Raw genomic sequence first — 288,358 nt, forward strand, 5'->3', positions numbered from 1 at the left:
AACCCCATGTGCGCTTCCTGATATATCGGGACAGGAGAAGCAATTCTTTGTCGACTTCGAATGTATGTTGTCTGCACCGCCGCTCATTGAGCAGAAATCAGCATCTGATACATCGGAATACCACAGACGTCTCTGCACTGCACGCCGAGTCACAGCTAGGAGTTTCCAGCGTTCGTCGCTACTTGTAGGCGTAGCACCAAATGATGATCGGCAAGCAATAATTGAAATAGAAAATGGTAAACGCAGTTCTACAGTTCAATTTTCCGGTATGGATTGGGACGAGCTATGTGGTAAAATGGGGTATGTCAGTACCCGTAAGACCACTGCCTATTACCGGCCTCGCCATTTTCCAGTCATCTACAACTTTAACATCATAAGATCTCTTACATCTGTTTACATCATTTGAGTTTTGTGAATTTGTGTTGCCTATGCAGTGCACATAGACAGACAGGATGAGTCTCCAGCATCCGTATGTCAGAGCACTATTCGATGACTTTATGAGCCATTTCCGTGAGCACATTGTACAAGTGAATCAGTCAGAACACTGTATAAATTCATATGTTCATGCAGTATCAAAGTCTACTACCATTACTGCCATGAATATTAAATCCATTCAAGCAGACTATACAAATGGGATGCCTAGGCATATTACTAGTCCTATCTGTTTAATTGCAATATGAAGTGAATTTAATGCGTGCAAGAAACAATTATGCGATAAATACTGCAGCGGGGGTGCTGTAGAAAAAAAGAATGATTGCATTTTTTAGGGAGGGTTAATTAGATATTTGGTTACCTGTTCTATACATCATTTGAACGATTCTTTAATCGAAGTGATGTGGAACGTGTCGGTTTACAGGATATGTATAGATGCTTGTTATTAACATCAATGAACAGATCATTTTATTCCTGCTCATGTACCTACACTTAAAAACACTTTTTTTTCTCTGACCACCAGTTTTTAAGAAGAAATCCGATAATGGAATAGAAGAGTTGTTCAGGGGAAGTGATTTTAAATATGATTTAAAGTTTACTTCACTGCCCGTCAGACATTTATGTTATTGGGAAAACGATCAAAAATTTTTATTGTTGCGTATCGAACTCCTCTCTGAGCCAATAACGTGTAAAGATTTAAAATAAAACAATAATATTTCGAACAAAACTGTTTTATTTTCCCAGCCCAACATCTTATTTTGATGTGTATTGTGCGACACAATGAAGTATGTATGTTGCATCGGCACCGTCCCTACCTGATGTTGCTTGAGAATTACGTGCATATTAGTACGTATTTGTATAACCTACTACGTTAACTCAAATTAAAAACAAATAAATGCTTACATCTTTAAACTGTGTTTAAAGATTTCCCCCAACCCACTTGTGCTGCTACCAGAATGACTGAGATAGGATACAAGTAATTGCGTCTTTATTGTAAACACATACAATGCGCCGCCGCTCTTAACGCTAAGTTGCAGCCACTGCCAGCAGAAGTGCGTCTCTCGACGTATCGAAGAGTGTCAACCGCAGCCAAGAGCGCATCAGCTGGATACGTGAGGCTAGGGAAGACCTGTAGGCAGCACTTGTGCATGAGCAAAAGTGCTCCCGTCATTGCAGATGGAACGTCTGAGGCAATGTCTGACTTAACCGCCGTCTGTAGGGAACATGTCAGTCGCAACGAACTAATAACTTCATAGTAACTTTCCCCTTAGCCATCTGGAATAGTTCCAGGGACGAGACATAATTATCAACTATTATTTGTCATTTATTAAAAGGAGTTAGATATTTTCACAATTACAAACAATGTTGTTGGTTTTGCTTTGGTTTTCGGTGTGAAGACTGATTTGATGAAGTTTTCCACTCCAGAAGATGTTGTGCAAGCCTCTTCATCTATAAAATGTCGTATTTGTGGGGATCCACAGTCTCCAGGTGCTTAACAAACGGAGACATGGTCCGTAGTAGGCTGTAACGTGATTTTTATTTAATCGTGCGATTAGCTAATTTCGACAAGATTAAAACTGTGTGCCGGACCTAGACTCGAACTCGGAACCTCGCAGAATTGAAGGTGGCAGAATTGAAGATGTGAGGAGGGGTCGTGTTTCGTGCTTGGGTAGCTTAGTTGGTTGAGCACTTACCTGCGAAATGGAAAAGCCCCGAGTTCGAGTTTCGGTCCGGCACACTGTTTTAATTTACCAGGAAGTTTCTTATTACCGCACACCCCACTACAGAGTGAAAATCTCATTTCAATTTCTACTAATTGTCATTGTCAAGCAAATGTAAAACCAACTTGCCCGCATCTCGTGGTCGTGTGGTAGCGTTCTCGCTTCCCACGCCCGGGTTCCCGGGTTCGATTCCCGGCGGGGTCAGGGATTTTCTCTGCCTCGTGATGGCTGGGTGTTGTGTGATGTCCTTAGGTTAGTTAGGTTTAAGTAGTTCTGAGTTCTAGGGGACTGATGACCTAAGATGTTAAGTCCCATAGTGCTCAGAGACATTTTTTTAAAACCAACTTGGAAGAGCGCTACATTATCTCCACGCATCGCGTGTATAACTAACATTTTACACACCTCACATTAAGATAAAACATTACTGCACAAATTTCTTACAACCGCATGGCAACTAACCATTTTATCTTAATATGAGGTACGTAAAGCGTTAGTTATATATGAGATGCATGCAGACAGTGTAGTGCTTTTCCATGTTGGTTTTACAAGTGCTTCACAACACCAAGTAGCCGAAATTACCTGATAGCGCGATTAAATAAAAATCACGTTACAGCCTACTATGGATCATGTTTACGTCTCTTCATCTATGTATAGCTTCTGCAACTTGCGTCAGTTTTCACTTGACTACTGTATGCAAGTCTTGGTATCCCTTTACAATTGTTAACCCTTCCTATCACTTGACTTCTCTACAAACTGACAGTTTCTTCCATTCCTCATTATGTGTCCTGTCAACAGATCTCTAAAAATATACTGTTGAGCTTACAAAAAAATACAAATTGTAGTTATAATGATGCAAATACACAGTAATCCAGATAAAGAGATGTACTTCAAGGAGAAACTGAAAACCAGGTACATGTTGTGAGGAGCATGTAGAAAAACAACAGTAGCTCCAATTCAAACGAATAGTTGCCAAGGCACGCGATGTGTAGAACATCCATAGTAGGTAAAACTGTCTAGTCAGTAATGTAACTGCTTAGGTTTGTAGGCGAAATACAGTAGTCTCATCATAATTCTTCCCTCTCGCGCTCTCCTCCCCATCCCCCCTCCCCCAACTTCCTATAATGATGTGCATTTTGTTGTAAGTATTTCTGGTTTAAGATAAAGTCATTTGCTAACTCATCAACTAAACTTAGAATAATACCATACAATAAAAGTTTTCTACAGGAAAAGTGCAGTGAAATTGGGATTTTGAGGCCGAAAGTGCAGGAGGTCAGATCCATATGTAGGAGGATAAGAGTGGAGAAACTTCAGGATAAGGAAATCAGGCACAAGTACATAACAGTGATCTCAGAAAGGTACCAGTTAGTTGAATCTAGTCAATTACAGTCATTGGAAAAAGAATGGACAAGGTACAGGGACACAGTACTAGAAGTGGCTAAAGAATGTCTTGGAACAGTAGTGTGTAAAGGTAGGATGAAGCAAACAGCTTGGTGGAATGACACAGTCATGACAGGCTGTAAAAGGAAAAAGAAGGCGTATCAAAAATGGCTACATACTAGAACTAAGGTAGACAGAGAAAGTTATGTTGAAGAAAGAAACAAAGCCAAACAGATAATTGCAGTATCCAAGAAGAAATCTTAGGAAGACTTTGGAAATAGGTTGGAGACTTTGGGTCAAGCTGCTGGAAAACCATTCTGGAGTGTAATTAGCAGTCTCCGAAATGGAGGTAAGAAGGAAATGACAAGTGTTTTGGACAGATCAGGAAAACTGCTGGTGAATCCTGTGGATTCCTTGGGCAGATGGAGGGAATATTTTGAAGAGTTGCTCAATGTAGGTGAAAATACGATCAGTAATGTTTCAGATTTCGAGATAGAATGGGATAGGAATGATGATGGAAATAGGATCACATTTGAGGAAGTGGAGAAAATAGTCAATAGATTGCAGTGCAATAAATCAACTGGGGTGGATGAAATTAAGTCGGAACTCATCAAATACAGTGGAATGTCAGGTCTTAAATGGCTACACAGGATAATTGAATTGGCCTGGGAGTCGGGACAGGTTCCATCAGACTGGACAAAAGCAGTAATCACACCAATGTTTAAACATGGAAATGGAAAATATTGTAACTACAGAGGTATCTCTTTAATCAGCGTTGTGGGTAAAATCTTCTCAGGAATTGTTGAAAGGAAACTGCGAGTATCAGTTGAGAACCAATTGGATGAAAATCAGTGTGGGTTTAGGCCTCTTACAGGTTGTCAGGACCAGATCTTTAGCTTACGGCAAATAATGGAGAAGTGTTATGAGTGGAACAGGGAATTGTATTTATGCTTTATAGATCTAGAAAAGGCATATGACCGGGTTCCTAGGAGGAAGTTATTGTCTGTTCTACGAGATTATGGAATAGGAGGCAAACTTTTGCAAGCAATTAAAGGTCTTTAGATGGATAGTCAGGCAGCAGTTAGAGTTGACGGTAAATTGAGTTCATGGTTCAGAGTAGTTTCAGGGGTAAGACAAGGCTGCAACCTGTCTCTACTGTTGTTCATATTATTTATGGATCATATGTTGAAAACAATATACTGGCTGGGTGAGATTAAAATATGTGAACACAAAATAAGCAGTCTTGCATATGCGGATGACTTAGTTGTGATGGCAGATTCGATTGAAAGTTTGCAAAGTAATATTTCAGAGCTACATCAGAAATGTAAGGACTATGGTATGAAGATTAGCATCTCCAAAACGAAAGTAATGTCAGTGGGAAAGAGATATAAACGGATTGAGTGCCAAATAGGAGGAACAAAGTTAGAACAGGGGGATGGTTTCAAGTACTTAGGATGCATATTCTCACAGGATGGTAACATAGTGAAAGAACTGGAAGCGAGGTGTAGCAAAGCTAATGCAGTGAGCACTCAGCTACGATCTACTTTCTTCTGCAAGAAGGAAGTCAGTACCAACACTAAGTTATCTGTGCACCGTTCAATCTTTCGACCAACTTTGTTGTATGGGAACGAAAGCTGGGTGGATTCAGGTTACCTTATCAACAAGGTTGAGGTTACGGATATGAAAGTAGCTAGGATGATTTCAGGTACTAGTAGATGGGAACAATGGCAGGAGGGTGTCCACAATGAGGAAATCAAAGAAGAACTGGGAATGAACTCTGTAGATGTAGCAGTCAGGGCGAACAGGCTTAGATGGTGGGGTCATATTACACGCATGGGAGAAGCAAGGTTACCCAAGAGACTCATGGGTTCAGCAGTAGAGGGTAGGAGGAGTCGGGGTAGACCAAGGAGAAGGTACCTGGATTCGGTTAAGAATGATTTTGAAGTAATAGTCTTAACGTCAGAAGAGGCACCAATGTTAGCACTGAATAGGGGATCATGGAGGAATTTTATAAGGGGCACTATGCTCCAGACTGAACGCTGAAAGGCATAATCAGTCTTAAATGATGATGATGATGATGACAGAAACAGTAAAACCGCCCTTTATTAATCCTCTCACGAAAAAAGAATTGTAACACATCTATGGTTGTGTTTCTTACGTTTGTTAACTGCATTGAATATTTACGGATACTTTCAACTTTCGAGTGAGCTATTTACATTTACGTGATGATACATCCTCATTAACGCTGCATATGAAATAGCTAACATCCTGTCAACTCGACTCTGAAATAGGTGATACTGAATAAAAGTTTTTAGTCACTTTCAGATTGTAAATTACTTACCTGCGACCCAAACATTTTATTTATTACCACTGTTAAGGCCATTATGTTATGCAGAAGCGGTTAGTAGATATTAAAATGCATTCCTCTTTCCTAATCACTTTCACATACCTTAGTCATTGCTTTAATGACTTCGAGACAAATGGTTCAAATAGTTCTGAGCACTATGGGACTTAACTTCTGAGGTCGTCAGTACCCTAGGACTTAGAACTACTTAAACGTAACTAACCTAAGGACATCACACACATCCATGCCCGAGGCAGGATTCAAACCTGCAACCGTAGCGGTCGCGCGGTTCCAGACTATAGCGCCTAGAACCGCTCGGTCACCCCGGCCGGCTAACTTCGGGACAGTTATCAAACCGTACTGTTTGTATTCGATATTGCTTTGTATGACAGTAAAACTTTACCTTGTGATTTTATCCACGTGCATAAAAAAAATTAACGCAGTAAAACATTTAGAAGGTAAAACTGTGCACTTAAAGTTCCACACAATCGAGCATTGTCGAAAGCCTTCAGAATAACTATTTTCTCAGTGTTTTGAATATTTGATGGGTGCTTAATATTAACAACATCGTCAGCACTTAGTAGTACACCCTAGTTCCGTCACACTTTATCTGCAAAACTTGTGACCCTCTACATATGCTGTACGGAGTTTTTCCTGGGTTACAGAACAATGTGTAGGACTATGTAACAAGTGGCAGCTCGTAAGTATGCATTCTGGATGTTCACAAGTTTTTGAATTCAGATAAATATGACAGTGCAAAATTAATAGCAACTGCTGTATAACAAGTATGCTTATCAACAAAATTATACAACTTCGACTGCTGTCAATAACAATTATAACAAAATGCATAACTTGTCCGAAGAAATAAAGGATAGATTTTGTGGAATTTTGTTGTTTAGCTCATAATTAAGTACAGTTTATGACAAGAATGAAATAACATTCAAGCTTTCACTACTCCCCATTTCACGTTTTTGTGTACTTGGGAGTTAACGTCCTTTTTTATTTTTTCGGGCAAACGTACAAGATCCCTCGTACATGTATTAGTTAACGAATTAATTTCCGGTCTGAAAATAAGACAGCCTTACGTTTTACTCACACAGCATACGCTTATTATATACTTCTTTGTCAAAAGCTCGCTTACTTGATTTCGTCACTTACTCAGACAACGGATCTGGTCTAGGTGGCCCTAATTCCTTTGGGGATAGCTTTTCCTGGTAATTTTCTGTTCTGTTAGCACTTAAAACAGATTCAACAGAGTTCGTGTTGACAATGCACAGGAAAGCTGAGGGAAATGGAAATGCCGTGTGGCTAGGGCCTCAGGTCGGTTAGACCGTTCGCCTGATGCAAGTCTTTCGATTTGACGCCACTTGCGTGTCTATGAGGATGAAATGACGATGATAAGGACAACACAACACCCAGTCCCTGAGCAGAGAAAATCTCCGACCCAGCCGGGATTCGAACCCGGGCCGTCAGGTATGACATTCCGTCGCGCTGACCACTCAGCTACCAGGGGCGGACTACTTTCTTTGTTAAAAGAGCACACAGTTGTTTTTTTTTTCACATCATTCGGCCGCACTGACCACTTTTTTTACTGAACAAACTCACAGTATATATATATATATATATATATATATATATATATATATATATATATATATATATAATGCAACAAGGTACAATTCAAGGTCCAACTTCAAGGTACAATTTAAACACACACAAATGATTGTTAGTTTAGAAAAACATTAAATACAACAAAATATAACACATTCTCTCTTCTTTTTTTTTTTTTTGATGCACGAGAACGTGGATAGGCATCATGTGACGGGTAGACATGGCACACCCCAACGTTGATGGGGGTCAAGGAAGACGCTGCGGAGATAACCGGCAAAAGTTTGTCGGTAAGATAGTTTTCGGGTGAGGGTGCCATGCGCGGTCACAACTTTGTACCAGAAGTAGAGGACTGTGTGCTGACCACTCTGAAAGAGGTATTCTAAAGCCTGTCCTCGAAACCAGGTGAGTGTATAGTGCTTAGCAAGAGGGTAGTGGAATATCTGGGGCAACAACAAGTAGAGGACTGTATGCTGACCACTCTGAAAGAGGTATTCTAAAGCCTGTCCTCGAAACCAGGAGAGTGTACGGTGCTTCGCAAGAGAGTAGTGGAATATCTGGGGCAACAACAAGAAATCTGTAGTTACCGTCGTTGGCGGGGCACGGATGTAAATGCCCACGATTCGTTGGATGAGGAGCCAAACGTTTCGTTTTAGGGGGGACGTAAGACGGTGCTCGTCGCTGTCTTCGAGCTGTCAGTCAAGGCAGAGTGGGGAGGTGGCCAGTCCTATGCGATAAAGTCGACTATTAGTCGGGAATTTGCCATAGATTAAAACATAATAGAGTACAGACACAGATGACTATAAAAAGGGTGCATGCACACACCCCCAAACCGTTCGCCAGTTTAATGTCAGGGTGCTGTAGCACAATGGGGTCGCAAGGGTTGGACAGCATAAACAAACGATAATAGTCTTTTGCACGGGAAGGACGGGTGATTGGAAGATCGGCCCGAACGTCGCTGAATTCTATGAAACAATTGGCGACATGGTACAATAATGGAGAAATAGGTGCCACATTGATCGGTGGAACGAGAGAAGCTGGTCGGAGGATATCTAAGAGACTGCTTGTTAAGGACTGGACCGGACCCCGCCAGTGCCGCAATATAGTATGGACGAAGAATGCGGTAGATCATGCCCGCACGTTGACTAGTCCGAGGCCACAAATTTTAGTTCGTCACCACCTAACAATGGTGACTCCTACTTCTTTTTTTTTTTTTTTTGGGTCTCCAACGAATTACTTCAGCAGCTTTCAACCCCTAATCTAGATGTGCATAATGGAAGTGTGTGTGTGAATGAAGCAAATTATTCACACCATTTTTTAGATTCTTAAATAACATAGAATTTAAGGATACATACATAATATCCACATACACTATGATAAATAGGTCACACTACATCATTAAAAGTGAACTTAAATGCCAAAGTGTAAACGAATGTAGATTCATTTAAGATATAAATATATATGCACTCTGTAGGTCGAGAAACAATAGATATGTTATTCAGCACATTTCATAAAAACAAAATCCAAAGGTAAATACACTACAGGGGATAATGAAATGTTTTGCATGCCTATGGTACACTGCCTATGTGCACAGTACACTGACAAGTAGTAACTTCTTGTAATTAGTACAGAATGGAAATTATGCAGACATGTCTTAAATGTGTTCCATAGTCCTGAAAACTGATTTGTAACACAGAAGAAAACATCACACAGCATATCCGAATAATATATAATGGAAGTAGGGTCTTATGTGTAGCGCTGAGGATTGAATTAATATTGGGCACCCATCAAATACGCCTAATGTTGAGAAAGTTGTTATTCTCAAAGTTTTCAGCTATACTCATGTGTGTAGAATTTACATCGCATTGTTCCAACTTTTAAAATGTTCTACTCCATTAGTTCTTTTCCATGCATATAGATAAAAATCGCAACATAAGGTAGTACTGTAACCTGTTCCAATATTCAATACAAGCAGTGTGGTTTACTGGTCACCTTGAACTCATTATAGCAATGACTAAGGTAGGAAATGTAGTGTATCTGAATGTGATAGGAAAAAGTGACGAGGTTTAACATCCACTATACACTTCTGAATCATGTATTTCCTTAATAATAATAACAATTAAAATTCTTAGTTCACAGTTAAATATGCTATGAGTTGATTTAACACCTACTATTCACTTCTGAATAATATATTTCCTTGATAATAATAACAGTTAAAATGCTTTGTTCACAGTTAAATGTGCTAGAAATCTAAGGTCACTAAAAACTTTATTCAAAATCATCTATTTCAGTGTGTAGTTGACGGGATGTTAACTATTCCATATGGACAGCTAATGAGGACGTATCATTAGGTAAACATAACGATCTCGCTCTAAAGTTAAAAGTATTCTTCCTAGTTCAATGTTGTTAACAAACGTGACAAATAGAAACTTAGTTGTGCTATAATTGTCTTTTTTGTGACTGAAGAAATAAGCAGATATGTTACTCCAGTAGGGCATTCTTTATTAAATGATATTAATCTAAGTGTAGTTGGTGGATTAGCAAATGACTTTATCTTAAACAAAAAATACTTACAACAATATACACAGTCATTATTGTATTGAGAGTTGGGGGGGGGGGGGGATTGGAGGGCTGGGACTAACCAATTACCTTATTGACTACACATCTTTACCCATTATGGATGTCCTACATATATTATGCATTGACAACTTTTCGTCTGAACTTAATGTACAGTACTTCTTTTATATGCTCTACACCATAGATAGTTGTTTTCTAGTTCCTCCTTGAAGACCACAAAACAACATTGTTTGTAATTGTGAAAATATTTAGCTCTTCGTATTAAGTAACAATGAACTATTATAATCCCTGGCATTATCCCAGATTTCTAAGAAGCAAGTTACTATAAAACTATTAGAGTGTTAGGACTGATGCCTGCTTCCTACACGTGGCACATAACTCAGACAGTGCCTCAGACCATCTTACCTGCGATGACTGGTATGTATACATTTCAGCATGCATTCCTTGTGAATCCAGCTGATGCACTTCCAGTCACAGTGACACTCTACAGCACATTGAGACATGTGCTTTTGCTGGTGGCGGCTGCAACCTAGTGCTACGAGTGGTGGCGTACGATATATTATTTGCAAAAAAGACGTAATTATCAGTCTGCTACGCCAGTGGCAGGGGTAACAGCGCAGGGGCTTAGTGAAAATCTTCAAATACAGTTTAGAGAAGTAAACTTTCATATATTTTTAATATGAGCTGACACTGTAAGGCATACAAATAAGTACAAACATGCACATAATTCTCTAGCATCATTTAGTGATGATACCGATGCAGCATACACACTTCATACTGACACACAACACATTTCAAAATAACATGATGGTGTGGGAAAATAATTTTGTATGAACTACTATTATTTTATTACATTCTGATGTTTTTTATACACTGGTAACCACTTACTCTAAAAATAGGGTCATCAGTGTTTTTCTACAGCTCCCCTCTCCCGCACTGTAGTATTTATTAAATAATTGTTTCATATTCCTCGAATGGAACGTGTACTGCATACAAAACCGATACTGGTATCTGCATTCGTAAATACTGCTTGTATGAATTTAATATTTATAGAAGTAACAGTAGCAGGACGTGATACTGCATTAATGTACTAGTTTATACAATGTTCTAACTGATACACATGTACAATATGCTCATGTAAAAACCTCATAAATCGTTGAATAGTAATCTGATATACAGCTGTCAGCGACTGAGCCTGTGTGCGACAATATGTAGTACAGTACATAGACCATACACAAAACTCGAATGATGTAAATATACATAAGAGAATCCAGATATTAACTTCATTGTTGGAGCTCCATGCATGTCGATAATGGATGGGGTGTTGGAAAAGGTGCAGGTGACTAGAAGAGGACGAGATGGTTAATACTTAGTAGTCGTACGGGTACTGATTCACTCCATCTTTCCACATTGCACATCCCAATCCATCTCAGAAAATTACACTTTAACACAGCCATTAAAATTTTATATTTCAATTATTACTTGTCAGCCATTATCTGGTGTTATGCCTACATTTACGTGTTTAGATCTGCTGGTGCTCAAATTATAAACAGCATTGTGTCCTGCTCTAATACCCCAAGTGCTGATTCCTGCTCTATCAGCGGCAATGCAGACAATAGAAACTCAAAGTCAGGCAACAATTGCATTTCCTGCCACGATATATCAGGCAGCGCCGATGCATCAGGGAGCTGTTGCCCTGTTGAAAAGAAAAATTGTAATTAGTTGTGAAACTAATAACACTGAATAATAATGCACAATGAGAAAGGGTTTAACATTTACATTCAACTGCACGAGACGCTTTTTTTCTCTCTGGAGGTTGTGACTGATCTCTGCTGACACTTCATGTTGATGTTGGTCTAGCAACATACAGAGCACAAGCGACAAGTTCATACGATGCCTACCAAACCAAATGAGTGATTGGGGTATGTGACTGCCACGTCACAACTTTGAGTGGATAAAAATCGTTGGCAGCAAGTTTTCTGAGTCATAAATTATAGTAATTAAGATAGTTCAGTCAACAGGATAACGACACATCATGTGTACATCATCCAATTGGCCTAGAGGAGTGGGAGAGGTGGGAGGGGGGTGGGCGGATGGAGAGGTGAAGGGGGAGGCGAATGGCGTTCATCTATGGGTATGAAAGTATAACAGTTAAGATAATTTGGTCATAAAGTAGACTTACACAAACGTAATGTAGGAACATAACTGACCAGTTTCTTGATATAATGTTCCCCTCCAAGTGACCAGGTGGTCCACCTAAAGAGTACAGTGCGTCCTTGGTTCTGAAATGGGTACAGTTCCGCTATTTTGCAATGTTCTTTCACTTTTGCTTTATTATTTTCCTTATGATTCTAGTACAAATTTACAGGAATGAATTTACAAAGAATAGAGAAAAGTATCTTTTAAATCATGGTATTATCACGGTTAATCGGTGACCGTAGTTCCTGGGTACCCCTGCAGTAACGATGAGTGTAATGCCCGAAGTGCTGAATTAGATTTTCCTCGTTGTTGCAATGTCCCACAGCTGGATTTTCGCCACTCTGCGTGGTAAGCATCAGCATATCAAATCATACAAAATTTGTCGGATACCTTATCTGTTTATGGTAAATGGAACACGAAGTTTTGTTTTACTGACCTTCATTCCAGCGCAGTAAGCAATTCCAGCGCAGTAAGCATCTCATATCCCGCAACAGTAGTTGCTCACAGTTCTCATAAACCCCCTACATGTTAACTCAGTAAGGTGAAAGTTTGAAGTGCTGTACTCATGCGTCCTATATACCGTTAATTAATTTCTGGTGACGTGGTTCTTCAAATATATTATCTCAAGAACAAGTATTGCCGTGACTCTTAAGTTGGACAACGTATTTAAATGCGGCATTCAACTCCTGAAGTCGCTTTAAACTACACTAAAAATGTCCTTTTCTTAGACGTTGGTTGGCCAGCCTCCGACGTATTTAATTTAGGTCAACCTGGATCGCTTTTACCAGATCGAGGTGCTGCTGGCCAAACTATACCTATAGCTCAAAGTCTGCCGAAACTAACTGCCGAATGCGACTGAGCTCTAGCGAACTTATGTTATTTTCTGAAGAGAAATGTAGAAATTTCATCTTCTAGTGGACAAGCATCTCGTCTGCCGAGTTGTAGAAATGTTTACAAAACGTGTGCATGCCCCGGAGATAACGCACTCGCGCTCCGGTGTTGTTTATATTAGCACTCAGCGCCAAGACGGCGTGGTCGAACAAACATAATTATGCACGTCATTTGCATAAACTTGTTGTTAGGCGACGTTAGAGCTTCCAGCCTCTGGGGCTCCCTCTCGGTCAATCGAAGACAGCCGATGTATTCCTTCCCCAAGAGCAACGAGGCATTCAGCGCAAAAAGGGAGTAGTATAATTAAGAGTTCTATTAACTCTCTACTACCTCGGCAAAACTCCTTTCATTGTTCTTCGAGATATATAATACGACATAAAAATTTCAAAATGGTTCAAATGGCTCTGAGCACTATGGAACTTAACATCTGAGGTCTTCAGTCCCCTAAAACTTAGAACTAAATAAACCTAACTAACCTAAGGACATCACATACATCCATGCCCGAGGCAGGATTCGAACCTGCGACCGTAGCAGTCGCGCGGTTCCAGACTGAAGCGCCTAGAGCCGCTCGGCTACCGCGGCCGGCTAAAAATTTCATTGCCTACTCAGAGCAACTGCTGATATATTCTTCCAAGACGTATTTTTCTAGCACCAATGCTGTTTAATGTACCAATGATCTTCCACTCCCACATAGTACAAAGTGTTTCCTATCTGCGGATGACTTGGCCCTCGAAATCTGAGTATAGATTTAGAGACTGTGTAAGAAAATATGAACAATCTGAAAATCCTTTCAGAGTGTTATGAGGAAAGCCATCAAAAACCAATTCGATAGAAAACCAAAGTCTGCTCCCATCATTTGTAGAACAATGAATCCTAGCAGAAGCCAAGTGTGAACTGCGGAGGATTAGAGCTGGAACACAGCAATGTTCCAGTTTATTTAGGTGTTCCCCTAGATCGTTCCCTAACCTCCTAAACACATAGTTTTAGCATCAAGGCAAGATTTCATCACATAATTGCCTGCAACGTAAAGTTACTGGGTCTGGAAGAGGTGCCCATCCTCAGACCGTGAATACAACTACTGAAGAACTCTGCCGCCATGCTTTAGATAGAGTGTTCCCCGTCTCGCCTGTCCTATCTGGTGATAATAGTGTTAAGTCTCGTAATAATTTCGAAAAACTTGGCTATCGCTCTCCGTAAAGGAATGCAGGTTCTAATTTGTGTCGTGAAAAACAATCAAATATTTGAATTTGGTTATTAATCAGGCGCATCACATAAGAGCACGAGGCCTAACACATCAAAATAAGAATGAAATTAGAGCTGAAGGATCATTAATTAAATTATATTTGAGTAGCTGAATGCCATTTGCTTAATCTCATGTATCGCAGAAGACAATATAAAGTTCAGTGTTACCACAGAAGAACATGCGCGCAACACTTTTTATTATGCCTTCAGAATATCATACCTGAACAAATGACAGTAGTAAGTAACTGGTGAAGGAGTGAAGTGGCGAGAAGTGGCGAAGGGGAAATCAAGAAGTAAGCGAAAAGTGTGCTCTCAAGCCATTTTACTTTTCATTTTTGTAATAAAGATTCCATTAGCAGTACGGAATCCCTACAATGAAAACATATAGCTTCTCTGGATGGAAGGAAAACAAATGGCTCAGAGTACTATGGGACTTAACTGCGGAGGTCATCAGTCCCCTAGAACTTAGAACTACTTAAACCTAACTAACCTAAGGACATCACACACATCCATGCCCTAGGCAGGATTCGAACCTGCGACCGTAGCGGTCGCGCGGTTCCAGACTGTAGCGCCTAGAACCGCTAGGCCACTCTGGCCGGCTGGATGGAAGTAAGATACACTTTAAAGTATCTGTGTATTTTGCATCACCGAACGTTCTTAAGAATACGAGTCCTATCATTTTTCATACCTAGAGCACGTGACCATTTATAGATACGCTTTCACTGTAGCTTAGCTATTAAATTCACCTAACCTCCGCATCTGCAAACTATTGCGGGTTTTTGATATTACCACTGATAAAATATGGCATTAAGCCGTTCATGGTACATTTTTACATTCATTTGTGCCACAGCTTACTACTCAAATGGCATCGAGATTAACGTATCCACACCTAAACAATGTGACAAAATTTGATTTCGAGGAGACAATCAGTTTTTATTTACTGTATACACACTAATAGTTTTTCATACTTCTGTAATATAGTTGTCAAGTTACAGCGGATGTATTAAAAAGACGTCACTACGAACTAAACGAAGAATGTAAAATGAATTGATGTATTAGTTGTAATCAAAACCATTTGCGCCGTTGGGCGTTCCCGAAAGACCATTTCGAGATAGTTACAGAAGTAGCAAAAGTTGAGAATAGACAAAGGCCAGTCGGGGGTGGAGAACTGGACGGACCCTGTTTTTTCCAGTTAAAACAGCTCCAGTAGAGTCCCGATGATTAACTGGGTGCCGTAACCGGAAAAGAGAGTATATCAACAAGGCTGCTGTTATTATGGCCTTCAGTCCAGAGACTGGTTTGATGCAGCTCTCCATGCTACTCTCTCCTGTGCAAGCTTCTTCATGTCCCAGTACCTACTGCAACCTACATCCTTCTGAATCTACTTAGTGTGTTCATCTCTTGGTCTCCCTCTACGATTTTTACCCTCCACGCTGCCGCCCAGTACTAAATTGGTGATCCCTTGATGCCTCAGAACATGTCCTACCAACCGATCCCTTCTTCTATTCAAGTTGTGCCACAAACTCCTCTTCTCCCCAATTCTATTCAATACCTCCTCATTAGTTATGTGGTAACCCATCTAATCTTCATCATTTTTCTGTAGCACCACATTTCGAAAGCTACTATTCTCTTCTTGTCCAAACTAGTTATCGTCCACGTTTCACTTCCATACATGGCTACACTTCATACAAATACCATAAGAAACGACTTCCTGACACTTAAATCTATACTCGATTTTAATAAATATCTCTTTTTCAGAAACGCTTTCCTTGCCATTGCCAGTCTACATTTTATATCCTCTCTACTTCGACCATCATCAGTTAATTTGCCCCCTAAATAGCAAAACTCTTTTACTACTATAAGCGTCTGATGTTCTAATTCCCGCAACATCATCCGATTTAATTCCCCTACACTCCAATATCCTCGTTTTGCTTTTGCTGATGTTCATCTTATATCCTCCTTTCAAGACACTATCTATTCCTTTTAGCTGCTCTTCCAGATCCTTTGCTGTCTGTGACAGAATTACAATGTCATCGGTGAACCTCAGAGCTTTTATTCCTTCTCTATGGATTTTAACTCCTACTTCAAATTTTTCTTTTATTTCCTTTACTGCTTGCTCAATGTACAGATTGAATAACATCGGGGAGAGGCTACAACCCTGTCTCACTCCCTTCCCAACCACTGCTTCCCTTTCATGTCCCTCGACTCTTATAACTGCCATCCGGTTCCTGTACAAATTGTAAATAGCCTTTCGCTCCCTGTATTTTACCCCTGCCACCTTCAGAATTTGGAAGAGAGTATTCCAGCCAACATTTTCAAAAGCTTTCTCTAAGTCTGCAAATGCTAGAAACGTAGGTTTGTATTTCGTTAATCTATCTTCTAAGATAAGTCGTAGGGTTAGTATTACCTCACGTGTTCCAACATTTCTACGGAATCCAAACTGATCTTCACCGAGGTCGGCTTCTACCAGTTTTTCCATTCGTCTGTAAAGAATCCGCGTTAGTATTTTGCAGCCGTGGCTTATTAAACTGATAGTTCGGTAGTTTTCACATCTGTCAACACTTGCTTTCTTTGGGATTGGAATTATTATATTCTTCTTGATGTCTGAGGGTATTTCGCCTGTCTCATATATCTTGCTCACTAGATGATAGAGTTTTGTTAGGCCTGGCTCTCGCAAGGCTTTCAATAGTTCTAATGGAATGTTGTCTACTCCCGGGGGCTTCTTTCGACTTAGGTCTTTCAGTGCTCCGTGAAACTCCTCACGCAGTATCATATCTCCCATTTCATCTTCATCTACATTCTCTTCCCTTTCTATAACATTGCCCTTAAGTAAATCGCCCTTGTATAGACCCTCTACATACTCCTTCCACCTTTCTGCTTTCCCTTCTTTGCTTAGAACTGGGTTCCAATCTGAGCTCCTGATATTCGTGCAAGTGGTCCTGTTTTCTCCAAAGGTCTCTTTAATTTTCCTGTAGGCAGTATCTATCTTACCCCTAGTGATATAACCCTCTACATCCTTACATTTGTCCTCTATCCACCCCTGCTTAGCATTTTGCACTTCCTGTCGATCTAATTTTTGAGACATTTGTATTCCTTTTTGTATGCTTCATTTACTGCATTTTTGTATTTTCTCCTTTCTTCAATTAAATTCAATATCTCTTCTGTTACCCAAGGATTTCTACCAGCCCTCGTCTTTTTACCTACTTGATCCTCTGCTACCATCACTATTTCATCTCTCAAAGCTACCCATTCTTCTTCTATTGTATTTCTTTCCCCCATTCTGGTCAATCGTTCCCTAATGCTCTTCCTGAAGCTCTCTACAACCTCTAGTTTTTCAGTTTATCCAGGTCCTACCTCCTCAAATTCTAACCTTTTTGCAGTTTCTTCAGTTTTAATCTACAGTTCATAACCAATAGATTTTGGTCAGAGTCCACATCTGCCCTGGAAATGTCTTACAACTTAAAACTTGGTTCCTGAATCTCTGTCTTACCATTGAATAATCTATCTGAGACCTTCCAGTATCTCCATGCTTCTTCCATGTATTCGACCTTCTTTCATGATTCTTGAACCAAGTATTAGCTATCATTAAGTCATGCTCTGTGCAAAATTCTACCAGGCAGCTTCCTCTTTCATTCCTTAGCCCCATTCCATATTCACCTACTACGTTTCCTCATTTTCCTTTTCCTGCTATCGAGTTCCAGTCACCCATGACTATTAAATTTTCGTCTCCCTTCACTATCTGAATAATTTCTTTTATCTCACCATACATTTCATCAATCTCTTCGTCATCTGCGGAGCTAGTTGGCATATAAACTTGTACTACTGTGGTAAGCGTGGGCTTCGTAACTATCTTTCCCACAAGAATGCGTTCACTATGCTGTTTGTAGTAGCTTACCTTCATTCCTATTTTCCTATTCGCTATTAAACCTACTCCTGCATTACCCCTATTTGATTTTGTATTTATAACCCTGTATTCACCTGACCAGAAGTCTTGTTCCTCCTGCCACCGAACTCCACTAATTCCCACTATATCTAACTTCAACCTATCCATTTCCCTTTTTAAATTTTCTAACCTACCTGCCCGATTAATGGATCTGACATTCCACGCTCCGATCCGTAGAACGCCAGTTTTCTTTCTCCTGATAACAACGTCCTCCTGAATAGTCCCCACCCGGAGATCCGAATGGGGGATTATTTTACCTCCGGAATATTTTATCCAAGAGGACACCATCATCATTTAACCATACAGTAAAGCTGCATGCCCTCGGGAAAAATTACGGCTGTAGTTTCCCCTTGCTTTCAGCCGTTCTCAGTACCACAACAGCAAGGCCGTTTTGGTTAGTGTTACAAGGTCAGATCAGTCAATCATCCAGACTGTTGCCCCTGCAACTACTGGAAAGGAACCACACGTTTGTCTGGCCTCTCAACAGATACCCATCCGTTGTGCCTACACCTACGGTACGGGTACGGCTACCTGTATCGCTGAGGCACGCAAGCCTCCCCACCAACGGCTAGGTCCATGGTTCATGAGGGGGGGGGGGGGGGGGGGTAATCAACGAAGTTAACCACACAGAATTTTATGAAGAAGGTATCTGTTATTTCGGACATGTCCGGAAGAACAGATACCTTCTTCATATGGTTAAGGCTAACCGGACATTGACCTTCTTCTGTACGGCTGCACACGCATCGCCCGAACTCTTACGGGACTCGGTCAGATTCTCTGCCGCGAGTAATCAGTGGAGTGGACACGGGCACTTAGTGTGTGGACATTAAGTTGGGAATGTGGGTCTCTCGGGGAGGGTGCGTGGGATAAATTCCAGCAGTCGCAATATGCTATGTGCCTTCGGTGTATCATATGTCTGCCGGCACGGTAACTCAGCTTGTTCGGTCAGAAGGTTAGCTACCTTATGTAATAAAAAAAAACTGAGTTAATCGATTAACAACGAACTTAAACGGGTGTCTTCCGACGTCTGCCACAAGCAGATGGGACGAACGAAAGCCAACAAAATGAGATAAAAAAAAGGTGGATAGAACGTATGCCATGTAAGCAGGAGATCCCAGGTTCGAGCCCCGGTCGGGACACACATATTCAATATCAACGCCTGTCGACAGTGTAAGGTCTTGATTTAATTATAATTTCGCACAGAATTTTGTGAAGAAAAATTTTTAGAGTTGTAATAATCAACTGCAATAACGTAAGGACCCAGAATTAGTCTCTATTATGAAGGATAATACACTACTGACCATTACAATTGCTACACTAAGAAGAAATGCAGATAATAACGGGTATTCATTGGACGAATATGTTATACTAGAACTGACATGTGATTAGATTTTTACGCAGTTTGGGTGCATAGATCCTGAGAAATCAGTATCCAGAACAGCCACCTCTGGCCGTAATAACGGCCTTGATACGCCTGGGCATTGAGTCAATCAGAGCTTGGATGGCGTGTACAGGTATGCTGCCCATGCAACTTCAGCACGATACCACAGTTCATCAAGCGTAGTGACTGGCGTAATGTGACGAGACAGTTGATCGGCCACCATTGACCAGACGTTTTCAATTGTTGAGAGATCTGGAGAATGTGCCGGCCAGGGCAGCAGTCGAACATTTTCTGTATCCAGAAAGGCCCGTACAGAACCTGCAACATGCGGTCGTGCATTATCCTGCTGAAATGTAGGGATTCGCAGGGATCGAATGAAGGGTAGAGCCACGGGTCGTAACACATCTAAAATGTAACGTCCACTGTTCAAAGTGCCGTCAGTGCGAACACTAGGTGACCGAGACGTGTAACCAATGGCACCCCATACCATCACGCCGGGTGATACGCCAGTATGCCGATGACGAATACACGCTTCCAATGTGCGTTCACCCCCATATCGCCAAACACGGATGCTACCATCATGATGCTGTAAACAGAACCTGGATTCATCCGAGAAAATGAAGTTTTGCCATGTACCCAGGTTCGTCGTTGAGTACACCATCGCAGGCGCTCCTGTCTGTCATGCATCGTCAAGGAAAAACGCAGCCATGGTCTCCGAGCTGCTGCATGCTGCTACAAACGTCGTCGAACTGTTCGTGCAGATGGTTGTTGTCTTGTAACGTTCCCATCTGTTGACTCAGGGTTCCGTTACAGCCATGCGGGTAAGATGCCTGTCATCTCCACTGCTAGTGATACGATTCCGTTGGATCCAGCACGGCGTTCCGTATTACCCTCCTGAACCCACCGATTCCATATTCTGCTAACAGTCATTGGATCTCGACAAACGCGAGTAGCAATTTCGCTATACGATAAACCGCAATCGCGATAGGCTGCAATGCGACCTTTATCAAAGTCGCAAACGTGATGGTACGCGTTTCTCCTTCTTACACGAGGCATCACAACAACGTTTCACCAGGCAACGACGGTCAACTGCTGTTTGTGTATGAGAAATCGGTTGGAAACTTTCGTTATGTCAGCACGTTGTAGGTGTCATCACCGGCGCCAACCTTGTGTGAATGCTCTGAAAATCTAAACAGTTGCATATCATAGCATCTTCTTCCTGTTGGTTAAATTTCGCGTATATAGCACGTCATCTTCGTGGTGTAGCTATTTTAATGGCCAGTAGTGTAATTCCTACATAGTAAAAGAGAGATATAGCAGGAAAATCTTAATTTAAAATTGAAATATGTATCGTAAATATAGGCTAGACGCCAATAGCTTCGGCGTATTTATTGCCGTGGAGACTATAACAGCATCTAGCGAGGTTGTTAGCCTTTGAGAATGCAAAATAAATCAAAAGAGGATCAAAGATGGTAGTGTGATACTTTATACAAAGGGCGTTCAAAAAGTTTTGCACATTCGTCTCTAATTTTTTTATTTTTTGCAGAGTGAGAATGAATTTTTTTGCGAACATACTTGGAACATTTATCTATACATTGGGCCTACTCAGTGTAGCCTCCATCAGCTGTGACGCATCTGGCCCAACGTTCTTTCCATGATGTAAATGCACTTTGGTAAAATTCCGGGGATTGACTTTTACACCATCGCTTGACACAGGAAATAAGACCTTTATCGCTATCAAATGTTTTATCATGCAGGTGAGCGCTCACACGACCAAAGAGGAAAAATCAGACGGAGCCAAGTCCGAACTGTAGGGAGGCTGAGGAACAAATTTCCAGCCCATTTTCCTGATTTTTTCTTGCGTCATAAAGGCTGTATGGGGTTTGGCATTGTCATGGTTGTAGTCTGATGAACCCTCCCTGAAGCTGTGGTCTGTGGGTCTTGATGGCACTTCGCAGGTTGTCCAATGACAAACAGTAAAGGTCCCAATTAATTGTGGAGCCAGGTTTCAAAAAGTCAATGAAAATGACACTATACTGATCCCAGAAGAAGGAGGGCATCACCTTTCGGTCTGCTGTTCGTGAAAGTCTTGGTTTCTTCTTCCGAGGGGAATCCGGATGACGCCACTGCATGGACTGGGTTTTGTTCTCGGATTCGTACAAAAACAAGCATGTTTCATCCTGTGTAATGACGCCGTCAAAACACTGTTTCCACTCTTCAGCAAAGGTCTTCATGAGACCCTCGCACACATTCTTCCTCGTCGTTTTCATTTCTCTTGTCAATAATCTAGGCACCCAACGTGCACAGTTTTTCTGTAGCCTACTGACTGTACCAGTGATACCACACTATCCACTGACAAACGAGTCATTTCGTCAAGCTGTCGTGTCGTCACACATCTGTCATTTTGGATTATTTGATAAATGGTTTCCTTATTCCTATCACTCACTGCCATCGATGATCTACCGCATCGTGGATTGTCCAGTAGAGAGAAATCACCTTCTTTAAACCTCTGCAACCTCCGTTGGATCCTGCTGTGATTCACTGTGTCCCCCCCATACACAGGGAGCAACTTCCTGTGAATCGATGTGACAGAATCATCGCCTATCCTGAAGAGGAACTCCATCACCGACTGTTGTCGCAACCTGACATCTACTCCCCAGTCCGTTATGACTCATCTGTAAATAAAAGAAAATACTTTTACATACCATCTTATAGCTAAATGTTCCAAGTATGTTCATAAAAAATTACATTTCCTCCTGCAAAAAATAAAAAAAATTAGAGACAACTGTGCAAAACTTTTTGAACGCTCTTTGTAGTTCACCCGCCTCAGTAGCCATAGTGGCAGAACACTTCGGGAAAACGAAAATTCTCGTGCGTAAATTTGCAACAAGGTGATATTGATTACTTCATGGGAATAGACGATTGTAGCCACCAAAAATTCATCTAAAACATGTTACTTGCAGTACCGACAAAAAGCCGTAATGTGTATCAGATCAGCATCTACTGAACACGACAGCATCACATTCCAAGCGATGAAGCTTGTTGTTGGCTCATTACTGAACACTCTAACAGATATCCTCAACCATACCTTAACCAAGACTATTTCTCCTGACGCCTGGGAACAGGCATAAGTTATGCCAGTAGCAAAAATGGACATTTCTAGAGCACCCTCTGATCACCGACCAATCTGCACTCTTCCTGTACTGTTCAGGGCCTTAGAATATATAGCTCGCGACCAGCTAACAAAATTCCTAACTGTAGACAACTTACTACACGAATATCAAAAAATGGTTCAAATGGCTCTGAGCACTATGGGACTTAACTTCTGAGGTCATCAGTCCCATAGAACTTAGAACTACTTAAACCTAACTAACCTAAGGACATCACACACATCCATGCCCGAGACAGGATTCGAACCTGCGATGGCAGCGGTCGCGCGGTTCCAGACTGTAGCGCCTAGAACTGCCCGGCCACTTCGGCCGGCTACACGAGTATGAATCAGGTTTACATAAACATAACAGCACAACATCTGCCTTAATAAAGGTAGCAGGTGACGTTAAGCCTGCCGTGAATGAACAATAGCCGATTAACATGTGTTTCTTAGACTTCACCAAAGCCTTTGATACTGTCGACTTCGACATCTTATTTGCCAAACTTAGCAGCCTAAATATCTCGCCACGTGCAGTGCAATAGTTTCACTCATAACTAACGTATAGCCAGCAATGCCAGGTGACCCCCATGGCTCCGTATTAAATCCTATACTCCTTTCATTAAACATCAAGGATTTGTCATCAGTTTTGTCCTACTGCAAATGCCTCATATACTCTGACAACCTCCAGGTAGATCTAAGCGCAAAACCAACAAATCTGAAAACAGATGTAGATAATATCAGTACTGATCTGTTTGCACAGAATATAGGGTTAAACCGCAATCCATCCAGAACTCAAGAGGTACTGGTTCTAGGCTCATTAGCTCAAAATATCGGGAATCCCTACCATCTTCAATCCTAAATGGGAAAAATGTTGACATTTCTCCCTCAGAAAAATAAATTAAAATCTAAACTGGACTGAGCACGTGACTGCAATGTGCAAGAAAATATCATCATCTCTCCGTTCCCTAAAAAAAACATAAAAAAGTTCTTTTCCTCTTGACCTGAAAAAAAACTGGTGCAAATATTTATACTTCCAGTTATCGATCACAGCGAATGGAAGTGGTTCTCGAAGCCTGTATTCGATATATAGATGACGTCCCAATATTTCATCTTATTTCACCATCATCTAAACAGCGTTCTTGGCTAATCACAGAAGAATGCAGAGATTTCCATACACTCTGTCTCCTCTATTGTCTTATCAACGTACATTGACCCTCAAATATCTCCTCGACCTTAACGTTCTCGTCTGAACAACAAGGCAGAAACACCCATCGCCATTAGAGCAAAATCGTTCTGTCCCACTTCACCGCTCAGCCACTTTCGCGAAGTTCTTTTCAGCATCGGGAACACGACTCTGGAATAACCTCCAGCATTGTATTAGAGAACTGAATAAAATCACCAGTTCCAAAAGATACTTAATGACATATCTACTAAAGCAATAATAATAACTACCATTGTCCATATTCACACACGTTACCCCTATAAATTATTCTTCCGAACCACATTTTCCGCATTTTCAATTACACTGAAGAGCAAAAAGAAACATAGAACCTGCCTAATAGCGTGTAGGGCTCCCGCGAGCACGCAGGAGTGTTGCAACGCAACGCAGCATGGATCCAACTAATGTCTGAAGTAGTGCTGGAGGGCATTGACACCATTAGTCCTGCAGGGCTGTCCATAAATCCGTAAGAGTATGAGGGGGTGGAGATCTCTTCTGAACAACACGTTGCAAGGAATCCCAGACATGCTCAACAATGTTTATGTCTGGGGAGTTCGATGGCCAGCGGAGGTGTTTAAACTCAGAATAGTGTTCCTGGAGCGACTCTGTGAAAATTCTGGACGTGTGGAGTGTCACTTTGTCCTGCTGGAATTGCTCAAGTCCGTCGGAATGCACAATGGACATGAATGGATGCAGATGATCAGCCAGGATGCTTCCGTACGTGTCACCTATCAGAGTCCTATCTAGAGTATCAGGAGTCCAATATCACTCCAACTGCACATTCCCCCAACCATTACAGAGCCTCCACCAGCTTCATCATTCCCTTGTTGACATGCAGGATCCATGAATTCATGAGGGTGTCTCCATACCCGAGCACGTCCATCTGTTGAAGCGAGACTCGTCTGACCAGGCAAGATGTTTCGAGTCATCAACAGTCCAATAATGGCGTTGACGGGCGCATGCGAGGCGTAAAGCTTTGTGTCGTGTAGTCATCAAGGGTACACGAGTGGTCCCAAATCGATGATGTTTAGTTGAATGGTTCGCACGCTGACACTTGTTGATGGCCCAGCATTGAAATCTGCAGCAATTTGCGGAGCGCTTGTACTTCTGTGATGTTGAACGAATCTCGTCGGTCGTCGTTGGTGTCGTTCTTGCAGGATCTCTACCCGGTCGCAGCGATGTCGTAGATTTGATGTTTCACCGGATTCTTGATATTCACTGTACACTCGTGAAAATATCGTACGGGAAAAACCCCGCTTCATCGCTACTTCAGAGATGCTGTGCCCATCGCTCGTGCGCCGACTATAACACCACGTTCAAATTCACTTAAGCCTTGATAACCTGCCATTGTAGCAGCGGCAACCGATGTAACAACTGTGCCAGACACTTGTTCCCTTATGTATGTGTTTTCGACAGCAGCGCCGTACTGTGCCTGGGTACTTATCTCTGTAACTGAATACGCAAGGTTATACCAGTTTCCACAGATTTCCCTTCCGCGCCGGCCGGTGTGGCCGAGCTGTTCTAGGCGCTTCAGTCTGGAACCGCGCGACCGATTCGGTCGCAGGTTCGAATCCTGCCTCGGGCATGGATGTGTGTGTTGTCCTTAGCTTAGTTAGGTTTAAGTAGTTCTAAGTTCTAGGGGACTGATGACCTCAGATGTTAGGTCCCATAGTGCTCAAAGCCATTTGAATCATTTTTTTCCCTTCCGTACAACACACTATATCAGAAAATCTATTTCTTTCATCTATGAATATTTTTATATCTTCGACTGTTATAATTATTGCTGTCATTATTGTTATTATTATTATTATTATTGTGGTTTCGTACATCTATGAATATTTTTATACCTTCGTCTATTATCATTATTGGTGTCATTATTGTTATTATTATTATTGTTGTTGTTGTTGTTGTTGTGGTTATTGGATTAGAACAGCAGAAGTAGAAGTTCAAAAATGGCTCTAAGCACTAGTTAAGATCTGAGGTCATCAGTCCCCTAGACTTAGAACAACGTAAACGTAACTAACCCAAGGACATCACACGCATCCATGCCCGAGGCAGGATTCGAACCTGCGACCGTAGCAGCCGCGTGGTTCCGGACTGAAGCGCCTAGAACAGGTCGGCGACAGCGGCCGGCAGAAGTAGAAGTACTGGCAGTATTAACTTCATTGGCTCTTAGTTAGGAGCATTTATTCACATTGTCTCTACAGACACGCAGAACTAGTATTTATAATTTTTGTCATAAAAATTATTGTTATTTCATAGGTAAGTAAGATTTTAAAAAGGTACTGCACATTTGAAGTCGTGGCCCGATGTAAGGAAGGGCTTGATGACCCTAATATGATCGGGTTAAATAAGTAAAAAATAATACTTCAGTACATCAGTTATAGAATAGAAGAGTTACACGTTACAGTTGGTATCAGGTTTTTGTGTCGAGATGTTTTGTGAAAATCGGTTAGAAAAGATATTTAAAGACACAACTCGTAAGGGCAACGTCGTAGATCAGTTAGTAACTAACAGCAAGAAGATGAGGAAGAAAATTGCGTTTAATGTCCCGTCGACAACGACGTCGTTGGAGACGGAGCACAAGCTCGGATTACGGAAGGATTGGGAATGAAACTGACCATGGCCTTTCAAGGTAACCGTTCCAGCACTTGCCTGAAGTGATTTTGGGAAATCACGAAAAACCTAAATCGGAATGGCCAGACGCGGGTTTGAATCGTCGTCCTTCTGAATGGAGTCCACTGCGACACTTCTCTCGGTTCTTAGTAACTCACAGACAGAATTTCCTGAATCAGTTAACACAGACGACAGTTGAGCATATGGCTGTTATAGCTTCAGTGACTACACGTGTTCATAGCAATGCTAGAAATGTACGAAAATATCTTTGCATAGTAAATGTGACAAAAACGAGTTTGCTGATTATGTGAGCAGCCAACAGTAGTTATCTCTCAGGACGCAGGTGTGGACGATAAGTGCACAAAATTCAAAAATACTGAAAAACAGGCTTATGTGCTGTCTGTCGATCACTGTTTTCATTTCAAAGTTACTGCTTTTGGACAATGTCGCCCATTTTCAGATCTGTTAAACAATAAAAATAAATTTCAATTGGATTCTCATCCAGCGTTTACAATATTAGAAGGGTAAGAAAATTTTAAGATTACAATAAAAAGTTGTATAACATATCACATGTCATAGTTACTGTAGAGGGTCGAAAGATGAGACTGAGTAAGTTAGTTATAAGGAGGAGTTTTGCAGTAATGAAGTTAGTTAAAATGTGAAGGAATACTGGGAGCCAGATGTTGTACGCGCGTTACATTCTGTAGCGCAGTTCAGCACTATGACGGCTCGGCGTGGCGCCGAGTTAAGAAACACGGAGGTGAACGCTGTGTCAACGGCCAGCTCGCTCAATTGGGGAGTTTGATGGACTATGGTCGTACGTCCGAAAAGTGCATTTCCGGTAAATGTGAGTTGAAGATTTGCATGTTTACATCTTCTCGAAGAACAGTTATATTTCAAAGATGTAATAATTCTGTCTTAGACCGTAGTTTTAACATACAGAATCATTCCTTACAACTGAAGATATTTCTTCCATTTGTGATATATTATCCAAAATATGATGAATGGTTTACGCCCTTTTTCCATCAAATCATGGTACCTCTACAAAATATCATGAAAACTGAGTTGAAAATTGCTTTTATTATTTTATTAGCCAGTTAAACAGTACATTAACAAAAAATATATGTTCATGGCCATTATAGTTCATGTTCCTGTTCAGGATTAGTATCTTCTTCACTGTTTACTCTGTCTAGAAGTTCTTTATACGAGCCTTTTGCTGTATCAGGAAGAAAGCGCAACAGGTCTTGAATGTACTTCGATTTTGCTGCTACTACAGTTGGTTTCTCTATTAATGACAAAAATTAAATATCTTTGGGGAGTCTTGTTGGTTTCTTAATTAACTTAAAGGGTATAAAGACCTTCCAATATGATTTTGAAGCATTGATTGTGCCATCACTACCAAAATGCATCCTCACATATGACTGCAACTGGAAAGGAAATTTCCCCTATGGCTTTGATAAGAAGAAGCCCATTAAACTTTTCTTCCAGTCTTTAATAAGCTCACTTCCGTCAGTGACTTTAAATGATTCTGGTTTCTCCCTGCATTGTTTAAGGATTATGACATACCCTTCTTTTGAATGTGCAGTTTCCTTCTTCTTCAACTTTCTTCCATAAATGCCAAAATTTCGGTTACACTGACAATATGAATGGCCACGTACTGGGAAAATGTGAGATACTCGTATTCCAAGTGTTTTTGATAACCACGTGCAAAAAGCGATCATAAAAACATTTTTGTTTTGCCCTCCTGCAGCATCAGAAAAAAATATATTTTCCTAATATTCTTGAAGTTTTCAAGCTTCTTGAATATAAAGTCGTGAAGGAATGAGCAATCAGAATTTGGATACTTCTTACCTTCGAACTCCATAAAATTGTCCATTGAGTCAAACAGAGTCAAACAGAGCTTGGATGGCGTGTACAGGTACACCTGCCCATGCAGCTTCAACACGAACAAGAACACATTCTCTTGCACTACGCTTCACATCTTTTTATCTAAATAGTTCTTAAGAGCCGGTTTTGACCGAGGGTTTTCGCAAGCTCACTTGGTTGTAAGACAAATGCTGGAACTGGAAATCCTTCCCAAATATTCCCATTTGGACTTGCTCTTCCCCACAACCAGCTCACCTAGTACTTGGTTGACAGGTCCCTTACTCTGTAATGATTCATTACTAGAACAGTCCACTGTACCTTTAGGAGCAGACAGTGAAAGGTATTAAACAATATTTCAGACTTCTCGTTGCAATTATCTCGACTAATTCAGTCACAGACAACATGCTGTTATTTCAAGTATCCACAAACAATCACACTCTGCCAGAGAAACGTATATGATAATGACAAGGAAGAAAACCATCTGTATCTATATCTATTACAAAAATGCATGTATGTATGTTTCACATCTCTTCCTATACCATTCGATCGGTTTCAACAAAATCTGATATAAGCATGTATCTGGAAACAAACACTGTGGTGGTAGGAATCGCTTATGTTCAACTCGAATGGTGAAGGGAACGAATATGGGGTACCATACAAACGTAACTCAGGAGCAGTTTCAACCAAATTTTGTATATGTGACTCATTATTTGTATACAAACACTATATTTATATACAAATACTGTATTCGATGATAACTCATATCGAACCCATAGTTTTCGAGGTCGCAAGGCTCATGACGGAAGTCCTGATAACGTTTCACACCTATCGGTGGTTAGGTAATAGGAGGGGGGAGGGCAAAGACAGCGCTGCATCAGTATATCCCTGTAACACCTGAAGGAATTTATACTGAATTTAGCACACACATCATTTGCTGTCAGGAAAAAATTACTGTGACATTAAAACACCCTTATTGGAGAGGGTAAGGTGAAAAAGACAGACGCCAATCAGGAACGCGTGGAGCAATTTCTACCAAATTTTATATATACATGACTAACTATTTGTACAAATATACTGTGAGAGTATGATCTCACTCCTACCACAAAGGATTATGGTGACAAGGACAAGGGATGACATATAGAAACGTCCGAAAACGACCTGTTTGAATACATTAAAAGTACGACGCTCAATTTTTATCTTATATACCAGGTTTACCGGTATGAAATGAGCGTTTTTTTTGTGAAAATGAAACACTAATTTTGAATTCAAAAGTAAAAACATTTTATTCAAAGTACTGACCATTGCTTTCTATATATTTTTACCACCTTTCTGGCAATTTGTGGACACCACAACAATATAAATGTCCGTCTTTTGAAGCAAACCAATCAGACACACAATTTTCGACTTCTTCGTAGGAATCGAAGTGTTCCTCAGCCAATGCGTCTCCCATTGATGAAAACAAATGATAGGCAGAAGTGGCCAAGTCTGGTGAATACGGCGGGTGGGGTAGCAGCTCCCAGTCAAGTGTTTTGATTGTATCCTGAACCAGTTTTGCTTTGTGTGCAGGTGCATTGTCGTATAAAAATATTACTTTGCCATGTCTTCTGGCCCATTCTGGTCTTTTTTCGATCAATGCATAGTTCAAATTGATCATTTGTTGTCTGTAGTGATTAGTATTCACAGTTTCACCGGGTTTTAGAAGCTCATGATACACCACACCTTTATGACCCCACCAAACGCAGAGCATTGTCTTCTTGCCGAATCAAACTGGTTTTGCAGTCGATGTTGATGGTTGTCCCGGATTAACCCATGATTTTTCCCATTTAGGATTCTTAAAATAAATCCATTTTTCATCACCAGTAACAATTCGATACAAAATTGATTTTCTTTCATGTCTTTGAAACAAAATTTGACAAATGGTTTTTCGGTTTTCCATCTGTCTTTCATTCAATTCATGTGGCACCCATTTTCCAGACTTTTGGATCTTTCCTATAGCTTTCAAACTGTCAGAAATTGTTTGTTGTGCAACATTTAGCATTGCTGCCATTTTTTTCTGACTTAAAGTATCATCTTCATCCAATATTGCTTGCAATTCGGCGTCTTCGAACTTTTTTGGTGGTCTGCCACGTTCTTCATCTCTTACATCGAAATCATTATTTCTGAACCGTTGAAACCATGTTTTGCATGTTGCTTCTATAGAGCATGATCACCATATTCCTCGACAAGCATTCGATGCGACTCTACAGCAATTTTTTTTTCAAATTAAAACAAATAATTAATGCTCTCCGCAAATCATCACTTTCTGGTATAAAATTTGACATTGTTAACACGATGAAAACATATGATGTTCTTTGTTCCATGACTTGACGTATACTAAATATCTTTGACAGATGTCATACCAACGAAACAAAAAAAATAGAGGCTCGTTCTCAACAAATGTTCCCTATCGACACATTTGTATCTTAACGCTCATTTCATACCGGTAAACTTGGTACGTTGTTCAATGCATCAACCAAGAGGAAAGAATGAGCACAGTGAAGAGCCTCTAATTTTATCAGCATATTTTGGCGAAAGATCATGTATACATCTGAATACCTCAAATACATTTAACATCTCTGGAGTCACGTGGTGTTGAACAGCAGAAAATCAGACATTTGCTAGCATGAAAATAACATATGTGACATCGCCACAGGTAAGAAGCTAGTTCTTAAATAAAGTATTTACTTTAAAATCAAAACACATCCATACTTGCATCTTAGAGCCCTCTTTGGAAATTTCGAGAAAAAAAAACCGCTTCGTCACAAATATTTCTAATGTGTAAAAAATAGAGAAATAATTTATTTCGAAGAGTATAACTATGTCAATATAATATATTTTGACAACAAACATAAAATAGGGGTTACGATCTTGTTACTGCTCGTTGTCTATTTAAAGAATATTTCCAGATACAGTACTGTTATTTATGTTGTTATTTTATTATCTAAACCACACGATACGTGCACATGACCTTAATTATGCTGTCTGTGCTCTAAAAATATTCGAAGTTACTACAGAGATATTTCCGTCTCCAGGACGTGAGGCCACGTGTGCCGGCCCTGCTCAGAAAGCAGCCCTCCAATGGCACGCGCCGCCGCCTATTGGTGACGGGACCACTTCCCCGCTGCACAGCTGACTGCCCCTATTGTCCGGCCATGACGGGGAAGTGGCACGGGAAGCCCCGGGTGCAGGGCTGCCAACCCCGCCTCTCCGTTTATCCGCAATCAGGCGAGGCAACCGGGGCGGCACTTATCGGGCGCACCGACTCGTGGGCAATCGAGACCAACGACGGGCAAGTCGATGGACTGCCCTGAATGAGCGCGCCCGCGCCCGTTTCCACGGCAACCGTCGCATTCACGTCAACCCACACAGAAAGTCTGTCAATTTCAGCTGCATACATGCCATCCGAGAAATTGTACGTTACTTAAGAATCACCTAGTGAACACCAGAATTCCCTTCCCTATACTGTCATCTGCATAGTTGTATTAAATGTGTGCTAAAGGGAAGGATTCCATTTTCTCTTAGGTGGAGATTATTACTATGTACCACATTCAGCATCCGTACCTCAAACATACAGATGTGTAAATCCTACTCTGTCAGACTGTGAAACGCTGTCTTAGGATTTTCACACTCATGACATACGTTAAATTCGTTTCAATACGACTTTATCAGGTACAATGATAAAATAAATTACAGTTATTTCCTGAAAGTCATTTCACAATTTAAGTGTTACCTTCTTTTCACGTAAGGCTGACCGTATCGGACATTCATTCCAGTAGCTGTTCTTTCAGTTCAGGTAACAGCAAAAGAGTTTCCAAAGTAAATTTACAAGTCTTGAAATAATAAGTTGCACACTGTGTATTTATCTGCTATATCATTTCAAGAGCACACATTAGTCTTCTGACATTAACTTGTAGGGTCTATGGAATTTCAAACAAAATTCCTAAAAGCTGGTCCAGCTTAATAAATAACGTCCTCAGTGGTACAAGCAATGCATCAACGGCATAGGGAATTTTTCGAGGCAGGTTAAAATACACAATCACGAAAACACTTCACAAGAAAAGTGACAAGAGAGACAAACTACTATTATCATTTCCTTACTGAAATGTTTTCCAGCTTATTCAAAAAAGTAATAGAATAATATATGGTCTTCACCCATGGACGTCTTCAAGGAGCTAGGCATTTTAACCGTGCTATCACAATACATATTTTCACTAATGAAATTCGTCATAAATAATCCATCACAATTTGAGACCAATGATGATGAACATGCCTACAATACTGGAAGGAAACTGATCTTTATTACCAATTGGTGAAGCTACCAGTGGCTCAGAAAGGAGTACACCATGCAGCATAAAAAATTTTGATCACTTGCCGAATAAATAAAATGTCTGACAGATGGCGAAGCAAGTTTTAAATCTAATTTAAAATCATTTCTCCTGAACAACTCCTCCTATTTCATTGACGAATTTCTACTTAAAATCTGGTAGCCAGCAAAAAAATCTTGTTTCTAAGCGTAGTTGTATGAGTGCGACTAAAATAGTAACGTGTTCATTAACGTTAACACTAATCATGTATACATATCCTGTAAACGACTCGCTCCACGTCAGTTCGATAAAAGAATCGTTTAAAAGACCTATGGAACATGTAACTAAGTGACTAACTGACCTTAATCGTATTAAGATTTCGACTCACTGAACAATCTGTTGTCTTTTTGATGATATAATCACGAATAATAATCATTCCGGATTGTTCTCTTGTAAATACATTGAGACGTCATTATGACGTTTTAAGTGGAATAGCTCGGAGATAATGTGATGCCGAAAATGGGTCGGACAAGACTCTACACGTTCAGTAGGTACGGTTACCGCCACAATAGCAAAATTACACGCCATTTTTACACGAAACAAACCATTTAAAATACACATGAATACCAGTAAATTTCACAAACTTAACACGTAAATAAACAAACACGTCCGTTAACTCGTCTTATTATATTTTATCTTAATACAGACGCGTGTTTCGCATTGATCTCAACGGTTCCTATCAGAAGATGTTATTCTATACCAACATTTAAAACTGTAGCTATCAGAAATATTATGTAAATCTGACAGCGAAATATAAATACTTAAACACTATCGTTTTATAGTCGTGAATAGTCTAACATACACTTGTTTTACCACAGCTGAAATAAACTGAGTGTAACTTAGATGAGACTGTAAGCAGGTACACTTTTTCACTAAGTCCTAATTTCTTTATGTGCGTTCTAATACTGTTAACACTAAAACCGAATGAGGAAAACACCAATCACTGAATATTTATTCGTATACTGGAGACTTACTTACACGCAGAACAGATTTCTTTATAATATGAAAGTGTCTTAGAGTACACCTCCATATCCTCAGGTTATTGAAAATGCCACTACAGACGAAAAATACGGGATAAACATTGCAAGAAACTAACATGCCTGATTCGTTTTCGTGACTTAAAAGGAGAAATACAAATCGAATGTTTATGGTGCCACAGAAACTATTTCGAAGCAGGGATTCCTCTCCATTGACTCAAACACTCTAGATAGCTAATTTCAGAATTTGTACCGTAGGGAACTATTTACAACTTTCCTCCCTGTCTTTTGTTGGATATTTGCAAAATTTCTGTCCATATATGGTGTTTGATAAGTATCTCTCACCACCCCACAACCACCGACAAATTTCCAGTTGCTGTAACCGCATTATTACATAGTTATGAGCACTATCAAACTTAATCATTAGATGCACTGTATCTTGAGCTTTCTTTTATCCAGTCCGAGTCAGTACTCCACCCATAATGACTTTCACGATCGACGCAACATCTACGTCTCATCTTCCTTCAATGAGCGTCTTGCGATCATATATATAGCTCAAAACGATGCATTAGTGCCCTTTAGATGTCAAAATATATTTGAGGGGGAACGGGTCAAATGAGACGCCATTTGTATGTACACTCACCACAGCTCGTAGAGACAGTCACCTGGCGTGTTCCTTTGAGTAAAGCGCTCCGGTATGCTGAAACGACAACTCTGCTCTACCGGAGACTGAAAACAACGGCAACAAAAAAATTATTAGTCCTGTTTGTACCATTTGTTCATGTCCCACACCTTTCCATACGAAAACTAGTGGAAATAACATGTTGTTTTGTAGGGCGGGCAACCACAGTCAAACTTCGACATTTTTTCAATGAAAATTCCGCTATGACTATATGAATGATTTTTATTAAATCTGCGACCGGTTTCGCACCACGTACCGGTGCATCCTCAGGCAATCGGTACAAAAAATAATATAATAAGAGCTCATATAAAATATTCGATCCCCCAATTCTGAGGTGTAAATTAAACTTTTAAATAGCCAGTTTTTTTAATGAAACAAAAAAGTACGCACATACGCTATTTATAATATAGAAACGTTGAACATTGCCCTGTAGCCACTCCCCACCATTCACGTCCTATATACCGTCATCTGGTGAAAGCGGTAGTTAATATTTAAAAATCTTTTTTTTTCAATTTTTTTAAATGATGGGAGCGGCAATGACCTAGAAAATAAAAATAAATTACGATGCTAATAAAACTCCCCTAATACGAACGACGGAGAGTGGAAGATTATCATTAACAAACAGCGGAATTAGGGCCATATAAACATATCAGAACATACCGTGCAAGTTGAGAGGAGCCGCGCGGCAGCGGACACGGCCTGACTGACCCAAACCCGGAAAGCGCTCACCTAGTGGCGCGAGAATCGCCAGAGGTCGGATGACGTTACAAGGTGTGATGAGTGGGGGGCGCTGAACGTATGATAAACAGTTCCTTATGTCTATTTTTGTAAAACGTCTTATACCATACTAGGTGGCTAATACAAAAAATGGGCAGTTAGCTAAAACCATAAGAATAATAAATGTGGTGGCTCTGAATGCGTAAGGCCCGGAGTAAGCATAAAAATATATTGGACAGAACATACTAACAAGTAAGCTATAGGGGTAAGGCTACCTGCTCAAGTAATCAAAATTTTCTAAAAGAGCTTTGTGCCTCAGATCGGTCTGGGCATTAAGTGAGGAGCGAGGGGATTTCTTCAGAACCCTGAAGTTTTCAACGTCTTCCAAAACATTAAGCGTGTTGCCCTTACTTTTCAAGTCTAATGGAAATGATCCAAAGATCACAGACATCCATCAATTGAAGAATCTTGAGGGGCTACGACTGTTCGAGTCAGTAACATTCTTTAGGTCACACAGGTGATGGTGGTAAAGAACAGTCACTTCAAAGCCAAATATCTAAAAACCGAGATCTCCAGGCTAAAATGAATTTTTCAAACGACATAGACTCAGACAGCTCTGCTTGTAGCCCTCTATTTATAAACTTTGGAACTGTTAGTAAGATCTGTCAGATCAATACTGAAGGCATAAATAAATCAAAGTCCCAACTCTCACAGAAAATCTTATGAAAATATAACATCGACGTTGTCACTGTTCAGGAAACCCATACTGAAAATGAAAATCAAATATATCAGAGAAGAAAAATTCCTGGCTTTGATTTACTAGGAGCAAGTAAGTGGCTTGTGAAGTGGCAACATACATACGATCTTCAATCATTAACTCACATGTATGCTCTGTATTTGATCTCAATGACATCTACGAAGTTGTAGTAAATACTGGATAACTCGCAGTAATTAATATATAGAGAGTCCCAGTTATCTCTCAACTTCCACCGTTCATTCTGATATCACAACACCCCGCCATATATCTCGGAGATTTTAACAGTCGCCACACTCACTGGAAGTAATAAGAAAATTATGAAAATGGTGAAAAATTGTATGTGAAATCTTATGGGACTTAACTGCTAAGGTCATCAATCCCTAAGCCCACACACTACTTTACCTAAATTATCCTAAGGACAAATACACACACCCATGCCCGAGGGAGGACTCGAACCTCCGCCGAGACCAGCCGCACAGTCCATGACTGCAGTGCCTCAGACCGCTCGTCTACTCCCGCGCGGCGAAAATGGTGAAGCCGTTGCAACAAATTGTGCAGAAGACAGTTACTTACATTTGGTGTTTAATGCAAAAGATTAAGAACTGTTTGCATCAGCAGCGTGGAACACGTGTATGATCCCGTTCTATGCTTTGTAACAAAGAATCAGAATAAATTACCTCTCCAATGTTTCCAGTTCTTATTACGAGATTTCCCAAGCAGCCAACACCCTCCAATCCTGATTGAAATTGGTAAAGTAGCCTAGTAGCATCACGCTTTCCATGACCTACATGTGACTCTAGAAAAGGAAAGTGGGATGTATTTGCTAAAAGTCTGGACAAATGTCTTGGCTGGATCCCCCAAAAAGCAAGTAAGTATGAGAGGCTTGTTGTAGCTATGGTAACTGCAGCAGAGAAACCAATCGCTATAGGCTGCCGCAAGCAATATATTCCAGCTTGGAATGAAACTAACGAGGAATTTCTAAAAACGGGTAACCCGGAAATAGCATATTATCTACGGCAGAACCTCGATACATCCAGACATAGTATGTGGATAGAGACTGTTGAGCGACTCAGTTCTGAAGTACAAAGTAGAGATGCATGGTCATTATTAAGGAAGTTGGGCAGAAACAAAATGAGAGTGAGGGACAACACTCATATACCAGGTAATAGGACTGCATCTCACTTACTTTCCACATCCATAGCTCTAAGGGATAAAACTCCTACCAGATACATCAGGCATGTTATTCAAAAAGAACAGCAATGAACAATCTGACTCTTCAAGAGCTTTCACTGCATCTGAAATTTCTACCGTTCTAATAGCTCCAAGACTACGAAAGGCACCGGGAAGTGATGAAATCCTTCACGAATGTCCTACGCAGTGGGAACTACGCAAAAGGGTGGCTGGCAGAATTTTTTTTTTCTTTATTGTAATTTTTATCACCTTACACAACACGGGCTGTCAGCAGCTGAGTACGCCGCTCTTCAGACTTGAGATTTACAATAAGTAATAAATAGAGGGGACACAGAGAATACAAAAAATGGCGGGCAAAACAATGTGGACACCAAAAAACAAAAAACACGGAGCCGTTCACGCCTGACGAGAAAACAACACTGACACTAGTCGACACGGCGCACAAAACAGGGATGATGGCGATGGTACACGTGAACAGTGGCGGTGTTTCGGCGAACAAACACTAAACACAAACGAAGGCACACACACGAGACACTAATGGCGATGACCTCTGGCGCGCGAATGTTCACTATGCGTGTGCGAGTCTGGGGACCTGCCAAGAGAGGAAGAGGAGGAAGGGGAGTGGGAGAGCGAGAGGGGAGAGCAGAGATTCCACGGGCAGGGGAGATAGGGGGGGAAGGAAGGGGGAGGGGAAGCCCGGGGAAGAGGGGTGGAGGGAGGGGACGGGGGAAAAGGAAAGAGAAGGGAAGGGAAGAGAAGGGAGGGAGGGTGCCTAAAGGAAAGGACACCGGAAGTGGGGGGTGGGGCAGGGTCAAAGTTGATAGGAGGGGTAGATGGAGGGGAGGAGGACATCATCAGGGAGGGGGAGCTGGCGGAAACCACCTTGGGAGAGGGTAAGGAGGGTGGAGGGATGGAGACCGGGTGGGACGTGGGAATATAGGCGCGGCAGCGGGCGGGGGTGAGAGAGGATCGAGAAGATGAGCGGGTGAGGAGGATCGAGTTTACAGGAGGTGTACAGGATCTGTATCCTTTCAAGGAAAAGGAGGAGGTGGGGGAAGGGGATGAGATCGTACAGGATCCGCGTAGGGGAGGGGAGACGGATGCGATAGGCGAGGCGGAGAGCATGGCGTTCAAGGATTTGGAGGGATTTATAAAAGGTGGGGGGGGGGGGGCGGAGATCCAAGCCGGATGGGCATAACAAAGGACAGGGCGGATGAGGGATTTATAGGTGTGGAGGATGGTGGAGGGGTCCAGACCCCACGTACGGCCGGAGAGGAGCTTGAGGAGACTGAGTCGGGAGCGTGCCTTGGCTTGGATTGTCCAGAGGTGGGGAGTCCAGGAGAGGCGACGGTCGAGGGTGACGCCAAGGTACTTAAGGGTGGGAGTGAGGGCGATAGGACGGCCATAGATGGTGATGTAGAAATCAAGGAGGCGGAAGGAAGGGGTGGTTTTGCCTACAATGATCGCCTGGGTTTTGGAGGGATTGACATTGAGCAACCACTGGTTGCACCAAGCGGTGAACCGGTCAAGATGGGATTGGAGAAGGTGTTGGGAGCGCTGTAGGGTGGGGGCAAGGGCAAGGAAGGCGGTGTCATTGGATAACTGGAGAAGGTGGACGGGGGGTGACGGCGGCTGCATGTCCGCCGTGTACAAAAGGTACAGAAGGGGGGAGAGGATGGAGCCCTGGGGCACACCGGCAGAGGGGGAAAAGGTGTAGGAATCTGTGTTATGGATGGTGACATAGGAAGGACGGCGGGAGAGAAAGGAGCCGATCAGACGGACGTAGTTAATGGGAAGGGCGAAGGTTTGGAGCTTGAAGAGGAGACCGGAATGCCATACACGGTCATATGCACGTTCGAGGTCCAGGGAGAGGAAGATTGCGGAGCGACGGGAATTAAGCTGTTCGGAAAGGACACGAGTGAGGTGAAGGAGAAGGTCATCGGAAGAGAAGGTCGGCCGAAAGCCACACTGGGTAACGGGAAGGAGGCGGTGCTGGCGGAGATGCTGGTGGATGCGTCGGGTGAGGATAGATTCCAGGACCTTGCTGAAGACCGAGGTAAGGCTGATGGGACGGTAGGAGGAGACGGCGGACGGCGGTTTGCCTGGTTTAAGGAACATGAGGATACGGGAGGTTTTCCACAGGTCAGGGTAGTAACCGGTGGACAGGACTACATTGTAGAGCCTGGCCAGGGTGGAGAGGAAAGAGACAGGAGCTTCACGAAGGTGATGGTAGGTGACACGATCGTGACCAGGAACGGTGTTGCGTTTTGTGCGGAGTGTAGCAATGAGATCCTGAGTAGTGATAGGGGCATTGAGTTCCGTGTGTGCAATGTTGTCCAAGTACTGAAAACCAGGAGCGAGGGGAGGGACAGAGGTGTCAGTTCTATCGCGGATATCCGGGAAGAGGGAGTAATCGAACTGGGGATCATCGGGGATGGAAAATACATCGGAGAGATAGGAGGCAAAGTGATTGGCCTTACTAAGGGTGTCAGGGAAAGGGTGATCATCATGGAGAAGAGGATAGTAGGGGGAGGGTTTAGTTCCGGTAAGGCGACAGAAAGCTGACCAGAACTTGGACGAGTTGATAGGTAGGGTAGCAGTTAAATGGGTGCATGTCTGTCGCCAGTCCCAGCGTTTCTTAGCCGCGAGCAAATTACGAATGTGTCGCTGGAGTTGCTGGTGGCGTCGCAGTGTGTTCAGGTCATGCGTGCGGAGGAAGGCACGGTAGAGACGATGGGATTCATGGAGGAGGAGGACGGCCTGTGGGGGTAAGGTAGGACGGTGGGGGTGGACAGCGACAGTAGGAACTTGGGCCTCCACGGCCTCAGACAAGGTCTGCTGGAGAAAGGAGGCGGCATGGGTGACATCGTCAGGGTGGTGGTAGGTGAAGGGGTGGCTATCGACCTGGGTGGAAAGGGTAGCCCGGTAGGCATTCCAGTCGGCACGGGAATAGTCATGGATGTACTTAGGGGGAGGGTCATTACGAGGGTCGGGGCGGGGACGACGACGATCTGAAATGGTGAGGAGGACAGGGAGATGGTCACTACCAATAGGCTCCAGGACATCCACCGTTATGCGGCCAAGGAGGTTGGGGGAGGAGAGGATAACATCAGGAGTGGAGTTGGATTTGGGACGGGTGTGCCGGGGGATGGGGATGAGGTCGCCTTGAAGGGAGGAGAGGAACCGATGCCACTGCCGTAACTGGGCAGCGGAACGACTGTGGATGTTGAGATCGGTGGCGATCACGTAGGAGGAGAAGGTACGGTCGATGTGGGAGAGGAAGTCGAAGGGAAGAGGGGCGTTAGGGTGGACATAGATGGTGGCGCAGGTAACGGTAAGGCCGGGGAAGAAGAGACTAAGGATCAGGTGTTCGGTGGGGGCGGGAAGGAGAGGTTGGAGCCGAACGGGGATCTGGCGGTGGTGACCAATGGCAACTCCGCCACGCGCAATTGGGAGGGGATTATCGGAGTGGTGGAGGAGATAGGGTGAGGTGTGGATGGAATGGTGAGGTTGGAGGAAGGTTTCATTGAGGAGGAAGGCATCCACGCGGTGGGTGCCAAGGGTGTGCAAGAAAAGGTTCTTGTTGGCAGGAAGGGAGCGGATATTGTTGAAAAGGATATGTTGCTGTCACACCATGACAGGGATTTAGACGAGGGTGTCAAGACGGGAGAAGGTGAAATGGGCCTGGTTGTTGGAGTAGGTGGCGTACATCTTGAGGTGGAATATGGAATGGGCAGCGAGAGAGATCTGCTGGAGGGTGTGGGGGCGCTGAAAGGGATGAACATTTTGAAGGACGATGGTGAGGAACCTGATGATGTCCTCAGCGGTGGGAGGGGGATGAAGGGAATTGCCAGGAGGGGTGGGGGCGTCCAGGGGACGGACAAGGACGGTGAGTTCAGGAGTGGTTGGAGGGGGTCGGGCTTTACACTTTTGGGAATATGTGGGATGGGGGAGATTGCAGGTATTGCAGGAGGGAGGGGATTGAAGGTTAGGGCACTGCCGGAGGAAGTGCGCTTGCCAACAATGCGGGCAAGTGGGGGCCTCGCGGCACTCAGCTGTCAGGTGTGCATTATAGCGCAGACACCTCTGGCAGCGCAGGGATTGAGGAGGGGAACGGGAGGGATCGACCTTGTATCGCTGGTGGAAGGGGAGGGCACCCTCCTTCAGGAGACGGTCAATGGAGGGGGCGTCCTCGGAGAAAACCCGCATAAGGCGAGTGGGGCCAGCCGAGTTGAAAATGCGGTGGACCGCCCGCACCTCCAGCGTGGGATGCGCCTTGAGCTCCGCCAACACCTCCTCCTCCGTGATCGATGGACTGAGCCGAGTGATCACGGCGGTGAGGGTTGGCAGGTGATGTGGGGGTTGGGGTTGACAGGTAGGAGACGGAGAAGGAGCAGGGGCGAGGGAGGCGTTGGGGCCAAAACGGGTGATAGGGAGGCGGAAGAGGATGTCAGTATGGAGGGTGGGGCTGGGGGAGGAGATGAGAACAGAATCCCGTCTGGGAGTGAGGAGAGAGATGGGGGCACTAGGGAAGTGTTGGCGGAGGAGGAGGGAGAGATTCCGGGCCTCAAGAAGGGCAGGATCAGGACGGGAGAGGAGGTATTTGTATAGAGAGGGGGGGAGGAGGAGGCGGTGGAGGGAGCAGGGCCAGGTGGGGAGACATCCATGGCATCTTGGGGGGGGGAAGGAGGACGGGGCGGGGCCTTTTTGGGAGCAGAGGAGGTGGTGGTGCCACCAGGGCGCTTAATGGCGGCAGAAGGGCGGGTGGTGATATGAGGGACGGGAGCTATAGGGAGGTGGTGGGAAGGGACAGGTCCCGGCGTGGACGCAGCAGTCGGCGCCTGAGATGGTGACGGTGACGGAGTTGGTGACGGTGAAGGCGACGGCGACGCTGACGGTGGCAGTGGCGGCGGTGATGGCGAAGGCGACGGGGAGATCTGGGCATGGACAGTGGCCCAACGGGCCACCACCAGAGCCGGAGCTGCAGTGACAGGCTGGGGGAGTGGGGGGAAAGGATCAGATCGAGAGGAGCGGGAGGAAGAAGCTGGAGAGGGGGCGACAAAGAGCGAGGGCGAAGGGAGAGTGAGAAGAGGTGGGATGGAACGAGGGGGGTGGGACTGGGCACACCATGTTGTAGTGGTGGAGGCGGCGGAAGGGGAAGTATAGACTATGGCGGTGGCGGTAGTGGTGGCGGTAATCTTATCGTCGAAAGTATGATCGTATGAGATATGAAGCGATATTTGTTGAAGGACATTGTGAGGGCTCTACCTCGTCTGTTTTTTACAAGTAGTTGTTTTATTTATTTGTTTACTTAACTTGATCAGATTAGGGCCTTAAATCCATCTCTTATATCGAACCGAACTTTCACACGTACAGTAGTTTTTTACATTATAGTTCCCTAATAAATAAGGATAATTTTAATACGGCAGATAGTGATAACTCAGTATTAATATAACTGAAAATTATTTGTACGTATGTAAAGAGAATGTGAACTAAGAGCTAATAAAGTTAATGCTGGTGGTACTGCTATTACCGTTTGTACTGCTGCCGCTTTAATAATAATATTCATAGTAATTATACTAATAGCGATACTGGCAGATACGAAATTTACTTATGGGTGTACAAAGGCTATTACTGACAAAGCGTTTTCTGAGAGAAAGAAATTTAAATAGACTGCACTAGATAAGAACATCGGGAAATGAGGAAGATTTGGTTGGAAGGAATGGCGTTCGAGGTAATGACGGCGTACGGGGACAAAGGTAGACATTAGTCATATGATATGTCATTAACTGTCTTTGAAGCTGGAGATGTTATCCTGTTCTCTAATATAATGAGGGAGGTTATTCCAAAGTCTGGTTCCTGTTACTGAAAACGACTTCGAGGAAACGGGTAATTGGTAGTGGGACAGAAAGGAATTTGTTCTGACAGTAACGAGTATTTCTGCTACGTTGTTCAGACAAAGGCATTAAGGTCGAGGAGAGACATGGGAGATACAAATAAAGGGGACAGAGTGTATGGAAATCTTTGGGTTTTGCTATACATAGTCTGGATAGTTGCGTATAAGACGGAAAAATATAATCAGAGTGTCGAACGTCACTGGTACATCGGATACGATCATTCATCACCAGTTCCAGGCGCCATGAGATTTCCTGAGAAAGGCTTCACTGGATAACATCGCTGTAATAAACAACTGGAAGTATAAACATTCGTGAGAGTCTCATTTTCAAGTCGCAAGGGAAAAGCTTTTTATACTTTTGTGGGGCATGAAGAGATGCTGATACTTTCTTATACATTGCAGCCGTGTGCTCATCCCATTTAAGCTTTGAATCTGTCATTACTCCTAGACACTTTTCTCATAGAAACAAGTTCCTATTTGTACCATTTAACGCTAAAGATGGTTGGGTTTCGGCATATTTCGAGCTAATGAGCCTCTTATGAACTACTAGGATCGCTTGCGTTTAGGATGGACTGAGCTTTTACCTCTACATTCTGTGCCCATTTCGATAGCGCACACGGGTCAGTACTGAAATGCTCTATTACTGTCTTTCAGTCTGTTGGTTTTGCACTTAGATACAAATGGAGGTCATCGGCATACATGTGGTATTTATGGTAGAAGAAAACTGATAAAACATCGTTGACTTATAATAAAAAGAGCACAGGACGTAATACCGAGCCCTTGGGGACGCTTGATACTATGTGCCTTCATTGTGACTTTATGGTACCATACACACTGCTGGCGAGACGTCAACTATGAGGAAAACCATAACACTGTGCTTGGAGAGAAATAATTCCGACTGCCAAGATTACCAAGTCAGACGTTGAAGTCGACAGAGGCTTTGCTAATGTGTAATAAGCGCAGGACAGGTGCTACTTGTCTATCCATAGCAAGCTTAAGATCGTCTCTTATTTTTATTAAAGCAGACATTGCGTTGCGATTTTTGAGGAAATCTTATTGGTATTTGTGTATAACGTTGTTTGTAGTTAAGTATGTGGTTAGATGCTGGTGGACTATACGTTGTGAGGCCTTGAACAGCTCCGCGTGAATGCATATAGGCCGTTAATTTCTGTAGTTCCATACGGTTTGCCAAAATTATCCTTATAGGCCATTCTCAAAAACGGTAGGTGCCAACATGTGGTAATATATCCCATTACACACGTCAAAAAAGTTTTGCATCATCTCGGTTCCGAGAGTTCCGGAACCTGTCCAGAAAATTGGAATAGAGATCAACATAAACGTCATTTACGCCCTTGTTATTGCTCATGAAAATCACACATTGCATGTTGTACCACCATACAACGAGACCTTAAGAGGTAGTGGTCCAGACTGCTGTACACACTGTTACCTCTAATACCCAATAGTACGTCCTCTTGCATTGATGCATGCCTGTATTCGTCGTGGCATACTATCCACAAGTTCATCAAGGCACTGTTGGTCCAGATTGTCCCACTCCTCAACGGCGATTCGGCGTGGATCCCTCACAGTGTTTGGTGGATCACGTCACCCATAAACAGCCCTTTTCAATCCATCCCAGGCTTGTCGATAGGGTTCACGTCTGGAGAACATGCTGGCCACTCTAGTCGAACGATGTCGTTATCCTGAAGGAAGTCATTCACAAGATGTGCACGATGGGAGCGCGAATTGTCGTCCATGAAGACGAATGCCTCGCCAATATGCTGCCGATATGGTCGCACAATCAGTCGGAGGATGGCATTCACGTATCGTACAATCGTTACGGCGCCTTCTATGACCACCAGCGGCGTACGTTAGGCCCCACATGCTGCCGATATGGTCGCACAATCAGTCGGAGGATGGCATTCACGTATCGTACAATCGTTACGGCGCCTTCTATGACCACCAGCGGCGTACGTTAGGCCCCACATAATGCCACCCTACAACAGCAGGGAACCTGCACCTTGCTACACTCGCTGGACCATGTCTCTAAGGTGTTCAGCCTGACTGGCTTGTCTCCAAACTCGTCTCCGACGATTTTCTGGTTGAAGGCATAAGCGACACTCATCGGTTAAGAGAACGTGATGCCAATCCTGAGCGGTTCATTCGGCATGTTGTTGGGCCCATCTGTATCGCGCTGCATGGTGTAGTGGTTGCAAAGATGGACCTCGCCATGGATGTCGGGAGTGAAGTTGTCCATCATGCACCCTGTTGCTCACAGTTTGAGTTGTAACACGACGTTCTGTGGTTGCACGGAAAGCATTATTCAACATGGTGGCGCTGCTGTCAAACACTAAACACAAACGAAGGCACACACACGAGACACTAATGGCGATGACCTCTGGCGCGCGAATGTTCACTATGCGTGTGCGAGTCTGGGGACCTGCCAAGAGAGGAAGAGGAGGAAGGGGAGTGGGAGAGCGAGAGGGGAGAGCAGAGATTCCACGGGCAGGGGAGATAGGGGGGGAAGGAAGGGGGAGGGGAAGCCCGGGGAAGAGGGGTGGAGGGAGGGGACGGGGGAACAGGAAAGAGAAGGGAAGGGAAGAGAAGGGAGGGAGGGTGCCTAAAGGAAAGGACACCGGAAGTGGGGGGTGGGGCAGGGTCAAAGTTGATAGGAGGGGTAGATGGAGGGGAGGAGGACATCATCAGGGAGGGGGAGCTGGCGGAAACCACCTTGGGAGAGGGTAAGGAGGGTGGAGGGATGGAGACCGGGTGGGACGTGGGAATATAGGCGCGGCAGCGGGCGGGGGTGAGAGAGGATCGAGAAGATGAGCGGGTGAGGAGGATCGAGTTTACAGGAGGTGTACAGGATCTGTATCCTTTCAAGGAAAAGGAGGAGGTGGGGGAAGGGGATGAGATCGTACAGGATCCGCGTAGGGGAGGGGAGACGGATGCGATAGGCGAGGCGGAGAGCATGGCGTTCAAGGATTTGGAGGGATTTATAAAAGGTGGGGGGGGGGGGGGGGGCGGAGATCCAAGCCGGATGGGCATAACAAAGGATAGGGCGGATGAGGGATTTATAGGTGTGGAGGATGGTGGAGGGGTCCAGACCCCACGTACGGCCGGAGAGGAGCTTGAGGAGACTGAGTCGGGAGCGTGCCTTGGCTTGGATTGTCCAGAGGTGGGGAGTCCAGGAGAGGCGACGGTCGAGGGTGACGCCAAGGTACTTAAGGGTGGGAGTGAGGGCGATAGGACGGCCATAGATGGTGATGTAGAAATCAAGGAGGCGGAAGGAAGGGGTGGTTTTGCCTACAATGATCGCCTGGGTTTTGGAGGGATTGACATTGAGCAACCACTGGTTGCACCAAGCGGTGAACCGGTCAAGATGGGATTGGAGAAGGTGTTGGGAGCGCTGTAGGGTGGGGGCAAGGGCAAGGAAGGCGGTGTCATTGGATAACTGGAGAAGGTGGACGGGGGGTGACGGCGGCTGCATGTCCGCCGTGTACAAAAGGTACAGAAGGGGGGAGAGGATGGAGCCCTGGGGCACACCGGCAGAGGGGGAAAAGGTGTAGGAATCTGTGTTATGGATGGTGACATAGGAAGGACGGCGGGAGAGAAAGGAGCCGATCAGACGGACGTAGTTAATGGGAAGGGCGAAGGTTTGGAGCTTGAAGAGGAGACCGGAATGCCATACACGGTCATATGCACGTTCGAGGTCCAGGGAGAGGAAGATTGCGGAGCGACGGGAATTAAGCTGTTCGGAAAGGACACGAGTGAGGTGAAGGAGAAGGTCATCGGAAGAGAAGGTCGGCCGAAAGCCACACTGGGTAACGGGAAGGAGGCGGTGCTGGCGGAGATGCTGGTGGATGCGTCGGGTGAGGATAGATTCCAGGACCTTGCTGAAGACCGAGGTAAGGCTGATGGGACGGTAGGAGGAGACGGCGGACGGCGGTTTGCCTGGTTTAAGGAACATGAGGATACGGGAGGTTTTCCACAGGTCAGGGTAGTAACCGGTGGACAGGACTACATTGTAGAGCCTGGCCAGGGTGGAGAGGAAAGAGACAGGAGCTTCACGAAGGTGATGGTAGGTGACACGATCGTGACCAGGAACGGTGTTGCGTTTTGTGCGGAGTGTAGCAATGAGATCCTGAGTAGTGATAGGGGCATTGAGTTCCGTGTGTGCAATGTTGTCCAAGTACTGAAAACCAGGAGCGAGGGGAGGGACAGAGGTGTCAGTTCTATCGCGGATATCCGGGAAGAGGGAGTAATCGAACTGGGGATCATCGGGGATGGAAAATACATCGGAGAGATAGGAGGCAAAGTGATTGGCCTTACTAAGGGTGTCAGGGAAAGGGTGATCATCATGGAGAAGAGGATAGTAGGGGGAGGGTTTAGTTCCGGTAAGGCGACAGAAAGCTGACCAGAACTTGGACGAGTTGATAGGTAGGGTAGCAGTTAAATGGGTGCATGTCTGTCGCCAGTCCCAGCGTTTCTTAGCCGCGAGCAAATTACGAATGTGTCGCTGGAGTTGCTGGTGGCGTCGCAGTGTGTTCAGGTCATGCGTGCGGAGGAAGGCACGGTAGAGACGATGGGATTCATGGAGGAGGAGGACGGCCTGTGGGGGTAAGGTAGGACGGTGGGGGTGGACAGCGACAGTAGGAACTTGGGCCTCCACGGCCTCAGACAAGGTCTGCTGGAGAAAGGAGGCGGCATGGGTGACATCGTCAGGGTGGTGGTAGGTGAAGGGGTGGCTATCGACCTGGGTGGAAAGGGTAGCCCGGTAGGCATTCCAGTCGGCACGGGAATAGTCATGGATGTACTTAGGGGGAGGGTCATTACGAGGGTCGGGGCGGGGACGACGACGATCTGAAATGGTGAGGAGGACAGGGAGATGGTCACTACCAATAGGCTCCAGGACATCCACCGTTATGCGGCCAAGGAGGTTGGGGGAGGAGAGGATAACATCAGGAGTGGAGTTGGATTTGGGACGGGTGTGCCGGGGGATGGGGATGAGGTCGCCTTGAAGGGAGGAGAGGAACCGATGCCACTGCCGTAACTGGGCAGCGGAACGACTGTGGATGTTGAGATCGGTGGCGATCACGTAGGAGGAGAAGGTACGGTCGATGTGGGAGAGGAAGTCGAAGGGAAGAGGGGCGTTAGGGTGGACATAGATGGTGGCGCAGGTAACGGTAAGGCCGGGGAAGAAGAGACTAAGGATCAGGTGTTCGGTGGGGGCGGGAAGGAGAGGTTGGAGCCGAACGGGGATCTGGCGGTGGTGACCAATGGCAACTCCGCCACGCGCAATTGGGAGGGGATTATCGGAGTGGTGGAGGAGATAGGGTGAGGTGTGGATGGAATGGTGAGGTTGGAGGAAGGTTTCATTGAGGAGGAAGGCATCCACGCGGTGGGTGCCAAGGGTGTGCAAGAAAAGGTTCTTGTTGGCAGGAAGGGAGCGGATATTGTTGAAAAGGATATGTTGCTGTCACACCATGACAGGGATTTAGACGAGGGTGTCAAGACGGGAGAAGGTGAAATGGGCCTGGTTGTTGGAGTAGGTGGCGTACATCTTGAGGTGGAATATGGAATGGGCAGCGAGAGAGATCTGCTGGAGGGTGTGGGGGCGCTGAAAGGGATGAACATTTTGAAGGACGATGGTGAGGAACCTGATGATGTCCTCAGCGGTGGGAGGGGGATGAAGGGAATTGCCAGGAGGGGTGGGGGCGTCCAGGGGACGGACAAGGACGGTGAGTTCAGGAGTGGTTGGAGGGGGTCGGGCTTTACACTTTTGGGAATATGTGGGATGGGGGAGATTGCAGGTATTGCAGGAGGGAGGGGATTGAAGGTTAGGGCACTGCCGGAGGAAGTGCGCTTGCCAACAATGCGGGCAAGTGGGGGCCTCGCGGCACTCAGCTGTCAGGTGTGCATTATAGCGCAGACACCTCTGGCAGCGCAGGGATTGAGGAGGGGAACGGGAGGGATCGACCTTGTATCGCTGGTGGAAGGGGAGGGCACCCTCCTTCAGGAGACGGTCAATGGAGGGGGCGTCCTCGGAGAAAACCCGCATAAGGCGAGTGGGGCCAGCCGAGTTGAAAATGCGGTGGACCGCCCGCACCTCCAGCGTGGGATGCGCCTTGAGCTCCGCCAACACCTCCTCCTCCGTGATCGATGGACTGAGCCGAGTGATCACGGCGGTGAGGGTTGGCAGGTGATGTGGGGGTTGGGGTTGACAGGTAGGAGACGGAGAAGGAGCAGGGGCGAGGGAGGCGTTGGGGCCAAAACGGGTGATAGGGAGGCGGAAGAGGATGTCAGTATGGAGGGTGGGGCTGGGGGAGGAGATGAGAACAGAATCCCGTCTGGGAGTGAGGAGAGAGATGGGGGCACTAGGGAAGTGTTGGCGGAGGAGGAGGGAGAGATTCCGGGCCTCAAGAAGGGCAGGATCAGGACGGGAGAGGAGGTATTTGTATAGAGAGGGGGGGAGGAGGAGGCGGTGGAGGGAGCAGGGCCAGGTGGGGAGACATCCATGGCATCTTGGGGGGGGGAAGGAGGACGGGGCGGGGCCTTTTTGGGAGCAGAGGAGGTGGTGGTGCCACCAGGGCGCTTAATGGCGGCAGAAGGGCGGGTGGTGATATGAGGGACGGGAGCTATAGGGAGGTGGTGGGAAGGGACAGGTCCCGGCGTGGACGCAGCAGTCGGCGCCTGAGATGGTGACGGTGACGGAGTTGGTGACGGTGAAGGCGACGGCGACGCTGACGGTGGCAGTGGCGGCGGTGATGGCGAAGGCGACGGGGAGATCTGGGCATGGACAGTGGCCCAACGGGCCACCACCAGAGCCGGAGCTGCAGTGACAGGCTGGGGGAGTGGGGGGAAAGGATCAGATCGAGAGGAGCGGGAGGAAGAAGCTGGAGAGGGGGCGACAAAGAGCGAGGGCGAAGGGAGAGTGAGAAGAGGTGGGATGGAAAGAGGGGGGTGGGACTGGGCACACCATGTTGTAGTGGTGGAGGCGGCGGAAGGGGAAGTATAGACTATGGCGGTGGCGGTAGTGGTGGCGGTAATCTTATCGTCGAAAGTATGATCGTATGAGATATGAAGCGATATTTGTTGAAGGACATTGTGAGGGCTCTACCTCGTCTGTTTTTTACAAGTAGTTGTTTTATTTATTTGTTTACTTAACTTGATCAGATTAGGGCCTTAAATCCATCTCTTATATCGAACCGAACTTTCACACGTACAGTAGTTTTTTACATTATAGTTCCCTAATAAATAAGGATAATTTTAATACGGCAGATAGTGATAACTCAGTATTAATATAACTGAAAATTATTTGTACGTATGTAAAGAGAATGTGAACTAAGAGCTAATAAAGTTAATGCTGGTGGTACTGCTATTACCGTTTGTACTGCTGCCGCTTTAATAATAATATTCATAGTAATTATACTAATAGCGATACTGGCAGATACGAAATTTACTTATGGGTGTACAAAGGCTATTACTGACAAAGCGTTTTCTGAGAGAAAGAAATTTAAATAGACTGCACTAGATAAGAACATCGGGAAATGAGGAAGATTTGGTTGGAAGGAATGGCGTTCGAGGTAATGACGGCGTACGGGGACAAAGGTAGACATTAGTCATATGATATGTCATTAACTGTCTTTGAAGCTGGAGATGTTATCCTGTTCTCTAATATAATGAGGGAGGTTATTCCAAAGTCTGGTTCCTGTTACTGAAAACGACTTCGAGGAAACGGGTAATTGGTAGTGGGACAGAAAGGAATTTGTTCTGACAGTAACGAGTATTTCTGCTACGTTGTTCAGACAAAGGCATTAAGGTCGAGGAGAGACATGGGAGATACAAATAAAGGGGACAGAGTGTATGGAAATCTTTGGGTTTTGCTATACATAGTCTGGATAGTTGCGTATAAGACGGAAAAATATAATCAGAGTGTCGAACGTCACTGGTACATCGGATACGATCATTCATCACCAGTTCCAGGCGCCATGAGATTTCCTGAGAAAGGCTTCACTGGATAACATCGCTGTAATAAACAACTGGAAGTATAAACATTCGTGAGAGTCTCATTTTCAAGTCGCAAGGGAAAAGCTTTTTATACTTTTGTGGGGCATGAAGAGATGCTGATACTTTCTTATACATTGCAGCCGTGTGCTCATCCCATTTAAGCTTTGAATCTGTCATTACTCCTAGACACTTTTCTCATAGAAACAAGTTCCTATTTGTACCATTTAACGCTAAAGATGGTTGGGTTTCGGCATATTTCGAGCTAATGAGCCTCTTATGAACTACTAGGATCGCTTGCGTTTAGGATGGACTGAGCTTTTACCTCTACATTCTGTGCCCATTTCGATAGCGCACACGGGTCAGTACTGAAATGCTCTATTACTGTCTTTCAGTCTGTTGGTTTTGCACTTAGATACAAATGGAGGTCATCGGCATACATGTGGTATTTATGGTAGAAGAAAACTGATAAAACATCGTTGACTTATAATAAAAAGAGCACAGGACGTAATACCGAGCCCTTGGGGACGCTTGATACTATGTGCCTTCATTGTGACTTTATGGTACCATACACACTGCTGGCGAGACGTCAACTATGAGGAAAACCATAACACTGTGCTTGGAGAGAAATAATTCCGACTGCCAAGATTACCAAGTCAGACGTTGAAGTCGACAGAGGCTTTGCTAATGTGTAATAAGCGCAGGACAGGTGCTACTTGTCTATCCATAGCAAGCTTAAGATCGTCTCTTATTTTTATTAAAGCAGACATTGCGTTGCGATTTTTGAGGAAATCTTATTGGTATTTGTGTATAACGTTGTTTGTAGTTAAGTATGTGGTTAGATGCTGGTGGACTATACGTTGTGAGGCCTTGAACAGCTCCGCGTGAATGCATATAGGCCGTTAATTTCTGTAGTTCCATACGGTTTGCCAAAATTATCCTTATAGGCCATTCTCAAAAACGGTAGGTGCCAACATGTGGTAATATATCCCATTACACACGTCAAAAAAGTTTTGCATCATCTCGGTTCCGAGAGTTCCGGAACCTGTCCAGAAAATTGGAATAGAGATCAACATAAACGTCATTTACGCCCTTGTTATTGCTCATGAAAATCACACATTGCATGTTGTACCACCATACAACGAGACCTTAAGAGGTAGTGGTCCAGACTGCTGTACACACTGTTACCTCTAATACCCAATAGTACGTCCTCTTGCATTGATGCATGCCTGTATTCGTCGTGGCATACTATCCACAAGTTCATCAAGGCACTGTTGGTCCAGATTGTCCCACTCCTCAACGGCGATTCGGCGTGGATCCCTCACAGTGTTTGGTGGATCACGTCACCCATAAACAGCCCTTTTCAATCCATCCCAGGCTTGTCGATAGGGTTCACGTCTGGAGAACATGCTGGCCACTCTAGTCGAACGATGTCGTTATCCTGAAGGAAGTCATTCACAAGATGTGCACGATGGGAGCGCGAATTGTCGTCCATGAAGACGAATGCCTCGCCAATATGCTGCCGATATGGTCGCACAATCAGTCGGAGGATGGCATTCACGTATCGTACAATCGTTACGGCGCCTTCTATGACCACCAGCGGCGTACGTTAGGCCCCACATGCTGCCGATATGGTCGCACAATCAGTCGGAGGATGGCATTCACGTATCGTACAATCGTTACGGCGCCTTCTATGACCACCAGCGGCGTACGTTAGGCCCCACATAATGCCACCCTACAACAGCAGGGAACCTGCACCTTGCTACACTCGCTGGACCATGTCTCTAAGGTGTTCAGCCTGACTGGCTTGTCTCCAAACTCGTCTCCGACGATTTTCTGGTTGAAGGCATAAGCGACACTCATCGGTTAAGAGAACGTGATGCCAATCCTGAGCGGTTCATTCGGCATGTTGTTGGGCCCATCTGTATCGCGCTGCATGGTGTAGTGGTTGCAAAGATGGACCTCGCCATGGATGTCGGGAGTGAAGTTGTCCATCATGCACCCTGTTGCTCACAGTTTGAGTTGTAACACGACGTTCTGTGGTTGCACAGAAAGCATTATTCAACATGGTGGCGCTGCTGTCAAACACTAAACACAAACGAAGGCACACACACGAGACACTAATGGCGATGACCTCTGGCGCGCGAATGTTCACTATGCGTGTGCGAGTCTGGGGACCTGCCAAGAGAGGAAGAGGAGGAAGGGGAGTGGGAGAGCGAGAGGGGAGAGCAGAGATTCCACGGGCAGGGGAGATAGGGGGGGAAGGAAGGGGGAGGGGAAGCCCGGGGAAGAGGGGTGGAGGGAGGGGACGGGGGAAAAGGAAAGAGAAGGGAAGGGAAGAGAAGGGAGGGAGGGTGCCTAAAGGAAAGGACACCGGAAGTGGGGGGTGGGGCAGGGTCAAAGTTGATAGGAGGGGTAGATGGAGGGGAGGAGGACATCATCAGGGAGGGGGAGCTGGCGGAAACCACCTTGGGAGAGGGTAAGGAGGGTGGAGGGATGGAGACCGGGTGGGACGTGGGAATATAGGCGCGGCAGCGGGCGGGGGTGAGAGAGGATCGAGAAGATGAGCGGGTGAGGAGGATCGAGTTTACAGGAGGTGTACAGGATCTGTATCCTTTCAAGGAAAAGGAGGAGGTGGGGGAAGGGGATGAGATCGTACAGGATCCGCGTAGGGGAGGGGAGACGGATGCGATAGGCGAGGCGGAGAGCATGGCGTTCAAGGATTTGGAGGGATTTATAAAAGGTGGGGGGGGGGGCGGAGATCCAAGCCGGATGGGCATAACAAAGGATAGGGCGGATGAGGGATTTATAGGTGTGGAGGATGGTGGAGGGGTCCAGACCCCACGTACGGCCGGAGAGGAGCTTGAGGAGACTGAGTCGGGAGCGTGCCTTGGCTTGGATTGTCCAGAGGTGGGGAGTCCAGGAGAGGCGACGGTCGAGGGTGACGCCAAGGTACTTAAGGGTGGGAGTGAGGGCGATAGGACGGCCATAGATGGTGATGTAGAAATCAAGGAGGCGGAAGGAAGGGGTGGTTTTGCCTACAATGATCGCCTGGGTTTTGGAGGGATTGACATTGAGCAACCACTGGTTGCACCAAGCGGTGAACCGGTCAAGATGGGATTGGAGAAGGTGTTGGGAGCGCTGTAGGGTGGGGGCAAGGGCAAGGAAGGCGGTGTCATTGGATAACTGGAGAAGGTGGACGGGGGGTGACGGCGGCTGCATGTCCGCCGTGTACAAAAGGTACAGAAGGGGGGAGAGGATGGAGCCCTGGGGCACACCGGCAGAGGGGGAAAAGGTGTAGGAATCTGTGTTATGGATGGTGACATAGGAAGGACGGCGGGAGAGAAAGGAGCCGATCAGACGGACGTAGTTAATGGGAAGGGCGAAGGTTTGGAGCTTGAAGAGGAGACCGGAATGCCATACACGGTCATATGCACGTTCGAGGTCCAGGGAGAGGAAGATTGCGGAGCGACGGGAATTAAGCTGTTCGGAAAGGACACGAGTGAGGTGAAGGAGAAGGTCATCGGAAGAGAAGGTCGGCCGAAAGCCACACTGGGTAACGGGAAGGAGGCGGTGCTGGCGGAGATGCTGGTGGATGCGTCGGGTGAGGATAGATTCCAGGACCTTGCTGAAGACCGAGGTAAGGCTGATGGGACGGTAGGAGGAGACGGCGGACGGCGGTTTGCCTGGTTTAAGGAACATGAGGATACGGGAGGTTTTCCACAGGTCAGGGTAGTAACCGGTGGACAGGACTACATTGTAGAGCCTGGCCAGGGTGGAGAGGAAAGAGACAGGAGCTTCACGAAGGTGATGGTAGGTGACACGATCGTGACCAGGAACGGTGTTGCGTTTTGTGCGGAGTGTAGCAATGAGATCCTGAGTAGTGATAGGGGCATTGAGTTCCGTGTGTGCAATGTTGTCCAAGTACTGAAAACCAGGAGCGAGGGGAGGGACAGAGGTGTCAGTTCTATCGCGGATATCCGGGAAGAGGGAGTAATCGAACTGGGGATCATCGGGGATGGAAAATACATCGGAGAGATAGGAGGCAAAGTGATTGGCCTTACTAAGGGTGTCAGGGAAAGGGTGATCATCATGGAGAAGAGGATAGTAGGGGGAGGGTTTAGTTCCGGTAAGGCGACAGAAAGCTGACCAGAACTTGGACGAGTTGATAGGTAGGGTAGCAGTTAAATGGGTGCATGTCTGTCGCCAGTCCCAGCGTTTCTTAGCCGCGAGCAAATTACGAATGTGTCGCTGGAGTTGCTGGTGGCGTCGCAGTGTGTTCAGGTCATGCGTGCGGAGGAAGGCACGGTAGAGACGATGGGATTCATGGAGGAGGAGGACGGCCTGTGGGGGTAAGGTAGGACGGTGGGGGTGGACAGCGACAGTAGGAACTTGGGCCTCCACGGCCTCAGACAAGGTCTGCTGGAGAAAGGAGGCGGCATGGGTGACATCGTCAGGGTGGTGGTAGGTGAAGGGGTAGCTATCGACCTGGGTGGAAAGGGTAGCCCGGTAGGCATTCCAGTCGGCACGGGAATAGTCATGGACGTACTTAGGGGGAGGGTCATTACGAGGGTCGGGGCGGGGACGACGACGATCTGAAATGGTGAGGAGGACAGGGAGATGGTCACTACCAATAGGCTCCAGGACATCCACCGTTATGCGGCCAAGGAGGTTGGGGGAGGAGAGGATAACATCAGGAGTGGAGTTGGATTTGGGACGGGTGTGCTGGGGGATGGGGATGAGGTCGCCTTGAAGGGAGGAGAGGAACCGATGCCACTGCCGTAACTGGGCAGCGGAACGACTGTGGATGTTGAGATCGGTGGCGATCACGTAGGAGGAGAAGGTACGGTCGATGTGGGAGAGGAAGTCGAAGGGAAGAGGGGCGTTAGGGTGGACATAGATGGTGGCGCAGGTAACGGTAAGGCCGGGGAAGAAGAGACTAAGGATCAGGTGTTCGGTGGGGGCGGGAAGGAGAGGTTGGAGCCGAACGGGGATCTGGCGGTGGTGACCAATGGCAACTCCGCCACGCGCAATTGGGAGGGGATTATCGGAGTGGTGGAGGAGATAGGGTGAGGTGTGGATGGAATGGTGAGGTTGGAGGAAGGTTTCATTGAGGAGGAAGGCATCCACGCGGTGGGTGCCAAGGGTGTGCAAGAAAAGGTTCTTGTTGGCAGGAAGGGAGCGGATATTGTTGAAAAGGATATGTTGCTGTCACACCATGACAGGGATTTAGACGAGGGTGTCAAGACGGGAGAAGGTGAAATGGGCCTGGTTGTTGGAGTAGGTGGCGTACATCTTGAGGTGGAATATGGAATGGGCAGCGAGAGAGATCTGCTGGAGGGTGTGGGGGCGCTGAAAGGGATGAACATTTTGAAGGACGATGGTGAGGAACCTGATGATGTCCTCAGCGGTGGGAGGGGGATGAAGGGAATTGCCAGGAGGGGTGGGGGCGTCCAGGGGACGGACAAGGACGGTGAGTTCAGGAGTGGTTGGAGGGGGTCGGGCTTTACACTTTTGGGAATATGTGGGATGGGGGAGATTGCAGGTATTGCAGGAGGGAGGGGATTGAAGGTTAGGGCACTGCCGGAGGAAGTGCGCTTGCCAACAATGCGGGCAAGTGGGGGCCTCGCGGCACTCAGCTGTCAGGTGTGCATTATAGCGCAGACACCTCTGGCAGCGCAGGGATTGAGGAGGGGAACGGGAGGGATCGACCTTGTATCGCTGGTGGAAGGGGAGGGCACCCTCCTTCAGGAGACGGTCAATGGAGGGGGCGTCCTCGGAGAAACCCCGCATAAGGCGAGTGGGGCCAGCCGAGTTGAAAATGCGGTGGACCGCCCGCACCTCCAGCGTGGGATGCGCCTTGAGCTCCGCCAACACCTCCTCCTCCGTGATCGATGGACTGAGCCGAGTGATCACGGCGGTGAGGGTTGGCAGGTGATGTGGGGGTTGGGGTTGACAGGTAGGAGACGGAGAAGGAGCAGGGGCGAGGGAGGCGTTGGGGCCAAAACGGGTGATAGGGAGGCGGAAGAGGATGTCAGTATGGAGGGTGGGGCTGGGGGAGGAGATGAGAACAGAATCCCGTCTGGGAGTGAGGAGAGAGATGGGGGCACTAGGGAAGTGTTGGCGGAGGAGGAGGGAGAGATTCCGGGCCTCAAGAAGGGCAGGATCAGGACGGGAGAGGAGGTATTTGTATAGAGAGGGGGGGAGGAGGAGGCGGTGGAGGGAGCAGGGCCAGGTGGGGAGACATCCATGGCATCTTGGGGGGGGGAAGGAGGACGGGGCGGGGCCTTTTTGGGAGCAGAGGAGGTGGTGGTGCCACCAGGGCGCTTAATGGCGGCAGAAGGGCGGGTGGTGATATGAGGGACGGGAGCTATAGGGAGGTGGTGGGAAGGGACAGGTCCCGGCGTGGACGCAGCAGTCGGCGCCTGAGATGGTGACGGTGACGGAGTTGGTGACGGTGAAGGCGACGGCGACGCTGACGGTGGCAGTGGCGGCGGTGATGGCGAAGGCGACGGGGAGATCTGGGCATGGACAGTGGCCCAACGGGCCACCACCAGAGCCGGAGCTGCAGTGACAGGCTGGGGGAGTGGGGGGAAAGGATCAGATCGAGAGGAGCGGGAGGAAGAAGCTGGAGAGGGGGCGACAAAGAGCGAGGGCGAAGGGAGAGTGAGAAGAGGTGGGATGGAACGAGGGGGGTGGGACTGGGCACACCATGTTGTAGTGGTGGAGGCGGCGGAAGGGGAAGTATAGACTATGGCGGTGGCGGTAGTGGTGGCGGTGGTGGTGGGGGCGGACATGACGACAGGGAGAAACAATAACGCACAGAACGAAAAGGAAAGGACACAAACTGGGGACAGACGAAGACAAAGACAAAGACGGAGGAAGACGAAGACGGCCGAAGACCAGGGTCGGTCGGCGACGGCGACGGCGACGGCGACGGCGACGGCCAGGAACGCCGCAGCTGCTGCTGCTACTGCTGGTTCTTCTGCTGCCGCGGACGGGGCCGGGGCTGCTGCTGCTGCTGCTGCTGCTGCTTCCGCTGCTGTTGGCTGGACCGCTGCTGCTGCTGGAGGACTGGCTGGCTACTGCCGGCGGGACCGCTGCTGCAGGCCGGGACCGGGACCGCTTCTGCTTCTGCTTCTGCTTCTGCTTCTGCTTCTGCTGTTGCCGCAGCTGCTGGAGCTGGAGCTGGAGCTGGAGCTGGAGCTGGAGCTGGAGCTGGAGCTGGAGCGCTACGGTTCTGCTCGGCTGGGCGGGCGGGCTGGCTGGCTGGCTGGCTGGCTGGCTGGCTGGCTGGCTGGCTGGAATGGCACAATCGAAAGGCGGTAACCTTGCGGTGTACCACCGGAGATGTCGCTGGCAGAATTCTTCTCTGACATTATATCTCGTTCCGTCCCACAAAAAATGAAACAATCAAAAACCATAGCAATATTCAAACGCAGCAAGGTGTCAAACCAGCGAAGAACTATCGTCCAGTCGCACTATTGAGCACTATTTATAAAGTCCTACAAACAATTCTATACAGTCGGATTAGTTCAGTGATCTTTCAGAGCCTTCCTGTTGAGTGTTGTGTACATAGTTCCGCGTAGTCAGCGCGTACACAACTTTCCCACTAGAGCGCGCCCCGTTAAGCACAACAGCACAGGCGCAGCGCTCGTCCATCTCCGTACTACGAGATGGCGCTGCCTTATAGACGGACCAAATTCTACTTCCGCCGATCAGCGTATTAATATGCAATGCAGCCAATGAGATTGCTGCTAACGTAGAACCTTTTCTCCTCGTGGATCACACTCGCGTAGTGATACCTGAACGTGTGAGGTATTATAACAAGTGTACAGACCTCCGATTAATCAGTCTGCACCAGTCTGAACCAGTCTGCATTAGTCTGTACCAGTCTATAGTCAAGTCTCAGTCAGCGCCTAATAAGATTACCATATTCCTGTACATAGCCATGAAGATAAATGAATAGACAGTTTGTCAAATATCAGAGATATGTGAGAATAAGATTAACGTACCAAGACCAAAGGAACTTCAGATTGTCAATTGTAAACAGCATCCAGAATCAAGTTACGTATAGTCTATGCTTTTTATTATTTTAATAAATGTGTGTGAAAATTAATCAAGTTCTGTTTAAAGTTGGTCACCGTCAATCTGCTACTCTAAGCGTGCAAGTGACATTTCTATCGTCTGACCTAACGTCAGAAGATAAACACGCCACGATAAGACCACGAGACATATTGCTGACACTCGCCTTCTTTGTTAGAGCGACAAGTCAAATAATCTGATGGTGTGTGTATCGATGGTCTTACAGTGCGCACACCACATTGAGCAAGCTATATTCCGATAGCAACGAAATTGCGCTGATCAAGATTTATCATTAACAACATTTATTGAAGTAGGATACTACATGAACCAGAAAATATCACTTGCTTTCGTTGATATAAGTGCAAACACTTTGGATACGTGGGCTGCTTTAAAAAATTTTTACAACTTGTTCCATGCAGATGGGCAACAAAATTAATTGACAACATGTTAGCTGGTAGGAAATTTACCGTAACAACAGGAAAAGACACTTGTTGGCCGCGAGTACTGAATTATGTACACTCCTGGAAATTGAAATAAGAACACCGTGAATTCATTGTCCCAGGAAGGGGAAACTTATTTGACACATCCCTGGGGTCAGATACATCACATGATCACACTGACAGAACCACAGGCACATAGACACAGGCAACAGAGCATGCACAATGTCGGCACTAGTACAATGTATATCCACCTTTCGCAGCAATGCAGGCTGCTATTCTCCCATGGAGACGATCGTAGAGATGCTGGATGTAGTCCTGTGGAACGGCTTGCCAAGCCATTTCCACCTGGCGCCTCAGTTGGACCAGCGTTCGTGCTGGACGTGCAGACCGCGTGAGACGACGCTTCATCCAGTCCCAAACATGCTCAATGGGGGACAGATCCGGAGATCTTGCTGGCCAGGGTAGTTGACTTACACCTTCTAGAGCACGTTGGGTGGCACGGGATACATGCGGACGTGCATTGTCCTGTTGGAACAGCAAGTTCCCTTGCCGGTCTAGGAATGGTAGAACGATGGGTTCGATGACGGTTTGGATGTACCGTGCACTATTCAGTGTCCCCTCGACGATCACCAGTGGTGTACGGCCAGTGTAGGAGATCGCTCCCCACACCATGATGCCGGGTGTTGGCCCTGTGTGCCTCGGTCGTATGCAGTCCTGATTGTGGCGCTCACCTGCACGGCGCCAAACACGCATACGACCATCATTGGCACCAAGGCAGAAGCGACTCTCATCGCTGAAGACGACACGTCTCCATTCGTCCCTCCATTCACGCCTGTCGCGACACCACTGGAGGCGGGCTGCACGATGTTGGGGCGTGAGCGGAAGACGGCCTAACGGTGTGCAGGACCGTAGCCCAGCTTCATGGAGACGGTTGCGAATGGTCTTCGCCGATACCCCAGGAGCAACAGTGTCCCTAATTTGCTGGGAAGTGGCGGTGCGGTCCCCTACGGCACTGCGTAGGATCCTACGGTCTTGGCGTGCATCCGTGCGTCGCTGCGGTCCGGTCCCAGGTCGACGGGCACGTGCACCTTCCGCCGACCACTGGCGACAACATCGATGTACTGTGGAGACCTCACGCCCCACGTGTTGAGCAATTCGGCGGTACGTCCACCCGGCCTCCCGCATGCCCACTATACGCCCTCGCTCAAAGTCCGTCAACTGCACATACGGTTCACGTCCACGCTGTCGCGGCATGCTACCAGTGTTAAAGACTGCGATGGAGCTCCGTATGCCACGGCAAACTGGCTGACACTGACAGCGCCGGTGCACAAATGCTGCGCAGCTAGCGCCATTTGACGGCCAACACCGCGGTTCCTGGTGTGTCCGCTGTGCCGTGCATGTGATCATTGCTTGTACAGCCCTCTCGCAGTGTCCGGAGCAAGTATGGTGGGTCTGACACACCGGTGTCAATGTGTTCTTTTTTCCATTTCCAGGAGTGTATATCTTGGCACGATGCACTCCGATTGGCCATGGTATTTCCCTGTTGCCGTTCGTCGGTTGACGGGCAGCTCTATGGTTGTCGGTTCACGCGTACAAACGTCGCTCGCCACGTCACTGCCCCAACGTGATACACACGTGTCGAATAGGTCTTGCTCTTTGTCTCCCATCCACGTCAGAGGCATCCACACGGAAACTTCGCTTCAGAACACACACACGTAACCTGCGATTTAGTCATACGGTAAGCACGGCGGCACAGTATTCGTTTGAAGAACGAGATATGGTTTTTGTTTATGGACTAGCCGACGGTAATGCGCATGAAGCTCGACAGTTGTATGAGGAACTGTACGCAGCAAGACGCCACCCACACCTGCAAACGTTTACATCAATTCACCGCGACTTGAAGAAACAGGCCTGTTAGCGGGATATCATGGTGATGCTGGACGACCTCAAACACGACGGACGTTGCATTTGAAGAGACCTCGAGCGCTTCGAGGAAGCACCTACGACAGGTACTCGAGCGGTTGGACACGACATATCTCTCATCGCTTAGTCTTGGAGGTTTTTAGGGATGACGGCCAGCATCCGTTTAGTTTCGACCCTGTCCAAGACCTAAATCCTGTGGCCGACTATGAACACGGGCTAGGGTTTTGCCGGTGGTTTCTGCGACGTATTGGACGAAATCCCGATTTCCCCGCCATTGTCTTGGTTACCGACGAGTGCATCTTCCATCGGGATGGCCTTTACAACACTCGAAACGTTCATTACTGGGCAAGGGGAAATCCTCACTTCACGTACGTCCACGGTCAGCAGGAACGATATTCGCTCAACATTTGGGCAGGCATTTTGGATAACCATCTGATTGGGCCGGTCCGTCTACCTCCTCGACTTACTGGGGCAAATTACCTTCTCTTTTTGCAAGAAACTCTACTCGGCCTGCTGGGAGATATTCCCCTGGACATACGGCTACGCATGTGGTTGCAGCATGATGGGGGGCCCGCACATAACAGTCGTGCTGTGCGCGGATATTGAAGTAAACTCTTCGACGGTCGGTTAATTGACAGAGGTGCTCGTAGAATATGCAGACACAACGTCATCCATAAACTCGATGGCACTTGTTGGGGATCGCTGTCAGACATTCTTCGAGTTTCGGTACACGGATTCGTATACTCAACAGCAAAGTACAGTGCGCCTCTCTGGCTTAATAGTCCATACATAAAAAAGGTAGACGTACAACTTAACAAAGCCATGCTCATTGTTGTATCTAATCCCACATTCTGTTTAACTATCTTGTGTCACTTTCCACTTCCCAATATTAGACGGGAGAGCGCGCTACTGCATGAGTACCAGAACAATGTATTCAAAACAAGACATAGCACACTTATTACAGCAGTCAGGACTGTTACAGAAATTAAGCTGATTCCTATTGAGGAATGAAATGTTGCTGGCAACAAAACTGTCCACCATAGTGCCTGAAACGGCCCTGCATCCAGAAGAAATCCCCTAGATTTGACCAGCAACAAGCAATTTGGAATACCCTGAATCGCATCCGAATGGGCCATGGAAGATGAGCAGATATTCTCCATAGGTGGGGCAAATCTTAATAACCATCTTGTGACCATGTTGCAGAACTACTGACAGCTGCTTATGTTGCATCAACATGTTCCACACGTACCTACAAGAATTCTTTCGAAGACTTCCCGATAGCAAAGAATGGTAAAATCCATAAGAGACCTTGATATCCGTCTACAAAAGTTGTCATTTGCGTTATTTTATGCTGTAGAGCTGTGCTGAAACTTTGACATGTAGCAGACAAGTAATCATTGCAAATCTATTGCCATTCGATAATTGAATAATAATACACTCCTGGAAATGGAAAAAAGAACACATTGACACCGGTGTGTCAGACCCACCATACTTGCTCCGGACACTGCGAGAGGGCTGTACAAGCAATGATCACACGCACGGCACAGCGGACACACCAGGAACCGCGGTGTTGGCCGTAAAATGGCGCTAGCTGCGCAGCATTTGTGCACCGCCGCCGCCAGTGTCAGCCAGTTTGCCGTGGCATACGGAGCTCCATCGCAGTCTTTAACACTGGTAGCATGCCGCGACGGCGTGGACGTGAACCGTATGTGCAGTTGACGGACTTTGAGCGAGGGCGTATAGTGGGCATGCGGGAGGCCGGGTGGACGTACCGCCGAATTGCTCAACACGTGGGGCGTGAGGTCTCCACAGTACATCGATGTTGTCGCCAGTGGTCGGCGGAAGGTGCACGTGCCCGTCGACCTGGGACCGGACCGCAGCGACGCACGGATGCACGCCAAGACCGTAGGATCCTACGCAGTGCCGTAGGGGACCGCACCGCCACTTCCCAGAAAATTAGGGACACTGTTGTTCCTGGGGTATCGGCAAGGACCATTCGCAACCGTCTCCATGAAGCTGGGCTACGGTCCTGCACACCGTTAGGCCGTCTTCCGCTCACGCCCCAACATCGTGCAGCCCGCCTCCAGTGGTGTCGCGACAGGCGTGAATGGAGGGACGAATGGAGACGTGTCGTCTTCAGAGATGAGAGTCGCTTCTGCCTTGGTGCCAATGATGGTCGTATGCGTGTTTGGCGCCGTGCAGGTGAGCGCCACAATCAGGACTGCATACGACCGAGGCACACAGGGCCAACACCCGGCGTCATGGTGTGGGGAGCGATCTCCTACACTGGCCGTACACCACTGGTGATCGTCGAGGGGACACTGAATAGTGCACGGTACATCCAAACCGGCATCGAACCCATCGTTCTACCATTCCTAGACGGGCAAGGGAACTTGCTGTTCCAACAGGACAATGCACGTCCGCATGTATCCCGTGCCACCCAACGTGCTCTGGAAGGTGTAAGTCAACTACCCTGGCCAGCAAGATCTCCGGACCTGTCCCCCATTGAGCATGTTTGGGTCTGGATGAAGCGTCGTCTCACGCGGTCTGCACGTCCAGCACGAACGCTGGTCCAACTGAGGCGCCAGGTGGAAATGGCATGGCAAGCCGTTCCACAGGACTACATCCAGCATCTCTACGATCGTCTCCATGGGAGAATAGCAGCCTGCATTGCTGCGAAAGGTGGATATACACTGTACTAGTGCCGACATTGTGCATGCTCTGTTGCCTGTGTCTATGTGCCTGTGGTTCTGTCAGTGTGATCATGTGATGTATCTGACCCCAGGAATGTGTCAATAAAGTTTCCCCTTCCTGGGACAATGAATTCACGGTGCTCTTATTTCAATTTCCAGGAGTGTAAATGTATAATATTAGAAAACATTCTGAGATACCAAATAATGAGGTCTCTTGAACAGAATTCCGAAAACATCGATCATGTAAACCCCACTTTTGTTATATGACGTCCTGAAAGCCACGGATCAAAGCAGTTCAAAAATGGTTCAAATAGCTCTGAGCACTATGCGACTTAACTTCTGAGGTCATCAGTCGCCTAGAACTTAGAACTAATTAAACCTAACTAACCTAAGGACATCACACACATCCATGCCCGAGGCAAGATTCGAACCTGCGACCGTAGCGGTCGCTCGGCTCCAGACTGCAGCGCCCAGAACCGCACGGCCACTCCGGCCGGCCAAAGCAGTTCAGGTAGATGTTCAAATGTGTGTGAAATCTTATGTGACTTAACTGCTAAGGTCATCAGTCCCTAAGCATACTCACTACTTAACCTAATTTATGCTAAGGACAAACACACACACACACCCATGCCCGAGGGAGGACTCGAATCTCCGCCGGGACCAGCCGCACAGTCCATGACTGCAGCGCCCAGACAGCTCGGCTAATCCCGCGCGGCCTTTAGGGAGATGCAGTATTTCTCGACTTCTTAAAAGCTTCACTCAGTACCATACGTAATCTTATCGTCGAAAGTATGATCGTATGAGATATGAAGCGATAGTTGTTGAAGGACATTGTGAGGGCTCTACCTCGTCTGTTTTTTACAAGTAGTTGTTTTATTTATTTGTTTACTTAACTTGATCAGATTAGGGCCTTAAATCCATCTCTTATATCGAACCGAACTTTCACACGTACAGTAGTTTTTTACATTATAGTTCCCTAATAAATAAGGATAATTTTAATACGGCAGATAGTGATAACTCAGTATTAATATAACTGAAAATTATTTGTACGTATGTAAAGAGAATGTGAACTAAGAGCTAATAAAGTTAATGCTGGTGGTACTGCTATTACCGTTTGTATTGCTGCCGCTTTAATAATAATATTCATAGTAATTATACTAATAGCGATACTGGCAGATACGAAATTTACTTATGGGTGTACAAAGGCTATTACTGACAAAGCGTTTTCTGAGAGAAAGAAATTTAAATAGACTGCACTAGATAAGAACATCGGAAAATGAGGAAGATTTGCTTGGAAGGAATGGCGTTCGAGGTAATGACGGCGTACGGGGACAAAGGTAGACATTAGTCATATGATATGTCATTAACTGTCTTTTAAGCTGGAGATGTTATCCTGTTCTCTAATATAATGAGGGAGGTTATTCCAAAGTCTGGTTCCTGTTACTGAAAACGACTTCGAGAAAGCGGGTAATTGGTAGTGGGACAGAAAGGAATTTGTTCTGACAGTAACGAGTATTTCTGCTACGTTGTTCAGACAAAGGCATTAAGGTCGAGGAGAAACATGGGAGATACAAATATAGGCGACAGAGTGTACGGAAATCCTTGGGTTTTGCTATACATAGTCTGGATAGTTGCGTATAAGACGGAAAAATATAATCAGAGTGTCGAACGTCACTGGTACATCGGATACGATCATTCATCACCAGTTCCAGGCGCCATGAGATTTCCTGAGAAAGGCTTCACTGGATAACATCGCTGTAATAAACAACTGGAAGTATAAACATTCGTGAGAGTCTCATTTTCAAGTCGAAAGGGAAGAGCTTTTCATACTTTTGTGGGGCATGAAGAGATGCTGATACTTTCTTATACATTGCAGCCGTGTGCTCATCCCATTTAAGCTTTGGATCTGTCATTACTCCTAGACACTTTTCTCATAGAAACAAGTTCCTATTTGTACCATTTAACGCTAAAGATGGTTTCGAACTAATGAGCCTCTTATGAACTACTAGGATCGCTTGCGTTTAGGATGGACTGAGCTTTTACCTCTACATTCTGTGCCCATTTCGATAGCGCACACAGGTCAGTACTGAAATGCTCTAGTACTGTCTTTCATTCTGTTGCTTTTGCTCTTAGATACAAATGGAGGTCATCGGCATACATGTGGTATTTATGGTAGAAGAAAACTGATAAAACATCGTTGACTTATAATAAAAAGAGCACAGGACGTAATACCGAGCCCTTGGGGACGTTTGATACTATGTGACTTCATTGTGACTTTATGGTACCATACACACTGCTGGCGAGACGTCAACTATGAGGAAAACCATAACACTGTGCTTGGAGAGAAATAATTCAGACTGCCAAGATTACCAAGTCAGACGTTGAAGTCGACAGTGTCAGAGGCTTTGCTAATGTGTAATAAGCGCAGGACAGGTGCTACTTGTCTATCCATGGCAAGCTAAAGATCGTCTCTTATTTTTATTAAAGCAGACATTGCGTTGCGATTTTTGAGGAAATCTTATTGGTATTTGTCTATAACGTTGTTTGTAGCTAAGTATGTGGTTAGATGCTGGTGGACTATACGTTGTGAGGCCTTGAACAGCTCCGTGTGAATGCATATAGGCCGTTAATTTCTGTAGTTCCATAAGGTTTGCCAAAATTATCCTTATAGGCCATTCTCAAAAACGGTAGGTGCCAACATGTGGTAATATAGCCTATTACACACGTCAAAAAAGTTTTGCATCATCTCGGTTCCGAGAGTTCCGGAGCCTGTACAGAAAATTGGAATAGAGATCAACATAAACGTCATTTACGCCCTTTTTATTGCTCATGAAAATCACACATTGCATGTTGTACCACCATACAGCGAGACCTTAAGAGGTAGTGGTCCAGACTGCTGTACACACCGTTACCTCTAATACCCAATAGCACGTCCTCTTGCATTGATGCATGCCTGTTTCGTCGTGGCATGCTATCCACAAGTTCATCAAGGCACTGTTGGTCCACATTGTCCCACTCCTCAACGGCGATTCGGCGTAGATCCCTCACAGTGTTTGGTGGATCACGTCACCCATAAACAGCCCTTTTCAATCCATCCCAGGCATGTTCGATAGGGTTCACGTCTGGAGAACATGCTGGCCACTCTAGTCGAACGATGTCGTTATCCTGAAGGAAGTCATTCACAAGATGTGCATGATGGGGGCGCGAATTGTCGTCCATGAAGACGAATGCCTCGCCAATATGCTGCCGATATGGTCGCACAATCAGTCGGAGGATGGCATTCACGTATCGTACAATCGTTACGGCGCCTTCTATGACCACCAGCGGCGTACGTTGGCCCCACATAATGCCACCCTACAACAGCAGGGAACCTGCACCTTGCTACACTCGCTGGACCATGTCTCTAAGGTGTTCAGCCTGACTGGCTTGTCTCCAAACTCGTCTCCGACGATTGTCTGGTTGAAGGCATAAGCGACACTCATCGGTTAAGAGAACGTGATGCCAATCCTGAGCGGTTCATTCGGCATGTTGTTGGGCCCATCTGTACCGCGCTGCATGGTGTAGTGTTTGCAAAGATGGACCTCGCCATGGATGTCGGGAGTGAAGTTGTCCATCATGCACCCTGTTGCTCACAGTTTGAGTTGTAACACGACGTTCTGTGGTTGCACGGAAAGCATTATTCAACATGGTGGCGTTGCTGTCAGGGTTCCCCGAGCCATAAGTCGTAGGTAGTGGTCATCCACAGCATTAGTAGCCCTTGGGCGGTCTGAGCGAGACATGTCAGCGACAGTTTCTGTCTCTCTGTATCTCCTCCATGTCACTCCGAGAAGCCTGGACACTTCGCTTATTGAGATCCCTTCCTGGCACAAAGTAACAATGCGGACGCTATCGAACTACGGTATTGACCGTCTGGGTATCGTGAACTACAGGCAACACGAGCCGTGTACCTCCTTCCTGGTGGAATGACTTGGGCTGATCGGCTGTCAGACCCCTCCGTCTAATAGACGCTGCTCATGCATGGTTGTTCACATCTTTGGGCGGGTTTAGTGACATCTCTGAACAGTGAAAGGGACTATGTCTGTGATGCAATATCCACAGTCAACATCTATCTTCAGGAGTTTCGATACTTTTTTTGATGCCGCGCGGGATTAGCCAAGCGGTCTTGGGCGCTGCATACTTTAGGTTAAGTAGTGTGTAAGCTCAGGGACTTATGACCTTAGCCGTTAAGCTCCATAAGATTTCACACACATTTGAACATTTGATTTTTGATGTGTGTATTTAGCATCGGTCATGGCAGGTCTGACAGCGACCAGATATACGTGCAAGCCTCAAATGTACTAAGGAATATTTATTGAATACAGTAATAGTCATCGTAGATACTGTGTGCACTAACTTTCTTTGTTGGAAATGACATGTGGCTAGAGCCTCCCGTCGGGTAGAACATTCGCCTGGTGCAAGTTTTTCGAGTTGACGCCACTTCGACGACTTGCGTGTCGATTGGGATGAAATGACGACGATAAAAGCAACGCAACACCCAGTCCCTGAGCGGAGAAAATCTCCGACCTAGCAGGGAATCGAACCCGGGCCGTTAGGTATGACATTCCTTTGCGAGGACCACTCAGCTACCAGGGGTGGACTACTTTCTTTGTTAGAAATCACTGAGCACACAGCATGTTATCTTGGATGGAGAGTCATTGACAGATGTAAAAGTAACTTCAGCTTTATCCCAGCGAAGTGTGCTGGGACCCTTGCTATTACTGATGTGTATTAATTGAACTCCGTGCGAAAAGACCTCGGAGGGCCCACAGGTACCGATCGTCAACCGTGCCATTCTCAGCTGTTAAGCGTCATTGGATATGGATATGGAGGAGCATGTGGTCAGCACACTGCTCTCCGGCCGTTGTCAGGTTTCGTGACCAGAGCTGATATTTCTTAATCAAACAACTCCTCAATTGGGGGCTGAGTGCACCCTGCTTGCCTGCAGCGCTCGGCAGACCCCGGACTTTCATCCATCCAAGTGCTAGCCAAGCCGGACAGCCCTTAACATCGTTGATCTGATACCGCTGTGGCAAGGTCACTGGCAGCTGTGTATCAATTCCTTACTAACAGTAAACTGAGACTTTTTACAGATGACACGCTTATCTACCAAAAAGTCTGCACAGATATTCATCAGATCTTTATATGATTTCACCGTGGTGATAAACCTGGAAGCTTTAGTTCTGTGTTCATAAATGTAAAATTTTGCGCTTGGGAAAACGAAAACCATAGTATGCTATGACAACAGTTTCAATGAGTCATAACTGTCATCAGTCAACTCAGACAAATACTTGCGTGAAATGAAACGATCACATAGGTTCAGTTGTAGGTAAAGCAGCTGGCAGACTTCTATTCGTTGATGGAATATTAGGGAAACGCTGTCAGCCAACAGAGCACATTGTGGTTGGGGTTCAGTTACTATTTGGGCAGCCATGCCATGGTATTCTACTTATTCTCCCAAAAGTGAAATATGGCGGGGGTTCCGTGACGATTTGGGCAGCCATGTTGTGGTATTCCACTTATTCTCCCAAAAGTGAAACAAGCGGGGGTTCCGTGATGATTTAGGCAGCCATGTCATGGTATTCCAGTTTCTCTTCAAGGTCTTGCCACAGTTTGATGTGAACCATTTTGGCTAATCTGACCCAAGACGACAGGACTGATTTTATGAGCACAAGGATGAATTGTCGCATCTCCTCTGGCCGCCCATAGTCAACAGATCTAAATATTACTGAGCCTTTGTGTTCTACTTTGAGGAGGAGGGTGCATGATCGCTATCAAATGGTTCAAATGGCTCTGAGCACTATGGGATTTAACATCTGAGGTCATCAGTCCCCTAGAACTTAAAACTACTTAAATCTAACAAACCTAAGGACATCACACGCATCCATGCCGGAGGCAGAATTCGAACCTGCGAGCGTAGCAGCAGCGCGGTTCCGAACTGAAGCGCCTTGAACCACTCGGCCACATCGGCCAGCATGATCGCTATCATCTCCGTCATATTTACCAGACTTATCGTAATTTTGCAGGAAGAAAAGAATAAGATTCCCTTGAAAACCATACAGAACCTATGATTATCCATTCCGAGGCGAGTGAAAGCTGTTTTGAATGCCAATGGTTTTTATACACCGTACTGGGCGTGGTGATGTGTTGGGTTTGTGGTGTTTCTATATTTTTGTCCCCTCCCTGTAGTTTAAAGGTCCAACTTTAAGTGATGAATCCAAGAATATACATAAAAATCTATATCTCTCCCACAAGGATCGCAAAGACAAGATTAGGCCAGGAGGCGTTTAAAACACGTTTCAAACCGCGATTCAAGCATGAATGGAAAGCGTTGATAAGTGGAACAATGGGAACTACCCTCTGCCATGTACTTCACTGTTGTGTACAGAGTAAGGATGTAGATGTAGATGTTGATGTAAATATAGATCTAGATATGGCGTTCCTATCCTCTCAAAATATATTTGTGGGTTTGGTTGCTCCACTGTTCTCATTAAAACTGACCATCTCGTACTTTGTCCATTGATTTTTTGAATCGGTTACATAAGACCGAACAACAAATGCCAGTTTCTCGGTCTTCACATAAAAAGTAATGTGCTGCAAACACAGAGTTCCCGAAAACTGTTCATCAACGCAGCTGTAATTTCATTCCAGCAGCTTTCTTCCAATGGAGAAGTCTGCCTGCGTCCGAGTCGGCCTGTGCTCTGCATCTTTTATGCTTCACTCATTTTAGGAACTGCACGTAGAGAACAATCTTCATCTCTTATTATATCATCCTCGATGTCTTTTTTCCGCATTTTAGCCGCTTGCACTTCAGCTATTGGTGGGTTTGACTTTGCGTCAAGCGTACACCGTAAACTCATTAAGCAATATTATCACAAAGTCACCACGAGTCTGCATAACATTACCCACACTGAGAATTCTCAGAAACAAATTCTTAATATCGACTAAATCCTTGAGCTCAGTTAACACTTGTTCTATGGTACGTTCACGTGGAATCACAGTCTCTCGTCGCCAAACGCAACACAGTTTACTGAACACATTAAAATGCACTTGAAGCACTGTAATACGCCCATTGACTCGGATGTTGGTAGAACAGCCACGTCGTCCACAGTAAGTCCAGCCGTAATTACACTACTGGTCATTATAATTGCTACCCCAAGAAGAAATGCAGATGATAAACGGATATTCATTGGGCAAATATATTATACTAGAACTGACATGTGACTACATTTTCACGCAGTTTTGGTGCATAGATCCTGAGAAATCAGTACCCACAACAACCACCTCTGGCCGTAATAACGGCTTTGATACGCCTGGGCATTGACTCAAACAGAGCTTGGATGGCGTGTACAGGTACAGCTGCCCATGCAGCTTCAACACGATACCACAGTTCATCAACAGTAGTGACTGGCATTTTGTGACGAGCCAGTTGCTCGGCCATCATTGACCAGACGTTGTCAATTGGTGAGAAATCTGGAAAATGTTCCAGCCAGGGCAGCAGTCGAACATTTTCTGTATACAGAAAGGCCCGTACAGGACCTGAAACATGCCATTATGCATTATCCTGCTGAAATGTAGGGTCTCGCAGGAATCGAATGAAGGGTAGAGCTACGGGTCGTAACACATCTGAAATGTAACGTCCACTGTTCAAAGTGCCGTCGATGCGAACAAGAGGTGACCGAGACGTGTTACCAATGGCACTCCATACCATCACGCCGGGTGATACTCCAGTATGCCGATGACGAATGCACGCTTCCAATGTGCGTTCACCGCGATGTTGCCAAACACGGATTCGACCATCACGATGCTGTAAACAGAACCTGGATTCATCCGAAAAAATGACGGTTTGCCATTCGTGCACCCAGGTTCGTCGTTGAGTACACCATAGCAGGCGCCCCTGTCTGATGCAGCGTCGAGGGTAACTTCAGCCATGGTCTCCGAGCATATAGTCCATGCTGCTGCAAACGTCGTCGAACTATTCGTGCAGATTGTTGTTGTCTTGCAAACGTCCCCATCTGTTGACTCAGGGATCGAGACGTGGCTGCACGATCCGTCACAGTCATGCGGATAAGATGCCTGACATCTCGACTGCTAGTGATACGAGGCCGTTGGGATCCAGCACGGCGTTTCGTATTACCCTCCTGAACCCACCTATTCCATATTCTGCTTGCAGTCATTGGATCTCAACCAACGCGAGCAGCAAGGTCGTGATACGATAAACCGATAGGCTACAATCCGACCTTTATCAAAATCTGAAACGAGATGGTACGCATTTCTCCTCCTTACACGAGGCAGCACAACAACGTTTCACGAGGCAACGCCGGTCAACTGCTATTTGTGTATGAGAAATCGGTTGGAAACTTTCCTCATGTCAGCACTTTGTAGGTGTTGCCACCGGCGCCAACCTTGTGTGAATGCTCTGAAAAGCTAATCATTTGCATATCACAGCATGTTCTTCCTGTTGGTTAAATTTCGCGTCTGTAGCACGTCATCTTCGTGGTGTAGTTCATAGTTGGAGGAAGCAGGCTGCATCTACGTTCCGGAACGACACTCGTTATAGAGCATTGTAGTTCGGATAGTGCCGTTCTTTGATACGCAATGCTTTATTTACGGCAGAAACCATTGCCTCTGCTGGATCGCAGTGATCATATCGATATCGGCACTGTTCATGTTGGAGGCGTTCACAGTAATTTGACGTAACCTATTCTGCAGATAATAACAGTAGGTTTTAATGGAAAAAGACCTTAAATTTGATCTTGAAGATAGGAGGTATCTTATTAACTGCCTTCAATCATTGCAGAATCCTATTGGAAATGCTTACTGAGCAACACACATATTTCGGAACGTCACACATCTCCGCTCTTTCATGTACTCACAAAAGGAACTTCTTTTCAAAGAAGCGCATACTGCGATGACTCTGTGTTGTGTGATGTCCTTAGGTTAGTTAGGTTTAAGTAGTTCTAAGTTCTAGGGGACTGATGACCATAGATGTTAAGTCCCATAGTGCTCAGAGCCATTTGAACCATTTGAAGCGCATACTGCAAATAACAAATCTTGTGATACGAGTGTAATACTCCGCAGTCAGTTGTTTAGCAGTCCGCTTGACTTGCCCCAAAATATTCTCCAACATTATACCATAGAATGAAATTACAGAACTTAAACAACTTTTGATCTGCTATTTGGTCTGAATAGATAATATTCTAATCGAGACAGGAGTATAGTCATCACTCTGCCTTGCTAGAGAGAGTATTCCATAGTACCTTAAGAAAAGACCCCACCCTAAAACTTCAAATTTTTTTTAAAGTATCTGCCATTTTACATCATTGCAGTGTTCATTCTTAGACCCCAAAATGATTTGGCTGTGTGCGATTTACAAGCTCGTCTATGAAATAATAGAAATACGATCAGTGCGAAGAGTTGTGACCCAGTGACAGCTGCCGTTGTGGGAAGATAGTACCTATCCGCCACACTGCCGTCTGATTCACCACTGCAAGATACACAGATGTCAAGACGCAAAATGCAAATGAAATTTTGCATAGTGTCATTTGGTCTAAGTGTCCCAAATAAAAAAAAGAAAAAGAAGACAATTTTGAGTATTGCAGAAGCTGTTTCGCAGTTCAGTTAGGGATGTTCGAAGATCGAAAAAAGCAGGAGTCCCAGCACTCCCTTATCACCCTCGTGCTTATCTAGATCTCAAGAGCGGATCAAGCGGTCCACAAGATGCTCTCCAGAGAAGGAAAAATTCAAGAAGGTAGCTACTCTGGTTTACAAATTATAACAACAAGAAGCCTTAGAGAAGCAGGTAGGGGAAATGTATGGTGTTGGTGAATACTAATGGATATGTGTATTGTACTAGCACTCATTTTTTAATAAAATTTTATAACCCATTTTTCCGGTAAGTTTCTTTTTCTAAGATGAGTGCTAACTTTTTTATCCCAAATATTAATCAGGCTCAATGAAAGTTTTGCAAGAAGTGGTCTTGAGGTATTTGCATACTTCCAAGTCTATTTTACTATCAAATTTATATACCAATAATTGAAGAAACTTTAAATTTGTAACTTGAAAAAATTACAGAAAATAAATTAACGACATTTATCGCAATATGATTGCACAGAACTATTGAATAATTTCTTGTGAATGTATCTACAAAATCTAGACTGTGAAAATTATGACTTATAGCTAAAGGTAGTTCTCAAAAATACCGTTAAAATGATATTAAAAATTCAAAACTCAGAAACCAATGAAGATCTGGACTTCAAAGCTTCGTTACTGTTATATCTTTGCGTGATAGACCCGATTTTAAAATTCGGTTGAAAGCAGAAAAATAGAAGAAAAGTTAAATTTTTTGGTTGAGTCTCCACTTAACTATCGATTACCAAGCTGTGGCCGGTTATTTATTTAAGAATTTTAGCATATTACAGCCCCGTCAGCAACTGTGATAGACTAATATTTTGAAGAATCAGCCTCAGTTGCACAAATTTTCTGGTCTTTACTAGGTTTCGTCTAAATTAATGTAGCCTTCTTCAGAAGCATAAAATTACTATAAAATGCCAGAGTAAGGCACAGTCAATATTAAAATTAACCCTTTGTTGCCTGACGGTACTTAAAAGTACCAGTAAGTTTTGACTCTCATTATTTTCTCGTGGTGCAGTTTTGTGATCTGAAAGCCTGGCGGTACGTAACAGTAACTCTGCTCTACTGTTTCATATATGGTATTGTGCAATACATAGACCTCTCTGGCGGTCAGAGCTTGAAATTGTTTTTCGCACGCTGCTGTGAAAACAGAAGATAGTATGTGCTTGTTTCCGTGGTGTTGCCTGAATTTGTGTGCAATTTATTGAAACTTCCGTTGAATTTTCCATTGTCCGTACTTACCTTCTTTGTTTTTTTATAATAGTTTGAAGCATTACGTTAGAAGTTAATGAGATAAAGTGGAAATTATAAGGCGGACTTATTAGTACCGTCAGGTTGTGCGAACACTTTATTGTAGCAACAATGCGTTACCTTTCACTAGTTGTTCTGTCCACTTTTTCTCACACAGAAATCCGTAAATACATTTGCCTGTGCAACAATTAGAACAAACAGGATAGGTTTGCCAGGGAATTTACCTAAAGAAAAATGTTTAATCCGTGGGGAATCAAATCACAGAGAGTCATCTTTAGACCTAACAGTATTTCAATGGAGGGAAAATAAAGTAGTGTATTTTGCGTCAAACTTCCATAGCACTGAACAGAGCGTAATGACAAGAAAACAGAAAGATGGAACTAGTATGACTAGACCATGACCAGTTATTGTATGTGATTACAATAAACACAAGGGTGGTGTGGATCATGCAGACAGATTACGTTCAACTTATGGTCTTGACAGGCGATCAAAGAAATGGTGGCACCGTCTCTTCTGGGGAGCAATAGAAATTGCTTTTGTCAATGCTTACGTCATTTTCAGTGATCTACATGGGGCACTGCCACTGCTGGAATTCAGGAGTGCTGTGGCACTAGGGCTAATGAATGAACAGCAAGTGCCAAATCTCAAAAAGAGAAACTCCGGTAAAGATGAAATAACTCCCCCAAAGAGAAGGAAGGATAACTTATCTGTTCCGAAGAATGTACGTCTTGGCAACTGAGAAAACCATTTTGTAGTGTTCAATTGTAAAAGAGGACGATGCGAAATGTGTGCGAAAAATAAAATTCAGTCGACACAACATTCACAAAGTAGTACATGTAAAGTGTATTTGTGGTACAATGAGAAAAAGAACTGTTTCATACAGTTTCATGAGGTATCACTAACACTAAATATGTGATATGTATATACTGTCAAAAATGTATAGCTAAGTTCCTATGTATTGTGAAGTTGCTCTAGAATAAATTTATGCGAAATTTAAAAAAAAATTCAGAAATATCATATTTCTGTTAATTAATTTTCTAATGTAAAAATATTTAATATTTATGTGGAATAAAGTACAAGTTATAAAAATTGGAGCACTTTTCGACGCATATTGTGATTCTGTCCATGGCGTCTGACGGTACTTCTGAGTACCAGGAGAGAAAAAAAGTTGTGAAAAATAAAATAAAATTTTACAAAAAATCCTAACGTCATTTGAGGCCACAATAGCATAAATTCTGCAAAGAAAATGTTAAAAAGTAAGTTTTTTCTTATGTCAGGAAACAAAGGGTTAAAACCTATAGTACCGTGGTACCATGTCGAACTACACTCCTGGAAATGGAAAAAAGAACACATTGACACCGGTGTGTCAGACCCACCATACTTGCTCCGGACACTGCGAGAGGGCTGTACAAGCAATGATCACACGCACGGCACAGCGGACACACCAGGAACCGCGGTGTTGGCCGTCGAATGGCGCTAGCTGCGCAGCATTTGTGCACCGCCGCCGTCAGTGTCAGCCAGTTTGCCGTGGCATACGGAGCTCCATCGCAGTCTTTAACACTGATAGCATGCCGCGACAGCGTGGACGTGAACCGTATGTGCAGTTGACGGACTTTGAGCGAGGGCGTATAGTGGGCATGCGGGAGGCCGGGTGGACGTACCGCCGCAGTGCTCAACACGTGGGGCGTGAGGTCTCCACAGTACATCGATGTTGTCGCCAGTGGTCGGCGGAAGGTGCACGTGCCCGTCGACCTGGGACCGGACCGCAGCGACGCACGGATGCACGCCAAGACCGTAGGATCCTACGCAGTGCCGTAGGGGACCGCACCGCCACTTCCCAGCAAATTAGGGACACTGTTGCTCCTGGGGTATCGGCAAGGACCATTCGCAACCGTCTCCATGAAGCTGGGCTACGGTCCCGCACACCGTTAGGCCGTCTTCCGCTCACGCCCCAACATCGTGCAGCCCGTCTCCAGTGGTGTCGCGACAGGCGTGAATGGAGACGTGTCGTCTTCAGCGATGAGAGTCGCTTCTGCCTTGGTGCCAATGATGGTCGTATGCGTGTTTGGCGCCGTGCAGGTGAGCGCCACAATCAGGACTGCATACGACCGAGGCACACAGGGCCAACACCCGGCATCATGGTGTGGGGAGCGATCTCCTACACTGACCGTACACCACTGGTGATCGTCGAGGGGACACTGAATAGTGCACGGTACATCCAAACCGTCATCGAACCCATCGTTCTATCATTCCTAGACCGGCAAGGGAACTTGCTGTTCCAACAGGACAATGCACGTCCGCATGTATCCCGTGCCACCCAACGTGCTCTAGAAGGTGTAAGTCAACTACCCTGGCCAGCAAGATCTCCGGATCTGTCCCCCATTGAGCATGTTTGGGACTGGATGAAGCGTCGTCTCACGCGGTCTGCACGTCCAGCACGAGCGCTGGTCCAACTGAGGCGCCAGGTGGAAATGGCATGGCAAGCCGTTCCACAGGACTACATCCAGCATCTCTACGATCGTCTCCATGGGAGAATAGCAGCCTGCATTGCTGCGAAAGGTGGATATACACTGTACTAGTGCCGACATTGTGCATGCTCTGTTGCCTGTGTCTATGTGCCTGTGGTTCTGTCAGTGTGATCATGTGATGTATCTGACCCCAGGAATGTGTCATTAAAGTTTCCCCTTCCTGGGACAATGAATTCACGGTGTTCTTATTTCAATTTCCAGGAGTGTACTTAGCTGACGTCCAGCCCCGGCATCTCTTCACCAAGCGGTCGGTTGGCAGTTGCGGATTTGGATATGACACTGCTATCAATTATCTTCGATTATAGTTCCATGTTACTGCCACCTCGCTTTTAGGTGTCTTATTACCAGCGTTTTCCCGGATAGTAAGAGGTGTGTGTACCATTTTTGGTTGGAACTGCTGCACACATTCCACAATTACACATTACATTTACCCCTCTTCCAAATTTTACTGTACCATTCACGCTTATGGATCAGTTGTGACCAGGAATGTCATAAGTCAACTTGGCGTCACAGAACATTATGGATTCGACACACTATTAATCGTTTTTGATTATTTTCACGCCACCGACTTGCCATCTGCACTACAGCTGTAAAGTGAAAAATTTTGTATGTTTATTTAACCTGACAACATTGGGAGCAGCCGCCTTAGAGAGGGCTGTAAGAAAGGGTCTGATAGCTCTAATCTTTCAAGGTTAAATAAACGAAATAGCTCACGTAAGCTCGCCGGATAAAAAATTAATCATCCGTAGAGATATCATAACAAGCATCATTTAATACCGCGTAATTATGACCCTGTACTTGATAACCGTGTGGATTCAGTTAGGAAGTGATTCCACAAGGTTGCGCACATACGTCGCATCCGTGTTAAGCCACTCGCTGAGGACTTGACTGCGCAATCGCATTAAATTACAGGAATACTGATGTCGGGTTTTTACCAAGCTGTTCCAACATGTGCCGCAGATTTTCTATGGAGTTCAAGTCTGATGATTTTGCAGGACAGTCGAAATTCAATAGGATGGGTGAGTGTTCAGATAACCAGTCACGTTTCATCGAGCCCCGTTGTCTTCTTTATGTGTGTGTGTGTGTGAACAGTGGCCTCTTGTGAGATGAACCACTCTCAGTGTTGTTGCATGCAGTTCTCATCGCACTGTTCTCTCGTTTACAGTTTGGGACATTCACTGCCTGCAACATTTCCCGTCCGGTTTGACCATTTTCCGTCCAAAATTCTAATGTCGTGTTACGCGGCCACGTCTGTAACACCACTGCTTGTAGATACGTTCAACAGTCGGGCCGCGAAACATCAACAAATCTAGTAACTCCATACATCGTATAGCCAATGGCACGGCCAAACACGATTGGCCCTTTCTGCCACTCTGTCACGTCCCTACATTTAACTATGTTTATATACAATTTTTGTAAAAACAGATATAATGTCTTATGGGATAACAGCAATCTGTGATTTTATAATTTTCCTTAAAATCCGTCTTGATTGCAAATTTTTTATTCATATGACCGGTTTCGGTTCATTCAGAACAATCTTCAGATCTGATATTTCAGTTACAGGAGTAACTCGTCCAAATCCAGAAACTTTCACATGCTACGTCACCTCCAATGTGACGTAGCATGTGGAAGTTGCTGGATTTGGACGAGTTACTCCTGTAACTGAAATATCAGATCTGAAGATGGTTCTGAATGAACCGAAACCGGTCATATGAATAAAAAATTTGCAATCAAGACGGATTTTAAGTAATATTTACATACAATGTCCGCTTGAAACATAAATGTCTCATCGATCGCTACTGCCTAATGCGGTTGAGCACGTGACTCGATCAGTCACTGCGATGAGCTTAACAACTTTGCTTGAAATTGCTCGAGACTTTTCTCACCTGTGACATCAAGTCACCACATTCCCGCCCTCACAAACCCTAGTGCTAACGGTATCTTACCCTCACGGTAATTGTCGTTTTGTAGTAATACCAAATCATCTGTATACCAAATTTATTTGATAATGTTTATAATTTAAACAGATAATTTAAACAGCAACCGACCACAAGCACAATTTAATAAAGTTCATTAAAAAACACCGGTTTCGGATTTATCTGAAATCCATTTTCAGATGGATTTTTCGTCTTCTCTATTTCCTTCGGTAATCCTATGCGGGAAGGATTCCAGACTGACAAAAAGTACTCAAAAATCGGTCGAACAGGTTCTTTTTTTTATATCTCACGTTTCTCAAGGATTAATTGACCGAGCGACGTGGCCCAGTGGTTGGCACACTGGACTCGCATTCGGGAGGACGACGGTTCAATCCCTCGTCCGGCCATCCTGATTTAGGTTTTCCGTGATTTCCCTAAATCACTCCAGGCAAATTCCGGGATGGTTCCTTTGAAAGGGCACGGCCGATCTCCTTCCCCATCCTTCCCTAATCCGATTGGACCGATGACCTCGGTGTTTGGTTCCCTCCCCCAAATATAACAACAACGGATTAATTGCTGTTCCTTGGGATTCTTCCAGTTAATAGCGCCCTGGAATTTGCTTTTTCTTCAAGTAGTTTCATGGACTCATTTCTCTTTAGACTATTTTGGACGGTTACATGTTGTGCTGTTGTTTTTGTTTTCTGTTATTTATCGCTAATAGTTTAATCGAACTGTAATAAACTTCTCTGGCTATTTATAGGATGAGATGAGTAATCAGCTAACGTAAAATGGGTAGAATATATCCAGAAGCAAGCAGAAATCTCTTGGATGAATAATATGGAAAATTTTGATGCTCGAAGATGCATGCAAGAGGCCTTTTCCAATAGAGGTACATGTCGGTGATGTGAAATTACGTTACAAGTCGGTAACTGCAGCTCGCTCTAAAAGTAGAACAATGTAAGTTAATGCAGATGAATAAGAAAAACAATCCCTTAATGTGCTAATACAGCAATAGTAGTGTACTGTATGATACAGTAACGCTGATTAAATATCTAGGCGTGATGTTGCCAGGCGATGTGAAATACAACGAGCACGTAAGGACGGTAGTAGCACGGTAGGGTCTATTGGTAGAATTTTTAGAAAAGAGCGGCTCATCTGTGAAGGAGTTCGCGTATAGGACACTAGTGCGACCAATTCTTGAATACTGTTCGAGTGTTAGGGTTCCCCAGCCACATCGAAGCAGCTCAGAGGCGAACTGCTAGATTTGTTACCGATAGGTTCGATCTGCGGGCGAGTATTATGGAGATACTTCATGAAGACAAATGGGAATCCCTGGAGAGAAATAGACGTTATTTTCCCGGAACACTACTGAGTAAATTTAGAGAACCAGCGTTTGAAGCTGACTTCAGGTAGAGTCTACTGCCGCCAACGTACGTCTCGCATAAGGACTACGAATATACGACTCGTACGTAGGCATGTAGATAGACGTTTTCCCTTCGCTCTGCTCGCGAGTGTAATAGGAAGGAATGCACCATACCGTGACTTGCGGAGTTCGTATGCAGGTGTAGATGTGGTAATTAGTTTGGAGCTACGTTCTAGTTTATTTTTCGGGCGTTCTTTGCTGACTACCCAGATTACACTTGCCTCGCGGTTTGCAGGTAGTGCCACCGCTGGCGCCACTGTCGCCGTCTGCTGGTGGAACAGAACGGCAGATGTGGCCCGGGCAGGCACGATAGCTGCGCGTATCTGCACCGGGCGCGCCATCATTGAATATGCAACGGCCTGCTCGTATCTGTTGTGCAGTAATTCTATACGCGGCGCATAGGCCAAGGCTCCGCCGTGAGTGAGCCTGACAGCTGCGGCTGTCTCCAGGGGCTTCGTCGCAGTGCCGGGGCCACGGGCCACCGGACGCACCAGGCTGGGCGCGTCCTTGGCGAACCGAAAACGATATCCCATATATCCAACTGTTCGTATCAGGGACGGTTGCGAGCAAACTATTTATTCGCAGCTTATCCAAAAATATCAGTCCCAATGAGAACAATGGATCCATTGCCCATCGAGACGAATCAATTATAGGGATGCGTGGAGTCCGTTCTTTCGGACATTCGTATAAATGTTCTCTTCTGTTCTTTCGGACATGTACGTCCGACCTCCTGCGGGAATCTCTGAGCAGCGAACATGGAGGAAATGGACACGGACTGTGCGTAGGTGGCGCTCGGTGGGAATGTGGGTCAGCCGCGAGGCATGCCGAGGTAGCCCGCGCAGTGGCGATAACACAGTGTTCAGGAAGGCGCAGTGGTTAACGCACCTGCCTGCTAGCCAAGAGATCCCGTGTTCGAATCCCAGTCCAGTACAAATTTTCGCTCGTCGCTGCAGATTGCTCGAAATGTCCCGATTCAGATGGGATCAGTAATCCCTTGCCTTTCCTTCCTCCTCCCAACACCTTCGATCTACATACACTACTGCCCATTAAAACTGCTACACCACGAAGATGACGTGCTACAGACGCGAAATTTAACCGACAGGTAGAAGATGCTGTGATATGCAAATGAGTAGATTTTCAGAGCATTCACACAAGGTTGCCGCCGGTGGCCACACCTACAACGTGCTGACATGAGGAAAGTTTCCAACCGATATCTCATACACAAATAGCAGTTGACCGGCGTTGCCTCGTGAAACGTTGTTGTGCTGCCTCGTGTAAGGAGGAGAAATGCGTACCATCTCGTTTCAGATTTTGATAAAGGTCGGATTGTAGCCTATCGGTTTATCGTATCACGACCTTGCTGCTCGCGTTGGTTGAGATCCAATGACTGCAAGCAGAATATGGAATCGATGGGTTCAGGAGGGTAATACGGAACGCCGTGCTGGATCCTAATGGCCTCGTATCACTAGCAGTCGAGATGACAGGCATCTTATACGCATGACTGTAACGGATGGTGCAGCCACGTCTCGATCCCTGAGTCAACAGATGGGGACGTTTGCAAGACAACAACCATCTGCACGAACAGTTCGACGACGTTTGCAGCTGCATGGACTATATGCTCGGAGACCATGGCTGCTGTTACCCTTGACGCTGCATCACAGACAGGAGCGCCTGCGATGGTGTACTCAACGACGAACCTGGGTGCACGAATGATAAAACGTCATTTTTTCGAATGAATCCAGGCTCTGTTTACTGCAACATGATGGTCCAATCCGTGTTTGGTGACATCGAGATGAACACACATTGGAAGTGTGTATTCGTCATCGCCATACTGGCGTATCACCCGGCGTGATGGTATGGGATGCCATTGGTTACCCGTGCGGTGACCTCTTGTTCGCATTGACGGCACTTTGATCAGTGGACGTGTTACGACCCGTGGCTCTGCCCTTCATTCGACCCCTTCGAAACCCTACATTTCAACAGGATAATGCACGACCGCATGTTGCAGGTCCTGTATTGGCCTTTCTGGATACAGAAAATGTTCGACAGCTGCCCTGTCCAGCAGATTCTCCAGACCTCTCACCAATTGAAAACGTCTGGTCAATGGTAGCCGAGCAACTGGCTCGTCACAATACGCCAGTCACTACTCTTCATGATCTGTGGTATCATGTTGAAACTGCATGGGCAGCTGTACCTGTACACGCCATCCAAGCTCTGTTTGACTCAATGCCGAGGTGTATCAAGGCCGTTATTGCGGCCAGAGGTGGTTGTTCTGGGTACTGATTTCTCAGGATCTATGCACCCAAATTGCGTGAAAATGTAATCACATGTCAGTTCTAGTATAATATATTTGTCCAATGAATACCCGTTTATCATCTGCATTCCTTCTTGGTGTAGAAATTTTAATGGCCAGTAGTGTATAATCACATAAGAGCTGAGTAGTTGTGGAGCTGAATAAATCAGTGTGCTGAATATGAACATTTGTAGTTATTTACGTAGTTGTAATATTTTTGTCCCTGTGGGTCTCACACTGTTTGCAAGGAGTAGCGACCCCGTTTGCACAGACGTATCAGCGACACTTAGTACGCTATTTTCAACGTATAGAAGTCACGGTAGCCGCATCGATTAGCGACAAAATTACAATGATATTTCGAGTCAAACCAGTAGGTGAGCCGGTTACCCAGTTTGATGAGGACCACAGTCGGAAGAGGTAGCAGCCAGACTGGGTACTTACAAGAATGAGAGACCTTGAGTGTCAAGTACTGAAAGCGCAATCATTGTCCACCTTATGAAAACTACAATCAGACGCAATAATCTGTCATCCAATGTGGCTTTCTACACGCCCACAAAAACCGAAAGTTGATCTGTGGTTAGTAGAGAATCCAGTTTTCTCAAAGTCAAAGAGTACGACATTTATTCACGAGTGATGCCACACTTTAATGGCGAAGTGAACTTTGACAGGCGAAATTTGTAAGCAATCGGTTAAGTACGCTGGTTTAGGCCTGCGTACTATAAAGATGTGTCATATAGCTCTCTTGATGAGTCGGAGGTCTCGCCGGATTTCAGTGCTGTCCGTGCACAATATTTCGACAACATGACGCGTTGTCTTCAGCAGGTACTACCTGAGACTGCTTGTCGAGTGGAAGGGGTCGGTTCTAGGCGCTCCGTCTACGCTCCGTTCCCACTATAAACGTCCTGTGATTTTTCTTTCCCGGTCGGGTGCGCCTAAGAACGATCTAGAGATCTGTACTCGATACGATACACCCGATGCTCTGTCTCGAGTTCTTTATCCATGTCCATGTTCTCAGTTCTTCTTTCTGTTGACTTCTGCTGCTGCAAACGTTGCGTTTTTAGGAATTACAAAGCAGGATCACAGGCTATGCTGAAATGGTGCCCAGATTCACGAGTCATGAGATTTTTCGCCACATTTATTTCTGTTGACTCTCTTACAAAATGGTTCAAATGGCTCTGAACACTATGGGACTTAATATATGAGGTCATCAGTCCCCTAGAACTTAGAACTACTTACACGTAACTAACCTAAGGACATCACACACATCCATGCCCGAGGCAGGATTCGAACATGCGACCTAGCAGTCGCGCGGTTCCGGACTGAAGCGCCTAAAACCGCTCGGTCACCGCGGCCGGCGACTGTCTTACAACACTGTCTCAATATCTCGGGTCTTTGCCAGAACGGACCGCAGACGGAGAGAATAGACTCGACCATCGAGGGAAGACAAGCGTCTTCTAAGCAAACTGCAAGCCTACGGAGTATCACCTCAGTTGTGCGACTGGTTTCGTGATTTCCTGTCAGAAACGTCACAGTTCGTAGTAAGAGACGGAAGGTAATCGAGTAAAATAGAAGTAACATCCGGCGTACCCCAAGGAAGTATGAATGGCCCACTATTGTTCCCTCTTAGATTGTTTGCTGATTATGCTGTCATTTACCGACTTATAAAGTCATCAGATGGCCTGAACGAATTGCAAAATGATTTAGATAAGATATCTGTATGGTGCGAAAAGTGGCAATTGACCCTGAATAAAAAAAAAAAGTGTGAAGTTATTCAATTGAGTACTAAACGAAATCCACTAAATCTCGATTACGCGATAAGTCACACAAATCTGAAGCTGTAAATTCAACTATATACTTAGGGATTAAAATTACAAGTAACCTAAATTGGAACGATGACATGGATAATGTTGTAGGTAGATCAAACCAAAGATTTCGATTCATTGGCAGAACACTTAGAAGGTACAACAGGTCTACTAAAGAGACTGCTTACATCACGCTTGTCCGCCCTATTTTGGAGTATTGCTGTTTGGTGTGGGATCCGCATCAGTTGAGACTGACGTATGACATCCAAAAAAGTTCAGACAAGGGCGGCTCGTTTTGTACTATCGCGAAATAGGGGAGATAGTGTCATAGACATGATCCGTGAATTGGAGTGGCAATCATTAAAACAAAGGCGTTTTTCGTTGCGATGGGATCTTCTCATGAAATTTAAATCACCAGTTTTCTCCTCCGATTGCGAATTCATTCTGTTGACTCCCAACTACATAGGGAGAAATGTTCATCACGATGAAATAAGAGAAATCAGGGCTCGCACAGAAAAAATTGAGTGCTCGTTTTTCCCGCGCGCCGTTCGAGAGTGGAACGGTAGGGAGAAAGCTTAAAGGTGGTTCATTGAACCCTCTACCATGCACTTTATTGTGAATAGCAGAGTAACCACATAGATGTAGATGTAGACGTTGTAGGTATAAATATTGGACACTTTCCACTCGACTGGGCGTCTTAGGTAGCATTTGATGAAAACAACAAGTAAGGCTGTCGAAATATATGCGGCGCTGATATCCGGCAGAATACCCAACATCTCAAGACGTCAACAGATTGCGGGAAAGCCTAAAGATTTACATGTATACTGTTACGTTTGAGGTGGCGAATGACAAAATTCAGGGCCTGTTACCTGTTTATAAAAAATATATCAGATACTACAAGAGAAATGTATTAACATGCCTCATTTTAATGATCCTGTTTACAGCCTCTGAGAACAGATCAGTAGGTACATATCCCCTCGCACGTAAATGTGCAAGGATCACGCTCTGATAGTGTACGGGGGGTTTGTGCCATGTGTGTAATGCCACTGGCATCCAAATGTTGCATCGCTCTTACACTCCACTTGAAACATAAAGTATAAGTTACTAGAAAAAACTTCAGACATAAAATGTGCTATTACGTTCATAATATAGCACTTTTTAAGGGTTCTGTACCTCAGTCAGTAAAAACGGAACCCTTATGTTATGACTTTGTTGTCCATCTGACGTATCAAGTTGAAATTTACTTCACATACTAAGGTCTACGATCCCTTGACGGAGTACAACATTTAAGCTTCTAAGTAATTGCAATCAAATGCTACCGCTATTTGCGTCACAGATTTTGACATTCACAAAGTAACTCATCAAAATATATAGAGTACTTTCCGTTGACCTATAATCACGAAATTTGGTAGTAAGAAAGGCTATACAGTACAAGTAAAGGAAAAAATCAGAAAATTGTTAATTTGTAATTATTATATACCATGGAAAAAATATTTTTTGTTATTTGTTATCCAGCTGTCAGTCTGTCTGTTCGTCAGTTAAGATTCCTATTTCTCAGGAACTAGTAGGCGTATCAGGTTGTAATTTTGTGACATACCAAGGGGAACGGTCTCTTGGCGATGTAAAAAAAATCTACATCAATGCAGTAAACAGGTACGGCCATCTACGTAACACATTTTGACACCCACAAAATCATTTACCAAAACCTACAAGTACTTCCCGTTGGTCTAGAATTTAAAAAATTATTTCTCTTCCTAATTAGTATGACACGTTAATATCACCCCAGAATTAATAAAATAAATGAAAAATTGTACTAGCAAATGCGAAATTACATAAAAAATTTAAAATTAAAATATTCTTGAAGGTCTTATCGGTATCAATATCAATAACAGGCAAAAATCGAGGTACTCGATTCGATGTATGAATGAACTATACACATACATAAATAAATTTGTATGGTACCCTCAAAGCGCGTGTCCTATCGCACTTGGCCAATTTTTTTACATTGTATATTATTACGTAATCACATGTGATCGCTCAGGCGGGATCCACAGCAGTGTGAGAGTTCCAATGTTTGTCACATTAGACCTGTCCTATCAGAAAACATCAGCTATCATTTCTGAAACTACAGCTACAACCCAGAATACGTCTGTACTAATTTACTACAAATGCTCCCTCACATAGTCTCTTCGCATTCGTATCCTCTTCAAACACCCTTCTCGTTCTGTAACAGATTATACCACTTTCCCGGCGGCTGCAGTGAAGGCAGACACTAGTTGGGATAGGGCAGCGGTTCTATTCCTGCAAGTTTTGAATATCAAATACTCGCAAAAAGGAGCGTGTTTACTCTTTGTTGAATTTTTTACATACCATACCGATGTTCACTAGAAATTATTGCAAAGGATTCAGAACAAGATAAGGACTAACATTTAACCTCCTGTCTACAGTTTTATGATAGTGGCTGGTCTTCAGTCTGCCAATGGCCTTCCATCAGGTTCGTCATCTCAAAGATGCATTAGTGCCAATCTGCTGCGTGGCTACTCCAGATGGTCTCCTTCATTGTTATCCTACACTCAAGTGTGTATGCAGTGTGTCCATCAATGTTTCAAGTACTCCTCGTGTTATCTTCTGCCTGACGATGGCGATGACGTCCTCTTTAAAAGAGTGCGGCGTCCGTTGAGCACCCCGCTTAACCTTCCTAATTGTGAACGTACCAGTTTCTCACAGATGTTATTGTGGTCGGATGAAAATAGCATGTGATGTCATAATTACAACAGGGACCGACAACGGCGTCCTCTTCTCATTTCTTGTGCTTAAAGTGAAGCGGGAGATTTGAAAGTGATCCTAGCTTCAGATTTATTTTACATACAAACTGTACATTCCCGGACGAGGATACCTTTTCAAAATTTTATCTATTAAGTCCCCTCTTCAAGGCCTAGAAGTTTGTAATAGGAATCGTCAAACAATTCTCTGAAACACTGCTTTAGTAACCACGTACATAACTTTCGTGCTAACTGCTTAACACACTGAAGAGCCAAAGAAACTGGTACACCTGCCTGATATTGTGTGAGGCCACAGCGAGCACGCATAAGTGCCACAACAGGAAGTGCCATGGACTCGACTAATGTCTGAAGTAAGACTGGAGGGAACTGACACCATGAGTCCTGGTGGTCCATAAATCCGTAAGAGTACGAGACGGTGGAGATCTCTTCTGAACAGCACGTTGCAAGGCATTCAGATTTGCTCAATAATGTTCATTCTGGGGAGTTTGGGGACCAGCGGGAGCGTTTAAACTCAGATGAGTGTTCCTGGAGCCACTCCGTAGCAATTCTGGACGTGTGGGGTGTCGAATTGTCCTGCTGGAATTGCCCAAGTCCGTCGGAATGCGCAATGGACATGAATGGATGCAGGTGATCAGACAGGATGCTTGTGTATGTGTCACCTATCAGAATCTTACCTGGACGTATAAGATGTCCCCTATCACTCCAACTGCACCCGCCCACGTCATTGCAGAGCCTCTGCCATCTACAACATTCCCCTGCTGACATGCTGGGTCCATGGATTCATGAGGTTGTCTCCATAACCGTACACGTCCACCCGCTCGATACAATTTGAAACGAGACTCATCCGACCAGGGAACATGTTTCCAGTCATCAACAGTCCAATGTCGGTGTTGACGGCCCCAGGCGAGGCGTAAAGCTTTGTGTTGTGCAGTCATCGAAGCTACACGAGTAGGCCTTCGTCTCCGAAAGCCCGTATCGATGATGTTTCATTGAATGGTTCCCATGCTGACACTTATTGATGGCCCAGCACTGAAATCTATAGCAATATGCGGAAGGGTTGCAGTTCTGACACGTTGAACGATTCTCTTCAGTCGTCGTTGGTCCCGTTCTTGCAGGATCTTTTTCCGGCCGCAGTGATGTCGGAGATATAATGTTTTACCGGATTCCGGATATTCACGGTACATTCGTGAAATGGTCGTGCCTGAAAATCGCCACTTCATCGCTACCTCCGTAATGCTGTGTCCGATCGCTCGCCCGCCGATTATGAGACCAAGTTCAAACTCACTCAAATCATGATAACCTGCCATTGTAGCAGCAGTAACGAATCTAACAACTGCACCAGACGCTTGTTGTCTTACATAGGCATTGCCAATCGCAGCGCCGTATTTTGTCTGTTTGCATATCTCTGGATTTGAATACGCATGCCTGTATCAGTTTCTTTGCTGCTTCAGTATATTTTCCCAGGTTACTGCTCTTCTCTCTGATGTTTCCTAACTTAGTGCACAATAGATGGAATACCTAATTTGGGTCTTATTTGTGTCCACGAAATATAACTGTGCAGAATCTGGCGGATACTTTTACTCTATATGCTTCGGGACGACACTCCCTCCATTTGTCAACAACTCGCGCACTCCTCACAGTGAAGTACATTGTACTGTTGCTCATAAGGCACAACATGCACATATGGCCAAGGAACGTTACCAATCCATGTGAAGGCTGTAGCTGTTTCCAGTCAACTTCCTGAAGAATCGCTAGGAACATGGCGATCAATAGCGCACGAGTTTTTCTCATACTAGAACGACGTCAAAATACTAATCCGTTTTTTTTGGACCAGAAGAGAGGGCGGAATCGTACCTGAGGGACTTTTGGATGTTGTAAAAAAGCGAATCCCAGGATTCACGTCATGCGTGCGTCTGATGGCCCTTCGCGCACCGCTAGCCCTGAAGAGCCCCTGGGTGCACCTACGACGACTGGGGGAATCCCCCGACAGTCCCCGCGGGAAAATAACAGGCGTCGCTCTGCGCCCGCAGGCGTCTGCGCCTCAGGTCTCCGCAGAAGACATCCAGGCGCCCCCGCGCCAACTGCCTGCTGTCTTTCACCTCACCCCATCTCTCCTCTCCTCACATTGCCTATCCTCTACCAGTGCCTCCGTATACCATCAACTTTATTTGTTAAATTCACTCTTAAACTGTCCGCAGATCTGTCAAACAACCTCGTACACGATCCTACAAGTTTGTCATTTTAAACTCACTTTTGACTCAGACGCTGTTCGCGTATGCTGTATTCCATGTGAGGATGGTTACAAATGAAGATAAAGCATTTCTAGCACCGACACTGGCACTGTGTTTAAAGAAGAAGACAGGACACTGCTCCAGGAAATGGTTTAAAAGGAGAGAGAATTAGAGATGCTATAGTCGGAGCCTGATGATTACATCAAATTTCTCCGAATGAACAGTGACACATTTAATAGGTTGTTTAGAGTAACTTCGACCTCACATTGAAAAAGAACACACAAGTATGTGAAAATTTATTCTATTCTACGTGATCCTCTAATAACAGTCCATTTAAAGTACAACGTGGGAACATGTAGCCCACATCGTCCGTGGAAGAAATGGACAACTTCATTTTTTTTCTTTTATTCCACTTCCACTTGTGCGTTCTGCTTTGAATATTGATTTTCTTCTTAACAGCTTGTTCTGGAAACTTATAATGCAGTGATATAAATTGTAACTAAACTCTTTTTCACTAAACATAGGTGCGAAACAAACACAAAGTCCACCATCCCGTCAAATTTTCTGTCAATCAAAATTTCTATCAAACACATCAGATGCGCTCTAAGTTTAACGAACACTTCAAACTGCACCGTACGCAGTCAAATATTTGACGAACATAGTAAATGGCTCTGAGCACTACGGGACATAACATCTGAGGTCATCAGTCCCCTAGACTTAGAACTACTTAAACCTAACTAACCTAAGGACATCACACACATCCATGCCCGAGGCAGAATTCGAAATTGCGACCGTAGCAGCAGCGCGATTCCGGACTGAAGCGCCTAGAACTGCTCGGCCACAACGGCTGGCTGACGTGGTAAAGATTGACAAATTGTTTGATCGTGTACGGGGACCCTTTTGTCGTTCCATAGCTTAGTTCTGTCTGCTCCTTGTTGATGTTCTTCTGAATTAGCAATTTCAGTGTTATCTATCGGACAGAGAAATTGTAATTTCAATGGTGCTCATTCAGACTGATTCCGCAGCTGCGGTAAATTGTTTAATTGATCGAATACCGCCTGTAGTTGTAATTTTTTCTTTGTTCCTTGTGCTATTGTTTCTATTTCGGTCTAGAACATTTTATTAACTCGAGTCAGCAACATCACAGAACTCTACAAAATTATGGGATAGTATTAAAACAAAAATTTACGTAATACATAATGAAGAAAATGATCGTCAGAATTGGGCAACAGCTCTTCATCACTACATTACTCAGGGCAGCATGGACAGACGCACAGGTGATCCTTGACTGCTCTTCCTCGCCCTCACACTATGTCAGTCATTGTGTTGGTCTTCCGGAAAGTCCCCATTTGGCAAAGTTGTTCTTGAATTTACGAACGCCCTATCTTAGCCTGTTCAATGATCTCGAAATGGACAAATCTAAAGTATCACCAAGAGGTAGATACTCAGCACGTTTCGTCCACGATCACATCTAGCTGCCCACAGTTGTTTCCTGCTGATGGAGACGTAGTTAGGGCAACTGCTTCTGAACTGCAGTCTAGATCTCGGAAGTTGATGGCCATGGAAAGAGAGAGTAAATGATTTAGTTCAACCTTCTTCCTGTCAATGTCTGCAGCTGCTTCACGGCGTATAAAATGTGGTATAATACTTGCCAAGCAGTGAACCTTGTCTGTAGGTGTCCGGTTGTTTATGAACCGCGCTTTTTCATTCAGTGCGACGTCCACTTGCTTTGCATGGGCAGAGTTGTACCATAGACGGCACGCGTACTCCCATGCATGGTGGACGTTCGGATGACTTGATTGTGGATTCGACAGTTACTGCCAGTATCCCTTTACAGATGATGATATTTTGGGCCGACGATTGTAGCTTGGTGGTAAGACAGTGTTTGCGGTTTGTTAAGGACCCGCCTACATCTACGCCGAGGTACTTAGTCGTAAAGCTGTGTTCGAACTCAGCGCTTTGACAATCAACTTTTACTCTCTATTTGCCTGTCCGTTTCGCTGGTGGAAGCATGGACTTGTGTTTTCTCACTATTATCAGGTTCCTTCACAATACATGCACGGATGGCGCATTATGATACACAAGCCTCTGCCCCTATGTATATTTATAGTGAGCACCATCATTGTAGTTGTGAGTGCGGGTCTCGTAATTGTCACAACGGTGTTAGCGATTTTCAGTTTATGACAACTCCGAAACCCGCACTCACAATCGCAATCTAGGCGGCCGTTATTTACACACAGGTTATCCCTGGATGAACGGTCACTATTCAGGGATATGACAGCAACGATTATTCGAAGCAAAAAAGTACAGTAAACATGTACTTTATAAAGCATACGTTAAGAGCTATGAGACCATCTTAGCCACTGTGGAACAAATCTCTTTTATTGTAAGCGCTTTGTTTTACATATTTTGTAAGAAGGCAGTATGGACCAAAATGAAAAAACAATGTTAAGTAAACAGAGGGTCTAAAATCCATACATGAAGAGCTATGAGCACTTGTTAATCGTCGCTACTGGGAAATACATCTCTTCTATTGAACAAATGCAGTAGAAGAAATTTGTTTCGAACTATCTAAGGCGAAGGTATGCGTTTTAGAGCCCCCTGTTTAATTGACTATTCGTTCCTGTCATACCCCTGAATATCGACCATTCCTCCTGGGACACCCTGCAAACATAGGTGCAAAGACTTATATGGCATAATGCGCCATCAATGACATTTTTAAACATACTTGATCATGTTTTAAAACCAAAATTATACAGTCGCATACAACAAATGAAAAAATGGTAGCTGCAGACGGCACTAAATTCTTTAAAGAAATGCCTTTTGGTTTCATATTTTCATCTGTAATTTTTCGTCCAGCACCACTGATGTTTTTCATTTGTCACTACTATTTCCAATTTTATTGTGAAACTTAGTTTATCTCGCTTTACTGCCTCTGATTAAAGGTTACTACTCCCTTAATTAATTTTTCTCGAGTAACAGGCAGTAAAGAAAGATAAATCAATAATCTTCTTCTACATTCCTTCCCCCTACCAACCACAAACCGTGGATCGTGCTGTGACGGGGTGGCTTGCAGTGCAGGGGTAGCTGCGGTAAGACCAGACAAACATATGGGTCCTGAAGAGGAGAAGAAGTCATTTCATGGTTGGAGGTATACAGTCTGGATGACTGACTGGTCTCCCTTATAACATTAGTCAACATGGTCTTGTTATGTCGGGACTGCGAGTAGGTGAAAGCAAGGGAAAACTACAGTCATCGTATTTCCTGAGAACGTGGAGCTCTACTGCGCATCTTGATGATAACGACATACTCCTGGGGCAAAATGTTCTGAAGATAAAATAGTTCACTATTACAGTCTACAGGCGAGGACTTCCCAGGAGGATGTTGTCATCAGGAGAAACAAAATTGGTGATGTACGTGACAGAGCGTGGAAGGTTAGTTTCCTTAATTGGGTAGGAATACCAGGAAATTCGACAAAACAAATGCACAGACTGAATCGGGATTACTAAAGCGCAGTGGTAGGAATACCAGAACTTCTGGCCCCAAGCCAGTACGTAGTAATAAATACAAAAACAGGCATTATGCAGGAGTAACAATGAATAATAAAACAGGAATTCTAGTGAGCTGCTGCAAACGAGTATTATCTTAATCAAGACATGTATAAAGCCACGAGCCACCACACTAGTTGAGGAATATGTGCTTACCAACTCCGTGCATAATCCGGAGATTAAAGAATGTATGACAAGGAAAAAGATTTTTTCGAATCTTTAAGGGAAACGAAAAATTAATTATGACATAGGGCTAGAATTCGAAGGCAGGAAAATGAAGAGAAGCAACATTAGCAGAAGACATGGACTGGCGTAAAGGAATGAAAGGGGAAGTCGGCTAGTAGAACTTTTTTACACACAGTACAATTTAATTATTTCGTACACAGAGTGGACATATTGCCTTAGAGAAAATAGTGAGCGTGTTGTAATTTTTGTCACGTAAGTGGTGTCATTTGATTGCCAAGTCATCATCAGACGGTCCGCTTCAAAAGAAAGAAAAAGATAATAGTAATATACTACAAAAGTAGTTCAGAAATAAAACTAACTTTTACACACAACCATACTTACTTAAAAAAATTATATAACAGATCGTCAATTGAAGAGGGTCAGAGAGGCGTTCGTAATGTAAATGTATCTGCGGTATGACTATTAGACCCCCAAGGTTGCAGTTGACTACGTAATAATAAGTTGCGGATATGAAATTAGAAATATTCACAGTGTAAAACTGATTCTGAGAATAAGCTTTCTCAAGCAGAAAAGTAGTAACAAATTACTACCAGTGACTTAAATAAGCTAGGAGGAGGACAGATTACGATTATTTGCAGATGCGATCTGCGAATAGCAAAGTAGTAACTGGCGGTTGCAACTGTAGACTAAACAGCGTGTACGAAACAAATGTTCATTCAAGATACTGATAGGAAAACGCAGCCAATAGGAAAAGTAATCTCAACAAAGGAGAAAGCCATAAAACAGGATAAAAGACATCATTACAGATTAGAAAATGTTTCGCAAGAGGCTTTGTTATGAAAATAGCTTCGTTCATTGAACCACTGATGTGGGTGTTTTCTTTTAATTAGTCAAAATTTCAAGATCCCCAACCGTATACCACTGGCATCCTTTAGAAAAATAATCACATATATCAAAATTTTGACCTATGGATCCAACTTTATGTCTACATTAGAATACTCTCTGCAGTGAGCAGCAAAAAATCTGTCCGTTTGGTTAATGGAAAGTTTCGGACAGGCGCCAAATTTTCTTTTACACACTCCTGACTTTGAGTATTTGTTATGAACTTCTCTTCGTGTATCCCACGTTTTTGTCGAAGGTCGTTGTTTGTACGGAAGAGTACTCTCGTTTTATTGTCACAGCAAGAACGAGCAATTAGTTCACATGTTTTTCCTATGTAGGTCAGTACAATGAATTTCTTTAAATAGTGCTGCTGACAATATGACTCGTGCGTATGCTATTATTTACGAGGGTTGGAACTTAAATAGTGGCAACTATTTATTCACAACCGATACAAAAGTGTTACATGTTTGCACCTGTTACTGTCCAAAGTACCCACCAGCATTGTGTTGAACCCGTTGCCAGCGATGTGGAAAGCGTAGTATACCGCTAGCAGAGCCTGTGCTATTGATGTTGCGAATGGAGCGGATTAAAATTATGGTGATTTTAGTGCACGACTGTGGTGGTGTTATCCCAACGCATTACATTCCTCCACGTCAATGCACAGTCAATGCACAGTATTACTGTTGGTTTTTAGAGCATCACCTGCGACCAGCTTTGCGAAAGAAGGGGCGACACTTTCTGCACAGCCGACCCAACATTTAGCACGACAGTACGTAGGCGCAAAAAGCGCAAGCTGTGACTGCTCTATTCGGTCGATGGGACTGGGAAGTACTGTACATCCACCATACTCCTCGGACTTAAGTCCCTGTGACTTTGATTTGATTCCGAAGGAACCACTTCGTGGCACTCGCTTCAGAGCTGTTACAGAGATTCGACGGGCCGTAGACCGCTCCACTCGCACCATCAACAAGAACAGGCTCTGATAACGGTATACTACGCCTTCCACATCGCTGGCAACGGGTTCTACACATCGGTGGGGACTACTTTGAACGTCAGTAACAGGTGCAAACATGTAACTCTTTTGTCTCGATCATGAATAAATAGTTACCACTATTAAGTTCCGACCCTCGCATATATTTGACGATTCTGGTGCTGATTTTGCATTTAATATTTGACGATGCCACTATGGCTGCACTATATTAGGACATTGTTTTTATAAAACAAATCTGAAGATGGTCATTATAGACCGAAACTGGTAATACGTTGAGAAAAAAATTGTGACCATAGACGTAAAGTACAGGAAATTTATTCTATATTCGGGTCACTGTTTTATTCGCGACAATGTCGCAGCTTATGATGAATTTCTTTTGTGACTATGTATGTGTATGTGTGTGTGCGTGTGTGTGTGTGTGTGTGTATGTGTGTGTGTGTGTGTGTGTGTGTGTGTGTGTGTGTGTTTTACGCGTGTATCATCTACACTACTCGTTCACTCCTTCATTACTTTCTTATGTGAGTCAACGACGCCATTTGCCATGCTGAGTTTAAAAAAAAAAAAAATGTTCAAACGTGTGTGAAATCTTCTGGGTCTTAACTCCTAAGGTCATCAGTCCCTAAGCTTAAAGACTACTTAACCTAAATTATCTTAAGGACAAACACACACACACATGCCCGAGGGAGGACTCGAACCTCCGCCGGTACCAGCCGCGCAGTCCATGACTGTAGCGCCCCAGACCGCTCGGCTAATACCGCGCAGCTGGCATCCAATATGATGTTGTCCCACCCTTAGCCTTGATGACAGCTTCCACTGTAGCAGGCATACGTTCAATCAGGTGCTGGAAGGTTTCTTGGGGGATGGCAGCCCATCCTTCACGGAGTGGTGCACTGACGAGAGGTGTCGATGTCGGTCGGTGATGCCTGGCATCAAGTCCTGTTCCAAAACACACCAAAGGTGCTCTACAGGATTCAGGTCAGGACTCTGTGCAGGCCAGTCCATTACAGGGATGTTAATGTCATGTAAACAATCCGCTACAGGCCGTGCATTATGAACATGTGCTTGATCGTGTTGAAAGATGCAATCGCCACCCACCAATTGCTCTTCAACAGTAGGAAGCAAGAAGGTGCTCAAAACATCAATGTAGGCCTATGCTGTGATAGTGCCGCGCAAAACAACAAGTGGTGCAAGCCCTCTCCATGGAAAACACGACCACACCATTACATCACCGCCTCCGAATTTTAATGTTGGCACTACACACGCTGGCAGATGATGTTCACCGGGCATTCGCCATACCCACACCCTGCCATCTGATCGCCACATTGTGTACAGTGATTCGTTACTCCACACAACGTTTTTACACTGTTCAGTCGTCCAATATTTACGCCCCTTTCACCAAGGAGGCGTCGTTTGGCATTCACCAGCGTGATGTGTGGCTTATGAGCAGCCGCTCGACCATGAAATCCAAGTTTTCTCACCCCCCGCCTAACTGTCATAGTCCTTGCAGTGAATCCTGATTCAATTTGGGATTCCTGTGTGTTGGTCTGGATAGATGTTTGCCTATTGCACATTGTGACTCTCTTCAACTGTCCACGGTCTCTGTCAGTCAACAGACGATGTCGACCTGTACGCTTTTGTGCTGTACGTGTCCCTTCACGTTTCCACTTCACTATCACATCGGAAACAGTGGACTAATGGATGTTTAGAAGTGTGGGAATCTCGCGTACAGACGTATGACTCAAGTGACACCCAATCACCTGACCACGTTCGAAGTCCGTGTGTCCAGTGGAGCGCCCCATTCTGTTCTGGGGGCTGGGCTGTTTTGAGGGAAGAGACCAAACTGCGAGGTCATCGACCTCATCGGTTTAGGGAAGGACGGGGAAGGAAGTCGGCCGTGCCCTTTCAAAGGAACCATCTCGGCATTTGCCTGGAGCGATTTAGGAAAATCACGGAAAACCTAAATCAGCATGGCCGGACGCGTGATTGAACCGTCGTCCTCCCGAATGCGAGTCCAGGGTGCCATTCTGTTCTCTCACCATGTCTAATGACTACTGAAATCGCTGTTATGGAGTACCTGGCAGTAGGTGGCAGCACAATGCACCCAATATGGAAAACGTACGTTTTTGGGTGTGTCCGGATATTTTTGATCACATAGTGTATCTCAGTACATCAGAGCTTCTCTGTAAATGTGTAGTGCGGTACGATAGACAATCAGCTGAGCGGGCATGTTGTGTTACCGCGTCGTGTTACAGGCCTGCGATATCTAGAATTTCTTGAAACTGGACTCCAATATTATCGGAGAGTGTTCTTTGGCTATAAAATAGGTTGTACACGCATTTAATGGAATTCTTTATTCCCATAGTCTCTACTAACACGCCCTCAAGTAATTTCTACCAGTAAAACCATCCACACCCAGATTTTTTTAAAGAATGGACCTACTATACATAAAACGTAATATCTCTCGATCTGTGTGCCTTGTAATAGTATAGTTCAGTGGTATAAGTGAATAAAGTTTGCAAAATATTCTTGCGGACAGAGTTAGTAATAAGAAATTGAAACGTCATACCTCATGCTGAAATTTTACTGTACGACCAGCGAAAATGTAGTAAGCGATTCGTCTTCTTTCTTTCATCATTTTTCACCGAGTGCGAGCAAGAAAAAGTTCCGAAACGGACTGAAATTCGGTGTACCGTTTCCTGGAAGTCGCTAGGTGCTCTCATTCTCGAATACTGGAAAAGATGATCTGGACAATTTGCGCGCAGTGAGTGACGCTGCCTGAGGACATACAAGGCTGATTCAATAAAAAAGGAAGTTTTTAAAAGAATCTTTTACAAGAATAATGGCATTAAAATTGCTACACCAGGAAGAAATGCAGATGACAAAAGAGTATTCATTGGACAAATATGTTATACTAGAACTGACATGTGATTACATTTTCACGCAATTTGGGTGCATAGATCCTGAGAAATCAGTACCCAGAACAACCACCTATGGCCGTAATAACGGCCTTGATACGCCTGGGCATTGAGTCAAACATAGCTTGGATGGCGTGTACAGGTACAGCTGACCATGCAGCTTCAACATGATACCACAGTTCACCAAGAGTACTGACTGGCTTATTGTGACGAACCTGTTCCTCGGCCACCATTGACCCGACGTTTTCAATTGGTGAGAGATCTGGAGAATGTGCTACCCAGGGCAGCAGTCGAACATTTTCTGTATCCAAAAAGGCCCGTACAGGACCTGCAACGTGCGGTCGTGCATTATCCCGCTGAAATGTAGGGATCGAATGAAGAGTAGAGCCACGGGTCGTAACACATTAGAAATGTAACGTCCACTGTTCAAAGTGCCGTCATTGCGAACAAGAGGTGACCGAGACGTGTAACCAATGGCACCCCATACCTTCACACCTGGTGATACGCCAGTATGCCGATGACGAATACAGGCTTCCAATGTGCGTTCACCGCGATGTCGCCAAACACGGATGCGACCATCATGATGCTGTAAATAGAACCTGGATTCATCCGAAAAAATGACGTTTTACCATTCGTGCACCCAGGTTTGTCGTTTAGTACACAATCGCAGGCGCTCCTGTGATACAGCGTCAAGGGTAACCACAGCCATGGTCTCCGAGCTGATGGTCCATGCTGCTGCAAATGTCATCGAACTGTTCGTGCAGATGGTTGTTGTCTTGCAAACGCCCCATCTGTTGAGTCAGGGATCGAGACGTGGCTGCACGATCCGTTACAGTCATGCGCATAAGATGCCTGTCATCTCGACTGCTAGTGTTACGAGGCCGTTGGGATCCAGCACGGCGTTCCGTATTACCCTCCTGAACCCATCGATTCCATATTCTGCTAACAGTCATTGGAATTCTACCAACGCGAGCAGCAATGTCGCGATACGATAAACCGCAATCACGATAGGCTACAATCCGACCTTTATCAAAGTCGGAAACGTGATGGTACGCATTTCTCCGCCTTACACGAGGCATCACAACGTTTCACCAGGCAACGCCGGTCAACTGCTGTTTGTGTATGAGAAATCGGTTGGAAACTTTCCTCATGTCAGCACGTTGTAGGTGTCGCCACCGGCGCCAGCCTTGTGTGAATGCTCTGAAAAGCTAATCGTTTGCATATCACAGCATCTTCTTCCTGTTGGTTAAATTTCACGTTTGTAGCACGTCATCTTCATGGTGTAGCAATTTTAATGGCCAGTAGTGTAAATGTAATCCCTTTCAAGTTCTACGCACTTATGCCAACGTCGGACAATCTCAATTCCATGTGGAAAGACTTATTGGGAGCCTGTTTGTGATTAGTTAATCGCTTCTTCCTGGACTTCCTCGTCCTCAGGAAACCTTAAGCCTCCGTTTCTTTTCGTGGGTTAAAAATGTGATAATATGAGGGCTTAGATCCGGAGAATACGGCGGATGGGGCAAGCAGACGAACCCACCTCGTACGCACTTATTTGAACATCAGCACGTCATGAAAACAGTGTGGCAGGCTGATCTGACACCAATGTTCATCGTTGTTGCAATATCACTCACCTCTTTACGCCTGTTTTCCTCTATCAACTCACCGACAGTCGCGATATTGTTCTCCGTGACTGCACAGAAGAGGCGTGGCAAATTTTCAACAGTTGTTACACCCAGTCTGAACCTACCTACCCCCTGATACGTTTGCGTTCGACTTGTTTAACATTCACCATATTTCACTGCCATCCGACAGTCAGTTTCGTTTGGTTTCAACCCTGCACCTGACCAGCGTTTAATTTCTAAAATTTTAGGTGCTGGTGCGCATCTCTTCAACCATACAAGTGCCTCTCCCTCCCCCCACCACCGTCCCCCAGCCATAAAAATCACGAGTTTCGTCTTTTGAAAAGTTTGATAAAACTTACAGTGAGAAATCACCTTCACAAAATACTGTTCTGAGATTCAGGGTTTTAAAGCACAATTTCTTATAATTACAACAATAAAACCACAAGACTTAATATAAACAACAGCAGCAGTGTCATTTTATTTCCTTAGTTCCGCTTCATACATGTGGGCACAAGTCAGTAATCTTCGTAACAATGACATCGTATTTTCAACTGTCGGCAGACCCAACATTCAAACAGCTGCATTGTAGCTGCTCGGTGAACTTATCTTGGGTATATTGTTGTCTCTCTCTCTCTCTCTCTCTCTCTCTCTCTCTCTCTCTCTCTCTCTCACACACACACACACACACACACGCACACACACACGTACAGTACCTCTGGTCACGCAGTGTGTTGACCACTGATGCCGGCGCAGCGGCACATTGAAGTTACGTTGCAATTTGATTCATGTCTACTATTTACAATCTTCGGTGCCGACTTGTTCCAGTCTATTAAAAAAAAACTCTGGGAGGTGGCGAAACTTCGTTCCGAAGCGTTCCAGCCGAAATTAGACGCAGCATCTAATAAAAATGCCATGACACCCCAGTGTTCCAGGTCGGTGCGTCCAGCAGGGGCGCCGCCATCTTGCTTCACTCATTCCCAGCATGCCGACAGAGAGGCAGATGAGCCAGTCCCATTTGATAATAGTTCTACGACACTACCAAACATAGGAAAGAAGCGCGAATTTGTTGTATTTTTCCGACAATTTATTGAATGGGTCTTGTATGTACTGTTTCTAACTTTTAATAATTAGCGATATGAGCATGTACAGATGGCGGTAGTATCGCTGACACAAGATACAAAATGATAGTGCGGTGGTAGAGCTGTTGAGCTGTTATTTCTACTCGGCTGATTTATGTGAAAAGTTTTCCGACGTGATTATGGCTACACGACGGGAATTACCACCCGTTGAACGAAGAATAATAGTTGGATTTAGGAGCAAGGGACATTCCATTTGGGAAATCGTTAGAGAATCCAATATTCCGGGAACCACGGTGTCAAGAGTTTGCTGAGAACACCAGATTTCAGGCATTACCTCTGACCTTCACTTAACGACCTATAGCAGTGGCGTTTCCACAGGGTTAACAGGTAAGAAACAATGCGTAAATAACTACAGAAATGAAATGGGACGTATGACGAACGTATCCGTTAGCACAGTGTAGCCAAATTTGGCGTTAATGGGTTATCGACGCGAGTGCCTTTGCTGACAGCACGACATGGCCTGCAGCGCCATTCCTGGACTCGTGACTATATCGGTTGGACCCAAGATGACTTGAAAACCTTGACCTGGGTAGATGAGTCACGACTGACGTTAATAGAGTTGACGGTATGGTTCGAGTGTTGTGCAGACCCCACGAAGTCATGGAACCAGGTTGTCAGCAATGCACTGAACAAGCAGTGTGGGCAGTGTTTACATGGAATGGACTGCGTCCTGTACATGTTCGGCTACGTGGAGTCCGTTTGCAGCCATTCATGGACGTCATATTCCCAAACAACGGTGGAATTTTTATGGATGGCAATGTACCTTGTCACGCCATAGTATTTCGCGATTGGTTTAAAGAACATTCTGGACATTTCGAGCGAATGGTCTGGCGACGTAGACCGTCCGACATGAATCCTAATCGAGTAGTCTGTTCGTGCACAAAATCCTGCAGCGGCAACACTTTCGCAGCTATGGAAGGCTATAGAGGCCATTAGGAGGTTTCCCATGACTTCTGTCAGCTTAATGTATTGTGCTACACTTTTAACGTAATACTTTACTTCGTAATAAGCATTTTAAATTTTTGAGTTTGGTCAATAATTACACTACTGGCCATTAAAATTGCTACACCAGGAACAAATGCAGATGATAAACTGATATTAATTGGACAAATATATTATACTAGAACTGACATGTGATTACCTTTTCACGCAATTTGGATGCATAGGTCCTGAGAAATCAGTGCCCAGAAAAACCACCTCTGGCCGTAATAACGGCCTTGATACGCCTGGGCATTCAGTCAAACAGAGCTTGGATGGCGTGTACAGGTACAGCTGCCCATGCAGCTTCACACGATACCACAGTTCATCAGGAGTAGAGCCTGGTGTATGGTATCCAGAAAGGCCCGTACAGGACTTGCTACATGCGATCGTGCATTATCCTGATGAAATGTAGGGTTTCGGTAGGATCGAATGAAGGGTAGAGCCAGGGGTCGTAACACATCTGAAATGTAACGTCCACTGTTCAAAGTGGCGTCAATGCAAACAAGAGGTGAACGAGACCTGTAACCAATGGCACCCCATACCATCACGCCGGGTGAAACGCCAGTATGGCGATAACGAATACACGCTTCCAATGTGCGTTCACCGCGATGTCACCAAACACGGATGCGACCATCATGATGCTGTAAACAGAATCTGGATTCATCCGAAAAAATGACGTTTTGCCACTCGTGCACCCAGATTCGTCGTTGAGTACACCATCGCAGGCGCTCCTGACTGTGATGCAGCGTCAAGGGTAACCGCAGCCATGGTCTCCGAGCTGATAGTCCACGCTGCTGCAAACGTCGTCAAACTGTTCGTGCAGATGGTTGTTGTCTTGCAAACGTCCCCATCTGTTGACTCAGGGATCGAGACGTGGCTGCACGACCCGTTACAGCAATGCGGGTAAGATGCCTGTCATCTCGACTGCTAGTGATACGAGGCCGTTGGGATCTAGCACGGCGTTCCGTATTACTCTCCTGAACCCACCGATTCCATATTCTGCTAACAGTCATTGGATCTCGACCAACGCGAGCAGCAATGTCACGATACGATTAACCGCAATCACGATAGGCTACAATCGGACCTTTATCAAAGTCGGAAACGTGATGGTACGCATTTCTCCTCCTTACACGAGACATCACAACAACGTTTCACCAGGCAAAGCGAGTCAACTGTTGTTTGTGTATGAGAAATCGGTTTGAAACTTTCCTCATGTCAGCACGTTGTAGGTGTCGCCACTGGCGCCAACCTTGTGTGAATGCTCTGAAAAGCTAATCATTTGCAGAACACAGCATCATCTTCCAGTCGGTTAAATTTCGCGTCTGTAGCACGTCATCTTCGTGGTGTAGCAATTTTAATGGCCAGTAGTGTGTATGGAATGTTAAAAATTAAATTTTTGTTTCCCCTGAAAGCTGTTAGATAAGCCACCTACAACTGGCACTGTGCCCAGAATAGAGCTTTAGCCGTTATGAAGATTCCTCCTAAAACCTGTTGTATAGCGTTGAAGTTTCTGCTCTGCCATCAGAACTGGATGTAGACGCTTACAACGTCCCTCTCTCCTTTTCCTCGCTGTCGACCGTCATTCGCACATATCTCGGACGATCGGCCGAGGCGTCCGGCAGATCTATCATCCTGAGAGCCGGCTGTGAGCAGGTCGTTAGCATTGTGTACCCCAGGAGCGCCGACAGCCCCCGCGGCGCTGACGAGCCGCTGCCCACAATGGCCCTGACGGGGCCGGAAGAAATTACAAACAGATTTGGCTGCCGGCGCTGGCGCTCCACTCCGCTCCGGTAACACCGCTCTGGAGGGCGCCTCCTAATAACGGCCTCCCCAATAGCTGGCGCCTGCAATTTTTCTCAATTTGCAGCGCTGTAAGGGGCTCCGGAGCTAATAACGCCCTAAATATAACATTTACGAACATCCTTTCTGTCTAATATAATGGGGCCCTGCATCCCCTTCATCAAGACTGAAAACTGGTTTCGAATTACACTGCCGGCCTCCATATAAATTTTCGTCCTATCTTTTAAACAAGCGTATACAGTATCAGACCGAACCGATTTCCGAAAGTACCCTCACTCTTTCGCCCTCTTTCGATTTCTCCGGAGTTTCAATTCCTACATCCGTACGCTAAGTTGATAAAAGTCACGGGATACCTCCTAATATCGTGTCGGATCTCCTTTTCTCCGGCGTAGTGCAGCAACTCGACGTGTCATCCACTCAACAACTCGCTGGAAGTCCCCTGCAGAAAGATTGAGCCAGACTGCCTCTAGAGACGCCCATAACTGCAAAAGTGTTTGTAAACGGACTGATCTTTCGATCATGTCCCGCAAATGTTCCATAGGATTCATGTCGGGCGATCTGGGTGCCAAGTCATTCAGTCCAGTCGTCCAGAATGTTCTTCAAACCAGTCGCGAACAAGTGCAGCCCGGTGACATGGTGCATTGCCATCCACACAAATTCCATCGTTATCTGGGAACATGGTGTCCACGAATGGCTGAAAATGGTCTCTGAGTATCCTAACATAACCATTTCCAATCAATGATCGGTTCATTTGGACTAGAGGACCCATGTAAACACAGACCACACCTTTATGGAGCCAACACCAGCTTGCACAGTGCCCTATTGACAACATGTGTCCAAGGCTTCTAGGAGTCTCCAGCACTCTCGAACCCTACCATCAACTCTTACCAACTGATGCTGAGACTCCTTTGACCAGCCGGCCGTTGTGGCCGAGCGGTTCTAGGTGCTTCAGTCCGGAGCCGCGCTGCTGCTAGGGTCGCAGGTTCGAATCCTGTCTCGAGCATGGATTTGTGTGATGTCCTTAGGTTAGTTAGGTTTAAGTAGTTCTAAGTCTAGGGGACTGATGAGCTCAGATGTTAAGTCCCATAGTGCTCAGAGCCATACTCCTTTGACCAGGTATGGTTTTCCAGTCGGCTAGGGTCGAACGGGTATGGTCACGAGCCCAGGAGATGCGCGGCAGTTGTTCGTCTGACCCATAAACGCCATATTTCGCTGCACTGTGGTCACGGATACTTTCGTCGTATGAACTATATTGATTTCTGTTGTTACTCGACGTAGTTTTACGTGTCTGTTTGTACTGAAAACTCTATGCAAACGCCGTTGCGCTCGATTAAGTGAAGGCCGTCGGCCACTGTCTTGCCCGTCGTGAGAGGTAATGCATGAAATTTGGTATTCTCGGCACACACTTACAGTGGATCTCGGGATATTGGATTCCGTAACAGCTTCCGAAATGGAGTATCCCGTGCGTCTAACTCCAGCGATTATTCCGCACTCAAAGAGTGGTAATCCGCCGTGGGTTCTTAACCACGTCAGAAACGTTTTCACATGAATCACCTGAGAATAAATGACAGCTCCGCCACTGCACTGCCTTTTTATACCTTGTGTATGCGATACTACCGCCATCTTTACATATCCATACCGCTATCCTATGACTTTTGTCACCACAGTCTACAGCCGTACTCAAAAAATCATGGTCAGGTGGATGGCAGAGAGTACTTTCACAATGCACCACTTTACAGGGGAAATGAGCACAAAATCTGGTATTGATTTTTACGTGATTTTAAAACGCGGTAAGCATTTTGCATATCGATTCTATCAAAAATTAGAATATATTTATCATTCTGAGTCTGACATCAGGAAAAATAGGTAGGGGAGAGTTGGACGATACGGCGACAGCGGTTAATATGGGGACATTGTGTATGTGCTTGATTGGTGCTGCTATGAGCGGAAAAATACGGCATGGCAACGGCAGTTTGAGTTGGTTTGTGGCCACGGAAGACCGTCTCTTTCGTCAGTACAAAGTTTCAAAGTTTTTCACTGTTTTTCTTCCGATTTTCTCACGTCTTTAGTTGTGCCGATATACAAAAATCCACATACAAGGATCAATGGTAAGTTACCATTTCTATTAAGTAGTATTAAGACATTATTTTAACGTTTTAACATTAAGGTTATCTGAATTCCTACCTTAGAGACGCCATATTTCGTTATTCATTGTTCGTTCGGGTCAAATGGGGATATAGGAGATTGTACAAAACGGGGACGTCCCCATTTTGTATAACGCATAAGTATTTTAACACTAGTAGGCTAATGCTATACATTAATTTTTATTTTTCATTAGTATCATGTTATTTCAGGCCCACATGTTATAAAAATACATCTTTAGGTTTATAAAAATATTTTATTAATAATATTACAATAAAATCTTATGCTTTTTTTCTTTTCAGGTATCGAGATGATCCGGTATGTGAGGAAGACTGACAGGCAGAGCTGGTCCGAAGAGGGGATGGCCGACGCCATACAGGCTGTTCTAAAGGGTGAGTTGGGGTATACAAAAGCGTGTAAGGTCTTCAACGTTCCTCAAACTACCCTTGAGAGGAAGATAAAACAAGCTAGGGAACAAAACATAACGTCAGAAAAAGCTGCTGAAAAAAAGCTTGGAAGATACCAAACTGTATTTTCTAAAGATCAAGAAAACGAGCTAATGCGACATGTACTCACAATGGAGCGAAGACTTTTTGGTCTCACACTAACTGATTTAAGAAAACTAGCATTCGAGCTAGCTGAGGCAAACAATATTAATCATCCTTTTAATAAAGAAAAGCAGCTTGCAGGGAAAGATTGGTTATATGGTTTTCTGCAAAGGCGTCCAAACCTTTCTCTACGTAATCCAGAGCCCACATCTATGGCAAGAGCCAAGCGATTTAACCGAGATGCAGTTGGTAAATTCTTCGATTTACTGGAGTCTCTACTTAAGGAACACAAGTGCTCTCCAAATCAGATCTATAATGTCGATGAGACAGGAATCATGACTGTGCCAAACAAGCCGTCTGAAGTACTTGACCGTCGTGGTTAGAAGCTAGTCGGCGCGCTTTCTTCAGCTGAGAGAGGTGTACTAGTAACTGCTGAGACTTGCATGAATGCGGCAGGCAACTTCATGCCTGTCATTTTTGTTTTTCCTAGCAGGAGGGAGAACCTTTTGTTAATGGATGATATTCCTTCTGGTTCTTTTGCTGTATACCACGCGAGTGGTTGGATTAATAAAGATTCGTTTTTAATCTGGTTCAACCGTTTGTCGAGTTCTCAAATTCAACACGTGAAAAGCCTGATGGACACAACTCGCCTGTGAAGAGCCTAGAATGGATTAACCTAGCACGAGAGAAACACGTCATTTTACTTTGCTTTCCTCCCCATACGACACATAGGTTGCAGCCACTCGATGTGACATTTATGGGCCCTCTGAGTGCCGTCTATGAGGAAGAAGTCACGAAGTGGCTAGCGAACCATCCTGGCCGTGTTGTGACAATATATCAAGTCGGAAAACTGTTCAATGCTGCTTTCAGTAGAGCCGCTTGTGTAGAAACAGCATTGAAGGGATTTAAAAAATCAGGACTATGCCCATTTAACAGGAATATTTTCCCAGACCATCTTTTTGCACCATCTGAGACTACAGAGAGGCCTTTAGAAATGTCACATGAGACTCCCGTCCGTACGGTAACGTCCAGTTTAACTTCTGATCTCATATCATCTATGGGCACTCGACCAGGACTATCTACAACTTGACTAGTTTTTTCGCCAAATGCTGGGCATTCATCGTCTACGCCTAAGCATAACGGTTTCTTTGCCAACAGCTGATTCAACATTGGTATCCCCCGACAATGGCGAGGTCTTCATCTTCAGTTTCAGTTTCTTCTGAGTGTGTTCCTAGGCCTACGTCAACAACCACTGACCCTCAACCATCAACGTCTGGATATCAGTCTGTTCTGAATTCCTCTTTCAACGTTTCTCCTAAAATGCTCATGCCTACACCTCAAGAATTTGAACGAAAGAAGTAGAAGGCTAATGACAAAAGAAGAGGAAAAACAGCTATTGTAACTTCTTTGCCATATAAAATTGAATTAGAGTCTGAAATCAAAGAGAGAGAAGAAGAGAAGAATAAACAAAGGAAGACGTTATTTGGTCCAGAATACAAATCCAAACAGAAACAAAAGTAAGAACAACAGTATCAAAGAAAAAAATACTAATCCACAACTAATGAAAAAGCAAAACCTTCTAAAGGAAAGAAGAGAAAATTAGAAGAAGGAATAACGTCATCATCGGATGATGAAGAAAGATGCTGCATGTATTTTCTGCAATGAGCTGTACATACATTCCAAAGGTAAGGAAGGGTGAATCCAGTGTTCTGGATGCAGTGCCTGGGTTCATGAAGCGTGCTCAAATGTAGGTGAAGAAGATGAAACCTTTGTGTGCGACTATTCTGGACTTGGTAATGCTTCATGAAAACATATTCTACTTTTTTCTTTTTCAAATGGGTCATTCAAGGCCTAACACATATATTTTTTGTTAATAAAATGGCAACTTTTGGAAAAATGAAAATTTTTACATTGTTTCTTATGTTTTACCCCGTTTTACCTGACTAGTTGCATAAAATGGGGCATTTGACATGTTTTGAAATTGTTGTTATACACGTTAAATTAAAACTCAAATTCCACAAATTGCAATGTAAATAATAACTTAAGTAGTGCAACTACTTAATAGATCAAGAGGGAATGTGATACATTTGTTAACAATGTTTTTATATTTTTTTTTATTCGTGTCAGAAGCACCATGGATACAGGAATATAAAAAAATGAACAGCACACAGAAAAAAAAATTAATTACAGGCATATGAAAATATATATAAAATGTATATACAAATATGTGTGCACAGAAACAAAATGTTATAGGCATTTGGCCCATAAGCGGGCTACGTCGACAGCATTTGGGGTTGCCAACATCAGATCCTCTAAAGTGCAGTGTGAAGGACATTCAGGGCAGTTATACATGTGCTGGGTCGTCTGCACCTCTCCACAGTCGCAGAGATTAGATGTAGTAGAAATCCCCATTTCAGAAGGTTATCTCTTGACCGTGCAATGTTGGTGCGTAGCCTATTTAGTGATCTCCAGACCACCCAATCCTCATCGTAACCTGGTGCCAATACTTCCTTTGGTTCCATCCAGTGCCCTTTACCCGACCGCTTCCATCTCTCCACCCTAGATCCAAGTTTGGGCGCTAAAATCTTCGGTTGCTCTGAGAAAACTGCGTCTAGATTTCAAGCGCTTGGTGGCTGGCTGAGTTTTGTGGAGGGGGTGGCTCTCTGCCATCTCAGCCCTCGCTCTTTCACTATAGGCTGCCGCTTCTCTTCGCACTGCAGGAGGTGCAATCCCAGCAAGATGGTAGAGCTTGTCTGTTGGCGTCGGTTTCAGACATCCAGTGACGAGCCTGCAAGTCTCGTTCAGAGCAATGTCGACCTGTTTAGCGTGGGTAGAGTTGTACCAGACACTGCTTGCATATTCGCCTACTGGGAAGCAAACTGCTAGTGCTGTGGTCCTCACTACCTCTGGCTTTGCGCCCCAGGAGGAGTTCGTTATTCTCCGAAGAATATTATTTCTGCCGCTCACCTTCATTTTGGTGTTAATACAGTGCTGTTTATACGTCAGAGCCCTGTCTAGGGCTACTTCTAGGTATTTGGGGTTAACGCAGTGTTCGAGGAGTGTGTCCCTCCAGAAGACACGCAGCTTACTGGGTGCCTATTTGTTACGGAGATGGAAGGCGCAAACTTGTGTTTTGTTAGGGTTCGGCTTGAGTTGATTGTCGGCGTAGTACTGACAGAGCATGTCTAGCGCATCCGTGAGCTTTGTCTCAACATCCTCAAAGGAGTCACCCTGTACGGCCATAGCACGGTCATCGGCGTAGATATAGTTTTCCGTACCAGCTGGCAGTGGTTGATCGTTGGTATATATGTTAAAAAGTAAGGGTGCCAGTACGCTGCCCTGAGGGAGACCATTTTTCTGGGCCCGCCACCTGCTGTGCATCCCTTGGAATTCCACAGAGAACCTACGGTTCTCTAACAGACTTCTAACTGTGGATGTGAATTTAAAGTCCCTGGTAATGGCATACAGCTTCTTCATTAGTAGACGTAAGTTGACGATGTCATATGCGGCTGTCAAGTCTATAAAGGAGACACCGGTTATTTTCCGGTTCTCATAGATGTCTTCAATCAGCTGCGTGAGGTTAATTACCTGAGATGTAGTGCTTTTCCCTGGGCGGAAACCTGCTTGTTGGGGGATTAGGTAGGGTTCTATGGCACTGGAGAGGCGATCCCGGAGTATTCTTTCAAAGATTTTAAAGATATGGCAGAGAAGTGATACGGGTCGGAAATTTCTGGGGTCATCAGCATTTTTGCCTGGTTTTAAAAGGGCAATAACTTTAGCCTTCCTCCAGATTGTGGGAATCTGACCTGTTTCCATGCAATTGTTAAACAGTTTCAGTAGCCATTGTTTAACGTTGGGACCAAAGTGTTTAATCTGTTCAACAAAAATCCCGTCAAGGCCCGGGGCCTTCCTTAGCTTGCATTTCGCTATGGCTTTGTCCAGATCTGCCATTGTGAGAGGGGTGACCAGAGTTGAATTTTCTTGGTGTTCAATCCTGTCTATTTTGGTCTCCGACTTCCTGATTTTGATGTCGGGTTTCCCATTCTTGAGAAGCTGGTGGGCTATTTGGTCGGCTGTGTCGGGAGCATGTCCTGGAGAGAAAGTCGGGTCATTGTTGAGACGTTTAAGGAGTGTCCAGGCTTTCTGACTGCTCCTTTTCATGTCCAATTACTCTATTGTCCTCAGCCATTTCTCTCTCCTGGTTTTAGCTAGTGACTCGGTTAGCTGCTCGCCCGCAGTGATAGTTTCCGCGGATAGAGGGTTTGCGTCAAACAGTGTCAGGTATTGCTGCAACTGATCCTCTAATTCTGGCGTAAGGCCTTCAACATAATTGCTTCTGCATCCTCTAGGGATCGATTGCTTGGAAGACCACTGCACAGCCTTCACGAAATTGTCATAGAATCTTTTTATATTAAAAAAACTGTTAACGTCCCAATTTTGTACATGTTTCCCCTATGAAAATGTTATCGATATTATGAGCCACAGTGACTGCCAGTAGGATGCCTTGTCTAATTTGTAGGTCTCTCTTCATTAACTTGGTAACGATTTTCATATATTATGAACGTATCTGGGGCGCGGGTGAAGTGCAGAGCGTTGTACTTGTGACAGAGCAACGGGAAACATTTCGGCCAAGCAGGTCGGTGATCGATGGACGGAACCGCGGCCTAGGTGGCGTAAGATTCTTGGAAGTGAGGTCGGCCCGGAACTGACAGGGGCGAAGGAAATTGTCCTCCCACTCAACTGCTTCCAGTTAATGTCCAGCCGAAGGGCATTACGGCTCCACGTGCGGGGTTTGGGGGCGCCTTTCCATATTTTCTGACTTGTTTTGAAGATAAACATCTGCCGTTTGTATGAGGGGCATTCAAAAAGAAACGAGCCAGAGGCATAATTACAGAAACCAGTACCTGCATGTTAGAAGTATTGACCCTGGCTGTTCAGACACTTGTCCCACTGTGACTCAAGGTGGCGAACGGCTGTCTCACAAAATTTCTGGGGCAGCGATGTTAACCAGTTCTGCACGTACAGCTGGACGTCTTCGCCCGAGATAAATCGTTTGCGCCTCAGAGCCTTTTTAAGTGACCTAAAATGGCGTAATTCAGGGTCAACAGTGAATTCCCAGCGTTTCTCGCGAACCTTGACCACCCTTCGCCAAGCGATCAAATCAAAACGACCAGGCAGCCTCATCCGTGGGGTCATTCTGCTCCACGACAATGCAAAGCCTCATACGGCCGACACAGTTGCGGCACTCCTGCAGAAATTCAAATGGGAGGTTCTCGGCCACCCTCCATAGAGTACGGACCTCTCTCCCCGTCATTACACCATTTTTGGTCCCCTTAAATAGGCTCTAAAATCATTGGGGGAAGTGGCAACAAAACGACTATTCACGTTGGTGTGTCCCCTTAAATAGGCTCTAAAATCATTGGGGGAAGTGGCAACAAAACGACTATTCACGTTGGTGTGTAGAGTATATGAGTCTGGCGATATACCATCTGACTTTCGGAAAAGCATCATCCACACAATTCCGAAGACGGCAAGAGCTGGCAAGTGCGAGAATTATCGCACAATCAGCTTAACAGCTCATGCATCGAAGATGCTTACAAGAATAATATACAGAAGAATGGAAAAGAAAATTGAGAATGCGCTAGGTGGCGATCAGTTTGGCTTTAGAAAAAGTAAAGGGACGAGAGAGGCAATTCTGAAGTTACGGCTAGTAATGGAAGCAAGGCTAAAGAAAAATCAAGACACTTTCATAGGATTTGTCGACCTGGAAAAAGCGTTCGACAATATAAAATGGTGCAAGCTGTTCGAGATTCTGAAAAAAGTAGGGGTAAAGTATAGGGAGAGGCGGGTCATATACAATATGTACAACAACCAAGAGGGAATAATAAGAGTGGACGATCAAGAACGAAATGCTCGTATTATGAAGGGTGTAAGACAAGGCTGTAGCCTTTCGCCCCTACTCTTCAACCTGTACATCGAGGAAGCAATGATGGAAATAAAAGAAAGGTTCAGGAGTGGAATAAAACACAATGTGAAAGGATTTCAATGATACGATTCGCTGATGACATTGCTATCCTGAGTGAAAGTGAAGAAGAATTAAATGATCTGCTGAACGGAATGAGCAGTCTAATGAGACACAGTATGGTTTGAGAGTAAATCGGAGAAAGACGAAGGTAATGAGAAGTAGTGGAAATGAGAACAGCGAGAAACTTAACGTCAGGATTGATGGTCACGAAGTCAATGAAGTTAAGGAATTCTGCTACTTAGGCAGTAAAATAACCAATGAGGGACGGAGCAAGGAGGACATCAAAAGCAGACTCGCTATGACAAAAAAGGCATTTCTGGCCAAGAGAAGTCTACTAATATCAAAAACCGGCCTTAATTTGAGGAAGAAATTTCTGAGGATGTACGTCTGGAGTACAGCATTGAATGGTAGTGAAACATGGACTGTGGGAAAACCGGAACGGAAGAGAATCGAAGCATTTGAGATATGGTGCTATGGACGAACGTTGAAAATTAGGTGGACTGATAAGGTAAGGAATGAGGAGGTTCTACGCAGAATCGGAGTGGAAAGGAATATGTGGAAAACACTGATAAGGAGAAGGGACAGGATGATAGGACATCTGCTAAGACATGTGGGAATGACTTCCATGGTACTAGAGGGAGCTGTAGAGGGCAAAAACTGTAGAGGAAGACAGAGATTGGAATACGTCAAGCAAATAATTGAGGACGTAGGTTGCAAGTGCTACTCTGAGATGAAGAGGTTAGCACAGGAAAGGAATTCGTGGCGGGCCGCATCAAACCAGTCAGTAGACTGATGACCAAAAAAAAAAGGCTCTGAGGAGCAAACGATTCACCTCGGAAGACGACATCCAGCTGTACGTGCGGAACTGGTTAACATCGCAGCCCCGGGAATTTTATGAGACTGCCATTCCCGCCTTTTGTCACAGTGGGACGAGTGTCTCAACAGCCAGTATCAATACTTCTGAAATACAGGTACTAGTTTCTGTAATTACACTCCTGGAAATGGAAAAAAGAACACATTGACACCGGTGTGTCAGACCCACCATACTTGCTCCGGACACTGTGAGAGGGCTGTACAAGCAATGATCACACGCACGGCACAGCGGACACACCAGGAACCGCGGTGTTGGCCGTCGAATGGCGCTAGCTGCGCAGCATTTGTGCACCGCCGCCGTCAGTGTCAGCCAGTTTGCCGTGGCATACGGAGCTCCATCGCAGTCTTTAACACTGGTAGCATGCCGCGACAGCGTGGACGTGAACCGTATGTGCAGTTGACGGACTTTGAGCGAGGGCGTATAGTGGGCATGCGGGAGGCCGGGTGGACGTACCGCCGAATTGCTCAATACGTGGGGCGTGAGGTCTCCACAGTACATCGATGTTGTCGCCAGTGGTCGGCGGAAGGTGCACGTGCCCGTCGACCTGGGACCGGACCGCAGCGACGCACGGATGCATGCCAAGACCGTAGGATCCTACGCAGTGCCGTAGGGGACCGCACCGCCACTTCCCAGCAAATTAGGGACACTGTTGCTCCTGGGGTATCGGCGAGGACCATTCGCAACCGTCTCCATGAAGCTGGGCTACGGTCCCGCACACCGTTAGGCCGTCTTCCGCTCACGCCCCAACATCGTGCAACCCGCCTCCAGTGGTGTCGCGACAGGCGTGAATGGAGGGACGAATGGAGACGTGTCGTCTTCAGCGATGAGAGTCGCTTCTGCCTTGGTGCCAATGATGGTCGTATGCGTGTTTGGCGCCGTGCAGGTGAGCGCCACAATCAGGACTGCATACGACCGAGGCACACAGGGCCAACACCCGGCATCATGGTGTGGGGAGCGATCTCCTACACTGGCCGTACACCACTGGTGATCGTCGAGGGGACACTGAATAGTGCACGGTACATCCAAACCGTCATCGAACCCATCGTTCTACCATTCCTAGACTGGCAAGGGAACTTGCTGTTCCAACAGGACAATGCACGTCCGCATGTATCCCATGCCACCCAACGTGCTCTAGAAGGTGTAAGTCAACTACCCTGGCCAGCAAGATCTCCGGATCTGTCCCCCATTGAGCATGTTTGGGACTGGATGAAGCGTCGTCTCACGCGGTCTGCACGTCCAGTACGAACGCTGGTCCAACTGAGGCGCCAGGTGGAAATGGCATGGCAAGCCGTTCCACAGGACTACATCCAGCATCTCTACGATCGTCTCCATGGGAGAATAGCAGCCTGCATTGCTGCGAAAGGTGGATATACACTGTACTAGTGCCAACATTGTGCATGCTCAGTTGCCTGTGTCTATGTACCTGTGGTTCTGTCAGTGTGATCATGTGATGTATCTGACCCCAGGAGTGTGTCAATAAAGTTTCCCCTTCCTGGGACAATGAATTCACGGTGTTCTTATTTCAATTTCCAGGAGTGTATGTCTCCGGCTCGTTTCTCTTTGAACATCCCTCATAGAAAGCGAGGACCACAGGGAACAAACTGCAGTCTCGTAGCGGTTCCCTTGATAGTTGATTGGTTGATTTGGGGAAAGGACCAAACAACGAGGTCATCAGTCCCATCGGATTACGGAGGGATGGTAAAGGAAGTCGGCCGAACACTTTCAGATTGGTTCAAATGGCTCTGAGCACTATGGGGCTTAACTTTTGAGGTCATCAGTCCCCTAGAACTTAGAACTACTTAAACCTAACGAACCTAAGGATATCACACACAGCCATGCCCGACGCAGGATTCGAACCTGCGACCGTAGCGGTCGCGCGGTTCCATACTGTAGCGCCTAGAGCCGCTCTGCCACCTCGGCCGGCCGTGCCCTTTCAAAGAAACCATGTCGGCATTTGTCTGAAGCGATTTAGGGAAATCACGCAAAACCTAAATCAGGATGGCCGGACGCAGATTTGAAACGTCGTCTTCCTGAATGCGAGTCCTCGCTCGGAAGCGGTTCTCTCTGAATTTCTTGAACGCAACTGCAAGGCTGTGAATATTGGTGGAAGAACATGCAGTTGGCGTTAAGATATGTGACGTAAGACCACAGCACGAAATAAATGATTTTTGGTAGCTCTTTTTGGTAGTAGATTTCATGTTGTCATTGAAGGTTGAAAAAGATGCGCTATTTTTGACGGGATTCTCTGTTAGAGGGAATCCTCATCACTGGGCCACAGTGGTTCGTAATTCCTCAACTGGCGACTGGCACCTTTTTGCGGCAATGAATACGCTGGGCGTAAGTTAGTATCGTGAGGAAAGCAGATCGGGTTAGGACGCGAGGATGTCGACATCCAATTTGGCTCAGGACGCTGTGGTGTACTAATCGACTTGCCGCAGCAGTGCGGTAGAGGCTGCCACATCTTGAAGCCTCGCAAAGGTGCTGAAGACACCATCTTCACGAAGGGGCCATCACATCTGCAACGCACAGCTCGCCACCATACACATACATTCGGGGAGCGTAACTCGCAGCACCGGCCGAGAAATTCAATTTGATTTCACACTTGTGAAATCCAGGACGATCACTCGTCTCGCCTCCTTTTGCACTGGTAATGAAAGATCTCTAGGTTTTAGCCGTCAACTTCCGCTGTTCTGATTGCATGATTATATGATTGAATAGTTGTTAGTTATCGTTGATCTTCAGTAGAGAACAAATTCTTAAGAGGGCAAGCAGTAATTGAACTAATATGGCTGTGACACTGCTTTCCATTTAATATTCATCTAGATCTTGGAAGATATAATTGTCACAGGTTTTTGATTAGTCATTTCATTTGTTTATTCCATAAATATGTTTATTGATAAATGTGAGCATTCTTCTTCCCCTTCACTTACTTTAAATTGTAAGCTTTTAATCTGCGTCCAGTAAGATATTAGCAGTCAGGTCACAATGATAACCAACATACTACCCCAATCACCGTTTGCCAGAGTGAAATTTTGTGAAAATTCCCCACTTTAAGAGCTATACGTAGGACTGTAATTTTCGGGTTATCCATTTAACTTTGAGCACAAAGATTTAGAAGTTAGTTCTTAAAGAGATGGCCTGCCCACAACTAGTATTCGGGGATTAAGGAAAACTCTACACCACAGTGTTTTGAATTTTATCGTTTTCAAATTCCATATATTGACATTACGATGAGGACCTCGCGTGCATAGACGTTTGTAAATTTATTCCGTACAGTTAACGTTCTTATTAGAAAGAACGAGAATGTCGACGGTCCCAGAGACCACCTGTCTTGCTAAATTACGGTTACGTATCCTGAAACATACCATGAATGAATGTTCTTGTTTGTATAGACCCAAGAAATTACACACATCAAAAAAGTTTTGCAACACCTCGGTTCCGAGAGTTTCGGAACCTGTACAGAAAATTGGAATAGAGATCAACATAAACATCATTTCTACCCATTTTATTACTCATGAAACCCACGCATTGCGTATTGTACCGCCATACAGCGACACCTTCAGAGGTGCTGGTCCAGATTGCTGTATACACCGGTATCTCTAATACCCAGTAGCACGTTCTCCTGCATTGATGCATGCCTGTACTCGTCGTGGCATACTATCCACAAGTTCATCAAGGCACTGTTGATCCACATTGTCCCACACTTCAATGGCGATTCGGCGTAGATCCCTCAGAGTGGTTGGCAGATAACGCCGTCCATAAACATCCCTTTTCAATCCATCTCAGGCATGTTCGATGGGTTTCATGTCTGGAGAACGTGCTGGCCACTCTAGTCAAAAAAATGGTTCAAATGGCTCTGAGCACTATGGGACTTAACTTCTGAGGTCATCAGTCTCCTAGAACTTAGAACTACTTAAACCTAAATAAGCTAAGGACATCACACACATCCATGCCCGAGGCAGGATTCGAGCCTGCGACCGTAGCGGTCGCGCGGTTCCAGACTGAAGCGCCTAGAACCGCTCGGCCACTTCTGCCGGCCCCCTCTAGTCGAGCGATGTCGTTATCCTGAAGGAAGTAATTCAAAAGATGTGCACAATGGGGCGCGAATTGTCGTCTATTAAGAAGAATGCCTCCCCAGTATGCTGCCGATATGGTTGCACTATCGGTCGGGAGGATGGCATTCACGTATAGCACAGCGGTAATGGCGGCCTTACATAATGCCACCCCAAAACAGCAGGAAACTTCCACCTTGCTGCACTTGGTGGCCAGTGTGTCTAAGGCGTTCAGCCTGACCGGGTTGCATCCAAACACGTCTCCAACGATTGTCTGGTTGAATGCATATGCAACACTCATCGGTGAAGAGAACGTGATGGCAATCCTGAGTGGTCCATTTGGCATATTTTTGGGCCCATCTGCACCCACTGCATGGTGTCGTGGTTGCAAAGATGGACCTCGCTATGGACGTTGGGAGTGAAACTGCGCATCATGCAGCCTACTGTTCACAGTTTGAGTCGTAACACGACGTCCTGTGCCTGCACGAAAAAAAAATTCAACATGGTGGCTTTACTGTCAGGGTTCCTCCGAGCCATAATCCGTAGGTAGTTGTCATCCACTGCAGTAGTATCCCTTGGGCGGCCTGAGCGAGACATGTCATCCGAAGTTCCTGTCTCTCGGTATCTCCTCCATCTCCTCCATGTCCGAACAACATCGATTTGGTTCACTCCGAAACGCCTGGACACTTCCCTTGTTGAGAGCCCCTCCTGGCACAAAGTAACAATGCGGACGCGATAGAACCGCGGTATTGACCGTCTAGGCATGGTTGAACTACAGACAACACGAGCCGTGTACCTCCTTCCTGGCGGAATGACTGGAACTGATCGGCTGTCGGACCCCCTCCGTCTAATAGGCGCTGCTCATGCATGGTTGTTTACATCTTTGGGTAGGTTTCGTGACATCTCTGAACAATCAAAGAAACTGTGTCTGCGATACAACATCCACAGTCAACTTCTATCTTCAGGAGTTCTGGGAAGTGGGGTGACGCAAAACTTTTTTGGTTTGTGTGTATTTTAAGGCTATCTGGCTGTGATTTTTAAATGAATTAAACAAGAATAGGTTAAGTATATAATTAAAGCTTATGTTGCGCAATAAAACGATAGTGGGCATGATTGAGGATCTAACTGAATTCTAGGATCGTACTAACTTCTGATAACCTCTTAGCCTGTTTACAAGAATGTGTAAGTAAACCACCTTGTAGGCAAGTTATTTGCATTGCTATGTCAGTTCGTCTATCCTTTTGTAATCATAAAACTGAAATTGAAACACACAGACGTAGCCATGTCGCACATAAAGTGCTATACCGTCTGTTATCGTTGCGTTTCCAGCTGACGACTTACTTTCTGGTCTAAAACATGTGAAGAAATAGTCCAAACGTACTGATAACTGCAGTTTCTTTTTAAACGTATATACTGATGGCAGTAATGGTTCAGTAAGACTGGAATTTTAAAGCTTTACATGTTACAGTTCGATGCAGATCGCAAAACGCACATACGGACATGAAAATAATAGAACTTTTCAAACAGTGGCGCCGGATTACGAATGAACTTCGTAGAATTTGATTCGAATGATTATTATTATTATTTCCCCCACAGCATTATCACGCTCACAATAGAGCATACAAAATTGTGCGCATGAATCACGTGTTACAAGAGACCACGACAAGTGGAAAATTTAAACATCAAGAATTTCATACAAGATGATTTAACTCCCCCTACCGATTCATTTTATGCAATAGGCACTAGGTCCGTATCAGGAACGGTATCCAGACAGGTTACAGTCACGAAATCGATATAAGTTCCCTCTTCAGAGCTTTGGGCGACTGTTATCAAACGGAATCATACTGCAAAGGATACAGGTGAGGATTGGCCATGACTTACATGGTTTTCTTGGACCAAGATGTACGTTACTTCTGCTATACTTATCCAATTGTCTCCAATCCTTCTTTATGTAATTAGCAGTGTACTCATACAGGTTTTGGATACCTCAGTAAGTTTATTCCGTTAATGGTACTTAGTCTGTAGTAAATGGTTCAGAAGTTATTTATTGGAAAGTTATTACGAGACATTTGGATAAGTACGGTAAAAGTAAGGTATATCTTAACCCGTGTGCATACTCTTTCCAAATATCTTCAGTGTGTTAAATTACTGCTAAATCTGATACTACCCTCCTCTATTACAGTATATTTTATAGCTGGTACTTCACGAAAGTGATAAAATTCTAACACCAAAGAATTATAATGAAGTAGTTCAAGTTTGTCACTAACTAATGACACAATACACTGGAGGAGTTTTATTAGCTCCTTGAAGCTGCAAATTGACATAATTAAATCTCTTAAAAATATATACCATATAAAAGACATTATTTTAACCTGTTTTTAACAGCTGACACAGATTGGTCTCACATTTATTTTAACAAATATTGTCATTTAATGCTATAAAATGAGGCATAACTGCACTCTTCGACAGCCACAGAACTTCTGTGTACAAAAGTAACCAAATAAAATCTTTATTATTGTCTTGTCAAAACATTCTGTAGTTTTCTTATTTGTATTTGAGTTTCTTTAGAGCTCAATAATTATAGTTACTAATGGATGGAAAGTACTTGTACTTAAAATTTTCGGTCGCAGGTTCGAATTTTGCCTCGAGCATGGATGTGTGTGATGTCCTTAGGTTAGTTAGGTTTAAGTAGTTCTAAGTTCTAGGGGACTTATGACCACAGCAGTTGAGTCCCATAGTGGTCAGAGCCATTTGAACCATTTGAACTTAAAATTTTCCTACAAGATATTTTCTATGCAACACACAATGAATACATAAAAATTAGGCATTTCTCCCTTCAAAGAAGCAACAAATCTACGACAGCAACCTACTGTTGATGGCACTTCATCAATAGTACATGCAACAATATTATTCAGCCGAGTATTATTTGTTGTGAAGTATGATTTTACAGTATTAAATATAGTGTACTCGCAATGACGCGACAAAGCCCGTGTGAACCGTTGGGGAGTGAAGAGACTTCCGCATGCCCGCTTCTCGTGGTCGTGCGGTAGCGTTCTCGCTTCCCATGCCCGGGTTCCCGGGTTCGATTCCCGGCGGGGTCAGGGATTTTCTCTGCCTCGTGATGGCTGGGTGTTGTGTGATGTCCTTAGGTTAGTTAGGTTTAAGTAGTTCTAAGTTCTAGGGGGACTGATGAGCATTGATGTTAAGTCCCATAGTGTTCAGAGCCATTTGAACCATTTGAACTTCCGCATCCTGTGAACTGTGCCTACGCGCCAACCGCGCGGAGTGGCCGCGCGGTTAAAGGCGCCATATCATGGATTGGGCGGGCCGTTCCGAAGGAGATTCGAGTTCTCCCTCGGGCATGGCTGTGTGTGCTGTTCTTAGCGTACGTTAATTTAAGTAGTGTGCAAGTCTAGGAACCGATGACCTCAGGAGTTTGGTCCTTTAGGAATTCACACACACACAACAATACGCGCCAACGCTATCAGAACTGTGCCAACAAGTGTCTACGAACTTGTGTCTTCTATTGACTGTAGTGAGGCCAAAGTAAGGCCATTCTGAACTTGCGTAATTTTCCACTCAGTAATCGTGGCTCTTTTAGTGTGTTCTGAACCGTAAGTCCACGTATGCAATTTCGTAGCTACAGCCGAGCCTGGCGAGCAAAGATAAGTTTCTTTACAATTAATACAGAATTACTTATTCAGAGTGTTCTAATTAACTGTTTTATTACTAGGCACCTCAGTGTCCAAGAGGTCGGACGCAACAACAACAACAACAACTGTTAATACTACTACAGATAGTTGGGAACATTTTTGAATCTCTAGCATGAATCTACTGCTGCTACCTTATTGAATTCGCCGTGGGATGTAGTGTTTGAATGGATGGAATGAATGTACTACTACAACAACTACTAGTCTTTTACCAGCTGCTCTACATTGACCATATTGCTATACGAACTATTATAGCGCTTTCTGCTGCAGAAACACCGTTATAATTGACTGAAGTATAGCGTCCAGATAGTGCTACTGCGGCTTAAGGAGAACTCACGCTGATGTCTTAGCGATCAAATTCTACTGATCTGAACGCATCCTGGGCATTATTGGCCTTCAGCTTACATCCATAATTTACAAGACTTGTGTGTAAAAATGCGAGATCAGATTCCTCTGCAAGACATCGCTGTAGGATTGTTTCAGAGCGATTATAGATGTCCATTCAGCAGAACAATGCAACTAACACAAGTTTTAGTCTGAAATTATTTAGAAAACCCATGGAAACGTTCGATGTCTCAGTGTTAACTCATTGCATGCCTTCTGCAATGTTTCTGAATGGATGTACTGTCACAAACCAGTGACATTCATCTAGTATGTAGCAAGGCAAGACTATCAACAATCAAAAGAGCTACTATGCTACATCTAGAATTATTTGCAGCACTTGTGTATAACACTTTCACATTACTTCAGCCAAACTACAAACAGTGATCTTAGCAATACGGCTATACGGAGCGATTCAGTGACTGCTTTAGGTTGGAAACAAAATCAACCAGACCTCTGCGAAACCCTTACCCGCAGTCTAATGAATGAAATCACAAACAGGATATCTTCATATAAATCCTTCCATTGTCCTAAGCAGTACAATCTCACAGATCTGCTCTCTAAGACTATCCATAAAGTATCTATGTCTGAATAGAGATGTGAAATTTGGACCTTGTGTGCTCCTCATACACTCCTTAAAATTTTACGTATATATCTGCCATGTAAGCTCCTCCAACACACATCTTGCTATAGAACACAAGTTCCATAGCCTGTCATATGATTACGATCACAAAAATCTTTTACAGTTACAGGAACAGACATTGCATGCTCGTTATTTACCATGAATATGCGCACTTTCAAAACAATGGCTCTGAGCACTATGGGACTTTACTGCCGTGGTCATCAGTCCCTTAGAACTTAGAACTACTTAAACCTACCTAATCTAAGGACATCACACACATCCATGTCCGAGGCAGGATTCGAACCTGCGACCGTAGCGGTCGCTCGGTTCCAGACTGTAGCGCCTAGAATCGCTCGGCCACTCCGGCCGGCAAAATGCGCACTCTTAACAAATGCTACATTGCCCTCTATGACTATTGGCATATTTCTATCACAGGAAAAACCTGCGTAGAACGACAACGAAAATCAGTATTAGTAGAAGTAGAATACTAACATGTATCACTAGTTATGTATATTTTCAACGAACTTAAATCTGACTGTGGCGTTACTTCTAAACATTAACCGCGCTCCAGCAAACGTTGCGAATTCCGCTAGAATATTGGGGTGCAGTTGTTACACCATATTCCTTCGTCTGGAAAGGTAGGTGGATATTCTTCGGCTGTTTGTGCGTTCTGATGACGAACTGGTGACGTCTATCAAAAAATGGCTCTGAGCACTATGGGGCTTAACATCTGTGGTCATCAGTCCCCTAGAACTGAGAACTATTTAAACCTAACTAATCTAAGGACATCACACACATCCATGCCCGAGGCAGGATTCGAAGCTGCGATCGTAGCAGTCGCGCGGTTCCGGATTGAGCGCCTAGAACCACGAGACCACCGCGGCCGGCTGACGTCTATCACCTGGCGGTTCTAGAAATAGTCTATTTCTCATGTTAATGTCTCCTTAAAAAGCGGAATGTTTATGTTCCCAAAGGCGAGAAGGTAGGTCAGAATTACCGTTACTTAGAAATATCGTAAGTGCTTGCTCAAGTTTTATTTGCAGGTAGCACCTAAGAAACAGACTGTATTTTTCGTGTTCAGAAGTGCGGACTCTTTCCAGACACTAACAGGCATGAAACAGCTCCCAAAAACGTTACAGAGACTTCACTGGGACATCACATAACTCCAGCACAACAGGCACAGTCCTGTTCTAAATTTAGAGCAGGGCTGAGGGTAAAATCATATAGCTGACTACGATGGGCGCACTCAGATATCGAATAACAGGCACCTACTGCACCTGCATTCCAAAATGCAGGTATACACACGTCAGCACAGACAGGCTCCTCCCTGTCGGCTAGGTAAACTGCCTGTGTGACTCCAGCCAGTGAATCAACAGCTGTCAGCCTTTGCAGTTATTCCACACTATGCTCCTGAGCGTGCAGCTTGCCACAGGCCTGCTTCCAGTCGCCAGTGCGGTGTGCTCTCCTTGGCGTGAGCTGCAATGGGTCTGTATGGACAATTGACAGACATAGCGTGATGAGTTGCGAATTCTGCTAGAAAACTGGTGAAAGTGGCAAATATTTGAAAAAACTAAATGCAAATGCAAACATCTCCCATTTCTGACTTACTACACATGGTGGTGACAATTGTTTGACAAGTTGCGGGTTGTACCAATGGGCTTCAGATCATTTTAAACTTAGGATGAGTGGATTTTTAGTTTCTCATCTTTTTGAGACTTTGGGAAAGTGATTTTTTTTAATACCCCACAATTTTAAACGTAGGATGTATGGATTTTTTTTTTGTGTCCCACCTTTTTAAACTTAGGACAATTGGACTGTCGGGCTCTAAACTTATGGTTTCAGCTATTTAAACAGTATCAATGAGGTGGCGAAAATTGTTTAAAAAATGATATGAGAGAGATAGGTCGAAGTTGCTTAAACTTCGACATCTAAGTTTGCAACAATTTATACCTATACCAAGTGAACTGTACCATCATAGGAGTGGGGAAACCATGATTATTTAATTTTGCATCATTCCAAACTTAACAACGCATTCTATTCTTAGAACAAGTGATCTGGCAACAATTCAGCCTATCCCAATACCCACGAGTCTGTCATTCTATGATTCTGGGGCAATCTGACAACCAATTAGGCTGTCCTGGTATGCTAATGGCAGCCACATTGGATCAACATCTTCCATTATGGCGTCGGATAGGCTATTCTATTTAGTATGCCCAGATTGCCATCTTGGATCTCCATTTGGGATTTTGAAGTGATAGAGACTGTCCTAGTATGCCCATGTGGCCATTTTGGATCCTGGTGTCACAGAGGCTGTATGCCCAGATCACTATCTTGGATCTCGAGCCTGGATTTTTAATTTAACACCAACATGACAACTGACCATCTTCCACTTTTGAATTTCTCGACATTTTACACTTACGGCAACCACCCTACTTCAACAATGACATCAGAGAGTTTGGGGAAAACCTGTAACAGAACTGGGATATTTTGAATTTCCTTAAAGTTTTGAATTTCTCACCATTTTTTACACAGGAAAATTGAGCTATCTCGGAGGGGATTTGGGTAATTCTGCCAACATTGCACGATAGCATCGATGATGTCATAGAGAGGAAACCTGCCAACAATGCAGACTGTCACAGAACTGGAACAGAACACAACTTAAAATCTTTTTCTAATGAAATCACTATTGCTATTTGATGTGTTGTCGTTGTTGCTGTTGTGGGATTCAGTCCGAAGGCTGGTTTGAAGAAGCTCTCCATGCTATTCTATCCTGTGCAAGCCTCTTCATCTCTGAATAGGGACTGTAATCTAAATTTTTCTGGATCTGCTCACTGTATTCATCTCTTGGCCTCCCTCTACGATTTTTATCCCCCCCCCCCCCCCCCGCCCACACTTCTCGCCAGTACTAAATTGGTGATCCCTTGATGTCTCAGAGTGTGCCCTGTCCTACCGATCTTTCCTTTGGTCCAGTTGTGCCACAAATTTCTTGTCTCCCCAATTGTGTTCATTGCCTCCCTGTTAGTTACGTGATCGATCCATCTAATCTTCAGCATTCGTCTGTACCACCACATTTAGAAAGTTTCTATTCTCCTTTTATCAAAACAGTTTATCGACCATATTTCACTTCCATGCATGGTCACACTCCAGACAGATACCTTCAGAAACGTCCTTTGATGTCTCTGACAAAATTACAATGTCATCGGCAAGCATCAACGTTTTTATATATTCTCCTTGAACTTTAATTCTTATTCCGTATTTTTCTTTGGTTTCCTTTACTGCTTGTTCACTGTAAATATTGAATAACATCGGGGATAGGCTACAACCTTGCCTCATTGCCTTTTCAACCACTGCCTGCCTTTCATACCCCTCGACTCTTATAACTGCCGTCTGTTTTCTGAACAAGTTGTAAATAGGCCTTTGCTCCCTGTATTTGACCCCTGCTACCTTCAGAATTTGAAAGAGAGTATTCCAGTCAACATTGCCGAAAGCTTTCTCTAAGCCTACAAACGCTATAAATGGAGGTTGGCCTTTCCTTTACCAAGTTTCTAAAATCAGTTGTAGGATAATCATTGCCTCGCGTATTGCTACATTTCTCCTATTTGATATAAATTTTATTATTTGTTTATTTCAGTATTGCGAATTTGGCTGAAGAGGCATTTTGAAGTACAATGTGAAAACTGAAACCAATAAAACTTATGAATAACAAAATGTAAAGCTTACTGTGGTAGCATTTGATAAACACAATTTAAGGACCATTAGTTACAAAGTTAATAGTATCGTACATATCTGAATGACATTTCTTCGTCGAAATATTACAAAATGTTACTAAACATATGTGGTCATACAATGATCAGCAGAGCATTATGACCTCCGACCTACTGCCGATATAAACCCATCCACGCGAGAGCTGCGTAACCCGGCGCGGATGACTGATAGTCAGACATACGCATGGTGGATGTAGCATCACATCAGTCTGTGTGTAGAATGGGGAAGGCGCGAGATCTAGCTGAGTTTGACCGAGAGGATAGATTGTGATGGCCTAGAGGCTCGGCACGAGCATTTCGGAATCTTCACGATTTGTTGGGTGTTCGAGGAGTGCTGTCGTGAGTGTCTTCAACACTTGGCGAAAGCAAGGTGAAACCACGCGCAGACGTTGGGCGGCCACCTCTCATTACCGATGGCAGACGTCGTAAGCTTGGTAGACTGGTAAAACAGGACAGGCGGCGAAATGTGTTGGAACTAACATCAGACTTTAATGCTGGGCAGAGTAGAAGTGTGTCTGAACACACAGTGCACCGGACACTCCTAGCGACGAAACCTCTGCAGCCGACGACCCATATTTGTGTCAATGTTAACACCACGACATCGGCTACAATGACTGAAATGGGCACGTGACCATCGGCAATGGACATCAACGCAGTGGCAGAGCTTTGCATAGTCTGACTGAAACTAAACTCCTTCCGAACAGGCCATGGACGCCCAACGGTACAGACCGGCCGCCGTGTCGTCCTCAGCCCACAGGCATCACTGGATGCGGATATGGAGGGGCATGTGGTCAGCACACCACTCTCCCGGCCGTATGTCAGTTTACGAGACCGGAGCCGCTACTTCTCAATTAAGTAGCTCCTTTCTTTGCTTCACAAGGGCTGAGTTCACCACGCTTTCGGAGAACGCTCGGCAGACCGGATGGTCACCCATCCAAGTGCTAGCCCAGCCCGACAGAGCTTAACTTCGGTGATCTGACGGGAACCGGTGTTATCATTGCGGCAAGGCCGTTGGCAACGCCCCGTGAACTGCGTTCATCAAATATTATCACGTTGTGCTTTGCACTTTGTTATCCAAATGTATCATTGCTTTCAGGGTCCACCCACGGTAGCTGAGTGGTCGGCGCGACAGAATGTCAATCCAAAGGTCAGAAATTTTATCTACTCAGGAACTGGATGTTGTGTTGTCCTAATAATCATCATTTAATCCCCATCGAAGCGCAAGTGGCCGAAGTGGCGTCAATTCGAAAGACTTGCACCCCGTGATCGGTCTACCCGACGGGAGGCCCTAGTCACGCGACATTTATATTTTTATTGCTTTCAAGTTTGACCTTGCACTTGAACTTGGCTCTACAGCGGAAATGGCGATACTGAAATAAGCAGATGATAAAAACTTACAATCTAACGGCGAAATGATTTCATTCAAAATAACTGTGATCCCGAATCAAAGAAAAGTCAAAATCGATGGCGTCTAATCAGCTAAGTCCGCTTGCAAGCCAGCTGCAAGTCGCCGGGAGCGCAGGCGCGAAGTGGCGCCGCGACGACTTGCGCAGTGGCTCAGAGGGCCGCTCAGGGTTGCTTAATGGCGACGTTCAATGGGCGCGGGGAGCGCAGTGGAAATCCGGTTAGCGCTTGGCTGGCTGGCAGGCGGCAACCCGCTTCGCCGGCGCGCCACCCAGAGCGGGCGAACGGGCCAATCCCGCCCCTCAACTTGTGCCGCCATCGCCAGCTAACGAGGCGCCCCTCTAAGAGAAATTATCCCTAATCTCGTACATAATGCGGCGCATATAAATATTGAACTTGGCCAAACAAAATCTAATTAGGAGCAGCCGTGAGCGGCTGCGCTGCTCGGGGCACCTCTCAGCCCGCCGTAGCGCCGGCGCGGGCCTGCTTTATTAAACCTCGCAGCATCTGCCGTCGCCCCCGCGTCTGGGGTACGGTTCCTATACGCTCCCCCGAACACATTTCTGCATCGGCGTCTTTATCCCTCATCTGGTTAGAATCGCTAAATTACTAGTTCTCTCATCTCTTACAAGCTCTTATTAAGAATATCTTTTCGCTAGAGTATATTACAACTCAAGGTTCCGCACACTGAAATCTACAGACGGAGAAAAATTATAAAAATATTTCGTCATAGTACAGAACGAGGCAGAAAGACGTAATTATTAAATGGGTGTTTAATAACGTGAAATTACAAGGCTAGGATTTACACAACTGGCCATTAAAATTGCTACACCAAGAAGAAATACAGATGATAAACGGATATTCATTGGACAAATATATTATACTAGAACTGAAATGTGATTACATCTTCACGCAATTTGGGTGCATAGATCCTGAGAAATCAGTACCAAAAACGGTTCAAATGGCTCTGAGCACTATGGGACTTAACATCTCAGGTCATCAGTCCCCTAGAACTTAGAACTACTTAAACCTAACTAACCTAAGGACATCACACACATCCATGCCCGAGGTAGGATTCGAACCTGCGACCGTAGCAGTCGCGCGGTTCCGGGCAGAACGCCTAGAACCGCTCGGCCACCGCGGCCGGCGAAATCAGTACCCACAGCAACTACCTCTGGCCGTAATAACGGCCTTGATACGCATGGGCATTGAGTCAAACAGAGCTTGGATGGCGTGTACAGGTACAGCTGCCCGTGCAGCTTCAACACGATACCACAGTTCATCAAGAGTAGTCACTGGCGTATTGTGACGAGCCAGTTGCTCGGCCATCATTCACCAGACATTTTCAATTGATGAGACATCTGGAGAATGTGCTGGCCAGGGCAGCAGTCGAACATTTTCTGTATCCAGAAAGGCCCGTATAGGACCTGCAACATGCGGTCGTGCATTATCCCTGCTGAAATGTAGGATTTCGCAGGGATCGAATGAAAGGTAGAGCCACGGGTCGTAACACATCTGAAATGTAACGTCCGCTGTTCAGTGCGCCGTCAATGCGAACAACAGGTGACCGAGACGTGTAACCATCACGCCGCGTGATACGCCAGTATGGCGATGACGAATACACGCTGCCAATGTGCGTTCACCGCGATGTTGCCAAACACGGATGCGACCATCGTGATGCTGTAAACACAACCTGGATTCTACCGAAAAAATGACGTTTTGCCATTCGTGCACCCAGCTTCGTCGTTGACTACACCACTGCAGGCGCTCCTGTCTCTGATGCAACATCAAGGGTAACCGCAGCCATGGTCTCCGAGCTGATAGTCCATGCTGCTGCAAACGTCGTCGAACTGTTCGTGCAGATGGTTGTTGTCTTGCAAACGTCCCCATCTGTTGACTCAAGGATCCAGTCGTGGCTGCACGATGCCGATAAGATGCCTGTCATCTCGACTGCTACTGATACGAGGTCGTTGGTATCCAGCACGGCGTTCCGTATTACCCTCCTGAACCCACTGATTCCATATTCTGCTAACAGTCATTGGATCTCGACCAACGCGAGCAGCAATGTAGCGATACGATGAACCGCAATCGCCATAGGCTACAATCCGACCTTAGTCAAAGTCGGAAATGTGATGGTACTCACTTCTCCTCCTTACACGAGGCATCACAACAACGTTTCACCAGGCAACGCCGGTCAACTGCTGTTTGTGTATGAGAAATCGGTTGAAAACTTTCCTCATGCCAGTACGTTGTAGGTGTCGCTACCGGCGCCAACCTTGTGTGAATGCTATGAAAAGCTAATCATTTGCATATCGCAGCTTCTTCTTCCTGTCGGTTAAATTTCGCTTCTGTAGCACGTCATCTTCGTGGTGTAGCAATATTAATGGCCAGTAGTGTAGTTACACAGTCTGGCAACTATCCCGCTCAGTGTACTTATAGAGTCTGTCCATTATTGACTGTAAGGCCCTCTGGACCATTCGTGCTGGGATATAACTGATGGCGTCAGTGATAAGGTGTTTCAAGTAATCACGTTGCTAGGTTTACTGGCATAGACACGATCCTTGACGATACCCCACAGCCAAAAATTGCATCGTGGCCACTTGAGAGGACCACCTTTTCCAATTCAACGTTTACTGAACATGTTGTTCACGTAATCACAAAGCATTTGACTGCAATGGGTGGGGCACCGTCTAGCTGAAGGTACCTTCGCTGGAGAACGGCAAGTGGCGCGTCCTCCTTCACGAACGTGCTGAGCATGTCAAAGTAATTCTCTGCCCTGACGGTCTGTTCTTCAAAGAAGAAGGGTCCGATCCCTCCAAATTTGCTCACCGCACACCAAACGCTCACTCTGGGGGAACCCCGCAACCACTCTAAAAACTCCCAGGGGATGCTTGGTCGCCCGGATGATGCAGTTGTGCTTGTTCACATGACCTATGATGTAGAAAATGGAAATAATCCTATGGCGTCAGTGGCCGGGACTTCCCAGGTGGGAAGTTCCTCCACCAAGTGCAAGTCTTATTGAGTGAGACGCCACATTGGGCAACTTGCGCGTCCACAATGGGGATGTAATGATGATGAGGACAACACAACACCCAGTCTCTGAGGGGAGAAAATCCCCCACACCAGCCGCGAATCGAACCTGGCCCCCTGTGCACGGCATTCCAACGCGCTGACCGTTCAGCAAATGGGGCGGACTATGATGTGGAATGTAGCTTCGTCAGAAAAAGTGAACAGAATGTCAGGCTCCATGTGAACGATATCCAAGATTTTTGTGCAGCACTAGCACGTGCTTGCTTGTCCGCATTTGTGAGCTGCTACACAATCTGCGACTAGTATCGGTTCATTGCTAAATCATGATGCAAAATTCTATCCACTGACCTTTGAGAAACGTTAGTCTCTAGAGAAGAAAAGGACTTGGTTGGGCTGGCTACCGTCGCTGCCTGGACGAGCATGATATTCTCTTCAGTTCGTAAAGATCTTTTTCTACCCATGCGTCCCTTGCAATCATCTTGAAAGGACCCTGTCCTTACACACTTATCGCAGATCCTCTCAACTGCCAGGCGATATGGTCCATTCCGTCAGATCCAGGCCTTGAATTTTTCTTGTACGCTGCTTCAAGACTGAAAAATTTCCATCCAGGCAGCTATCTCCTCAACGGAATATCGGGACGCCATCTGCGAAAAAACGAGAAAGAGAGCACCTATTTAATGTTAACAATTCTTTGTCTCACCCTGTACAGGGAGTTCTGGCCTGCATAGTCGAGGCTGCTAAAGCAGTCCTCACATGGGACGTGTTTCTCATTGCGAACAACGCCAGACGTGCTATCCATCGTGGTTGTTACACGCTCTAAAACGACCTGCTGAATCCCACGCAACGCAACCTTGTAGTGATTTGCGACCTTAGCGCTCTCCAGCGGTACTTCCCAGTTGCATCTGGCCCGCCAACCACGCAGTTTCTTTACGAAAATGGACGTGCTTGCAATAGCCGCATTAACTCTGTTAGCGACTGTCGAAGAAAATTCTGGACTCATCGATGTCTTGAAAAGGGAATTGTCGATAGAGGAACACTCTATAATGCTGTACAACTATGTGAGATACATACTACAGGGTGTCCCACATAAAAACAGTACGCCTCATGTACCGGTGAATCATTTCTAGTCGACTTGTTTGTAAAGTGAAATAACACTGTCTTGAAAGTTGGCTACACTGCATTTCATCGGAAAGTTGAGTGCAGCTGTGTGTACGTGCGTCACTTGTTGTGGGAAGCTCGTATTGTGGAGCTGTTACAGAAATGGAGCAGTTTGCATAAGAACAGCGAATTGATATTGTGGAGTCTTATGTAAGACAGGTTCCATCAAGAAATGTAAAGAAATATTTCAAGCGAAGTATAGTGGTAGAAAACTCCGCACGACGAGCACTACTCAAGAACGGCACAAGAAACGGTGGGCTGTAGGAACCGTTCAGAAAGTGCGGAGGAATAGGCGACCAGCAGTGAAGACCCCTGAAACTATCGGCAAAATTCGCATGGACATTACGAGAAGTCCCGAAAGCCAGTAAGGAGGTTATCACAGCCGGCCGCTGTGGTCGAGCGATTCTAGGCGCTTCAGTCCGGAACGACGCGGCTGCTACGGTCGCAGATTCGAATTCTACCTCGGCCAAGGATGTGTGTGACGTCGTTAGGTTAGTTAGGTTTAACTAGTTCTAAGTCTAGGGGACTGATGACCTCAGATGTTAAGTCCCATAGTGCTTAGAGCTATTTGAACCATTTTAGGCTATCACAAAAAATGGTTCAAATGGCTCTGAGCACTATGGGACTTAACTTCTGAGGTCATCAGTCCCCTAGAACTTAGAACTACTTAAACCTAACTAACCTAAGGACATCACATACATCCATGCCCGCGGCAGGATTCGAACCTGCGACCGCAGCGGTCGCGCGGTTCCAGATTATAGCGCCTAGAACCGCTCGGCCACCCCGGCCGGCCAGGCTATCACAGCAGGTTCGTGTATCTCGTATATTGTGCCACCGTACACTAAAAGAGATCTGAGGATCAGAAAAAAAGAGTTCATTATTATAACATCAATTGCTGACTGTTACTTGGATTCCCTGGACCCCTTGCTTTACTTCATTTTCTTTGTCAGATTATGTAAACGCCCATAATTGCAGATACTAGTCGTAGGACAACCCACATATTCTTCATGAAGAACCTCTCCACTCAGAGAAGATAGTTGTTTGGTGTACATTGTCGGGCGTGCGCATTATTGGCCCCATATTTTTCAGTTACACCTTAAACAGTGACAGATACTTAGAGGTTTTTGACTCTTTCTATGCATAGTTAACAGATGCAGTCAAGCTGTATGCAGCATTCCAGCAAGATGGAGCTCCCGCTCACACATCCAGTCAAAGTACAGACCATAACGCCAAAGTGCTCCCAGTTGCGGCCTCTGGCCCCCAAGATCCACCCAGTTAACATCGTGTGATTTTTGTTTATGAGACACTCTGAAAAGCAATGTGTATGCTGATAATCCTCGCACAATACATGATATTGAACCGAACGTTACTAGAGAAATTAACAACATCATGTCTATAGAACTATACCATGTCGCTGTTAACGTTTTGCCTGGATGCCCATGTGAATGCTCATGGCCACCACTTCCAGTATCTCTTATAAACAGATCACTACATGTTTTTTAATGTTACTCTTATCTACTCTTTTTTAGTTAGTTCATTGTTGCCTGAATCTCTGGCGTGTGCTATACCGATTAACTCAACTGAATCCTCTTCCCATCTTCGATTTTAAATTGAATAAACTGTAGTGTGTAATATCACTCTGAGTACGCATACTATCCATATTGTAGATGTTGCTTTGATTATCAATCTGAAGTACTTCCACACATAGACTTCACTATTGAGGTTCGTTTCGTAATTTCATTTCAACGGAAGAGGATGTTATGTCGAAACTGCTTACCGTCGTCGAAAAAATTATTTGCAGCTCAGATAAAAACATGAGGCAGTCTATAAAACCAATGGAAAATTATATATATTTTACAGAAGGTATTATAATATCAAAAACTTCCAGTGTGTAACCAGCGCCTACCTTCTCACATTGGCCTTTGCAACAAGATTTGTAGCAAATATTTTATTTATGATAAATAATAGATGTTCTTCTATTAATTAATAAAAAATTATTCCGCATTTTTAGACAACAGAAGGTGATGAAAAAATGGATGGATGTCAACACGAACCTGCTACTTTTATCTTCATACCTAAAAAGTCATTAGTGATATTTAATATACAAATTGTACCAAAAAGACGCGCTTTTGATAGTTTATCAGTGTGCCGTAGCATTGAAACGGTATACTTCCATAGCACGCAAGCTGTCGCGCTAAAACCATCAAGTAAAGAAATCCTACACCTACCGATATGTACCTTCCTGTCATTTTATTTCAACAAAAACGGCAAGTTTTAGCGAGATCGTCAATTGTGGATACTCTGAAACAGTTTATATTAATTAAACGTACTTTATGGTAAATAAAACGAAACAAATACGACGTTTAACGGCATACAATAAAGCGGCTCGGAAGATCTGCTTGCGATATAAAAAGATAGCCCATCTCACTGGCCATATTCCTATCTGCCAGTCAAAAATATGGCAGGCTAAATTATTTCACGCTCTGCAGTGTAGCGGAACGTTGAATTCGACGCTGTGACGTCACTAGCACCTTGTCCATACATTTCCAGGTCCCATGAGAGCACGCCTTAACTAACGCCTATGCAGTGGCGCTCGATTATGAGATAAGACGTTCGAATACTGGTGATGGAAAATTTTCACTGCCAGTATTTGACTGGCAAGGGAAGAGGAGATGTTCGCATAAGGCTTCAAAGCGTAAAATTTGTGACCATCAGTCTGTGCCAATGTCCTGGATAGAAATCCATATCACTTTGCCTTGTCTCACAAAGTGAGGGCATGTGATACTGTTGATGTTGATACATCCATCACATCTTGGCCCCCTTATTGCTATTCGAGATCAGTAGGTTATGTGCCAGCACCAGACACCTCCTCTCCTCCTTTCGTCTGTAACAACACAAACCCAACACTGCACCATGCAGGCACTCATCACAGTCATCCACCTCCACTAAGAACTTACTTAGAATGGCGATGCAGGATTTCTACATATGGCTCCTATGTTTATTTTCTGAGTATGGGCCTATATTTCCTATGATAGGGAGGAGTTCCAAATTAATTTGTACATTCACTGAACATCAGTAACAACAGCACTTCCAAGCGTAATGGACTGTGGTCGAGCTGAAGCTGGCTATGCTGAGGGAGCTAGGTTTATAAATGAAACTCTGAAATTAGGTAATGAATCATGAAATCACATATGATTACCAATATATGATAGTTATCACATATAATTACCATTTCTTACGAAAACTGCATTTGTGTTCATAGGACATGGATTCTAGAAAGCACCTACATAGGAAGAGAGATAACAGTACTTGTTATCTTGTTACCTGTGTGTGATTGCCAACTTTGCAGCATGTACCTTACTATTAGTTGACAACTGATGCCAAAACCGAGATCCAATGCAACTCGCCCGACACTTAAGTGTGTTGCACACGAAAGGTGCATTTACATGTGCGTGACTTTACATGCATACTAGGCACGTGCAGCCATTGCATGTAGAGACAGGGGGGGGGGGGCACATGCATCGGTATTTACGCACGCCTCTGATGTGTGCATAGAGACCACCATTCTCAGGAGCAGGAGTGTGGGAGACACATGCATGATGGCAGATCTCTCTGTTTATTGGTTTGTTTGATTGGAACTGATAGTCGAAAGATTCAGTTTCTTGCACATATTTGCATTAGCACCATGGCAGATTTGGCTGATGAGAAACAAATAGAGTTTGTGGAGGATTATCCTCCTCTCCTCATTTGAGGTTCATCAGATCTGCTAATCGTAAAGACAAAATAAGGAGAGATGCTCATCTATATTTCACTCATGTATAATGGTACACAGGTAATCCATGAATGGCTGTTTCAAATATGGCGATGGTCTTTCTTTCATTTAATTTCTTCTTTTCGTTCAAATCAAATACCTACATCATTCAAATCTGAAATTCGTCTAATATATGCTATTAGACATATATCCAATGATTAATTTTGTGAAAAATGCATATTTTCTTGTTTCTAATTACATACTACATGCAAAATTCCAGATTCATTGCAAACAAAACTTCTTAATTACTGACATTGTATAAAAGTTTATTAATAATTTAGCATTTTAAGATTTAAGAGATCTTTACTAACAATATTTGGTATAATATCTATAACTAAGAATTTATATTTTTAATTAAAACTGGAATTTTGTGTGTGATATTGTAATTAGATACAAGAAGATATGCATTTTTCATAGAAACAATAATTAGATATATGTTAATTAGCATACTTTTGATGAATTTTATATAAAATAATGTAGATATATGAGCTGATGAAAATATATCCCCCTCAAAAAATTCTGTATTTATTTCTGATACAATATAATACAAAAGTTTTGCATATTAATAACATTTCAAAATACTCATACCTTTGGGAACAACTATTTAGTAAAAAGTCATTCCCATAACTTGAAGTGTTTACTATATGACGGATGTTATGAATAAATATGTATAGCTGTATTACCGCCTGCACAGGCAGAAGTGAGTGTGGGACATAAAATCCATTTTCTCAAGACTGGAGAGAGATATAGACTTCCTCCCAAATCTAAAGAAAACTTCAGTATCCTAGTTACATTTCGTACGCAGCAATATATGATCTAACAACTCAAATGAAATTTCATAGCGATCCCTGTTATCAATGCAAACTATTCGAGTTTCGTATGATGAATTTTGTAATCTCTAAAATCACAATAACTATGACTATTAACAAAAAGTAGGCAGTTTATCTTAAAGCTGATATATAAGACCATAAATATCAAAATTTTTCATCCAGTGGTTTCCATAATATTGATTAAGACTGACTGCAGTAGCCAATGGGTGCACATCTTCGTTTGCCACAGAAGTGCGATAAAGTGAACAGAGAATGTAAGTGTGAGCACAAGCTGAGAAAGAGGAATGCACCTACATGCATGCCTCTATTTGATTAGATATTATATACTGATTGTAGAACAAAGAGTATATTTTTAATAAATTCCCAAATTTATAAATTAACCAATATTTAATGATCAATTAATTAACTTTAATCTATTAATTAATTATGAACATTTTTAAAGATATCCAACATAAAACCAATATTTCAACTATACAGTATCCCCATTTAAAAAAATTTTCTATGGCCATGAACGAAATTTTCATTTATTTAAAAAATATAAAATAATTTTTAAGTAATCAGTTAATATTCTGTTAATATTGTGAATCATAAGTTAAGTTCTTTCTACAATACGTAATTATACTCCTACATGTAAATGTATCATTTGGCATATCTTCATTAAGGAATGTACATAATTTCAACATTCTTATTTGAGCAGTTAAAACATTAATTTGTCTAGTCATATTTATGAGATAGATATTATGGTTTTGAATGATATTAGATGTATTTTAATTTAAATCGTTAATAAATTGTGTTCTTCTTTCAAAATCTCTAAAAGCATCATAAGCTTTTCAAAAATTGTTTGTAGGATCAAGATTCTATAATACTTGAAGAAAAACTTCATTTGTTGAATTTTATACATATTTATTTTCTAATTTAACATGATCAAATAAGGAAGAATCATTTAAGTGTTAATTTTTTGGTTAGTTTGGAAACAATGAAAATAAAATAAGATGTACAAAATTCAGCAGAAAGATAATTAGTGATATCTAGCTCAAAATTTCTATTTCCATTTAATCCAACAATTTCATTTGTTGTTGGTTCAAGAAAAGAAACCGGAATTTTAGGGTTTTTCACCTTTTCTTGTTCTAGTTCAAGTAATATTCTGGTTAATATTTAACGACTGGAACATGAATTTCCAATTTCTTACAACAATTCTACCGTTTTCAGAAGTGTACTATTATCATTACTACTAAACCATTTAAAAGAGAATCTTCAGAAGTTGGACTGTTAATTCCTATTCCTAAATTTTTTTAAATCCACCAAATCATTCTAATGGTTATAGTACTTCATTCTATTCATCTTAAATTTTAGCATTTTAAGAATATGACCATCCATAAATAATTCATTTGATAGAGTTGAAGTTAATCGAATAAAAAAAATGAAGAAGTAAATGGTTGTACTATTCCAGACAGTATATTATTTCCACTTTTATTTGTAATAACATCAAACAGTGGCTTTCAATTAGTTTAACATTTGATTTTCTACCATATGCAGAAAAGTCTGTTACATCTACCTGAATAACATGAAATGTTATATATAATTGCACATGATTTGGATGAACACAACCATCGCCAATACTAATATTAATTATTGTTTCCTTGTTTGGAATATATAAATTATTCTTAGTTTTAGCATTAACTGGAAATCAGTAAAATTGATATCTGCCAATTCTGTTCATGATTAATTAAGAAAAAATTTCATTAACTCAGTTTCAGATTACTGTTAGTCCAGCACCATTAAAGTCAAGCAAATTAACGTTTTCATTAGTTATAGTAATTATTAAATTTTGACTAGTGTCAAAAATTAGAATATATATAGGATAATTTGGTTCATAACTTATTGGTCTACCATATTTTGTATTTGATTGAAATTACGCAATAATATTAGTTTCTCTATGAATATGATAAATATGTTCAACAAACAATCCATCAACTAAATTATTTCTTTTTTTTCATTGGCTTCAATAAAATTAATATTTTTGTAACTTTCTCTTATAGTGACAGTTAATCTTTATTTAATAATAGTCGCATCATCACTCAAGTGATATAGGCATCTCATTTAGTATTAAAATTTTTATGTAACTAAATAACAACAGATTGGGAACCAAAAATAAGAATTTCTGAAAAATTTAAAAATTAACTGAGAGAAATTATTACATAATTCTATTATATGTGATGTTATTGGATATACTGATAGTGGTAAAACAACATTAATTATTCTTAATTATTCACAACTATATTTTAGCACCAGTATGGTTAAACTGGAATAAAACTAATAATTTCTACATCTATTCTAAAATTTTAGATCATCGAAATTATCAACAATTTATGAAAAAGTGTGAAGAAATTGAAAATAAATTTAATGAAAAATTACTACTTTTATTGAAAATAATGATGAAATTATTCCATTAGATGTATGTGAAAATAATTCAGATTTAGTACTTGACGATTTCATTCGTCAAAATGGAGATGTAATTAAAAACACTTGTACTAGAGTTACACACAAAGGAATAGGATGTTTTTATTTAATTGAAACATATTTTAAAATGCCAATATAATTAGTTAGAGATTATTTAATTTTTTAAATAGTTTGAGGTGAGATGATACAAATTTAAATTACATTTATTAAAATTAAATGATTTTAAAGGAATATGTAGTAAATCTTGGAATAATCATTTATTTGGTTTAATTATGACAGACATGACAGCAAAGATTAGTGAAGGTAAATATAGAAAAAAGTTTAAGGATTCTTAAAATGTCAAACATAAATTTTGAACACAAATGTTGAATTTTAATGATGACTTTCAAATTAAAACTTTTTATCTTAAATGTTTTCAAAATATAACTGATAAGTTGTTACAAAAGCTTGACAAAATGTAAAACTAAAAGAACAATTAAAATAAGAGTGTAAAAAATGGAAAGTAGAACCAAGAACAGGATATAAAAGATATATAAAAGAAAATCAACCCATAAACGATGGAACTGAAAAATTTAAATAAGGCATCAAATGATTAGATGATGTTTTAAATGCAATTGAAGAAAAGAAATAAATAAAAAACAAATGCTGCCTTAGCAACAACATCATTTGAAGAATTTAACGATATTGACCCAACTAAACAATATGATACTGATAGAAGAGAGTATATGTTAAATGAATCAGAAATAAATAATAGTTAGAGAATTTTGAAGATGAAACTAAATACAGCAAAAAATTAAAAAAATTTAAAGAATCTTTGAATGCTAAAAAAATAAGTGTAACTGAAGAAATGTTACAATATATTACTAATATTGATTTTAAAGCTTGTGGATTGGTACCTGTTTGTACATTTAAATTTTTTAATAAATTACCAGTAAAATTTAATGGAGCTAAATTAAGTACTGGCAATAGAACATATGAAGGTCCAGATGGATTAATGAATCTATTAACTAAAGAACAGACTACTATGGAAGATATGTGTGAACAATTTGTTTCTACTGATTCATCATATTATGCAGATATATTGTTTAATTCAGGAGCATTATACTCTGATAACAAGCCAAAAAAATAAAATCAAGAAAAAGGTTATAAATTTAAATATTTGCTAAGAGACATTACCAACCTTTATCTTTCAAAAAATTAGAACACACCTACCTACAAGTGTTGATAAAAAAACTGGTGATGTTTCAATTAAAAAATATGAAAAAGTCAGAGAAATATATTTCAGTAGATGATGCTTCTTAATTAACTGATAGATTATTAGGTATTTGTCAAGAAGAAACAGCTGAAAAAAATTATCATAATGAAAATGTTGGAGAAACGAAAATGTTAAAAAACGATTTTTGTGTTTTTCTTATTAATAATCCAAAAGGAATTCCACATTTGATTAGATTTTTCAATAAACTTCCTCAGACAGGTAAAAAAGGACCTTACTTTCAGTTGCACAACTCTTATATTTATTTCATTTTTTAATCTTTTAAAATTTTTATATATTTAACGTTTTTAAATTATAGTCACTTTTTAAATAAATCTCATTTTTGTATATAAATGGTAGCTGAAAATAAAATGACTACCACTAATAAAAAGAAATCCTCTATATGAAAGCTTTTTGGAAATAAAATAAAACAAAGTAACATACGTTTGTGTAACATGTAACATTCACTTGTTTGTTTGACAGTTTCGAAATAGAGATAAAACGAACAAATTTATTTCTGTTGAATGATGATTGCTTAAATTCGAAATGATGATAAAATATCACTTAAATATATCAAATTTTTCTTCAAATCAAATTGACTGAAATTTTTTGGCACATCTACATTTTTCAAACCTTCATATATAATATTTATAAATCCTATATTAACAGTATCTAAATCTTTATTCGTAAATTTTTCTCCATATCTATTGGGTTAAATAACTTTTAAATCTCCGGTTTCTAATAATACGTGAGGAGCAAATTAAGTGTCTACTATTTTTAACTTGTTTATCAAATATGATTTGTCCATGTAAGTTCAGACAAAAACCAACTGGATCTTTATATTATTTCTATTTATTTTGTATTCTTCCTTAGAATTCGAATCATTGTCTTCCAAATAATATTTGTTAATTGCTTTATATTGCTCTTTGTATTTTTTCTGCTACATTTATATAAACATTTTAATTCTACAAACACGTCACTTTCTTTACCTTAAACAGTAATTTTTATACAACCATTTTTAGTAAAATTAAACCTAAGTATTCAAGTAGGTATTCTTCAACTAAAAAACGATTTAAATTTCCTCTCGTATCTAGGCGAAGCATTTTGTTCTCGTTAATAGATCTAAAATTTTAACATTTTTATCACCTTCCATTTTTAACTCCAATTTTTCAATATGATAAATATTAATTTAAATAAATGGGTCTAATTAAATATTCCTACATATTGTACTTTGCGAATCAGATGCATTTGTTTATATAACAAAATAATTTGTGGAATAGGAATTGTTTCTGTTTTTATTTACTTATGTAGGTTATAATGTTTACCATAATCGCCCAACAAGAGATGGAAATATAGTTCAACTTTGCTATTTTTTTAAAGTTATTATATTCATAAATATTTAGAGAATTTGGTTGGAATTAATAAAAAATATCCACCATTAATCTTATTTTTTTAAAGAATAATATAGTTACTCCAGAAAAATTCGAAAGAGTTAAATTATAAACATAAAAAATTAATTCAAAATGAAAGATATTGTAAATCATTTGAAAAATTAAACAGCAAACACAATATGTTCATTGTGCTTATTGGTGTTGTTTTAATTTTATCTAATTTAACTTTAAACTTGTAATTTAGATCTATTATCTTGGTTCGAATTTCTTCTTCTAACGAATAATTAGAACAATAACAAGCTTGTATATTTTCGAATTTAAGAGAATATCTTGTATCACACAACAATTTTCGATTGTAATATTAGATACAATTAATTCCAAATCTTCTAATCGTTTACAATTTTATATTTTTATATTTCCAAATATTTGACCTATTTTTTACATATTCTATTATTTCTTGATCTTCTTTATACAATAAACTCTCTTTAACTTCAAAAATTGGTAGTGTGTTAAGTAAATAATTTTATGAAAAGAATTATCCTTAAAATTAGGAAAACTATTTGTTTTTATTTCCAAAAATTGTTTTTCTCCAGTTTGATACAAAATATGTAATTCATATTTAAAACTCCTATATGGAATACAGATAAATCCTGCTTTTTTAAGCGTAAGGATATTTTCTTTTATTTTTATGAATTTATTTTTATTTGGTGCTTTAACAATATATATAGATTTTTTACCATGAGTTTCATACAAAACATATGTAATCTTTTTTTATCATTAATTACAAAAGCATAAATTTTATAAACTCATGTTGTTCCAAAAGGTATGCATTGTCATTCAAAACAAATTTTTATTTCTTCTTCTGTTTCTTTTATTTTTTCATTTTCCAATTTTTTTTGTTTTCGTCTTTTAATGATTGTGTATTATCTAAATATTCCAGTTTTCCTTTCTTGTACACTTAAATTTTTCGTTTTCTAGTAGATTCTAAATATACTTCATTAATCAGTTTCATGTCTTTTGATTTGGAGAAAGTTTACTGTGGTTATCCACCCTTTGTCTACATACCAATGGAATAATATTATTTGTTTTTATTAATCCTAATTTGTCGATATTTCTTCCTTTCTTTCAGAGAAATTAAGTTCTCTTTCTCTTAGAAAATTTCTGTACAGGTAATAGGCAATGAATTAAAACTAAAAGTGGATAAAACATACTTAATTAAAATTAATTATATCATCTATTATTTACACTGACTAATTAATAAAATGGGGATTTTCTCAAAATATACATTTTGTGCTAGAATTGGCATATAGTATCTAGTTACTCGCATCTGGGGCGAGCACTGGCACACGGTGACTAGCCCAAGGCCTTTATACCGATGGTCCGCTCTATGCTTTCCATTCGCATTTAGTGGAGCAGCATCGATGGTTTAAAGGCCAGTGTGCACGAGCGTTGCAGTGCAGCAAAATCGCATGGTATCGCCTTGGTTGCCACGGAAACACCATCAGCGGCGTGACATAGCCGTTCTGCATCGTGGTTTGCCCATGTCGATCCGCGACCGCTGCAGTGTGCCGCGCTGCAGGTCTGCATCGCCAATCGCAGAACAAGCCGACCTTGAGATGAGGTACAGAATCCCCAGTCTTCTGTACTTTCGCCGAAGCGCTGGCGCGGGCGCAGCGGCTGCTATGAAATACTTATCATCCGATTTCAAGAAAACTATTTGGTGAAAAAATTTGATTCTTCTGCATCTTATAGCCTGGTATCTTCGCTCGATAAAGGAGTTGATTTCTTATTATTCGTCATGGTTGCTTGCTGTTATCAGTTTTATAAGTGAACCACTACACGAAGTTTTATTGGTTGTGCATAGGTAAAAACTCATTGTGTAGACTTTGCGTAGAGTTCATTTCAGGTAACGAGTTACCACGTATGAAATTTAGCCAACGTACAGAAATTACTTTTAAACTTGAGAGTAGAATGATAGCTATCACCGATCTCGAGATATTGAATGACATGTTAGCGGACAGGCCGCGTGATGGCCGCGCATGGGTCGCTCTCGAAGCGAACGATAGTAGTTCGCCTTGCTCGTCGTAAATCATGTGGTTATATCAGCCCCAAATTTCGTAACGGTTCAAGAAAGAGTCACATATTTTGTAGCATGATAAATATGCAAAATCTATTTCTGTATTGAGATGTGAAAGTAGTTATAGTTTTTCACAATTTCTTTAAAAAGCATTTAATAACATGTGAAATTAAAATTACACTGACGTGGAACACATTATCATTTACAATATTCTCTATAAACCTACAGAAGTTAAACTGAAACTAATTTGCTGGTATGTCATAAGATGTAATTTTCTAAGTATCTACAACTATTGATTATTTCGTTTTGTAAGTGACAAACGCCTTTTTCTTGCTGCAATATATTTTACCTGTTCCAGGGGCATATCGCCTCTTAATTTAAGACATCTTTAGTGGAATCTAGACTAATTCTATTTTGTTTTGATATGAGATATCTGTAGATTTCAAAACAGTTCACATCTTATTTTTTAAATAAATAACTGATTACGTACAGTTAATCGAGTTTTTGGCTGACATCTGCATTTCCTCTTATCTGGTCACATGCTGGAGGTCGCACTAAAACTTAGCTTACGGAACGTAAGCACATTTTCACATTCGTACTTTTTCCTTCACAATTTCATGTTATTTATGTAAGTGGTGTGGCGCACTATTATTCTTCTGTCACAAGCTGTAGACGTTTTACCGCAAACTGTGATTTAAAATCATAACAACAGGATGTTCATTTTATGTCTCTTCCTATTTGGTTTGTTTATGAACATGTTGCCAACCTAACAAATTATATGCTGAAAATTAACGTCTGTCCATTTCTGTTCTCTTTATATCTGTATGTGTGTGCAGCTGTTAGTGCAAGTGAATGCAATAGCGAAAGCTGTTGAAAGTTTTGGTGGTCATCTGATTTCAGCTTTGGATCAAATGTTTCATGCAGGGGTTCATGTAAGAGTGAACTCACTACTTACATTAATAGATAAAATAGCAGAATAACACTTCAACACCTGGTTACTATCAGAAATATTAGCACCCAACTCCTTTGCCCTCACGTTTACATGAACCGCTCCACTAAACATATAAACCAAAACTTGAATCAGCTGAACACCAAAACTTTCAACCAATCTCTGACAGTTATTACATTCATATTCAACTTTCTACAACTCGCCCTGACGAACTACACACACACACACACACACACACACACACACACACACACACACACACACACACAGGTATAAAGAAAACGGAAAATTACAGACTTTAGTTTTCAGCATATACTTCCTTAGGTTGGCAACATGTACATCAGTAAACCAAATAAAAAGAGACATAAACAAACACACAGTAGTTACGACTTTAAATAAGTTTTTGGTAGAATATCCACAGCTAGTGACAGAAGAATAATAGTTCTCCACACCAATTAACGGACAGAACATGAAAATTGCGAAGAAAAAAGTTGTAACGGGAAAATGTGCTTATGTCTCGTAAGTGAAGTTATAGTGAGACCAACAGCCTGCGACCACATGAGAAGAAACGCTTATGCCAGCGAAAAACCTGATCGACTGTAATTAATCACTTATTCAAGTAAAAAATTAAGATGCGATCTCTTTTATAATGTACAAATATCACAAAGATTCCATTGTAAATATCTTAAAGTAAATGGCGAAACGCGTCTGGAACAAATAAAATACATCACAGCAAGAGAAAGGCGTTTGCTGTTTTCGATACGAATCTTCCTGTGCTTACTGCTGGTGATGACCACGTAAACAAACATGTTATTAATTATTTCGTTTTGCTTTAACACATTTCGTTTATTTGCAAAGTTTAAGATATGTTATAATAACAATTGTCAATTTTGCTTTCGAGCATCCCTAAAATAGTCTTTACAGTCACGATATATAGCCTCTGATAAAACGATTTCTTTTGCCAAAAGACTTTACACTCCTGATCGAATCTTTGTGTCAAACGCCTTGGCATAAAGTACCAAATATAATTTACTGTGCATCGCCTTCAATATTCATAAAGTCTCACTGATTCCCGTCCTACAAGTAGTTATGAAGGACAAGTCCAAATAATTGGTTTCACAGTTACCACTTTAGAGGCTATGATCTAGTTGCCGATTCGATATTTGATTGCCAAAATGGCGTATTTATTTTGTAATTTACGTGCTTTCACGACACAAACGATAGTTAAAAATAGTTTCGCACAACTTTAGTGCATCTTTTACTACCCCTGAGAATGGTCGCATGACATTTGAAATCAGTGGAAAAGCCTCCACTGCACATAAAACGTGTGACAGAATACGCAGAACTGCATTACGGTACATTTGCCTCCGATGACTTCTACACAGTTTGAGACTGGCCATTGCATTCGAAAGTCACAGATAATATGTAACCAGTCACTGGCTGTTGGTTCGTGAAGAAATGCATGTCTTTTCGAAAATGCCACAACAGTAATCAACATTTGCTGACAGTTGCCATAAGAAAACAGCATTCAAATTGTAACTTTTCTCCAGCATAAGGCTGCTCACAGCTTGCAATAGAGATGCATACACAAATACATTCCTAGTGTTGCGCGCCACAGGCTATATTAAACAAATATTCTAGCTGTCAATACGGAGCAGACCTACCTAATCGAAGGTAATGTTATTTGCTAAGAAGACCGGAGTGGCCGAGCGGTTCTAGGCGCTACAGTCTGGAACCGCGCGACCGCTACGGTCGCAGGTTCGAATCCTGCCTCGGGCATGGATGTGTGTGATGTCCTCAGGTTAGATAGGTTTAACTAGTTCAAAGTCTAGGGGACTGATGACCTCAGATGTTAAGTCCCATAGTGCTCAGAGCCATTTGAATCTTTTTTTTTTTTATTTGCTGCTGGGTTGCATTCAAGAAATACAATGCGTCTCACTATTTTCTAACATGCCTAAAGACTGTGTTGATACAGTGCTCCACAGCATTCTATCTTGTATAGGCCTCTTCGTCTCTAGATAACTACCGGATACTACATTAATCGAATATGCTTACAGTTGCTCTCTACAATTTAGCCTTAATTACCAATCTAACGAGTCCTCAATGTCTCAGACTATTTCCTGTCAGTTAATCCCGTATTTTAGACAAGTTGTGCCATAATTCCCTTTTACTTCTCAGTTTAATTGAATACCTCTTCTTTAGTCATACGATCTACATGTCTAACCTACAGCATTTTCTTTAGCGCAACATTTTAAAAGCGTTCATTATCTTCTTGACAGAACATTTCATCGTCACTGTTTGACCTACATACAAGGCTACATACCACATAAATACCTTTATAGAATACCACCTAACCATTTAAATTTATATTCGATATCATTACATTTCCTTTTCCAGAAACGCTTTTCTTGCTTTTGGCAGTATGCATTTTATATCCTCTGTACTTCTGCCTTCTCAGTTACTGCTTCCTTTTCAAGTTATTGAAGTCTTTCAACTACAGATTGGTTTCTGTACAGGTAGTCGTCTTGTGTCCCTGTGTTTTATCGCTGTAACCTCCAGAGATCCAAAGAGAGTCTTTCAGTTAAGATTGACGAAACATTTCTCTAAATATACAAATGCTATAAACACGGGCTTGCGTTTCTTCAGTCTGTCTACTAAGTTAAGTGGTAGGATCAGTATTGACTAACGTGTTCAGACATTTCGCAATAATCTAACATCGTGCTCCCCCTCTTCTCTCTACATATTCGTTCCACCTTGTAGCCTTCTCTTCTTTGGTTAGTTCTGGCTTGTCAAATGAGCTCTTGACAGTTACTTTTCTTTGGAGCAAAGTTTTCTTTCCTATTTTTCTTATTTAGTTTCGTATCTATGTTTTCCAAGAGCAAAATCGCAGTTCCGGTTTGGACTTTGTCAACGTCACTTTTAGACATCTCTATACCCTATGGCCTACTTTATTTGCTGCATTTTTGTATTTTCCCTGTTGTCAATTAAATTCAGTATATCGTGTTTTATCCAAGGATTTCTACTGTAACTTTTTCTCATTTACATCCTCTTCTAACCTCACTACGTCTTCTCTCAAATTTATCCGTTCGTATTGTAGTGGATTCCTTCCTCTGTTTCAGTCAGTCGTTGCCTATGGTCCCTTTAAGATTGTCGAAAAACTCTGAATCTTACAGTATTCAGATTTTATCTCCTTAATTTGCTACCAAGTATTATCTCTTTAGTTGTAAACTGCAGTTCATAATCAATAAATTATTGTCCGTCAGCGTCTGGTTTCGAAAACTCTGTTCGAAACATTCACCCCTCTTTCATGATTGTTAAGCAAAGTGTTGGCAATGATTAAATTACGCTCTGACACAAATTCTTTCAGTTGTTTTCCGCTTTCATTCCTTACCTCAAGCCTACTATTTTCTCGTCTTTCATCATACTTTATATTTTTGATCTGCTTAACTATCTGGATAATCTCTTTCGTCGTACATTGTTTCAACCTGTTCATCTGTGGTGTAGATAGGCATATAAACTTGTATCACTGTGGTGTGGGTGTTAGCTTCATGTCTATCTTGATAATGATGATGTTAACGACAATTTAGAGATGGAGCTGAGTTTTGTGATACTACTTCATTGGTAGTTATAGTAACTAATGGTCACAAATGGGTTAGAGTACGTGATCTTAACATAGCTAATATTGAGGACAACTGTCAGACATTTTGAGTAATAAATAAATGAGTACCACATAACAGGTAATGTACTGTCATTACAGTAAACTGCGCTCAGGTACTGCAATTTGCAACACTAATAGCTGCTATGAAAGTAACAATAAGTTTCTGTTCTGGGGCGGTCGGTTTTGTAAATGAGGTGGTAAACAGTTATGAACAGTAATCATCAAATCTGAAACATGAATAATGAAATATGTGAAAGAGCACATCGTAAAGAAAATAAAAAATTGTTATGTCTTCACACAAGTTCGTCTTTCTTTCGCGTGGGTTCGCGGTATAGTTAATCAAATGCACCGGGAGTTTCAGTGAGATCCGCCCCGTACCTCAGTGGCGGTCCGTCATTGGCTTCCGCCAGCGTCTTCCTCTTCCAGATGGGAACGCCAGTTCCGCGAGCCGAAAAAAAACATTAAAATATCATGCAGGAAATATTTAAAAATTTTGGTGACAATGAAAGATCAAAAAATATAACGATTGACAGAAAATATTCTGTACATCAAGAAGCACTTAGTGCCAAATTTTCAGGCATGAAGCACGTGAAGAAATTAGTGGTATGAACGCATTATTCCATTGTCAGTTGCAACAGTTTTCAACGAAACTGAACGAAGAGTATGGAGACTTTACATATTACTGCAAAGTACGTGAGTTACGTCAAGGGGTATGCTTGAAACGATTTCTCGATTTAAAACTCACTATTGTTGAGTTTATGAAGGAAAAAGGACTGCAAGAACGAATATCAGAGCAAGCGGAAGGGGGTGTATTGCAGACTTCGTATTTTAAGTGGACCTGACTGCACACGGCCCACAGTAAGACACTGCAAAGTAACTTCTTCCTGATTTGATGAGGATGCATGTAAAAAGAAAATCTCGTTGTAGAAGGGACACGTTCTCAAAAAGACAGTCCAGTCCCCTAAACTGACTGGAGTTAAAGAAAAGGCAATGTTTGAATAATTCATTGTGGCCTTGAAAGAATTACGAGGATAGTTTTGTGAGGGTTTTGAGGACACATTCAACCTTGCATCTGTTTTCGAGCTGTTTTCGAGATCGTTTGCCATTTAACTTTAATGCGCCGCTGTGCATATGCAGATGTATCTGACTGCCCTGCAAGGTAATTCCAGTTTTAATGACAAATCTTCTTTCGTTGAAACTGTCCAGGACGTCTACATTGCTTTCTTCATGGAGAGTTTCGAGGTCTCTGCAATGAGGTTGCAAGAGTACTACAATATTTTGATCGACATACCTGTGCCAAAGACCTTTTCGTGATTATGAAACTAAATAAGTCACGATTACATGGCAACTTGAGTGCGAAACTCTATGAAATTGTCTGCGTCTGTCCGTATACCGACGGTTTGTACCAAATAAAAGTTATACGTTGTCTTCAGTGGGCCAAAAACAATTTAAAAAGTACTGAAAATTTGTTTTGTTTGCAATTTATGTTAATGAGAAATGCAAAACAAAGGCATATGCAATGCGACTGCGCTGTCATTTAAATGCGGCATGTTTGCAGTTTTCACCCCTTCCCCCTCCCCGCATTCAGGCAGCGCGGCGTGGCGTGGCGGTGGGGGAAATGTGCAGCGAGGCTGAGTGAGGCTGAGCGAGGCTGACCGCTTCTGCACTCATGCCCGGGCATGGCCCAAAGGCTGTCACAGCCGCCCCTGGTTTACACAGTTGGGCAGATGCGCGCGGTTCTGTGCAGTCGATTGAACGCATTCTGTGCACTGTACTCTGTGATCTGTGCTCTAGAACATGGTTTTTTTTATCACTTTGTTACAACTACTTATTATGTTCATTAGGTATTTGATGACTTTTACATTTGTATTGTGAATATTACAATCGAATTTATATAACTGATATAACGTCTACCAAGATGAGGCCGACTTTGATTGGACTGGAGAGGGATGGGGAGTCGCAACTTACCTCTGGACGGACGAATCCTCGTGACATAGCATAGTTTGGTTAGGCTGCTGCTGGTATATCGAAGGTGGATCGTAAGTGAAATAGGTCAATGGATAGTAGAAAGATCTGAATGGATCAGGGGGAGGGTGGGGGGTTGCATGTTTAAGTTAGCCTGATTAATGTGCTTTAATGACATGAGCAGATGGAGTATCTAAGAAATAATAGCTTCCGATATACGCTTAAAAACTTCAAAGAGGGCAGCAGGGACGCAAAGAATACTCGGTAGTCGTCTTCCGCCTTTTCCTTGTCATCTTACAATAAAGTGAGCTAATTATCTTCAAATGTAGTGTTCTTAGTAGGCCTCTTTCTGTTGCAGGACTGTTTTTGGATGTTATATTTGATCTGATACCGTCGATTAGTTCTTCAGACAGTTCGCATTGACTGTTTTCTGCGAGTTCATTGTTGTTATAATCTCATCTTGCACGACCGATTTTGAACCAAAGTTACTCTCTGCTGGTGCTTCACGGATATGGTCCAGAAAGTGTATTTGATAGACGTAGATATATTTCGGTGTCTTGGTTGTTACTGATACAGACCTCGTTTTATTTATTTTCCTTTTAAAATAGGCATCCCGTACAGTGTTCCATCTCGTCTGAGACTTTTCGACTGAAATACGAGTATCAAGGGCAAAGCTAATAACTCTTTTATTCAGAAGGAAACGTACGCCTATTATTTTGACAAACATTACGCGTAAGGCCAACTTAATATTTAAAATTATGTCTATTTTCCTCGGTAAATATACTAGGGCTATTGGGAAAGTAAGTTCCGATTGATCGCGAAGTGGAAACCACTTTGAAAATCAGAAATATTTTATCTGCAACAGTTAGCTACAGCTTCCAGCCAATGCTCTACATAGTCACCACTCCGACTTAGACATTTGTCGTAGCGTTGTACCAACTTTCCAATACCTTCGTCTTAGATGGCAGCCGCCTGTGCTTCCCGCCAATTCTCTACGCTCATCTATAGCTCGTTGTCTGTGCGAAAATGTTGTCTTTATAGCCAGTAGTTAAAGTGAGCCGAGATGAAACACAGAGGGAGCCAATTACGGACTGTAGAGCGGGTGATCAAACATTTCCCATCGTAAACGCTGCAGGAGCATTTTCATTTCGCCTCCAGATTGCGACCGAGAATTGTCAAAGTAGGAACCGTATGACAGTTTTGTAATGTGGTCTGCATAACATCAAGCGAAATCTCTCACCAGGACCTCATACTTGGCGGGAGGCACTATTTTCTACGCATCTTTATGTGCTCACCATGCGCTGAGAACTGGAAAGAGCGAAATGATGTAACCGACAAGCATACTAGATTCACTGTTGAACACACATGTGCAAAGCTTTATTAGGTTTTCACAGTGGTTTCCATTTCTTGAGCGATCGGAACTTACTTTCCGAATCTCCCTCACCCATAGGTATCAAATATATGCTTCATACGTTACAGGTATCTTGGAAGCAGAAACACATTTATGGATCTATACATCTCTTATTTAAAGGGTACATCACAAGTGGACAGATTACGAGGCAGGTGTGCGCCACTGTTTGGGTTGTCTTAAGAGAACAATGCATGCCAGAGCCCTCAACATACAAATGGAACGAAATTATCAATGGTTACCTAAACATTGCTAATTTTCCTCATTGCATCGGAGCCGTAGAAGGAAAACATATCCGCGTAGTAAAAAGTATCAAAAATGGGTCATTCACCTTCAATTACAAGAATTTTTTTCTGTGCATTTCTCGTGGCCATCTGTAAATAATTATCGTTTCACGTTCACTGATGTCGGAACATACGGACGAAATTTGCGTTTCAAATATACTTAAAAACAGCGTCTTTTGATGTAAAATGGAAAAATGTACATTAGAGTTCCCTCCACCGAAACCACCGCGCGTTAAAGGCGAGGTACTGGCGGAATTAAAGCTGTGAGGACGGGTCATCAGTCGTGCTTCGTTAGCTCAGTCGGCGCCGGCACAGTAGCTCAGCATGTTCGGTCTGAGAGCTGGCTAGCCTCTGTAATGAAAAAACTGAGTGAAGCGATCAGCAACGAACTTCAACGGATGTCATGTGGCGTCCGCTACGAACAAACACAACGAACAGTCACGAAAAAATTAAAAAAAAGTCTGTAGATCATTTACCCGCGAAAGGCAAAGGTCCTGAGTTCGAGTCTCAGTCCGGCACACAGATTTAATCTGCCAGGAAGTTTCATATCAGCGCACACTCCGTTGCAGAGTGAAAATTTCAATCACGAGTCCCCAATGCCGTATGTTTTTGTGGCGCATGAAGACTTTATTTTATCACAACATATGCTAAGGCCGTATGCGCGAAAAAACATGAACCACAGAAAGAAAGTTTTTAATTACCGACTTACCCTTGCCCAGAGATTTATTGAATGCTTTTTAGGAAATTAAAATGGTTGGAAGGTCTTTTTACCATGAATGTCAGTCTTGCCTAGCAGTGTCTATTGTCAAAACGTGCTGCATATTGATAATTTTGTTCCAGTAAGAGGGAAAAACAACTCTGAAGACAGCCCGTATGTTACCAGTTTCTAAGATATGTCAGAAACTGCACCTGTCGTTTGGTCGGGTATACCATACAGGAGAAGTTCGCGGAATATTTTTTTGGTACCAGAGCTGTACCTAGGCAGATTCAAAAATTCATTGAACACAGGTCAATTGTCTCAAAGACAGACATTTGTACACTACTGGCCACTAAAATTGCTACACCAAGAAGAAATGCAGATGATAAACGGGTATTCATTGGACAAATATATTATACTAGAACGCACGTGTAATTACATTTACACGCAATTTTGGTGCATAGATTCTGAGAAATCAGTACCCAGAACAACCACCTCTAGCCGTCATAACGGCCTTGATACGCCTGGGCATTGAGTCAGAGCTTGGATGGCGTGTACAGGTACAGCTGACCATGCAGCTTCAGCACGACACTACAGTTCCTCAAGTGTACTGACTGGCGTATTGTGACGAGCCAGCTGCTCGGCCACCCTTGACCAGACGTTTTCAATTGGTGAGAGATCTGGAGAATGTGCTGACCAGGGCAGCAGTCGAACATTTTCTGCATCCAGAAAGGCCCATACAGGACCTGCAACATGCGGTCGTGCATTATCCTGCTGAAATGTAGGGTTTCGCCGAGATCGAATGAAGGGTAGAGCCACGGGTCGTAACACATCTGAAATGTAACGTCCACTATTCAAAGTGCCGTCAATGCGAACAAGAGGTGACCGAGACGTGTTACCAGTGGCACCCCGTACCATTACGCCGGGTGATACGCCAGTATGGCGATGACGAATACACGCTGCCAATGTGCGTTCACCGCGATGTTGCCAAACACGGATGCGACCATCGTGATGCTGTAAACACAACCTGGATTCAATCGTAAAAATGTCGTTTTGTCATTCGTGCACCCAGGTTCGTCGTTGACTCACCACCGCAGGCGCTCCTGTCTCTGATGCAGCATCAAGGGTAACCGCAGCCATGGTGTCCGAGCTGATAGTCCATGCTGCTGCAAACGTCGAACTGTTCGTGCAGATGGTTGTTGTCTTGCAAACGTCCCCATCTGTTGACTCAAGGATCCAGTTGTGGCTGCACGATCCGTTACACCCATGCCGATAAGATGCCTGTCATCTCGACTGCTAGTGATACGAGGTCGTTGGGATCCAGCACGGCGTTCCGTATTACCCTCCTGAACCCATCGATTCCATATTCTGCTAACAGTCATTGGAATTCTACCAACGCGAGCAGCAATGCCGCGATACGATAAACCGCAGTCGCGATAGGCTACAATCCGACCTTTATCAAAGTCGGAAATGTGATGGTACGCATTTCTCCTCCTCACACGAGGCATCACAACAACGTTTCACCAGGCAACGCCGGTCAACTTCTGTTTGTATATGAGAAATCGGTTGGAAGCTTTCCTCATGTCAGTACGTTGTAGGTGTCGGCACCGGCGCCAACCTTGTGTGAATGCTATGAAAAGCTAATCATTTGCATATCACAGCTTCTTCTTCCTGTCGGTTAAATTTCGCTTCTGTAGCACGTCATCTTCGTGGTGTAGCAATTTTAATGGCCAGTAGTGCAGTTGTGTAAAACTGTTTTTCATGATTATCCATTGTGCTGTGCATAAACTCAAATTGTGAATGTCCTAACTGTAATTAACTGTATTTAGTGTGGTAAGGCAAATAAAATGCAAGAAATATATATGCCGGCTTACGCATGTCTTCTGATCTGCCTTGTTCAAACCTTCAAACCCGAGTATTACATTTTCGCTGGTCTCTTGCGACGCCTTCTAACACATTTCTCTGTGCTTATAGTCGTCCATGCGATGGATCCAATGATTGCGGTCTTCTCTCAACTTCACTATTTAAAACGCCGCCATCGAACTCACTCAACATTGTCGAAACTTTTCGAATTGTTCTGCTGCACACTCGCATTACCACGCTGGTAGATTGCTCCGGCTGAAACGAAGGTATCACGCTTCGTCTGCGCGCGGTAACCGCAGGAGAGTGCGCTCTCCAACTTGTTTCTGTGTATTTAACTGACGCAGATGGTCCACAGCGCCGAAGCGCTGCCCGGACCACTCGGCTGCGCGTGGACCGACCTCGCAACTGTGTAATGTCCCATACGAATACGTGACTGCCGCGCGTGGAACGCAGACCATCTGCGTAAGCATGCAATAGGCCTTACGCTAGTATAACTAGAAATGGAGGCCGCGACAGCTGCTTGGGGTCAATGGATTTCGGTGAACTCAGCATCTGATGGAAGAGATGACATCTTTTGTAAGCAGACCCTGATCTACGATATTTCCGAACCGGGGAAAAAACTTGACAGTGCCCCCCCCCCCCTCCTCCCACACGAGCGTTTCAGATAGGACGTAAAAAACTTAAAAACAAAAATCAGTTCTTCAAAAATATGTTAATTTTCTAGGGCACATGTTGCTGAAGACTTTGATATATGAAACATATACACTGAAGAGCCAAAGAAATGGTACACCTGCCTAATTCGTGTAGAGCCCCCGCGAGCACGCAGAAGTGCCGCAACACGACGTGGCATGGACTCGACTGATGTCTGAAGTAGTGCTGGAGGGAACTGAAACCATCAATCCTGCAGGGCTGCCTATAAATCCGTGAGAGTACGAGAGGATGAATGTCTCTTCTGAACAGCACGTTAAAGGCATATAGATTTGCTCAATAATGTTCATATGTCTGGGGAGTTTGGTGACCAGCGGAAGTGTTGAAACTCAGAAGAGTGTTCCTGGAGCCATTATGGACGTGTGGCGTGTCGCATTGTCTTACTGGAAATTAAAGTCCGTCGGAATGCACAATGGACATGAATGAATGCAGGTGATCAGACAGGATGCTTACGTACGTGTCATCTGTCAGAGTCACATCTAGACGCATCAGGAGTCCTATATCACTCCAACTGCACACGCCCCACACCATTACAGAGCCTCCATCTGCCTGAACAGTCCCCTACTGACATACTGGGTTCCTTGATTCATGAGGCGTTGACGAGCCCAAGCGAGGCGTAAAGCTTTGTGTCGTGCAGCCATCTAGGGTACACGAGTGGGCCTTCGGCTCCGAAAGCCCATATTCATGATGTTTCGTTGAATGGTTTACACACTGACACTTGTTGACGGCCTAGCATTGAAATCTGCAGAAATTTGTGGAAGTGTTGCACTTCTGTGACGTTGAACGATTCCTTTCAGTCGCCGTTGGTCCCGTTCTTGCAGGATGTTTTTCCAGCCGCAGCGACATCGGAGATCTAATGTTTTACCGGATTCCTGATATTCACGGTACACTCGTGAAATGGTCGTACGGGAAAATCCCCACTTCACCTCTACCCCGGAGATGTTCAAATGGTTCAAATGCCTCTGAGCACTATGCGACTTAACTTCTAAGGTCATCAGTCGCCTAGAACTTAGAACTAATTAAACCTAACCAACCTAAGGACATCACACAAATCCATGCCCGAGGCAGGATTCGAACCTTCGACCGTAGCGGTCGCTCGGCTCCAGACTGTAGCGCCTAGAACAGCACGGCCACTCCGGCCGGCTGAGATGCTGTGTCCCATCGCTCGTGCGTCGACTTTAACACCACGTTCACACTCACTTAAATCTTGATAGCCTGCCATTGTAGAAGCTGTAGCTGATCTAACAACTGCGCCAGACACTTGTTGTCTTATATAGGCACAAAAAATGGTTCAAATGGCTCTGAGCACTATGTGACTTACTCTCTGAGGTCATCAGTCCCCTAGAACTTAGAACTACTTAAACCTAACTAAGGACTTCACACACATCTATGCCCAAGGCAGGATTCGAACCTGCGACCGTAGCAGTCGCGCGGTTCCGGACTGAAGCGCCTAGAACCGCTCGGCCACCAAGTCTTATATAGGCGTTGCCGCCCGCAGCGACGTATTCTGTCTGTTTACATATCTCTGTATTTGAATACACATGCCTATACCAGTTTCTGTGGCTCTTCAGTGCATGTTCGAGGTAATGTAAGACATTATTTGGTCTTAAGAGTGCCAAGGTGCAGTGCGCAGTCCCACGACTGATCACACAGCATTCTTCTATCGCACGTGACTGTACTTCGCTCTTTGGAATTCAAATGTGTTTATTTTGTAATGGAAGGTATCAAACATATATTAAGGACAGTGGAAATTAAAATGTCCTGTAGAGCCTCTCCAACTCCCTGTCGGCCGGTTTGATATACTAATCCCTTTAAAAAAGAAGCTCACAGTTGTTACTGGGTGGGATTATTTGTGTCTGGGAGAATCAGAACGCTTCAAAAAATTTGCATTCTTTATTGCCTACTAGCTAATAACTTTCTCTTTTCGGTGACATAAAATTAAATATAGGAAACATAAAAACCGTAAAGAAAAGAGACAAGCAGGACAGCACATATTTCTTCAATCCTTTTTCTCTCTAATCTTGCTACAGCGATGCACGCCGTGCTTTCCTTTCTGGGAAAGAATCTATTACCTCAGCAAAGTTCGTCAAACCTCTTGGTACACGAAAAATCAGAATGCGGTTAATATGAATACTACCCAACACTGGTGTGGTTTCTCGATATGATTACGTCTGTCACTGTCTGCTACATAAAACGAAATAGGGCTTTCTAATATTGCAGCAATTGTAAGACACGCCAGATATGTGAGACTGTTTTGCCACAAATGGTCATTTTTCTCTACCTCGTTTACGAAAACAACATAACAGAATATAATTCACGAAGTACCAATATCAAATTCCTATTAGACCTATTAGATGCAAAAAGTTTAATGTTGGGAAATAGTTTCACTTTTCTTTCATATGCGCCAGTTTCTCGAACATGACATCGAAAAGTAGTAATAGTACGAAACTTTTATATAAATTTCGAATCGTCATATTTTTCCATATAATTTGTGTGACGTTCCCGTTTCTTTTCATTCCTAGTTCTAAGAAACAATCTTGTCATCACTATTTCTGTAACTATTCCTGACACTATCAAAACTTACTCTCCAGTCAAAACTTAGTCTTGTCAGAATCATGGGTTTACTTTTCCCGCAATTATTCTCCTGTTAGGCATTATTACGTCTTCGTACAATGCGCTCTGCGTTCTGTTTTAAGAATAGAACTTAAGCTGCTGTCAAATGCGGACCGTACAATTGGCCCTTAGTAGTGTAGGGATCTAGCCAAAATTTTTTGTCAAAATTTCATTTTCTTGGATACATCGAGAAGATAACATGTTATCTTCCTTACCTGTTGCTCGTGTTAGTCATTTATTTCCACTGATAGTCTGAATGTATGGATTTCGCAAGTAATTATAACAACGCTTGTCATTCGTATATCAATCACCCACATAAACAACCAGTGACTGGTATCATCCGTTCGGGCTTATTCGGCTCAGTTCGTATAGCCCCGTCCTCTTTTTGTCTGCGGGAAAGTCTCTTGTTTCTTGACGTGACCTGTCAGAGACATCATCTGCACTAAATTATGATTCGTTCAGAAATCAACTTAGAAACCAAATGGGATGCGTTTCAAAATCATGTGCACAATCGATAGACCAACGTGCGCTGGATGCTAGGCACTTTGTGTAACAAGGTTTTCTTCCTCAAGAATATGAATTTAACGATAAATGAAATTGCTGTCCAGGGCAGATACCCCGGTTTCCAACCCCCCCCCCCCCCCCCCTCCCCCTGCCCCCGCCATAGATCGGGCCTGTTTGTAAGGGATGTTGGTGAAGATTCCTTATGAGTGAAGTTTCAAGACTACGCATGAGAGATGCCCTTGTATATTACGAGCAAATCCTTGCAAGGTATAACTTAGTCGAAACAAATTTGATCGAACCTTTACTTAGGTTTCAGCCCAAGTAACTGCGCCTTGCCTGCCGGGGTGGCCGAGCGGTTTTAGGCGCTTCAGTCTGGAACCGCGCGACCGCTACGGTCGCAGGTTCGAATCCTGCCTCGGGCATGGATGTGTGTGATGTCCTTAGGTTAGTTAGGTTTAAGTAGTTCTAAGTTCTAGGTGTGGTGTCACCGCCAGACACCACACTTGCTAGGTGGTAGCTTTAAATCGGCCGCGGTCCATTTAGTACATGTCGGACCCGCGTGTCGCCACTGTGTGATCGCAGACCGAGCGCTACCACAAGGCAGGTCTCGAGATGCGATATAGCACTGGCCCCAGTTGTACGGACGACATTGCTAGCGACTATACTGACGAAGCCTTTCTCTCATTTGCCGAGAGACAGTTAGAATAGCCTTCAGCTAAGTCAATGGCTACGACCTAGCAAGGCGCCATTAAGCATTTTAAGATAGAGTCTCACTTGTATCATCAAGGAATGCTGTATACAAATGATGGATTAAAAGTTAAGTATTATAGCAGCTACGTACTTTTCTTGCTACCATTCATTACGTATCCTGTTTCAGACCTCTCTCTAGCCTACGTGAGATTAACGCGTGCCTTTCGGCTACTTCAGTGTGGCGTAGCTGTCTTGTTACGCCACAACACTAGGGAACTGATGACCTTAGAAGTTAAGTCCCATAGTGCTCAGAGCCATTTGAACCATTTGAACTGAGCCTTCTTCAGAAGATAACCCTATTCTATAATATTTCGACGAGGCATGGTCTAGAACTAAAACTAAAACAGCCTGAATAGGCGTAGTCACCTTTTAAAAATGAGGTACATACATTTTTAAAATGTGACTACGCCTATTCTGGCTGTTTTAGTAGACATATTATAGAATCAGGTTTATCTTCTGAAGAAGGCTCAATTACTTGGGCTGAAACCTAGGTAAAGGTTGGTTTCATTACCGCAATCGAAGCTGATAGTTTCTTATATATTACAAACGGCTGTGTTTGGAGTGACGCTGTGACTAGGAAGCATGGATTGCTGATGAATGGCTTCGCACTATGTTCAGTGATGAATCTCGGTGCTGCCCTACCCCGGCTGACCATCGTCAGCGAGTGTGGCGGCGACTTGGAAGAAAGTCCCATTCTTCAAATATTTTCGAAAGACACAGTTATTTTACCCCTGGCGTCATGGTGTGGGGAGCTGTCAGATATGACTCCATGTCATTTGGTCCTGTCATGCAATCCTGAGAAGTCTGACAGCACAGTAGTACGTGACGGATTTCTAGCGCCCTCCTGTGTTACCTCTCATGCAACAGTATCGCGGTGCCATTTCTCGATAGGACAGTCCTTGCCCGCGCAGGGCACATGTCTGTATGAACTGTCTGCGTGATGTTGAGACACTTCCATCACCAGCACGATCCTAAGATCTGTCCCCAAGAGACATGTGTGGGACATGACGCCAACTCAGCTGCAACGCCAACTCCACCACAACGCCAACTCCACCGCAACGCCAACTCCACCGCAACGCCAACTCCACCGCAAAGCCAACTCCACCGCAATGCCAACACCACCGCAACACCAACTCCACCGCAACGCCAACTCCACCGCAACACCAACCCCACCACAACGCCAACCCCACCGCAGCGCCAGCTCCACCGCAGCGCCAACTCCACCGCAGCGCCAACTCCACCGCAGCGCCAACTCCACCACAGCGCCAACTCCACCACAGCACCAACTCCACTGCAGTGCCAACTCCACCGCAACGCCAACTCCACCGCAACACCAACTCCACCGCAACGCCAACTCCATCGCAACGCCAACTCCACTGCAACGCCAACTCCACTGCAATGCCAACTCCACCGCAATGCCAACTCCACCGCAATGCCAACTCCACCGCAAAAGCCAACTCCACCGCAATGTCAGTATCCATTGTACCAAGGACCACTTAGCAGTTGTGGACCAGCTTGCCTCAGGAGACAATACAAAGGCTCCATAACTCCCTTCCCAGCTGAACCAGTGCATGCATCCTGGTCAGATGAGATGTAGCATCATATTGATAAGTGGAATTGTATTGCCAAGTTCATCGGCCTGCCCATAATCCTCAACACGTCCTCAATCGGGAAGAGATCTGACGACCTTGTTGCCTAAGGCAGGATTTGGCAAACATGAATAACAGCAGCAGAAACTCCCCCAATGTGCGGGCGGGCATTATCTTGCTGAAATACAAGCCCAGAATGGCGTGCCATGAAGGGCAACAAAAGGGGACGTAGAATTTCATCGTCGTGCCGCTATGCTGTGAGCGTACCACAGATGACAATGAAAGGGTTTCTGCTGTGAAATGTAATGGCATCCAAGACCATCACTCCTGGCTGTCGGGCCATAAGAGAGGCAACAGACAGGTTAGTATTCCGCCTGGAATATCACTGATTGGAGTAGAACTGTCTTCAGTGATAAGTCCAGCTTCGAACTGATCTCCTATGGCCGATGATATCCCACAGGAGGACATTCATCATCTCTATCAGTCCATGCCTAGCCGACTAACTTCTTGCACTAGGGCCAGATGTGCCAATCTTTCTCTTGAATAAATAGTCCACTTTTTCTGAAATTGTAGTCGTTTTTTTATCTGTACAGGTACATCACATCTATCGATTTCGATTTCCGTTCAGTTCGGATAATTTCTTCATGGTGCGTCCTTTTCTTTCCCCTTTGTCTTAGAGTGAACACGAGTGATCTGGTAGATAACGTCAGAAGCTTCTAGATGCTGTTTACAGACGATGCGGTTGTCTGTAAGAAAGTAGCAGCTTCGGAATACTGTAGCAAACTGCAGAAACATCTGCAGTATTACCTATGAAAAATGTACTCCAGATAGTTATTATAAGTTGCTGCTCTGAACGTAAATACATGTAACATATTGTGCATGCACAGAATGCACAGAAAACTAAACATTATTATACAGTTACAATACTGATGACATATTGCTGCAATATGTAGGGGTAACCATCCAGAGCGACCTTACGTGGAGTGACTATAAATAAATATAAGGACCGATCAAAACGTTACCATTCGAGTGCTGCACACTCCAAAATGGATATGCCAAGCAGGCAATATCGCAGTGAGCATTGAGGCGATCATCCTATCGACTGACTAGGTAAAACACTGTCTCCTGCTCCCTGAAGAAGTCTCCATTGCACAACTGTGATTTTCGACAGGCATGTTGCACCATACACACTCTTCACTCTCCGATGGATGTCTGTTGGTTTAGTCCTCCGGTAGCCAAGGAAAAAATAGCAGCACGTTGGTAGTGATTAGATGCATTTAATAATAACGTCGTCATGGTCACGTTGCCGCATTTACCGCTTGCACGTCGGCTAGACACGAATGTCACACCAATCCCTCGCCTACATGTAGGTGCTCACATACCAGAATCGGAGTCGGCTACGTTGTATATACGGTGCAGCAACGCTGAACGTAAAGCTTTTTATCATCCCTCATAGCAGGATGGGTGGACGGAAGAGAGGTGTATAATGGGGGATGCGGGATAGGCTCGACGATCAAGATTTCGCAGACGACATTTGCTTAATGGCACAACGATATCGAGACATCGAAGAGAAACTGGCCAGGCTATAGAGAGAGGCGGAAGTTGCAGGCCTCAAGATAAATGTTCGCAAAACTAAAGAAATGCGGATAAATTCGACCATCACGAATAGGCTGGCCATTAATGGAGAGGACGTAGAACAGGCCCAATCATTCCTCTATCTCGGAAGTATAGTCACGACTACAGGAGGCGCTGAGGAGGAAGTCCGTAGTCGCATCCGCAAAGCAAATGGTGCATTTGTACAACTGTAACTTGCCTGGAGAGGCCGGCCGATGTGGCCGTGCGGTTCTAAGCGTGTCAGTTTGGAACCGCGTGACCGCTACGGTCGCAGGTTCGAATCCTGCCTCGGGCATGGATGTGTGTGATGTCCTTAGGTTAGTTAGGTTTAAGTAGTTCTAAGTTCTAGGGGACTGATGACCTCAGACGTTAAGTCTCATAGTGCTCAGAGCCATTTTGAACCTGCCTGGAGAAATAGGAACATCTTAAAGAAGACCAAGCTCCGGCTTTTCAACTGCAATGTGAAGGCTGTTCTGTTGTATGGTTGTGAAACTTGGAAGATGACTAACCACATCAAAAAGCAGCTCCAAGTTTTTATCAATCGCTGTCTTCGGCGTATTTTAAATATGAGATGGCCAGATATAATGATAAATGAAGATCTTTGGAGGGAGACAAATCAGAAAGAAAATTGAATTGGATTGGGCATACATTGAGGAAACCAGATGGAGCTATTGAAAGGATGGCTTTGGATTAGAACCCTTAAGGAGTTAGGAAACGCTGTCGTTCAAAACAGACGTGGAAAAGGACGATCGAGAGAGAAGCTGCAGAGGATGGGAAAACCTGGAGTAAAGTGAAGAGACTTGCTAGAAATCGTACCAGTTGGAGGAATTTTGTTACGGCCCTATGTTCTAGAGGGAATGATAGGAACTAAGCAGCAAAGCATAGCAGGAACAGTAGATGCCAGTCTAAGATACGGAGAAAGAATCTTAAGGAAATGTAATACATCCATGAAGGAAATGGCCTACAAAACACTTATTCGACCTACAGTTGAGTCTTGCTCGTCAGTCAGATCCTTACTAGGTTGGATTACCGGAACTGAAATACTAGACTACAGGAAGTGAGGAGCTGGGGTGGTAAGGTACCAGCTCACAAAAAATAACATTTGAACCAGGAAAGCCGATTTTATTGTTGAAAGGATACTCCAAATAGTTGTTGTAAGCTGTTCCTCCGCGTTTTGTGCATTCTTCACTCTTCGTGTGCCAGAGCCCTCAGTAATACCACACTACACTAACGGAAAATAATTCACAACACCAAAAACATTATTATGGATTAGCGAAATTTCGGGAATACATTTGTCTAGGTGACATATTTAAGTGGTTAACATTGCATGATCTCAGTTAATGGAAGCGCAGGATAACACATTGCAAATGTGAAATGCTGGTACAGTAATAAGCGGTGTAATTGCCAGAATGTTGAATGCAAGCATGGAAACGCACAAACATTGTGTTGTACAGGTGCTGGACGTCAGTTTGTGTGATCAACTTCCATGCCTGTTGCCCTTGGTCGGACAATACAAGGACGGTTACTGCTTTTCGTGGCTGACGCTGGATTTGACTGATGATGTCCCATATGTGCTCGACTGCAGAGAGAGATTTCGTGGTCGAGAAAGGCAAGGCAGCATGTCGACACATCGTAGAGCATGTTGGGTTACAACAGCTGTGTGTGGGCGACCGTTGTCCAGTTGGAAAACACCCTCTGGAATGCTCTTCATTAATGACATCACATCATATCGAATCAGCAGACTGACGCACAGTTTTGCAGTCAGTGTGCGCAGAATAATCACTAGAGTGTTCCAGCTATCATACGAAATCGCATCCCAGACCAAAACTCCACGTATAGGTCCAGTGTGTCTCGCACACAGACAACTTGGTTGCAAGTCCACATCTGGCCTCTTTCCAACCAACACACGGCCACCCCTGGCGCCGACGCAAAACCACATTTCGTCAGGAGACACAACAGACCTCCACCCAACTCTCCAACGAGCTATCGGTTGACACTACTGAAGTCGTAAATGGCGGTGGTTTGAGGTCAGTGGAATGCACGCTACGGAGCGCCTGGCTCGGAGCTGTCCTTGGTGTAACCGATTTGTAAAAGTTCGTTGTGTCACTGTGGTGCCAACTGCTCCTCAGATTGCTGTTGCAGGTGATTTAGTACGATGTGAAGGGGCCATACGCCAGACACGATAGTCTTCCCTCTCGGTAGTGCCACGTGGCCGTCCGGAGCACGGTATTCTTGCTGCCGTACGTTCTCGTGACCTCCGCTGCCAGCAATCGTGAACAGTGGCTACATTCCTGCCAATTATATCTGCAGCACCGCAGAAGGAACATCCAACTTCTCGTAGCCCTGTTACACGACCACATTCACGCTCAGTGAGGCTTTTGCTCAAATGGCTCTGAGCGCTATGGGACTTGACTTTTGAGGTCATCAGTGCCCTAGAACTTAGAACTACTTAAACCTAACAAACCTAAGGACATCACACAAATCCATGCCAGAGACAGGATTCGATCCTGCTACCGTAGCGGTCGCACGGCACCAGACTGTAGCGTCTAGAACCTCTCGGCCACTCCAGCCGGCTGAGGCATTGGCAATTGATTTTTCTCACCTTAAATGCGTTCTTGATTAACATCAACTCACCCCATCCAATCTCAAAGGTAACTAACATTCACGACCGTTACAGCGTGTTCTTGAGGCAAACATGATTTACATAGTCACGTGGCGCTACTAACGCCACTCTTATGCGGCTGATGCGAAATTCAAGTAGACTTCATCTTTCACATGAAGAAACATCCTCACCAACTTTCGTTTATTTCCCACAACCCCTTTCTGATGCTGTGATTCTTGTCCGCCAGTGTATTATACATTTATGTAACACGGGAAGTCTGAGAAACTCAGATTTATGCAGATAAACGGACAATTCAGTTTTACAAATAGAAACTGAATAATTTAACTTGAGATATCAAACCGTAGAGTTTCCCCCCACTCTGGTGGTTCTGTTTCAACACAGATTAAGTAAAGTACAGTATGAACCAAAACAGAGAGAAAAACTTTTCAATTGAAAGTGTTGCATACTGATAAATCCAACAAATACAAAAATTTGATTTTCAGATCAGAACAAGCTATGAGTCAATATGAAAAAAAAACTGCGAAGTAACTGCGTAACGATTAAAAATGTATAAACAAAATTCAAAGAATAGCGTCCAGCCTCTAGTATGATAAAAGAAAAAAAAACAAATCAGTTAAATATATTTCAATTCTTTCAATTTTAATCATCCAATTATATGTATATATATAGTGTTTCATACTAGAATGTCGTGTTCCCAGTTTGGCACAGCTTTGCCACAGGAAACACGAAAGCGGTCCGGAAACGTCAGCCTTCTGGTCGGCTCCTGATCGCTGTCAGAAGCAGGCTAGTTTTTTTATTACGCAAAGACTTCTATTATTTGGAAAAGAACAACCCGGATTTCTTTACGTAATCAGTATGAAATTTATAATAACCTAAGGGACCTTTAACAATGAACAATAAAAAAATTGCGTTTGCAGATGTAATCATTAATAAATGGGGCAGCTATGAGTTGTATAGAAGACACGGAGCGGCCTTCTGTCTACGACCAGGATGCCGCAGTATTCTCTGCTGTAGTAAAGGCTGTTTGATATTTACAAAAATAATATGACATGGAGGTAAAAAAATATAAAGGAAAAGAATAGAATAAGAAATCTGGTAAACAATAAATATATTCAAACAATTCTCACAAGCAATTAGGACTTATTTATAGACAGTGTGACTTACATAAGTACTTTTCTAACTGTATGATGCGATCAGATTTCAGCCTGTCCTGTGTTAGCTCCTTTTTGTCACAAATTACAGTCATTACTTTTCTCCTTCCTTCGAGACAATTCTTGCATCGTTCAACTTCTTCATAACAATAACTTGCTGATTTACAGTATCGAACATGAATTACTCTAATTTTATTAATTAATAGTGTTGTCTGTACGCTGGCAAGACAGCTCACTTTTATGGCTTAAAGTCGACTTTCTTTACGCTTTCACATTACAAACAGAAGTACGATAAAATCTGAACAGCTACAAAAGTTTTTACTGTCATCTTTTATTTAGATCGAAGCGGAACGTTCACTTCAGCTTCTGTTCAAAATGGCTCTGAGCACTATGGGACTTAACATCTATGGTCATCAGTCCCCTAGAACTTAGAACTACTTAAACCTAACTAACCTAAGGACAGCACACAACACCCAGCCATCACGAGGCAGAGAAAATCCCTGACCCCGCCGGGAATCGAACCCGGGAACCCGGGCGTGGGAAGCGAGAACGCTACCGCACGACCACGAGATGCGGGCTCAGCTTCTGTTAAAATGTTTCTTTGACTGCGCAATCGATGTATTAGCGTCCGCGCTAGATGCGCATTTTTACAGTTACGTAAATTATATAAAACAAATCTCTTTCAAAGAATAGGTCTCATCCCATAAGTTGGTCATTTAATGTACAGATAGTTGAATGCCTTTCCAAGGGTACTCACAGCTTTCATACGACGAAAATCCCAATAATAGTACAAGCCGTCTTCAACAGCATGGAGTAAAGTACCAAATAATACTTGTAAATTACAAATCGTGCTCGAACCCGAGAGACAGAAATACCTATAACATGAACAGACAGAAAAATTTACCTATGTATAAAGTTCGATTCTAAACTGAGATTACCGAAACTAGTTCCGTGAAAGAGTGTATAAATTACAGTTTGAGCGAGAATGTCCACAGGGCTTCAGATAAGAAAAACTGTTCTTGCATTTACGCTCGGTGCACAATATTCATAAATTATCAGCAGGGATGAAAGCCAGTAGACAGAAATGAGAACGTCGTAAAAAGATTTACCAGTGTAAGTAGAGCGAAGAGCTAACTCCTTTTATATAACTCAAGGGTTAACTCAAGCGTAAAACACATAGTGCAAAGTGGAGCTGCAGACGCTGAGACGTGATTAATCTTCTGTAGCACTAGCAGCAGTTTCTTTTTTTCTTTTTTTCACGTACTTCCACGAGTAAGTGAACTGTACTTGTGTATTTTACTGTATAAATTCTTATTTACCAATGTGCTTTCACGTAAATTTTAGTGTATAACCGTGTGTGAGACGACTTCCACGGGTAATTTTTTCGCCGTCAGAAGCGCTACATGTCGTGACTACGTTTAAATTTCGTGTTAGTATAGTATAGCAGTATAGTTCAAATCAGTGCATCTGAATATGTATTCTTAATTTCTGCAGTAGTTCGTGTATAATCAGATTTTTCTACTAAAAAGTAACTGTTGATACATCCATTTACACTAAAGAAATTTATTTCTAGCTGACGAGCTTGTGGACCTTGCCGTCTCAGGTTATAAGGCGAATTCTGCAGAGCAGATTTTAGTGTTTATTTATTCTCCTCGTTACATTCTGCGTAAATTCAGTATCGCCAGAGTTGGGTAATTATCTGCTTTTTAGGGGTCTATTTGTACTTTCTCAGTTACTCCTGATTGTTTTGCTTGTACTTTTTGAGCTCTTATTCGGCTATCTTTCCATACTGCGATACGACTAGGGGCTGTGCTTGTTGTGAGCGGACGCAAAGAGCACTAGTTGCTGTCCATAAACAGTAGGAAGCTGCGTTGGCTGCGATCGACAGGCTTCTGACTACTGCTCAAAGTTGCGACGACATCGCAGCACTGGTGACGAGGCCGGAGACACCTTTGGTGCCGTTGGAATCCCCTGGTGAGCTGATCGCTGCGTCTTCCGTCACGCAACATCAGGCCGGTCCGTCCTCAGTCGAGAATGAGTGACCGACACTGGGTTTTAACGCCACCGTGCGGAAGGCGAAGGAAGGAACGGATCGCGCGGCTGGCTCCTTACTCCTTAGCAACAAATACGAGGAGCTACCAGGTGCTGGTACTACTTGTGAGCCAGTACGGGAGGTTTCTCCTATTTGGTCAGCTACCAATTTTCCTGCCCAGTCCGGACAAGTACAGAGGGTGGCTACGCTAGCCATTAGGAGCTCCAACGTTGGGCAGGTGATGGAGCCCCTCAGGCAAACAGCACGCAGGGCGGGAAAGAATGCCACCGTGTGCATTCGGTATGTTTCCCAAGGGGTCTGGTCCGTTACACGGAAGAAGCCCTGCCGGCGGCTATCGGACACAGTGGGTTCAAATGGTTCAAATGGCTCTGAGCACTATGGGACTTAACATCTATGGTCATCAGTCCCCTAGAAGTTAGAACTACTTAAACCTAACTAACCTAAGGACAGCACACAACACCCAGTCATCACGAGGTAGAGAAAATCCCTGACCCCGCCGGGAATCGAACCCGGGAACCAGGGCGTGGGAAGCGAGAACGCTACCGCACGACCACGAGCTGCGGACACACTGGGAGCAACTGGCTACAAATAGTGGCACATGTCGACACTGACGACACCTTACGCTTGGGTTCTGAGGCTTTCCTCTGCTCTTTTCAGCGGATGGCTGATCTGGTGAAGACAACTAGCGTCGAACACTGGGTACAAGCTGACTACGATGTCTACGGAAAAAATTCCGAAACTTCGTCCACAAAATTTTTCTACGCTTACGTTTTACTATTGTGCACGGTTTCCATCCACATACTCTCCTCCACAATTGATACACCGCTCCCAACGCCGTTTCCACTTCCGGAAGCAGTCTTGGTACGCCTCTTGCTGGATCATGCGAAGCGCCGTCTACGAATTTTCTTTTATCTCGTCTATCTTAGAAGAAAGATTAAGGAAAGGCAAACCTACGTTTCTAGCATTTGTAGACTTAGAGAAAGCTTTTGGCAGTGTTGAGTGGAATACTCTCTTTCAAATTCTAAAGGTGGCAGGGGTAAAATACAGGGAGCGAAAGGCTATTTACAATTTGTACAGAAACCAAATGGCAGTTATAAGAGTCGAGGGGCATGAAAGGGAAGCAGTGGTTGGGAAGGGAGTGAGACAGGGTTGTAGCCTCTCCCCGATGTTATTCAATCTGTATATTGAGCAAACAGTAAAGGAAACAAAAGAAAAATTCGGAGTAGGTATTAAAATCCATGGAGAAGAAATAAAAACTTTGAGGTTTGGCGATGACATTGTAATTCTGTCAGAGATAGCAATGGACTTGGAAGAGCAGTTGAACGGAGTGGACAGTGTCTTGAAAGGAGGATATAAGATGAACATCAACAAAAGCAAAACGAGGACAATGGAATGTAGTCGAATTATGTCGGGTCATGCTGAGGGAATTAGATTAGGAAATGAGACACTTAACGTAGTAAAGGAGTTTTGCTATTTGGGGATCAAAATAAGTGATGATGCTCGAAGTAGAGAAGATATGAAATGTAGACTGGCAATGGCAAGGAAAGCGTTTCTGAAGAAGAGAAATTTGTTAACATCGAGTATAGATTTAAGTGTCAGGAAGACGTTTCTGAAAGTATTTGTATGGAGTGTAGCCATGTATGGAAGTGAAACATGGACGATAAATAGTTTGGACAAGAAGAGAATAGAAGCTTTCGAAATGTGGTGCTGAAGATTAGATGGGTAGATCACATAACTAATGAGGAGGTATTGAATAGAATTAGGGAGAGGAGGAGTTTGTGGCACAACTTGACAAGAAGAAGGGACCGGTTGGTAGAACATGTTCTGAGGCATCAAGGGACCACAAATTCAGCATTGGAGGGCAGCGTGGAGGGTAAAAATCGTAGAGGGAGACCAACAGATGAATACACTAAGCAGATTCAGAAGGATGTAGGTTGCAGGAAGTACTGGGAGATGAAGAAGCTTGCACAGGATAGGGTAGCATGGAGAGCTGCATCAAATCAGTATCAGGACTGAAGACCACAAGAACAACGACAACATCGTTGCAAATCTTCGTCCTTTCAACGCCGAAATAAAAAAGTGGAAATAAAGAAAAGTCACTAGAGGGCAGGACTGAAGAATACGGAGGATGAGACAGCACAGTGATTTCGATTTTTGTACAATAGTCAGGCACCAACAGCGATGAATGTGCGGGTGCGTTATCGTGATACAAGAACCATGAATTGTCTGGTACATTTCAGGCCGTTTCCTTCTCACATTTTCTGGCAGGCGTTCGTAACAGGTCCCGATAGTATCATCGAGTAACAGTTTGTCCTTGTCACACATATTTATAATGAACAAATCCTTCAAACTCGAAGAAAATCATGAATATGGTTTGGCATTTGACCTGACCTGATGAGCTTTTTTTGGCCTTGGAGAACCTTTACCGAGCAATTGTGAAGTTTCAACCTTGGTCTCAACATCACAACCGTAAACGAACTCTCATAACCAGTTATGGATCTCTTAAGGAACATCTCGTTCTCGTTTGTGCGATCCAAAAGCTCTTCACGGATTGCGAGATGAAGGTCTTTCTGGTCTTGACTCATGAGATGTGGGACGAAATTGGCGGATTTCATAGCATAATCCAACTGAAATGTTACATTCTTCTGCAATCTCTCGGACAGTCAGTCTTCCATTGGCACGCACAATTTCGTTGACGTTCCTGACATGAGCGTCATCGGTAGACGTCGAAGGACATCCTAAACTAAGGTCATCTTTAACTTGCGTCTGGGCTTTTTCAAACCGTATAAACCATTCGTAGCCGCGTGGGATTAGCCGAGCGTTCTAAGGCGCTGCAGTCATAGATTGTGCGGCTGGTCCCGGCGGAGGTTCGAGTCCTCCCTCGGGCTTGGGTGTGTGTGTTTGTCCTTAGGTTAATTTAGGTTAAGTAGTGTGTAAGCTTAGGGACTGATGACCTTAGCAGTTAAGTCCCATAAGATTTCACACACATTTGCACATTTTTTGAAACCATTCGTAACACCGAGTGCGGCTTGAGTACTCGTCGATGTAGGTTTTCTGCATCACTTGGTGTGTCGCAAAATTTAATGCCATCTCGAAATTCCCAAACTGTGCGATACAACGTTCTATTCAGTACAGCACTGAACAATAACTAGCAGACATATCACAATGAAAATTCCCACAGCTACACTTTAATGACAGACCTGCGCAGGGACGCCAACCGCGTTTCGCTCCAAGACACCATTGGCTCGAAATTAGGATTACCCTGGAATTTTTTGAACATACCTCGTATTCGTAACATCGTACCCAGGATCGAACGAGGGCCTCCGATTTGGAACAGAGAAGCAGGTCTAACCTGATGACTCTGCGATAGTATCGGATGCAAATTTCTCGACCTCCGCTATCGGGTGCAGAATTGCAGGGTTCCCCTCAATAGGTCAGCCGTGTACTACAAGCAGGAAGTGACTACTAGGGTAGTGGGTTGAGATGCGTTGTCTGGGGAAGGAGACCAGACAGCAAGGTCATCGGTCTCATCGGATTAGGGAAGGACGGGGAAGGACGTCGACCGTGCCCTTTCAAAGGAACCATCCCGGCATTTGCCTGGAGCGATGTAGGGAAATCACGGAAAACCTAAATCAGGATGGCCAGACGCGGGATTGAACCGTCGTCCTCCCGAATGCGAGTCCAGTGTGCTAGCCACTGCGCCACCTCACTCGGTAGGGTAGTGGAGTACGTGTAGCGTGTACATAGGGTTTCTTTATGTTAGAGAACCCGTGCCCCCCTTGGGATCAGAGACAATATGTATCCCAAAATCCAAGTTACAACAGTCACAATGTTCTCAGAGAATTGGCGTCCAAGCGGATCGTTTATAGCAAAGGTCAAAATGATATCAGGAAACTGCAGGGGCATCCAAGGAAAGGTTCCAGAGTTAGTATCTCTTATTGAAAATTTTGCTGCCCATGTAGTACTAGGAACAGGAAGTTTGTTGAACCGGAAGTGAATGGCAACGAAAACCTAAGTTCAGACTGGAATATTTATCGTAAGGATAGGTTAGTCGCCAATGGTGCCGATGTATTTACTCCAGTAAAGAACTCGACAATATCTAGCGACGTTGTGGCATCGAAGGTAGTTCAAAAATGATAACCGGATGCTTTTATATACCGCCGAATACCGTTAGTAATTATCCTGACCATATTGCTGTTACCTTGAAGCGACTTCAACTTGCCAGGTATAGACTGAGAGAGCCTTCATTAGCATCCTTCATTGGCCCAAACAGATGAAAGCAAGAAGGTGCGAGATTCGGGCTGTAGGGTGAATGAAGAAGAACAATCCAGTAAAGTCTTGTGAGCTCCTCTCAGGTATGCAGACTCGTGTGAGGTCTTGCGTTGTCATGGAGAAGGAGCAGTTGGTTTGCATTTTTGTGTCGACGTATATCACAACAGGCCACAGCAGTTGACCCACCTCACCGCCATCCCACACCGAACCCAGGGTTATTGTGCGGTCCGACCCTCAGTGCCCCCCCCCCCCCTCTCCCCCAGGAACGTCTCAGACCACACGAGTGTAACCCCAAAGGTTTGCGTGGAGAGTAATGATGGTGTACGCGTACGTAGAGACAGTGTTCGCGGAGCAATCGCTGACATAGTTAAACTGAGGCGGAATTAGAGGAAACAGCCCGCATTCGCCGAGGCTGATAGAAAACCGTCTTAAATACCATCCACAGGCTGGCCAGCAAACCGGACCTCGACACTAATCCGCCGTGCGGTCTCGTGCCGGGGACCGGCACGCCTTCCTACTCGGGAAGCAGCTCGTTAAACCGCGCGGCTAGCCGGGAGGACTGGGAGAACAGCCATACTCACTCGTCGGGGCCTGCAGGAAGAATTTATCCAAAAGATCAGCCTACGCTCGTCCCCTTAGGAAGGCACCTTGTATTTTTAAAAGGGGAGGGAATGGCGCCGCTCGGGTAGCCAATCGACTGAGACAGAAAAACCGAAAAAGCTCATAATTCCCAGCATGCCGTTTCATTGGACAAACAGGAAGGCTTAGGATTCGTAACGCATTATTTTACTGGACGTCTCTGGAGCTCAAACTGAGAGGAAAGAAGCGTAAATCGGAAGCTTATTACGGTCACTTCTGAGAGAAATAAACTTCTTTGCTCTACTCCGAACAATCGAAAATACAAGGTGATCCCAGAAGGAGACCTTTGCCGTAGCTGCGAATTATATAGTCCCAGTAGGTGAACTTGTTTTCCGGGAGATTGCGTTGTGGTATTCCCTGTCGCACACGCATAGTTAACGGCTTCGCAGCAATTTCCTCATCTCTGGAGAGTTGTTTACGCAATTCGTTGCATGATGAATTTTTCCCGATCATGCCTTTTTTTCTCGCAGAAGAGGAGCATGCTTCACAAATTAATCGCAGGACAAAAGAGGCGTGTCTCGCACGGTGCACAATATTCCAGTGATGTCAGCGTCACGTGGCGGGACGTCAACACGTCTAGGACCTACCATGCCCTGGATAGACGCACGATTTCGGTTGTGGAGGAGTTCAAACGGATCAACCGTCGGACCACCAAATGTGACATTCCTGTTGAACTATCGATACAAAAAGGAGCTATGCCTCAGATAATCCAGAAGACGTTCGTTACAGCGAAGTTTGTGTACGATAAATGCCAATCAACGTTCCAAGCATCAGAAGATGGCGAGAATGGGTATCTGATTGATCCATCTGTTGAAATACCCGTAGCAAGAAACGGATATCATACCTCAGATTGTGGTATGCGATGAAACTTGGTGTCCCCACTTCGACGCCGCCTCCAAACGGATGTGTATGGAGTAGCGGCATCCCGGCTTCCCTCGTCCAAAAACAGTTCATTCTGCCACAATGGCTGGAAAAGTGATGCTCATTTTCTACAGGCTACCACGGCGTGCAACGGTTAACGCTGATCGGTTCAGCAACAGGTTGCTAAGGCTCAAACAGGCCATCAAAAACAAACGTGTGGACAAGCTTTCGAAAGGGATAGTGCTTCTCGGCCAAGAAGACCTTCATGCTCCTTCAAAAATTTCGATGGGGAGGCCTAGAACATCCTCCTTACAGCCCCGATATTTTTCCAAATGATTCACATATCTTTGGCCCCTTAAAACAGTCTCTGAAACCTTAGATGTTCACATGTGACACGTAAGTGTATGGCATCCTGGAAAACTGGATTCATCAGCAATCCAAGAGTTCCTACACCGACTCTATCCACTCCCTTTCTACGCGTTGATATCGGTGTAGCAATATCAATGGCAATTATGTATAGCTGTATTGTTTCACATGAACTGTAATTATGGCATTGTTATTAAAATTTCTTTACATATGACTGTAGTTTCCTTTTAATTTGGGCACACATTATACACGCTCGTGCTTCCATATCACGTAGACAGAGAAATCAGCGCCTGGCAATGAAAAAGGAAGAGGCACTGAAAATGAAAAACAAAACAAAACATCCTTCTTGCAGCATCGGCATGTGTTCAGTATAATGTTACGTGAAAAATTAGTAAGAAAACGGGAGAGTAAAATCTTCTAAGTTCGAACAGCCAGCGTTACTCAATCAGGCGGTAATATCAATAGCCACGAGCCGAGGAACATAAACATTTCAGCAGCGTTAATCGGTGTCCGCCCCGAAAGCTGAATGGTCAGCGTGACGGACTGCCGTCCTAAGGGGCCCGGGTTCGATTCCCGGCTGGGTCTGGGATTTTCTCCGCTCAGGGTCTGGGTGTTGTGTTGCCTTAATCATCATTTAATCCCCATCCGGCGAGCAGTTCGCCTAATTTGGCGTCAAATGTAATAAGATCTGCACCAAGGCGGCCGGACCTGCCCTGTAAGGGCCTCCCGGCCCATGACGCCACACGCTCGTTTCCATTTTACCGTTAACACGGCCAGGAAGACAGCAATCTCGACACTTTTGATAGAGGCTGTGAGCGAGCTCAGCAGAAAATCGTTAGAAGAGTAGAGACTGAACGTTATGCAAGGACTAAATAGGACGCAACATCGCCTAGTAGAGGTTTTACAAGCAATAGAGACACACTGTAACAAATCCATTAAGGAAATTTAGCGGAACTGAAGACTGCTGATGACTCTAGGAGGGCAGAACCGATTGAGTCATTTCCAAGGACGTCGCAGAGCGTAGCCTCTCCTCGACGACCTAAATATGCCACCCCACTATCCCACAGCACTCGATCGGTAGGGTTGATGGCATCCATGTCGTATCGTACGCACTTGGTTCTCTGGTTGTCGGATGGTAACTGCCTGTGTGTGAGATTGTTTTAATGTTTGTCTTACACTTGCCGCTTTACGATAAAATCAGTAATTCGTACCCATGGATAGTGAAGTCCAGTGTCCAGTACTGAAGCCAGCACAACAGCCAGCACTGATGGTTGATTGTTGGTCCAGCGATCTACCAACACGACTCCGGTCAAGGGCAGAAGCTGCCCTAAAACTCCGGCGTCGCACGAGTCTGATGGCTTACCGTACTGGTGGGGCCAGTTCAGCATTCAGCACGACATCACGCCCTCGACATCATGATTCACCTGATGGGACAACGTGGGCAGTGATCTTGAGGGGCTGAGTACTCCCTTAAACGGCGCGCTAATCAAACATTCACATCACGGTTACCGAGAGGAGTGTCTACGTCGCTAGCGGGCAGGAAACTGCCTTTCAAAGATGTCATCGACTTCTACTCCGAGCTGATGCAACGTCCTATTCAGCCTTGAGTCCGCTACTGGATTCGGCAGATTCCTCTTCGGATTACGCGGACACCAGCCATCGCAGAAGACACGGCAACGACTTGTATTCTGAGTAATAAATGGAATTATCTTGAATACTATTTTATTGCGTCGAGAGGCCACATCCAAACAAAACAGGAGAGGCTTCCAGCCCGGCAGTGGCCGATCCCAGCAACATGATGCTGAGGGCGACAAAATCGTGCCATTAACAAGTCACAAGATCTAAAAAATATGAAAGGGGTGCGAAAGACATACCCCTTCCAACCGTTCCGACAACTGCCTTAAGAAATTTAGGAAAGTCACTGGATGGTTGGTCGAGGATTTGAACATCTAAGTGTGTTGGGACAGCACTACTTTACTTATTAGCTATGTAGACTACGTTGTTCACATTACCTTCTCCGTCCCGTGTATCTGCACGATACTTCCCTGTGAACAGTGTGCAGCTCCCGAAAAGGCCAGAACAATGCATCAGTTGTTGTGACGATTAAAGTTTAAGGCGCGCCCTTGGCGATCCGGGCCCGGCGCTCAGAACGCGGGCTATAAGAGCGGCGGCGGGGTGTTGCACAGTGATTTGTGAGGCGCGCGCGCGGGATGAAGGTGCAGTTGCCGGCTGATGCATGTTTTATGAGGGCTGATTTACAGGGCGACGCCCACGCCCCCATCGCGCCGTGTTTCCGGAAAACACCGCCGCCTCCGGCCTGTGTAACACCGACAAACGCGCCCGCCTCTCGCCGGTTCCCCCCTACAGTACAACGGGAAGTCCAAGAGATCGTTCCAACCAGTATCCCGCACAATACGTGCTCGAAGGGAATTGCATATTTGTAGTACTGTTTTCCAACCTTTCAGTCTTGGCATTGGTCTACAATGATGAGGAATATTATGTACACATCTCGTTGCTTATTGCCCTTCTCAATAAGATCAAATACTTATTGAAGTCACTAACTAGATCTCCAATGATCTTGTGTCGTAAAGTAACAAAAAACTATCAGACCAGATCGCAAAGTCTTTTTAATGATACGGTAACCGGTTTTAGTGGTATATACGTTAACGTGACGGAAGTCATGGGATACCTCTCAATATCGAGTCGGACCTCCTTTTGCGTGGCATAGTTCAGCAACACAACGTAGCATGGACTCAACAAGTGGCTGGAAGTACCTTGCAGAAATACTGAACCATGCTGCCTCTAAGCCGTCAATAACTGCGATAGCGTTGCCGGTGCATGATTTTGTGCACGAACTGAGCTCCCGATTATGTCCCTAAATGTTCGGTAGGATTTATGTCTTTCGATTTGGGTGGGTAAATCGTTCGCTCAAACTGTCCAGAATATTCTTCAAACCAGTTGAGAACTATTGAGGTAGGGTGACATGGTGCACTGTCATCCATACCATCGTAGTTTGGAAACAAGAAGCCCAACTAGGCGAACGTAACCATTTCCAGTCAATGAGCGGTTCAGTCTGATCAGAGGATCCAGTCCATTCCATGTAAACACAGCTCAAAATATTATGAAGCCAACACCAGCTTGCACAGTGCCTTGTTGACAACTTCGGTCCATGTCTTCGTAGGATCTGTGCCACAATTGAGGCCTAACATTAGCTCATACCATCTGAAATCGGGACTCATCCTAACAGGAGACAGTTTTCCAGTAGTCGAATGTCCAACTGATATGGTCACGAGCCTAGGACAGGCGCTGAAGGTGATGTGTTGTTAGCAAAGGTACTCGCGGAAGTCGTCTGCTGCCGTAGCCCATTGACGCCAAAATTAACTGATACGTTCGTCGTATACCCTACACTGACTTCTGTAGTTTTTTCAGACAGTGTTGCTTGTCTGTTAGCACTGACAACGCTACACAAACGCCGCTGTTCTCGGTTGATAAGTGAAGGCCGTCGGCCACTGCCTTCTCCGTCGTGAGAGGTAATGCTTGAAATATGGTATTCTCGTCACACTCTTGACGCTGTCTATTTTCGGAATATTGATTTCTTTATCGATCTCCCATGTGTCAAGCTCCAACTACGAGGGTTGCCGAGAAAGTAATGCACCACATTTTTTTTTTCTTAGCCAAAAACAATGCTACGAAAGCGAAACGTTACGTATGTATTATTTGAAGTCTCCTAAGTGAGTGCACCAATATTCCGTCACTTCCGACAAATAGCGTATCTGCAGGACAGTTTCAAGATGGCGTCTGCAGGCGATGTAAGTTAGAAGCAACGTGCCGGTATTGACTTTCTGCCGGCCGGTGTGGCCGTGCGGTTCTAGGCGCTTCAGTCTGAAACCGCGCGACCGCTACGGGTGCAGGTTCGAATCCTGCCTCGGGCATGGACGTGTGTGATGTCCTTACGTTAGTTAGGTTTAAGTAGTTCTAAGTTCTCGGGGACTGATGACCACAGACGTTAAGTCCCATAGTGGTCAGAGCCATTTGAACCATTGACTTTCTCACTACAGAGAAGGAAACTGTGGGGAATATTTACAAACGCTTATGCAAAGTCTATGGAGCATCTGCTGTCGACATAAGTACAGTTATTCGCTGGGCACGGAGGATGAGGTCATCAGAAGGCGGTTCGGCGGAGCTCCACAATTTGCAGCGGTCGGGGAGATCATCCACGGTTTTCAATGGTTCAAACGGCTCTGAGCACTATGGGACTTAACTTCTGAGGTCATCAGTCCCCTAGAACTTAGAACTACTTAAACCTAACTAGCCTAAGGACATCACACACATCCATGCCCGAGGCAGGATTCGAACCTGCGACCGTAGCACGGTTGCCGCACCTGACATGTTGCAGCATGCTGATGTTGTCATTGGCGAGGACTTGTTTGGGCCATTAAAAGATGCAATTCGTGGAAGGCATTTTAAGGATGGTGAGGAGATGATTCACACAGTGAAGCACTGGCCCGCAACGAGGACAAGGATCGGTACCGACAGGTCATACACGCCATTGTTTCACGCTGGAGTAAGGCCATAGAACGGGATGACGATAACGTCGAAAAATAGGTGGTGTAGATAAAATACCAGTCTTTCGTGTGTGTAATTCTGATTGTGTTCAATAAAGAATTGTTGAAGGAAAGAAATGCGGTGCATTGCTTTCTGGGCAACCCTCGTACCATTCCGCGTTCAGAGTCTGGTAATTCCCGTCGTGTTGCCATAATCACGTCGGAAACATTTTCACATGAATCACGTGAGTACAAATGACAGCTGCACCACTGCACTGCCGTTTTATACCCTCTGTGCGCGATACTGCTGCCATCTGTTGATGTGCATATGGCTCTCTCATGACTCGTGTCACCTCAGTGTAGACTGCCTTCAGACTACTGGTGCAGGCCAAGAATGCTACGGCTATTCCCATTGAATAACATTAGATAAGCAACATATTTAAAAAATAAATACAAATACATCATTTACATGCCCTTTGGTGAGGGCTGGATTCGATGCGCGGAGCCGTTGTAAGTGAGAGAAGCATTTGCCATAAACTTCTGGCTAGCACAGGGATGCTAATGGGCTATAGAAAGATTCCCGCGTTATCAGCTGAACAGCCAGTAACATTAAGCTACAGCAAATAGTATATTTTTGATTGAGCATATGTGCAAGATTACTACGTGCCCGACCGGTTAGCCAAGCGGTCTAACGCACGGCTTTCCAGAGCAGGAAGGGGCGCCTGGTCCCTGGCACGAATCCGCCCGGTGGACTTGTGTCGTGGTCCGGTGACCCGGCCAGTCTGTGGATGGTTTTTAGGCGGTTTTCCATCTGCCTCGGCGAATGCGGGCTGGTTCCCCTTATTCCGCCTGAACTACACTATGTCGGCGATTGCTGCGCAAACAAGTTCTCCACGTACGCGTGCACCACCATTACTCTACCACTCAGACATAGGAGTTACACTGGTCTGGTGTGAGACGTTCCCTGGCGGGTCCACCGGGGGCCGAACAGCACAATAAGCGTCGGGGGGAGAAGGGGGGGGGGGGGTGAAGTAGACTGCGGTACGGTAGTCGTCGTGGGGTTGTGGACCACTGCGGCTGCGGCGGGGACAGAGCCTCTCCGTCGTTTCTGGGTCCCCGGTTAACATGCAACATACAAGATTACTACGTTAGTTACAAAAAATTAAATACATTTATAATAAGCGAAAAAGCATTAAATATTGGAGAGGCAGTAAGTGGAGGATAAAACACGGTGAGTTACCTTCTGTGTGCGATAGATGAAACTTAGATAGATGCATATCTTGCCAAAAATTGTGGTATAGGCAAGGCAGACATCGAAGCAAAGATGTGTACAGCATTATTGTGAAATACAAATAACTATTGACTTAACGATCTTCTTGACTGACCTTAGTTCTAGTTCGTTTCAAGGCTTTGACAAAATATGTACGATCAAGCAATTTCGTCTGTTGCGAACATATGGCAACTCAACGTGTATTAGCCTCCACTTACTGGCTTCTCTAATATTTAACGCCTTTTCTTCAAATATTTTAAATGTTTTTGCCCTTTTTAACTAACGTTGTGTTATTAAACATGTATTACATGAAGTTTTAATAGTTATACATGTCCTCTTTGGTGTGTCTTAAAGTTATTGGCTATTCAACTGACCACATGTGGATCGACGGGCGGAGCTCTCTCTTCATAACCCGCCAGCGTCCCCATGCTAGCACGCGGTTGACGACAGGTGCTTCTTGCACTTGCAACGGCCCCGCACATCGACTGCACGCATCACCAATCACGTTGTATTTTTATTTATTTTGCAGCTATGTCCCGTATCTACACTACGATGACAAAAGTCAAGAGATATTTAGGCTGAGGTGACAAAAATCAAGAGATACCTCCTAATATCGTGCCAGACCACCTTTTTCACGACGTAGTGCAGCAACTCGACTTGGCATGAACTGAAAATGTGGTTGGAAGTCCCTTGCAGATACTGAACTATGCTGCCTCTATACTCGTGCATAATTGAGAAAGTGTCTCCGGTGCAGGACTTTTTGCGCAAACTGACCTTCCGATTATATCCCATAGATGTTCAGTGGGCGATCTTGGAGGCCACACCATTCGTTCTAACTGTCCAGAATGTTCTTCAAACTATTCGCAAACAGTTTTAGCCCGGTGACACAGTGCGTCGTTGTTTGGGGGACATTAAGTCCATGAAAGGCTGCGCCGGCTGCGGTGGCCGTGCGGTTCTAGGCGCTGCAGTCCGGAACCGCGGTACTGCTACGGTCACAGGTTCGAATTCTGCCTCGGGCATGGGTGTGTGTGATGTCCTTAGGTTAGTTAGTTTTAAGTAGTTCTAAGTTCTAGGGGACTGATGACCTAAGATGTTAAGTCCCATAGTGCTCAGAGCCATTTGAACCATTTGAAAGGCTGCAGGTGGTCTTGCAGTCAATGATCGTTTCACTAGGACCAGAGGACACAGTCCATTCCATGCGAACACAACCCACACCACTACGGAATCGTCAACAGCTTGCACAGTGCCTTGTTGTCAACTTGGTTCAAATGGCTCTGAGCCCTATGGGACTTAACATCTGAGGTCATCAGTCCTCTAGAACTTAGAACTACTACCTTAAGACATCACACACATCCATGCCCGAGGCAGGATTCGAACCTGCGACCGCAGCGGTCGCGCGGTTCAAGACTGTAGCGCCTAGAACCGCTCGGCCACACCGGCCGGCTGACAACTTGGGTCCATGCCTTCGTGGGGTCTGCGGCACACTCGAACCCTACCATCAGTTCTTAGCAAAGAAATCGGGACACATGTGACCAGGCCGCAGTTTAGTCGTCTAGGGTTTATCACGAGCCCAGGAGAGACGCTGCAGGAAATGCCGTGCTATTAGCAAAGGCACTCGCGTAAGTCTACTGCTGCCATAGCCCATCAACGCCAAATTTCTCAGTACTGTCGTAATGGATATCGTAATGGATACGTCCATTATACGAGGGCTATCCACAAAGTACATTACGTTTTCGTTTGTGTCCGTTAGGGGCGGGGCTAGCGCAGCCATCTTGGTGTCATAGCATTCCGCCGCTCAGTCGGCATCCTGCCGTGCTAGTTAGAGGTTCGTGCTGTACTCCGTTGAGTTACTGTGACAGTTTGAAATGTCAGCGTTAATTGAAAATGCCGCGAAGTGTGAAGTGCGTGTCGTAATAAGGTTTCTGAATGCAAAAAACTGTACACCAATAGAAATCTATCGGCGGCTTTGTGAAGTGTATGGCTACAACATAATCATTGAAGGTGGAGTGCGTCAATGGGTCATAAAATTTAAAAATGGCCGAACTAACGTTCACGACGAAGAGCGAAGTGGAAGACCCAGCATAGTGACTGCCGAACTTGTCGAAAAAGTCGATGCCGCGGTCCGTGAAAATCGTAATTTCACAATAACGGAACTCTCTATGAGTTTTCCACAAATTTCACGAAGTTTGTTCCACGAAATCATTACCAAAAAGCTTTGTTACCACAAGTTTTGTGCAAGATGGATACCAAAAATCTTGACAGAGATTCACAAAAATCATCGATTGGCTCCAGCGTTAACGTTTTTGGACGCTTACGAGAAAGATGGCGACTCATTACTCGATCGCATCGTTACTGGTGACGAAACATGGTTTAAGCATGTGAACTGCGAGACAAAATTGCAGTCAATGCAGTGGGGGCACACAAATTCCCCCCAAAAACCCAAGAAATGCATGCAGACAATGTCGGCAAGGAAGGTGATGGCGACTGTCTTTTGGGACAGAAAAGGTGTGATTTTTGTGGATTTCCTGGAAAGAGGTACTACAATAAACTCTCAAAGGTATTGCCAAACTCTGCACAACCTCAGAAGAGCAATACAAAACAAGCGCAGGGGAAAGCTGGGCTCAAAGATCTTGCTGATTCGCGACAACGCCCGGGCTACACGGCAAATGCCACTCGTGAAGTTCTCGAATCTTTTAAGTGGGAGTTGTTTCCTCATCCGCCGTACAGTCCCGACCTGGCACCGAGCGACTTCCACTTATTCCCAGCAATGAAGAAGTGGTTGGCTATGCAGCGTTTTGATGACGACGCACAGCTTCAAGACGAGGTAACCACGTGGTTGAAGGCGCAGGCGGCCGATTTTTACGACGAAGGAATTTCCAAGCTCGTCCATCGCTACGATAAGTGCCTTAATTTAAATGGCAACTATGTATAAAAGTAGTATTTAAGTGTGGCTTTCATCTGTATATAACAAAAAAAAATTTCCAATACTTTATTTATTTTTAATTCCAAAACGTAATTTAATTTGTGGATAGCCCTCGTACTTCCCGCATCGGTTTCAGCGGTTTTTTCAGCATTGTTGGTTGTCTGTTAGTACTGACAACTCTACACAAACGCTGTTACTTTCAGACGTTAAGCGGAGGCCGTCGGCCACTGCGTTGTCCATGGTGAGAGGTAATGTCTGAAATTTCGTATTCTCGGCACACTCTTGACACTGTGGGTCTCCGAATATTGAATTGATAAGACATCACTGGTCTTAAGATGGCGTAAGTATGTCAGAAACTACATACCATACGATAAAAATAAAGTTTTGGGACCTCGACGATTTGTTATATCAAGAATATAAGCACGCAGCCGAAGAAAGCAGAATGAATAATCTCTGAAACACTTGTAGCCAGACTCAGCCATCGTTTTCAGCATTAGCGCCGACAGATCCTCCCCTTCACAGCCACATAGACACATGGCGATGATTACAGAGCGTATCGAAAAGAATGACCTGATTTAAAACCCTCATGGAAACATATTAAAAACGGGGAGAAATTGCAAAATACAAAATCTTAATGTTGTAGTTATGTTAGTACAAATCCGCTATATTCCACCAGCAGCAGCACGGACGACGTTTGGACGATAGGTAAATTCTTCATAAACTTTATGAAACACATCTACACTGACTGCAGCCCTTATTCTGTTCTTCAGTTCATTTATTTCACGAGGTAAAGGCGAGATGAAAAAACTTTCCTTCACATATTCCCACAAGAAAAAATCGCATGGGATCACGTCTGAAGATAGTGAAGGCCAGGAACGCAGGGCCAGTGTCTCGGGATCTTGTGCACCCTACGGAATGTTGAGGCAGCTTGTCACTGAGGAATCATCGGAAAATTTTGTGCGAGTGTCATCTAGCACCACCAAAAAAATGGCTCTGAGCACTATGGTACTTAACATCTGTCATCAGTCCCCTAGAACTTAGAACTACTTAAACCTAACTAGCCTAAGGACATCACACACATTCATGCCCGAAGCAGGATTCGAGTCTGCGACCGTAGCGGTCGTGCGGTTCCGGGCTGAAGCACCTAGAACCGCTCGGCCACCGCGGCCGGCGAACACCATGCTGTTGCAATGTTAAGTCATTAGAGTTCTCGTCAGGTTGTGGGAAGGCTGCAGCATGCGAAGGTAGCTCATTACAGTCACTGTGCTTTCCTCAAAAAGGAAGTGGCACAAAAAAAAAGTTTACCTTAAGCTAGTCTCTTTCATGCTTAACACTAGCATGAGGCTCCCAAGTCCTCAGATGTGTGCCTTTCTGTCGGTTTACTTTACCGCTAACATGAAGCATGGCTTCGTCACCGAAAACTTATCATCTTCCAGCAGAACACTGCTGAGATTAACACATTTCCTTATACCACCAACCTAAAAAGCTTACAGTAATTGTAGTCCGCATGGATTATAGACCACCTTCTGTCAGCAATCCGAAGATCTTGCACTAATTGCAGTATGTATGGTCTAAGGACAATGTCGTCTTGAAATTCACCCGACAGTCATTTGAAGGACTGCAAATTCGTTGCTTGGGTGGTGATAGACTTTCTTGGATTCCGCACAAATTTTTTCCGGATTCGTCCCACTGTTTCTTAAAAAGAGCATTGTCTACTCTTACCTTTTCATAAACATCCGTTCTCTCCAAAGTGATTACACCAACGACGATTTTTCCCGGCAACGTCGGACCAATCACAAAATGCTAATGAAACTGGCGCTGAACTGTAATCACTGGATCGTTATTGCTAAGTTGTGGAACACAAAACAGCTATTGTTCAATGGATGCCGTGCCATCTTGCTTCAAACTAATTGGTAGGCGTATGGACTGTAATCTAGCGCCAATTCTGTTAACACTCCATACCACGCCCATTCAGTCAACACACTTTTCCTGTTTCGTAATTATTACTCTCTGAAATCAAATCATTCTTTTTTTATGTATCCAGTGCACGTTCGGACTTAATTCTCCACTACCATTTTACTCGTAGGCTGTATCTTAGAAGATAGTAACAGTAACTTGGATCCCTTAGATATCTTTAGACAAATACCGCCCGTAGTTCCAAAGTAGTTGTCAGTTCTCTGGTTCTATTTTGGACGCAAAATCGCTGGGCAAAGAAGTCATTGTGACTCATTGAATTACGTTTGGCGCCAATGCTCTGGCAGACTCGTGAACCGTTATGAACTTAAGTTGAGGTGCTGCAAATGTAGCGATGCAAGGGGTACCACATTTGTCATAAAAGTTCGTAAATTACTCAACTAATAGTATTTTTCAGTACACGTTTTTCGTTCATTCCATGCAAGTATCAATTCGTTACGTAATCGTCCAGACACGAGTTAACAGTAATCTGAATCCATTTTAGCAGACTAACAGTTTCTTTCACGGGATAAAATTTTATTGATTATGAAATACAGTTTCTTGAAGTTTATTTAGAATAGGAAGTTTTTAATTCGTAATTGCATGCCATAATTTATACGTTTAACATAAAGGTGTTTTAATTTTTGTATGCATGTAAAAAATGAGAATTTGTGTGCGACTTTTGCTCTTTACCACTTACAGTACTAAAAGTGTATGTGTACAGTTCGCTGACCTGTGCGGTGAATTTCATTTTGTGATTTTGTGGCGAATAGAGACAAATCCAGTTTCATTTAGACTTTACGTGAGAAAGACACATCACGTTATTGCAAAAAGTCGTTTAGCCCATCAGGGAAAATTGAAACCTGCGTACTCAGTTTGAAACACTTTACACGCTAGCGTGTGATTGAGCTTTCCATTAAATCGTGTATAATAATTGCAAACGTGCTTGGACTTAATGCACGAAGTTTGAAATTACTTTTCGAGGCAAATACTGATTTTTGATAAAAACAAACCGAAAATTTATTCAAAATATCGTGGTTCCGTTTTAATTAGGACATATATCACCTTGTTGATCACGTTTCTTAGCAACACTAATGCAAATCAATTGATTCATTAGAACGATTAGCGACGTAATAAGTCCCATTACACATACAAACTGTTACACGGAATATGCTGATCGAACAAGAGTATAAGAGTGCTCTTTTCCAGGAATGCCAATAAACCAGCGGTTTCAAAAGTTAAATTACCAACTGTTGTGTAACTTCATTGATATTGCATTTCACTGACGAACACTATTCTTATTGTTAATTGCAAGTGGATTTTGAATACTCACTAACACTGCCAAGCAGCAGTTCACATCACAACCAGTAATAAATGGCAATATAACTGAACGGGCATTACTTCATTAAAACAGAGCAATCAGATTCCAGTTCTAGGATAAACTGTACCAGGTGGAATTATTAAAATCTTGTGGAAGTGTAATAAGTTTATCTGAACACTTGTATCATACATCATTATTTCACATTAACTCGACAGATTATTAGTCGGAAACGAATTCACCCACAACAGATAGTCCCACGCCACTACTAAATTTTTATCGTGACTCTTCACAAGAGATCTCAAGAAGCCATGATCAAGAATCAAGAAAAGAATAGTCATCGGTATACAAGCACACTGTCAAAGGAGCCACCCGAGTGAGTGGACGCTCATGCGAAGATACATGCATTGCGTGAGAATTCTGTAATAACTTGCAATGTCTTCTGCGGATGCCTTAAGATGTTGCATGTATGCGGAATCATGTAGGATATTTATTTATCATCATTCATAAATGAGTAATGGGCTGATTTCGCGTGTTTTTTGATTGCGGATATTGGGGGGGAGGCATGCAGGAAAATTCTTAATTGTATATCTTGACTATTACTATTTAAATTAGTGTAATTTGTGCATGACTTATATTGTTTTGACATTGATCGAATATTCTCGAAAGCTTATTGTGTCAGATTAAGATATTCTCTTTCTTATGGATCGCTTATGCTTCCAGTAAGTGATACAGGAGCGTTTTCCATAATGTATACATCATTTCTATAAATATTTTGTGGGAGTAAGTGGTAAATTGCAGTTGTGTTTTCTTGTATGGTGAACCACATGTTGGAACTGCTGTCAGATGTGGACTTTGCTTGGTATTCTTCATTAAACTGCCGGTTGATTGATCGATTTAGGGGTATTTGTATGTATGAGAATTCATTTGATGGATGCCCTACGGGAGTCCGACTACTGTGTTTAGCTCTAAAATTATTTGCATTCGCTTTTACTGGCGGGCTATCTTTTCAAATGTTCAACCAGTGAAGCTATTTTGTGTGTAGCAGTCTCCTACCTTCATTTGTCTACGCATTGCCACAGTGAGTTGTTTCTCCAAACGACATTGTAGAACTAAGGGCCTCCTGAGGTCTTCATATTTCAATTTTTCCTCATGCGTGTAAAGAGCGTACCTCTATTCTTTCCCTGTATGAGATATTTTATATCACTGGAACTGAGAAACACACTTCGTATGGTGCGAGCGCAGTTTAAGAACTTTTATTGTTCCCAAATGACTGCTTTCAATAGTCTTATTCCACCGTAATCTGATATTAGAGTGGAACATGAATACAATGGGGAGAGGGGGGGGGGGGAGACAACTGCAAATTAATTTCATCTATTGCATTAAATACAAAATTTCGCTTATCTTATGATACTTGTTATAAAAGTGCCATGTTCCATTACAAGAAGGCAAAGCACAAAAGCCACTCCACAACATATACATATCTTGATAAGAAACACACAGTTGATAAAATGCACACAATTGACAACATCCTTCTATCTCCATGCATATCGACGTTGGACACGAGAAGGATGTTATCAGCTGTGTGGATTTTATCATCTCTGCGTTTTTTTATCAGGGTAAGTATATGTGTGGATGCCTTTTGGGCTTCGATTTTATGTAATGTAATAAGCACTTTATAAGCAGTTCCGTAAGATATGTGAAATTTTGTATTTTGTGTAATGGGTGAAATTAATTGTAGCCTTTCCTCCCTCACCCTCATTGTTTTCATGTTGCCCCCTTAGATCAGATGACGGCAGCACTAGACTGTTGTAACCAGTCATCTTGGAACAATAAAAGTTTCTATTCTGCAATCGTCGCGTATGAAGTGCATTCTTCAATTCCAGCCTTACGGATCGCCCCAGAGCACAACATGTATACGAGGGTCGTTCAATAAGTAATGCCCATATTTTTTTCTCAGAACATATTTATTGTTAAGAGTAGGTGACAATATACATAAACATGTCTAGTCCATGTCCTATTTTTCTACGTAGTCTCCAGCACGTTCTGTGGTCGTACACCAGCGTTGTGGAAGAGCGTGCAATCCCTGCTGGTAAAAGCTCTTGTCCTGTAAGCGTAGCTCCGTTTTCACTGCATGATTGAAACTCTCATCATGTCCAGATTTTAGAGCCAATTGTCGAGTTGTGATGGGCCGGTCGGCATGAATCATGGCATTCCCACTGGAGCAGGGGTTGTGACAGGACGTCCCGAGCGTGGCTGATCATGGAGCTCTGCTTCTGCATTTCCTGAGACTGTAACTTTCTATACCCATTGCCCAATTGTACTCCTATCAACTGCAGCATCGCCATACACTGCACACAAACAACTGTGGATGTTCACCACGGTTTCTTTTTCAACACACAAGATTTCAATAACAGCTAGCTGCTTGTGAAGTGAGTCGTATGTAGACACCATTTTGACGCTGTACTACGGCTATGCTATCTCCCAGGACCGTTCGAAACTACACTGGGGCACAGAACGAACAACAAATGTGAAGCACCAACATGGACGATTGTCTATATATATTAATGGCTTTTAAAAAAAATTTGGGGCATTACATGTTGAACGACCTCGTACTTTACAGAACATTATATAAGAGATGAAAAATTTTGATGCATTTCTTTTTTTGCTAAAGGCAATCTCAATGCGCAATAATGAATGTAATATTTTTCTTATCGTATTGTCATTACGTGTACCATTGTTCCTTTTGAACTGGCGGATGGTTGTTTACATATATGACAAACAACAGGAGGCCTAAAATTGAGTATTGTGGAACATCTTAAGTGATTTTTTTCTCTCCAAGCGGAAGAGTCTGCCCTGCTTACATCGGTTGAACTATTAAGAACCATTTTCTGCCGTCTTTTGATTCGATGTAACATCATCCATTGACTGGCCACACATTCAGTTCCACAAAACTTCAGTCTATCTAACGAACAAGAGAGAACTTTTTCCAATTCATGGCGGGACGGTACAGCAACTAGCGATAAATGTGTTGATAAGATAAGCAGGTAAGAAATGCCGTTGCAGATGTTCTAGCAGGGCAAATAATACATTTGCATGGACAGCAGCCTATTCGTTTAACATTTCATTAGAAGAAGCAAGGCAGTTAATGGAAGAGGCCTTAACACACCATTTGATACAACTGAAATTCCACCCACCTCTCCTTCTGAAATTAGGAAGATAATAAACTCTCTCAGGAATAAAAGCTCACACGGAATTGATGGCATTTCTAGCAGGATAATGAAAGCTTGTTCCCAAGAAATAAGTGGGATTCTTAGCCACACATGTAATGGCTCTCTGAAGCAGGGTATTTTCCCGGATAGACTGAAGGACGCCATTGTTAAACCACTGCATAAAAAAGGGGATACGTCTGATGTCAAAAATTACAGCCCAATCTCTCTTCTGACTGCCTTATCCAAAATTCTTGAAAAAGTAATGTACTGTAGAGTAGCTTCACACCTTTGTAAAAATAAAGTTTTAACAAAATGTCAGTTTGGTTTCCAGAAGGGGTTTTCAACGGAAAATCCTATATATGCTTTCACTAATGAAATATTAAATGCTCAGAGTAACCGGAAGTCACCTGTTGGGATTTTTTGTGATCTGTCAAAGGCTTTTGATTGTGTAAATCATGGAATACTTCTAGATAAGCTCAAGTACTGTGGTATGAATGAGACAGCGCTCAAATGGTTTAAATCATACCTAACTGGAAGAGTGCAGAAAGCTGATATAAGCATTTCACATAATATGCAAAAAACTGGTGATTTCTCAAACTGGGGAACAATTAAGAATGGGTTGCCGCAAGGTTCGGTCATGGGTCCTCTACTGTTATTAATATATATTAATGACTTGCCATTCTATATTCACGAAGATGCAAAGCTGGTACTTTTTGCCGATGATACAAGTATAGCTATCACACCCAACAGATAAGAATTAACGGGTGAAATTGTAAACGATGTTTTTCAGAAAATCATGAAGTGGTTCTCTGCAAATGGGCTCTCATTAAACTTTGACAAAACACAGTATATACAGTTCAGCACAGTAAATGGAATGACACCATTAATAAATATAGACTTTGATCAGAAATCGGTAGCTAAGATAGAATATTCAAAATTTCTAGGTGTATGCATTGATGAGGGGTTGAACTGGAAAAAACACAGTGAGGATCTGCTGAAACGTTTGAGTTCAGGTACTTATGCTATTAGGGTCATTGCAAATTTTTGGCGATATACATCTCAGCAAATTAGCTTACAACGCCTATTTTCATTCTCTGCTTTCGTATGGCATCATATTCTGGGGTAACTCATCATTCAGTAAAAGAGTGTTCATTGCACAAAAGCGTGTGATCAGAATAATTGCTGGAGCTCATCCAAGATGATCCTGCAGACACTTATTTAAAGAGCTAGAGATCTTCACTGTAGCCTCACAATATATATATTCACTCATGAAATTTGTTATTAACAATCCGAACGAATTCAAAAGTAATCGCAGTGTACATGGCTACAACACTAAGAGAAAGGATGATCTTCACTACTCAAGGTTAAATCTAACTTTGGCTCAGAAGGGGGTAAATTATGCTGCCACAAAAGTCTTTGGTCACTTACCTAATACCATCAAAAGTCTGACAGATAGCCATATAGCATTTAAAAGGAAATTAAAAGAATTTCTTAATGGCAACTCCTTCTACTCATTAGATGAGTGTTTGGATATAGGAAGTGGATAATTTCCCCACCCCCCCCCCCCCCCCAAAAAAAATTAAGTGTCATGTAATATTTTGTGTAATGTAATATCTTGTATTGACACCTTTTACTATCCTGACACGTTGCACATCATTACGAAGTGTCGTATTCATGATCTATGGAACAAGTACTAATCTAATCTAATCTAACACCTGTTCTGTCAGCCAATGTGAAGATGCCTTAACAACGGGAAACGCGTTAGTCACAAAAACAAGAGAGAAGAGATGAAAGGAGTGAAAGGTACAGAAGGCGAGGAGAGAGAAAGGAAATTGTTTCAGCACCATAGAAGTAGCGTCTGTGAAAGTTGCATTCTCATATACAGGGTGAAGAAAAATTCGCGCACTCGGACATCGCAGCGCGATTACTCACATACTATCAATACAAAAACGCCTGTCACAAAGTTTCGTCCTGCATATATTTCCTGCGTTAAAGATGGGCAGTCAGCCTGGCAACACTGTAGTCACGTATATGGTAACTACACTGTTTCCCTGACGGTAATGGACGTGACGTTCCCACATTTCCATCGATAGTAATAATAGTAGTAAAGCACACAGATACTTATTGAATAGCATGCGCTTATGAGATTCAGTGTTGAAAGGCATAGTTGGTGGTTCTATGATAATAAAACACGCAAATGGTAACCGAGTGAGGAAATTATTTGTAAGGCACGTTGCTAGCCCTACTGGTGACGTAAGGGCCCAACGAAGTGTAAAGAACCTGAACGTGGCCAGAATAATAGATTAAACCATTGGGGGAGGGTAAACAGAAAACAGGTTTGAAATCTTGTAGTTGCAGTGGTGAAAAACATTTCACGTTCACGACGTGCTACAGGCTTCTTTGAAAGCTGACCTATTAAAACGGTTGTACTTCCACTTCTGTGTTCGTAACACGTAAGTAGCCCGCCCGATTAGCCGAGCAGTCTAACACACGGCTTTCCAGAGTGTGAAGGAGCGCCTGGTCCCTGGCACGAATCCGTCCGGCGGACTTGCGTCGAGGTCCGGTGAGCCGGCCAGTCTGTGGATGGTTTTTATGCGGTTTTCCATCTGCCTCAGCGAATGCGGGCTGATTCCCCTTATTCCGCCTCAGCTACACTATGTCGGCGATCGCTGTGCAAAGAAGTTCTTCACGTATGCGTACACCACCATTAGTCTACTATGTAGGGGTTACACTCGTCTGTTGTGAGACGTTCCCTGGGGGGGAGAGGGGGGGAGGGGGGTCCACCGGCGGCCGAACCGCACAATAACCCTGGGTTCAGTGTGGGGCGGCGGAGGGGTGAAGTGGACTGCGGTAGTCGTCATGGGGATGTGGACCACTGCGGCTGCGGCGGGGACGGAGCCTTTCCGTCGCTTTTAGGTCCCCGGTTCACATACAATACAACACGTAAGTGAAAATGTTTTATAGAAGACCCACTTTAATCGCTATGTGACGATTAAACGCCTCATACCGTACCACGCAGACTATATTTAGCCAATAAAAATGAATTCGTCTCGACCCAGAATCGGGGCCTCGACATCCTGCATGCAAATCCAAAACGCTATCCACTGCACCAACTACACAGCGCTATTCGCGTATGTTCACAGTGGAAGTTACTGTGCATGTGGTCAAAGTGGTGACAGATTACCAATCTTGAACGTCTATTTACTGCCGGAAATATGCGCAGGAGAGACATTTTACTGTTGCTAATATGTGAGGAACCGTGTTTGAAGTCTCAGTGCGCGAAGTTTCCTTCACCGTGCACAATGAGGTACTTTGAGAGAATAAGCACTCTCTGAAATAAAGAGGTAAAAATGGCTCTGAGCGCTATGGGACTTAAATTCTGAGGTCATCAGTCCCCTAGAACTTAGAACAACTTAAATCTAACTAACCTAAGGACACACATCCATGTCCGAGGCAGGATTCGAACCTGCGACCGTAGCGGTTGTGCGGTTCCAGACTGTAGCGTCTAGAACCGCTCGGCCACTCCGGCCGGCAAAGAGGTAAAGAACTTGGACAAGTCCATTTCCTCTTTTACTCTACTGCACTAATTCTCGGTTTTGATTTTGTGGCAACTGACAGGCTGTTAAGTCGTAAGGAGTGAATACGTTCGTCTCTATGTGAAACTGTGGAAAGGTTGCCAAATTCAGACGGCACCACCGGAAACAGATGATGCGCTCAGGCTAGAGGCCTCTGGAGCAGCATTAAATGGTGGGAAACAGGAGGCTGGCAGCAGTTTTTGACAATGGCTGGGCAGATTGCGGCGCTCCGCGTGACACGAGTCACTGCCGGCTGTCACGCAGCACGTGCAGGGACGGTTGCGCCGTCCTGCCTCGCCCGGCGCCGAGCGGGAGGAAGAGGCCGCCCATTAGCGGACATGAATATGCATCGCACGCTGCGGCCGCTCTAATTAGCGACGCGTCTGGTCGCCAATTGCTGCCGCCTCGGTCCCCTTTCGATCCCAGGCGGAGCCCTCGACCGCGAGCACCATTAGTTGCGGCTCACGTGGCCAGCTGGCTGTCCGTGGAAGTCCGTCACAGGGCCCACCCTTTCCATTATTCACGCGTCCTTTGTAGAACTTGTATATCAGGAGCCTCAGGCCTCTTCCCAGGACGACACACTATGATACGTAACGCTACCGTTTTGTTTTGCTGTCAGCACGAGAGGTACACTGAAGAAACTGCTGCACCTGACTAATATCGTGTAGGGCCCCCGCGAGCACGCAGAAGTGACGCAACACGACGTGGCATGTGTGGTGTCACCGCCAGACACCACACTTGCTAGGTGGTAGTTTTAAATCGGCCGCGGTCCATTAGTACATGTCGGACCCGCGTGTGGCCACTGTGTGATCGCAGACCGAGCGCCACCACAAGGCAGGTCTCGAGATACGGAATAGCACTCGCCCCAGTTGTACGGACGACTTTGCTAGCGACTACACTGACGAAGCCTCGCTCCTTTGCCGAGCAGATAGTTAGAATAGCCTTCAGCTAAGTCCATGGCTACGACCTAGCAAGGCGCCATTTGCCTTACATAGCAATTGATACTTATCGTATAAAGCATGTCTCATCAAGAACGACGTATACAACAAGGATGGATTAAAGTTAAGTATTCCAAAAGCTACGTACTTTTCTTTATAGCATTCATTACGTATCCTGTTTCAGACCTCACGCCATCCTTCGTGTGTTTATAGCGTGCATTGCGGTCCCCTCAAATCACACTGTGTCGGCACTTCTGTCGGCACATCAGCATGGACTCGACTAATGTCTGAACTACTGCTGGAGGGAACTGACACCATGAATCCGGCAGGGCTGTCCCTAAATCCGTAAGAGTACGAGGGGGTGGAGATCTCTTCTGAACAGCACGTTGTAAGACATCCCAGATATGCTCAATAATGTTCAGGTCTGGGAAGTTTTGTGGCCAGCGGAAGTGTTTAAACTAAGAAGAGTGTTCCTGGAGTTTCTCTGTAGCAATTCTGGACGTGTGAGGTGTCGCTTTGTCCTGCTGGAACTGCTCAAGTCCGTTGCAAAGCACAATGGACATGAACGGATGCAGGTGATCAGACAGAATGCTTACGTACGTGTCACCTGTCAGAGTCGTATCTAGACGCATCAGGGGTCAATATCACTTCAACTGCACACAACCCACACCATTACAAAGCCTCCACCAGCTTGAACAGTCCCCTGCTGACAAGCAGGGTCCATGGAGTCATGAGTTGTCTGCACAGTCGTACACGTCCATCGACTCAGTAAAACTTGAAACGCGACTCGTCCGAACAGGTTAAGCATCCCCTTAGAAAAATTATCAAAGACTGTGATAGTAAACTTCCACGTTATTTGATACAAAGACAGCTGAGTAAAACTGAACGTACTCAGACAGTTTTCTCTTTACTTACTCTGATCAACAGTAAACTGACACACAATATTTTTTTTTAGCGCAACGCAATCTGACTTTCAATAATCCCTACAAAAGAATGGCCCTGATTAACAATAACCTATACCTTTCTTGAATCACTTACCTCACAAAAATCTTCGTTACTCAAACTACTGCAAAACAGCGTGCGCCAATACTGCCAGCTAAATAAAAGATTCTAACTACTGAAGGCACTAACTACTGATAGGCTGGAGCGCGTGTGTATATATTACTTAGCTCCGAGCGGGATAAAATCAAGTTTGTGCTGAGTCACTTCCTGTTTTGGAGTGACCTTGAGTGGGACTTAGCCGCTACAGGCGTTGGCTCGCTTAAAGTAGCGACATGTGCAGCAGCGAGGGGCCTAGTATTACTAGGCCCTCGCTGCACTAAAAACAAGTTTAGGTCTTTAGGACAAATGAAAGATTTTGATGGAGAACAAACAATGTATTTACCTTAATAGTGTTCAAAAGTCATTATATATATAATCAGTTCATGACATCCAGTGTTACAAATTTCCTTTTTCTGACGGACACACGTCAAGATCGTCCGCTCTCAAAACTCTGCCATCTCTCTCTCCCCCCACATCCACCACTGCTGGCGGCTCACCTCCAACTGCGCAACGCTACGCGCTGTTCACATCCGACTGCCCAACACTACAATAGTGAATATTCCAACAATGCCAACCAGCCACAGACTACTGCACGCAGCACAGTCAGTGACATTCATACAGAGCGCTAAGGGGATGTTTCACAGCTAACATGTTTCCAGTCATCAACAGTCCAATATCGGTGTTGACGGTCCCACGCGAGGCGTAGAGCTTTGTGTCGTGCAGTCGTGAAGAGTGGGCCTTCGGCTCCTAAAGCCAATATCGATGACGGTTCGTTGGATGGTTCGCACGCTGACACTTGTTGATGACCCATTATTGAAATTTGCAGAAATTTGCGGAAGCGTTGCACTTCTGTCAGTCGTCGTTGGTCCCTTTCTTGCAAGATCTTTTTCCGGCCACAGCGATGTCGGAGATTTGATGTTTTACCGGACTCCTCATATTCACGGTACACTCGTGAAACGGTCGTACGGGAAAATCGCCGCTTCATCGCTACCTCGGAGATGCTGTGTTCCAACACTCGTGCGCTGACTATGACACCGCGTTCAAACTCACTTAAATCTTGATAACCTACCATTGTAGCAACAGTAACCGATCTAATAACTGCGCCAGACACTTGTCGCCTTATGTAGGCGTTGCCGACCGCAGCGCCTTATTCTGCCTGTTTACATATCTCCGTATTTGAATATGCATGCCTATACCAGTTTCTTTGGCGCTTCCGTGTATTTACTACTGCCTGTCACGGTAAGCGCCAAATGGAGTACGATAGCTCTAACGGAATGAATATATACGCTACTCGACCTACAAAAATGGTTCAAAAGGCTTTCACAACTATGGGACTTAACATCTGGGGTCATCAGTCCCCTAGACTTAAAACTACTTAAACCTTCATCCATTCCCGAGGCAGAATTAGAATCTGCGACCGTAGCAGAAGCGCGGTTCCGGACTGAAGCGCCTAGAACCGCTCGGTCACAGCCGCCGGCTACTCGATCTACAGCGTACCGTTATCATAACACTTTGTGGAAATGCCGAAAGTGCCTTTACCACCCCTTTACTTCAGAATGACTATCATAGATCATTCAACAAAATCCACTATACGTAAAATAAGCGTCATATGAAGAATTATAGTTATTCTCATGACATCACATTCGTTGTCTTTTCCATCTCATAACCAAACTGTACCTTCAAACATGACCTAGACCTCGGGCTACGTACGCTACGTATCAACCAGTTACCTCGCCTAAGGTGTTATCTTCGTTGGCTTCACCATTTGATAACCAAGCTATGATCTTACAATCTAAGACTTTAACTAAACTACTAACCAGTGAGACACAACTAAGATAACGTATTCGTTGGCTTCTTTGGAGCTTGGCATCTTTGGAAATGCTGCTCGGTAGTGTCCCAGATGTTTCCCATCCTGTCCAGATATGCGAATTTGGTGTCCATGACATCAACGTTAGTTTACTATCATACTCCTCAAAACACTGCAGGATGATTGTGGCCTTGCGACACGGACACTGAGCGGGTTCAAAATACCATGACTATCGGGGAATCGGGAAATCAAGCGTGAAGGGACGCAGGTTGCCTGCAGTAAGATTCACGCCATCCACAGCTGTCATCGTGCCTTCGATTACTACCACAGTTCGCATGCAAGCCCAGATGAGTGTTTCCCATAGCATAATACTACCGCCAGCGGCCTGCATGAAGCTGGGAATGATTATGGAAACACATATTTGTCCTCTGCTGTGGAGACCTATGTTCATCAATGTCTGCTCAATGGTGTTCTCCAAAACACTTGTGTCCGTTAATACAACCAAAATATCTCATTGATTCTGGCTACAGGTACGTCGTTTTCCACAGAAATTAATCAAGTCTTCATGGTATATGTGGTGACTATCTCGTGACTAGTGACACTTTATTCCCGTCTGGAACACCAACCTGAATTTCCTGCTTTTCTGGAGCTATAGCCTTGACCATTAGCGTACCTGAGCAAACCTCCAGGCCACTGGAACGTGAAAAAGGTGTAGCATAAAGGAGAACTGTTGTGTGTGTCCACTGTCAACTGCCTAGATTGAACCTGCTAGGTATGGACATGTGAACTAAGTGATATGAGTACGCATTGATAATTTTGTTGCTACACGAAAGTGGTATAACCATATGGGTATGAGATATATAACAATCTAACCTCAAGGCCATGATATTGCCTGATACATCTCGAGCAACTGTGTGTGGTAAATTCAAGGCCGCATATCCAGACCACTCGAATCTTTCAGGGTGACACCTTATTACTTCATGTGGATTGCAGCACTTTGCCCAATAGATGAAGCTATCAGTACCATATAAAATATTTTTGAATCTAAGAAATAAGTTTTTACAAACTTGAAATGAACCTGGTACGTGTGGAGTTCGGATAGGACCAATATAACACATATACGTACAGTAACTGAAGCAGGCAAAAAGGAATACAAACGCCTCAAAAATGAGATCGACAGGAAGTACAAAATGGCTAAGCAGGGATGCCTAGAGGACAAATGTAAGGATGTAGAGGCTTATTTCACGAGGGGTAAGATAGATACTGCCTACAGGAAAATTAAAGAGACCTTTGGAATAAGAGAACCACTCGCATGAATATCAAGAGCTCAGATGGAAACCCATTTCTAAGCAAAGAAGGGAAAGCAGAAAGGTGGAAGGAGTATATAGAGGGTCTATACAAGGGCGATGTACTTGAGGACAATATTATGGAAATGGAAGAGGAGGCAGATGAAGATGAAATGGGAGATATGATACTGCGTGAAGAGTTTGACAGAGCACTCAAAGTCCTAAGTCGAAACAAGGCACCGGAAGTAGACAAAATTCCATTAGAACTACTGATGGCCTTGGGAGAGCCAGTCCTGACAAAACTCTACCATCTGGTAAGCAAGATGAATGAGACAGGCGAAATTCCCTCAGACTTCAAGAACAAAATAATAATTCTAATCCCAAAGAAAGCAGGTGTTGTCAGATGTAAAAATTATCGAACTATCAGTTTAATAAGTCACAGCTGCAAAATACTAACGCGAAATCTTTACAGGCGAATGGAAAAACTGGTAGAAGCCCACCTCGGGGAAGATCAGTTTGGATTCCGTAGAAATGTTGGAACACGTGAGGCAATACTGACCCTACGACTTATCTTAGAAGAAAGATTAAGGAAAGGCAAACCTACGTTTCTAGCATTTGTTGACTTAGAGAAAGCTTTTGACAATGTTGACTGGAATACTTTCTTTCAAATTCTGAAGGTGGCAGGGGTAAAATACAGGGAGCGAAAGAATATTTACAATTTGTGCAGAAACCAGATGGCAGTTATAACAGTCGAGGGACAAGAAAGGGAAGCAGTGGTTGGGAAGGGAGTGAGACAGGGTTGTAGCCTCTCCCCGATGCTATTCAATCTGTATATTGAGCAAGCAGTAAAAGAAACAAAAGAAAAATTCGGAGTAGGTATTAAAATCCATGGAGAAGAAATAAAAACTTTGAGGTTCGCCGATGACATTGTAATTCTGTCAGAGACAGCAAAGGACTTGGAAGAGCAGTTGAACGGAATGGACAGTGTCTTGAAAGGAGGGTATAAGATGAACATCAACAAAAGGAAAACAAGGATAATGGAATGTAGTCGAATTAAGTCGGGTGATGCTGAGGGAATTAGATTAGGAAATGAGATACTTAAAGTAGTAAAGGAGTTTTGCTATTTGGGGAGCAAAATAACTGATGATGGTCGAAGTTGAGAGGATATAAAATGTAGACTGTCAATGGCAAGGAAAGCGTTTCTGAAGAAGAGAAATTTGCTAACATCGAGTATGGATTTAAGTGTCAGGAAGTCGTTTCTGAAAGTATTTGTATGGAGTGTAGCCACGTATTGAAGTGAAACATGGACGATAAATAGTTTAGACAAGAAGAGAATAGAAGCTTTCGAAATGTGGTGCTACAGAAGAATGCTGAAGATTGGATGGGTAGGTCACATAACTAATGAGGAGGTATTGAATACAATTGGGGAGAGGAGGAGTTTGTGGCACAACTTGACCAGAAGAAGGGATCGGTTGGTAGGACATGTTCTGAGGCATCGAGAGATCATCAATTTAGTACTGGAGGGCAGCGTGGAGGGTAAAAATCGTAGAGGGAGGCCAAGAGATGAATACACTAAGCAGATTCAGAAGGATGTAGGCTGCAGTAGGAACTGGGAGATGAAGAAGTCTGCACAGGATAGAGTAGCATGGAGAGCTGCATCAAACCAGTCTCAGGACTGAAGACCACAACAACAACAACCTACATAAAGAGGTTTGTGAATTTTACCAAAACATTACCCATCTTGTGAGGATACAGTGTCCTCACATGGTAATGTTTTTGGCGTATGTTAATAATTTACATAAGTCTGAAGTTATCCTTTTAGCGTGTTGTAGCCGTTGTTACCAGTATAAGTTAATCTTTGCTTGTTGACAATACGCTGGAGACCAATTATTGTTGTGGTGCGAGTTAGTTGGAATTGGGCTCTGGGCCAAGACGGAGTGAGCCGAGTTTCGATAGTACATTCCTCGGCACTGCTCAGCAGCCGTCTTAATGCTTTTATAGCGTGTCCGTGGCGCGATTCGTCGTTGCTTAAGTGTGGAAGCTATCGGTAGCGATCTGTGGCATGTAGTTTGAAAGGTTGAATGGTATCAAGAGTGTCAACATTTACTGAATGGTTGAATAAATTATAATTCGTGACCCCTTAATAATGTTCTCACTTGAAACAGTCATTACAGTATCACTGGAGGAATTGTTTAATGCGATTAGCTGGATGGAAAGTTTGTTGGACAAGTAAGGAGAGACTGCGACCTAATATAGAGGACCTGAAAATATAGTGAAAGGGTAGTTATGATCTGCAGAGCGACTATTCCTTAACTGAGTGTAATAGCTCGTTTGAAATTTTGCCTGATGATGTAATCCTGTGTGCTACACGATCCCTCCCAAAAGCAAGCTATGTAAATTTAGCGGTGGTTTCTCTAATTCTCTATTGTTCGTTAATTTCAAGCAATATATTTCAAACTCACACAGCAGGAGGGTCGTCTTTTCGAACCTCAGAATAAGAGTACGCCTTCAGTCAGTGTGACTGATAGAAAACGATAGAGTGTATGATATTAGTAACTTAAATCCTAAACTGAGGAACTGCTAGGAGTTTCTGTAGTACATTCCGTAGCTTTGTTTATACACCAGCATCGTCATCAGCGTGGGGAGAGAATCGCTGCGCTCTAACCGCTCGGGACATAGCAGCAAATTCCTGTGTGGCTCATGCAGATTATTAGGATATGCCAGTCCTGCCTCCATTATATATCCTACGTCAGAATCCGCATCCACATCTTTGAACTTACCCTATCCAGCGATTTCACCATCGGACAGCCATTTAAATTGTACAATCGACAGAGATTATTGCATGACGTGTCCATATAAGTTGTTTACATCCAGGTACAGGCTGTAAGTCAAATCGTAGGATATTGTATACTACTCCTCACTCATTCGTGGTTTATTTGCCTTGGCGTACCTATGCACACATTGGAAAAGTCCCTCATGAATACAGTGTTCGAAAAACAGCAATATGTCGGCATCGGTCAATAGTTCAATGTAGACATGTGTCTTCCATAATATGGCGTGCCACAAAAGCCCTGGTGCAGTACAATAGAAGGAAGAATCCAGCATTTATGCGTCCATGCATACATGCCGGAATTCCTCAAAAATATTCGCAAGCAAGCACACTATGTCTGTGTGCATATAAAGTCTTGCATACTCCGGTAAATTAGGGATGTTGAATTTCTGACAAAAAATCACAGTATGCCCATACTCTGCATCCGTTAGACATCACATAAGATACTCTCAGTGAATGCTAATATGTCACGCAATTTGGTTCTGTTGAGTCTGCCCATCGAACCAAGATACTCATAAGGGAAACCCCATTCTTTATAAAGAGCTGAAACTTCGCATCATCGGGATGCACACATCGAGTGATGTACATTTGCTCTTGACGCACTGTTTCAGCAAGTTTGTGAAGCGATGTATCATAAATGGAAGCAAGTCAAGGAACTGAAGCATAATTATCAGCAAGTTTCGCTTGGAGGAGGATATGCATTTTTCATGGCTCTCAAGCCGAAATCAGCCAAGTGCTTAACGACGGAATGAGCTCCATAACCGCTCAAATTTTCGAAGAAAATAGGTATATGATGTATTTTGTATTTCAAGTTGCATGTGTTCTGTGTTGCACTGCGAAACTTCCCGGTTAGATGACAGTGGTATCTCCATGGAGTTTCTGCTTTGCTGTCCAACGGCAACCAACAAATACGACAGCCAATCGCTTTCTTGTAGAACTCATCATTCTCCTGCGAGTTGATCGTGGGAAAGCTGGTGCGATAAATTTCATCAACACACCTTGAAGGTTATTCAAGCTCAGACAGCAAAAATCTCACAGTATTATACCCGATGTATGAATCAAAATGATTTAAATTAGGGTCATATGAGCGTACTACGCGATATGTAGTCACATATGGTATAGGTCATTCCTTGAAGGTATGATGGAAGGCAATGGGGAAACCCTCACAACATGCCACAGGACCTAGGAGGCACTCGAAGTCAGTATACACAACGAAGGGGCAGTGCTGCTGGTGATGGGCATTCTTAAACTTTAAGAAACTGTTTGCCTCGAGAGACATTTCCACTCATACCGGTTCCTGGCTAGAGGAATCAGTTAAAAGCTTTTCTGGCTGCTCACTCGAAGCATAAAATTTGAGACATCTAGGGAAAAAATGCCATGCACCTTTATTTTTACATAAGTGGGAGGAAAGTAAGGGGGACATGTTTCTGATCGATACACTGTGCTTTTTCTCCTCCCCAGGGAATAACAATAGATCTATGTGTATGGGGCACTGAGCAGCTACTTTTGAAACGTGGGGGAGGGGAGGTCCGATGACTTTATGCTTTCTATTTTTTTCTGCACATTGTGCTCTTCTTCTAGCTTGCTTCATTCTTCCTTCAGGCCATAAACGTGAACTGCCATACCCGGATTGTGCTTCTCAAATTTAAGTACTTACTCAAGTTTAATGGGGAATGTGATGCCATTAAGTTATAATGCTCCCCAACTTTAGTTGAATGGTATTTTCACCTCTTCCCGGTATTTCGGATACCTGGCCCAGTGCGACACTCAAGGTATTGTAATGGAGATGCCCTGCAATCTCACATCATTTTTCTCCCAAATGTAAACAATGTTTTTCTCCATTACCACCTTGATTTGGGGGTTCTTGAGCCCACAGTGTAGAACTGAACTACACATAATGACGACATACAGAAGATCGTAAATGATTTTGGGGATCTCTCTTTTCAGAATGAGCAGACACGCGTTTAGGAAATTGGCAAGGTCCTGATGGCCTGAAGCAGAATTATCTTTTGAGCATACAAGGTCCCGATCCCAAAAGTGCCTTCAACCACAGAGTAATCGAAAGCTAGCATTCGACTAACATGGTGGCTGATAAGGGGAAAGTGAGAGAACTACTTCTAGTCACAGTATATTAGGTCTAGAATGAGATCAGTGAGATGGCCTGGGGCAAGGTGACCATGTAGTTGGACGTCTACGGCATCGTGAACACATCGTCAACAGTCCAGGGTGAAGCGAAGGCATCGTCAATGGACACGGACACAGGAAGCACAGGAATGACTGGCCTGGGTGTGGTGAACACATCATCAACGGGTCAGGTGTAATTGCTAAAAGCCCACACACGAATGGTTTCAAAACTCGCGCAAGAAAGAAGAAGAAAGCAACGACACAGATAAGTATCTTGTCACACTCAAAAATCGCTTTATACTAATTCACAGCTTGTATTCCTCCACAGCTTTAAAATGTGATTTCTCCGATTTATTACTGTGGATGTTACACTGTGATTAGTCGTAAGTCACAACATTCACGTATGGTCCAGGGGGGTCGGCACAGTAGCTCAACGTGTTCGGTCAGAGAGTTAGCTGCCCTCTGCAGTAAAAAAAAATAAATAAATAAATAAAAATAAAAAAAATGAGTGAATGGATCAACGATGAACTTAAACAGGTGTCATGAGACGTCTGCCCCAAAGAAATACGACGAACAATAACCAACAAATTGAGATAAAAAAGGGGAGTAGCGTCTTTGATACAAATCAAAACGTCATCGGTACTGGGTTCGAACTCCGCAACTGCTTAAATTTTGAATAAATATAATCAGAAATGGCGGCCGAAGACTTTCGACATAATAAGTCAACCTTATTCTGCCAATGGTCTTGCCAAAGAGTGAGGAGCAGCAGACAGAAGTTCAGGGCACTCTCTTGCCCTTTTGGCGGGAAACTGCCCCCAAAGGCAGAAGAATCAGTAACGATCAACATCATGAGGATACAGAAGGCAATAGAAAACAATGCATAAAAGACACATCATGTGTATACACAGGTGATGTAGCCTGTAATTTGAAAAAGTCTCGTGACAATCTTGTTGTTGTTGTTGTTGTGGTCCTCAGTCCCGAGACTGGTTTGATGCAGCTCTCCATGCTAATCTATCCTGTGCAAGCTCCTTCATCTCCCAGTATCTACTGCAACCTACATCCTTCTGAATCTGACGATCTTCCCATTGGCAAAAGATTCCGGAATAGTCCCGGTGTTGAAGTTGTGAAGGAATGAGAATAGGGTGTCTGGGAACTGAGTGATTGGTAATATATACGTGATTTCTTGTCTACCCTTATCGTACAGCAATAGTCAGCAGACCTGTGTTCACGATCGCAGTATGAAGTAAAATATTGATAATGCTGGGTGCACACCTAAAATTTATATCATGTTAATTATGGCGTTGTCAATGTTTCCGAGTGTTTATTGCTATCCTAGTTCTTAAATTAATGCATGGCACATGTACTTATCAGACTTCCGTATGAGTGCTTTTCAAAGTGGCATATACATTACTGAATAGCTAATCCGGTGCACATTTCAATTGCAGATTTCCTAAAAAAAAAAAAGCACCATAAATTTGATTTTCAGTATTTCATACAATTATTCGTCAAATTTAAAAATTTAAAATGCTGTCATAATCTACTCCGTAAGAGGTGTAATCTTATGTTAAAGGAATAACATAGCAAGACAAGCATTAAAGATGGAAGCGTTCTCATGGCTCGCGAATTACACAAACCATATTCACCGACTTTCAACAGACTTTACACTTAATTTCAAATCTTCACGAAACTTTTTCTCGCTGACCCCCTAGCAAAATCATTAACGAAAAGAAGTTTATCGCTTACTACAGTTTCACTATTCATACAGTAAAACTTCAACATCAGGAATCACACTTTAATTTATTAGTTCTTTACCATTAGCTCTATTTGCAACAGGGTTTGCAGACAACATCCACGTATAGGTACTGATGAATGTACTTACAAAATCATATCATTGTACGACGAATAGTTCAAGAGGTATGACGTCACAAACATATAGATGCGTGAAAAACTGGCTTTTGTTTAAACGGAGCAGAAAATTACGACACTAAACTCACCCAGTGTTTGATAATGAGAGCACTTAACTATTTCTGACCAACTGTAAACCTAATTTCAGATCTTTTCTATACTTGTTCTCGCGTGCAGTCGTGGACAAAACGAGCGAGACTCCTCGCCTTTCCGTTATGCTGATCCGTCAGCTTTAAAGTCTGCTACACAGCATAACACGCAAGGCGACGAAGTGCTACCAACATACTATTTACAGTCGTGAAATTGAAAAACTATCCGAACTTTGTCAGAATGTTTACACTCATGTATAAGACTATATTAATTCTGATTAGTATGTTAAACACAACACGCAAATATAAGATACGAATGAAAGAAGAAACGCTGATTAGTATGAACTGTACCAATAAAAATCAATTTCAGCGCATCGAGATAACATAACTGTTTTAGTAAGACAAAGTACCCCAGATCGTAATGAATCAGCAAAATATTATGCGCATTCGGCCGCGAAACGTTTTTTGTCAACGTTCAGACCAGTCATAATGGATTATCGTTGCTGACCTACCATGAAAGTGTGCAAATTTAGCAATAAGTGAAGATTCGTAACGAAATTCAGTTAAAAATCATTCAGTGCCACACTTAAGTCAAGTCAATTATTGACAGAAGGAGAAAAAATAGGCAGTAACAAGTACGAAATTCTACAAGAGTTTTATATTGACAACCACAGGACGCCGGTACTGAACAGAGGTAGCAATAAAACGTATTGGGGGCGCGAAAATTTCTTAAAATTGCTTTACTGATAGTCTATCTCCCTCCATCGAGATTAGAACCGAAAACAAACCAGACCTCCCTTGCAGTAGCAAACACTTTTCACTACGCTAGCAGACAACCCAGGCAAACAGTCCTCTATTATTACCCCGGACATGAATAATCCGGCAATTTCGCAATGAAAATGGCAAAATGATCTGCAGTTTCTGCTGCATACAGCTTTCTGGACTTTAAAAATTGAATTTTCTACCTTTATGCCACCACTTATGTGACAATCATTCGGGATATTCATCGAAATAGCAAAATACTGTTATTAGCGAGTAAATTTAGTAGGATAATTCTGCACCACCCCAGGAAATAAACGGCGACATAGCTGCCAAACGTATTCTGCAATGTTTCGAATTCTCCATTAGACTAGCCACAGCCAGAAATCGTTCGTTAGCCGAAGTGTTTCTCAAGCTACCAAGCAATGGGAATGCTCGCACCTCTAAAACGCCGTGGCATTAATACTGGGATCTGAATTACCACGTGTACATGCAAATGTATCCTTTTTGCATTCCTGTAAACGTGATTTGGATCGAAAGCGTAGCTACGATTAGTATGCTGATGTATCGATTGCAACTAGAACATTTCGAATAAAGAGGAGGGGGAATTATTTATGCGGCCCTCATTTTCAGTAAATGTCGTAGCTATTTTCTTTGTTCGGATTTCGTCACCTAAATCGGTAAGAATGGAACCCTACTAGTCTCACTTTCTTGACCGTCTATCTGTCTACCCAACCCTTAAAGCCCGTTTACCTCGAGTACGGGAAGACATAATTGGCGGAAATGTATCGCACTTCCAGCGGTATACGGTCCCTTGATGGTGTAAAAAAGTGAGCGTCTAGGTCAACGCACTCTAGAGATACGGCCGTTTATGTAAAGAAAATTTACGCGAAAGATCTAAGAACTATGCGACCAAACTGCTTACGTCGTCAATCCTCTAAACCTAGAACTACTTAAACCTACCTAACCTATGGACATCACAAACATCCATGCCCGAGGTAGGATTCCAACCTGCAGCTGAAGTAGCCGCGCGGTTCGTGACTGAAGCGCCTAGAACCGCTCAGCCACCGCACTCGGCGAAACCCTTTTCACTTCATGTATAATGATAATATGTACTGTCTAGTGAGAATAAACTGTATTGGCCAGCAACTCAGATCGTTTGATCACGGAACTTTTAGAAAGCTACATTCAAATTTTGTTCGAAGTCGTCTGCAATATCCACTTTAAACACCCTAGGAACGTCGTTTGCGATACCCACTTCTGAAGACGCTGGCAGATACTGCGGTACCATAACAAGTAGTTAAGAATTTATTGTTATTGATCCATGCATGACACTTTATTTCATTATTAATTTAACGCACCTAGGTGCTTGTCTATGGCTGAAAATAATGAACAAACAATAAATAAACAGCAAACAACTTCGATGTTCAAATCAAATGTAACTCACATGTCTCGCAATTAAAACATAATTACGTTGTTACATCTGCAGGACTACATCTACAGGATTTCTTTGCAATCCAGACTTACGTGCCTCGCAGAGGGTTCATAGAATCACCTCCGGACTATTTCTCTACCGTCCCTCTCTTTAACAGCGTGCGGGAAAAGAGCCACTTAAACCTTTTCTTGCGAACCCTGAATTACATTATTACTATGGTCATTTCTTCCTGTGTAAGATCCCGAGGAAATAATATTTTGGCATTCAGAGCAGATGTTGGTGATTGAAATTTCGTGAAAAGATCTCGCGGCAACGAAAAACGCTTTTGTTTTCATGAATGTCACTCCTACTCGCTCTTCAAATCTGGGACTCAGTCTCCCCTATTTCGTGACATTACAAATCGTGCTACCGTTCCTTGGACGTTTTTGGCGTGCACCGTCAATCACGTCTGTCAAGGATCCCATACCGCGCAGGAATACTCTAGCAGTGGAAGGGCAATCGTAGTGTAAGCAGTGTTTTCAGTAGACCTGTTGAGTATTTTAGTGTGCTGCCAATAAAACACAGTCTTTCGTTTGCCTTCCCCACAAAAGTATGTTTGCGATCGTTCCAGTTTAATTTTTACTGGGTACTGAGATGAACTGACAGTATTTCGACTTATGTTTTGTCATGTAACCCAAAGTTAATTATTGTCACTGTATTGCTCATTCAACAGAGTACACTCCTCGTACACCACACGTAATTGTTTCAAAGTATTAAATTGTTACTGATGTTACCAAGTTGCAGTGGCCATCTAAACCTGCCGTTTGAAACAAAGGAAAATATTATAGCGAAATATGGCAACTAAGAAGCGGACTATCCAAATAAACAAACATTTACGGTTCAAGTCGTTGCAGTAGGTCTACTACACAGTCACGTAAAATAGGAGCAAAGTCCATTAGTAGATCGTTATCAGGAAAACCAGCCCTCATAATGCACACTGCCACTACAAGAACGAAAGTTTCCAAACATGTCAATGAGTACTCGAGGAAAGTGGACGCATTCTGCCTACTGAATCGCGACGCACGCCACTTACCATGGGACCCGCCACTTTCATACCCTGATCTTACTGAAACTTCGCTCAGTGAAGGAGGTGACAAAATAAGCGAACCAGTGTCTCGGCTTATCTGCATACACTCAACCGCTTGTGAGAAAACGACTGTCAAAGTTTTCAATGAGCTGTTGCTATAGTGTTGATACTTTTTAGCGTGTAAGGATTTAATTGAAGCGGTGGCTCAGCGGCTACCGTCGCGACTTCAGAACTTTGCGCTGTGAGTTCGAAACCTGGTTGTTCCTTTTTCCTCCCCCCCTCACTGTCTGAATTATCTACGAATGTTTATTCCAATTTATGTTGAAACAATGTTGTTATTCCTCAATTAATTTACTGTGTAATGAAAGAAGTAGAAAAAATAAACGAATGAAAAAATTATGTGAAATTTTCTGAATGTCCTTGCAACCTTATATGTTGTAAGGAGGTTCAAAAATATTTCACATTATTTTCTCATTCATTTGTTATTATTTTTAATTCATTAATTACACAGAAAGTTAATTGACAAATAACGACAAAATTATTTCAACATAAATTGGAAAATACTTTCGAAGATAATTCTGATAGAGGGAGGAAAAAGTAATAATCAAACAAAAAAAAACCATATGGTCTCGAACTCGGGAATCAAAGTTAAGAACGAGTGACGGTAGCCACTGAGTCATCGCTTAAACCTAACGAACCTAAGGACAACACACACATCCACGCCCGAGGCAGGATTCGAACCTGCGACCGTAGCGGTAGTGCGGTTCCGGACTGAAGGGGCTAGAACCGCTAGGTCACAGCGGCCGGCCAGAAACACATGTTCGCTTATTTTGTCTTCTACTTCACTGAGCAAAGTTTCCCCACAGTCAGCGTACGGCACCCTCCTTAGTCGAGTCGCTTCTTACGCCCGGCGAGAACTATGTATGCCTCAGAGTAAACTGGCCATTTGGAAACACGGCGATCGAGGATAAACACAGTTTCCTTCTTATAAGGCAACCTTCTACAGCTAAAATTCACGGAGTGGTCTTCAGGTTGCCTCAGATATTTCAGAAATGTTTCTTGCGCTAGGCCTGACGTACATGCAAAACGAAAGCATTTCATTTCATGTAATATTTATCAGGATAAGACATGACAAGAGCGGACCAGTCCCTTCTGAGAAAAATTACAGATTCTAAGTTGCTCCACTACGTAATGACACGGGTATGGACTTGCGATCTCTCGTTTATGCCATCGATTTCCGTGTTACACATACTTGGCCATAGCGTTGTGGCTCCAGTCGTGGAGGAGGCTGTCTGTTTCCTACTAGCGCTCTTTTCGCAGCAGATATTAACCGCGACGAATCATTCAGTCAACGCTAAATGGCCCATCTGGCTGAGGTAGACAAGGGCGCTATAATAGCACTCTATGCAAAGGGATTTTCAAATGGCCATATAGCAAGAACTATGGGTATTCACAAGTCGACGGTAGCCAGGTGGTTTAGACGAAAGGAAGAGAGTGGTAACCTGAATGGAAGGCCTCATGGCCGTCGCCGCAAAACAGCAGCAGCTCAGGATCGGCAGATATGCCGTTTCAGTCAGAACCACCCATTTGTCAACGCACTACAAATTTGGAAGACTTTGGGTCTCAGTGTTAGCAGTAAGACCGTCACTCGTCGTCTAAGGGAAGGTGGACTGAGAGCAAGAAGCGCTGCTGAGAAAGAGACACTGTTTCCCACAGAGAAGCCCGCCTTGCTTTTGCTGCTTAAAATGTCGGACGAAAAAGTTTTCTCTACCGCATCAACCGGAAAAGTACTTGTTTACCGGCCAAGAGGTGCTAGGTATAATACAAAATATATTTACAGTTGCCGAAGGAGTGGCAGGGAGTCGGTTACGGTATGGGCATGAATATCGGCCAAAGGGTGTGGGTTCCTGTGGAAAGTGGAAGGTAGACTCGATGCGCGCAATTACATATCAATTCTGAAGAACGTGATGTTGCCTTCTGTGACACCAAGATTTGGCGATGATCAGATCATGTTCCAACAAGGTCGCGCGCCTATTCATATGGTACATGTGGTTAAGAGGTGGTTCGACGACCATAGTAATATTACTGTATTGGAATGGCCACCGAAAGGAGCTTATATGAATCCCATTGAGAATATTTGGGCAGAAACGGTCAGAGTAATACGGGAAAAGGGACAGTCACCGTCGACTCGTCGACAGCTTTCTGATGTGAGTTACTTGAATCTCCTAGTTATGTGGCTAAAGTTGTGGGCTCAATGCCCAACAGTCTTCGAGCCGTTGTGGAAGCCGAAGGAGGCCATACGCGATACTAAGCAGCATCAGCAGAGGTGTTTTTCTTTTTTTTCAGCCCTTAATCAATCAGCAGCAACAGATGTTTCAAGTTATTTTTTTACAGACGTATATTTTATATAATTTTAAGGAAACGCAGTAAGTGGAATCTGGACAAACAAATTAGTTCACAGCGAGATATGTAATATTTAATTTGATAAGAGAAGAAATACTCACGTTATATATTCATGCAGTCTCTAAGAAAATGCATGACACACATGTACATGCAAGAAGGGTAACAAAAAATTCAGCACAAAAGAAAAATATTGAGGAGAAGCTCGCCGATGACGGCGTAATTGGAGAGCGAAGGTTGGGCTAGAAGGGGAGGTAAGGAGGCCCGAAAAAGAAGAGAAAAATCAAATAGCCAATAGATTTCGAGTCGTCGTCGCAGCAGAGGGCGCTTGGTATATGCGATTCGGAGCAAAAGTAGAAGAATAGTTTTATGTGACTTCTGAAATTTGGATTGACGGCGTATCCTGGGCCAAGGCAGACTGGGCTCACAGGGACAGTACGAACAGACAAAGTGCGAAGTTTAGCCAACTCGTAACACGAAAACCGCAAGAAGCTATCTCTGGACGATCCGTGGTGAACCTCACGGAGAAATCTTTTGACGATGCGACGATGTCAGTGCTTGCGAAAGGTTTAAACTTCGCTCCTACACCTGCCTCACTGCCTTTAACGGATTTCATCAGTTCCATTGAGGAAGCCATTAGACGTCTCCCTGTGGATTCTGCAGACGAAATTCGACGTGAATCTTGCCGAACGTTGTTGAAATGTGCGCCACAACGGAGTAACATCTCGCCAGCTGAAAGAGCTGCTCTCCGCAGCCTGAGAGAAGATACTAGCACAGTCGTACTGCCTGCGGATAAGGGTAACGCCACAGTTCTTCTGACAAGAGAAGCCTACAACGAGAAGATATATTGTCAGCTAAATGATTCTACGTACCGTAGAATTGAAAAGGACCCAACAAGCCGAATATCAAGGAAAACTACTACCCTTTTGAACGACTGTTCTCTACCTGAAGAAGTTATCAAGAGATTGAGACCACACAATGCAGTACCACCAAGACTCTACGGTCTTCCGAAGATACACAAGGATGGTGCCCCACTACGATTAATAGTGAGTAATATTGGTGCTGCGACCTATTCTACAGCAAAATATCTGGCCTCATTACTAAAGCCGTATGTGGGTAAGTGTTGCCACCATATACGTAATTCCGAGGATTTTGTCAGTCGCTTGAAGGAAGTTAAGCTTAGCAGCTCGGATTTATTAGTCAGCTTTGATGTGGTGCCTTTAATGGAATCATTACATCTTATTGGTAACTTATTCAGTGCAGAAATGACGGCCTTGTTTGAACATATACTCTCCTCAACGTACTTTTTATTGAATGACGAATTCTTTGAACAAACAGACGGCGTCGCCATGGGGAGCCCTTTGTCGCCTGTGGTAGCTAATCTCTTTATGGAGGACTTTGAGGAGAAAGCACTTGAGTCTGCTGTTTTAAAGCCTACGGTCTTCTGGCGGTACGTAGATGATACTTTTGCTGTATGGCCTCATGGCAGACAGGAACTGGAGAAATTCCTTCATCACTTAAACTCATTACATGAGAACATCAAATTTACGATGGAGATTGAAAAAGAGGGCACTTTACCATTTCTAGACGTGCTAGTACGCCGTAAAAATGATGGGTCATTAGGACATTCTGTGTACAGGAAAGCGACTCACACAGATCTGTATCTCCAGGCGTCAAGCTGCCATCACCCAGCACAAACAGCCGGTATTCTCAGTACCTTAATACATCGAGCGCATATAATATCGGATGATGAAAACCTCCACGCAGAATTAGAACACTTGGAGAAGGTTTTCAAAGAGAATGGCTACACTTCTCGCCAGATAAGGAAGGCCATGCACAACTATCATAACAAGAAGCAACGCACTGAGGACGCAGATGATGACTTTAAATCAACTGCGTTCCTTCCATACGCCGGGAATGTGTCGTCGAAAATAGGCCGATTACTGAAGAAAAATAAAATCAAGGTTATCTTCCGTCCACCAGCAAAGAACCGGGCCCTGGTTGGATCCGTTAAAGACGATTTACAACTGAAGAAGGCAGGCGTCTACAAAATTCCCTGTGAATGTGGCGCTGCATATATTGGCCAGACGACAAGAACCGTCCATGAACGATGTATAGAACATGAAAGATACACCCGTCTGCGGCAACCGTCAAAATCGGCAGTAGCAGAGCACTGTATTTCTTTGGGACATTCAATGGAATACAATGTAACAAAAATTTTATCCCCGGTTTCCGGTTTTTGGGATTCCGTAATCAAGGAATCAGTGGAAATGCGTCTTGCCAATAATCTTATAAATCGAGACAACGGCTTTCAGCTGGATAAAAATTTGGAATCCTGTTATTAAAATTATACAATCACAGCGGAATCGACAGTGTCATTCGATACTCAATGACTAGATGAACCTTTATTTCCACCACCGAGGGCAGCACGTACAACTCGGCTATGCCGCGCATGTCAACACCTGACGCATGCGCTGTAGGATGCCAGTACATTTCAGATGCGCGAGATTCGGCATAAATACCGCGACTGCACCTGGGCTCTTCAGTAGTTGTGTACTCACCTCATGATGGCCGGACGTCTCTGGGCCGAAATATCGTGGCAGAATGTCGACGGGATCCGGCTGCATACCCGGAAATTATTAGAAGAAGAATAGTTTTATTTACTGATTTTTGAGGCTTTATTTTGTGGCGGCTGAACAGTGCTGCTTAATGAGATCCACTATTTGTCCACATGTGGGTAAACATCAGATGCCTAAAAAATTTTGAGAGGTGCCGAAGTTCTCTGGAACAGTAACGTGCTTTAGACAAGAAGATGATTATTAGTTCATTTCATTCTAACCAGTCACAGTATGCTTTGAGATTCTAATCTATGATTTCATTGTATTATTATGTATCTGTTCTTCAGTGAAAGTGAACGGTAGTAAGTTTCAAGATATAAAGAATAAATGGAAGTTTTTAATTTGTGGAATAGTGTATTTAACAGTTAATATTTTCAACAAATCTGTAATTATAGGACATATTAAGAAGCAAGTCAAAAATGGCATTGTGGAAAGATCAGGTTGGTCTCTAAAGGGTGACGACGGTCAAATAACAAATACAAAACTGTGGGTAACAACTATTGTTGATGGTGTAGAGCCATAATCGATATGCCACTATTCTGTAATTGTATTTCTGAAGTCGATCCTAGCAAATACAAAACTATGGGTAACAACTATTGCTGATGGTGAGAAGCCATAATCGGTATGCCACTAATCTGTAATTGTATTTCTAAAGTTTATCGTCGATCCTAGGACTGAAACCGATACTCTGTTTTACGTAAAGAATATAACCTTTAAAATTTATATAGCAGCGCAGAATATTACTACGTCTACAAACTTGCTTCCACCGTTTTTTCTCGAAGTTCGGGGCTTTATTGTGAAAAACTTACAAAAAAATGTGATTCATAGTATTGCCCATCGCTGGCTACTACATTCTCCCATCTTTCGGATAACATACGAATCCCGCGGCGGAAGAACTGGACGTCTTTTGTGGGGATCCATGACTCGATTCAATTTTTCACTTGTTCATATGATCGGAAGTGCTGGTCAGCCAGACTGTATGGCACTGATCGAAAAAGGTGGTAATCAAAGAGAGCAGCATATGGAGAATACGGCCGGAGGGATAGGACTTCTCGTTTCAACGTTTCCATGTATATTTTGACGGGTTTTGCGACATGAAGTCGAGCACTGACCTGCTGCAAGATTACCTTTACGTGTCTACCGCTGTATTGTGGCCGCTTGTGTTTCAGTGCTGGGCTCGAACGCATCAATTGCTTTCGATAATGATGTCCTGTGACTGTCTTCGTCTGTTTCAGTAGCTACGAAAACGTTCTGTCTTCCACCGCCATGCCGGTCTTCGACATCAAAATCACCCTTCTTAAGCCGTTGAAAACTTTCTCTGCACGTTCTTCCACCAATAATTCCCTCACCATTGGTCTTACCCAGCGTTTTAAGAGCCACGGCCGCAGATTTCTTCATGTTAAAGCAGAAAATTAAAACCTCCCACCAATGGCGAGAAATTTGTACGTAAGTAGACTTACTTAATCGAAAATAACATTATGATGCAATCACAAAACGACTACTATTTTTATGGCATTATGTTTACAGATGCCTAAGCTTATTGTATTACACCTATGACCAACCACCTGAACCCCACTTGCCGCTATTGCTGCCTATTGCAAAACGGCAGAAGCAAAGTTGTAGACTCAATAATACACAGTATATAGATCAGAAACCTAATCCCACTGCCTTTAATTTTATTCCCACGGATGACAATGAGACATTAAATAACAAGAGGAATAACAAAACTCTCAGAATCAATATACAGAATTCATGTGTGTAGTGGATTCAAAAGTTTACTATAATATCGAATAATTACTTTCACTGACTCCTTCGTGCCTACGTCTTCTCATTCAGACAATGTTTGAAACTAGGACTAGCAAGGTAAAACATTTTTACACAAATTGTCAAATTGGAAGTCGAAGAGCAAGTTACATAAATTATAATGACAACAAAAGTTTTCCAAGTAGACTGATCACTGTAGGCATCCAATGCTTTTATTGTGTGTTACATGCGCAGTACGTAAACTGGCAACGCCACCAGCGCACGATACCATTAATCTATGAAACAACTATAGCAAAACAGAGCGTCCTCTTTGTCCATATGGTGGATACGACGACTAATTCGCAACATAAATGTCAGTGTAGGCAGCAATTTCTTTGGAACGTACTTCCTGGACCAAATAACATACATTTCCTACGTCTTCAGTGCGAATCATGTAGCAAATGTAATTTAAAGGACATAAAAATATCGAGTGGATTTACTAACATAATTATGAAACACTCAAGAACGTAAAACGATGGTCACATAGTTGTCAAACGTATTCTACGGTGTTGCCATTGTCTATTACACTAGCAGTAGGAGGAAAACGTTCGCTCAGCTGATGTGCTGAGATAGCTAGCACTGGCGAACTTGTGCTTCGAAGACGCCACAGCATCGTCTGCCACCACTTCCTGGGAAACGAAATACCTCAAGTATAAGCCAATGTGTTGTAACCGCATAAATGTGACTATGACTTGGCGCTAAAGTGTGGTTATGGATAGTTCGTATGCTCAGATTGCAAATCTCATAAATAAAGACAAGGGGAAATGAATTAGGCGTCCTGCCTCTTCCAAAACATCGAATATGTTTTAGTTATTCTATCTTAAATGAACTGCGCAGAAAATCATTCACGAAAAGCGAATAACTTTTTAGCAACACCAGATGATATTAACAGCTTGCCGGCGCGGGTAAGCCGTGCGTTCAACGGCGTCATACCGCGGACCGCGCGGCTGCTTGCGCCGTCAGTTCGAATCCTGCCCCAGGCATGAATGTGTTAGGTTAGGTAGGTTTAAGTAGTTCTAGGTCTAGGGGACTGATGACATAAGCATTTTGGACGCATAGTTCTTAAAGCCTTTTTTTTTTTTTTTTTTTACCTTTCGCGTAAATTTTCTTTACATAAACTGGTGTATCTTTAGAGTGCGTTGACATAGAAGTTCACCTCCTTACACCACCAAGGGACCATATACCGCAGGATGTGCGATACATTTCCGCTAATTATGTCTTCCCGTACTCGAGGTAAACGGGCTTTAAGGGTTGGGTAGACAGATAGACGGTCAAGAAAGTGAGACTAGTAGGGTTCCATTTTTACTGATTAAAGTGACGAAATCCTAACAACGAAAATAGCTACGACAGTTACTGAAGATGAGGGCCGCATAAATAGCTCCCCTTTCTCTTTATTCGAAAGTTCTAGTTGCAATCGATACATCAGCATATTAATCGTAGATACGCTTTCGATCCAGATCACGTTTACAGGAATGCAAAAAGAATACATTTGCATGTACACGTGGTAATTCAGATCCCAGTATTAATGCCACGGCGTTTTAGAAGTGCGAGCATTCCTACTCCCAGCTAGCTTGAGAAACACTTCGGCTAATGAACGATTTATGGCTGTGGCGAGTCTATGGAGAATTCAAAACATTGTAGAATACGTTTGGCAGCTATGTCGCCGTTTATTTCCTGAGGTGGCGCAGAATTACCTTCTAAATTTACTCCCTAACAATACTATTTTGCTATTTCGTTAACATCCCGAATGATTGTCACATAAGCGGTGGCATAAAGGGAGAAAATTCATGTTTTCAAGTCCAGAAAGCTGTATGCAACAGAAATTGCAGATCATTTTGCCATTTTCATTGCGAAATTGTCGGCTTATTCACGTCTGGGGTAATAATAGAGGGCTGCCTGCCTGGATTGTCTGCTAGCGTAGTGAAAGGTATTTGCTACTACAAAGGAGGTCTGGTTTTTTTCGGTTCTAATCTCGATGGAGGCAGATACCAGTAAAGCAATTTTAAGACATTTTCGCGACCAAATTCGTTTTATTGCTACCTTTGTTCTGTACCGGCGTCCTGTGGATGTCAATATGAAGCTCGGGTAGAATTTCACACTTGTTACTGCCTACTTTCTCTCCTTCTGTCAATAATTGAATTGACTTAAGTGTGGCACTGAATTATTTCTAACTGAATTTCCTTATGAATCCTCGCGCATTTCTAAATTTGCACACTTTCATGGCAGGTCAGCAACGGTAATCCAGTATGACTGGTCTGAACGTTGACGAAAAACGTTTCGCGGCCGAATGCGCATAATATTTTGCTAATTCGAAACGATCTGGGGTACTTTGTCTTACTAAAGCAGTTACGTTATCTCGACACGCTGAAATTGCTTTTTATTAGTACAGTTCATACTAATTAGCGTTTCCTCTTTCATTCGTATCTTATATTTGCGTGTTGTGTTTAACATACTGTTTAGAATTAATATAGTCTTATACATGATTATAAACATTCTGACAAAGTTCGAATAGTTTTTCAATTTCACGACTGTAAATAGTATGTTGGTAGCACTTCGTCGCCTTGCCTGTTATGCTGTGTAGCAGATTTTAAAGCTGTGCGAATCAGCATAACGAAAAGGCGAGGGGTCTCGCTCGTTTTGTTCACGACTGTACATGCCTAACGTCAAATATTTAGCGCACTAACTCACTTATAAAGCAGTAAAACCTTCCACAAGAAGGTGATGTTGCTTTTTCAGCAGGACAATGCACCTCCACATACAGCTGCTGCTTCGCGACGTGCTCTTCATGGTGAACAGTAGCTGCCCTCGCCAGGAGGCTCGGTGAATCCCTGGCCAACTGAACAAGCATGGATATGATTAAGCGGGAACCTACTCGTTCTCCAGGGCCTGCAAAAACAATTGCCGAGCTGCAACAAAAGGCGCAAGATGCTTGGGAGAGTCTATCGCAGGATGCCATTCGGCATCTTTATGACCGTTTGCATGCGAGAATGCGCGCCACCGTTGCCGCCAGAGGGGAGCACACTGTGTGTTGGTGTGACTGCTTGGGCACCCTTTACTGTGACACGCGTGTTTCATGTACTCTTACAGTGATGAATTACGTGCCGTTTCACTTGTCAATAAAATGACCTCGTACTTGAGGGTCTTACATTTTTGTTCCGGCAGGGCATATTACTAAGTCTTCTATCATTAATTATTCGAGCAAACATTCGCTTTTTAAGATCTGTCACCGCCCCCTCCACCAGTGACAAGATTTATGACTGTTACTCATTACTTAGGGATCATGTACGTTCTTGTTTCAGGTAATTACTACACGTCCTTCGTGTAGGGTACGCTTTTCTTCATGTGTGTGTGTGTGTGTGTGTGTGTGTGTGTGTGTGTGTGTGTGTGTGTGTGTGTGTGTGTGTGCGTATGCGTACAGAAGGTTCACGTTTCACAAATCTTGATATACACTTACTCCTTTTCCTCTTATAGATCTGATGATGTCTGTAAAGCCGAAATCGGTTATCTGTACAAATAAAATGTAACTAAGACTGTGAATCCTATTGTGAATTTAGGTAACATTTACCGGGTAGTTATATAACCCCTAATCGTCCAGGTTGCAATATTTTAGCTATGAAATGTTCCAGGAAAAATGCACTTTCCTTCTATACCTGCAATAAACGCTGTCAGTGGCGGTTAGTGAGAATATATTCTGGGTGTTCAGATTCAGGTAACTCTGTGAGAGTGAAGTTAATAACATCTGCTCCGTAACAGTTCTGGTTATCAACAAGTTTATACTATACCCAATGGTAATAATAATAATAATAATAATAATAATAAATCCCGTGGAGGCCCGGGAAAAGAATAGGCCTCCGGTATGTTCTGCCAGTCGTAAAAGGCGACGAAAAGAACAAACCACTAATAGGGCTAACCCCCCTTTTAGTGTGATTACTTGGTTCAGGACAGAACTAAAGAAGCCTCGGACAAGCGCCGTCATGGTCGGGGACGACGCTTGAACCCTATGCCCGCCCACAATGGTAACGACACTGCTAGCCAACTGGAAAATGATTTAAATCCAAATAGAGGTGTTTTGCAGGATATGCTTCCTGCAACCACCCTAGAAGGAAAACAAAGACAGAGGATGAGATGGTCAGATGAAGTTAATCGACACCTCACGTTCTGTTATTACCAAGCAACAAACCTAGGAACCAACACAACTCGATACAGATCACAAGTATACACAACATTTATTACCAGATACCCGGAATTAAAATTTTTAATAGAACAACGACTAGCTGATCAGACCCGTGTAATAATAAAAAATAACAGGATACCCCAGTCAGAATTAGAAAACATCAAACAACAAGTACAACAAATACTGGAACAAAATAATGTGCAATCAGAAGAAGAAGAAAATACAGTAATGGACTCAAACATCCCAGAGCAAACAAACAAAGACCAACACGCATCAATTAAACAATCAGAGGAAAACGAAATCTCAAGACAGCCACCAGAACAAGCACAAATAGAACATGAAGAGACACACATGTTAGATATAGAAGAGAAATTTCAGCTGACATATATAGAATACAAAGACACAAATACAGACATCAGACCATTCTTGCATAGACCGCCAAATAACCCACAAGTCGAAACAACAATAAAAACTATCAACACAATCATACACAACAAAATAAACGAAAATACAACTATGGAACAGTTACAACTACTGGTTTATATAGGAGCACTCACTACACTAAATATACACACTAGGCAGAGATCAGAACAAACCAACACACAGAAGAAACCCACAAAACCAGCATGGCAACACAGGCTACAGATAAGAATAGAAAAACTGAGAAAAGACATCGGACAGCTAACACAATTTATAAGAAATGAAATATCAGACAAAAAACGAAAAAGGTTAGGTAAAATCTCACAACAAGAAGCAATAGAGCAATCAGATGAAAAGAAGCAGAAATTAAAAGCATTGGCCAAACGACTTAGAAGATACAAAAAAAGTGAAAATAGAAGGAAACAAAACCAAACATTCAACACAAACCAAAAGAGATTTTACCAAACAATAGATAACACACACATTAAAATATACAATCCACCAAACATAACAGACATGGAACACTTCTGGAGCAACATATGGTCAAACCCGGTACAACATAACAGGCATGCATGGTGGATACAAGCAGAAACAGACACATACAAGATGATACCACAAATGCCTGAAGTGATAATTTTGCAACATGAAGTCACCTGAGCAATTAATTCTACACATAATTGGAAAGCCCATGGAAATGATAAAATAGCAAATTACTGGCTAAAGAAGTTCACCTCAACACATTCACATCTAACTAAATTATTTAACAGTTACATTGCAGACCCATACACATTCCCTGATACACTTGCACATGGAATAACCTATCCGAAACCTAAAGATCAAGCAGACACAGCAAACCCAGCTAAATATCGCCCCATAACATGCCTACCAACAATCTACAAAATATTAACTTCAGTCATTACACAGAAATTAATGACACATACAACACAGAACAAAATTATAAATGAAGAACAAAAAGGCTGCTGCAAAGGAGCACGAGGATGTAAAGAGCAACTGATAATAGATACAGAGGTGACATATCAAGCTAAAACTAAACAAAGGTCGCTACACTACGCATACGTTGATTACCAAAAAGCCTTTGATAGTGCACCCCACTCATGGTTACCACAGATATTGGAAATATACAAAGTAGATCCTAAATTGATACAGTTTCTAAACATAGCAATGAAAAACTGGAAAACCACACTTAATATCCAAACAAATTCACATAACATCACATCACAGCCAATACAGATTAAGCGTGGAATATACCAAGGCGACTCCTTAAGTCCTTTCTGGTTCTGTCTTGCTCTGAACCCACTATCCAACATGCTAAATAATACAAATTATGGATATAATATTACTGGAACATACCCACACAAAATCACACATTTGCTATACATGGATGATCTAAAACTACTGGCAGCAACCAATCAACAACTCAACCAATTACTAAAGATAACAGAAGTATTCAGCAATGATATAAATATGGCTTTTGGAACAGACAAATGTAAGAAAAATAGCATAGTCAAGGGAAAACACACTGAACAAGAAGATTACATATTGAATAACCCCAGTGACTCCATAGAAGCGATGGAAAAAACAGATGCCTATAAATATCTAGCATACAGACAAAAAATAGGAATAGATAATACAAATATTAAAGAAGAACTAAAAGAAAAATATAGACAAAGGCTAACAAAAATACTGAAAACAGAATTGACAGCAAGAAACAAGACAAAAGCTATAAATACTTATGCTATACCAATATTGACCTACTCATTTGGAGTAGTGAAATGGAGTAACACAGACCTAGAAGCACTCAATACACTTACACGTTCACAATGCCACAAATATAGAATACATCAGATACATTCAGCAACAGAAAGATTCACATTAAGCAGAAAGGAAGGAGGAAGGGGATTCATCGACATAAAAAACCTACATTATGGACAGGTAGACAATTAAAGAAAATTCTTTCTAGAACGAGCAGAAACTAGCAAAATACACAAAGCAATCACTCATATAAATACATCGGCTACACCACTGCAATTTCATAACCACCTCTACAACCCTTTAGATCACGTAACATCAACGTATACGAAGAAAGTAAATTGGAAAAAGAAAACACTACATGGCAAGCACCTGTATCATCTAACACAGCCACACATCGATCAAGACGCATCCAACACATGGCTAAGAAAAGGCAATATATACAGTGAGACGGAAGGATTCATGTTTGCAATACAGGATCAAACAATAAACACCAGATATTACAGCAAGCATATTATTAAAGATCCCAATACCACAACAGATAAATGCAGACTTTGCAAACAACAAATAGAAACAGTAGATCACATCACAAGTGGATGTACAATACTAGCAAATACAGAATACCCCAGAAGACATGACAATGTAGTAAAAATAATACATCAACAGCTTGCCTTACAACATAAACTTATAAAACAACACGTTCCCACATACAAGTATGCACCACGAAATGTACTGGAGAATGATGAATACAAATTATCCTGGAACAGAACCATTATAACAGATAAAACAACACCACATAACAAACCTGACATCATACTCACCAATGAAAAGAAGAAATTAACACAACTAATCGAAATATCCATACCCAATACAACAAATATACAAAAGAAAACAGGAGAAAAAATTGAAAAATACATCCAACCGGCTGAGGAAGTCAAGGACATGTGGCATCAGGATAAAGTTGACATTATACCAATTATACTATCAACTACAGGAGTCATACCACACAATATCCACCAGTACATCAATACAATACAGCTACATCCAAACTTATATATACAATTACAGAAATCCGTAATCATTGATACATGTTCAATTACCCGAAAGTTCCTAAATGCAATATAACATATACCGTACAGTTAAAAGGAAGTGACGCTTGATCAAGGTCCGCGTCACTTCCCATTTTTAACCAGACTTAACGTCTGAGAAAGTAAAGAAATAATAATAATAATAAGACGCATAACTTATACGACAAAATAATTTTGTTGTTTTGTACATAATTAAGTACACTTTAGGAAAATAACGAAATAATGTGTAAGCTTTCACAACTCTCTATTACGCATTTTTGGGTAAGTGGGAATTTTCGTGCACTCGATTTTTTCGGACAAATGTACGAGACTCCTCACAGAGGTACTAGTTCACGAATGTACTTCAGAGCTGAAAATCAGGTATTCTTATGCCGCACTCACGCAACAACTAGTGCTAACTGTGCGGTTCCTTGTTAAATGTTCGCTTGTAGTCACGATTATTTGATTTCGTCACTCTCTCAATCAAAGGATCTGTTGTCGGAGGTCCTACTTCCTTTGCGCCTAACTTTTCCTGGCAATTTACTTTTCTGTTCCCAGCGGAGTGTGCTCTGATATGAAACTTCCTGGCCGATTAAAGCCGTGTGCCGGACCGAGACTCGAACTCGGTTCCTTTGCCTTTCGCGGGCAAGTGCTCTACTGACTGAGCTACCCAAGCACGACTCATGACGCGTCCTCACAGCTTTACTTTTCTGTTAACATTTAAAGTTGACATACACTGCACACGAAAGCTGATTCCCACACAGTAAACAACCAACTTCAAACACAAAGGGCCGTTTCTGAAAATGGCTAAACTCAAGTAGTAATGTCTACCAACATGATCACGCGACTAGAATACAAATGAGGCGCTGAGATCTATAAGGGCTTAAAGCACATCGCCGTCGATCCCACACTTAAGTGAATATCAGAGGCATTGCAGCACAGATAAACCTGACTCACCACCAAATCAACTGATTTCAGTAGTATGAATAAATGCTACAATATCACAATGGATGGTGATGCGCTTTAGGCCCTTGTGGTTCTCAGCGCCTCAAATGGATTACTGTATGATAAAAGTCATAACTTAATATACTATAACTCATTCAGAAATCCACAAAACAGGTCTACTGTCAGTGCAACTTTAACACATACTGATGTCATCTAACTTTACCACAGCATACATTGAGGCAATTAGCACATTTGAGGAGTGTGCTAACATCTAGCTGGATTTATGCCGATCGAACGGGGATAAACATCTACCGCTGTATGCTACCACCTGGTGGTGCTGACGTAAACTTCTAATTGAGTGGCAAGGGCTGGTTATGCACATCGTGAACCGTGCACGTTGTTTATCAAATGCGTATCTATTTGGCCCGTAAGGCAATTACATCACGCGAGTTGCGCTTGCGCAAAAGCTCTTTAACACGGGCACACCTGCAGGTGTGCTCACGACCCTGATGCCAAGTTCCATGGAGTCTAGAGGAGCAGTAGCGCGCTAGATTTAAGTTCCGCATCTTTCACTTTGCAGCATCTGCGTTACGTTTAACAGCACTCAAAAAAAAAAAATAACCAATAAATACGCAAGGTGTCGAAATTTAGGGTGTTCACCTGCTCTTGTGCCCTTACACGGTGTGCGGACATTTGCCACGCCGGACATTTGCCACGGATTTACCTGCTCCGAAGGGTTGGGTCCCTTGTCTCCCTCTCCTCTTCCTCATCGCTGTCGCGCAGTAAAGGTATTTACTGAGCCTTTCCTCTGGTCTACTTAACATAGGACCAGAATTTCTTTGGATTTTCTCCCACATTTCTAGAGAGACTTTCGTTGCGGAAACTATTAAATGCATCTCGCACTGAAATCCGCACCAAATTTCGAGTCTCAGTGAAACTTCACCAATCTTGGAGATTTTGCGTTCGTCTAAATTATACGTGCCTTTTTCGGTGCTCCTGTAGCAGCTTTCTGTCGTGTTTTGTGTACCATGGGAGATCAGTTCCGTCTCACGAGTGCTGTTGATACTATTTCTTTGAACTTAGGCCACATATGGTCTTCACTTGCATAGTTTGGAAGGATTGGAGACTGTCTCTTAGAAAGACGTCAACCATTTGTTAGCTGCTTTTATAAATAGATATATTTCGCGTTTAGTTTTGGTGAATTTCTTTGCTACGGAATTGAGCCTCGTTACGACTGTGTGTTCACTAATCCCTGTATCCGTCGTGATGCTCAAGATTATTTGTGGCTAAGAGGTCAAGTGTGTTTTCGTAACCATTTACAATTTGAATGGCCTCGTGAACTAATTGTTCAAAATAATTTTTAAAAAAGTCATTTAGAAGAATTACGGAAGTTGTTTTCTATCTACAATAGGTCTGAAAATGTATTTTTGTCAACATACAGATGGTAAATTGAAGTCACTGCCAACTATAATTGTATGAGTAGCGTACCTATTTGTGATGAGACTGACTCAAGTCTTCTTTGAACTGTTCAGCAACTGTTTCATCTGAGACCGGGGGTAGGTAAAAGGAGCCAGTTATTGATTTATTCCGATTGTCGAATATAACCTCTGCCCATACTAAGTCACAAGAACTATCTGCTTCAATGTCGCTTATGAGCTGAAAGACACATTACATTATTTTTCCTTAAGTTGCTCTTCTTGTTTCTGTCGTAGTGCAGATCATCACAATTACGGCTTTTTCCTCCAAAACCTAGGATGCTTTCTCTGTGACACTGTAAATACCAGAGCTAAAAAATGTAGAACAACAACGTACGTTACAAGCATAGCATTCTGTATTATTTCATTTCCTTATTTCTAACGTCGACTTTAGATGACAATTCAATCATAGATGTTCTTATCTGTATTTAGTGAACGTATTTTCAGTCATGTTTTGAACATTTTCCCGCTACACTTTATTAACTAATGTTTCGCCGCAAGGGATATCGGATTTTAGAGAACAAATTAATATCGAGTGTGTCGTTCTTCTTTTCAAAGATTCACATTTCCATTTCTTCTTTCCTTATTGTCTTTTGGGCATGCAGTTGTAGTAATTAAAGTAGACACAAATGCAGTGATCAAAGAGAAATGATTAGCGTACATTCGCATTCTCCTTACATCGTTCTTTTCTTGTTGCTCCCCTGCCGATGGACTGTTTCTATCGCAATTAGTAAGCGTGAAAGGAAGCTACCGTACAGACAGAGGGATCTATATTTATACTTGGCAGAACTAATTACATATTGACATAATCGTTGGTATTGTTCTCGTTTCCCGAAAGTTATAAATATTTCGATTACGGAAAAGAAGCTCTGTATTTCGCCAAGATGTCGAAGAAGAAGGTCCCTTATGTACTGGTTGTATCGTGTAAGATGCGGAGACGGCGGTTTGAAAGTGGACAGAAGAAGTACAAGGAAGGGCGTCCCTTACCTGAGGGATCGCTGCTCAAGCTACCTGGCGATGGGGCAAGCGTGGCAAATGTCCGGCATTCCTTACACAGCAGCCGCCACTGACCACAGTCGATTATGACATTTCCGAGTGGCTTTCCTTTCATGTGCGACAGGACATTTCATTGTGATCTCAAATTACTCGTTGGTTTCCTACTTCTCGGTTCTTCACATACCTTATTGCACAGCGGCCTCTCGCTCTTCAGTTTATCCATAGATTTGTGTGTAGCAGACTGACCTCTGCTGAGAAGTAGTCCGATTTCTTAGAAACATCTGCACTGCATAACCGTTTTTTCAGTTAAATTACATTTGGCAATAGGTTCCTCCCTTCACATACTAAAGAGAAATCCCATATGTCACAACAGTCTCACAACACAGTTAAAATCAGATGAGGATCAGGCACTTAACTCACAAGGGAACCTCCCCATCGCACCCCCCTCAGATTTAGTTATACGTTGGCGCAGTGGATAGGCATTGAGAAACTGAACACAGATCAATCGAGAAAACAGGAAGAAGTTGTGTGGAACTATGAAAAAAATAAGCAAAATATACAAACTGAGTAGTCGATGTGTAAGATAGGCAACATCAAGGATGACGTGATCTCAGGAGCGCCGTGGTCCCGTGGTTAGCGTGAACAGCTCTGGAACAAGAGGTCCTTGGTTCAAGTCATCCCTCGAGTGAAAAGTTTAACCCCTTACCGCATAATGAGCCAGATATGGCACATACCACTTTTCTCTTTGTCAATCTCATATCTGAGAATATATTTCCAAACTGCATGTTGCGACACATATGGCACACAGTCAAGAGCAGCTGTGCAACTAGTGTATGCCATCTGCTGGGAGAATAAGGAATTACGTGTTATGAATCTTTGCTTTGGGTTGCTAGCTGTTCATATCCAAGTTTGGTCACACAAACAGTTGCAATCAGGTACAGTAAACGATTGATTTCAGTGTTTATATTATTTGCAGAAGAAAAAGGACATCTGTGGACAGTTATAAAGAGGTAAGTTTATATATTTGTTCATTAGAATACATATAATACTGAAAAATAGGTCTGTGACGGATATGGCACAACATGCAGTCCGGTCCAATCGAGTACGTGATTGCATTTTACCTAAGGAGGCAGCAATGAAGATGAATGGTCGAGGCAGCATGGAGGAAAAGATAGCAACAGTAGACGGTTGCAACTGTCAGTAGTCTCCTGGTTTGATAATAAGTAGTCAACACTTTGTCAACTTACGTTGGATGCAAACAAGAAGGCGAGATCAAGAGGCTTTTCAGGGAGGAAAAAGAATATAAAATGGTACCTTGTCCACACTCAGTGATGATCTACAATGACTACATGGGGGCTGTCGATCTATTAGATTCTATGCTAGGATATTATAGAATTCAAATCAGATCAAAGAAATGGTACTTGAAGATATTCTTTCATCTAGTTGACTTGGCTTGTGTGAACAGCTGGTTGTTATGGAGAAGAAGAAATACGGACTACATGCCCCTTGTTAATTTCAAGGTCGAAGTTGCAGAGGCCCTCTGTAAAATTGGGAAATCCTTATCCAAGAAACGTGGTAGGCCAAGCAATGAAATACAAAAACAGCTTGACTGCAAGAAGAAGAGAGGCCCTACAGCAGATCTTCCACAGCGTCAGGTGCGACTGGATGGGATACATCACATGCCTATCTGGCTGGAAAACCGTGGTCGTTGCGAGTATCCAGAATGCAAGGGAAAATCCTATATAGCGTGTATGAAGTGCAGTACAACATTGTGCTTGAATAAGGAGAGATTTATTTATTTATTTATTTATTTATCTCTTGTTCCGGTGATCCATGTTGTGACAGTATCACAGGATATGGAACGTGTCAATTTTACAAGCTTTTGGCCAGAATGTATGGTAATACATAAAACAAAACAAAAACAGTAAACAGTAACTTAGGTCCCACTACAAAAAAAAATACATTTTAGAAATAGATAGAGATCACAAAACAAAAAACAGTAAACAGTAACTTAGGTCCCACTACAAAAATACATTTTAGAGAGAGATAAAGATTACAAAATAATAAGTGTTACAGAGAAATAAATATTGCAAAATATATGTTTACAATAAAAATATTCGGTATTACAAATACAAATTTGGGCATACATTTGCAATTTACAATACAAGAGATGTTAAACACTGTAGTTCAGGAACTCTTCTAACGTATAAAATGATCCTTGCAATAGGAACTGCCTTAAGGTTTTTTTAAACAGGAGATCATCATCTACCAAATACTTAATTCTTGAACGGAGGGCATTAAAAATCTTACAGCCACTGAAATTGACTCCTTTCTGCACCATACTTAGATTTGGCTGTTCATAGTGAATATCATGTTTCCTTCTAGAATTGTGATGTGATATGCGCTATTCAGCTTAAAGATGGGGTTTTCTTTCCTTACGAAGCACATCAATGAGAATATATATTGCGCAGTGGGTGTAAGTATTTCAAGCTTCTTAAAAATATTCCTGCATGTGGCTCTAGGATGGACTCCACACATGATCCTTATGGCTCTTTTTTGTACACACAGTACTTTTCTAGCCAGTGGCTGATTTCCCCAAAATATAATTCCAAATGCCATAATTGCATGAAAGTAACCATAATACGCTGACTTCATGGTTTCCATATTTCTATAAGAAGAAACAATGCGCAATGCGTATGTTGCTGAACTTAGTCTTTTGCACAGATCCACGATGTGGTTGGACCAATTCAGTTTGCTATCAATATGCAAGCCTAGGTATTTTGAGGAATCTACCCTGGTTATTGTCTGCTCACCTATGTTTACAAATATTTCCTCAGCTTTGGATGTTTTGTGGAACTGAATGTAGTTTGTTTTACAATAATTTAAAATAAGACCATTAATGTTGAACCAGTTCACCATTTCATTTAAAATCTTATTTGCCGTTACCTCAAGCTTATCTTCCGAATTATTAATAAGTAGTGTAGTGTCATCCGCGAAAATGGTGAATCTACAATATTCCGTAGAGAGAGGAAGATCATTTATAAATATAATAAAAAGTAGGGGGCCCATAACTGAGCCCTGCGGCACTCCGCATGTAATGGTACCCCATTCTGAAGATATTGGGACACCACCTTGACTATCTACAACAACTTTTTGTTTTCTGTTTGACACATATGATTCGAGCCATTTCCCTGCTGCACCACTTATACCGAGATGTGCAGCTTTTTGTAAAAGAATTTGGTGATTTACACAGTCAAATGCTTTTGTTAGGTCACAAAATATGCTGATCACTTTCAGTTTTTTGTTGATAGATTCCAAGAGTTTGCCAGTAAATGCAAATATTGCATCTTCCGTTGACAAACCTTTCTGAAATCCAAACTGACTTTTGCTGAAGCTATTGTGTTCACTGAGATGCTTAACTATCCTGGCATGCATTAGTTTCTCTAAAACTTTTGAAAAGCTTGTCAGTAGTGATATTGGCCTATAGTTAGCAGTATCCGTCTTATCCCCCTTCTTATACAGTGGTTTTACAACTGCATACTTAAGCCTCTCAGGAACTATTCCTTGCTTAAGTGACGCATCAAAAATGTGGCAAAGGACTTTACTTACATGGATGGAGCAGTATTTTAATAATTTGTTAGAAATGTTGTCAATTCCAGCAGAGTTTTTACTTTTCAGGGATTTAATAACTGTTTCAATTTCTTGAACAGTGACTGTTTTTACCTTCATGTGTCGCACTAAACCAGGTACTCTAGCTTTCAAAAGATTGATGGCTTGCTTCATGGACCCTTGTAAACCTATTTTTTCTGTTACTGTTAAAAAATTGTAGTTGAATGTGTCTGCAACTGTTTTTGGATCGCTAACAAGATTACTCTCACTTTTGAATTGCATATTTTCACTACAAACTGCATTTTTCCCCGTTTCCTTCTTTACAAATTTCCAGATAGTTTTTACTTTATTGCTCGAGTTGTCAATTTCTGCCTTCAAGCACATGTTCTTTGCTGCCTGAATTGTCTTATTCAGAACTTTATTGAAGATTTTATAGTGTGTAATCCTACTGTTATCATTTGAACTCCTGGCTGGAGCATATAGTTCTCTTCTTGTTTTACAAGAGATTTTGATGCCTTTAGTAATCCAAGGCTTGTTTCCAGATTTGAACAGGTTTTCTCTCACTGATTTTTTAGGAAATGCTTCTTCAAAAAGGCTTGTAACTTCATTGATAAATATATTAAATTCTGAATTAACATCAACTGTAGCACATACAGGAGACCAGTCCACAGGCCGTAATTGCTGATTAAAGGTTTCAGTGGTGTGTCTGTTTATAATCCTAAATGTTTTCCAAATCAAATTTTCATTTCTTTGTACATTCATTTGGTTTAGAGTGAGAAATTGCCCTTCATGATCAGAGACCCCATTTATAATATTTTTCATGGTTAAATTATTGCAAATATCCTTATCTACAAATACATTATCTATTAAAGTGCTAGAGCTGGCAGTTACTCTAGTTGGAGTGTCCACCACTGGTACTAAATTGTAACAGTACATTAAATGTTCAAAATCTGTCTTGTTTCCATTTTCTGTTAAAAGGTCCACATTGAAGTCACCCACAACAATGATAGATTTAGTTTTCCTACATAGGTGGGCCAGAAGTGATCCAGTTTGTCTTAGAAATACATTTAGATTTCCAGCAGGTGCCCTGTAAACAGCCAGAGCAATAACAGTTGCACTATCTGCTGTTAACTCAATGCCACACACCTCAAAATGTTGTTCATCACAGTATTTGCTTAAATCTAGGGATTTATACACTATATTATTTTTTATAAATATTGCAACACCACCTTTTTCCATAACAGATCTACAGTAATGAGTAGCTAAACTAAACTTCTCATTCTGTATCGTGTGGATCCCATGCATAACGTGATGTTCTGAGAAACACAGTATATCAGGCTCACTTTCACACTCGTCTTTTAAATTTATTAGCAACTGGTCTATTTTATTCTTGAGGCTACATATACTGTATTTTGGTGGAATAAAGACAAAGTTTGATTTTTTCTCACCTCTGCATTTGTGTGATGTTTGCTAGGAGTGGCTTTTTTCAGTACATTAGTTGATAGTATTGCTTGGGGTGTGGAAAACTCATACTGAACACACGAGAGAGATGCTTCACGCTACTTTGAATCCTCATTTCTCGTGTTACCATAAAAACGCTGAGTTTGTTTTCTGTTGCGTGTAGGACGGGCAATAGTTATCGCTGAATGTATTGTTTTAGCTGTTGGTTCCGCCACTGACGATTCTGCTGCTTTTGAGGATGCTTCTTTTTCTTTTGCTGAGACTGGTCCCATACCGGTACATGGAATTTTTCTGTTCGCTCTCTCTCTGTTCGCAATGATTTCTTTTATCATTTTACATACAAAGTTTTTTCCTTCATAATTTAGATGCATTCCGTGTTTGGTATGCTGGCATCTGTCCAATTTGCCTATATCAAGGACGCTACATTTTCCAAACAAAGAACACATCTGTTTTATTTTAATGTTAGTTTTACGAATTTTTTTATTTACACACGAGTGATACACTAGATCATATCTGTGTGGTAATGTTGCAACTATCGTATTTTTTTGTTTACTGCGTTCCAGGAATTTCTTTAGTTCAGTGAGAAAGTTATTTGCTTCGTTTTTCGCAACATCATTAGCACCCGCTATACACACGACATAGTCATTTTTCCCGACATTTTGTCTTGTAAATCAACACCAATAATGTTTTTTGCTGTTGCTCCTGGCTTCACAAAACCTGTTGCGTCGTATTTCGTGTTTTCTTTGAATAGTCTCGTCATTTTTCTGCCGTGACTGTCCGTTAAAAATAATACATTACTTTCGTCTTTGCACTGTTGTACGTTTTGATTGATAGTGTCTTTCTCATTATTACGTGCAATAGATGTCCCATTATTATGTACAATAGATGGCATGCTCAGTTTCGCACCTTCATTGTTTGCGTTAATGCTGAACTCAGAGCCTGTATCACCATTCTGATTACAAAGTTTGTTCAAAAGTTCATGTTCCCTTACCGATGTTAGGCCTAAATCCGCCTCTTCACTCACGGAAAGAACTTGAAATTTGTTTTTAACAGCCAACTGCTTGGTGTTTTTACTCCCTGGTGATGCTTTCGTATTCACACCTCTGTTTTTATACGGTATATTTGTCCACTCGTTAGAGTTTTTTTGCGGAAGAGAACTGGCCGTTTTTTGACTAATGACTCACTTATTTCTTTTTGAAGTTCTCACATCTCACTACTCAATACACTGACGATTTGCTGAAGGCTAGAAATACACTTATTTAACTTAATAATTTCGTCCTTACAATTCACACACACTGTACTTTTACCGATATTATTTTCGTTTTTCGCAGGAATACTACTGACTTGTACACACAACATCTCCGCCATGTCGGCTGGGGCTCAAATTGCTTCATCAAGTTTCATAATGAATAGAGAAAAATGGAAACAGAATGTGTGTTATTTTCTCAAAATGTGTGTATTGTAATGAATAGAAAGTGTAATTGTTTTACATAAATACAGTTCTGCTAGTTCATGTACGTATCTTACTGTGTATTTTCCACATTGTGCATCATCAATCCCAAAACTGGTATCACATGGTATTAGTCGTTACTGCATGCTGTCCCATATATAGCACAAACCCTTAATTCTAACATAACCGCCCCTACATAAGATTTAGAATTTTTTAAGCATTTTTTATGAAATCAGAACATCGAACATAACATGTAACATTTTTTTCAGAAAAATAAAAAAAATCATGCAGTAAGGGGTTAATTTTTTATTTTCAGACAATTATTATCCGTCCGTCCGTCCGTGCGATGGACATACGCAGGATTTGACGGTCTACACGCGGAAAAATTTGAAAACGTTAAAAACATATGTTTTAACAAAGCACAGAGAAACCTGTGCGACTGTTAACCTGTTGCATTCATTTTTTGCTGTTTATGTGACAAACTCTTATGTTTTCATCACTTTTTTTGGGAGTGGTTATCACATCCACAAGAAAACCTAAATCGGGCAAGGCAGAAGGATCGTTTTACCCATTCGCCAAGTGTACAAGTTAGGTGGGTCGACAACATATTCCTGTCATGTGACGCACATGCCGTCACCAATGTCGTATAGAATATATCAGACGTGTTTTCCTGTGTGGGAATCGGTTGACCGATGACCTTGCGATCAAATGTTTTCGGTTCCCATTGGAGAGGCACGTCCTTTCGTCTACTAATCGCACGGTTTTGCGGTGCGGTCGCAAAACACAGACACTAAATTTATTACAGTGAACAGAGACGTCAATGAACGAACGGACAGATCATAACTTTGCGAAAATAAAGAAAGTAAATTTTTTACTCGAATGAAGACTTGAACCAAGGACCTTCCGTTCCGCAGCTGCTCACGCTAACCACGGGACCACAGCGCTCTGGAGCTCATGTCATCATTGATGTTGTCTATCGTACGCATGGAGTACTCAGTTTGTATATTTTGCTTATTTTTTTCATAGTTCCACACAACTTCTTCCTGTTTTCTCGATTGATCTGTGTTCAGTTTTTCAAGGCCTATTCACAGTGCCAGCTTATAACTAAATCTGAGGGGGGTGCGATTGGGAGGTTCCCTTGTCAGTAAACATATACGCCATAGTGTGCTGCGCACCCTTACTTTTCCACTTATCGGTACTGTCACGCGAGAGCCCCTTTTCAATATAGTTCTGCGGGCTGTAACATGATATTGTGTGTAATAAGAAAAAAACTTTTACTTGAAGCGTTTAGATGCACTTCACAAAGAAATCGCCGAAATGATTTAAATATTTGTCGTACTAATGCTGTGATGACACTTTTCCCATAATATCATCACAGAAATCTTTCACCTTTCTATTCAGCCACTTCCTTACGGTAGCGCAGCCAATTTCTCCACATGCTGTAGGTGTTGTTCTCTTAACCGAAGCACAGGGTAATTTTATCATCATGGCATTGTCATACTCTGGGGCAATGCTTGCCGTTACATTGCAACAGTGGTTCCCGTTGACTTTCAGGTGAGAGCCGTTGGATCACATACCTGTTTCGAAAGATGAATAGGGGAAATACAGGAGATACAACAACACCATCGTACTGGACTGGTTGAATAAACTGGGAGGGAGGTATCGTTTGCGGACTGAATGAAAGTAGTGCCGCAATTTAACATATGTGTAATTGGTTATTGCAACTGAAGTTTCTAGGATTGCACTAACGTATGATGATGGAAGGTCATAAATGAGTCATCTTGTAATTTCAGATACATCATGTACATTCCACTTAATGGTGACAACCCGAAAAGCAGATTTCCCCCTTATAGCGCTTTATGTGCACTGGGTGTACAGCATAAGGAAGCGTGTTGTCCCGCCATCTGTCGCCGACGCCACGCAATATTGTGTTAGTTGCACGCCGCGCCGTGCGAGAGCAGCACGCGTACACAGCTGAATTCATTACACATTTTATAATATCACAGCAAAATGTCAGAGGTAATAGTCCTATATGTAGCTTCATCAGTTACCTATTTCTAAATTGTCGACACATGAGCTATAAGCAATCATGAATCTTAACCATTTGGGAAGAGGGCGCTTCATGCCCAGTAGTATTTGTGATATTGTCTGCTGTCTATGACAACTGGGAAGCATGATCTTACAAGATATATCACAGTGAAAACACATCTGGAAAATCGTAGAACTACTGCGAAAACGCGTAAATTAACAGGTGCAAGGCGTATGCAGTGCAGGAATATAAAATTAATAGCCATTGTAAATAATGTAACTGGGAAGGAAGGTCTGACTCAACTCGCCGAACTTCTCAAAAGTAACACATTTTCCCTTATTGTAGAGGAATCCACCTGACAACGGCTGTATAAAACATTTATGTGTGGTAGTTCACATAATGACAAGTGGTAAAATCAATCATGAGTTCCTTGGACTTACTCCTCCGAGTGATTCTACAAGCAGTACTCCATATGAACGTTTTTTTTTTTCTTTTACATTTTTTAATGGCCAAGAAATACGATACAAAAGAAACGTGACAGGTTTTGCTGCATAAGATGTAAATGTAATGATGAGGACCCACCATTCATAATGGATATTGCAGAAGAAGGACATACCACATCTTTCCACAATGAAATACAATGTTATTCATTTGCGCTTTGTGATTGCTATGCATGCCTCAAACTCTTTAGGGGAACCTAAGATCTTGTAAGCTATTTTCAGTCAAGTCCTGAGCGTGTGGATGAGCTGAGGAAATTTCAAGATTTCGTAAACCTGAAACCTCGCAAAAATACATCCGTGTAAAACACGCTGGATTTCTTTAAACATGGTTTTTGCTCGACCTCTGGACAAATTTGAGGCCCTAAAGCCATATTTATCGATGCCATCTTGAGCGAACAATTTCTTACCTGTGAAACGGTATTGCAGCTCAGCTACGAAACTGTTTCTTCTACTTCTGGCTTTCATCCTATTCTTATTCAATGATTTCTATTTGAAGATGCAGAGCGAATCACCACATGTTCATGTTATTTAATGAGATGTAACTAGTACGTGAGAACAATTTTGGCCTGCTTCATAAAACATGAAAACCTTTCCAAGAAACCCGTGGAGAATGTGCAGTATACAAATCCCTGTAATTTTTACCTATTGAATGATATTTATTTTGGCGCTCAAAATCCTCTCACAGTAGCCAAAATCCAAAACCTAAGCCCTCAGGAACTGAAATATTTCAAGCAACGATGCTTGTACTTCTATACCGAAGCCGTTGAACAAATACACAAGAGATTTTATTCTGATGACAATCTGTAGAAGGACTTCGATGCTCTTGACCCTGAAAATGAAGGAATAAATCTGTTTCTAACTGAATCAGAGTTTCCAAATTTAATTGGAGAAGACGAATTACAACAGCTAGACACAGAGTAGAGAAACCAGCGAAATGCTGATATTATCTTTGTAACCACAGTTCCAATAGTGTTCTGCATTGCTGTTCGAGATATAAAGAAAGGTGTCGGAGAACCAATGTTTCCAGAATTATTCAAATTTAGTATTTCACTTTTGTGAATGCCATATTCATCGGCTAGCGTTGAAAGACTGTTTTCTGTAGTGAATAGAATGAAAGCCAAGACAAGGAATCGACTGATCAGTTGCAACAATTTCAGGGCTTCTGAATTCCAAGAGGTTAACAAAAACTGATGCCTCTTACGATTTCAATGTTATGTGTTTAATACATCAGATTAATAAATAGTGAAATTTACAAAAATGTACAAGGAGAGAAAGATAAATAGATTCAACATTGTGGAGAAAGATCAAAATGGAACGAAGTTTATTTTCAAAGCTTTTTATTATGAAATATAGCCAAAATAGTTGTGTAATAGTGTGAAATCGTCGTAAACGACGTGGTGTTTAATAGTGGATATCTACTACCTTCTGATGGACGAGCGCCTCAGAGATACTGGGTAAGTTCATACAGTAATTTTACACATTTTATTTTTCTCCTTTTAATATACTGTATGTTACAGCATTAATGAAGCATTTTACATCATAATTATAAAATAAGGGTTCTTCCGTAAATTTTCAGTGTTTTCTTACTAAACTTCCGATTTAATCTTCTTTTTTTTTGCATCTGGCAACATTGCTCCAAAGCCTCTCCTGTTTACTCCTAACTGGGGTGGCACTTGCCACACTATTAGCTTACTTGATATTAAGCTGAACAGATCTGCGATTCATTAATGGGCCAGATCTCGAATAGCCTCTCCATTCCCTTCAAATTTTTGGTGGGGGTCCGGTTCGCCCTAACGAACTGTAAACACGATAGTAATTCTTGTAAAGTGAGAGGTCTCTGAGTTCACTTGGCAGCGAGAAAGCCAGCCAGTGGAGTGTAGTTCTGTAATTTTTTTTATTTTCTGTTGTTTTGTTTGGCCTGTACTTACATCTTGGAATCTAGCAAAATTTTTCCTTTGTCGATCTATCATCTTCAGTCTAGGAGAGCTTTTACTAACTTTATCTGTGGATTGTGAGTAGAAGTAGGCCATAACAGTACCTAATTGCAACAAATAATTTTTTTTCTGTACAGAGAAACTGCGTCGCTGAACACATTACAAGTAAAATATATTCGACAAAAATTTTAATGTATTTGAAGACAGAATCAATAACAAAATATAAAATATATTTCATGAAAACGCATTTTGTTGTAAAATATTCTTGGTTTACAAGCCACGTCACTTTGAAGTGACTGAGAAGGTTTTGAAAGATGGCTAGCCCTTTGGGCTCATCTCTCTTTCGCCTACTTGACCTCAGTTACTTTCTGTTTGCAGATTAGGGCACTCGTATTGCATTAGGGAGACACATTACCAGTTCAGTGAGCAGTGTGGAGGATTGTTAGTGGCTCGGCTCAGCGTTGGTTATAATGTAGTTTTTCATGCTGTATTTCGAGGTGTAAGAATTGGGCTCATGTTGGAAACGCGCTTTCCTAATGACCAGCTAGGGCTGCTTGTCGAGTGCAACAGCCACCCCTGGCATAAATAGCAAAACAGCCACTTCATGGTAGGCTTTATAAAAAATGTGAAAGACTGAGCTCAGGTATCCTGGATGACAGGTGAAGAGCCTCAATCACCGCTTCCTCTGCAGGTAGAATGGTGGCAGACGGGTCCTAGTGGCGAGGGGTAGACCGATGTCCCGCTGACTCAAACTCAGTGGGACACGAGGCAAGTACCGGAGTTTTATGGCACCTTCGCAGAATAGCATCGGCATAGGGAATTAGTAATTGATCCCACAGAGGAGAGAGCGCATCTTAATTTTCACAGATAGCCCCAACAATGTTCTTTTTTTTCTTTGGACCTACTGAACAACGCCGTTTTGGCGTGTAAAAGAAAACCTTTTCAGTTCGGTCGCCATAATGGTTCACTGTGGCTTGACGTCCACCACCCAGGTATTCCAAAAACTCCTGCATTTTTCTTTGAGGGAAGCACTGTTTTCCAGCAAGTGTTCCCGTGCATATTGAGAAGCGATGTTTGGATTGGCGCACTAGCTGTGACGCCGAGGCGCGTATCGGAGGACGCGTGTTCGATGTCAAGATAGAGGGAGAGGATTGGTCAAAGAGGATCTGCCCGTCTGCTGTAGCCATTAAAAATGATGCGACTGGCGAAAAAGACCATTCACGGTCCGCCATTGGCAGCATGGGATGGGGAATGGAGATACCCAATGACGAGCACAGCATGAGGCTGCAGAGTGTAGTTGAACTGCTGAGTCGAAGAGTTACTCACAACAGAGCTACAGCGCTAATGGTGTTGATACAAAGCAGAGCAATGGCAACGATAAACAAAACAAACATTGCATAATATCTACAATAGCAGTTGCCGAAGTTAACATTTCATCAGAAACGAACCCAAGGAATTTTACAGAGTTAGAAAGAAGCGACAGATGAAATATTAGCGGTTCTGCGAGATGGGTCAGCGCAATGTATGGTGTCATATACGCTCGACTGTTCGTGCAATGCCCATGAGGTGTACAACAATGACGATACGTTCTTAACAAACTGAAGCGATACTGAAACAGAAGTCGAGCCATGTAGTTCATCATCCTTGTCGGACAGGGAGCCACAAATCCCGTGTCCAGTGAAACGTACTAATGGACAATCGTTGTCGTAGAAGAGGGTACTATACTTAATTACAGACATGGAAGATCATCCGCAGCACAGTAAACAAACAAACACTGTTACAAAACTGGAACTTCGTTAGGTAACGAAATTTCAAACAAAGCGTCAACTTGACGATGTACAGTACACTACGGAATCGGCCCGAACATTCGTAGATGAGATAAAAAGACTTACCCCATCGTTCAGTAAGGAATTTGTTTTCAACTCCAACTATTCAGGATTAGAAGAGGAATTTCATGAGAAAGAAACCGTGGGAATATCAGTGCCTTAACGCTTTCACATTCAATTATGCCGATTATTAATATGGATGTTAAATTGGCTGGGAAGTTATTTACTGTGCTGTGAGAAGTCAGAGGTGCTCTGCCCTCCTACGTTTCTTTCTCCTGTGCATGATCTTGCAAGAGCAGCAGGAAATATTTATGTCACACCAAGGAAGAGTGGGAAAATGGGCGTAAGAAAACTACAACTATGGTATGAACACTGATTTTGAGCAATAGCTGGTCAAAATAATTTGTTTTTGCCTTATTCTTGGTTTGCGTATAAAAATCATACTCCTTTAAAGCAAAATATCCCTCCTGAAAAGTGTGTGAATTGAAATTCATACCACCTGGAACCACAGCCAAATTCAGCCTCTGGATGTTTGTTTTTTTCCGTACCTATAGAAGACATAGAACTGGGGAGAAGAGGAGTTTCTGGCACAACTTGACAAGAAGAAGGGATCGGTTGGCAGGACATGTTCTGAGGCATCAAGGGATCACAAAGTTAGCATTGGAGGGCAGCGTGGAGGGTAAAAATCGTAGAAGGAGACCAAGAGATGAATACACTAAGTATGCTCAGAAGGATGCAGGTTGCAGTAAGTACTGGGAGATGCAGAAGCTTGCACAGGATAGAGTAGCATGGAGAGCTGCATCAGTCTCAGGACTGAGGACAACAACAACATAAAACATATTATCGCACGATCTGCAGCTATGCTTTAAAAGGATAGCCAGTTTCACGGTAAGCTCCACAACAGACTGTTTCGTATTCAGTGACACGCCCTCACTTTCCATCAGTTCTCATGACCCCGTTACACCAATATGATTCTATATGCATTCTTTAAGACTGGATACCTAGCTCAACGCCCTGCATGATTTTTAACTTCCAAGGAGTTCGCATCAAGATCGAAGGCGCGCTATTTTTCATCCGGCGTTCATAGAGGAAGCTTAACTGTTTGTTTTAAACCTTTCTCGAATGTCGATGATGCACATTTTGTGAAACGTAATACATATATCGTATAGAAGGTTGATTTCTGCACCCCCTGGACACACATTTTCTGTCGCCCTCCTGATGCACGTGGTGAGTCATTAGCAGCTAACACTTTAAAACGAGACTCTCTAAGGACTGAACTTACGACCTCGTGCTCAAGGAGTTCCTTATAAGGATAAGCTGCTAGAGCGACTCTGGACACCTCCTTCCGTTTACGAATTCCCTTATTTTGTTGTTATCAAGAAATAGGAAAAGCCAGGTTCAAATTGCTCTGAGCACTATGGGACTTAACATCTGAGGTCATCAGTCCCCCTAACTAACCTAAGGACATCACACACATCCATGCCCGAGGCAGGATTCGAATCTGCGACCGTAGCCTTCGCGCGGTTCCAGACTGAAGCGCCTAGGATCACTCGGCCACAGCGGCCGGCTCAGAGCTCACATCTGAAGAAATTTCACTGGCTCGTACTGTCACTAGAAGCTGAACGGCTTTACTACAAATACGATTACTGCTCTTCTTTTCAGTGTAAGATCTAGTGGTGGTTTTCAGACGAATACTCCTCTGAGGAAACCTTTTGATTCATCAACGAAACAAACATTATCAACGAACTGTTCACGCTGGCAAGAGCATTCTCCATAGTTTTGAACTTGACGTCGCTAATCAGTTTTGTCTACAAAGAGACGCCCACCGACAGCGCTTGCGGACAGTTATCAGCAGCGTAATCTTCTGTAGCCGTCAAAACATTTCTTTGATTGGCCACAGAGATGGCGGGGGTTTGTGCCAAAGAAATAAAAACTGGTGCTCCTGATGAGACAGATAATGTTGTTGATCTGTCGACAGAAGTGCCGACACAGTGTGGTTTGAGGAGACCGAAATGCACGCTATAAGCTCACGCAGGATGGCGTGAGGTCTGAAACAGGATGCGTAATGAATACTATAAAGAAAAGTACGTAGCTTCTGGAATACTTAACTTTAATCCATCATTTGTATACATCGTTCTTGATGAGACATGCTTCATACGATAACTATCAATTGCTATGGCGCCTTGCTAGGTCGTAGCCATTGACTTAGCTGAAGGCTATTCTAACTATCTTCTCTGCGAATAAACGAGGCTTCGTCAGTGTTGCATCGCTAGCTAAATCGTCCGTACAACTGGGGCGAGTGCTAGTAAGTCTCTCGAGACCTGCCGTGTGGTGGCGCTCGGTCTGCGATCACTGACAGTGGCGACACGCGGGTCCGACATGTACTAATGGACCGCGGCCGATTTAAAGCTACCACCTAGCAAGTGTGGTGTCTGGCGGTGACACCACACTTGACCTGCAATGTTGAGACTTTCATACATATTTTGCGCTTCAGAGTTAATTCGAGTGATTAAAATCCACGTCGATATTTAGAAAACAACTCTTCGAATGCGACATACACAAGCAAAACTACGCAAAATCAACTCACTGACATATGAAAAGACGAAATTCAAAACAATATTTTATCCAGAGTTAGAGAAGCAAATTTTTTTTTATTCTGTTTGACGATACCACCGATATTTTTCGCATTGAAGATCTCAGTTTATCTGTGTGTTACCTTCATAAAGGAATTGGAAGGAGATATTTTATTCTATTTTGTAATGCTTTTGAGAATATTCTCCCCGCAAGATGCAAATGAAGCGCGTCATTTAAGTGGATTCACTCTTTCTCGTGTAGTTACCGGTCTCTGCAAGAAATTTAATATTGATCTGAAGATGTATGTTGGAATTGGCACTGAGAGCTGTTCAGTTACTGTTTCTGATTCAAACGATGCCTTTCAGGAGCTTACCAATACAGTCATTCGCGTAGAACATTGCCCTTATGGCAATCATTCACTGCACAATTGTCTCGCAAATTCGAAACTCATCGGCAACAATGGAGAAAATCTTGGTATATGCTAATGCCTCTGAAAAAAAGACACACAGTCCCTACAGAAGAGCTTGGCAGAATAGCATTGCAGGGAGTCTATGAGACGCGTTGGGTGTAGAGACATGACGGACATCTGAAGTTTCAAGATGACTATTTGCTGCAGATATGGAATGCCCTCTATAAGATTTCGCTGTGGTGCGACAGTACAACGACGTCCGATACCCAACGCTTTCGACATGCTTTACGCAGTCCTGAATTCATCCTCTTTATTTTATTTATTCTTTGTCTTTTCTTGTTCTTTTCTATTAGGACACAAATTATTATCTTTGTTATTTTCTTCAGGTTTTCATGTTTATTTTTCTTATTGTTCATTAACAACTTCGCCACTCAGTCTTTTTCTTCGGTCAACGACTGTAGACTTAAAGTAGGCTATGCATGCTATGAAGGACACAATAAGCGTCCCAGACTAGAGGCGACAAGATGTAGATTTAGTGTTTCGGCTGTTATTTGAAGCTCAAAAAGTCGCTGAGGAATTGGATGTGGAAAGCACCAGGTACATTTTCTCGACGGATATACTGATATAATCGCGCGACTGCTCAGTCCACCGAAGAATACTTTCGAAGAACCTTACACATAACCTTATTAGAGAACGTCATATCGGATCTGAAGGAGAGAATTTCCCCAGATACGATGAGTCTTTTCAGAGTAAGAGGTTTTCTGTATCGTACAACGGTAAAGAAGACATTTTAATTGTGCAATAAACAGCGGAGGTGTCCAAGCAGCTTCACGATACTTCTATTTTATTTGTAGAGCACGGATTACAACCATGTATGGCTACATGGAAACGCCATACTGAGGTTCTCCTTTAATTCCAATCTCTCTTCTCCATATTGAGACGTGCAACAATGCACGTACACGATTCTAAACATTTAACCATGCTACCAGTTATTTTAGCGACAGCAGAATACAAGTGGTAGAACGTATTGTTTGCAACCCTCCGTCGCCTCAAGACTGGCTTAGAACACCCATGGGAGAAGAACGACTCACTGGTCTTGCATTCTTGCATATACAATACTATACTGTTATTGAGATTAATGCAGTCACTGAGAGATTTGCGAAGATTACAAAGAGATGGCTTAAGTTTTTCCTGTTATGTGTACGTAACAAAGTAATAAATTACTTCATATACTACATTGATGTTTTTATTACTATTGCAATCCCAAGCAACTGTGAAACGTGTCGATTCAGTCGGGCCACCGTTCATTTCTTCATCGACGGCGGGTCACACCCCTCGCATTTCCTGCGGGTAAATCTGGGTCATGTGGCTGATTGTGTCTGTGGAGAGGGAGGGACCCCAGCACACACAATTCTGTACTGTGACGCCAGGTCGCGGGTAAGACGACCAGCAGTCTCTCACAGCGACATAACACGGTCACTTAGAAACCAGACCTTGTGGACAGATTTCAACGATTGTGCAGACAGAATATCCAGAGCGATGCATAACGAGTACTTGCAGCGACCAGAGTGTAGGTGTCAAGGAGCAGAAGCGACGAATGGCTCCACAGACAATGCTGGCGAGACAGACAGCGGAAGTAATGGTGAGCGATCAGACGGCACAGGTGAGGATGGATCGCCGGCCGGTGTGGCCGAACGGTTCTAGGCGCTACAGTCTGGAACCGCGCGACCGCTACGGTCGCAGGTTCGAATCCTGCCTCGGGCATGGGTCTGTGTGATGTCCTTAGGTTAGTCAGGTTTAAGTAGTTCTAAGTTTTAAGGGACTGATGACCTCAGAATTTAAGTCCCATAGTGCTCAGAGCCATTTGAACCATTTACACACATGGTAAACGCTTTTCGGGGAGAGTGGCGATAGCGCAGTGCTGGCCTAGTCGCCGCCTCGTGCGATGCTCGCCGCGATTGGGGCAGTCGTCGGCCTTGTGTCGCTGTGGCCTGTAGTACAACATAGCCATCCAGCTATGGAAGGTCAGACTAGGAAGTCTACGTTAAAATTTTCGTTCCTGTTTGGATATGACAGGCCGAAAGTTGATGAAATCGGCGACTGGTTGTTCGAAAAGATGGTTTACAGGATGATGACGTTCACGGGTTGTCATATGATTTCCTTGGTAATGCAGTGTATGTTAAAGTGCGAGACGTTGAAACTTGTACCCGGATTATGACAAAAACAGGTGGTTTCGTGAACTTTCTTCATTCCAGTGTTGAATCTAGTTCAATTGCGATCAGCTACGCTAATTTAGGTTTGCGATCCGTGCGCATATTAAACCTCCCGTTTGAACTGCAGTTCGATCTGATCAAACAAGTGTTAACGCCTTATGGAACGGTTTTGCAGGTTACTGGTGAGAAATGGACGGGCAATAAACATTTCAATGTTGGCAGTGGTGTGCCAAATGTTAGAAGTGATCTTCATAAGCATATCCCGTCGTAAATTATGGTTCAAGGCTTCAGAGCCTGGCCAACCAAGTACCTGCGTAGTATGCGGATCCACGGATGATCTTAAGGCAAGGTGAAATTTTTACGGAGGGAAAACCAGGCATTCACCTCCGCGGGCGAAGTGCGACATCAACAGAAACTGTCGTATGCGGAGACTTTGTCAGCCGCATCACAGGAAACCAGCAATGGGCAGGACCCTGACATATCATATCAGGGAGAAAATTAAGGAAATCAGGATTCAGCTGCACGTAGCGTACTGACAACTGAACAGGGTTCAACGATTAACCTGCCAAACTTTTCGAATCAGGCCTCTCCAGGAGAGACTAATTCCCAGACCTCAGACTGTAGCAAGACACATGACAAAGAAATTACTATGCCTGTTACACATCCAGAGGCGCCACTAAAGATGATGTTCCAGTGTCACCAGTAGGTAGTGACACGCTAGTTGACGAGGACTGAAACCCAAATCACCAGTCAGCGACCGGTCTGATCACCCACTATTAAGTAAGGACAATTCAAAAAAGTCTTCTAACCAAACGAAACGGCCCCCTAAAATACGAAGTCAGGAAGAGACACAGGAATTAGAAAGGAAACGAACACGCACAAGGGATATCCTTAAGAAATCTCAGACAGGGGAAACGGCGGTGGCTGATGCAATGAGACTAAAGGCTCCCATTCGGAATGAAGACGTTCTGATGGAGTTAGTCAATCACATGAATACAACCGTGAAAGCATCTTCCGGGTCTCTTCCAGTTCCGAACACGCTTTGGTCGGAAGATACGGAGCAGTAGTAAACAGTTTTATGCAGACTGACAAGCTGGCTACAGTTAATGTCTCTCGGATAAGTTCGGCGGAAAAGTTACAATGTTTTAAAGATTATCTTTATGACGCTGCCATAGAAGTTGCCATGTTACAAGAGGTCAAGAGGTTCTAACACCTAGAGTAGCGGACATAACAGGTTATGAAGCCATCATCAACATCGAAAATGAAGGAGAAACAGCGGTTTTATTCAAAGAGAGTATTGCTTGTCGAGCTCAAGCGATTTCAGAGACTGGTCGGGGTAAACTGTTCAACTTGATGACACCATTTTAAGTAACGTATATGCGCCATCTGGGACTAATGAAAGACGACACAGAAGTAACTTTTATCGGAATTGGGTAGTTGAACTGTTAAAGAACGTTGGGGCAGCCGCCATGCTTGCCGGAGGTTTTAACTGTGTGTTCCTCCGTGAAGATCAGACACCCAATTTTAACGCTTGTTGCGAGCTACAAACATTAGTGGCAGAATTAGAACTGCAAGACACTTAGACTTACTTGAATCCCCACCATACCGGATATACTTACGTCAGTACCATGTCAGCAAGCAGGTTAGATGGAATCTATGATACTAAAGAACTCATGCGCAAGATTGATGATTGTGCGATATGGCTTATAAACTTCTCCGACCACTGTTCATACCATATTTCATTCAGATATATCCAACAAACAACCTTTCGTGGCCGTGGGGTATGGCACCTTAACGTCTCACTATTGCAAGATGTTGAACTTAAGCAGCAGATTAAACAGTCTTGGCAAAAATGCTTACGTTCCCAAACGAGGTATCGGGAGCGGATTATTTGGTGGATCGAATATGTAAAACCTGTACTTCGTAAATGTATTATACAGTATGCAAACTCCCAAGCATATTGGCGCAAACAAACTGTGGAATTTTACTTCTCTTGTTTGCGAGACCTTTATCAACAACCAGATGATCTTTCAGCTAACGTAATCAAACTACAACGCTTTAAGTCGAAAATAATGGCCCTAGCCCGGCAGCATCTGGGCAGGGTGTGTACTCAATCTCGAGGCAAGGAGGATCTTATGCAGCAACGTACGAGTATTGGAACAACACTGATTGTGCCCCAAAGTACCGTTATCCAAGATGGCGGCCGTGACGTCACAGACACCCCCCAGCTAGTGACGTCAATCAAGATGGCGACTGTGACGTCACAGACACACTCCCAGTGATGTCGATCAAGATGAGGGATTTTGGCGGGAAGTTTGAATTTTGGCAGGGAGAAGGTCAGTTGGGCTACCTCCACTAACCCAACCCCTCTCCAAAAAACTTCAATTTCCAACAGGATAATGCGTCATACCCCTGTTATCTCTACTAAGCATGGAAAATGGTGGAAAAAAGTACTTGTCCTTATTATTTAACCAATTTCAAGCAGGTAAGAAAAGGTGTTCACTATACTTCCAACTACCTAGTTTTAACTAATTTTCTAGGTCCAGACCGCCACCTCTTCCTAGGAACCGGCGCCAAGTTTGAATTCTGGCAGTAAAGAAACGTCACTTCCGCTTTCGCTACCAACCTAAGAAAACTGTTGCAAACGAAGCTCACTACCACTAACCTAAGCCTCCAGGACACAACCTCTTCCTATGGGTTGCTGGTAAAAGGACTCAACCCACACTAGGTTGATGGAGAGAGGAAGGAGTGTACTTTATTTATTTGGGGGCAATTTATTTAGGGATGGAGTGTATGTATCACAGAACACACGCTCTGACATGCCCCACATCATACAGACCTGCAAACTACTCCTACATAACTCATATATAACGCCCTACACACACACTTGATAATTGTAAACCGTCAAAAATAACGCATTGCACAGCCCACAGACATGCGAATCACTCGTAAATAATGGGTTGGGTTGTTTGGATTAAGAGACCAAACTGCGAGGTCATGGGTCTCATTGGATTAGGGAAGGATGGGGAAGGAAGTGAGCCGTGCCCTTTCAACGGAACCATCCCGGCATCTGCCTGGAGCGATTTAGGGAAATCACGAAAAACCGAAATCAGGATGGCCGGACGCGGGATTGAACCGTCGTCCACCCGAATGCGAGTCCAGTGTGCTAACCACTTGGCCACCTCGCTCGGTCGTAAATAATGCAATGCATTTATGTCCAGATAGCCAAACAACTCATAAATTGTCAAAATAATAATCCATCTAAAAGACTCTGCTTGGTAATCGTCAACTGTCGAAATCATTCACCAGCCTTTATTTAAAGAATTAGAGGCAACACCATCACCAAGTGTATTCGCCACTGACTCCAGAGCCCAAATGAATTAGTTCATATTGATGCCACTAGAGGACACTGTAGTGACGTCAGGTGATGACGCAAGTACCGTAATCTAAGATGGCGCCACCTAGTGGGTTCACCACGAGCTCCAGACTCCAACTGTCTTAGTACATTTCGTTGCCACCAGCGGACGCCTCCATGACACCAGCTGATGACGCTAGTACAGTTATCCATGATGGCGGCAAACAGTGTGTTCTCCACGAGGTCTAGTTCTCAGTACCACCAGCAGAGGATGCTGTCGTACTTTTCATGCCGTAATCCAAGATGGTGAGGGAAAATGATGGGAAAACGACTCAGCCTGCTCTGGGCTGCTGCGGAGAGTAAGGATGGAGTGGACTCTATTTATTTTCTAACAACTTATTTAAGCATAAAGTATATCTATCACACTGATACAAAACATCCACCCTGATGTGGCTGGAGTCATGATGCACAGCCCACAGACACGCAACCAACTCATAATTTCAGTACACAATAGCAAACTGCTCCTAAATAATTCTTCACACTGATGTGTAGACACGCTCAGTACTCGTAAACTGTCCAAATAGCGCATAGCAGGGCCTACAGAGACGCTCGCGAAATAATGCAATCAATGTGTGCAAGCACAGTCCTCCGGCCCCTGTCCAGTAAAGTACACAGGATGTAGCGATAAGTGACGCATTTGTCATATGTCAGACTGCGCACAGCCCCTGCTCGGCTTCCGCAAGCATGAGGTAGCAGCACCCCCATTTATACGTAACACATGAGAAATTCCTATCCGCTAGACACCAATGACGACGCAATCGCATGTACGGTCGACTCGGCCGTCAACTGTCAAACCATGCACAGGCCCCCGCCCACATCCCGCAAGTGGCGGCATCTCATTCATATTTCATTTCTGAGAAATTCCTATACAAATACGTGTTCACCTAGACAGACGTGCTGACGTGATCGGGTGGGGCGCAGCCACGAGCTGCCCCCGAAAGCAGGCGAAAGTTGTTTGTAGCCAGTGTTGATGACGCGACTGGACAGGAGCGGCGGCTTGTTTACATAGCGTGCACTCCAAGCAGAACACCACGCATGGGGTGTTCCTTGCTACCATCACTCTAGCTGCGGTCCAATGAAGACGCTGCAGAATTCCATGCCACAATAGCAGAACCTGCTTTCCCCTTAGAGATTCTAATGGACCATAAGTGACGTTTGGCTGACGCTTCACTGCACATACCACTGCGAAGTGAGGCAGCCACAGCTCGGGTCTCGCACACTCCATCACAGTCCCCGAGCCGGCGTCGTCGAACACCGGTGAAAGCTGCATGCCTCTATACAGTAACCGTTATACTGTCATAGCATTACAAAGCGTGTGCACACCAATCTCATATTCGAGGCATCTCCAGGCGCCACTTGTCTTTACCATTGAAGGCAGAATAGCACAGAGCGTGTTGACACACGCATTCAACCGCACGTACCCGCCCCAGCGTGACTGACACATCGCCATCTAAAACATTCTGAATGTTATTCTTACGTCACATGGCTTCGTGAAAAAAAAAATATCAGCCAAGTCCAGCTCTTTGTAATTTTATAGTGCCCCAGAAATAGTTAACGCTCGCTTTCTTGTTGTCTCAGCTTGTATGCGCCGAAATTCCTACCTTAACAGATCCTGTTTACCAAAATATCGCCGAATCCAGTCTTCCTCTCGGACATAATGTGATAGCCCTCCTGCTCTCAACCTACGCAAATGTTTTCACCGCTCCTATATCCCACCACAACCAATCGAGCATTCTCATTGGCTGTATTCGAATTTACCAGTCGAATTACTAACGCCGTCTGTATCGAAGCACCATCCACCTTTTCTTTCTGGGGCTTTCTGTCATTATTTTCCAAGGATTGCTAAATTGCAACGACAGTTCCCTCAATCTATTCACCCCCAATCTGTTCTTTCTTTCTACAGACGCTACACTCAGTAGTAATAAAATCTTTTACACTGATCACCATTTTGCACCGACAACTAAACATCGCAAAGTTGTCTACAAATCATCAAATACAAGCGATATTCGCAAGAATATTGGAGAGTCAAACCGATCTCCAACTAGGGAATATATTACCGAGTACCGTCTCGATCTAGTAAACATGCAATTCATATCCCCCACCATACCAAATCATCCCCTTTACATCAGCGAACCGAAGTCACTCTCAGAACTGATGTGAAACGACAGGCACAAACTCGTTACTGTTTCCGCTTTCTTGATCGCATTTCTACAGACATCTCCAGACTCGTCGATTACAAGAACACCCGTATTTTCGCCATAATATTATACAATTTTCGCCGTACTTCTCGATATGAAGAACACAGCACTAGCCTTCCGATCGCTAACGCAACATAATGCACAAGATACAGACTGTAAATTATTTCTCCACAAACACCAAACTTTAGCGAGGTGCAGCGTGTTGTAAACCATTGACTAACTAGAAACAAATACAGTAAAATGATATTCGCACTCTCGAATACTGAAGTCGGTCATCTAACAGATTCCAGATGATCAATATTATTTACAGACCAACTAGGGTCTTTTCCACTTCTAGAGAACAGGAAAACGTGTATCCAACACACCACAATCGATCTTCCCTCTACTAAATAAGGCACCAAATGTGCAGAAGCAGTCGACCGAACCATTTATACGGGACCACCGCCGAATCCTGCCTCCAGAGCAATTTGGCTTCCTATCAGAACACTCCACAACACAGCAAATTCTTCGGGCGACAGAATACATCACAACGGCCTTCAACAACGGAGAGTTCTGTGGTGCTGTTCTTCTCGATGTGACAAAGGCATTTGATAGCGTGTGCACCAGGGCCTCGTTTGGAAGCTCCACGCATTAGGATTCTCCAGGGCATACGTCAAACTCGTTGCTGTCTACCTCAGACAACGCAACTTCGCAGTCAGAGTCGGTGATGCGCTTTCCACGGCACAGGGTTCGGTGCTTGGGCCGGTCCTTTACTCCGTCTTCACCTCGGACCTCCCTTCACCACCACGCGTAGAAAAAGCCATTTACACTGATGACACAATGTTTTACACCAGGGAAAAATGACTCGAAGTACTTGTCCCACGCCAGCAGAGTGCCTGCTATGCCTTAGAAGACTGGGCGGCGAAGTGGCGTATCCGGTTTAATCCGCAGAAGACGCAAACTATCATCTTCACCAAGAGGCGATCTGGTCCTCGCCGGCTTCGTCATCTTCGGAACCTTCGACTCTATGGAACCGAACTGCAGTGGAAGGACTCCTTTAAATACCTCGGAGTGACTATAGACAAGCAGCTTACATGGAAGGTCCACGTCGACGACATCCGCGCCAAAGTGTCTCAAAGGATAGGGGCACTTTACCCCTTCATAAACGAAGGATCGGACCTCTCGATAGCAAACGGGCTACTGATATTCAGAATGCACATCCGCCCCATTTTTGACTACGCCTGCGAGGTGTGGGGCAACACGGCAAAGACACATCTTCAGCGCCTTCAATCGCTACAAAGTAAGGTACTTCGTCGTGTTTTCCACGTTCCTCCGCAGTTCCCGCACCGGTACATCCATGAAGCCGCAGATGAACTGGAAGTGCCACAACGACATCAACAGATAGCACGAAGATTCTACACCAGGACTGGAACTTCCGCCAATCCCCTGATACGAAACCTTGGAGCGCCGCATCAGCCAAGGGAACACTATGCGCGACCCATTACCACGCTGGAACGGTAATGTAAATAATCCGAAATAAGACGGAATCTGCACCAAAGACAGGAGATAATTCGTGCCCGCCCACCCAAGACACACAAGCAAATAAAGATGTCACACGCAAACCTACCCCTCAGAGAGAAGTAGGAAATGCTCCTGAGTAAACCCTACACAACTCAGCTTCCGCAAATCAGCCTGAAGCAAAGCGGAAGTACTGGGCATGGACATACTCTTCCCTTCGCCATCACAGTACTCCAAGTCAAATACTTACCTTCCCTACAAGAGCACATAGACATTTCATTTACACAAACACATATACTTTATAAACCTGATGCTCAAATGCGATCATATCACGCAACCAGCACTAATACTAATTATATTATTACCTTGTCAATAACTGGATGCATGCGATACCAAATAATACCGACTGAAAATCAGCGACCCGTGTGCATGTCTCTTACGTTCTTCCTGCGAGTCATACCACCGTGTCATAGACGTAATCGAGCAGATGTTAAAGAAAAAATCCCGATCCCAACAACTACTGCATGCTACTCTCACAAGAGCTCTTCGTTCTACAGGTGCACCCAAGTATCCATGTCAAAACCTATAACCGATTTATGAATCGAGGTACGACAATACCTCTGAATGAGGTGGTGTTTCCGGTCAAATACCGTGACGGAGATCGTAGGAATACATATTATCAGCCAACGATCCAGCCTAGGAATAAAATCACTGAACTTTGAAAGTGATTCGGCTAAGGAACGTGGTATGTACGCGGTATTTGCGACTCCATCACACTGCACCCAACTAGATAATTGATTAGTTTTTGCAACGCATTCTGTCTCAAGACCATATCAGAGGTTCCGCAATACATCCACCGAGTTATAGACGATGACAGACAGTAGTAGTAGATGATGTGCTGATTGAGGTCGTAAGAAGAAAAATATACACTAACTTCTCAGATCTCTAACGTTACGCTATATGTTAGAAATTGCGTCCATTCAAACATAGGCTCACACCCACAAGTCAATCATATTTCACGCACTCTCATATCTCAAAACGAGTCACCTTCCTCGAACCTGTCTGCTACAGAAAAATTACAACCTGGTTTTAATCACACCCTACACATCTTGCAGTCGCACCTATTTCTACAGCTTTCCACAAGTGCTCGTTCCAATTTAAGTCCGAACTGAGCAGAAGTCGGAGAAAGACATATCCAACACCTTCTGCAGCCCTTGTAGAAACAGGTCTAGCTGATTTACTGCAATAGGACCGTGTTTTGACCATTCGGTGGAAATGCGAGCAATATGCTAAGTCCCAAACTAGATACAAGTACTACAGATCCACGTCCATTCAGATCAGTCAGCCCAAGAGATAGAAATTACGAGCTATAAAAGCTCATACGAATTAGAATTCACCAAGGCACCGACGAGGACGCAATGACACATAACTTCGGTCGGCTTCCAGCGCGAAGAAACAGATTTCACAATATCCCCAGAACAGCGTATCGTGCTGCCATCGAATCATTCCTAGCGGTATAGCCCCTTCCTCACCGGCTCTCACCTCAAACTGCAACTGCTACTCCTGCTGTGTCTATTACACGATTCTATTAAATATACAGGCACCGCATAGACCACTTTAAATTTTCATCACCTATACTCTAAGCGAATTATCGTATGAGACGCTCCCTCTGGTCCTGATTCAAACTGTTTCTTAACACGCTTTTGTACACTGTCAAAGATTTCGTTTTCCGGCACGACTTCGAGGTCTGTGTCACATTCTAAACTCACATTAAGACGCTCTGATCCACGACCTCTCACAGAAAACTAGACATCGCAACGTGTAAATAATATTCTTACGGCGGATAGCATAAGAATCGATCATTTTTAAATAAAACACACTTACAGCATAAGGAAACTAGAAGAGTTTGGCAGCGTTGTGGAGAGTTTCCAAACTGCCGTCCGAAAGTGATCGACGACCTCTACATTTAAACTCATATGCCACAGTGACGAAATAGATGACGGCTCCGCGTTCCATTTTCACTCATTCCTCATGTTGAACTCATGTACGCGATCACTGTTTCGCTGCTAGCAAACCCCGGAAGTTGCCGTCCATCCACGAAAACTTTTTCCCTAACTCAAGCAAGCCATATCAGTCAATCATTATCTGCTAACCAATTCAGGAGGAGGAGATTAGTGTTTAACGTCCCATCGACAACGAGGTCATTAGGGACGGAGCACAAGCTCGGATTAGGGAAGGATGGGGAAGGAAATCGGCCGTGGCCTTTCGAAGGAACCATCCCGGCATTTGCCTGAAGTGATCTAGGGAAATCACGGAAAACCTAAATCAGGATGGCCGGACGCGTGATTGAACCGTCGTCCTCCCGAATGCGAGTCCAGTGTGCTAACCACTGCGCCACCTCGCTCGGTACCAATTCAGTGATGCGATGTAAAAGACACCATCCATGTACTCTAATAATAAACATGAAACTTGATAGCGCGAACAATTTTGAACTAACTTCAACACTGGCCAATCATGTGACAGCATGTTTCCTCAATTTCACTATCATAGCTAAACCATCTATTCTCTACTTGGCGAGTATCATTGTGAACATGGATAGATGACTACTCAGCACGCCCATTCAGAATTAATTCTGGAACACTTAAATCATCAAAATATACAAGACAGCGCTCTACATATTTCTAAGTCAGCCACAGAGTATTCTCAACTCTAAATTAATGTTCTAGAGTCTAGGATCTGTACGTGTAAGGCATTGGTAAGAGAGAGAGAACATAAACACACGCACTCCTAAGACTACAACATTCTGCACTTAAAAACGGGCTATAATGTTAGATCGATTACCTTTCTGGCCTATTGGACATACATCCTTCTTCACATTTTGTCTACGCTGAACTATCTTATCGAATCGTAAAACGAAAAAACTACTTCCGTAAAACATTTCCTTTGCATCATACGAGCACAATATAGCTTTGCAGAGATGTATAGTCCGCTGTTCACATTCGATCACAATTCAGAAATTATACTATGCCTGCAACAAGCCTATATAAAATGATAGTTAGTGCAGTGGATACATCCTACAAGGAAACAGATAAACGCATAGCAGCATCGTCCTACATGTGAAAATTACATGTCATTCCGCCACTAACTTTGTAAACATAACATATGTCAGGCAAATGTGTACACAGGGATTTTAGCGAGTCACAAGCTCATACCGATAACTTAGTTATGACGCTGAAGTCCAGATTTTACACACACGAGATGCGACAGGGGCGATCGCATATATCAAAACTCGTTTAGAGGAGTGTGTCAAGTTTCTTCACACATGAGGTGGAAGTCCTCTGATGACAGACAGGTTTACCGTTAACGATCACAAGTATACATTGCTTTAAAACAGATACAGAACACGTAGATGTATACGAGTGGAACGCGAGCTATGTCACGTGACTGATGCATCCGGACAGAACACTTGAAAAAAAATTGATCTCCGTCAACTTATCCTTCTCTAGAATGAATCTGGCAGCCATTAAATCGTACCTCGTTACAACTCCATCTCAGTCGATCGCCCAGTCCACTCTCTGTTATCCTTTAACGCAGCTGGAAGTAAGTTTAGAAATGAATAGTTCTCTGTCATCCCAAAAAGCATCAAATACAGTAGTCAACTCGTGTGTATCACTGGTACCTCAATAGACATACAGTATAATGCTGCCTCAATGGGAAAAAAAATGACTGCCTCCCTTATTTCATTCGTTTCGATGTCCATATTTTCGCGGATTCCTCCTATTGCCGCATACTTGGTCCCATATACAAACTGTTTGGCGGGAATCAGTAGACAGCAAAGTACTTCCTCAGTTTCACCGCATTTGGGTCTATATTCGGACAATATATACCTATTCCCTTGTCATTTTTCGCAATTCTGTCGATTTTAGGTCAGATCTATCCATCTCGTTCTATGTTCTAAAAGTGATTGTAAATGTTGCACAGCTGCCAACCAAAAAATGGTTCAAATGGCTCTGAGCACTATGGGACTTAACTTCTGAGGTCATCAGTCCCCTAGAACTTAGAACTACTTAAACCTAACTAACCTAAGGACATCACACACATCCATGCCCGAGGCAGGATTCGAACCCGCGACCGTAGCGGTCGCGCAGCTGCCAACACCAAGACCAAAGGCACTGATTGGGAGGTGTAATATAGCACTGCACTTGACTGTATCCAGTCACCTCCACATTCGGAGAGTGTTCGCTCTGCTTTCTGTATGTCTGTCTATAGATGAGTTATGTAGGAGTAGTTCGCAGGTCTGTATGATGTGGGGCACGTCAGAGCGTGTGTTCTGTGATACACATACTCCATCCTTAAATAAATTGTCCCCAAATAAATAAAGTACACTCCTTCCTCTCTCCATCAGCCTAGTGCGGGCTGAGTCCTTTTACCAGCAACCCCTAGGAAGAGGTTGTGCCCTGGACGCTTCGGTTAGTGGTGGTGAGCTTCGTTTGCAACAGTTTTCTTAAGTTGGTAGCGAAAATGGAAGTGACCTTTCTTTACTGCCAGAATTCAAACTCGGCGCCGGTTCCTAGGAAGAGGTAGGGGTCTGGACCTTGAAAATTAGTGGAAACTAGGTACTTGAAAGTACAGTTAACAACTTTTCTTACCTGCTTGAAATTGGTTAAATAATAAAAACAAGTACTTTTTTCCGCCATTTTGCTTGCTTAGTAGAGATAACAGAGGGAGTGACACATTATCCTGTTGGAATTTGAACTTGGCGCCGTTTTTTTTTTTTGTGGAGGGGTTAGGTTAGTGGAGGTAGCCCAATTGATCTTCTCCCCGCCAAAATTCAAACTTCCCGCCAAAATCAGTCATCTTCATTGACGTCACAGGAGGTGTGTGTGTGTGTGACGTCACGACCGCCATCTTGGATAACGGTACTTTGGGGCACAATCAGTGTTGTTCCAATACTCGTATGTCGTTATACCATGTGATAAGGGAGACACATAGAGGGAAACAGAGAATAATATCCGCGCTGGCGGACGGTGAGAGTATACTACTCAGACCACCATAAAACAAAATTTAGTGAAGTATTATAGGGATCTCTACGCTGGAACGGAAATAGATACACTGGAAGGTGAAGAACTATTAGCAAACGTTATGGAGGGAATACGTGAGGAGGATAATGCATGTCTAATCGAACATATAACTCAGGACGAAATAAAAATAATTAACGGGTCAGCAGATCCCGATGGGCTCCCAGTCGAATTTTATGTATGCAAATGGGATGTAGTAGGGAATGAGTTCACAGATATGTACAATGGATTATTAACTAACCAGGCGTACCATCCTATATTTACGGAGGGAATGATTGTACTCATTCCTAAAAAGAAAATTAAGAACACTCACCTTACTCAACGCTGACTTTAACATTTTTACTCGTCTCCTGAATAGAAGGATGTACTGGTTAGATGTAACTGAAGAGAGACTCCAACTCGGGTTGTGGTTAAGGGCGAATCCCAAGCTCATGGCTACGAACAGTTGGGAGCGGAAACTAAATGTCATCAGAGCCTTGTCGAAGGACCATGACAAGCGATCATTAGACCGACTGCAGAAAGTTCCGTTTATAAATACATGCATACTTAGCAAAATATATCATGTCACAGCAGTCTTACCGCACATAAAATACTAGCTGCAGCGTGTTGGTATGTGTGGAAACAAAATATCTTCAAAGTATTCTTCCATACGGCGACTTTGCAGAGGCAAAACGGAGGACTTGGAATTAAAGACGTTAATCTAAATGTGACGCACTGTTTCTAACTCGTGCTTTTTAACTACTGCATGCCACTAAGACAGCCATTACGAAACTTCTGTTCCTCTCGTTAGATCCTGGGGATAGGAACGCTCCTGTTAATGTAGCACATGTAGATGCCAGCCTGGATTACGTCCGAAAGTACTATGTCGATTGGAGCTATATAAGACTTCCACCAGCACAAACCAACACTAGAACCGTCTATGATTATATTACCAGACATCGTCTTCACAACCCAATTAAGGTAAAAAATATCCTACTAAAAACTGTATGAACGTCTGGAAAAATACCAACAATAAAATTCTACCAACTAGGGTCAGTGCCGTATGGTACGATGTTGTAAACGAAACCATACCCACAGCGGAACGATTATGGAAAATCAAATTGAGACCATCTCCATACTGCAACAAATGTCAGCTTGTAGAAACTGTAGCGCACATGTTCTTATGTGAACACAGAATCAGGATTTGAAACTGAACTAGGAAGAAACTAGCACACCAACAGAACCGCAGAAAGTCATATACCGATAACTGAAGCTTTACAACCCGACTGGAAATGTTACCCGTCCGCAAAGAATAGCAGTTATTCGTGGCTTCTGGGACAGTTTGTGTTTTGCGTGTTAACAAATAAAGCTTCGAACTTAGAAGAGTACATGCTTTATATTGCAGAAGAACATTTTAAGTTGCAGAAGAATAACAAATGTAAGGAATGGTTTCAAAATTTTTTATCTCTTGCTTTGTGTGGGCTACAAAGAAGTGGACAGCTTTATTTACTAGAAGCAGAACACTATTCTTTCTCTTTTTTTAAATTCCTGCAATCTTCTTTTATGCTGGTTCTAAAATGAGAACTGTTCTAATTTGGCAAAACCCCTCCAGCTCCGAAATTTCTTTCATTTTTTGAAAAATATATGGCTTCCTTACAGATCTCATATGCATCTACTGCATAATAATTGAAATTGTGAATCTGTTTATGAATGAATGTTCGTTATGTATTTTTCCGTCACCCTTTTGCCTGTTATGAGTTATGTTGTATAAGGAACAGACGCCATTGGAAGCGGCAATCTGTAATTTATCTTACCTTAATTACTACTTAAGTTTTATTCTACAATTTAAGACACATATGGGAACAAACATGGAATACATGGGAATAATGGAGCAACTCAGTGACAAGTATGGGGGAGGCATTGTGGCCAGGCCTCGGATCTTCGACCCCTGCCCTCTTTACCTCCGCCTACCTGGTGCTGAAAGTCTTCTCGAAGTCAATAAAATTAAAATAAAAATATATTACAATAAATGTAGGCGGGTGACAGATATGGGGGCGGCATCGTGGCCAAGCCTCAGAATTTCTGACCCTTGCACTCTCTGCCGCCATCTGCCTGGCACTCACACGTAAAAAAAGAGAAAACAGTAGTGCAATGGTCTGTGCGTAAAAAAAATTGTACAGTGGTAAAAAAAATAGCGCAACGGCCAAAGTAACTAAAGTAACTAGTTGGGAAGCGCAGAACCCGTTTTCGAATCTCGAGGAAACTGTACAATTTTCATTTTTCTAAACTGTAGTTTTTCGTATCAGAACTCGTAAGGATAGAAGGGTTAATAAGGTACGCAACTCAACACGGAATGATAATAGTAATAAGGTAGGCAAACTAATTTCCCAAACGAGGTGAATTAATACAGAATTAAACATTTACGCCTTGTCGCCGATAGCGCAACAGCCAAGGTAACAGGGTGCGAAGCGGAGAACCCGGATCCGAATCTCGAGGAAACCTAGCGGATGTTATTCTTCTCGTTCGTATTTTTCCATACCTCAACTGATACGGATAGGAGGGTTAATAAGGTAAGTAAATCGATAAAGAATGATAAAAAGGTAGGCAATTAAATTTCTCAAACCTATTGGGATAGCGAACAACTAAAATGTTACTCCTGGTCACTTTAGAACGGCTCTTCCAGTCACTGTTACGTGTCCTCACTGTTCTTCGAACAACTAGATGGATGGTACTTATCATATAAACTTTCGAAACAAATATACTCGCAGTACGAAGAGCATCTAATGAATGCAATCTTTCGATAGTTACACTGTTCCTTCCGAAGAGCAACGGGAAACAAACTTGGTTTGTATTTAAAAATACGTCTTTTTCGGGAATTAATTTTGATGTGTACCACGCATACGAAAAAATCTGTGCTGAAAGTTAGGTATGAATTATGCTGTGAATAGTTATTGCATCCGTGCGGTTGTGCAATTCCCGCTGGATTTCCAGAAGCACACTGCAATTCTGAAGCCTCGTAATAAAGTTTTTAACCTGTGCGATAGAAATAAACATCACACGGCTGGCACACAGGTATGCTGTTTGGCGGTATTACTTTTACCGTGCACGTCGGTCCACCCCAGGAATCCAATATTAGACAAAACTTTTTATCAGCAACGTAGGGTTTTAAAACATTCTCGAGAAGTATTCTGTAAATCGCATTCGTCAATTTCCCGGATTTGGAGCAAGTAACGTAAACATATTTCAACGAGTCGGTTAAGCAATTGACCTCTTCTATAAACAGAGGACTAAAAGTAACATTCGTTTCTTGTAAGTGCAGGAAAACCTTATGCAACACTTTCCAAGAGGTTGTGATGGCATATTGCGCCTGGTACGAATGTGTTAGTTTTTTTACTACCAGCTGCGACAAGCGTTCGTATTTCTCCCTTATGCGATAACGTGCGTCTAATGTTCAACCGATACTCGCATCCTAATTGATCAGTGTTGATCACATAATTACAATTAAAACTGGTCACAAGTGACGCCGTTTTGCGTGCTGAATAGAGGCGCCACATTCTGTTTATCTGCTATACTTCCTACCTCCTTGTGGGAGATGTATTTAATGACGTGCCGTTGACGAACTTTATATTCCGATTTGAAATTCCTTGCCCAAGATAATGATGCAGCAACCGTAAAATCCTTGTTCGTCGTATATTGAAGCGCTGCACCTGCAGCCCGACCCTGGAGTATTCTCGTTCTTACATTCTCGTTACAACTACCAGACTCGTCAAATAGGTCTTATGTCCACTTATTTATCGCCTGGTATTTGTCGTATCTTGTCCCTCCTTTAACGATATCATTTTCCCACACTTTAGGTCCTTCTTCCTTGTCAGAGCTGTTGTTGCTCCATTCTTTTGCAGTGTTTGTAGGTTGCAATTTGGATGATTCCTGGTTAACGCTACTGCTTCTACTTTTACTTCAAGGGGTAATGCGCAGTAGTTCAGTCGTTTAGTAGCCCGTTCGTAATACTCATCGGGAACAGATGAAGCACAGACTGCTTGGGACGTGGACATTTCCAAAATGTTATGAACATTTTGCCGTTCACTAGTCGTGGTATTTTCCATCGATCACATTCTGCTTCGCCTTCATGTTATAGTTATTAAGTATCAACATAAGTCATTTCGTTCACCGGCTCCAAAAATCGCTCGACGATTGCCCCTCCTATCAATCTGGAACGTCGAGAAACAGAACTGCCTACTTCCGGTAGTGCATTGATAATACACTCCTGGAAATGGAAAAAAGAACACATTGACACCGGTGTGTCAGACCCACCATACTTGCTCCGGACACTGCGAGAGGGCTGTACAAGCAATGATCACACGCACGGCACAGCGGACACACCAGGAACCGCGGTGTTGGCCGTCGAATGGCGCTAGCTGCGCAGCATTTGTGCACCGCCGCCGTCAGTGTCAGCCAGTTTGCCGTGGCATACGGAGCTCCATCGCAGTCTTTAACACTGGTAGCATGCCGCGACAGCGTGGACGTGAACCGTATGTGCAGTTGAGGGACTTTGAGCGAGGGCGTATAGTGGGCATGCGGGAGGCCGGGTGGACGTACCGCCGAATTGCTCAACACGTGGGGCGTGAGGTCTCCACAGTACATCGATGTTGTCGCCAGTGGTCGGCGGAAGGTGCACGTGCCCGTCGACTTGGGACCGGACCGCAGCGACGCACGGATGCACGCCAAGACCGTAGGATCCTACGCAGTGCCGTAGGGGACCGCACCGCCACTTCCCAGCAAATTAGGGACACTGTTGCTCCTGGGGTATCGGCGAGGACCATTCGCAACCATCTCCATGAAGCTGGGCTACGGTCCCGCACACCGTTAGGCCGTCTTCCGCTCACGCCCCAACATCGTGCAGCCCGCCTCCAGTGGTGTTGCGACAGGCGTGAATGGAGGGACGAATGGAGACGTGTCGTCTTCAGCGATGAGAGTCGCTTCTGCCTTGGTGCCAATGATGGTCGTATGCGTGTTTGGCGCCGTGCAGGTGAGCGCCACAATCAGGACTGCATATGACCGAGGCACACTGGGCCAACACCCGGCATCATGGTGTGGGGAGCGATCTCCTACACTGGCCGAACACCACTGGTGATCGTCGAGGGGACACTGAATAGTGCACGGTACATCCAAACCGTCATCGAACCCATCGTTCTACCATTCCTAGACCGGCAAGGGAACTTGCTGTTCCAACAGGACAATGCACGTCCGCATGTATCCCGTGCCACCCAACGTGCTCTAGAAGGTGTAAGTCAACTACCCTGGCCAGCAAGATCTCCGGATCTGTCCCCCATTGAGCATGTTTGGGACTGGATGAAGCGTCGTCTCACGCGGTCTGCACGTCCAGCACGAACGCTGGTCCAACTGAGGCGCCAGGTGGAAATGGCATGGCAAGCCGTTCCACAGGACTACATCCAGCATCTCTACGATCGTCTCCATGGGAAAATAGCAGCCTGCATTGCTGCGAAAGGTGGATATACACTGTACTAGTGCCGACATTGTGCATGCTCTGTTGCCTGTGTCTATGTGCCTGTGGTTCTGTCAGTGTGATCATGTGATGTATCTGACCCCAGGAATGTGTCAATAAAGTTTCCCCTTCCTGGGACAATGAATTCACGGTGTTCTTATTTCAATTTCCAGGAGTGTACATCTGTCTTGCAACACTTTTACAAACCAAAACTCAGCGTTGGTTACTTCATGCTTGCCGTCGCCTATGACCGCCTCCCAACTATGTATTTCAGCGTTGGTCGAAGGGTGTACATCCTTCATTATTCAGATTATGCAACTGAAAGATATGACACAACAAACAATAACTAGTTACTACGGCATAAACAGAAAAGCTAATTACTACAATATACAAACAATATTAGTCATGTGTTATTTACGGAAGATTAATGTATTCTTTCACAAAATATATTTCATTTATTCGGCGGATCAACGATGAAGAAGTATTATATGTATCCACGAGGTTCGCGGAAGCCTAATGACGGAAAACAACTCTTTCCCATTGACTTCTATAAGGACAGACTCACTATTCGAATTTCGCCACTACGATATGACGAACAGGCAATCGGTAGAACATAACTCCCCCTCGTGCATTCTGTCCCGTGTCTCGCTGTAAACTACCATCGCGCGGTTGGCTATTTGTGGTCCCACGTGAGGAATTCGTAACACTCTTACTTGGAGTTCTTTCGTGTGACAAGGCTTAAATGTTTAGTTCTTTACTAATTCACGTCGTTTGGGAAATTTGTTTGCCTACCTTATTACTATTATTATTACTGTAGAGATGTATACCTTATTAACCCTCCTATCCCTACGAATTCTGATACGAAAAACTACAGCCGGCCGCTGTGACCGAGTGGTTCAAGGTTCTTCACTTCAGAACCGCGCTGTTGCTACGGTCGCAGGTTCGAATCCTGTCTCGGGCGTCGATGTGTGTGATGTCCTTAGGTTAGTTAGGTTTAAGTAGTTCTAAGTCTATGGGACTGATGACCTTAGATATTAAGTACCATAGTGGTTAGAGCCATTTGAACGAAAAACTACAATTTAAAAAAACTAAAACCGTACAGTTTCCTCGAGATTCGAACACGGGTTCTCCGGTTCCCAGCTAGTTACTTTTTTATTTGGTTCGATGTTGTTAGTTGCATTTGATCGGTGCGGATGTCCCAGGATACCCGTTCAAATTTAGTGTTGAGCCGTTGACTCAGTCTTTTTTTCTTTTTTTTTTTTTTCTTTACAGAGGACAGCTAATCCTCTGAGCGACCACGCTGAGCTTGACGAGCCTTGACCGTTTCGCTGTCGGCGCTTTCCCTGAAAAGCGTATACCATGTGGGTTGCGGCAGTTGTAAAAGTTTCTTTCCTCGATTTCAGGAAAAGTATGCATCTGTGGACCCCATACCTACTCATGAAAAGTGCTTTATTTACAATTATCTATCGATCCCGCCAATTTTGAATCGATTGCTCGTCATAACCTTTAGGAGTGATTTTTCAAAACGGAGGGGGGGGGGGGGGGGGGGGAGGAGTTGGGCCAAAATATCTTAGAGTCCTTCGTTTTAGATTGTACACAAGTGACCTGCCAAATTTGAGCTGAATCGGTTGGCCGTGTCTGAGGCCTTGTCAGTACCACACCTACGCTTATTATTAAAAGTAAAATCGTATGGTTTATCAGGCGAAATATGTGACTGGATTGAGAATTTATTGGTAGAGAGGACGCTGCATGTTGTCCTGGATGGAGAGTCATCGATGGATGTAGAAATAACTTCGGGTGTACCCCAGGGAAATGTGTTGGTTCCCTTGATATTCATATTGTATATAAATGACCTGACTAAAAAAAACTAAACTCTGACCGAACAGACCATGAAGGTCCAACGGTACCGACCGGCCACCGTCTCATCCTCAGCCCTCAGATGCGGATATGAAGGGGAACGTGGTCGTCATACCGCTCTCCCAGCCGTATGCCGGTTTACGAGACCGGAGCCTCTACTTCTTAGTCAGGTAGTTCCTCAGTTTGCCTCATAAGGGCGAGTGCACCCCGTTTGCCAACAGCGCTCGGCAGACCGGATGGTCACCAATCCAAGTTCTAGCCCAGCCCAACAGCGCTTAACTTCGGTTACCACTGCGGCAAGACCGTTGGCCTAAATGATCTTACAGGCAATATTAATAGTAACCTCAGACTATTCGCAGAGGATGCAGTTATCTACAGTGAAGTACAGTCTGAACAAAGCTGCACAAATGTTCAGTCAGATCTTGATTTAAAAGAGGTGCAAAGATTGGAAACTTGCTTTAAATGTTCATAAATGTAACATTACGCACTTAGCAAAACGAAAAAACTTAATATTCTATGCATATAAAATCAGTGAGTCACAGATGGAATCTGTAAACTCATACAAATAGCTGGGTATAACACGTAGTAGGGACATGAAATGGAACGATTGCATAGGTTCAGTCGTGGGTAGAGCAGACAGCAGTCTTCGGTTTATTGGTAGAATACTGGAGAAACGCGATCAGTCTACAAGTAGATTGCTTACAAGTCTCTCGTACCAATTCTAGAATACTTCTCAAGTGTGTGGGACCCGTACCAAATAGGACTAGCAGGGTATACCGAACATAAGCAGAGAAGAGCAGCACGAATGGTCACAGGTTTGTTTGACCCGCGGGAGAGTGTCACGGAGATGTTTAAAGAACTGAACTGGCACGGTCTTGAAGACTGAGCAAACTATCACGAGAAAGACTACTAACAGAGTTTCAACAACCGGCTTTCAATGAAGACTTTAGGAAAATACTACAACCCCTTACGTGTCGCTGACATAGAGATCATGAGAACAAAATTTGATTAATTACAGAGACAGAACACTATCATTCCACCCGCTTTCCACATGTGAATGATACCGGAAAAATCCCTAATAACTGTTACAGTGGGACGTACCTCTCTTCCATGCACTTCAGTAGTTCGCAGAGCATAGACGTAGTCACGTGAGTGGGCGTGCCCTGCGGAACTCACTTGCTCCGGCACGCCATGACAGTCCCATGGCACAGATGTGCAGAGACACGCCGCGTGTATCGTGTGCCGTGATGTCCACATGGTGACTGCCAACTGTTACCGGGCAACGGTCACGTCGTCCAGACGGTGACTGCCAACTGTTACCGGGCAACGGTCACATCGTCGCACGCTTTTGATTCTAACTGCAAGAACATTAGCTGCACGTGTCTGTAAAAACTTCGTCACTACAGATACACCTGCTCAACACATACATATGTACACACACGCGCGCACGCGCGCCCACACCCACCCGGCCCACACACACACACACACACACACACACACACACACACACACAATTTTAATGTTCGTCTGGATCAATAGGCCGCATTGTCCTAGAAATAAATTAAGATACAGTGCCTAGTCGGACCAAGATTTCTAGACAAATGCTCAAACTGGAAATAACCTCAATAAATGCAGGGATGTTTGAACGAATTTCCACATCTCTGTTTGTTCTCACTAGCTGTGAATGAAAGATGTAAAAAAAATTAAAAATATTCCATTGATACAAATACACAAAAGCAGTTACAGATGGGCGAAGAGTGTTGCGGAGGGATAATCATAAAGTGTTACTGAACCGCAGCTCCACAGTAACAGTGACAGGCAAGAAAAAATACCCAAAGGAAACTATACCATTGTACCCATATGGCGATTGGAGCCTCAAAGTTACTAAAAACAGGATCATTCTGTTTAAAACAACCCAACCTCTACATCTACATCATACTCCGCAAGCCACTAAACGATATGTGACGGAGAGTACTTTTGGTTCAAATGGTTCAAATGGCTCTGAGCACTACGAGACTTAACTTCTGAGGTCATCAGTCCCCTAGAACTTAGAACTACTTAAACCAAACTGACCTAAAGACATCACACGCATCCATGCCCGAGGCAGGATTCGAACCTGCGACCGTAGCGGTCGCGCGGTTCCAGACTGTAGCGCCTAGAACGGCTCGGCCACCTCGGTCGGCGTACTTTTGGTACTACTGACTAATACCCCATCCCCGTTCCACTCACGAATGGCGCGCAGGAAAAATATTTTTCGGTATGCCTCTATATTAGCTTCATTTTGCCGAATTTTCTCGTCATGCTCATTTCGTGAGATATTTGTGGGAGGAAGTAATGTGTTGTCCGGCTCTTCCCGGAAAGTGCTCACTCGGAATTTCAATAGAAAATCTCTCCGTGATGCACAATACTTCTCTCGTAACGCCTGCTACTGGACTTTATTGAGTATCTCTGTAACGCTCTCGCGCCGACTAAACGAACCTGTGACAAAACGCGCCGCTCTTCGATGCCACTTCTCTATCTTTTCTGTCAATCCTACCTGGAAAGACTCCCAGACTGACGAGCAATATTCAAGAATAGGTCGAACAAGCGCCTCGTAAGCCGCTTCCTTTGGCGAATGAGCTACATTTCCTTAAAATTCTTCCCATGAATTTCGGTCCGCGTTTTGGATAGTACTACTACATATTTTACGGCAGATACTGTTGTCATCGAAAGTGTAGTTGTACAGTAGCGTATTTCTTTTCCACTGTATGTGCAATATGTTACATTTATTTAAGTTCAGAGTCAACTGCCAGATCTTGCACCTTTCATCAGTTCTCTGCAGGTCATTCTGCAAATCAGTAATGTCATCTGGCATTCCTATTTTCTTCTAGACAACCGCATCGTCTGCGAAAAATCTTAAAGAACTTCCGACGCTTTCTATTAAATCATTTACATACATCGTAAACAGTAACATACATCGTAAACAGTAATTGTCCTGAAACTGTGTCTCGGACCGAGTCTCGAACTAGAGATGTTTTCCTTCCCCGGACAAGTTCTCTACCGACTGAGTTGCTAGAGCACGGCTCACGACCCGTCCTCACAGCTTTACTTCCTTCTCCTACACTTGGGCACAGCAGTCGGTAGAGAACTTGCCCGCAAAGGGCAGAGGTCCCGAGTGCGACATTCGGTCCGGCACACAATTTTAATTTGCCAGGAAGTTTCGTATCAGCACACACTCCGCCGAAGAGTGAAAAGTTCATTCCAGTGACGGTCCTACCACACTTCCTTTGCGTACACCGGAAATTACTTTTACATTCGTCGATTTTGTTCCGTTCAGAGCGACGTGTTGAGTTCTATGTGCAAGGAAGTCTTGAATCTTGGCGCAAATCTGGGCGGTAAGCTCGGTATTATTTTTTTGGCTAAACGCCAGTGCGGGTGGTATCACATGGCTTCCTCAAGTCAAGGAATACGGCAGCAACCTGAACGCCTTTATCTACAACGCTAAGGATCTGATGTAGGAACATAGTAGGCAGAGTTTCGCAAGAGCTCTCTCTTTGTGGAATCCACGTTGATTTTTATACAGCAAATTTCCGTTCTCCAAAAACGTCATAATTCTTGAGAATAAAACATGATCCATATTTCTACAACAGATTGACTTCAACGATATAGGACTATAATTATGTGCATCTGCCCTATGAGCATTCTTGGAAACGAGAATGACCAGTACTTTCTTCCATACGTTAGGCACCCTTCGGTGGTCCAGTGATCTACGATAAAGCTCGTTTCGTGTATCCCTAGCGCACAGTACTAGTACTGACTGTTCCAAACATAACTAAACTAAATCTGACAGAACACGCCTCGGAAGGCCTAACGGTAAAGACCGAATGCCGTGTCATCCTCAGCTGATAGGCGTCACTGGATGCGGATATGGAGGGGCATGTGGGCAGTGCAACGCTCTCCTGGATGTTGTCGGTTTTCGTGACTGGTGCTACCATTTCTCAGTTGGCCTCATAAGGGCAGAGTGCACCCCACTTACCAACAGCACTCGCCAGGCCCGGACAGCAACCCATCCAAGTGCTAGCCATTCTCGACAGGACTATGGTATGATGGGGATTAAGATTAGGTGGTTTAGCGGGCCAGTCGATGTCCAATAGCGTGCCTGAGTGTTTGCCCAACCAGGTATGTATGCCGTCAATACTGTGAACAAGACTGTTGTCATCTTGGAAGATAGGATATTTTTACAGAACATTCATTGTGAAGATACAGAAGAAATAACAATATTTGTCCACAGAGAATGTTGGAGGAAGCGGCCTAGTTGATGTTCACATTACTTCCAAGCCATAATAAGAAAAGGTCACAAAACCAATTCCGACCAACCCTAACTACACCCTCAACACACAGTGGGTTGAACGCCACGTTTCGCCATCGGTGCCCTTGATGCCTTTTCTCATTAAAAAAAAAAAAAAAAAAAAAAAAAAAAAAAAAAAAAAAAAAAAAAAACTGGCAAAATCACGACTTGTCGGCTCACACTTCACGCCTCCCACCAGCTATTGTCCAGTCTGTGTTGCTTGGCCCACTAAATACATGCAGCTTAATGTGCTGCTCTGAACTGCAGCCTTTTATGAGGTACCCAACTCCGAATGTTCATTGCGTGTAGTTCCCTTTGCAATGTTCGCTTGGAAACTGGTTTAGATGAACTTCCACTCACTGTGGGCAGCTATTCATGACAAGTTCTCAATGACAAGGTGCGACACTTGTCTCTGCTCCTTGTCTGCAGTATCTTTTTACGACCACTGTTTTACATCATGTCACATGGATGCGAGGGGAAATCCACTCATTGTAGACACTGGGGAAACGCAATCAGCCGCAGTCCGTGTTGATGCACCAACAAATCGGTAAACACAAGAGCTCTTTCTGTCATTCTGTCAGTTCTCCATGTGGGTCTCGTCTCAATGTGATTATTGCCATACAACTGGCTAGCACATATATCATCAGATCAAAAGTATCCTGGTACCCTTGTGTAATGAGGAATTCGCCACTAGTTGTCACAAGAGGCGGACCCGCAAGTGTAAAAGGAGGCAGGAAATATTGTGCTGCAGTAGAGAAGCAGTAGCAACAGCATGTGTGGATCAGGGATGTTCAGTGACTTTGAACGTGGACCAGTCGTTGGACGTCATCTGACTAATAAATCCATCAGGTATAATAATTCCAATCCCAAAGAAAGCAGGTGTTGACAGATGTGAAAATTATCGAATTATCAGATTAATAAGTCATGGGTGCAAAATACTAACGCGAATTCTTTACAGACGAATGGAAAAACTGGTAGAAGCCGACCTCGGAGAACATCATTTTGGACTCCGTAGAAATATTGGAACACGCGAGGCAATACTGACCCTACGACTTATCTTAGAAAATAGATTAAGGAAAGGCAAACCTACGTTTCCAGCATTTGTAGACTTACAGAAAGCTTTTGACAATGTTGACTGGAATTCTCTCTTTCAAATTCTGAAGGTGGTAGGGATAAAATACAGGGAGCGAAAGGCTATTTATAATTTGTACAGAAACCAGATGGTAGTTATAAGAGTCGAGGGACATGAAAGGGAAGCAGTGGTTTGGAAGGGAGTGAGACAGGGTTGTAGTCTATCCCCGATGTTATTCAATCTGTGTATTGAGACAGCAGTAAAAGAAACAAAAGAAAAATTCGGAGTAGGTATTAAAATCCATGGAGAAGAACCAAAAGCTTCAGGTTCGCCGATGACATTGTAATTCAGTCAGAGACAGCAAAGGACTTGGAAGAGCAGTTGAACGGAATGGACAGTGTCTTGAGAGGAGGATATAAGCTGAACATAAATAAAAGCAAAACGAGGATAATGGGATGTAGTCGACTTAATTCGGGTGATGCCGAGGGAATTAGATTAGGAAATGAGAGGATTAAAGTAGTAAAGGAGTTTTGCTATTTGGGGAGCAAAATAACTGATGATGGTCGAAGTAGAGAGGATTTAAAATGTAGACTGTCAGTGGCAAGAAAAGCGTTTATGACGAAGAGAAATTTGTTAAAATCGCATATAGACTTAAGTGTCAGGAAGTCGTTTCTGAACGTATTTGTATGGAGTGTAGCCAAGTATGGAAATGAAACATGGACGATAACTTGTTTGGACAAGAAGAGAATAGAAGATTTCGAAATGTGGTGCTACAGAAGAATGCCAATGATTAGATGGGTAGATCACATAACTAATGATGAAGTATTGAATAGAATTGGGGAGAAGAGGAGTTTGTGGCACAACTTGACAAAAAGAGGGGACCGGTTAGTAGGACATGTTCTGAGGCATCAAGGGATCACAAATTTAGCATTGGAGGGCAGCGTGGAGGGTAAAAATCGTAGAGAGAGACCAAGGGATGAATACACTAAGCAGATTCAGAAGGATGTAGGCTGCAGTAAGTACTGGAGATGAAGAAGCTTGCACAGGATAGAGTAGCATGGAGAGCTGCATCAAACCAGTCTCAGGACTGAAGACCACAACAACAACAATACTTCAACCCTTCTAACACCAGAAAATTTTAATAAAACTTTGAAACACTATTACAGTCTTCTAAAAAATTTCTGGCAGCCTCATTAGCTGTTTATATTTCCTTTATTACAGGGGCATACACGACCAGCTTCTCGATGATTTAAATGCATCCTCGGGTCTACACATACAACTAATATAACACTGGGTCTTTAAAGATACACGGTTTCCCAACATTCGGATGGCATTCGAATTGTAATAACCGCTTAAACCATATGGTTACGGCATGAGAGATCCAAAATTACAGAGGATAGCAGACGCGGGAAATGTACAGGAGTACTGGGAGTCGCAGGTGTGGACTAGTGATAAAATTTCAACAGATGACCGCAAAGACCCACAAGGTGGAAACGTCACTATACCTGAAGTACGAAGGCCAGGCCACCAAACAGCCTAGTTGACGCAGCGTTATTGTAACGGCCGGAGCATAATGTGCCCAAGACAAGCGGCCAACAGGAAGCATGGAAATTTACCGATAACTAGTTTAATACTCGGTTATTAAAGACTCATGATCTCCCAACTTTCGGCTGGCATTCGAATTGACAGAACCGTCTGAACCGTAAAATCGTACCCTCTAAAGCTGCCCAGTCGACTACTGGGGACGTGACGGTGAAGTGGAAATGAAAAGGAATAACCACAGCTAAATAAAAACCAGACAGAGCTCATGTACTGATAGACAGGGGCTGTCGAGCACAGCAGAGGGCGGTTGTAAAAAAAATCACACGAAATCAGCGAAAGGAATCACTCTCGAGTGCTACAGCAGTGCAGCTACCGCAATGACTGCGTCTAGAGAGTTAAAAAGAATGGGGAACAATGTTTGACCAACGTCTCATAAGCCACACATTTCCGCATTTAATCCTAAGTGACAGTTGGGATGGCGTAAAGAGTGACGTAAGTGGACAATGGATGATTGGAAAGAGTGATTTGGAGTGATGAATCATGCTATACACTGTGGCAATCGGATAGAAAGGTTTGAGTGTGGCGAATTCCTAGAGAATATTACCTGGCATCATGTGCATTGCCAGCGGTGAAGTGTGGTGTTGCCGTATGGAGGTATTTTCGTGGTTAGGCTATGGCCACCTATTTGCTCTTAAGAAAACGCTAAATGCAGAAGGATAACGCATTTTACAGCGGTAAGTACAGCGGGCAGTAGAGGAGCAGATCGGAGATGATAATTGTATCAGCAGCCAATGCACCCTGTCATAAGGCAATAGTAACATTCCTCAAACAGACTCGCACGAACGAAAAAATGGCTGACATAGAAATAAGTGTCCAAGGAATAGAAAAGCAACTGAAATCACTCAACAGAGGAAAGTCCACTGGACCTGACGGGATACCAATTCGATTCTACACAGAGTACGCGAAAGAACATGCCCCCCTTCTAACAGCCGTGTACCGCAAGTCTCTAGAGAAACGGAAGGTTCCAAATGATTGGAAAAGAGCACAGGTAGTTCCAGTTTTCAAGAAGGGTCGTCGAGCAGATGTGAAAAACTATAGGCCTATATCTCTGACATCGATCTGTAGAAGAATTTTAGAAGATGGTTTTTTCTCGCGTATGATGTCATTTCTGGAAACCCAGAATCTACTCTGTAGGAATCAACATGGATTCCGGAAACAGCGATCGTCTGAGGCCCAACTCGCTTTATTTGTTCATGAGACCCAGAAAATATTAGATACAGGCTCCCAGGTAGATGCAATTTTCCTTGGCTTCTGGAAGGCGTTCGATCCAGTTCCGCACTCACTGTCGCCTGATAAACATAGTAAGAGCCTACGGAATATCAGACCAGCTGTGTGGCTGGATTGAAGAGTTTTTAGCAAACAGAACACAGCTTGTTGTTCTCAATGGAGAGACGTCTACAGACGTTAAAGTAACCTCTGGCGTGCCGCAGGGGAGTGTTATGGGACCATTGCTTTTCACGATATATATATATATATATATATATATATATATATATATATATATATATATATAAATGACCTAGTAGATAGTGTCGGAAGTTCCATGCGGCTTTTCGCGGATGATGCTGTAGTATACAGAGAAGTTGCAGCATTAGAAAATTGCAGCGGAATGCAGAAATATCTGCAGCGGATTAACATAGACAAATGTAATGTATTTCGAATACATAGAAAGAATGATCCTTTACTATATGATTATATGGTAGCGGAACAAACACTGGTAGCAGTTACTTCTGTAAAATATCTGGGAGTATGCGTACGGAACGATCTGAAGTGGAATGATCATATATAATTAATTGTTGGTAAGACGGGTGCCAGGTTGAGATTCATTGGGAGAGTGCTTAGAAAATGTAGTCCATTAAGGAGGTGGCTTACAAAACACTCGTTCAACCTATACTTGAGTATTGCTCATCAGTGTGGGATCCGTACCAGGTCGGATTGACAGAAGAGATAGAGAAGATCCAAAGAAGAGCGGCGTGTTTCGTCACAGGGTTATTTGGTAAGCGTGATAGCGTCACGGAGATGTATAGCAAACTCAAGTGGCAGACTCTGCAAGAGAGGCACTCTGCATCGCGGTATAGCTTGCTGTCCAGGTTTCGAGACGGTACGTTTCTGGATGAGGTATCTAATATATTGCTTCCCCCAACTTATACCTCCCGAGGAGATCACGAATGTAAAATTAGAGAGAATCGAGCGTTGATGGAGGCTTTCCGGTAGTCGTTCTTCACGCGAACCATACGCGAGTGGAACAGGAAAGGGAGGTAATGACAGTGGCACGTGGAGTGCCCTCCGCCACACACAGTTGGGTGGCTTGCGGAGTATAAATGTAGATATAGATGTAGACTGACCTGCCCAGGTCTGAATCAAATGAAACCCCTTTGGTATGACTTAGAACGTCGACTTCGCTCCAGATCCAAGCGTCCAACACCAGTACCTTCTTGCTTTCGGCTCTTGAAGAAGAATGGGCTGCCATTTCTCCACAAACATTCAGACACCTCCTTGAAAGTGTGCCGAGCAGGGTTCAAGCCGTCATAAAGGCGAAGGGTGGACACATTCCAGATTTATGTCCAGTAATAAGCGTCCACATACTTCGTATAAGGTGGTGTACACACACCACTCCACTGCCACGTCAGTAGTGACATGACCGCCTGATACCTATTCTGCACCATCCAGAACTGTCCAAGTGACCTGTGTGTCTTTGAGTTTGGAGAGTGCTATTTTGTCTAGTGGGTTTTTAAGATAGCCCAGTTATACACAGCTCAACGGGTGAACGGAAACCGTAGGCTATTCTTGGTTCGGTTGTTCTCCGGCCAGGGCCAGGCGACCAACCCCACACGAGCTACGGCCCTCACGCCCAGCAGTAAACTGCGGCCGCCGCTCCTGCCGCCCACCCCCATCTCATTCCAATCACCCTCCCCCAGCCTCCACTCCAGTGAATGTGAAAAACCACCCCGGCAGCGGCGGTAGAGGTAGCCGGGGGTGTGCCATAATAATGTCCCCACCACCACCACTCCCATAACCCCTGGTCCCGGCCTGCCTTAAGGACCGCGGCGGGGCGTGCCGGCGCCATTACCATTCACGGAACGGCGGCGGTTAACTTTTACATTGGAAACTCTCGCGCTGTCCGAGAGCTGCTGGAAAACTTGGGCAGCGTTAAGAAAATTAACGCCCAGATGCTGCCGTTACACTCGGCTGCGGTCGAACGGCTCACCACGACCGTTAGAAATCTTTTCTGTATAAGCGAGCGCCAGCGGAATACAAATTGTGGAAGAATACGCTGTCTTTCCTGGAGGCGGTACATCTCCTCTGCGGAAATCGCAATAGATTCAGGAAACTGTGCTCTTGTGAAACTGAACTCGCTCTTTTCGTTCACGAGATGCAGAAGGCTCAAACAGCGACGTTCAGATTCTCGCGGCGCCCATGTAATCATATTTATTTATTGATTGATTTCTTTGAAACGAAAATATTAGGACCATCAGGCCCTCTCTTACAGCTAACCAGGTATTCTACTCATTTTACACTAGCTGAGAAACCTGTCCTTGCCCAGGTTTAGCTGCCTCCAAGACTTCGAGCACGTGCATTTGTTTTTTACTTATAAAGCTTCCTCTGAAGTACAGGGTGTTTCAAAAATGACTTTACAACTTTGATTGTAGTGTCAATTTGTAGGGAAATACATCAAGTTTTATCTCGCTTAGTTCGCTAGCGCCGAAGCGCACCGTAACAGCCCTAGCGGCAGTTGCGCTAAAGATGGCCGCCTTCACTCTGTGTTTTGATTTGAAGAATCGAAGTCGGCGACAACAGTTCAGCGTAATTTTCGTGCCAACTACGCTAAAGATCCTCCTACTAGGCCCCCAATTTATGAGTGGCATAAATGCTTTATAGAAACAGGATGCTCGGTAAGATGTGGGATATCATCAGGTCGTCCAAGCACATCTGACGACGTCATTGAGCGAGTGAGACAACGTTACAACAATTTTTGTACCACAGATCGATGAGGGTGACGAAGAACGAAATGTTTACTTCTTGCAAGATGGTGCACCACTCCACAACGTGGCTGACGTACGGGAATTTCTCAGTGACCGCTTTCCAGGTCAATGTCTTGGCCGTGATGGTGGCCACCACGCTCCCCAGATCTGACACAACTCGATTTTTTTTTAATGAGGATTCATCAAGTATATCGTGTTTGTTCCTCCTGAGCCGGCTTCTCTACCTGAACGAAAAACAAGAATTTACGCCGCCACTGAGTAAGTTACACCCGCAATGCTACAGCGAGGTTGGGAAGAAACTGACTTCCGATGGGATGTGTGCAGGATAACCAACGGAAGTCATATACATCCTTAGTTTAAGGTAAAAAAAAAACTTGATGTGTTTCCATACAAAATAACACTAAACCCAGCTCTATATCTTCTTTCGATAAAAATACCCTGTAGTATGATTGGGGACATGAATGAAGAGCTTGTTTGTTTCACTAACACGGGAGAGAGCGATGTAGAGCGGGCCGTGCGAAAAGCAACCGAAACTAAAACCAGGTTCACACAGGCACCAAAAGTGTCTCCACAGCTAGAGGCAGTCTCCAGTTGCGATGCAGTTACATGTGTGAACCACTGCTTTTTAGTGTCGCAACTGCAGCGACGCAACTTTTGTGATGCCACAAAAACTTCAGCTTGATTTTACTTTGTAGCTTCACTTCCCTCCCACCACTGCTACCCGGAGGCAGCATTTCGAAACACGAGCATTCTGTCGCGGTTATCGTGGAGTAATTACTGCTGCACTCTGTTCAATTTTAGTGTGTTTTCATTTTATTGGTGATAAAAGCTGTCGTGAGGGACACTTTCGCAGCTTCTAGAACTACACGAACAGCACCCTATGTTTGAATTTCTGCAGCAGTGTGTGTGTGTGTGTGTGTGTGTGTGTGTGTGTGTGTGTGTGTGTGTGTGGTGCGGGGGGGGGGAGGGGGAAGCGACAACATTTGCAAACCAATGACATATTCCATAATCTTAAAAGATTTTTGGATGAATAAATAAATAAACAAACTTAATATATGTAAAGAAAAAAGCGAGTGGTATAAACTCGTGATGTGTGAGACTAAGAATTGCATAGATTGTGGATAATACATATGAAGTAACTCACGAGTGTGATGTGGTACCAGTTAAACTAAAAATTAGTTATTCTAAATGCCTGTATCGACGAATAAAAAAAGATTCTAAAATCTGGGAACTGTTGCATGTCTGTAGATTATATTTACATGTCAGGTATTGGTGAGTTTGCCACAAGGAGGTTAAAATAGATATTCTACTCTCCTTGGCTTGCATTGCAAACGACATTTTCGTCTCCGAGTGTTACTCCTTTTATAAATGTGTTTGTTGCGCCTGATTTATCCCTTTTGCGAAATCTATTTTCAGATCCAACATTTGAGTTTCGTCTTCCTGGTATTTAACTTTTGTCTCAGCTCTAATGCGATAACCTGCGTTATAAAATCAAATCCTCCCATACGTTATCAGTTGACACCAGTTACGTAGAACGTGTGGCGTCCTGTGTGAACGGTAGCTTACGATGCCACTACAGAAAGCCACAAGCTGTGGCGGCACATTAGATGAATGTGTAAAGCCGGCTTAAGATCCACGCCTGCAAAACACAGTCTCTGGCCCTGCGCTTTGTTTATAGTCGTGGCATAATTTAAACTCACCAGGAATTGTACACGTTTATAGCGTTTCCGTTAGGAATAAGCAATATTCGGGATATAAAAGCTCACTCACGCGCTCCACTTCCTGCCAAAATTTCCTCTTCTGAGACGTTACGTTATTAAGAAGTGACTTCAAGCCTCTGTGAGCGGAGGGTCCTGAGGAGTGAGAAAATGCATGACACTCTTGATGAGATTTATGTTGCGCCTCACTTTTGGAGGAATTTCTCCAAACAACGAGTTGAAGCCTAATGTTCTCGAGCCACACCAAGCCTCGTCTCAAAATCTTCATTGGGTTCTTGAGAGCACATAGTCCTCAGTTTTTTAGCTGTTCTGGTGTATTAAGAAAAACTCGACCGTTTACTAGGCACTTTTTGTCCGTAAACAAAACGATATCAAAATGTAATGAGTAAGCATACAAATCTCAAAGCGAACTTAATAAATTCGTTTTTCCTAGCAAAAAACATAAATAAAAAACCTATACAAATCAAAATCGCAAATATGAACATCCTAGCCAAATAAATACTATGTTAGTTTGTATTCAAAAACATAAGATTGCGATACTTAATTCTATCACTGACGTGAACTTCCGAAAATAATTCTCTCACTGAGGTAAGAAGGTTTCCTAGAGAACAGGGCAAATATAAATAAAAACTATCGAATGGGGCAAAACAGTGTCTTTAAGGTTTTAAGACACACAGTGAAATCAGTAAATCCGTTTATCCTACCCAAACACATTTGCTGTTACTTTGTATTCGTAAACATAAGATTGGACGGTTGATTCTGTAAATTTATTGCATTATTAGTAGCCTTGTAGAACAAATTTTCATTTTATTTCAATGTGAAATGATGTTACTTAACACAATCAAGGCGAAATTCTTACACTCGTATATTTTGCGCCCTTTGAATCCCAATTTTTCCTTATCGCTTGAGCCTGTACCTTTGAGCAGTTGGCCTTTGTCAATGGCATGGTGAATACTTACGTTACGCAAATATATAATATTGTTATAATTTTATGTAGACAGGAACTTTTATCAGTGGGTGATCACATTAGTGCATTTATTCTGACGTACGCCGAATGTAATCGGGCTGCTGTCTTAAGCCATGGCATGTGATGTTTCTGGTTTTCATGTCAGTTTTATATACGACAAGAGCCGCTCTGCTTCCGCTAATGTAATTTACCACCATATGATGCAACAAGTGAGTACGCTTACTTCACAAATATTTATCTTTTTTTTTCAACATTTTCTTTCGTATGTAAAAATAGTTTGTAACCGTTTATATACATTTTTGGAGTCTACTCCTTTTGAAGAAGATATTTTTATAAATTTCGACACATAGGTGAAGGACTCAATAAATCTTTGATGTACAACTGGTTGACTGACTTTTTCAACCTCTTCAAAGTAGTACAGTTGTGAATCAAAGCCTTGTTTAAGATTTTGAAATATGTGTCCGTCCAGGTATCGAAGGCTGTCGCCAAGAATATGGACATTAGTTTTAAAATTTTAAAAACAAGTATTGCCATTGATGTTAATAAGCAATGCAAAAATTTTAACCTGATGCCAGACAATGTGAAAGCTCATATTAAAACTAAGCAGTGTGAGAACACGCCTTCATTTAAGAAAAAATTAGTCAACAAAGTTTAGCTGACAGAACAGTACAGCTGTATAAAAAGAGAGACAGGTTGAATGCAGAAGTTTACGATTTATATTTTATTTTAAATTAGGTTTTTAAAGAAAATTTTAATTGTGGAATTGATGTTATCTGGAAGGTATCAACGATTGCTTGTATAATCGTAAATGTGAAATTGAAATCGTACACGAAAAGAAATCATCAAAACTCAAGAACAGGATACCAATAAATAACGACAAATTTACAGTAAATAACAGAACACAGTATCAATTTTTAAATGAGTATAAAATAAAACTTTGCTAAGGAAGAAGGCCTAATTTCACATAAAGGTTAGGATTAATGATTCTTCAGTAATATACGACTTTGTGGTTCACCTTAAAATTGGTCTAGACAGTGCTAAGGTACGTAACGTCCAACAAGTTAGGATAGCTCATGAATGTAAAGTATCATACATAAGAAATGGCAGCTATAAGGAGCATTCACACTAAAGAAAAAAATGCGTTTAATAATATTAAATTGAAAAACACTGAAGCTTTAATAACTAAAGCCGATGAAGGCAGTACGGTTGTCGTTGCCTATAAAAATGAGTGTAGACAAAACGTTACAATTTTTTGAAAAAAACGTCATCATCAAAATTAGTACAGATCCCAACGCTAACGTGAAAAAAGAAATTCGGAAATGTTTAGATAATACTGAAAACTTTTTCCGAAAAAGTCAGAAAAAACGATTATTGAACATGAATCAAAAGGCTCCAGTTTTAATAACCCAGTTTAAGCTTCACGAAAACGAGTATCCGAACCGACCGATCGTAAATAGTATTGTCAGTGCTCACCACAAGTTAGCTAAGTTTACAAGGTAAACTCAAGGAATTTTTTTTCTTTTGACAGAAATTTTTCCATTAAAAATAGACAAGATCTTATTAGTAAAATTAAAATTCCCAAATGCACTTCTCGTACTAGATTGTTGTCCTTCGATATTACAATTCTGTTGACGAACGTCCCTATTGAGGCGATACTTGAATTTGGTGCGAAGAACCTATTACTGCACAAAAAGTTGACTGAGATGCAAATTACAGAACCAGTGATGTTCTTAAAACTAGTATTCAAATAAAAGTATTTTAATTTTAACGGTAAATTGTATGTTCAGCCCTTTGGCCTTGCGATGGGAACTCTCTTAGCTGGTATTTTATGTGGCATTTTCATTAACTCCCTTTAAGACGGCTTCTTCAAAACCAAGCCAGAATTAGCGAGTAAAATACGGTTCTATGTGCGTTATGTAGACGACTTAATTTTTGCATTTGATAGAAGTGACAAGAAATAGATTCATGAAACATCTTTAACGGCTTCCACGAGAAAATAAAATTAACTAAAGAAATTCAAAATGAGTACGGTGACCTAAATTTCCTTCCTTACGTATACAGAATGGCCTGTCACTTTCGGTATTCATCGTAAGACAATCTACTCTGATAATATTATTCCATCAGATTCTTTCCATCCACAGGCTCATAAAGCTGCGTTTTTTCATTTAGCAATAAATCGTGCTTTAACAAAGCCACTTTTCCCATACGATTTTCAGAAAGAAATTACTTTGATTAAGACTACTGCCAGCAATAATGGTTCTGAACAAGACCTAGTCGACCAGATACTCATTAACAAAAGGGCAAATAAAACATTTTCATCACTGAGTGACAACAAACTAAAGAGTAATGAATGCGGAATGGCAAGTTCATTTCGATACCATATTTAGGTAATACGTACAACAGGATTGACCGTCTTCTGATTAGAAAATACGGTTGTACAGTTGTAGGGCAGACTAGTAGAACTATTTAAAGTCAGATATAAGGAGCACCTGTTGGGTAGGAAAGGGGCAAATGTTCATAATTCTTCTTTTGCTGAACACTCTTGATTTCAGACGATTCTCCGAGGAAATAACAAAATGGCTCTGAGCACTATGGGACTCAACTGCTGAGGTCATTAGTCCCCTAGAACTTAGAACTAGTTAAACCTAACTAACCTAAGGACATCACAAACATCCATGCCCGAGGCAAGATTCGAACCTGCGACCGTAGCGGTCTTGCGGTTCCAGACTGCAGCGCCTTTAATCGCACGGCCACTTCGGCCGGCCGAGGAAATAACAAGAAACCGTAATTTTAATTAGGAAATAAAAGGCTGGAAATGAGATTTATTAGAAAAACATGAAATTTGTAAACATCTTGCTAAGACAGATGATAACATTTTCAACGATCAGTTGGCATTCGCGAGTAAGCACTTCCTTGATGAATTTAAGCCCGCATCTCGTGGTCGTGCGGTAGCGTTCTCGCTTCCCACGCCCGGGTTCCCGGGTTCGATTCCCGGCGGGTCGGGGATTTTCTCTGCCTCGTGATGGCTGGGTGTTGTGTGCGGTCCTTAGGTTAGTTAGGTTTAAGTAGTTCTAAGTTCTAGGGGACTGATGACCATAGATGTTAAATCCCATAGTGCTCAGAGCCATTTTGATTAATTTAAACCGCTGCTCACGGTCATGTAACACGTGTTTACCGATTGCCGCTAACACCGGCGAATGTGCCACTTTCCTCAAAATTCTCTCTCTGTACTGTTTAGCTTTTTACATTTCATATCGGCCACGCGGGGTAGCCGTGTAGTCTGGGACGTCTTGCCACGGTTCGCGCGGCTCCCCCCCGTCGGAGGCTCGAGTTCCCCCTCGAGCATGGGTGTGTGGATGTTGTCCTTAGCGTAAGTTAGTTTAAGTTGGATTAAGTAGTGTGTAAGCCTAGGGACCGATAACCGCAGCAGTTTGGTCCCATATGAACTTACCACAAATTTCCAAATTACATTTCATATCACAGGGTTTCATTTCTCGTGACCTTTTCAGCACATGTTCCTAAAGTTTGTATATTTAAAAAAATGTATGTTGTAACATGGTTTACATTTTTTCTGTGTAAGCCTCCGTATACTTAAGCAGAAGGTTCTCATTTTTTATGTTGTGATGTGACTTTATCCATTTAAATCTTTCCTCCACTTTATTGTAACAGAAGTAATATTTTGTAATAGAACTGTTATACAGGAAATTATATATTTAACGAATATCTCTAGAATTATTCCATTTATTACTGGCCTTCTATAAGAGATTTTCATTTTGCTTACACATATGTACACTATATGATCAAAAGTATCCGGACACCCCCCCAAAAACATACGTTTTTCGTAATAGGTGCATTGTGCGGCTACCTGCTGCCAGGTACTCCATATCAGCGGCCAGCCGGAGTGGCCGAGCGGGTCTAGGCGCTACAGTCTGGAACCACGCGACCGCTACGGTCGCAGGTTTGAATCCTGCCTCGGGCATGGATGTGTGTAATATCCTTAGCTTAGTTATAGGGGACTGATGACCTCAGAAGTTAAGTCCCATAGTGCTCGGAGCCATTTTGAAGCATATCAGCGGCCTCCGTAGTCATTAGACATCGTGAGAGAGCAGAGTGGGGCTCTCCGCGGAACTCACGGACTTCGAACGTGGTCGCGTGATTGGGTGTCACTTGCGTCATACGTCTGTACGCGAGATTTACACACTCATAAACATCCCTAGGCTAGGTTCACTGTTTCCGATGTGATAGTGAAGTGGAAACGTGAAGGGACACGTATAACACAAAAGCGTACAGGCCGACCTCGTCTGTTGACTGACAAGAGACCGCCCACAGTTGAAGAGTGTGAGTTAACGAGCATTTTGCTCTCATTTAAGTATATGGCCGAAAGAGTCAGCCTTCAGGAATTGTGAAACGAACCCTGTCGTCCAGGACCGGATGCCACAAAGGACGCAGATTCACCACAAAATGGGGAAATTCACAGGCGTCTATTGTCTATTGAGACCTAAGCGCTGTAGTGTGCTAGTGAGACAGACGAGAACCTTCGTCATACGGAAACCCAGTAGAAGGTTTTGGTGGCCAAGGAGACGTAGCAGTGTTAAATATGGCGGAAACATTTATGAAAAATATTTAATTCTGTGGTAGTGCAGGGAATGAAGCCACAGTAATTTTAATCTGCCATCCTCCATAAAATTTCATGGTGATCCCAATAAAACTTGATCATATCTATAATACTTTAGGATTTACTGTTAAAGTCAGATTAACAAGTTTTCTAACAAAGACGTGAATGCTAAAATCTGAACGGTTTGGTCGATCTTAACGATCGACACTTCTATAGAAGCGCATCATTAAAATGACAAAATGGTTCAAATGGCTCTGAGCACTATGGGACTTAACTTCTGAGGTCATCAGTCCCATAGAAATTAGAACTGCTTAAACCTAATTAACCTAAGGACAACACACACATCCAGGCCCGAGGCAGGATTCGAAACTGCGACCGCAGCGGTCGCGTGGTTCCAGACTGTAGCGCCTAAAACCGCTCGGCCACCCCGGCCGGCTTAAAATGACAAACGTTGTAAGTATCAACTCTGTAACTTTATTTGTTTAAAAGGTATAGTAATTTTAAATTATCAGTATTTTCAGTTAAGCATCAGCTCATTCTTTCTTCCACTCAAAACACATTGAACGATGACCGCATGACACCTTATTGAATCATTAGGTAATATAATATTTTTGTAAAATTTTGTGCATAATAGTTACTCTTGTTCTTTATTTATTTATCAGAAAACACACTGGTACAAGGCTATTGGTCGTGACATTCGAAATTATGAAGGAAATTGTATTGATTTTATGTAAAAGAATTTAAGGTTCATTATGTAATGTATATTATTGTTACTTTATTTAGAACGTGAAAGTGGTCAAGCTTTGATTATTTAAATATGTTAAAATGCAAAGAAATGCAGAATAAGCTGTAGCCAATCAGATGGACGGCTTCAGGAAATGGAACTGCACTAGTGACCGAGATGTTCGGCGCGCGGGAAACGCGTCCTGAGACGGGCAGAGGGCAGTTCTGGTTTAGACACCAAAGGGGCAGTTCGGATTGAGACGCGAAAGCGGACAGTCGGTCTTTAGCCAGCTAGGAAGTGAAACGACTTAAAAATGTCGCGTTATCTGGTATCGCGGGGTGAGCAGCCTCGCGCCTGGTGTGAACTCTTAACTTTTCGCATAGTTTACGAGGTGGAGTATCGAACTTGTAATTCCCGATGAGATTGTGTATGATCGAACTGTGTCAAATGGAAATGCGCTCTAGTGTAATAGTAATTCTAAATACGACCACTTTCGCTTTTTGTTTGCTTTCTGAATAAACATTATTCTAATCAATTCGCAACTGTGTGGCCTACATCATTTATGGGTGGTTAATTTAGTTCCCGATATTATTGTTGCTGTTATTATATGTTATGTTAACTCTGTATTTCGCAAACTTGCCATCAGCCAGACAATTTAACCAAAGGGCCACAAGTGTCTAATTTAGGGCGTGTAATGCGACACGTGCGGTTCAACCCCTAGACGAGTTCGAGCCAAGACGTTTCGACGAAGAGGAACCGCATGTGAGCCCGAACATCTTTGGAATGTTAGCTCGCAAGAGGATCGTAATGTGTAATAGGCAGAACTCTATCCAGACCATCACACAGGAATTCCAAACTGCCTCAGGATCCACTACAAGCAGTATGATAGCTAGGTAGGAGGTGAGAAAAACTTGGGTTTCATGGTCGAGCGGCTGCTCATAAACCACACATCACGCCAGTACAAGCCAAACGACGCCTCGCTTCGTGTAAGCAGCGTAAACATTGGACCATTGAACAGTGGAAAAAGTTGTGTGGAGTGACGAACCACGGTACACAGTGTGGCGATCCGATGGCAGGGTATGGGTATGGCGAATGATCGGTGAACGTCATCTGTCAGCGTGTGTAGCGGCACCAGTAAAATTCGGAGGCGGTGGTGTTATGGTGTGGTCGTGTTTTTCATGGAGGGAGCTTACACCCCTTGTTGTTTTGCGTGGCACCATCACAGCACAGGCCTGCATTGACGTTTTAAGCACTTCTTGGTTCCCACTGTTGAAGAGCAATTCGGCGATGGCGATTTTATCTTTCAACACGATCGAGCATCTGTTCCTAATGCACGGCCTGTGGCGGAGTGGTTACACGACAATAACATCCCTGTAATGGACTGGCCTGCACAGAAGCCTGACCTGAGTCCTATAGAACACCTCTGGGATGCTTTGGAACTCCGAATTCGTGCTAGGCCTCACCGACCGATATCGATACCTCTTCTCAGTGCAACACTCCGTGAAGAATGGGCTGCCATTCCCCAAGAAACCTCCCAGCACCTGTTTGAACGTATGCCTGCGAGAATGGAAGCTGTCATCAAGGCTACGAGTGGGCCAACACCATATTGAATTACAGCATCACCGATTGAGGTCGTCACGAACTTGTAAGCTATTTTCAGTAGGTGTCCTGATACTTTTGATCACATAGTGTATATAGCGCCCATTGCATTCCAGTTTTTCCTTATAGCTTAAGCTCCCGTAGTGCTGAGCAGAACTTTCTTTTTTTAGTCACGTTGTTCCAGCTCATTTGCTTTTCTTTCCTCATTCATTTGTAACAGTGCTCCTTGTAAACAGAACTCTAGCTCCTGCAAGCTGAATTTACGTGCGGTGCTACTCTGTAGCGAATGTATTATAGATTTTATACGTAATATATATCTGTATTTGGTAAAGATAAGCTAGTCGACGGGATAGGAAGGGAGACGCAGTGTCTCGGTGATCTTGGCTGGGAGAGACACTATAGTGAATCGGCATTTCCGGGAGAGTTTAGCCGAAACCACTATCCGAAAGCAAAAGAATAAAGAATAGCACAAGTAGCTCAGCAGTAAAGTAAGAATTAGACAGGGGTGGACAAAAATAAAACCAAATAGAAGGTGATGGCACAGAATTTCTACAGAACGTAAGACCTTGCCCTGTGAGATTGTGGACGTTGCTGCTGCATATGATTTGTTAGGAACGACCCTGTCAGAAATAAAGAAGAAAGATCAGGGTTTATCGTCCTATCGACGACAAGATCATTAGAGATGGAGCGCAAAGTCGAGCAGGCGAAAGAAGGGGAAGGTAACAGGCTGCGTCTTTTCAAAGGATCCATCCCGGCATTCACCTCAAGCGATTGTGGTGAGATCACGAAAAATGGGATGGGCGGACGAGGACTTGAACCGCTGTCCTCCCGAATGCGATTCCAGTGTCTAATTACTGCGTCACATCTCTCGGTTGCTCTCAAAAACAGCTAGCATCAAAGGATCATGCGACGCACTATCTGACGAAACTTTCAACATCCGTGAAAGTGTGGCCATAGTTTGTACATTCCCTAACAGACGAATTAAACAGTAGACAGACATTTCGAGGAACATTACGAGTACTAGAGCTCCACAGACGTCAGATGGCAGCACTAACAGTGGGAGGTATAGAAACCCTGTCACGGGGACGCGGAAAACAGTGCAGTCGCTGTTGTAATGCGGAGACGGAACGATTTGTCTGACGTGCAGATAGGCATGATCATTTGCTTTCGGGCCATGGGTGAAAACATTTCTGAAATGGCTAAGTTTGTGAACTGTTCGCATGCCGCTGTGGTTAACCTACATAGTGCATTGCAAAATGGCACTCTCCAACCAGGCAATCATTGTAGGCAAAACCTCCTATTCCTTCCGCCTCCTTGATTTTTATCTCACTATCTTTGGCCGTCCTATTAACCTCACCCCCACCCTCAAGTACCTTGGTGTCACCCTTGACCGTCGCCTTTCCTGGACCCCCCCCCCTCCCCATCTCCGAACGATCGAAGCCAAGTCACACTCCAGATTCCGCCTCCTCAAACTCCTCTCTGGCCGCACATGGGGTCTGAACCCCTCCATCATCCTCCACACTTATAAATCCCTCATTCGCCCCCTCCTCCGTTATGCCCATTCTGCCTGAATTCTGCCCCTCCTACCTTCTACAAGTCGCTTCAAATCCTGGAACGCTACGCGCTCCGCCTCGCCTATCGCATCCGTCTCCCATCCCCCACGCGGATCCTCTACAACTAAATTCCTTTCCCGCACCTCCTCCTCTTCCTTGAATGGATACAGATCCTTCACACCTCCTGTAAACTTGATCCCCCTCATCTGCTTGTCTCTTCCATCCTTTCCCACTCCTGGCCTCTGCTGCGCCTGTACTACTGCATCCCAACTGCTCTCCATCTTACCACACTCCATACCCTTGCCAAAGGTGGCTTCCGTCAACTCCCCCTCCCTGATGATGCCCTCGTCCCCTCCATCTACCCCTCCTACCAGCTTTGATCCTCCCCTTCCTCCTCCTGTGTTTTTCCCCCAGGGCTCCCTTTTTTACCCTCTCTCCCTCCTCATTTCCTCCCCTCTCCCTCTCCTCTGCCCCTTCCCAGGTTTTCACACCCCCCATACCCCCTCCCTTCTTTCCCACTGGCATCCTCCCCCCTTTCTCCTAACCCCCCCCCCCCTGTTCCCTATGGCAGGCTCCTGACTTTTAAATGCAAACAGTATGTTCTAGTGTGCCGAAGCTCATCACCACTGTGCTAGTGTTTCTCTTCCCATGAGTTCATCAGTGTCTCTCCTTCAGTGTTCTTACATTCACGTGAGCAACTCTGTGTCTCCGTTTGAGTATAGTGCTGAACTCTTTTATACAACCAATGCGTCCATGAACGCCTTCCTTTATTAATACGTATGTCTCCTGCTTTTATCCTCTATGTATGTTTGTTTTTATGTCTTCCTGTTTAATGTATGTTTTTCTATGGTCGAAGAGAGGTGTAGATAGGCCGCTACCGGCCTACCTTAATGTGAAGGTTTGAAAATAACAATAAAGGAAAAAAAAGACTCTCCAACCACGGCATCGAGGTAACTGTGGAGTGCCACAGGCCATAAATGACAAGCGTGAACGACGGCTGTGGCGACGTGTACGGGCGAAATGACGTTGACTGTTGAACAGCTGACCACTCAGATGAACCAAGGGGCTACCCACAGTGTCTCCTCGACGACCGTTCAGCGAACTTTGTTATGCATGAGTCTCTGCAGTGGGAGCCTGGTTCACGCACACACGCTGACTGCTGTCCATCGCGACGAAGGCTGGAATTTGCACCCCAGTACCGCAACCAGACGTCCACTGAGTGGGAACAGGCGCCTTTTCAGACGAATCACGTTTTCTCTCTGTCGGACAGATGGCCGCTGACATGAACGGAGTCAAATGTCTGAAAACGAACATGCTGCAATTATCGTCGAAAGCGTCCAGGCCAGAGGGCATTTTCTGGGTGACTTCGTCATTCTGGAAAAGACAATGGATTAACAGAAGTGTGCATCTATCTTGCGGGACCATGTCCATCCTTACATGTAGTTTCTTTTTCCTCGGCACAATGGCTCTCCCAGCAGGACAATCCAATGTGTCATACAACTAGCAGTGTACGTGCGTAGTTTGAAGAAAACGAGGACAAGTTTACTGTATCCCCTGGCCTCCAGGGGAAAATCTGCCCACACTACACACTGCGCTCCCCCCCCCCCCCCCACCCCCCCCCCCCACCCCACACACACACACATGAAAGACTATCGTTAATAAAGTAAGAGGTCCTGTCAGGGGACGCCAAATGAAAAGCCTCTACTTATGTTTCTAATCTAGACTGCAATAATAAAATGGGAAGGAACTGTTAATCAGAACTCATGGAGAAGTTGTGATCTAAATGACACTAGATTTATTCATTCTTAACATCACAAGACAGCAAAAATGACGAAAGAAACATTACACAAACATTTTCTTATTTAACAAACGCTTTCACTAACATGGGGTCGTGTGTCACCTGGGGATCGACACACGATACTAACCAGAACACTAATCGCTTTACCTTACTTCATACACGTGAATTCGGGCAATGGAACAAAACTACGCTACCACCAAGCATATAGTTCGAAAGAACAGGATGCTGAGAAACATATATTAGAGCCCTACGCCGCACCAACGAATACTTTACTCTCTTGCTGGTCAAGGTGGCACACCACAATGCGTTCGGCAACTGAAGTTGTGGACGGTGGCAATTAGTTATCAATGGCGTGTTCCCGAAAAATGTAAGTATGCGGTCTCGCGTTCGGTTGATTTAGAATGCAGGTACTCTCCTATGAGCTTCTGAAACCCCTGTGGATTCCAGTGTGCAGGTGGACCCGTTTGCTGGTCTGCCAAACCAATTTGACTCCGTGCCGCAACTGTACGTGACAGTTTTGAGCGTGATGGTATGAGCAGTACCTCTGACGGTTCAGAAGGTGATTGGCACAGGTTCTAAGTGGCACATTAGCAAAGGACACAAGTCTCACTATTTAGATAGAGAGCTGCAGTTCTATACTAGCAAAGCGCCAGTACAAGAGTGTCTTCTTCCTTCCTGCTCGCTTCCTTCTCAGCTCGGTACCAAAAACACATTTACATTTTAGACTCCCCC

Source organism: Schistocerca serialis, chromosome 9, assembly GCF_023864345.2.
Source record: "Schistocerca serialis cubense isolate TAMUIC-IGC-003099 chromosome 9, iqSchSeri2.2, whole genome shotgun sequence".
NCBI lineage: Eukaryota > Metazoa > Arthropoda > Insecta > Orthoptera > Acrididae > Schistocerca > Schistocerca serialis.